Source organism: Falco punctatus (genome assembly GCF_963210335.1).
Source record: "Falco punctatus genome assembly, chromosome: 17".
In the NCBI taxonomy this organism is placed as follows: domain Eukaryota; kingdom Metazoa; phylum Chordata; class Aves; order Falconiformes; family Falconidae; genus Falco; species Falco punctatus.
In genome coordinates, this window is record NC_137597.1 from 4,021,286 (window position 1) to 4,287,608 (window position 266,323).

The 266,323-nt window shown below is 51.5% G+C and overlaps 14 protein-coding genes and 3 long non-coding RNA genes across 44 annotated transcripts; 8 read left to right on the forward strand and 9 right to left on the reverse strand.

The window, feature by feature from the left end:
* Positions 1-21,759: 21,759 nt before the first annotated feature.
* LOC308054358 (green-sensitive opsin) lies at positions 21,760-32,684 on the reverse strand. Its single transcript, XM_080366991.1, has 5 exons — positions 32,015-32,684; positions 30,009-30,177; positions 28,314-28,479; positions 27,958-28,197; positions 21,760-27,757 (listed from the first exon to the last, which is right to left on the reverse strand). Exons 1-5 carry the CDS (start codon positions 32,373-32,375, stop codon positions 27,626-27,628), a joined length of 1,068 nt encoding a protein of 355 aa, XP_080223117.1. The 5' UTR covers positions 32,376-32,684; the 3' UTR covers positions 21,760-27,625.
* Positions 32,685-32,840: 156 nt separating this feature from the next.
* On the forward strand, positions 32,841-56,945 carry MLN (motilin). The gene is made up of 4 exons (XM_080367897.1): positions 32,841-35,190; positions 41,449-48,333; positions 49,663-49,851; positions 51,263-56,945. Exons 2-4 carry the CDS (start codon positions 48,067-48,069, stop codon positions 51,440-51,442), a joined length of 636 nt encoding a protein of 211 aa, XP_080224023.1. The 5' UTR covers positions 32,841-35,190; positions 41,449-48,066; the 3' UTR covers positions 51,443-56,945.
* A 94-nt stretch (positions 56,946-57,039) lies between these two features.
* Positions 57,040-70,118, forward strand: LEMD2 (LEM domain nuclear envelope protein 2). Its single transcript, XM_080366988.1, has 9 exons — positions 57,040-58,654; positions 59,981-60,021; positions 60,729-60,804; positions 62,078-62,154; positions 62,805-62,884; positions 65,264-65,409; positions 66,449-66,550; positions 66,642-66,744; positions 67,922-70,118. Exons 1-9 carry the CDS (start codon positions 57,112-57,114, stop codon positions 68,070-68,072), a joined length of 2,319 nt encoding a protein of 772 aa, XP_080223114.1. The 5' UTR covers positions 57,040-57,111; the 3' UTR covers positions 68,073-70,118.
* Positions 70,119-70,268: 150 nt separating this feature from the next.
* On the forward strand, positions 70,269-92,140 carry IP6K3 (inositol hexakisphosphate kinase 3). 2 transcript variants are annotated; one of them, XM_080366989.1, is made up of 8 exons: positions 70,269-71,340; positions 71,975-72,177; positions 72,398-77,072; positions 81,740-82,064; positions 87,087-87,309; positions 88,343-88,515; positions 89,156-89,331; positions 90,559-92,140. In XM_080366989.1, the coding sequence occupies exons 4-8, from the start codon at positions 81,866-81,868 to the stop codon at positions 91,027-91,029; spliced, it is 1,242 nt and encodes a 413-aa protein (XP_080223115.1). In that variant the 5' UTR covers positions 70,269-71,340; positions 71,975-72,177; positions 72,398-77,072; positions 81,740-81,865; the 3' UTR covers positions 91,030-92,140. The 2 variants fall into 2 exon arrangements, with proteins under 2 accessions (XP_080223115.1, XP_080223116.1); XM_080366990.1 differs by lacking the exons at positions 70,269-71,340; positions 71,975-72,177; positions 72,398-77,072 and adding an exon at positions 77,095-80,185.
* LOC308054360 lies at positions 91,974-93,645 on the reverse strand. Its single transcript, XR_013924080.1, has 2 exons — positions 93,417-93,645; positions 91,974-93,219 (listed from the first exon to the last, which is right to left on the reverse strand). It is a non-coding gene; the product is annotated as an uncharacterized lncRNA (long non-coding RNA).
* Positions 93,646-93,782: 137 nt separating this feature from the next.
* Positions 93,783-97,935, forward strand: UQCC2 (ubiquinol-cytochrome c reductase complex assembly factor 2). Its single transcript, XM_080366992.1, has 4 exons — positions 93,783-93,966; positions 96,540-96,614; positions 96,966-97,035; positions 97,757-97,935. The coding sequence occupies exons 1-4, from the start codon at positions 93,829-93,831 to the stop codon at positions 97,849-97,851; spliced, it is 378 nt and encodes a 125-aa protein (XP_080223118.1). The 5' UTR covers positions 93,783-93,828; the 3' UTR covers positions 97,852-97,935.
* Positions 97,936-99,031: 1,096 nt separating this feature from the next.
* On the reverse strand, positions 99,032-141,872 carry ITPR3 (inositol 1,4,5-trisphosphate receptor type 3). 2 transcript variants are annotated; one of them, XM_080366986.1, is made up of 58 exons: positions 141,557-141,872; positions 133,395-133,465; positions 129,412-129,533; positions 126,144-126,230; positions 125,805-125,963; positions 125,574-125,672; positions 125,366-125,449; positions 124,293-124,439; positions 123,819-123,914; positions 122,651-122,701; positions 121,926-122,068; positions 121,658-121,757; positions 121,185-121,345; positions 120,356-120,497; positions 119,953-120,114; positions 119,628-119,800; positions 119,380-119,499; positions 119,035-119,217; positions 118,699-118,950; positions 118,266-118,410; positions 117,968-118,115; positions 117,461-117,657; positions 117,186-117,315; positions 116,844-116,901; positions 116,471-116,636; positions 116,151-116,315; positions 115,897-115,965; positions 115,296-115,421; positions 114,999-115,121; positions 114,611-114,811; positions 113,992-114,243; positions 113,768-113,893; positions 113,349-113,474; positions 113,112-113,232; positions 112,181-112,365; positions 111,896-112,044; positions 111,607-111,715; positions 111,345-111,435; positions 110,937-111,106; positions 110,089-110,263; positions 109,822-110,006; positions 109,261-109,461; positions 108,737-108,847; positions 108,335-108,430; positions 107,967-108,068; positions 107,603-107,689; positions 106,886-106,996; positions 106,218-106,410; positions 105,072-105,197; positions 104,426-104,598; positions 104,124-104,288; positions 103,437-103,629; positions 102,856-102,951; positions 102,286-102,410; positions 101,851-102,016; positions 100,928-101,088; positions 100,235-100,396; positions 99,032-99,933 (listed from the first exon to the last, which is right to left on the reverse strand). In XM_080366986.1, exons 1-58 carry the CDS (start codon positions 141,643-141,645, stop codon positions 99,865-99,867), a joined length of 7,995 nt encoding a protein of 2,664 aa, XP_080223112.1. In that variant the 5' UTR covers positions 141,646-141,872; the 3' UTR covers positions 99,032-99,864. The 2 variants fall into 2 exon arrangements, with proteins under 2 accessions (XP_080223112.1, XP_080223113.1); XM_080366987.1 differs by lacking the exon at positions 122,651-122,701.
* A 15,277-nt stretch (positions 141,873-157,149) lies between these two features.
* LOC308054464 lies at positions 157,150-177,887 on the reverse strand. Of its 4 annotated transcripts, XR_013924109.1 has the most exons (5): positions 176,036-177,887; positions 175,660-175,876; positions 171,306-174,756; positions 165,412-168,456; positions 157,150-159,148 (listed from the first exon to the last, which is right to left on the reverse strand). It is a non-coding gene; the product is annotated as an uncharacterized lncRNA (long non-coding RNA). The 4 variants fall into 4 exon arrangements; XR_013924110.1 differs by lacking the exons at positions 175,660-175,876; positions 176,036-177,887 and having other exon boundaries at positions 157,150-158,591; positions 159,060-159,148; positions 171,306-175,420; XR_013924111.1 differs by lacking the exons at positions 175,660-175,876; positions 176,036-177,887 and having other exon boundaries at positions 157,150-157,637; positions 158,324-159,148; positions 171,306-175,420.
* BAK1 (BCL2 antagonist/killer 1) lies at positions 164,403-183,717 on the forward strand. The gene is made up of 6 exons (XM_080367344.1): positions 164,403-164,707; positions 168,714-168,830; positions 175,427-175,562; positions 175,691-175,834; positions 177,894-178,074; positions 178,209-183,717. Exons 2-6 carry the CDS (start codon positions 168,746-168,748, stop codon positions 178,311-178,313), a joined length of 651 nt encoding a protein of 216 aa, XP_080223470.1. The 5' UTR covers positions 164,403-164,707; positions 168,714-168,745; the 3' UTR covers positions 178,314-183,717.
* A 4,371-nt stretch (positions 183,718-188,088) lies between these two features.
* LOC308054465 lies at positions 188,089-196,902 on the reverse strand. Of its 2 annotated transcripts, none has more exons than XR_013924113.1 (3): positions 196,446-196,902; positions 195,852-196,058; positions 188,089-192,350 (listed from the first exon to the last, which is right to left on the reverse strand). It is a non-coding gene; the product is annotated as an uncharacterized lncRNA (long non-coding RNA). The 2 variants fall into 2 exon arrangements; XR_013924114.1 differs by having other exon boundaries at positions 195,852-196,019; positions 196,446-196,900.
* TSPO2 (translocator protein 2) lies at positions 192,411-198,408 on the forward strand. Of its 2 annotated transcripts, none has more exons than XM_080367346.1 (4): positions 192,411-193,550; positions 195,201-195,407; positions 195,839-195,977; positions 196,909-198,408. In XM_080367346.1, the coding sequence occupies exons 2-4, from the start codon at positions 195,235-195,237 to the stop codon at positions 197,089-197,091; spliced, it is 495 nt and encodes a 164-aa protein (XP_080223472.1). In that variant the 5' UTR covers positions 192,411-193,550; positions 195,201-195,234; the 3' UTR covers positions 197,092-198,408. The 2 variants fall into 2 exon arrangements, with proteins under 2 accessions (XP_080223472.1, XP_080223473.1); XM_080367347.1 differs by lacking the exon at positions 192,411-193,550 and adding an exon at positions 194,414-194,561.
* Positions 198,409-198,555: 147 nt separating this feature from the next.
* Positions 198,556-215,203, forward strand: APOBEC2 (apolipoprotein B mRNA editing enzyme catalytic subunit 2). Its single transcript, XM_080367341.1, has 3 exons — positions 198,556-205,585; positions 213,417-213,964; positions 214,559-215,203. The coding sequence occupies exons 1-2, from the start codon at positions 205,458-205,460 to the stop codon at positions 213,955-213,957; spliced, it is 669 nt and encodes a 222-aa protein (XP_080223467.1). The 5' UTR covers positions 198,556-205,457; the 3' UTR covers positions 213,958-213,964; positions 214,559-215,203.
* Positions 215,204-216,233: 1,030 nt separating this feature from the next.
* Positions 216,234-221,122, reverse strand: OARD1 (O-acyl-ADP-ribose deacylase 1). 5 transcript variants are annotated; one of them, XM_080367339.1, is made up of 6 exons: positions 219,968-220,019; positions 219,389-219,456; positions 218,731-218,875; positions 218,523-218,581; positions 218,024-218,136; positions 216,234-217,720 (listed from the first exon to the last, which is right to left on the reverse strand). In XM_080367339.1, the coding sequence occupies exons 1-6, from the start codon at positions 219,999-220,001 to the stop codon at positions 217,618-217,620; spliced, it is 522 nt and encodes a 173-aa protein (XP_080223465.1). In that variant the 5' UTR covers positions 220,002-220,019; the 3' UTR covers positions 216,234-217,617. The 5 variants fall into 5 exon arrangements, 3 of the variants coding, with proteins under 3 accessions (XP_080223465.1, XP_080223464.1, XP_080223466.1); XM_080367338.1 differs by lacking the exon at positions 219,968-220,019 and adding an exon at positions 219,776-219,917; XM_080367340.1 differs by lacking the exon at positions 219,968-220,019 and having other exon boundaries at positions 219,283-219,423.
* Positions 220,120-236,514, forward strand: NFYA (nuclear transcription factor Y subunit alpha). 15 transcript variants are annotated; one of them, XM_080367319.1, is made up of 10 exons: positions 220,120-220,333; positions 223,381-223,502; positions 225,186-225,272; positions 227,599-227,745; positions 229,029-229,160; positions 229,825-229,930; positions 230,473-230,639; positions 231,425-231,598; positions 231,981-232,082; positions 232,886-236,514. In XM_080367319.1, exons 2-10 carry the CDS (start codon positions 223,428-223,430, stop codon positions 232,937-232,939), a joined length of 1,044 nt encoding a protein of 347 aa, XP_080223445.1. In that variant the 5' UTR covers positions 220,120-220,333; positions 223,381-223,427; the 3' UTR covers positions 232,940-236,514. The 15 variants fall into 15 exon arrangements, with proteins under 15 accessions (XP_080223445.1, XP_080223456.1, XP_080223457.1 ...); XM_080367330.1 differs by having other exon boundaries at positions 230,479-230,639; XM_080367331.1 differs by having other exon boundaries at positions 230,491-230,639.
* On the reverse strand, positions 236,132-247,521 carry LOC308054460 (uncharacterized protein). 2 transcript variants are annotated; one of them, XM_080367343.1, is made up of 5 exons: positions 247,184-247,521; positions 243,802-243,901; positions 242,959-243,062; positions 242,666-242,721; positions 236,132-242,065 (listed from the first exon to the last, which is right to left on the reverse strand). In XM_080367343.1, exons 1-5 carry the CDS (start codon positions 247,224-247,226, stop codon positions 241,808-241,810), a joined length of 561 nt encoding a protein of 186 aa, XP_080223469.1. In that variant the 5' UTR covers positions 247,227-247,521; the 3' UTR covers positions 236,132-241,807. The 2 variants fall into 2 exon arrangements, with proteins under 2 accessions (XP_080223469.1, XP_080223468.1); XM_080367342.1 differs by lacking the exon at positions 247,184-247,521 and adding an exon at positions 245,076-247,177.
* A 647-nt stretch (positions 247,522-248,168) lies between these two features.
* On the reverse strand, positions 248,169-257,062 carry LOC308054456 (triggering receptor expressed on myeloid cells 2-like). 2 transcript variants are annotated; one of them, XR_013924106.1, is made up of 5 exons: positions 253,453-257,062; positions 250,515-250,859; positions 250,101-250,155; positions 249,143-249,696; positions 248,169-248,319 (listed from the first exon to the last, which is right to left on the reverse strand). XR_013924106.1 is itself a non-coding variant. In XM_080367335.1 (4 exons), the coding sequence occupies exons 1-4, from the start codon at positions 253,664-253,666 to the stop codon at positions 249,480-249,482; spliced, it is 831 nt and encodes a 276-aa protein (XP_080223461.1). In that variant the 5' UTR covers positions 253,667-257,062; the 3' UTR covers positions 248,169-249,479. The 2 variants fall into 2 exon arrangements, 1 of the variants encoding a protein (XP_080223461.1); XM_080367335.1 differs by having other exon boundaries at positions 248,169-249,696.
* Positions 257,063-257,202: 140 nt separating this feature from the next.
* Positions 257,203-263,909, reverse strand: LOC308054449 (polymeric immunoglobulin receptor-like). The gene is made up of 8 exons (XM_080367314.1): positions 263,666-263,909; positions 262,296-262,634; positions 261,691-262,005; positions 260,690-261,019; positions 259,547-259,622; positions 258,624-258,739; positions 258,159-258,208; positions 257,203-257,692 (listed from the first exon to the last, which is right to left on the reverse strand). Exons 1-8 carry the CDS (start codon positions 263,772-263,774, stop codon positions 257,510-257,512), a joined length of 1,518 nt encoding a protein of 505 aa, XP_080223440.1. The 5' UTR covers positions 263,775-263,909; the 3' UTR covers positions 257,203-257,509.
* Positions 263,910-266,323: the final 2,414 nt, after the last annotated feature.

Consider the following 266,323-nt stretch of genomic DNA (forward strand, 5'->3'; position numbering starts at 1 on the left):
TTTTTTGTCTCCCATCTCTCTCTTCCCCCACCCCCTTCCCAGCACCATTTATCTTCCTCCTCCTACAGCATCTCCCCTTGTTGTTTTTTCCCAATATCTCTTGGAAATGGTGGCAAGCTGAAAACTGAAACGCTGTTTGAGTTCCTCATGACTGACAGGTTCTTTAAGACTTTGGTGCTTCTCAGAGGGTGATGAACTGGCTCAGAGATTCCTGGATTCACCCAGGGGATTTGCAATGGTTGTGGCACTGAGTGGCAAAGCATCTGTTGCTGGTTGTGTGCCCTTTGGTGAAGGTGGTGATGTCCGGTGGGATGTGGGATGTGTTTTCACAGTAGCTGCCTTCTTGCCCACATGCTTTGTGGCTGATGTCTCCTAAATATGTCCCAGCGTGGGCTGAGGTTGCAGCAGAGGCTGTAACTTCCCAGTGTGGGACTGGGAGCCCCTGGTCATGGCTGGAGCCTGGAGGATGTTCCCTTATCCCTGGTGCTGCTTCCCGAATTGCTCTTATAATTTTTAAGGGGTTGGAGACCATGTGGGGTTCATGGTCATCACGTTTGCATATGGCAACTGGAGTGCACAAACTACACCCACTTAATTTGTCTCAGTTTTTGCTTGAGCTTATTCCAGAACCACCTTCAGGGCATTTTATGGGTCAGATTCTCAGTGACGTGAATTGGGAGCATCCATGAGCCCTCCCAGAGAGGTACCTGGTACTCGAGGGTGGTCTGGCACTTGCCACAGGACTTGTCTAAATGGCTCTAGGGAGGGCTGCAAGGACAGGGAAAGTAGAGAGAGACATTCAAAGTCCATCCTGGAGTCCTTCCACCTGTCAGCAGCATCCCCCTCCTCTCTTCTCCACCTTCACCAGAAGACCCCTGCTCCCCCAGCCTGGCCTGGCTGCAGCTCTCTGCTGCCCACAGAGGCAAAGCTCACTGCTGGGGAGCTTGCGGTGCATTTCAGTTCCGTGTCTGAATTTTATGTAGTGTTCAGAAACAAGACTCAATCTGCAAGCCCACTCCCTGGCCAGCAAACACCAGATTTGTGGCTTGCTCGTGGTCCCCAGGGACACAGCACGAGCATCCAAGCAGCACATGCAGCACTATGATGAATGAGGGATAATTTAAAATGGCAGCTGAAGTCCAAATTCTGTTTGTAATAAATACATAAACTAGTTAAAAATAAATTGATTAGCCAAAGATATGCTCTTAACACTCTTTAAACTCTAACATCTGTTTGTAATAAATAATTCAACTGGTAGATGTTAATGGGGAGGCCGGGCTTGGTGGGAGGGAAGGCTGCTTGAGGCTCCGCAGAGACACGGGGCTGCCAAGAACCACGCGCCGGAGGAGCGGCTGTGGCTGCAGACACGTCCGTGTGCTGTCCTGGGGGCTCCCCGCGTGCCTGGCAGCCACACGCGTGTCCAGCCGTGTCCCGATTGACACAGCCACGGTTGCACAGGTGGAGAAGCTCTGCACGCAGGGTGGCACGCGTGTGCTTCGCGTGTTCCTGCCTGCGCCATGTGCTCCCACCCATGGGAGCAGGCTGATCCCTGGGCGCAGCCACACGCAGCGCTGTGTCCCTGTGGATTGACGTGGAGATACGGCCGCACGCAGACGTGACGTTATGGAGCTTGTTGCATGTGGTGTGTGCACGCTGTGGGCGCAGTGGGTGTGGAAGTTGCACACGTGTGTGTTTTCTGGCATATCCCTGCCCTGCTGCGGGATCCCAGGGAAGAAGCAGGTACCTGCACCCCCCTCCCAGCCTTGCCTCCGGCAGCCCTGGCTGCAGGCAGCAGAACTGGCTGTCACAGGCTGATAATTGTTGGGTTTCTCCTTTTTTAATCAGTGCTAACAGCTGCTGTGCCCAATGCACGAGGGGCTGCTCCTGGCACCGGTGGTGAGCTGTCAGCTCAGGACCGTCTCCCCGATCAGCTGGAGGAGCCAGCTGGAGCTGGACCAAGGCTGAGAGTGAGTAACACACTGGGGGGAGTGGAGGGCACTGGCAGCTCCAGACAGGGGATGGGGATGAGGGATGGACCCACTGGTACCCAACCAGGCTGCTTGTGGTCCTCCAGCTGAGCCAGTGCTGATGGTATTGCTCTGCCTCCGGGAAATGCAAATCCTTCGGTGTGGATACATCAGAAGACACTGTCCAGCTCCAGGCTTAGCCGGTTCTGCACTGCTTTTGCAGGCAGAGGCAGAGCTGGATGGGGCCAGAGGCAGGCGAACGCCAGAGCATCAGCCCAGGCGAGGCAGCATGTGCAGGAGGAAGGTGACGGTGCCCTGGCACAGCCTGTCCTGCTGTGCTCTCCAGGATTGTGTTTCAATTCCCCCTCTGCAGACGGGGAGCAGGCGGGTGCCGATGCACAGGGGTGGGCTGCAGGTTGCTGGGGCAAAGCTGGCTGTGTCAGGGTTAAGGGGCTGAATTGCTGCAGTGATGAATTGCTCAGTCTGAGGGTTTTGCTGCTGTCCCACAGCTGTGCTGCGGTCGCAGAGCCACATCCCGGACAGCATCTCCTGGATCCCTCCCATGGGGTCACATCCAGTCTTGGTCTAAGTCACTGTTGCTCCCCACAGTCCTTGCTCCCATGGGCTCCAGCTGCTGTTGGCTTTCTGCTGAATTAGCAAGAACCAAGTTCATTGCTCTAAAAACTTGGTTGAAAACACATTGCCCTCTCTAGGCTGGATGTGTTGCTCCACGCAGAGAGGACATCCAAGGGCTGAGTCATCTGCCATGGGCTGTGCGATGGGACTTTCCCAAAGTATCTCTTGGTGATGCGATGGGGCTTGCACATGTTCCTCGTTGTACGCATGGACCTACTTGTGCAAACCTGGCCATCACCGCACTGTGAGGCCACCCAAAACCAGTAGCAGCAGCAGCTGGGGCAGTTTATTGTTACTGTGAAATAGTGGCCGATGACTGCGGTGTTAATCAGGCTCTTTATGGCTCTCCGTGCAGCTACTCACACAAAATATTTTGCCTCCCATATTTTCTGCTGCTTTTTCATCTGCTCTGCTTCAGCTGTAGGGCCAGCCAGCAGCCTCCCTTGGGAGCAGCCTATCCCCATCACTTTGGGTGGCTTGTCCTCTGGCTGGCATCCTCCCCTGAGAACAACAGGATCCTGGAGTGAGCGTGCACCACCCCCAGACGTGCCACCATGGGAATTTGATGGGGTAAGAGGGAGAGAAGAGGACAGAAGAAATGATTGAAGGGTCTTAATCCAGCCTGTGAAGCTCTGGGGAGGATCCACACCTGGGAGATGGTCAGAGGGACAGTGTGGGCAGGAGGGAGATGGACTGTCAGTGTGGTTGTCACCTTCTGTCACCCAGGTGTGAGGCGGGGCTCTAACTGTTCGCAGCCTGCAGCCTCCAAGCATCAGTCCCTGCTGCTCCATCCTCTGGTCCCTGCTGCTCCATCCTCTGTCAAAACAGCACCCTGAGCTCCCCAGGCGGTGCGGAGGTGCTCCTCCCATTACTCACCCCATCCCATCCGTGTCTGCCCTGGAATTAAACTCATTTGTCACTGCTGCCCTCCTCCCACCCGCCCGTCTCCCTGTGTGCTCATCTCGCAGGACCAGCTGCACCCATGGCCTGTGTGTCCCGATGTCCTCAGGCACCGCAGGCCTCATCCTGTCTCCATCTGCTTACAGATGTCCTGGGGCATGCACGGAGCCATTTCTTCTGGCCCCCACCTCCACAGACCCATCACAAGTTGGGACCCCCCAGTGCTGCGTTCAGAGGCAGCCCCTGAGCCCAGCCCACACCGGTGCTGGTCCACCAGGGCTGGATGAGGCTGGGCTGACCCATTCTCCACCAAAACCCTCTGGAAAATGCCAAGGAGCCTCTTACGCCCTCCCTTTCCCAGGGCTGACATGGCAATTTGGCTTAAGTTGTTCTCCAGCCCCTCCCTGTCCCTTCCCTGCCCCAGGCACCTCAGCCCCCGGCGAAGACGCGGCAGGGAGCATCGCTCCCAGAGTAACAGGTTCATTCCCAACCTCCTCCATCCTGCCATGCTGCGTTTCCTCGACACGCTCGCTCAAACCTGCTTTGCCGGCATTGCTCTCCAGCTTGCAGCACAGCCCCTGGGAACATTCCCCCAGCAGCCAGCAAGAGCTGCTCGTTAATTAGCCTCCCGTTACTCCCGAGCATCCCCTGCAATAACACACAGCTCCTGCTTTTTAACTACCTACAAGTAATCACTCAGTCTCCAATAAAAAGGGAAGGAACAAGCCCCTGGTTGTGTTGTTAGCAATAATTTTCCTGGCTGTTAACCTGCTCCCGTACTCTAATTTTTCTCATGGAAGCCCCAGATGTGGTGGGGAAGGACGGGAGCCAAGCGCAGCTCCCGTCCTGCTGCTGACTTGCTGCCAGCCGCCCAGAGCCACACGTTCAGCAGTTCTTATTCCTCCCTGCCCATCCCACGTGCTGGTTTTAGGGGCACAGAGGGTGCGTGCACGTGAGTCTGTGCAAGAGAGACTTCCCGCGGTCCGGCGCTTAGCTCAGCCTGCAAATTTTTACGGAAAAAGCTGGGAAAATGCGAACGGCTGTGATTGGGATTTCTGCATTAGTCCTGGAAATCCCGTACCAGTCTCGGAAAGGCAGTCACTGCCCCTAAACAACTTAAAGTGTGAGGAAAATACAGTCCTGTCTGAGACGTCAGCCTTGCCGGGTTATTCCCAAGGAGCCAGCTGTTTTCTTCTCTTGTTGCCTGTAAATCCCTGTCACGCTTAAAGCCTCTCTCCTGATAGGGAGCCTAGCGCCTGAGCCCTGAATAAACCTGCTGCAACTCTCCAGCTTAGCATGCCAAATGTAATGTTCTTAACCAGCCTCATCGCGGCAAATCTCCATATTTCTCAGGGATAAACACTCACCTCTCCTCCCTCTGTTTTCTGCTTTATGGCTGATTTTCCACCGGGAGTGTGGTATCGGGCTGTAATTGCTTGGAGGGATGCTGAGGCCACTAAGAAGTCTCTTGGTTTCTCCGTACCCCCGCTCTTGCAGGAGGGTTGCCCGCCCAGGGTGGTTTGCAAACAGCTCTTTCTTGAACGGGAGAGGGTTTTGCAAAAAAATGGAGCCGGGGGAAATACCCCTGAGAAGCTTTCAGCTGGGTGGTCCTGTCCGGTGGTGGGGATGGGAGGATGCTGGTGAGGGATGGCTGCTGAGATTGCTACAGACACAGTGATGCTGAGCCGGGCAGTGGCATCTCTGTGGGCTCCCAGGCATCACCAGAGTGGTACAGCCATCGGTGGCGGGGGGAAGGGCTGTCCTGGGTGGGCTGCATCTCCTCTGAGGGCCACACTGAGGGTTTGGCATCGCTGGAGCTGGGTCAGGCAGGGCTGCTCAGTTTTACATAAATTCACCTGCACTGGGCTGCTCCCTCTTGAGTTTCAGATGCAAACGGAGCTGAAATCCCCACCCTGGCCCACACCGCTGCCTCTCCTGAGCTGTTACTGGTGCAGAAAACCAAACTGGACTCAAACCCCATGTCAACAGAGAGAAGGCTGCATGGAAGCAGGGCCAAGCTAAGCAAGCTCCGAGCCCTCCCAGTCTTGAAAACATGTTGAATTGTGCTGTCAAACAAGGTGTGTTGGGGAAGGGTATGCTCAAGGCTGGTTCAGCAACCCAGGGAGGTCCTGAGAGAGTGGCCAGGCTGGCGCAGCACTACCAGGAGCTGGTGGTGGTCTCCCTCCTGCTGCATGGGGGCTTGTGCTGCTGTGGGCTGGAGCTGTGGCCATAGGCTGTGCCTGCCTGGGGCTCTGTAGCAGCCAGAGGTGCCATCCACTCGCTCCTCGCTGGGCCGGTGATGCTCACAGCTCTCCAGCCCCATCTCGGTGCAGCACGTAGGTGAACAAGGGAGAAAAGAGATGGTAGAAGGGAAAGGATGGGGGAGCTGATGAGAGGAGGAGAGAGACAGGCAGGGATTGTTCCTAAAGCATTCGGGGGGTGGGGGGGAATGAGGATGTAGATCACCAGAATTGGCAAGGGACAGGCCATAAAGCAAAAATAAAAAGGTATTATAATTTATGATGCACAGTAAAAATATCCTGGGAACTGGGTTATGAAGAAGAATTCATTCTCGCACCAACTCTGCGTATCTTTAAAGATGATAAATGTCGTTATGATTCTTCCTTATATCTGAGAGCTGGAAAATTCACTCCACCTGCGGGGAAGGAGCGGGTCCTGGGCTGGGGACAGCACTTGCGGGTCGCTGGGCCAGGGGTGCCGCAGCAAAGCCGGCATCTGCCCCCCGCGGTGCACCCTCAGCCGTGTGTGTGTGCATGTTACAGGGCTGCAGCCAGGCTTCTGCCAGCACTTTTGGGGTGCTGTTTGTCCTTCCCATCCCCAGCTGCAGATCCTCCTGCCTATCTTCAGTGGCTGCTGTTGTCCTTTGCATGGATGGTGTCCCAGTGTCTCCAGCTGCCATGGCAGAGCTGACTAGAGGAACCTCTGGATTGCCATCCCATGCAGGGTGCGTGTTTGGGGTGAGTGGGAGGAATTCCCTTTATCACAGAGATCCATGGGGCCCTTGAACCCAAACCCTGATCCAGGGCAAGGGAGGAGGGTGAGGACCACTGCCAGGAGGATGGAGCCCCTCAGCCACGTGCTGGGGCTGACCTCTTGTGCTGGCCCCAACTGCAGCAGGAGGAGTTGGTCTTTACCTGGCTGAACGCCGAGAAGCAATATATAAACGTGGATTAGTTGTTCACAAGGTGGATTTAAAGAGTTAGGGGAGGAGAATGAAGCCAAAACTTTCTTTAAACCAGCGCAGGCAGCCTTGGCATCTCCTCCCTCCCCTCTGCACAAAGCCAACCCGCTGGGTTGCTTCTTTGATAAGAGCCCTTGATGCCTCTGTGCCTCCAGGCACTGAATAAAAGGCTTTAATTACCCACTACCAGGCACAGGCAACGCTGCTGACAGCAGGGAGGTGCCTTCTGCCCACACCTTGGGAAGGAAAAGCTTCCTACAAAAGGAGCCATTCCCATTTTGTGTGCACAAGTGTCCACTCCACCACCGGCTGCCCTGGAGCTGGTGGGCAGAGCCCCTGCTCAGCCCCCCGCACCTCCCCGACTCCTTTTGCAGGGAGGTGGTTTCCCTCTGCTCACTGTCTCCCATCTTTTGAGCACCCTCTTGTCCTTCCTAAAGGATGTGGCTGCAGCCCGGTGGCTGGCGTGAGCTCTTTGCATGGCTGGGGCACGGGCTCTGCAGGCTTCCCAGCTGCAGGCGGCTCTTCGTGGTGGGGTTTCAAGGTACCATCATACCAAGCTGTCCCGAGCCCACCAGTACCGATGTCCTCCGGATAGTGATGGACACTGGACCTCTCCCACCGGTGCTGTCTGCCCCGGCACAATGCTGCTGCGTGGCACTTGTGGGCTGGCCCTGCAGCGAAGCCTCCTGCTGACGGGTGGGCATCGTCACGGATGCGTTTTCAGCGGGATGTGGGATGAGATGGAGCCTGGACCCTTTGGATGTGGGATGAGATGGAGCCTGGACCCTTTGACTACATCACCCAAAACTCCCTCGCTGTCCCAGCATAGGGAATGGCAGGTCACTTGTGCCTGGCAATGCAAACACTCAGGAGACTCCTGTCTTACACCAAAATTAGGAAGGAGATAACGAATCGCACCTTTATCGCTCCAGCTGAGTGCTGCAAAGGTCAGGAGCTGTCAGCTGCCAACCAGCCGATCCACCCGCTTGGGCTGGCTGCGAGGCAGGGTTTCATCAGCACCTTTTTCCAGAAATTGCCATTTTCTGGAAAATCAAATTCAAATTCAAAAAAGAAATTTCCATCCTTTCCCAGGCCCATCAGCAGCGCAGCCAGCTCCTCCGCTGCCGGCAGGCTGGGAGCTCATCCCCGGTGCTCCGAGACCCCCGCTGCACGATGGGGGTCCCTGTCCCTGCAGGGCAGAGCAGGGCTGGGGGCAAAGGCAAATCACTTCCAGCAGCAAATCCTCGTGGGGACTGACAAACCCTGCTGCTTCCAAGCACCTGGGTCTCTCCTGGATCCCCTCCTCTGCTCCTGCAAAACCTATTAAGCATAGAAGAGCCTCAAGTATTCCCCAAATGAGTCATTAACCAGGTCCTGGTAACAGGTGTTCCTTTAAAAAGGCCTCCGAAGCCTTTAGAAACAAGGGGAGCGGGAGTGCTTGGCTTTAATCATACACCACCAGCAGATTCATTTTCACAGTGGGATGGCAAGCTGCCTCATCCGATAAAAACACGAAATACCGCAGGGAGGTGTGTGCTCCGGTCCCAGCTGCAGCGGGACCGCGTGCCCAGCCAGCGCTCTGCCTTCCCCACTTGTAGTTTCTTAATCTAGTTTTGGAATGTTTTATGACTCCCGGCTCTCATCTGCTTTTTGTTCAGCGTGGCGCTCCTTCTTCCCCTCCTCCCTTCTCGCTCCAGTTAAATTACGTGCTGCAACCCATTGCTTTTGCCCAGAGCTGCTCCACCTTCTGCTCTGCCATCTCCTCCAGCTCGGCATGTGATGCTGGTCAGCGTGGTGTGCCCGGGGCTGGTGCGCACAAAAAGGGGCTGTGTCACACCCTCCCGGCCATGGTCCCTGATGGGGATGCTCTTCTCATGGGCATTGAAAACCACGAGGGTCCTGGTGCGGTGCCTGCACCTCCTCCATCCTGTGCCCTGCACCAACAGGTGCCTTCACCCACCTTCACCCACCTTTGGGCTCCCCCCGCCAGCCCGAGCACCGGGGTGAGTTCAGCCCCACTGAGGGAGTAGCGTGGCCCGTCTAAAAGCAGAATTGGTGTCTTCTAAGTTGTATCGCAGAATCTGCTCCTTTCTCTGCAGTTCTGCTCTTAAAAAGTCTTTATTTCCAAGCAAGTGATGCGTGTGACAGCAGGAATGCCCCCTGCCACCAACCCCTCCTGCTGCCCGGCTCTGCCTTCCCTGCCCCAAGGTTTTCTCATGCCTTTGTCCATCTGCTGCACTGAGGATGCCGTTGGGGACAGCCAGTGCTGCTGCTGTGGCTGCAAACTCAGCTGTTGATTGAACACTCGCCATCTGTCCCCAAGGACTGCAGCCCACCGAGCACGAGGGACTGACGTGGTGTGCCAGCTCCAGCCGCTCGTCGAAGTATCTGTGCTTTGGGGGAAGATTTAGGAGCTGGAAGGAAGAGGGGAGGGGGTGGCTCAGGCAGGAAGGGTGGATTTGGGGCAGTTTGTGCCCCTGCAAGGAGCTAGTGGAACCGAGACATCTTTTGAGCCCTGTGTTTGGGGCTGTGCTGGCCTGTCCGGGCTGTCCCGGTGATATTGGCTGTATTCGCCACCTCCCACTAGACAGGAGACCACCCCCAAGAGTTCGTGGCTGGGCTCTGCTCCCCTCCAGCTGTGCAGAGAGGCTGGATGATGGCCCCGAGCCGCCCTCCCATCCCCATCCCCATCCCCTGCAGCCACCCATGCAGAGGCAGCATCGTTGGCTCCAGCTGCAACACGCAGGATGCTGCCACGCGGCCGCTGCTGGTGGGACCCCAGAGGGGCCCCTGCAAGCCCCTTCTCTGCTCCCAAGGTGGTATCCCCTTGGGGTGCACCCCGTGGGGGCTGATTGAAGAGCCACGAGGCTGCCTTTATGTAGAAGTTAGGAAGCTGCCCAAACCCAGCCATCCCTGCAGCTTGTCATGACTCCGGGGGTCCCTTCCCAGGGGACCGGAGCCTCTAAAATTGATGTGGAAGGTGTGGAGCGGCCGAGGGAGGTGACAGGGAGAGGGTGTTGCGATGCGTGGGCTCATTTTGGAAAAAAACTCCATGCAGCAGCAAAGGGGCTGCAACCACTTTTCTGCAGAGAAAAACGGTGAATTTAGGGGAGTTTTCTGCGTTTTTATTAACTTGAATTTTTACTGAAGAAATGAGAGGCGGAAAGACGCGAAGGATGTTTGGCAGCTGAGTGCACACCCCTTCCTACCTCCCGATGGCTTCTCAGCCACAGGGATTTGAGCATTTGATTTCATTTTGCTGCCACCAATAAAACACACGTCAAAGGGGAATTGTGGGGCGGAGGGAGGGAGGGAAGAGAAGCATCATGAGCTGGGAACCAGTGCCGAAGTGGAGGGTGGGGACCAGTCCCATCCGTAACCGTTAAAGAGGGAGTGAGTAATAAACAGGGGTGGTGGATATTTGGCAAGATAAATGGCACACAGAAAATATGCTTCTTGCAAACTTTGTGGGGATAAAAATGATTTAAAGAGACACTGTCAAGATAAAAATCATATCTATTCAAGAACAACTCCTTACAAGTGTTATTAATAGTACCCGAGGTTGTTACGCTGGGAAGGGCTTTAAAATACTGCATTTTGCTTTTCGCTGTTGGTGCTGCCTGGTTTAATTTCAGCACAACGATGCCTGGGCAGGTGGGTGGCAAGTGCTGGAGCGAAGGTGAGGTGGCAGGGCCATGCAAGCCCTGAATCCTGCTCCTCAGCATCCTGGGGGACATGGTTTTGGGGTATAGATGCCTTTCTCCACTCTGTGCTCCAACCACGAGCTTCTCCTGCATCCCCGGCTGCCCTTGCATGGTGATGCTGAGGGCTGGGTAGAGGCAGCGGGTACTTTGCTGTGTTGATCTCAGCACTGATGCTGCCAGATTATTGCACAGAGCGTGTCCCTGCTGCACCCCGTAACCGGAGCCAGGCTGGGGTGAGACATCAGTGAAAGCCTCCAAGTGCTGGTGCCTTCCATGCATCCCTTGGGAAGCAGTGCTTTGACTGCTGGATGAAAGGCATCTCCAGCATCACAGACCTCCTCCCTGGGTGTTTAATTACAGGCTGTGATCCACTTGTCTCCTCATCTCTTTGCTAACATCAAGGCGCTGCTCACCAGGGTCTCCGGGCCCCGTGCATCAGTGCTTGCAGGGTCTGGGCTGCCATCGCTGCCGTTTTCCCTGCAGGGGCAGAGATGGGGAGTGGGGCAGGGATGGGGAGCGGGGCAGGGGGAAGCAGAGCTGCCCCCAGCACCATTTGGAGATGTCGTGCTCGGCTCCGGGGTCAGCACAGCAGCAGGCAGGCACCCACCGCAGGATGCTCTGGAGGGACACAGGCTGCCCTGCCACTGTGCTCTGAAGAAGGGGAGGGGGCAGCTCCCTGCTGCCCCTCCAAACAGGCAGGGTTTAATGGAAACGTATCAATGAGGAAACCTGGATAATCCTGTTTCTTCTGCCTCCCCCCAGCCAGGTGTCCGGGTTGGCCAGCTCCACGACCCTGTCTGCAGACTTGGCCACAGAGCCCCGTCTCGGGGCTGGGAGGGAGCACGGGGGTCAGAGGGATGCGATGAGGTTGAGCTTTGCCCAACACTCCCCCAAAGACCCCCGACTTCCCCATCTGCCTCCCTCTCCTCTGCTTAACCCTCCGCAGAGCCTCCCCTCCCACCCAGCCTGAATCTCGCCGTCTCTGCCACCCCTTACTCCTTGCTGTGCACACAGGGGACAGATTATACCTTTCCTCTGCCGCAGCGCTTTTGCATCTTTGAAAATTGCCAGCGTGTTTCCCCTCTTATCTTCTTTGAACTGCTCAGCCCCTGTGCTCTCCATCCCTGCCCGCAGGTCTCGTTTTGCAGCACCACCCCCCACCCCCCCCACCCCCCCCCCCCCATCATTTCTGTTGCTCTCTCTGGGATCGTTCCCAGCGCTTGACATCTTTCAGCCGAGTAAAGATTCATTTTCACTGCCTGGCCTGCTGGTATGCGGGAAAAGGGGGATCACTGCTGTATTTTAAGCTGACTGCTTTGGAAGCTGTGAGCCAAGAACTGAGAATTTAATGGCACGTTAAATATACGGCTGATTTTTAGGTCCAGTTCTGATTTTCAAGCAAATATGGGCTTGGGAATTAAGGATGGAGATGAGTTTCACTACAAGGTAAATAAAAATTAACTGGTGGTCATATAAATGTACCCGCATATTAAAAGTGGGTACATGACTTTTGAAATATACTCAATTAGAGAAATGAGAGTTTGGGGTTATTTTTAATAGAAGCTTCATAAACATGGCAAAATTTCGAGGACCTACAAACAATAAAAATGCCCCCAGCTCCAATATCTAACCCTGGATGTTTATGACTGTTTAGTGCTCCTCACATAAAATAAAAGCACCACCACAAATTAAGCCAGTTACTTTTGCTGCCTCCTGTCCCTGATCTCTGCAGGCAGCTGTAAACCCTGCCCAGGAGCGAGGAGGTGGTGAGGGGACACCAGGATGTCCCTGGGGACAATACCGGGCTCACTGCAGGATGGAGAGTTGGCCCAAGCTGGGAAATGGAGTGATTGCAGGAATTAATTAGGCAGGGCTGTCCCTTGGATGCAAGTCCCTGGGTGTGGATGCAATTATGCATCAGCCTTGATGATGCTCTCGCAGGGTCTGTTTATCCTTGAGGGCATTTGGAGGGAGCAGCGGCGCTGGGCTGGGGCATTGGTGTTGCTGTAGCACAAATGTGAAATAATCAAACTTGGCTACACCCGCTTTTTACTAGCTAGATTTGCACTTTGTGTATGCAGCAATTCTGGAAACTTGCTTCTGGTTTGGGTACCAAATTGGGAGCTGAGGGTGATGAAACCCCTGCTCTCCGGCAAGGAGGGCTTGGAGCTTGCGGAGGCTCTTTCCACAGCTCACTTGTGCAGGAAAAATCCCTAAAGGCATCGGGGAGAAAGAGAAAATGAGAGTAATAAAAGCTTCAGGGAACAGTCGCCTCTGTTACCAAACTTCTTGCAAACACGAAACAACAAAGAAGTGAAACGCGGAGATAATTAAGGACATAATTGTACACACACAACTGCTTAATTAAGTTTTTCCTCTTTAAACCTGACAGAATCTGCTTACAAGGTGCGAGCGCGAGGGGAGGCTGCCCATATGCTGGGCCATCTGCACTGCAGGCGGGGGAGGCGAGCCAGCCCCATTGCCACAGCCCGGGGAGGAGGAGGAGGAGGAGAAGGCTGCCCGCTGGGGAAAAGAGCATCACGGCCCCGAATGTGGCCACATGCTGCTGTCGGCCCCACGCGTGTGCCTGCCTGGGGAGGGGGCCGGGACTGGCAGGTTGCCATCTCTTTTTTGCTGCTGAAAAGCAGGGAGCCATCCCAGCTTTGAGGTCCTCTCCCTGTTCCACCCCGCAGCATCCTCCTTGGTGGGATGCGGGGGATGAGGACAGACAGACAGTGAAGATTAATAAGTGAAAGAAAAAGGGAGGGGGACACCTGACCCAAGCTCCTTGTTTCTGAGATTCAAATTAAAGTCAAAACGCTGTTAGGAACACGATTCAGAGTTTATGAACATGTTATTTATATTGATTTATCCCCGCAGCCCTCAAGACTTCTTGAAAATAATTAGGGTTGACATTGCCAATGCTAGAGCTAAATGTTGGTATCACATAATGAAAACTGCACGCCTTGGCTCTGCCTGGCGAGCACAGCGTGTTAAAGCAAATACCAACATCTGCAGATCGCACCCTGCGCGCCTCCTAAACCAGACACTGCAGCTGCTGGTGGCACCCAGCCGGACACGTGGCCACGGGACAGGGCACCTGGAGACCCCCCCCCTGTGGCTCCTGCTGCCCCCAGCCCCACTTGGCCTCAGGAGCCACTTGTCTGAGGGGCTGTGGTAGCCCCATTGCCTCCATCCCAGCACCGGGATAGCCCTCCCCTCATTTCATCCCGCATCCCTGCTGGGATGTGCAGCCCAGCCCTTCCACCGACGCTGCGCTGCCTGGGCAAGCATCTCCACCAAGCATCACCCCTTTTTCTTTGGCATATAGTAGGTTTTTTTTGTTTTTTTTTTTTTTCCTTAGCACGGCTTATAGGAAGATAGGGCATGTGTGCCCGGACTAGGAAGGTGTGTTATGGACCAGCCTGGGGCTGGATACACGGCTCCGGATTTAGCGCACGTGGGCTCCCTGTTAGGGCAACATTTGCTTGAGCTGCTGTGGAAGTGGCTCCCTGGGGACAGCCCATCTCCTCCAGCGATGGAGAGGGCCTGAGCTGCATCAGCTCTTTCCCCTAACGCAGAGGACACCCTCCGTTGAGCTGCTTCATTACTTTTATTAAAACCCCATCAATTTTCCAGCTCAGGGATATCAGTTTCTCTCACCATCACTCTCAGCAACAGGTACCGTGCCACACCTCAGCCCCTATGGTGGGGACGCCGGCACGTGCTTTGTCCCCATGTTTGGGGCATTACATCTGACTGTCCACCCCATCCCGGGCTGATGCCAGATGTGAGAAGTGAGCTTTGGGATCGCCGGGATGCCCACGCATGCAGGCAGCCCCACGGAGAGCAGGACATGGGAATGGAGGTTCCAGCCCGAGCTTCACAAGGCAAAGCTGGCGGGATTGAGGGAGCAATTCAATTAGGCACTCGACCAAGCAAGGAGAAACGAGACGGGCTGTGACCGCACCAGTGTCGTGCTGGGAGAGGTGGAACAGGAGTGACGGGAAAGGGCAAGGCCTGGATCATGGGAATATGCGTCTTTAGCGGCGATAAGCGGTAGCAGAGATGACAAGCCTGACAGCCCCCCCTGCCTCCAAAATCCAAGGAAAAAGTGTTGTGAAGCTGCCAGAAAGGGGCACGAGGAGGGCAGGGAGCAGGGAAAGCCCAGCTGGGGGGGAAGCAGGGGGAGGGAGGGGGCTGAGCCCCAGCTGGGGCGATTTGGGAATCAGCAGCAGGCAAGGCACACCTGGGGCTTTGTCCTTGATAAGGGGCTGGTTGCGCTATGGGGGGCTTTGTGGGGAGAGGAGCCGGTAAAGTCATGTGGAGACCTTGGGGCTGGTGGGCTGCCCCTTTCCTTTGGGGGGAGGTGGGGGGCTGGTGGGCTGCCCCTTTCCTTTGTGGGGGTGGGGGGCAGCTGGTGGGCTGCCCCTTTCCTTTGTGGGGGTGGGTGGAGGGGGCTGGTGGGCTGCCCCTTTCCTTTGTGGGGGTGGGGGGCAGCTGGTGCGATGCCCCTTTCCTTTGGGGGGGGGGGCAGCTGGTGCGATGCCCCTTTCCTGTGGGGGTGGGGCTGGTGGGCTGCCCCTTTCCTTTGGGGGGGTGTGTGTGTGTGTGGGGCTGGTGGGCTGCCCCTTTCCTTTGGGGGGGGGTGTGTGTGGGGCTGGTGGGCTGCCCCTTTCCTTTGGGGGGGTGTGTGTGTGGGGCTGGTGGGCTGCCCCTTTCCTTTGGGGGGGTGTGTGTGTGGGGCTGGTGGGCTGCCCCTTTCCTTTAGGGTGTGGGGCTGGTGGGCTGCCCCTTTCCTTTAGGGTGTGGGGCTGGTGGGCTGCCCCTTTCCTTTAGGGTGTGGGGCTGGTGGGCTGCCCCTTTCCTTTAGGGTGTGGGGCTGGTGGGCTGCCCCTTTCCTTTGGGGGTGTGGGGCTGGTGGGCTGCCCCTTTCCTTTGGGGGTGTGGGGCTGGTGGGCTGCCCCTTTCCTTTGGGGGTGTGGGGCTGGTGGGCTGCCCCTTTCCTTTGGGGGTGTGGGGCTGGTGGGCTGCCCCTTTCCTTTGGGGGTGTGGGGCTGGTGGGCTGCCCCTTTCCTTTGGGGGTGTGGGGCTGGTGGGCTGCCCCTTTCCTTTGGGGGTGTGGGGCTGGTGGGCTGCCCCTTTCCTTTGGGGGTGTGGGGCTGGTGGGCTGCCCCTTTCCTTTGGGGGTGTGGGGCTGGTGGGCTGCCCCTTTCCTTTGGGGGTGTGGGGCTGGTGGGCTGCCCCTTTCCTTTGGGGGTGTGGGGCTGGTGGGCTGCCCCTTTCCTTTGGGGGTGTGGGGCTGGTGGGCTGCCCCTTTCCTTTGGGGGTGTGGGGCTGGTGGGCTGCCCCTTTCCTTTGGGGGTGTGGGGCTGGTGGGCTGCCCCTTTCCTTTGGGGGTGTGGGGCTGGTGGGCTGCCCCTTTCCTTTGGGGGTGTGGGGCTGGTGGGCTGCCCCTTTCCTTTGGGGGTGTGGGGCTGGTGGGCTGCCCCTTTCCTTTGGGGGTGTGGGGCTGGTGGGCTGCCCCTTTCCTTTGGGGGTGTGGGGCTGGTGGGCTGCCCCTTTCCTTTGGGGGTGTGGGGCTGGTGGGCTGCCCCTTTCCTTTGGGGGTGTGGGGCTGGTGGGCTGCCCCTTTCCTTTGGGGGTGTGGGGCTGGTGGGCTGCCCCTTTCCTTTGGGGGTGTGGGGCTGGTGGGCTGCCCCTTTCCTTTGGGGGTGTGGGGCTGGTGGGCTGCCCCTTTCCTTTGGGGGGGTGGGGCTGGTGGGATGCTCCTTTCCTTTGGTGGGGGGGGTGGGATGCTCCTTTCCTTTGGGGGGGTGGGGGGTGGGGGCTGCTGGGATGCTTCTTGGGGCTTCGCTAGAGCCCACGTAGGACCCCTGCGGGAGACACCGGTGCTGGGCTTTGGCACCTGCCCCTTCTGCTGAGCCAAGGCTCTGCCCGCAGCCGGGGCTCGGCGTTTTGGTGCAGGCTGAGCTTGGCTCCAGAAGCCGGCTGTAACGCCGTGCTCGGTGCCGTCCCTGCAAGCGGGGCTGTCGGCAGAGCCATTGCTCATCCCGCCCAGGTTAGCTGCGTCCCACACGCGCCTGCTCTTATCTGGCTGTTTATTGCTGTAAATTATTGAAGTCAAAAAGGCTGACTCAGCAACGGAGGCTGGAGGAAATTTTTACACATCTATCAAAGCACCAAATCCCACTCCTGTCTGCGTTTATTGCGGGTTGTTTCACCTTGTGGTGGGCTCACCTCTGGGCCGAGACCGGTGCTGGCAGCTGCATCGGTGACTTGTACCTCTTTGGGGCTGCCCCAGGTGGGGTAAAACTTGATGCACGGGGCCAGCCCTGCAGCAGGCAGCGGCTCGTGCTGTGCCTTGTTGGATGTGGGGTGGGATGGGGGGACCATGAGCATGGATGAGCTGGGAAGCTGGAGTGGGGAGCTCGGTGGGGTGTTTCAGCTGGGTGGGGAGAAGGGGTAAAATTTTGTGCTATTTCCACAAGAAGAGGGGAAAGCTTTAGTCTGCGAGGGGGGGTTCTATGCCAGAGACCCCTCGGATGGCTCCATTTTGGGGTGCTAGTGCCCCAAGACTGCTGAGAGCTCAGGCCTCGGTGTGCCCAGCACTTGGGAGAAATAAGTTATCTTGAGCCAGCTGCAAAAAAAAAAAAAAAAATTCCCTTGTTGTCCTGGGAAAAGTTGGCTTGTCCCAGCACCGCGGTGTCTGCCCTGTGCTGGTCCAATCCTGGCACTCACCCATGTGTTCCCATTGTGGATGTGACCTCCTCCAGGGATGTGATGGCTGAGTCTCCTGGGGGTCGGGGGTGGGGTGGGGGGGGGTTGTCCCAGGGCATGGAAAGTTTTGTTTGTGTGTCTGTTCCTCTTTAATTTATTGAAGTGGCATGAGGACCTGCTAATGAAGTGTTGAAGATGGATCGTGGCCGGGTTGTGTTACACAGGGCTCATAGGATAGTTGATTACCCTGGGAAACTCGAATGCCATGAATACTTCATAAAGCAAAAGCCAACAGTAAATTATTCATTATCCATTTATCAGGGTCAGCTATGATAAACCCTCTGGGACAGGAGCTGAGCATGGGCTCCCCTTCCCAGCCCTCAGCAGGCACGAGCCTGCTCATCTCCCCCACCAGTGTGGGGTCCGTGGGGACAGGGACCCCACGGGGCTTCTCCGGGGAGGGATTCTGGGGGAAGCTCTTCCCTAAAGCATTGCTCCATTTGTTCAGTCATGCTAAGCCATGAAAAATTCAGCAAAGGGCTGGGAAGGGGGTTTGGAGACATGGGGAGGGGGGGGGGGTGTGTGTGTGTCAATCGTCTCCCTGCAAGAGGGAGAGTGGGATGGGTCATCTGCAGCAAAGGGGACAGGCACTGTCCCCTCTGAACTTGAGTGCAAGGTGGCAGCGTGGCAGCTTGTGGGGGTACCCAGGGATGCCCGGCTCCAGGGATGAGGGGGAGGGAGGAGAGGCAGGCAAGGAGCCAAGCACCAGGCACAGAGGCATTTTAAACACACCTGGCTGGCTAATTGGCTTGACACATCCTAACCAGGGAGAAATTAAGATCCATCCTGAACTCTGCATGTGCTTAAGGAGAGGAACCTGGGGAAAATGAGCTGTGGCAGAAAACTCGGATCGTGGACCGGAGGGTCTGCAAACACCCGCTGGGTGCGGTGGCCTGCAGGGCTGGATGGTGTCTGAGCGGGGACCGAGCTGTCGCATCCCGGTTGCCGCAAGAAACAGGCTTTGCTGCCATCTACCTCTCCCGGGCTCCCCGGCACTGCTGTGGGGATGCTGTGTGTGCCGTGGGCTGCTGGTGGGGCTTGAGGCTGCCCTGCTGCTCTTGGGGGTCCCAAACATCCTGACCTGAGGCTGAAAAGGTGCGGGGCGGTTTGCAGGGGGCAGCGCTTTAGTTTCTCCTCTCCATCCCTCTGCTTCAGTCGTGGGGGCTCTGGCGCCGTGGTCTTCCTCCAGCATCAGCCCCGAGGTTACTCGCTCCGCTCCAGCGCAGGGTGTCAGTGCCTCCCTGATCTCTGTGCCTCGGGGGGATTTCACGGGGGAGAAAGAGCAAGGGAGGGGGAAGACATCCCCTTGCCATCCTATTTCATCGAGTGCCTGCTGCCAGAGCGCTGTGTCTGTCCAGCACGGCCTCGTTGAGCACCGGGCTGTGCCAGGTGTCTTTCGGGGCTGCTCTGCTCTGAGCATCAGCAGCAGCTGGAGTGAGATGTGGCTTTGCCGGAGCCTGGCTGGACCGGGCAGCCTGCCCTGCCTGCAGGCCCTGGGCACTCACCTCCCCCCTGCTTCCCTCCCTGCTCCCCATTTCATCAGTCTTTTTTTGGCACAGGCAGGGCAGCCTCTGCTGCACATCTGTGCTGCACATCTGGGTGCTGTATCCCCCTAAAAGCCCTGGCTAAGCCTGCGCCATGCTGTGCCTGATGCTGCTGGATGGAGATGCAGCAGCGATGGGATGTCCTGAGCCTTCCCGTCCTCTAGCATCACCTCTGCTGCTGCCTCTTAGCACTTCCTCAGCTCCAGTGGTACCCAGTTCAGTTTGTGCTGTTTCTAGTTCCGTGTTATCCCCTGAAATCTGTGCTCCTGCTGATGTTCTCTAGACCTGAAAGAATATTTAACCACCTGGTAAATTATTTATCCCTCTAAGGTTTCGTGCACTTGGGGCAGCTAGCAGGCCTCTCTGAGAATTAACTAGAGCCATAAATCAAAGAGACATTTGAGAAATTTCCCATTGCTTGCACTGATGGCGGCCTGGCCCCTGAAATGCCACTTGCAGGTTGGGAGCTGGGCGCTGCCACTTGCTGCTATTACTTGTTTAGGAGCTTGTTAAATTTAGAAGTTAAATAGACTCCAGGAAACGGATAAGACATACCAAGTGCCGGCGACGGGGGAAATTGGGTGGCTGCCACCCCCTAATACTCCTTTTTAAGGTGGGTTTTTTCAAGCTTTGCAAAGCACTGCCATCAATCCACTTGTGAGGGTGAAGGCAGCCGAGGGTGGCTGGTGGGCTGCTGCAGGGTGCTGTGCTGTAAGGGATGGGGATGCTGCCCCCTTGGCAGGGCTGGATGCGGCCGTGCTGTTGGTGGGTGGGAGAGGGGGTGGTGGGGCTTCAGCAGCTCCCCTTGCATAAAGCGCAGGGATGCGCCTGATGCAGGGGGGCATAACATGACCCCCAAGGGGCTGTCAGTAATGCTGGACATGTAAAAAAACAAAAAAAAACCAAAAAAACCTGATGGTTTTCAGTTGTTGTCTAACAGACCGGCTAGGGTAGGGATGGGGCAAGGGCTCTGTCATCCCACTGGGATGCTCCAGCCGTTCAGGAAGGCTGCCTGTGCTTCCAAGGGGTCTAGTGGCCGACGTGCGGTGGCATTTGCCTTGTTTGACATGTAAGCCTCGTTCTGGGGGTCCCTGGCAGCTGCAGAAAAGGGTTAGGAATAAAAGGAGGTACAGGGAGGAGACACCCAGCAAGGGGTCAGGCCGCCAGCCTCCTGGCTTGTCTTCACTTCTGCACTGGAGCTGAGCTGAGGGTGGGAATTCAGGTGGTCTCAGCAGGGTGGTGCGTTTGGTTTTGCACAGGACGTTTTCGGATGCTTGCTGCAGCAGCAGGCCAGCCAGGCTGGAGCAAGGCAGAAGCCCTGCTCGGGCATCCCTGCAAAAGCTGTTCAGAAAGGCAAGGCAGGGGACAAATCCTGGCCCTCGGGTGATGCTTTGCAGCATCATATGGGGTGAAATGTGTTTAGGAGATGACCCTGGGCAGGGCATCTCGGTGAACAAGCTGTTGCGTGGTGCTGCCATATCCTGGGCAGGGGGCTCTGGGCGGCGGAGATGCAGCGGTGCCTGCAGAGCTGTGCCGATGCCAAGTGACACCCGTGGGGGCCTCCACTGCAAGGATGCTCCCACCTTGCTGGAAGTCACCGATTGCCCTGTGCCCTGAGGTCTGCAGCTCGCTTCGCATAGCTTCTGTATTTGTATGGCTTTTTTGCATGCTTTATGTCGTCTGAATGCTACCGATTGCACTGCAGATGAGTCGGGGGCATCTCTCCTCTCCTGCTCCATGCCCCCAGCAGAAGGGAGATATGTGGAGCTGGGAGCTCGGGGCACCCTGGGTTTGCAGGAGGAGGCCGCTCAGCTGCGGTGCTGCCAAGAAACCATCCCCTGCCAGCCCAGCTGTGCCAGCGTGGGCTCTCCAGAGGCCTGGAGCTGGATGGAGCTGTTCTAACATGGGTGTGGGGTCTACACTTGTATCCCCTACCCCAACGATGCCTTTTCCTTTGGGTCTCTTGCTTTCTCCCCATGCCAGAAGCCTTCTGCGGGGGTGACAGACAGGTGTTTCACCTCTCCTGAAACATCATGGCTTTCTCTGCCATCAGCATTTTTCCAGCAGAAGCCACCTGCATCACTTTGGCTCCCAAGCAGAAAGAAGCTGCCTCAGGAGACCGCTTTCCCCGCTGACCACAGCGTGAATCACTTATGTGATGGCTTTCCCTCCACCATCAAACCCTTCTGCTCCCCCTGCGCCATCCTGGCAAGGTTTTAAGCATCATTTGTCCTTATTGCCTTCTTGCATTAAACCTCAGGCTCACCTCAAGGTGCTGGGACAAGCCCAGCTGCCCCTGTAGCACTGGGGTCCCCAGGGACTGTGGGAATCCCCCCAGTCTCCACCCCTCCTCCTTGGGACCAGGGAAGGGTATCCAAAGAGAGGACATGATCTGCTGCCATGCAGACAAACCCCAGCCCCACCTTCCCTAATAAATTAATTTGCCTGGCTCCCCGTGTGACGATGCAAAGCTGCAGCCAGACCCCAGAGAGAGGTTCCTCCCCTCCCGCGCTGCCTCCAGCCCTTTGCCACCATCCTGCTTCTGTCCTGCTCTTTATTCCCCATCCAAGTGAGAATTCCCGTTTATCACATCTGCCTGGCGGGCAGCAAGGCACCAAGCAAGAAGGAACCTGCAGTAGCCAGCAGGAAAGAGCTGGGAGAAAGCGCCAGGTAATAGAGGTATTTATTAAAGGAAGGAGAAATTTTATATGCTATTCCTGCTTTTTCAGCTCTCAGTTATCGCCAAGGGGAGAGGAGGAGTGGGCAGCTTGCGCAGGAAATAGCCAGAAGTCTCTTTTCTGCCCATTTGTCAGTCTGATGAACAAGAAAAATATAGGCGATCTCGATGAAGGAGAAATCGAGTCTGGAGGAGGCTGGCGCATGTCCCCCCGTGGCCGTTCACAGCCACCAGCAGCCCCAGCTTCATGGAGAAGCTGCCCTGACCCCCCTGGGGCTGGGGGCTTGTGCCACTGAGGGGACCCCAGGCTCCCACGGGAGCTGTGAATGGGAGGGCAGGGGTGGGGAGGGGAGGGATGGGGGGAGGGGGAGAAGATGGGAGGAGGAAAGGGAGGCTGGAGGAGAGCCCTGACAGCGGGATGGGGATGGTCTCAATGTCTGGAGCCATCGCTGCAGTCTGTGCCTCTCCCCTCAGCAAGGGCCCCCCTGCCTGTTAATTTATTTAAAGTGCTTGGCATCTACCGGAGAAGAGCACTAGGGAGTAAAAAAACCCACCAAGTATTAAGTGCTAATAATTCCCTACTTTTATTTGCAGTTATCCACCTACATGAAAGAGGCTGGGTTTTGCTGACACTTTCTTGCTGGGAATTGAATGCTGCCTGAATCATCCATCCAGGGCCATTTGTTCATAAAAGTAAGGAATTGCTGTTTGAATCTTTTTATTGCTGCTAATGTGACACAGGCAGCGGTGATGGATTCAAGGAGTCTTTGCACAGGCTGGGGGTGTCCGTGCCGGGAAGTGGCACAAATGTGGGTGCTCGTGCACCCTCCTGGGGGTTGCAAACACTGCCTGGGTCTCCCTGGGTTTAGCCTCATGGAGGGGTGGCTGTTGGGGCTGTGCAATGTACCCCTGGCACTGGCAGGGGAAATCTTGGTCTCTCCTAAGCTGTAACCCCCCCAGCTTTTCCACTGAGGGACAGTTTCCTCCCATGGCACCAGGGTCTGTGTGCTCCAGAGAGGGGTTGGGGTGGGATTTGGACCCCCTAGCGCTGTGAGTGTGATGGCAGAGAGGGAAGGAGGGAATTTTTAATCTTGTTGTTTCCAGAGCTGCTGGAGCAGCCGGACAAGGAGGTGTTTTTCCTTTGGCAGAGACAAATGGTCGGAGCCATACCCTTCGGCATCCTGGCTGCTGCTGCTGCGCTCAGACATGATAAATACATCCCAGGAGAAACCCCAGAAAGCAATGTCCCAGCCTGAAGGGGATCAGCCCTGGGGCAGGATGAGTGCTGTACGGCACAGCACCAGGCCAGGGCTCCATCTCAAACCTTGCAGCCTTGCACCCCGCGCCCGTCTCAGTGTCTCGGTGCAGAATCTCAGTCTGTGCCCCGCAGCTTCAGGGGTCGCGCACAGCCGCTGCAGGGCAAGGACCAGGGCACGGCCCCTTGCTGACATCTCCCTCCTCATCCCTGCGGATGTCTCCAAATTAGGGATGTCATTAACTGCAAGCTGCTTTTCCCCTGACTGCTGCTTGCACAAACGATAACTGATTTAAAATGAATTGAGCCAATTACTGCAGTTTTCCTAAAACAGATGATGGCAATACTCGGGTAAGGAGGAGCGATCCCAGCTGCAGTGGGGATAAGAATTAGACACTGAAATGCCCTTTGGGCCCGCAGTTCCAGCTGTCTGGGCTTCCTGGCTGGCTGGCTGCTTTCCTCAATTGCATGTGAATTTTAGGTGGTAGCAGCTAGGGGCTGCTGAGCAACCTCAGGCCAGTGGTGCTGGAGAAGGTGCCAGTACCTGCTCTGTGTACAATTATCTGCTATGAATGAGTGATGCTGGAATGATCTTTGCTGATGGCAAGCAAGAAGTGGCTGAAAATACCAATGTATTTATGGGAAAGTGGAAAGAAAACTCCTGAATGTGTTTTTGTTGGGTTGTGTTGTGGGGTTTTTTTTTTTGTTTGTTTGTTTGTTTCCCAAAGGTAAGACCTTGGGACTGGGTTTGGGCATCTCCCAGTTCCTTAGAGCTAGTGCAGGTGGGGGAGGGTGTAGGTTGCCCAAGGGCTCTGGAAGAAGGGTAGCTTTATTATTGAACTTATTTAACTTTATTACTTAATCATTCAATTAAATAACCTGGGTTATTTCATAGATATGCCAAGCTGGCCCGCTGTGCCCAGATCCAATCCATAAACGAAGTTCATAAAATTTTAAAAAACAAGTAATTGTCACTGGATGCCTTGTCCTTGTAATATGAGGAGCTTTAGTGAAAAGGAAAGATAATGAAGGTGGATTAAAGCTTAACTGTGTGAAAATGAGCTGAGGGATCTTGAAATTGGGTTCCCATGTGTCTGCCTTTCCAAATTATGGGAAATATTGATTTACTCGCACCAGCAGCGGTGACAGCTCGCCACGATCCTGGCAGAGAGGGTGAGGAGCGACACATGTGGCACTGGCTTTCTGGGATGGGGACAGGTCAAATCCTGCGCAGCCCCTCAGCTTGCCGCAGGGACCTGGGCCATGCAGACACCGCAGGCTGAGCTGAGGAAGAGCCTGGGCATGCCTTCCTCACACCAGGGGTGGCAAGCAGCTGGTGCCCAGGCTCTGCCTCGCTGAGGATGGGGAGACCCAGCTCAAGCTCTTCCCTTGCCCATCGTACTCCCCAGTTTGGCTGCAGCCCCCAGCCCTGGGCTTCCCTCTGCTGGGAGATGCCCCTGGACAGGATAATCCCCTTTGCAGCCCGCACAAAAGCCTTTGGAACTGAGATTAGATGAGCTGTTGCAAAATCAGTTAGTGATAAATGCCTAGGTACACGTGTATAAAACAATCTGAAACACTGGGTCAGGAATCTGGGCTCCTGCTGCTTCCCTCTTAATCTCCTATTAAGTGATATATCTTCTGATTGCTTTTGTCAGCGCTCTAAATTTAATAACTGAACTAACCATCTTCTCCTATTGTTCGCATATAAATAAGTGTTGGATCGATAAAGAACATCTTTAAAAGCCCCTGGATTTGAAAAATGAGGGGAGCATGGCCTGGCAGGCAGTTGCAAGAAAATTATGACTTCATATCTCCAAAAACCAGTGTTTAAAACAAGGGGGGGGGGACATGACAAAGAAGAAAAACCCTTCAAGGAGATGTTTCTGCTAGAGAAAGGTTGGATCAGTGAGGGCTGGGTGAGGTTTTAGCTTTTGGCTGCAGGTTGCCTGGCTGCTGCACTCCTCCCCTACGGTTTTGGAGAAACCAAGTGCTGCAACTTGGATGCTTTAATTTTTTGTAGGGATATTTTCAAGGATTGGTGAGCTGCTGCTGCGGGACCCCCTCTGAGGGGTGGAGAGGGGCTGAAGGCAGAAGCAGGGAGTTTGCTCTCTTGGGGTGGGTTTATCTTATTCCCACCTGCAGCCTCTACTCCAAATAAAGCAGCTTCTCCTTTGCATCGTGGATGACTTGGAGCTGCACCTCCAAGAGCATCAGCAGACACGCTCAGGACACCGTGGGCACGCAGCCTGTCCAGGCAGCATCCACCTGGAGAGGGCTTCTTGCAGCGGGGTAGACACATCAAGGAGGTAAAACTATTCTGCTGGAGACAATTCCCTTTGCAAAACATCCCCGGGGCTGCAGGGGCAAGCCAGGTGCCCGTAACCTCCACTGGCTTTGCAAACAGATGATTTTGCTCATCTGCCACGGTGTCATGGGCAGTGACACATCTGGCGCAGCAGTGAGCACGAGTGGGGTGGCCAGAAGGCATCGCTGCTGGCGCTGCTGCCAGTATCTGCGGCTGCCCAGCGTGCCGCAGCACCGTGGGGCCGGGGTGCTCAGCTCCATCCCTCTCACACCCGTGGGAAATTCAGCTGCAAAGCCCCAAGGTGGTCCTCAGCTTGCCGGAGCTCCCTGTTAGGGGTCACGGGGTGTTATCTCCCTCCAGGGTCTGCTGCATCGTTGTGAATTCTCCCAGCAGCGCTGCACGGCAACAAAAGGCGAGCAGCCCTCAACTATAACTGCAGCATTTAAAAAAAAAAGTAAAAAAAAAAAAAAAAAAAAAGTGTGGGGGATTACACAGCCAGGCACCGCGCTCGGATTGGGACGTGTGGTTATGGAGGGTTGTGTTCCCGTAATTTATTGCACTCCAAAGTCTAGGGGGTGAGATAAGCGATGCCGAGGAGGGCTCCTTGGCACGTGGTGCGTTCAATCACTCGCTATAAAAGCGCCCCGGTGCCTCCGCTCCTCTGCTTCTCCCTCGCTTCAAAGAACAAAAGGAAATGGCCTTGTTGCTTTGTAGGCGAGGAAAAGGAGGCTCCCGAGACCAGACCGGGGAGTGGGCCATGAATTATTCAGTGCAGCTGCTGGTGCAGGAGTGGTGCTGAGACCTGCTCCTGTGGTGACCCCAGCCAGGACCTCAGGGTTTGGATGGATGCGGGCGCAGTCTTGGTGGGTGCAGAGGCAGGAGGGTGCCTGGAGAGCTGGGGCTGGGGGCAGCATCCTGCCCCCCTCCCCAGGATGGTTCGGGGAAAGGTGGTTTCTATTCCTGCGTTTCCATCCCGGGATGAGCCTTGGGTTTCCCACCATTTTTGGTTGCTTTGGACCAAAAAAGGAGGAAAAATGCCTGACAGGGGGCATGGGCTGAGCGGGGAGGGTGGCGGGGCGAGATCCCAGGGAATGCGCTTGGGATCGCTCTCCAGCCAGCTCGGTAACAAATTCACTGACACAGGGAACAATTTTTCCCTGACTCTGCCAATTCCTTAACGATGCTGACTCAAAGGGCCTCGCGGGGAGGGGAACTTGAACTCTGCAAAAAGCTCTCTGCTGAATCTTTATTTAAGGCTACGTGGGGGATACTTAAATATTGAAGGACAAAAAAAATGATGGCTGGGGGTAGGCTGGGCAGCAAGGGCCGTGGTACAAGCGGTGACACCGGCTGCCCTGTGCCCTGTCTGTGTGTCAGTTTGCCTCTAAAACCCTTCGGTGCTCCGGCTAATGGGGCTGTCACCTTGCTGGGGATTGTCACTGCTCTCCCCTCTGTGATCCAGGCTGGTTTAATGCACGTATCCCCCTTCCCATGGCTTTGGGGACAGCTTTGGGCTTGTGCCTCCGACAGCAGCATCGAGTTGGCTCAGCTGGACACCAGCACCTTGTCAGCGCAGCCCAAGACAAAGGACAAGGACTGAGCGTCTGTATTTTTTTTTCTCTGCTGCTTCTGTTTATTTCTTATTTTTTAATGCCTGCTTCTTGACTGTAGAAGTCCTTGTGCTGACACGGTATTATTTATTTATAAAATATGTACAGGAAAGTGCTCGGGTACCAGTCCCACCCTCCAAGGTTGGCCGTACGTGTCCAGCTGGCAGGAGCAGACGTGAAAGACAGTTTCTCTGCCTTGGAGTAGGGAGGAGGAGGAGAAAGGAAAGGGCTGAGAAAAATAGAGACTTCAAAGTATGTGAGCAAATATTTACAGGTTCCAAGACAAAAAAATATATCTACAGTGTTGTCTTGGGGATACAGGGAGTCAGGCTTGAAGCGAAGCCCGCTCACAGCTCCATTTGTTATATTGATTTATAAAGACTACGGGTATCGATTTCCATCGGCTGTGCCGGCACTGGGGTGCGCAGCTCCGGCAAGCCCCAGGCTCGGGTGCTGGTGAGGGGCAGCCGGGACCACTCCAGCCACGGGTTCCTGCTTCTGGGCTTTTTGCAATGGTGCTTTGTCAGGATGCTTAGTTTTTTTCCAAATGAGGACCGAATGCTTCTGCAACACTCCCTTGAGCGCCAGGGAAAGGGGATGCTAGCAGGGAGCGTGTTTCAGGGCAGCGGGGAGGAAAATATTGCAGTTTGGGGTTTTCGACTGGCCACTGATGTTTTAACATGATGTGAACAAAGCACGGGGGGTTTGCTGGTGCTTGGGGTGGGTAGGGACAGTCCCCAAAATCTGACCAGCTCCTGGGAGCTGGGGGATGGACCTGGGCTCCCCTGCAAGGGGCTGCGTCAGTGTGGAAGGGCTCAGTGTGCCGTGTCTGCACCAGTGGGCGCGGGGATGTCCCAGCGACATGCCTGGGGCCCTGTGCGTGGTGGGGAAGCTACTGCAGTATGTGCACAGCTAACTTCTCGTGCTGGGGAGGTGTTGGTGTGCGCAAGGGAGTGACTGTGTGGAATGAGACTGTAGGTGTGTGGGTGTCTGTCTCGGTCCCCGAGCTCAGGAGGATACCCCAGTTCAAACTGTCCATGGTCTATGCAGGTGATACTTGGCTGGAGGAGATGGAGGAGACCTCGGTCTTGCTCTGGGATACGGTGGAGGAGACGTCTTCATCCCCAAAGGGGTTCTTGCCACAGCAGATTGTGGTGATCATGCAATTACGGAACTGAAGAGGGGAGAGAAATGGAGAACAATGGCATCAGGGGCCAGCAGGGATGTGCTGAGACCCCAGCGGCCCTGAGCTTGCTGCCCCCCTCCAGGCTGAGATTCATCCTCTTCTGGGAGACAGCAAGGTGCCTGCAGTGACCCCAGATGTGCTGGGGAGCCAAGGGAGAGGCTCACCCTGCGCAACACGGGGCATCTCACCTGTTTGTTCATGAGGACGTAGATGATGGGGTTGTAGAGAGAGGAGCTCTTGGAGAAGAAGGCAGGCACTGACATGAGCGTGGCGGTGAAGTCTGCTCCCTTGTTGGTGAAGATCCAGAATGCCACCACGGCGTAGGGTGTCCAGGCCAGCATAAACCCCAGCACCATGAGGATCACCATCCGTGTCACCTCCTTCTCGGCCTTCTGTGTCGTGGCTGATTCCTGCTGCTGGGCAGCTGCCTGCAAACGGGGTGGTGGTGAGGGGCACCCCGCAGCTTTCCACCCTTGGACCACCTCCCCTTTCCTGCCCGAGCTGCCCACCCGGTCGGTCCCCATTCATCCCCTCCCAAAGTTACCTCTCGGACTTTGCAAATGAGGCGCCCGTAGGAGAAGAAAATGACGATGACCGGGATGATGAAGTGGATGACAAACATGTAGAGGACGTAGGACTCGTTGTGGTAATCGGGGTTGTGGGTGTAGTAGTCGGGGCCGCAGGAACACTGCATCCCCTCCGGCATGTATCTGCCAGTGAGAAAGGTTAGGATCTTCAGCAGGACCTTCCCGGGGGCAACAGGAGGGGCTCAACCTGGGGACCGAATTTCTTAGGGATGGGGGATGCTTGAAGAGCAGCATGTGTGTTTTGGGTGAGCTTGTCCCTGGGCTCTCCCCTGTGCCCCGTGCACCCAGCCTCGCTGGCTCTGCCGCGCACGGCTCCTTTGGGGCCAGCACGAGCCGTGCCGACGTGTTGCCCTTGGGCACGTAGCATCAGTTTGTTGTGATGCTCTCTCCCTCCCACGGGGAACGGGCTATTTATTTCCTTCCTACGTGGCTGAGCACTTGCCTGCCAGGAGCCACCTGCTCTCCCTCTGCCGATGGAGGGATGCCGAGCGGGGATGAGTTGCCAGCTTGGTGGGTCCAAGTTCTTGAGGGCTTTGTCCCTGCTGCTGCACAGGGTGGAGGGATGCGCAGCCTGGGTTTGGAGGGGCCCTGGCTCAAAGGGATGCAGCGCAGGTCTGCTTCGGAGCCAAGGACCGGCTGCCTGGGCAGGGATCCCAGCTCAAGGCTGGAGAGGGACCATCTGGCTATGCCTCATTGCAGGTGGACACTGAAGGGACTTTGCTGCCCCCAAGCCACCTTCTGCATGTGCTCGAAGGGCTGGTGGGGCCTTGCTATAACCCCACAGGGCAGGGGGGTGTCAGGAGGGGCTGGAGCTGCAGCATTAGTGAGATCACCTCCATCTCCTCAGCTCCTCCCTTATGCTCCGGGTGGCCTTTGGCTGCTGCATCAGCTCCTGGCTGGGGATGTGGGTGCACGCGAGAGCCAGACGTGGGCTTCAGCTGCCTGGAGGACACACTCGATGGAGCCTAGTGAGCAGCGTGTGGCTCAAACACCCAGCGTTGTCTCTGTTTCACCCCCAAATCCCGAAGTCTTCGCTCTCTCATCCCTCAGGCTCTGCCCCTCGCCCCACACAGAGGTAAGTGGCAGTGTGTGGCTGCACGGTGCTCCTCAGGGGTTATGGGGCTGGAGTAGGGACAGGGACTGAGGGGTTGCTGTGCCTGAGCCACGCGTTTGCCGGTGGGAGCTGAAATGTGCTGTGGTGCCAGAAGCAGGACAGACAGGCTCACGGGGAGAGTGGGGCTGTGCTAGGAAAGGTGCTGCAGGGCTCCCAGGAGCGGTGCTGGGGTGGAAGCACATCAGCACGGCGTTTCACCTCCCCTGAGCAGCCTTGCCTGCTGGTCTGGTTGTCCAAATGCTCTTTATGGTCTGCAGAGAGAGATGGGCTCTTTGCAGCATGGGTGAGACAAGTTGTGCCCATCGAAGTGTCTTTCTCAGCAGAACATACAGGGAGCACGAAGGGCAACTGCAGCTGGAGGTGCTGAGCCTCTGGCTGCCTGTGGTTAGGGGACACCAAGACTGACAGCTGAGGTCCCATTCCTGTTCTGACTTGCCCCATTGCCCCTCTCAGGTGGAGCCTGGGGGAATTTCATGTCCTGTCCCACCGGGGTGCTTGCCCAGCAGCTGGGGCTGCCGCTGAGCATCCTTGGACTCACCTGGACCAGCCAAAGAGGGGTGGAGCGGCACAGGAGAAGGCCATTACCCAGGTAAAAGCGATGCCCATCATGGCATGGCTTGCAGAGAAGCGAAAGTTCCCCATGGGCTTGCAGACCACGATGTAGCGCTCGATCGCCAAGACAACCAGGGACCACAGGGCAACTTGGCCTGAGGGAGGGAGAGAAAAAGAGAGCGTATGGTGGTGGTAAGAGCTCCTCTGGGTTTGGTCTTCCCTTCGTGGTCTTGTGGTTGCAGCGAAGAGCAGAGGGAGCTGAGGAGATGGGGATCGGTGAGGGATAACCAGCATCCTACTCAATAACTGAAAATCTCCCAGCTGGAATGTGCAAAAGGTCTGGGAGCTGAGGGGAGTGTCTGTGCCGCAGTGGGATGCTGGTGATGGAGGAGGGGAGCATCACGGGTTTTTGTAAATAATTTAAAAATCAAGGGGGGTGAATTCCACCTCGGCGCAAGGAAGCACAATTTCCGACAAAGATGCCAGATGCGTCCAAACCTGTTGATGCTTTTAAATGTGTATTTCATGAGTCTTCCGCCAGTGCTGGATCCAGGGGGAGGCGTGTGGGGGAGGCAGTGTGGGTGGGCATGCGTGCACATGTATTTATAAGGGATAATTAAACTTCAGGGGATTGGGAGCGTTTAGTCGGTGCTGTAAGCCTGCTAATGCCCCCAGCTGTGATAATCTGCTGATAACTACACCCTGTGCTAGGATTCGCTGGAGACCCGCTGCTCGCACGGTGACTGCTTCCCATCAAACTTCCTTCCCTGCAAACAGGAGCCTCCTTGTTCTTTACTAGATACAAACATTGGAAGGGCAAATAATGCTGCCTGAAAGCCCACCGGCTCACTCAAGCAGAAATGGTGCAGTCTCATATGATCTTCAAGACCCCAAGACCAAGCCCTTCCTTGGTCCTTGGCTTGGATCAGGACGTTTAGTTCTCCTTTTCCTTGGCAGAATTATTTTTTTTTCTTTTTTATTTTCCCCCAGATCAGCGTCATTGCAGGAAATTGCCCCATTTAAGGGGAAAAATAGGGACGTCCTTGTGGTGCTTATGGATCTCTACAACAAGGATTAACAGTTGTCAGATGCATCACGAGGTGTCGTGTGGGCCCGGCTGGCTGCGTGGGCATGGGGTGCAAAATGAATTTTCCCTGTTTCGCATGGGGGCTTTCTGCGGGGTGAAGCGTTAGCGGCTCCCGTGTCCCTGAGAAATGAAATAAGGAAGCTCCCAAGGGCACCCAAATCAGGTGCAACTGGGACAGAGCTGAGAAATTGCTGCAAAGCGCGGGCCTGGTTACCCCAGCTCTGTGCAACCCTGAATCCTCCTTCCCCTCCGTGCTGCTGCTCTTCTCTTCTCCTTAGGAGCTGCTGCGTCTTCCCTTTGCCCCTAGGGAAGCTTCTCCTTATCTTGAACTCATCCTCTCCACGCCTGTACCTCTTCTATGGGGTCCCTCTCCTGAGTGGTCTCTCTCCCGAGGGATATCTCTTCCCCCTCTAAACCCCTCTCAATGCTTCACCTTTTCCCAAAAAGGGAAGCCTTTTGGCAAAGATGTTTGACCTTAATTCAGGGACACGATGTGGTCATCCCCGGCAGGTCTCTGATAGCCCCGCAACCTTGGCGTGAGACCCCCTGGATGCACGCTGACCAGTGCAGCCGGATGACCCCAGTTCTGATCCTGCGAACAAGGATCTCTCCCTGGGGGTTCAGTTCCTTGCAGCAGCCCAGCTAGCCATGAGATGGATGCTTCTTGGTATCAAGACCCAACTTGCATAAATTTCTGGGTTTATCCCTGTCTTTAAGCGGCAGGGAAGCAGCACCTTGCATGGCGAGCTCTGCCCCATGCAACGAGCCGAGAGGCGGCAGCAGTGTGCGAGATGGGTGAGATGCTCTGCGCATCGCAGTTGTCCTGCTGGCATGATGAAGGGAAGGAACTGGGCTCCCAGAGCCTTGAAGAAGCACGGACCAAGCTCCCACCCTGCAGCCCTTACCTCCCAGCGTGGCGAAGAAGCCCTCCACGGCACAGCCAATGGGGCCGAAGATGAAGTAGCCGTTCCAGGCAGTGTAGAAGGTGACGGTGAAGCCAAAACAAGCCATGAAGAGGTCAGCCACCGCCAAGTTGACCAAGATGTAGTTGAGTGGCTGCCGGAGCTTCTTGTGTTTGAAGGTGACCAGGAGGGTGAGGAGGTTGATGGGCAAACCCGTGGAGATGAGGAAGAAGATGTAGCAACACACGATGCGGTATTTCCAGGGCTCGGCTAGGTAGTACTGGGGGTACTCAAAGGGGCTTCGCACCACCCCTGTCTTGTTGGACATAGGCACATAAAAATTGATACCTTCCGTCCCGTTCATCCTGCCGAGGTTACGGCAGTTGCTTTGCTTTTAAAAGTTTGTTAAAAATCAAATGCTTTGGTTTTGTAATGAGTTTTGCTTTAACCCCAAATTAAAAAAAAAAAATAATAAAAAAAAAAATAAAGGAAAGCCCCCGCCCCCCAATGTGGAAAAATTCCCACCCCCCAATCCAAAAAATAAATTAAGAATGGTAAATCCCGAGGGGACAGGAGGTGGTGCGCTACCCCTGCTCCGTGTCGAGGGCTGGCGGTGCCCGCGTGCCAGGGAGGTTTTATACCCTTCGGCCTCGTCGAGGGAGCGCGGGGGGAGGCTGGATTAGGGGCTCGGCTAACTTTGTATGACAAGGGCAACGGGATTGAGAAGGGTTGATGGTTTAAGCACCCTCTAAGCAGCCAGTTGGCCCCAAAACCTGCATTAAAGCGTATTAATTGCCATTAAGTGTTTAATATTGTTTAAAGAGTTGGGAGGAGGAAGGGATGGGGTGGGGAGCCCTTTGGAAGAGGGGCAAAGGTAGGAGGAGCAGCGGTGACTTGGGAAGCCACTGCTTTGGGCGATTGATGGGGAAACGGGTCAGTGCTTGTGTCCACCGTGGGTCATAGCCTTTGGGGTGTCCCTGGGTGGCTGAAGGACTCCATGGAAGTATTTGGGAACTGGGGAGTGCCCAGCTCTGCCCCACTGACCTTGGGGAGGTCACTGGGGGAAGACTGGATGGAGCTCTGCAGGTCTGAGCCGTTGGCTCAGCTCTGGCTGTTTGGCTGCTCTGTGCTGTGGGTGCCTGATCCAGCGTGGGTGCTGCCTGGTAGGGGTACAGGTCCTGGTCAGAGCAAAACTGGGCTCTGCTGATATGGCCAAGGGTCACTTCTGCGCACAGAGCAGGGCAAAAGCAAGAGGGGAAACTGCTTCCCATCCTGAAGGCTGCAGTCTTGGTCCACGTGGCATTTTGGGGGCAGATCTCTTGGCTGTATGACGCCCTGAATTGTGCACCCTGGTTGTGCTACAGTGCAAAGGGCTGAATTTCCTCCTCTCTGGGCTGAAGGATTTACATTATTCACCTGATCCTCCAGGGATCAACGGGAGGATAGGAGAGGGTAGGGACCAGGGATGAACGCGGCATGATCAGCCCTGCAGGTCCCTGTCTCCCAGGGAGCTCCTCGTGAGGGTTTCCCACCAGAGCCTCCTCCCCATCCCAGCAAGTTTGACACCCATCTGGGTTGCAACTTGGTGAGGATTGGTGGGGTTTAGGGAAAGTCCTTAGCCACAGCTCTAAAAACCAGACTGGCCAAGTGTCACTACTTGCTGGAGAAGCAGTGCCTGGATGCCCAGGAGGAGGGAAGGTAAAGTCTTAACAACGCTGACACCCTGAATTCCCTCCAGAGACAGGGCAGAGGGACCAGCACCAGCCTGGGAGCCACACTGGGAGAGCAAGCAGGATGGAAAGAAGCTTCTCCCAGTCCCCAGCACTCAGTATGGGGTGTGGGATTCCCATCCCAGCACACACGAGACTGTGAAACCCTTCTCAGCGAGGTCGGTGCCAGCTTGGAGCACCAATGCTCCATCTCATCCAAGCTCTTTCCCCACTTCTTCCTTCTGGGTCATGGGTGCTCCTTCTCCAGAAGACCTGCCTAAGGCGCCTTAGTGGAGCTCTTCCATTAATCTCTGACATCTGGTGGCGTTAATGGCCCTGATCTGTTAATGCGGTAAGCCGTTAGCCTCCTTCTCACCGCTGCCCTCCACCAAGACAAGGCGGATGGAAAAAGTCAACGCTGTTTTGCTGGATGAGATGAGGTCTTCTGCAAGACTGGAGCGTCCCAGAGCTACAGGACCAGAGCGGAAGGCTAAGGGGTGTGGATGGGATGAATGATGTCCTAATCGCCAACCCGTTGATCCATCTGCAGAGATCCAAGAGGAGCAGAACTAGGACACGGTGAGAATAAGTGGGTCACATCAGCCTCAGGTGCCCTGGGATGAGGACTCCCCACGGGATCTCTGTGCCTCTCAGAAGTATCTCGCTGCATGTCCTGTGAAACCGCTGGTTGTGAAATCCCCAGTCTAGGTCCTCCTTGAAGGGAAGAGCTTCTTGTGGAGAAGCCCCATGATAACACTTTCCCTGGAGGTACTTCATGCCTCTCCTGGCCATAGTCAGGCTTCTGGATGTACAAAAGTTGAGCACATTTTTGCTGAATTAGTTGAATGTTAAAGGAGAACCCAGAAAAGCTAACGCACATAAGCAGACGTGCACCTCAATTCCAGTGTGTCCCTCCCAACTTTCATGGTGGAAAGCAACTCTTTTCAGCTAAAAGATTTCACTATGATGGTCCACCTCCAAAAGGCTTGGACCTGGCTGTCAGTGCCAGCAGCGCCTGAAAGCTTTGGTGTTTCTCCAGGGTTTTGTATGTGAACATTGTTATCTCATGGGAAAGTTAATTTTCATCTCCCAGAAAGTAATGTTCAACCTCCCACCTCTGTGAGACTTTCTGCCACATCTTTGTGGTGTCCTGTCTTCTCCTAAAGGGTAAAGAGCTCTACAAATGAGGCACAGCTATGAAGAGGAGAGGTGAAACGACCGTCTGTTTTGGCTGGTGGGGGAAAGGCTCAGCAGTATTTTTGGCACAGAGATTTTTTTCCTTTATCAAAGGACCTTCTCCACTCATTTTTCCAGCTAAGGTGTGGCGTGGATTTGGCTCCGTGTGCGGTACCCAGGAATTTTTCATACAGAGGACTGCCAACGACTGGACCATGAGGACTTTCACCTGACCTTCAACTAGCTCAGGACCGGGACCCTTCCCCTTTTTTTTTGGAGCTGAATATGGAGCAGGTAAGCCCAAGTCACCTCTGCCACGCTACCAGGGGGCTGCCCCTTCCCGGCATTCCTCCCCCGGGAGCTGAAGCCGGTGTTTTGGGCGATACCCGGAGGCCGGTGGATTTAGAGCTCTCCGCAGGTCAGTGATAGCCGGAGCAATGCCGGAGGCCTCGAATAAACTCAGTGCAGGAAAATGACACCAGAGAGGATAGCTGGTTCCTCCAGGACGTGTCCTGAATGCAACCTCGGTTCCCTCTGCGTCTCTGTCACAGAAATGGAAAGTGATGGCTTTAATTTGGCGTCTCTTAGCAGGGGAACTTTATGGGCTGTCTCCCAAAGAGCTCTCAGTTGTTTTCTATGCTGGCTCCACGACAAAGGCGGCAATAGAAAAATTCAGGCCCCGTTTAATGTGAGAGGAGAGGCTTGCTTTCTTTGTGCCTGTCCTTACGAAAAGGAAGGGTTTTCTTCCCCTTTGCAGGTTTTTTTTTTTTTTCTTTTTGCTTTGCTAAGCTCTTTGAGATGAGCCTGTCTCTTATTCATTGTTTGTCCGCACGTTGCGTGACGGAGCCCTGAGCTGCTCTGGGCTTTCCTGTCCTGTGTAAAGCAAGAAATGATAATGATAATCAAATAACGAACTTGTACCGAGCTGATACGGTTGGTTCGCTGGGTTCGAGCGACAGGCAGAGCAATGCAGGCGGCTGTGCCGGGGGAGGTGGGCTTCCCACAGCGGTGGCAGCTGGGAGCCCCTTGCCGTGCCTCTCCCCAGCCCTGCGCCTTTGCTGCTCGGGCAAAGACACAGGAGCCACTTGCCCAAGGGCACCCAGGGAATGCCTGGCAGAGCAAGGTGCAGAGGAATGCAAAAGCAAAAGAAATCAGCCACGAAGCGAACATCTGTGCTTAGATTCTGGTGATGGACTAATGCACAGGGCCTTGAACCGTGGCCACGAGCACCAGCGCTGAACTGTGGCCACGAGCTCCAGCGCTGAACGCAGAACGGTGCTGAGATCGCTTTTGCGCTTCTGGTGAGTTTTGTCACGTGCTGCCCTGAATCTCCATCCTGGAGGGTCTCGTTCCTCCCCAGTGTGCAGGAGAAGAGGGGGGGGGAAGGTGCAAATAGTGTGGTGCCTCCCAGTACCCCCCCTGCCCTGGGAAGACCCTTGTTTCCCCATATCAGATAGCACCCACGAGTGGCTGCTGCGCTGAGCCGCTTACAGCGGGCTTGTGAGCTCCTCGCCAGGAAAGGGGTTAAAGAAAGATAAAGCTGGAGCGTTATAGAGACCATATGGAGGGGAAAAAAAAAAAAAACCTTTATCCTGTAATTGGATTCATTCCCCGGTGGAGGTGAGGCTGAGTGGAGCTGACAGGTCATGATGGGCAAGGCGCTGCCAGCCGCCCCGTCCAAAGCAGGATGTGTGTGCACAAACTTGTAGATCAATCCATTAGAGTGGATCAAATAGATTTAAATGTGTGGCAGGGAGAAGGAGGACACAGCTGTATTTACAATTTGGTTCGGTGGGCCGTTCATTCCCCAGCAGGGATTAACTGGGCCATGGCTGGTGGTTTTGAGAAGGCAGCCGTGCCCTCTGCCGACAGCCACGGCGCCGGGGCTGGCTGCCTGCTGCTCCTCCGGGCTTGCACGCTTGCGTGCAGCCAGGACAAGGATCTGCTGCTGCACGGGGAGGTTCTTTCTACCATGCCCTTGATTTCTGTCCCAAAAATAAGGGCGCATGGAAGCCTGTCTCCTGCCTTGCTCACAGCACCCACAAGGTTTGGGCAGGAGGAACCCCAGCTCCTGTTTCCTGTGGAGGTTTCCTACCACAGCTCCTTCTCCAGACTCTCCCCACCAGTATGGCCTCACGGGGGGTGGGTACACCAGCACTAGAAGGCAGCTGTGAAGTGGGGAGAGCTTCACCACTGCCAACCTCATCTCATGTGCATGGTATTTGCAAGCAAGCAGGTCCCTGTCACCTCCCAGGCTTTTCCTCCTGCTGCTGATCCAGGTAACATCTCTACAAGCATCGTAGGATTTCCTTGGAGAGAGAGAAAGTCTTTGGGACCTGTCATTTTCCTGCCAAGGAGCTGAGCAATCCTGGCTCAGCTGTGAACCTGCACCACTCCGTGTGGTGCTGTCAACACTTTAAACTAAGTGACAAACCAGGGCTGTAGCAGAGTAGGCAGGTTTGCAAGACGGTCTCACCGGCCACGCAGCACCACGGGATGAGCAGCCAGCACAGCCCAGCAAATCTGGGCAGCACAAGCACATTTCTCTATATGTTAGCAGCTGTGCAAGGGAGCAAGCCATCTTCTGACGAGGGTGATGGCCAACGCAACGGAGAAGATGCTGTCTGCTCCTGTGAGACCTTCCTGTCTGGCAAACCGCAGTCAACCCCTTGCTGGATTTTGCTCTGGTTTATGGGCTATTTGAACCAGGTAGGTGTTAGGCAGGAGTTAACAGGGAGAGCTGGGAGTCAGGGACCTGTGTCCCGCTCTTCTCTCCAAGCTCTGCTTTGTTCAAGTAGTGGCAGGTGTTTAACTGTAGAGTCAGAGAGGCAAAAAAAAAAAAAAAAAAAAAAAAGGCTTTCATTCAGTTCCAGAGGGATGCAAGAGCATAGCACTGCCAACTTCGTTCTGCAGTGTCCGGCAGCACCCGCCGCGGCCCAGCTTTGAGGACGGCTGAGCAGTCAGAGAAGGGGGTTTAGGCAAATCGAAATAATCCAGCTCTTTTATTTTTAATTTGTAAATCTCATTTGAAGTTGAACCCTGTTATTCCTGAGGGCCTTATTGTGGATGTTGGTAGCCCTCTGCTTTATACATGCTGTTTCGTTTTGTCGTAACTGGGTCAATTTTTTTAAATTTTTTTTTCATTTGTAGTGCAGAGCCCTTGCTTTTCTCTGTGGGAGCCTGCAGACTGCTGTGACATGGCCAGCTGGGTTATAATCTTTTCAGAAACAGCACAGAGGAAATTTGGGGGTTGCTTGCTTGTTCTCTGCTTTCCAGCAGGGCTGTTCCCTGGTGCTGGGCTGGCTGCTTCTCCCAGTGTCCCTACAAGACCATGAACAGTCAACCTGATGTTCCAGCTTTCAGAAAAGCCATGTCCTGGTGGTACCTTGGGTATCCTGGGAAGGATCCTTCACATCACTGCCCTGGCCATGCTCTCAGCCAGCTGAAGAGCCCCATCCCCTGCCTTTTGTCCCATTTTGAGATCCCTGTTCCTCTTGGTGATGGCTGGGTGTCCTGCACTGCAGTTAATTTTTGTCCTTTTCTTGTTGTCCCTGCCTTAAAGCCTTCTAGGGATTTGCTGCAGACCAAACGTGTCCTTTCTCTCCCTTTGCCCTTCATCCTGTAATTGGATTCATTTCTTCCATCCAGCCCACCCCGGGCTTCTCCCCATCCCTTTATATAACGATGCTGGCTCTGGGTTGTGCTGCTCAGGGTTTGACCTGCAGCCACTGAAACCAGCGGAGGGTTCGCATCGCTCCCTATTGCATGTTGAATCCCCCACACTGGTACCACGACCCTTTTCTTCTGCAGTTCCTGCTCCCTTCCCACTTGCTGTTCCTTTTCCCTTTCCACACGCGGCGTGTGCTCCCTCCAGCCTCTGCATTGCTCACACAGAGGTTGCATCTTTGCACGAACCCTTGAATCCTGCCCAGGAGCTCCGACACCCCACGTGGTATTAGAAGAGAGGTAAATGCAACGGCCCTGCACAAATGAGCAAAGCAATGGCAGGAAAAATGTTTGATTTCTGTGCTCCTTTCACTAATATTTATTCTCCTAAATTACCAGTCTTTACTGTGTAGCTCTCTAAAGCCTTTGTGGCTGGGAGGCTTTGCTATTCATCACCTAAACAAAATATCCATGGATTAATAAGGCATTTTACCAGATTTGAATCCCGTGCTGGAACCAGACTCGGTTGGACAGACCCAAATGTCTCTGCAGATCTTTCTGCTGTTGTCAGAGTTTTCCATTTGGTTTTCCCAGCCCCACGTCCCAGCTGGGATGGATGTGCCGCTGTTTCGCTGATCACCAGGTTTCTTCCATGAGGAACGCTCGGCAGTGAGCACACTGACTTGCCATGTGCACTGTCTCTTTTTCGCCCCGAAGGCATCTGACCCCGTTTCCTTGTTGCCTTGCAGAATGAATTGGTGCCTTGAAAGCCTGAAAGGAGATAAAGCAGCAGCAAACTCTTCTCCCCTGTTGCAGATAAACTGCTATTAACTGCTGAGGGTTTCTGGAATGAGAAGGGCGACTCTCCATTGAAAGCCCTGATAAATCCTGGGCGTCCAACATAATCCAGTCCACTGTATCAGGAAATCTCTTGGGAGCTGGCAACATTGAGCACAGCAATGCCTTTTCATGCTACAGTTCTCCCAGGGACAGATGATTTCCATGGGCAACAACTGCAATTGCTGGTGGTTGGATCTGGACTGCTCTTACCTCCCCTTCTCAGCAAAACAGCCGCTGCCTTCTGCAGCGAGACGGGGTTTACCCGCAAACTTCAGCTGCGGCGGTGACCACAGGACTGAATTTTGCGTCCCATGTGTGAGCAAGAATGTCATACATCATCCTCTTGCTGACTTGACAGTGCAAGCGGCCCTGCAAAGCAGCAATTTAATGCACTTCTTAGCGCCTTAGCGTTTCGTCTTGCTATGCTTAACCTGATATATTGTTGTTTGATATGGGAACAGCAGGGGGGGTAAAAGGAGGTAATAAGAAAATAAAAGGTCAGTGGGTGCCTGATGTGTGTAAAGGCTAAATTGCTCTTTCATCAAATCTAATAAATATTCCCTGTGAGTGGGGTAGGGAGCTCCTTTTCTGAAACGCTAAGTGATTTTCCTGCCTGAGAGCCTCAGGACTCAGCTTATCAGATGCAGGCAGGGTCTCCCATGGTCACCACCCGCCAAGCCCTGCGGCTGCAGGGTCCCAGGAGCCAGGGCAGCAGGGGCAAGGGGGACAGCAGCCAGCCGCAGCTCCTTGCTGTGCATGAAACTCTGTTTTCCTACCATTCCTAAAAATATTCCTGAACCTTCAAGTGCAAACCCGGTGCTTTGGATTTGAAAACCAAAATGGAAACAGATGAGATGCATCCCATCTTGTTTTCTCACCTCCTCTCCTTTCTCTCTTCACTTGTTCCAGATTGGGGAGAGAGTGGCAAAGGAGTGACCAAAAATGAAGAAAAACAAAGCAAGAAAACATTTTTTTCTTGTTTATTTTTTCCCTTGTTTGAAAGACCAGAAAGTTTTTATAAGCTCAGAAATCTATTTTATTAAAAAAAAAAAGGGGAGGGGGGCCTTTTTTTAATTCTTTTTTTCTTCTTTCCTTTTTTTTTTTTATTCCAATGGAAGGCAATTGTTACAGGGTAAGACACTTTGGCCAGTGCTTGTCTCTTCCATCACTGGTAGAGAAGTTAAATCCATCCAGGCTATGTCCAGAAATACACATTATCTTCTTTCTTTTGTCCTTCCATCAAGAAACTGGGGCAGCAGACAGAATTTCCAAGTGGTCCCCAGTTTTGAGGTGTCCACTTCGGGTCACCTCAAGCCTGGTTTCCAGGGAGGCTTTGGTATTACAGGGTCTGGCACTCATTTGTCAGGTTTTAAATGCCTGGGGGATGCTCTTGCAGGTGTGTTGCAATGTTGCAGTGAGGATGCTGAGGATGTAAATCGGTGCAATCCTGCTGGAGGTGGGTCTGCTGCAAAGATGCTGCTCCATCTGGGGTCTCTTGGAGATGCTGGTGCTGAAGAGTTACCGAGCATTGCGTTTGCAGGTGAAACAGAGATTGCTGCCTCTGAAAGCTGAGCAGTGGGATGCTCCATACCCTCTGCTGCACATCCAAACCTTCCCCTTCCCCATGTCTGACCTGCACCATAACCAGAGCTCACTGCCATCAGCAAGAGCCTGCAGGCTCTGGGTTGGCTGTAGGAACCAGGCAGAGTGGGAGGAGAGAGAATCAAGGCGAGAAAACTTCCCCATTAATCTAAGAAAGCATGATTTGCTGCTAGAACCAGGAGGGTGAACTGTTTTGGGGAGTCAGCAGGAGTTAAATCCTTGCTATCGATACTCACGCAGCCGTGAATTACACTGCCGAGCAGTGGGGAGAAATTAAAGTGGGCACCAGGCGAAGCGTGGGGATGGGAGGGGGAAGTCTGCTCCCTTAAAATATTTATGCTGCAAATTAACATGTGTTTTAAGCCTGTGATTCTTCAAATATTTATCTAGCGTTAATATTTTGAAAACTGCATTAAAATTTGCCACCGGTGCTTTATTCATTAGGAACGTTCAGCAGCCACAGACGGCAGCGCCTGCTAAATCTGTAACGCGTCCATGCAGAGCCAGCAGCTGGAGGATGGTGCCTGGGCTGTGAGAAAGCTTTCTGCTCCTACTTGCAAAGCAGGGAGCCTGAGATGAACTCCTTCCCCACGTCGACTTCAGCCGTGTGACTGCAGACGTTCGGTTCAGCAGAGCACGCGCCAGGTTTTTGGCCCATCCGACTCCATTTGATGCGAGTGGGGTGAGGCAGATATTCCTGTGAGGATCGGGAAGGGGAGCTGGGGTTGGGGGACAGGTTTTTTTGTGGGTTTGGTTTTTTTTTTTTTTTTTCTCCAAGCCTGATGGCTGATGTGGGGCTGGTGGGGCTGTGAGAGCAAACTGGGCACGTACAAAGCCGCGTCCTCTCTCCTCACATGTGCCAGCCCCCTCCAAGGAGGCTGTTGGATATGGGTGAAAAGAAGGGGATTTGGACCACAGTGGCTGTCAGGGCTAGTGCTCCGGCTCTGATACTCACCCTGAAACTGGGAGCTTTGCTGGGGGGCACCCCAATGCCTGACCAAGAGCCAGGTGGAGCAGCAGAGCAGGATTTCAATCCTTCACGCTCTCCCCCTACGTGTTCTCCACCCGCTGCGTTAGCCTTGGGCTGAAATTCAGCTTCAGACTCATGTTGGCTTCTATCTCCTGTTTTTTATGCAACCCACTTGCCAAAATACCCCGAGCACAGAGCGACTTGGAGGGAAAAGTACAGGACATGGAGACAAATGCTCAGTGTCGCTGGCACAGGGAGCTCATTTTCCCTTGATTCCTTGACATTGCAATTGATACATGGCTTAATGGACTTTACTTCTACTGCCAGTTTCCTGTTGAAATTACTCCCAATTATGGCAAATGTTTAACGTTAGGTACAAGCAGAACTGCGAGCAACTCCATTTTGCACATCATGTTTTTGTTAAGCTTCTAACCTCTGCTGCAATTTTGCTTAATAAAAAGAGGAGAGTTTCAGGCACCTGCATCTTGTGAATTGTTGCAGGGACCGCAGCAGGACGGAGGTTTTGCACTATAATGCTAGGCAGTGAGATTTCCAGCTGTGATTTTTATTTTCATTTATGGGGACAGGCCAAAAGCTGCTTGTATGGACTGGGAAAACCTAGAGCAAGAAGGTGCCTGTTGCTCCCACCCACTCTGGTGCTTCCACTGGAGAAGTCTTGGAGTCAGGTCCCTTATTTTCAGCTCTCTGTTTCCTTTTCTTTTTTGAGTACTCTTGCATAATTAAGAGATGAACCTGGCAGACAGCATGCAGCTAATACAGATATGATTAATTTTCCTCTCCTCTTTTTATTTTAAAGGTTGTCCTTTCCAGTGCCGAAAGCTTCATCACAGATGGATGGGAAACCTGCCAGCCAGCCACATTTTTGAGGTAAAAGGGGACAAGACATGGGAAAGTTTAGTGCTTTGAAAAAGTGACCTTTCTTGGTAATTAATTTGTCACTTCCCAACACCATCTGCTGACTCGTCAGCTGCATCCATCATAACCATGCAAAAAAAACCTGGAAAAGTCAATTAAAATGAGAACCGGTGTCAAATGGGCTTTGCAGAAATTCTTTAGCGAAGGGGTGGGGGTGGGAAATCACCTGTCATGTAATGTCCCTTCCACCAGCACACACACACGTGGTCCCAGGGAGAAAAACTGTGTTGACCTGTCTGGAAGTTTTATAGCCAGGACCACTTCACTGCCTGGTGATAAGCTGCAGTAGATGCGCAGGGATTTGGGAAGCATCCTAGTGACTGCCACGTTTTTTAAGGAGGGCTCTGGTCCAAACTGAACATTATTGCCTGCAGTGACAGCAGCAAGTCCCTTGTGAGGGCCAACGCGCAGCGCAGTGTGTACACGTTGTATTGACTAGCTGTGATGGAGCTGGGTGAGAAAAGTCATTTCACAGGCTTGGGAAATAGTGCTTCCCCCCTCGTTTTTCAGCAAATAGTGCTAGTGCTTAACTCGCAACCAGCCGGGCAGGAATGCCGCTGCACACCCTTGCTATAATACCCCGTAAAGCCATTTGATGCAGGAGGATTTCATCGCTTCCCCGACTCATTTTTTGCTCTTGCATCTCGCCTGGTTGCGCTTGGGTTTCCTCGCGTGTCGCCGCTCGTCTGTGAGAAGCACCAGGACGTTTCTGGCCTGATCCCAAACCCTCCAGCACCGGTGCCTGTTTGATGCTCTTGGGAGAGCCAAAGACGAGATCTTACACAAGTCACTCGCTCTCTCTGCACCTCGTTTGTCTGGAGAGAGATGTCACTGCGCAGGTCCGTGTCCCTGAGGCGGATTGGTGCGTCCAGGGCTGAGAGATGCTCAGTTATGATGGTAAAATGAGCTGGTAAAAGGGGCCATGTGAAGACTCAAAATGGCCAGATAAATCCCCTGGACTGCTTTGATAACTCCCCACTTGTCTACTCAGTTTATAAAGCTCTTTGGTGATAGATTTAGTATCTATATTTTTATTTATTATAGCTCTAGCTCTAATTTATATATTAGCTCTAGATCCTTCCAGGAGATTTATTGCTATAAATCTATGGGTTTTGTAATGAAGGTGTGTCAAACGTCATTCTGCATTTTGCTTATTTTGTGGCAACATTGTTATTATCATGATTTGTCCACATTGCAGTAGAAATATAATTAAGACACCGTAATTAAGATATCCATCGTAATTGACAAGTCGTGGCAGTCCAGTGAAGCTCTCGCTGACTGGAAAAGGGGAAATGTAACCCCCATTTTTGAAAAAAGGGAAAAAAGGAAGACCCAGGGAACTACAGGCTGGTCAGTCTCACCTCTGTGCCCAGCAGGACCATGGAGCAGATCCTCCTGGAAACTGTGCTAAGGCACACGGAAAATAAGGAGGTGACTGGTGACAGCCAGCGTGGCTTCACGAAGGGCAAATCGTGCCTGACAAACCTGGTGGCCTCCTACAATGGGGTTACAGCGCTGGTGGACGAGGGAAGAGCAACTGGTGTCATCCACCCAGACTTGTGCAAAGCATTGGACGCTGTCCCACTTGACATCCTTGTCTCTAAGCTGCAGAGAGATGAGTTTGATGGATGGACCACTCGGTGGGTGAGGAATTGGCTGGATGGTCGTGCTCAGAAGAGCTGTGCCATGGCCAAGCAGAGACCAGTGGCGAGTGGTGTTCCTCAGGGTCCGTACTGGGACCGGCGCTGTTCAACACCTTTGCCAGCGACACGGGCAGTGGGATCGAGCGCACCCTCGGCCAGTTCACTGTGACACCGAGCTAAATGGTGTGGTCAACACGCTGGAGGGAAGGGATGCCACCAGAGGGACCCTGACAGGCTGGGGAGGTGGGCTCGTGCGACCCTCGTGGAGTGCACCAAGGCCAAGGGCAAGGTCCTGCACGTGCGTGGGGGCGATGCGAAGCACAAAGACAGGCTGGGCAGAGAATGGAGAACGGATCGGGAGCAGCCCCGAGGAGAAGGGCTTGGGGGTGTTGGTGGACCAGAAGCTCAACGTGACCCGGCAACGTGCACTTGCAGCCCAGAAACCAACCGAATCCTGGGCTGCGTCGCCAGCAGCGTGGCCAGCAGGTTGAGGGAGGGGATTGTCCCCCTCTGCTCCCACCGGCAGTGCTGCATCCTGCTCTGCGGCCCCAGCACAAGAAGGACATGGACCTGTTGGAATGACTCCAGAGGAGGCCACACAGGTGGTCAGAGGGCTGGAGCACCTCTCCGTGGAGACTGGCTGGCAGAGGTGGGGCTGTTCAGCCTGGAGAAGGCTCCAGGGAGACCTTATAGCACCTTCCAGCACCTAAAGGGGACGACGAGAAAGCTGGGGAGGGACTTCTTACAAGGGCATGTAGTGACAGGACAAGGGGGGGTGGCTTTACCCTGAAAAGAGGGCAGATGTTGGTTAGATATTAGGACGAAACCCTTCACTGTGAGAGTGGTGAGGCGCTGGCACAGGGTTCCCAGAGCAGCTGTGGGTGCCCCATCCCTGGCACGGTTCAAGACCAGGTTGGACGGGGCTTGGAACCACCTGGGCTGGTGGCAGGTGTCCCTGCCCATGGCAGGGGGTGGGAATTAGATGGTCTTTAAGGCCCCTTCCAACCCGAACCATTCTAGCATTCCATTATAAGACACAGGCATTATTTTTCTGCTGGTGCACTCACATCATAAAAGCTTTATCCTGCAGGGCTCATGATCTAAAAAGACAAGCTGGGAGAGATGAATTTCTCTATCTTATTGATGAGGAAACCGAGGCATCTGCCTTAGGGAACCTGCCCAGCCGTGGGAGCCACCGAGAACAGCTGCCATCTTGGGGAGGGAGGAAAGGGGGTCTTCCTGGAAATGAGAAACTCTTAAAAATCCAATGCAGATAACCATGTTCCCTGTCTGGCAAACCTGTTTCCATGCAGGCCAGGAGTTTTTCACCAGCTCTGCTGGAGCGTGGGCAGCTGCACGGGTAAGTCGTTGGACACCACTGCCTGTGTGCTTATACACAGGGTGGGAAAGCCAGCAGGAGCGTCCAGGCGTGAACAGGAGCAAGAAGAGGTCTGACCTGCAGCACCCCATGGCTGTGCTCACCAGGTAGGTGCTTGGTCTCCACTCCCACTTGTGAGCTCAGTGGAGTGGGCATAGCATGGGTGCTCAGGCAGGCACCGGTGTTACCAGCACACGTTGGTTTCAGTAGAGAGCTCTAACAAGGAGGAGGGAACAAAATCGATGCTTAAACAAGGGAAAAAGTGCTTTCTGCTTGTTCCCCATCATAGGAGCATCGATTCCACCAGCTCCTGCCTCCCTGCTTGTCATGAGTACCCACCAGACACCAAAGCATGCTACAGAGGCACGGGGAGACCTGGGTGCCCTCTGCGCTTGAGGAGCTGCTTTGAACAGACAGAAAATGAGTCACAGACAGTTCCTATTGACAGTAATTACTTGATTTTTTTGGAAGACAGTCTGTAGATAAGCATACTGTCTTGTCACTATGCTCACGACAGTACTACGTGGATGTTCACCCCTCCTGCCCCCAAACTGGCTTTTCACCTCATTTTACGCAGGTGCGAGCAGGACTGGGCAGCGCTGCACCCAGCCTCATGCGACCGCAGTACTTTGTTGTGCTGATGTTGAACTTGGGATCCTCCTGCTTTGTACTTTCTCTTTGTAGCCAGGAAGCAAATTCACTAACAACAAAGCTCATATCTGCCTGGAGAGGCATTGAGCTAGAGATCTCAGGTCTGAAAGACATGTCCTGCTTACAAAATAAGGAAGGGACATTCAGAAATGACGTTTTTTGACTGGAGTAATGTGTGGGAGTGTTCCTCTGGGGGGAGAGGGAGCAAATCAATTCACAAAGGGACCAACAATAACAGATGAAGGAGGTGACTGGGTTTATTTCTTTGTATATGGCAGTATTTTACTGTAGTGATAAAATAAATGAAAAGGCACAAAAGACTGATGCTACTGAGATAACACCATGTTGTCAGCACACACGTGTATCAATATGTTGTATTACAAGGGGAGAGCCTGAGAAAGCCTCTTTTGATCGCTGCAGCAAATGGTGCCTCTAGCTGGGTCACCCAGGGTGATGCCCCAGTGCAGTGATGGCTTTGATGACCCAGTGTAGGTGGGCAGGGGTGGGGATGGCACCTAAGCAGTGCCAAGGTGGGGGGGAGAGACGGGCTACAGCCGCCTTCACTCACCGCCAGCCCTCTCCTGGCCTGGCATGCAGCGGGGAGATGTGACTGGCAAGTGCTACAGAAAGGGAATATTTATTAACTTCCACTGGTCTTCAGTTCAATACTTGCTGATATTTATGGGAAATCTAATCTAGGGGTCAAATCTGACCTAACAATGTCTTTTCAATAACATCCAAATCAAGAGGTTTCTGAAACTAATTAAAGATCAGGCTCCAATCAGGTGGAGTAGTTAAGCTGTGGGACCAGACTTCATTAAATTCGTCCAGAGAGAATATTTTAATATTTAAAGAGAACATTTAATGTTTACGTAAGTCCTCTTCTGACGTGAAGTTGCTGTTAAATCACTACCAAAGGTAGTTCTTAAAGCCCTTTATACTAGGTTTTTGTAGAGCCGGACCGGCAAATGCCCTTCCCAGCTCTCTTGGACCCAGTGAGGCTTACTGAAGGCTTCAGTCCATCAAGGAAGGTTTTCACGGGTGAGGAATATGAAAACAAAATTTAACAAAACAGCTGTCTTAAGGTTTTTCTCTCTTGCAGCATCACTCTGTCTCCCTTGCTATCAGTGGGATTGATGGGAGCATTTTGCTCTGGATGTGCACGGGTCTTAAACCAGTACAGCTGGAGGGCTAAAGCTTGCAGAACAGAGGGAGTCTTTAACAGTGCTGAAGGGCTGGGCTTGAAGTCTCTGGAGATATTGCTCGAGAACAAATCTGTTTACAGAAAAGCATTTGAGAGGAAAATTGTCAGTCAAGCCACTTCTATTCTCAGCTCATGAGCAACTGGAAGAGTAAATATACCTCTAGTTAGCTGATGAATAAATTGGATTGCAGCTGATCAAAAGCCAAAGGGATATCTTGTCAAACGGCCCTCTCCGCTATCACCCTGGTATCTTCTTTCCTGTGTTGTTCAGGCTCTCACAATGATTTCAAAGGCGGCGCCGGCCAGTTTGCTCTTGGTGTATGCGGTGTCCATGCTGGCTGAACAAACTGAAGGCTTTGTGCCCTTTTTCACCCAGAGCAACTTCCAGAAGATGCAGGAGGTAACCCATAAGAAATGTCCTGCAGGGGCTGGAGCCCTGAATAAACCGGGGAAAGTGTTTCTTCCTCCCTCATCCCCCAAGCTCTGGCAGGGCACACCGTGCCGCTGTTGTTCCCATCAGCTGCCCCTTCTGTTCAAAGAGGAGATACGATGATAGCAGCAGTCCCTCGCTCTTCCCAAAGCTAAGGGCTATGGGAGAGGGCAGAGACAACTTTTAAGATGTGAGACTAGAAAAGGAGAGAACTAAAGAACTAAAGAACGTAAGAACTAAAAGACCTGTGAAGGGCTATCATCTTCGACTTGTGGGTCTCGTTTTTCTTTCCTCCATGCTAGTGGCTGTAATTTTTATAAAGAAGCTGCAGCCTCCCATCACCATACTGATGGGTCTTTTTGTTGTAACAAATAATTAACCATCCTCCAGATGGTTGTCACCACTGGGATGTGCAAAGAGGAGAATGTTTTTTTTTCTTTTGATGTGAAACTAATACTGTTGAAAGGTGTCAGGCAGGCAGCCTCAGAGACTGCATCTTCTTAAACGCAGCCAAAGTGAGCTTCCCCCGCATGACACAACCCATTCATACTGGGGAGAAATCTTGTTTCCAACACCTATCTACTTGCTGGATAGCAATTGCCTTTTGTGGGGAGTACAGTCATCCTTCAGCCTCCTTGATGATGATGATGAGACCCACGCACGGTCCCCAGATCAATTGTTCATACACCACAACTCTTGTAGCTGCGTGTCTGCTAGTGATTGAGGGTCTTCTGAATGTATGTGGGTGAAATCAGCCTTCCAAAGGCTGCCTCTCCTCCTCTGAGCACACATTCAAACCAAAGAAAGTGCACAGCAAGCAGTCAGTTTGACACTGAGCACAGCCTTTGCTGCATTTTATGTGTCCTGACACGTTTGTCATATCCCAAAGCAACTTTGGCTTTTCTCTTTGGGCTGGGAAGAAAGGGAGGGTCCAGAAGCCAAGTTTAGCCCCACAGATGGGAAAGGGCTGACATCACAGACCTGCAAGAAAGGCTGGTTACTGCATAATGTCTGCGCAGAGCTCTCCATTTGCAGTGAGGCTGTGCAGGCTTTTCTTGAACTTCATTGCTGCTGCTACAGAACAGAGCCAGGACGAGGCTCTGGAATAGCTCTGTAAGGTCAGTTTACTTGGCTACCGTGTCCTGCTGACGGTGTTGTCTTGCACAGTTCAAAGGAGTTGTCTACCAGTGTCATGTTTGCTACAGGTCTTTACGTGCGATCCTGTAACCTGACCTCACACCCAACTTTGCGGCGTCAGAATTACAGTCCCCGAAGCCCTGACCACCACAGTTGATGGGTCCCTTGCTGGTGAGCTGTGGCCCTGAGGAAGGATGCTGCATTGGCTGCTGGCAGCGGTCAGACCCCCAGTCCCTCTGGCTTTGTGTCCAGCTCCACAGGCTCCTTCCTGGCTGCTGGGCATCACACTGTTGATATGGTGCACAGCAGGTTTGGTACCCGTGCAGTGCTGTGTCCCAGCATCACTGCCCCATCTGCTCTCAGCTGGGAGATTTCAGGAGAGCAAGAGGAACAAAGAAGCGCGGAAAAAAAATATCTCTAGCCTTACTGCAGCAGCTGGAAGAGAAAGGCTCCTCTGAGCAGTCTGGTGCAGATGTCAACAAGGTCAGGACCATCCAGGTACGGTGAACCATGCGACTCTGAGGAGCCCATGAGGACACACAGGGGGACAAGTAGCCCAGGAGTTAGCCCACAGGGCCTGGCTACTGCAGAGTGTTTGGTGGTGCTGTGTGAGAAGACAGTGGGTGTTACCAGGAGCTCACAGTCAAATATAAAGGAGTATCGCCCATCTCCTGGCAGCCCTGCCAGGCAGCTGAGCAAGGTTGCATCAGAGAAAGGTTTTACCTCCATCCTATAAATTATCTTGGACATTCAGCAGCTTGGTCACCCCCCAGACCCACCTGGCTTCTCCCTTAGGAGGATGGAAACAACATGAGGTCTGTCTTTGCCGTTCATTGAACACCAGCCAACTGCGAGGCAGGAATTTGCAGCTCTGCTTCAGCTCTGGGTTTAACTTGTCACTTTGTCACCCAGCTCCAGATTAGCTGTCTGGTGTCACCCCCGATCTCACAGTCCTCTGCACTGGCAAGACCTTATTTATAAACTTGGGTCCATACAGCTGCACCCCCTTGAAGTCTGTATACAGAGCAGAAAATCGCCAATTTTAGGGATTAAAGTGCCAGTCTAAGCCCTCAAAGGCATGTTTACCTGGTTACCCAAGTCTGAAAATTGTGCTTTTCCACTTGAACACAGGGAACTCTTTGCCCGGTCCGTGCAGCCACTCCTGCGGTGAGCTCGGCCATTCTCTCTGCCAGCAAAAGGAGCAGTAGGTCCACCCCAAACTGCGGGAGAGACTGAGCGGGACAGGCAGGAGGACTGGCTAGACTGGAATTTGGCCAAGACACAGGTTAGTGTGCAACTACTCCTGCAAATGTGGTGCACCAACAATCAATAATAGGATTTAAACAGCAAGGATTCACAGTTCAAAGCATTAAATAAATGGCACATCCCAGCGTCTAACACCCCTCCCCGCTGCAACCACAAGCCCTCCTGTGCCTCCAGCCATGGCTGGAACAACTCTATTTACTTTGGGTACATCTGAGCTACAGCTGGCTCAAAATCAGTCAGTCTGGAGGCGGGATGATGCCTCGTCCTCAGTCTTTACTAAGGCAGGGTGCTTCACCAGCATCAGTAAAGCTGATGGCTTGAAGGGTCAAGGTGTGAGATACTGGAGGATTATAAGGTTCAGAAATTATTTTCTTCTTCATAGTCTCTGTTGCCAGGAGGTACCTTTATCTGTGTTTCTGAGTCAGCCCATAGATGATCCAATGCATGAAAACTTTGGCACCCTGAACAGCACAAAATTGCATTGACTTCAAAATGTTTCCTTTCCCCGTATAAGGATCATCCTCATTCCTTCAGATCAGCCCCAGATCCTCTACTGACCTGAGCAAAGTGGGGTCAAAGCACCCCAGCCTGCCTCCCTCCGCTCTCCTCAGCTTTCCCTTGACTTTTCTGGCTTCCTCCACAGCTAGCTGATCCTGTCAGAGCTGGGATGTGGCTCACCCCAAGGCAGCTGGAAAAATACCAAGATGTCCTGGAGAAACTGCTAGCAGAGACGTTACAGGACACCCCAGACGGTACTGTCAGGAGATTGATTTCTGCCTTGGGAATTCTGCCTTTCCCTCCTCTCACCAGCTTATCATCATGAAGATATTTATATTTCTCAGAAGGGCTTTTGTGTCGTGTTTGCTCACTTTACAGAGTCCTCAGATACCCCACCCGCTCTCATGTACACACTCTTCTGGGAAGGTTATTCACTCTCTTAGGGTGCTGTCTGTGCCCTAGAGCTGATATTGACTGTTAGCAGCATTGCAACACTTCCCAGCAGCTCTCCTTGGCACTGCTCGCCACTTCCCTACTCCTCCCGAAAAGTCCTCAGTCTTCAGGGTGCAATTTCCAACAGAGCTGATAACGCAAGCTACACCTGCGAGGCAGCTCAGCACCTGCAGTCGGATCTGAACATCTTGCTCCCTGCACAGGGGCTTAACACTAACACTTAATTACAGCTAGAATTAGCTGCAATTCAAGGTGTTGAGTGCTAATAAATCCAGCTCTAGGCTTGGCTTTTAGCGTATAGGAATGAAACAGAAAATACCCAGGGGCAGTCAGTTATGCAGCTCTTCCTGCCTGCAGACTTGAGGAGTGGTGGAATGGGTCTCACGAGTGTTGGCTCTGGACCTTTGCGTTACCTGCACTTAAGTGTCCCAAACCAGAGGGTCCTCGCTGTCCCTGTGGGAGTTTGCCTTCTAGCTTTTTAGCTGGGGAGCTGAGGAGAAGGAAATGGTAGATAAAGCCTAGGAAAGACTGAATGACAAATTTAAGGACACTTGTTCTTGCCTTTCTTTTCTTTTTAGCTGACTGATATCTGCAGAATCAGAAGGGAAAGCACTGTAGCTTGCTGAAGCTAAAAGACTCCACTTATGTAAACGAAATCTGTAAAAGAGATTAACAACAAAATCTGAGGTGAGATAATAAAATGCGCAGTATAATTAAATGGAGGATTTGTGTCGCCTGTTCTGCATGCCTCTCAGCCAGATGGCAAGCAGCGAGTGTGGGAAAGAAGAGAGGGAGGGTTTCCAGTTCTAGAGAACATCACCGTCCTTCTAAGCAGTGCAAAGCATGTTGTAAAGCCAGAGTAATTAATCTTTGTGGGCTAACGAGTTTCAGCTCTCCCTTTTGGCAATGCGGGGAAACTGAGGCAAATATTTACTGGATCTCCTAGCCAAACCGGTGACACAAGTGTACACTGAGGAATGTTGGGTGGGTGACCTGGGTGTCCCTAACCAGGCTCCCTGCTCTGGACGTGGGAGGACACTCTCTCCCACACTGCTAGGAGAAAGCAGGAGCCCTGATTTGCAGTTCCTACCTGCGCCCTTAACGCCTTCTTACTCACCCAGGCAATATAAATCCAAATAATTTTGTGGGGAGCATCTCTCCCGTCACTATGATGCGAACAGGCACAGCGTGTGCGAAACAACACAGAGCTCTGGCCTTATTTCTGTCTCTCAAACAAACCTAGAGGTGAAATCGTAATTCCACGGGAACATACTGCTCTCCATTTACATACCTTTGGTTTATTTTAGAGCTGCTCCTTTATATTGGCAGGAAATCCAACATATGTAAAGTAAGGACAGATGAGAGCAATGGTATGTATGTGAATATATCCAATTTCAGTCCAATTTTATCCTCCCAACCTAACACAATTTCTGTTCTCACTGTGCCTCATTTAAATAGCTGTGTTTGTGCTAGAACAACTCTCCCGGTACGTTCTCTGCTGCAAGCCATCCCTTGGGAGAAAAGAAATCTCTCAGTGTATACATGGAACAGATTCCAGCTTTAACATTTGATTCAAAGGCACACTTCTAGTCCGTGGACCGATCAGCTCAGTGTAACTCAAAGTTTGCAGGGATTATTGCTGAGGCAGGTTGAGCTATGAAATTACTATAAATGAGTCTGAGCGGGAGGAAGATAGAAAATAATACATTCCATTAGGCTGAAAGTGAAAGTGACTGCATGTATTGCTGGGCTATAGGAGCTCAGCTAGTGCAGATCCGTCTGCAGTGGAGTGATAGCCATGGAAGATCTAGCATGGAAATCACCAGCAGAGCTGCATCACATTGACACCAGCGCCCAGCAAGATCAGAGGCAAAAGCCTTTGCTTCAAAGGGGGCGTGTTGACTTGTTATTTCTGAAAGACCCAGACCTTTATCCCAGGTTTAATTTTGCCCAGCTGTAGGAAAACAAGGAAAATTTCCCCTTGAGGAACAAACTGCTCCTAAAAACCCTACATAAGCTCAGCGGCAGGTCAGAGTTGTCTCCCTAGCATGCCGTTTTGTTCAGCTCTTTCACTCAAGTCGTTTTCCAGGCTGATCGGTCCCCTGTGCCATCGAGGAAGAAGAAAGTTTCCCAGTGGCAGCGAGAAAAAGTAAATGTGAGCCTCTTGGATTTGCTTCCTGGACCCTTTCCCACCAGAGTGATGGTGAGGCTGATGCTGCAGATATTTCCATGAGGAGATCCACCAATGTGACTTCGCAGGGATATCTCCCCCTCCTCTTAACGCTTGGACCCAGACGAGCTGCAGCAGCAAAAGCCTGCTTTTACCCTGGCCACTGGTTCTGCCAATGGCTCTTCCCAGTTGACCCAGCGATAAATGAGCTCAGGGATGTATGGCTGGTTGTGACAGTGACCATACGACCCCCCCCCCCGTGCTGTCCTGTAGCAACAACTGTTGCCGTCCAAATACACAACGAAGTACAAGGGGCCCTTCAGCTTTTGGAATTAAATTCCTTCCCCACACAGGGGCCTGAGTGGTGGGAAAGAAGCAGACGCTGTTCTGCTGGAAGGAGAAGATGGATGGAGCCCAGGCATGACTCCCACTGTCAGGGCTATAGCTCTTGTTAAGAAGGAAAGTGGTCTCCCCGTTGCAGGACAGATCTGTATCTCCAGTGCTTTGGAAGGCTGCTCTGGCAGCCAGCGGCACCGAGCTCCATGCCTGCAAGCAGGTAGGAAGATCTTCCTGCTCCAGAAACCAGACAAGAGTGTTGTGGCAGGATGAGCAGGCGCGCAGTTGGGGGAAAGAAGCAGGGAAAGGAGAACAGGGAGAGAAAAGAATGAAATCGGCACTGACTTTTTAACCTAATAAGAAGCTCAGCAGGCTGAGGACGTGACATACGATCAGGAGGATGAGAAGCAGTGTTCTTGGGTCACACCTGTGCCGTGGCTGTGAGTGACAGGGTGTTAAATTGGCACAGTCGGCTCCTAAGTAAGATTTGACACTTCCCCAGTGACATATGCAGGACTGTCGTCCAAATGCCATGGGATAAGACGAGGGGGTGGGATGGCGGGTTTTTTCCAGCAGCCCGTCAATCAGGGGTGGAAGGGTTCATCTGCTGCCCATGTTTTTCGGGGTGCAGCACGCTCCCCCCTTCAGGCACCTTATGAAGATGGTGCAGATCTATTTCTTCCCCTCTGCTTACACCAGTCTTGTCTTCATACTTCCAGAGGAGAAGCAGACGGCATGGCACGCCTGCTCTTCTCGTTTGATATCTGAGTCACTGCCAGTAGGTCTAAGGCAGCTTCTGAACTAGCAGGGAAGGTGGAGGCTGTCCCCTCCTCACTGTCCCATCTTCCCACATCCAGCTCAGGATATTTACAGCCAAGATATTTAAGAGCTACGCCATGGGCTTGGAAACTGGCTTTTCACAGTTGAGCATCTCTGAGCATCACAGCCCATCTGCAGCATCAGCAGGCCTGTGCTCGCCCCAGCAGCCTTTGCCGCTGCCCAGAGGTGTGAGGATGACAAAGGGGCTGCAAAAGGCAGAAAATCCATCACCAGCCTCACCAGCAACACTGTGGAGAGGATGACGGGAACAAATAGGGGACTGTCCATGGGGATATAGGCTCTGTCATGTCTGAGAGACAGAGGGCTGTCTTCTGTTGGCTTCTCCAAGGTGTCCAGATACCTTCCCAGGGAAGGCAGGGATGCTCCCAAGGGTTCTCTTTCTAGGGAGAAAGGGACAGGGGCCGTGGATTTCCCTCCACAAAGAAGAGGCATCTGTTCCTGCTGAACATCGGCACCACCAGCCTCCCTTCTGCAAAGGAATTGCAGCTTTTCCCCAGCCTTCCAGTTCTCCACCACCACTCACTCCTATGTTCTCCCCTCTGAAGCTCATGCACTGAGGCTGCTGGGCCAAACTCTGTCCTGGTGTAACTTCCCTGACCCCCAGAAATACAAGAAGTTGAAAAGGGTGAGCTGGGTTGTTTGTTTGGGTTTTTTGGTTGTGTTTTTTTTTTGCTGTTGTTCCTTTTCTCCAAAGCAAGAGGAGTTCACTTCATTCATGGGCTTGTATGAGCTCAGGCTTAGATGCCAGCATACATCTGCATGTCTAGGCAGAGCTTCTCCAAACCGAAAGCTGTGAGCTTATAGCAACTGTGTACTAAGAGCAAATTCTAATTCTGTATTCACATTAGACATGGCTTTAAATTATTAGCTGTCAGTCGTGCTTTCCAGTTAGTGAGCAGGGGAGGCTTGGCTTAGCACATTCGCACTTCCCATCGGAACTGAGTATGCTCTTTTAACGGGCTCCCTGGCCTCTACTAAGTATATATTTGTTGTTGCTAACCAGATTAACAAATCTCAGCATCTTGTTGCCGCTTTCTGGCGAAGCGAGGCGAGCTTTGTCTGGTGGCCTAAACAAGAAGGGCACAGCAGCAAAGTAAGCGTGAAAGGAGGGGTATCCCTAAAGAAGTTTTTATGCCATGAAGGCACAGTTTAGCATTTCCAGCCTCATGGTAGCAAGCGGTGGGGTGGATCCACGCTGAGCTTTCCCGGAGACCCCTCTGGCTCCCACTTTCTGCAGGTCCCGCTCCTGAGGGACCATGAAGTTTCCACCACTCCGGTATCATGTGTCAATCATAAAAACGGCGATGCACAGACAGTCTGCACGCATTCATCACTACTTTTTCATTATCTTTAATTAAATTCTGATATTACGCCACAGTATTTCAGCTGCTTTCATTACTTTCTTTATAGGCGGCAGCAGGAAAAAGCAATTACTGTACATCACTGCCTTGCCAAAATAAATTTTCAAGTCAATGCCTGCTTTTGCCTTTTTAGGCTGCAAAGTATGCAGGGAACCTCCTTCCCCGGCAAACATCCTGAGGACCCTTATCCTGATCCTGCCGAAAGCGGTGGCAAAGCTCCAGCCTGCTTGATTGGTGCCAGTTAAACAACTGTAACTTGGCAGCAGTGACAGAGCTGAGGAAAACGTGTGTGTGTTGGGGGGTGGGGGTGGGAAAGACACTTCTTTCTCCTCATAAATGCCCCTAAAGGTGTGTCAGCGCATCGGTGTAGCTTGGTTAGGGTGAGGTGAGAGGTGCTCAACCCTCCTGCTTGCTCCTGAATGGGGTCCCACAGAGCGATGGGGCAGTGACACTGGCTGGCCCCAGATGCTGCGGGTGCTTTTGCCCTTCGCTTTCTCCATTTCTCTCCCATTCCTCTTTCCTGAGATGAGCAACAGCTCTCGCCCGACACCATTGCCCCTCTGCGAGGGCCGCGGACCTCCCCAACATGGCGGAAGCAGCCAGCCTGCCTTCACAAGATGGCGGGAACGGGGTCCGGGAAGCCGCGCTTTACCCTCGACCTTCTCAATATGGCGCTTACTTCTCGGCTCCCGTATCAACATGGCGCCTTAGCGCCGCGTTTGCCCTTCCCAAGATGGCGGCCCGCGCCCGTGCGGCGGGCCCCTCCCAAGATGGCGGCCGCGCTTCCCTACTCGCGGAGCGCTTCCGGCGGGGCCTGGTGTCAGCGCCGCGGCCATGGCGGAGCTGACAGACGCGGAGCTCCGGAAGGAGCTGATCGCGCTCGGTTACCGGCCGGGGCCCATCACCGCCACCACCCGCAAGGTCTACATTAAGAAGCTGGGCTGCCTGCGAGCCGAGGTGGCGGCGGCCAAGCGCAGGGGCCGCGGCGCGCCGCCCAGCCCGGCCCGCACCCCCGCCAGGCCGCAGCAGGCCTCGCCTTCGCGGCAGCGCGCCGGCTTCGACCTCAGCGCCGTCGGGGCCGCCCGCGACAGTGAGGAGGAGGAGGAGGAGGATGAGGAGGAGGATGAGGAGGAAGAGGATGAGGAAGGAGGGGGACAACAGCCCGCGTCCCGCTGGGGGACGTCTGGGGAGGGTGGCGGGCTGGCCTGGGGGGACTCCCGCGGGTCCCCCCCGGGCCGCGGCGGAGGCCTGGGCACCGGCGCCGAGGGCGGCCTGTCCCGGGACAGCTTTGGGGGGCTCAGCACCTCAGCGCAGTGGGGGACGTCTGTGGAGAGAGGTGGAGGGGCCGGGCTGGGGGCGTCCCTGGATGGGCTTGGGGGGCTGAGCACCCCTTCGCAGTGGGGCGCATCTGCAGGGCGCAGCAGGGGGCTCAGCGCTGGGTTGGGGGCGTCCCCGGATGGGTTCGGGGGGCTGAGCTCCACGTCCCAGTGGAACACGTTTAGCGAGAGGAGCTCAGAGCTCAGCGCCGGGCTGGAGCCATCCCGGGATGGGTTTCGGGGCGCAGGCTCCTCGTTGCAGTGGGACACGTCAGCAGAGAGAAGTGGGGGGCTGGGCACTGGGTTGAGGCCATCCCTGGACAGGTTTCGGGGGTCGAGCACCACGTCCCAGTGGAGCCCGTCCGCAGAGAGAAGTGGGGGGTTTGGCGTCAGGGCTGCGTCGGGGACATCCCTGGATGGGGTCGGGGGGCTGAGCTCCGCGTCCTCCTGGGGTACCTCCGCAGGCAGGAGTGCGGGGCTCGGCCCCAAACCCCTTCCCAGCGATGAGAGCGGGCCTCTGAAATCCAGGAGCTACTGGGGCACGTCGGGAGGAGGAACTGGGGGGCAGAGCTCCCGGGCCCAGTGGGAGACAGCAGGGGAGAGGAAGGGGCTCCCCTCTAACAGCTTGTGGCGGCGGGAAAGCGAGGTGACACCCAGCACCCACTGGGGCGCCTCGGGGGGACATGGGGGCTTGAGTCACCACTTTGGGAGAGGGAAAGAGGATTTGGCTTCCAGTGCTCGGAAGGAGGCGGACAGGGAGCTGAACCCCAGCGGGTGGGGGGGGGGCCTGACCCGGCGGTTCCCGTGGAGGGCTGCAGGCGATGCGGGGCTGACCTCGGGGAGCTGGTGGGACAGGTCGGGAGCAGGACAGGGAGTGACCTCCCGCCCTCGCTTGTTGCGGTCGACCCCCAAGCAGCAGACGGAGGGAAAGGCCAAAGGCCTCGAGTACTACCTCTCCCAGTTCCTTTGCCTCGCCAGCTTTGTGCTGCTGCTGATTTTCCTGGGCATCCTCATGGTGAAGATGATGGGGTCAGGCTGGCTTGACAAGAGAGAGGAGAACTGTACGTGCACTGATTTCGTCCTGCTTTTAAGCTTTATTCTTTACCTTTCTTTTCCTCTTTGCCTTTATTACTGCCATCGCATTTATCATCCTCATTGCCATAACGTCTCCGTTTCTGGCCCCATTTCCATCTCCCCTTGCCCATGGGAAACCTTGTTAGTCATGGAAAGTTAAGCCAAGTGTGTGCTTTTTTTTTCAACTGAATTTGGCCTTCGCTTCTTCAAAATCATGGGTTTTATGGAGAGTGACATTCCTGCTAGGCCAAGGATGTATTTTATGATTGTCCATTGTGTAACATAACGTCTGTGTAATTGCCCGTTGTGTGTTTTTACTGTTAGCCCCGGCACAGCACAGCCCTCCGTGGCCTTTATCCTGGCCACGTGCGAAGTGCGGCGGTTGAATTGGTACTTCAAGCGTGGCAGAGCTTTGATGAGAAATAAAAAGGGGCTTCCCCATCAGCTGGTTTTCAAAGCAGAGTTCCCCAGCTAGAACAGGTGGAAATATTGTCATCTCATGGCTTCGAACTGAAAGAAGAGGAGGTTTGGGATGTGGTTGGGAAGGTGAAAAGCCCTTAAACTCGGTACACGGTGCCCGTAGGTGTCTGTGCGCTGTGCATGGGCTGGGGAAGCTGTTTCCTCCTTTCTCAAAGTCGGGATAAAACTGTCCAATGTCACTGAATTTCTGATGCACCCTTTACAACTTTGTTAGACATTTTTGAAACCCGTGGCATTTTGAAGCAAGAAATCTTGCAGCACAGCTGCAAATTCTTTGAATTGTCGGGGAGTTAAGATCGCTAGAAAGTACTGCATGGTGGACCGGTGGCCGGTGTGGATCCAGTTGTCGGGGCGGGAGGGAGCTGTTAACCAGAGGCCATCATCTGCAGGGCTAACAGCTCCGAATAAAATAAATCCTCTGCTTTTTCCTTGAGGAGGCTTGATTTAAATCCCTGTTATCGCCATGATATTTCAGGTGACCGTGGCGTGCAGCAAGTGGCATTGCTAGATTGTAAAAGATCAGTGTGAAGCAGGGGATAGTTAAAGAGCGTGAAACATCTACTTAAACAGGAGCTGTTAAAACGTTCAGTTTTTACTTTCCAGCTGAACAGAATTCAGCACTTGTGCCCATTTTATTTGTTTTGCTTTCAGTGCTGCCTACCAAAGCAGCGCTTTGAATGCGTTATTTGCATAGCAAGGTACCGCGTAGAGTGAGATTAGGAATAGCAGAATCAGCCTTTAAAGCAGAGCCTTCTTTTAAAAAGCTAATTACTTTCTTGATCAAAGCTCTTGTTTTGCAGCCGGCTAACTCACCCTCCCCTTCTCTCTCATAGTTAATCTCTTGCCTGTGGATTGTGACAAAAGAACGGATGATGTAAGCATATATTTATTTATCTTCAAGTATTGTGGATGGGGGATTCTCTCAGAAGAGTAATTATTCTAGGTAACTTGCAACAATATCAGTATCACTGTAAAATAATTAGTTCTATCGTCTTACAGAAAAAATGTGGCTTGATGAGTTGGAATTAATGGGCCAGATTAAATTAGGACTGTATACGAGACTCCGAAAGATAAAAATTTAAATTCCCAATTATGTGAATCAGTTTCTTTAATAGTTGTAACAGAAGTGATATTGGTTTGCAGTAAAGCTGTGTTCGGCTTTAACAATACAAGATTTAATCCAACTAATTCCCTAAACTCCAAGATAAAACGTCTGTACAGCCCGGTTTCTTTTATCATCCTGTAGTATTAGGAGAGAGACAATTTCGTTTTGGATTAGAGTTACGGTTAAGTCTCCTGTGATGTTCTGGAGGCAAAGAATCCCCTCCGTGGTCAGTCAGAGGGGTTGTCTGGAGGTGCAGTCTGGGCTGTGGGCACCAGTGGCGCTTTTGGGGGGTGCCCTAGCTTGGTTTTGACTCAGAAACTGTAGCTGTTTGCGGTGGGTAAGTTTAATTTGAACTAGTGGTACGTGACTGAGCCAAACCCCACTGCTGGTATTTGGGTTTGGTATTTTTAGCTAGTCTGACTGCTGTCCTGTTGCTGCTGGTCTATTCATGTGTGTTACCTGTTTCTGACTTTCAGTTCTGTCAAGCTAAACAGAAGGACGTAATAATGAATGTGCTGCACGAGCTGTATAACTACTTGTCCATACAAGCTGGTAAGTTCCAATTGTTGTGATAAAACACTTACTAGCGTTCAGCGAACTGCCTCTCCCAGCTGTCTGGATGTTTTTAACCTCAGTTGGAAGAGAGTAGTTTATGGAACAGTCAGTTCCACTTGAAGAGCTCAGAGAAAGTCAGGTAATAGAAAAATAGAAAAAGATGTGTTTATTTTTATTCTGAATAGTGCTTAGCTAATGCACTCGTATCACTGTGCTCTTGCGGAGTGGTCCTTATTTACACTTGATATATTGGGAGTTTGAGGTAGAAAAATTCAGTTTTATGGTTCTTTTCTACCAGCATCTTGAGATTGTCTTCAAGACACTCAGAGCCAGTAAGTGTAAGCTGATGTGTTCTTACAAATAAAGTCAAAGTGACTTAAGAAATTGCCAGCTCTCTGCTGAAATGGGGCGGCTGATTATGTAGTGCTCTCAGTTTTTTCTCGGTACAGAGTAAGCCAAGCTGTCTTAGCCGAGGAGCTAGCAGAGCGCATTAGTTCAGCCAGGCTCTATTATGTATGAGAAATCTGGTCCATAACTAGTATTTTGTGGTGGAGGAGGCAGCTAGAAATTTCAGTGTATGAGCAGAAACTTGCTCAGCAAGATGTATAGCAGTGTTAATCAGTAAAAGTGCTTAAGTTCTGTTTTCTAGATTTCAGACCTCAACAAGACTGAAGCCTTTAGATACTTAAGCTTCACAGAATGTCTAAATCTTTTCAAATCAGGCTTTGGCAGCTGCAGAATTTCCACCAGGTTTCCACAGTCTCTCAGCACATTTGTTTAGTCAACTTTGTGAAGCAAGATTTAGAAGATTTAGTTCCTCGCCAGCATTTCTCTGCCTGGGTAAAGAGTAGAGCTGCGATTTAGGCTCCCTAGAAGCATTTTGAATGCTGATCATTAACTCCAAAACCACAGTCTTTGATACCTGACGGAAGGAGCCCCTCTGCAGGGTGTCAGGCCGGAAAGGTGGTTATGTACTCTGCCGGGGGGGGGAAACAGTGTTTCTCGCCCCACCCCACCCCCGTTCTGTGTTGAGTAGCTCACACACTGAAGCATGAGGTTTGATTGCCCTTACCCAACCTATATGCAGTGCCTGAGCATTTTATTAATAGTCATAATCTTATCTGCCTACGGTATAAATCTTACCTTGTAATCATTTTGCCCAGAGCTATAGGCGATTTTAAAGGATAGCATTTCCAGACAGTTCAGTGTATTTCTGAACTGATCAAGGGCTTTTTTTCAAAACATTATTTCTTTCTGACTTTTTTACCAGGTAATTTTGAATGCGGAAACCCTGAGAATCTAAAAAGCAAATGCGTTTGGGTTAGTGAAGCGAGGGATCACGTGGTGGTGAGTAGGCTGTGAACAGCTATTGTTATAACATAGTGCTTAGTCTCTTATAAGGCAATAAATAATAGATACTAAGGCAATTCACCATCTGTTTTACTTCCCCATCCTGTTTTGATTCGTTCCCATATCTCTGGCTTCCCCTTTGGCCAGTCCTGTTCTCAGCAGTTCTTTTGAAAATAATCTTCTCCTACATCTCTGATTCAGCCCCTGTAAATCTAACTTAATGGTTTGTTGTTTCACTGGAGTCATCAGTCTTCTGAAACCAGAAATTTCCCTGGATTGAGGGCTGGGCAGAAGAAGGATTTTTCTATATCCCAAAGTGTCAGAAGACAGACTGCTTTGATCTAGCATTCCATTTCTTTCATGGTAAACTGTCAGTAAGATTATATTGTATTTAGTGGTTAGTCTTAACAGTCTGGGATAGTGTTATTTCACCAAGTGCTTCATGCATCATCTACTGTAGTCAGAAGACTTTAGTCCAGACAGACCTTCAGATTTAGTTCTCCTTCCTCCATTTTGCAGAATTATGATAAGAATTAACCTAGGGACAGACCATACGGAATGAATTCTCTCACTCCTGTTACAAAATAATGTTATTTGGTATTTTAAATGAATGGAGAACTAATCTTCTTATGGATTCTTCTGAACAGAATGTAACTAGTAGTTCCCCACAGAAGTTTGACGCTGCCCTGCACTGGATACTAAACAGTAACAAGGATTTAGGAATATGGTAAGTGGAAGCCCGCTGTGTCAAAGATATGTTTCTTGGTGTTGGCCGATAGGTAATTTGACATCCTCTGTGGTGTGCCCTAAAAGCTCCCGTACGCTGTTAGATTTCAGAAGATAATCTGGGATTGGCTTTGTCAGTGCTTGCTGGGCAAGCTTCCAAACGAAAAGTACAGCTCTGCAGCAAAAACTGGCAACCGAGCTCATTCCTTGGGAGTCTCTTTCCCAGCCTTTGCGCTGGGGGACATCGCGTTCATGAACGTGCTGTCTTGCCGATGAGGTGTAAATCTGAGGTCAGGGCTACTTACAGCTATCAACAGTCGTGTTGTTCCTCCTGCAAGGTTTAGAAGTGGTGGTCAGTGTCCTGCCTCCAGTCCTGCAACTACAGCACGCGTATTAAACTTGCCCATGTAGTCACTTTCCCCAAGATAACTTTTCTTCGGTACCATTATTGGAGACAGAGTGTCACTATCATGTCAAACTGCCTCCTTTGACCGAAGGATTTATTGGACAGCAAAGCACTGCCTTCAATAGGTAACACCACCCAGGCTTTGGGATCCTTTGCGGCAAGTCCTGGTGAGGAGGAGAGGAAAATGGATTGTTGAGTGTTATCTTTTCTTTAGTGTCATTGTCTTTCTGGCAGAACACACAGTACATGGTGAAATGAATGGCTTGACTGACTATGCAGGGTGTTGATCGGTCATCCGTGGGGCTTTTTTTCTCTTGGGTTTCTTGGCTAGTGGTCTCTTCAGTATGTGAGAAATGGCAAAAAGAGTAGTTTTTTCAGGTAAAAAATACAACATTCAAGCCATAACCTAATGAAAGACTGTTATCCAGAGTCCGCAGACATCATTATCTTCCTCCAGGAAGCATAGGCTGCCTCTACTCTGTGTTAACTCGTCCGCATTTTTTGTTTGCGTTTTAACATTGCTAAATGTATCTCTGATTAAATGAATTGTAACAGTAGTAACGTTGGAGTTGGTGGGCATAGCTTGTATGAATTCCCACTGCTCGATTTTTCTCTAAAAAAAAAAAAAAAAAAAAAAAATAATTCTGCTGCTGCTGCTGTGATCTAAGGATGAGACAACGTCTACTGCTTTGATTATTGGTGTGTGGCAAATTCCCAGGACAGGACATAGTTTCCTTAGTGGCAGGTTTGGATTTGTAGGTGGGCTGCAATCCAGAGTTTTCAAGTTCATGTTTTTATACGGGAGCACTGCTCGTGTCAGGAGCTGTGTGATACAATATACTCCCATTTTTTTATTTTCATAATTAGCAACTCTGCCGGCTGTTCACCGAATGGATCCACTTTCACCAAGTCCGCCTAGCGTGCAGAATGAGTGTTCAGCATTCTTAAAAACCTGCGGGTGGCATTTTTAGGAAACACTACATGAGATTATTTTTCTAGGTGCTAGTCTGAGAGGCAGAACTGAAAATGAGCTCTGCACCGGGCAATTCTGCTGCATGTTTTAAGTATTTTCATGGAATTTGGGTTGTAAATAAGACAAGGGGGTGGGAAACAACTGCGTGTCTCCAGCTTCAATTAGAAGCCAGTAACCCAACCCAAGCTGTCAGCAGCTTGTGAGCTGTGCCCTAGTGTATTGAGAAAATGTCTTTGTCTAATAGGTTATTCATTGTAAACATAGAATTAAGTAGTAGCTGAAAAAAAAAAAATAAAATCCCCTGTAGTCCAATTCCTCTGAGTCTGATGGCTCTCACTGAATTACTTGATGCCTGTTGGCTGAGAGTATCTAATAAGGAGACCACATCAGTGTACATCTGTGTATAAAGAAGTGAGTTAAAAGCATGTCGGATAGCACAGCAGGTGTGTAGAAGTGATTTTGCAGGAGGCTGTGTTATCGATTTTGCCGTGGATGCTTTCCGAGGGTGTGTCTGTTCTCACTGCAGATACAGTTGATGCGTTGTCACTTTTCTAGCTAAACTGTTATCCTCATCTGTACGGAGGAAAACAGCGCAACCTCCACGGACATTCGCAGTCTCCCTCAACTGCTCTCTCTGCAATTGCTGATGAGTGACTCAGTAAACATTTCCATTTCTCTGTGCTGGGAGGTGGGAATCCAATTTAAAGTTTAATCTTCTGCACGCTGAGAGGTGCTGTCAGAGAGGCTGCAGAGGGAGACTTTGGTTTACCAGTGGGAGTTCCAGCCCTGCTGCCTTTTCTAAAGCCATATCCATTCCTCGCTAAGCAGCCAGTCCCGAAATGTTCTGGAAAGAGGAGCTGCAAGGACGTTGGTGTATTTTCGATGTGGTGCACAGAACGAGTTACTGCATCTGCAGTCTGTTTGTTCTCTCTGTCTTGATTAAAGACTGCAGTTGGAGTGTCTGCTCTCTTCAGTGAAGACTTTCTGCCTCTTCCCATCAGGTTAAAAGGCAGAGACCTTTCGGAACCAGTTACCAAAGTGGAGGAAGTGTTCTGTCTCGAGTCGGCCCATCCTCAGATGGGGCTTGGCTGCCGTTTCCGTCGGGCAATGGTCACTGCCATCACGAACCTTTTCCTGTTTTTCTGGAGTAAGTCACTGATACTAGTGATCAGCTTCTCCCCTTGCTAGCCAGAGATGATCTCGTGTGTGCGCACACATTCTCCCAGCCATATGAAATTACTAGCAGTGGTGAAATAAATCTGCTGATGAGTTAATTTCTAATTAACCTTTGTTCTGGCAGCAGAGGGAGACCTGTAGACCTGCTCTTGTGCTGAGAGTGCTTAACACTTTATATCAGCAAGCTGATTAGCTCTCTGGGTATTCCTCAAGTACCCATTACTATGGTCTGCAAAGTAAGTATGTTAACCTACCTAAAAGATTTGGGTTTTCCTTCTTTTCTTGCACGAAGCTGCAGAGTCTTGTAGCCTCTTTAATAATGACTTGTAGCATTCCAGTGTTAGAGGCTTTATTGGAATAGTCTGTCATGCCCTAGCTGAGGCAGAGGTCTTACTGAGTGAGGTGATAACGGGAGATGAGTGTTGACTAGGAGAGTTTATAATCTAGCCAGACAAGGTGGGGGTGAAAGGGGATAGTTATGTTTATTGTAGAGACTGAGATAGTAGAGTTAGCTTATGTCGTAAGGGGGGGCATTTGTCAGTGCTAAACCTTCAATATAGATCTCCTGAATTTTTGTCTGGTGCTGGAGCCCCAGGCTTTATTTCCTTATCAAGCAGCTATCTTCGGAGCAGTGAAGCTTGAGTCTTCCTAAGTGATTATTGTGGGGGAGGCCTCTAGCAAAGAGATAGCTCTGGGACTTAGAGAATTGAAGCCCTGTGGTTGCGCTGAGGTTTCTGATTGGGGTGGGGGGCGGAACTCTGTGATAAGGCCTTCCAACCACCATTCCCCACGTGCATGTGTGCTTTTCTGCTGCAGGTGTTGTCAGCACCGAGGCTTTTGCAGAGCACAGTTGCACTGGTGAACAAAATGAATTGGTTGGATTCAGTTCCAAACGGGCCTGGGGAGAGAAAGCTGCCTCTGGGGAGAGGCAGTGTCGGAAATAAAACTGCTAGCATCCAGCAAGTACATGTCTGTCAGTTATTGGATTCCATTTGTTTTTGTTCCTCTAGGTCTGGTAACTCTTTGGGCGATCCTGATCTTCCTTAGGTATCGCTGGCGGAAGATGGAGGAAGAGGAACAAGCTATGTATGAAATGGTGAAGAAGATCATAGGTAAAATCCAAGAGCTCTGTAAATGCAAGTAGCCCTGTTCTCCCCTCGGCGATGCTGAGGTCTCACACTGGTTTGTCCTCCTGCTCTCCAGCTGTTGTTCAGGATCACTATAAGGAATGGGAACGGAATTTGGAGCGTTACCCCTACGTCGGCATTTTCCACGTTCGGGACAGCCTCATCCCTCCTCAGAGCAGGTGAGCTGAATGTTATTCATTCAGGAGGGCTGTCTGCGGGATGTTATTCAGCTCAGCTAAAAAAATGCAGTATACAGGGCAGCGGACCACGAGCAGACAATTGATGGGAAGCTGGACTGCAAGGAGAGTCTGCCTGGCCTTTCAGTTTATAAAGGATTTTGACATAACTCAGGCTGTGTCTTAACCCGCTGCAGATTAATGTGACAGTCCCCGGGCTGATATTTTGTGCAGTCACACAGGTGTATTGTCATTGTTCTATCAAACAGTAATTGGATTTTGCTTTGCTTGGGCATGGAGCATCTCATTTTCTCACCTTCTTCTAACATGTGTAGGATGCTATCCTCTTTCTCAGTCATCATACCTTATTCTCCTGACAGGTCCCGTGCTTCCCGTGAGCTAACCAGGGTACTGGGAGGCTCTTCTGAAGTGGTTGTTTATGTTGCTGCCTGGACAGTTACCAGTTTGAGTTGGGCAGCTTGGAAAGGAGATGTAAGCTGGCTGGATTTGGCGCTTTTTCAGAAAGAAATGGTGGTCGAGATCGTTGCTCCATGGTGATGGGGCCAGAGAGCTGCAGCCTGGTGCTCTGTGGTTTATGTGCTGCTTGCTCACCTCTGCAGGAATGTTTCTTGTGTTTTGGTTAAATGGAGCTACTTTGTTCTCCTGATGGCACAGAACGCTACATGTGCTGCAGTCTCTTCAGCATCCTCACCCTTTATCAGCCACAAAATTCCTTTTCCTACTAGCGGTAGTTTCAGCTGTTGTGAACCGATCTCTGTGTGTGTGGTGCCCACAAATACTAGAGGCTGATTCAAAACTGGAGTGAACTTCAGTTTGTCCTCCCTCATCTGAGATCTCTCTGCCTGCAGGAAGGGTGAGGGGCAACTGGCTGATCGAGTCCCTTTGCGATACAAATTGAGCTTGAAATTCCAGGGTAGTCATCAGTTACTGGTACTGACAGTGGGTCTCATCCGCTCCCCCAGGTGGGACCTGTGTTTTCATGTCCTGGCCTGAAATCGCCTCTAAACCAGAATTCTGGCTTAATCTCCTTTACTGTCTGCGCAGGGAACAGGAGGCAGCTGGCGGCAGCTTGATCAGCAGCCACAATTGCTCTGAGCAGGAAAGCACAATGAAGATATGATTCTAATTTATTTTCTTTTTCTTGCTGTTTCTCTTGCAGAAAAAAAATGAAGCGGGTCTGGGAGAGAGCTGTGGACTTCCTGGCTTCAAATGAGTCACGGATTCAGACAGAATCGCACAGAGTAGCAGGAGAAGATATGCTTGTGTGGAGATGGACTCAGCCTTCTTACCTCTCTGATTCAGAGCACTGAAGAGGAGCAGAAGTTGAGCAACTGTCGCTGTGGACCTCTGCAAGGGGACAGCCCCTTCTCTGGTGGTGGGAAAGAGCAGGTCATGGTCCTAATCTCCTGGGGTTGGGGATTGCACGTATCTGTTTGCTCTTCTTTCTGAAAATCTTCACACACAGAAATTCAGGGCAATAACATTGGCTTGGAAGGAAAATGGACTTGAGCTGGTGGGAAGCCAGAATGGCACCAAAGTTAGCCTTACAGTAGATAATCTGGCTTCCATAGGCGAGGAAACCTAGAACAACTCTTTTAAAAAAGAAAAAATAAACGCATACCTAATATTGAGGGACTTAAGATCTCTGTAAAGTTTAGGTGTTCAAAATTTGACCTCAGTTCTGCAAAGGCTGACTGGTGGCAACATCCAACAGGGAATGTGTTTAAAGATTAACATTTCCCATGGAAACATTAGGGTGGCAGTTAAGATGCATTTTATTAGAATTTGTTTTTATCGTACAAAGACAATGATGAAAGCACTTGCTTCTTCCTGGCGAGGAAATGTTTGTGTTGGCTTCACCCTTTAAAAATGGGGGAGAGGGGGGAAAAGTGGGGTGAAGGTTGTCCTAGAGGGAGGGCAGTCTGATGTGCCTTGGCAGGATGGAAGAGTGGTTGTGACCCTGTTACGTGCTTTTTTTTTTGCTTTTTTTTTTTTTTTTTTTTACTTCTTTCTTTTTTTTTTTTTTTAAGTCTGTGTGCTTTATGATTTCTGGGGGGTGGGGGGGTGGGGAAATAAAGGATGTAGGAAGCTTCCAAAAGCGCTTTCTTGTGGCTCTAGCCAAAGGGACTGCTTTCTATTAAAGAGCAGCTTTGGAAAGGCTGTTTAGGGCTGAATGTATGTGTTTATCCTGGGCAGCTGCAATGTGTGTGCCGTGTGTCAGAGCAGAGATGTACCATGTGTGGAGTGTCGATACAGGGATTGCCAAGTCAATGTTCCTGCAGCCTCACAATAGGCGCGAGGAGCAGCGATCAATCCTCTGTTTGTGCCGCAAGCATCATATTTCGTATCTATAACTGTTTGGTTACTTAAGTTTCCTTTTATGTCCAGCAAACCAGTGTTTGTTTCAAAGAAAATGGCATCAGTGTGTGGCAGTTTAGGCTAGGCAGAGATACTGCTAATCTGCTCTTCCCGATGTTGTAAAACAGCTGTCCAGCTCACCGCTAAGGCAGCAGGGACCAAATTAATTTCTGGCATAAGCTCGTAAAACCTGCAGAGAGAAGTCAGCGTTGATTTGAACCCATGCAACGAGTGGATGTTGTTCTCCTTAGCATCACAGGTACAGCGTGAATGCTTGCATTCACCTGACGCTGGATGCACGGAAAGCTTCCTCTCGAGGCTCTGGGTTGGCTTAGGACGGCTGCCGGAGCCCTGCTCCCCGCTCGGCAGGCTGGCGATGTACAAGGTGGGTTCCCTGGGCCGGTCCCTGCTCGCCTCCCGGTGTGAAGTCTGCACTTCTCTGCCCCGCTGCTGGCTATGGGGGGGGGTTCCCACCCGTGTGCCCCGCAGGCTGCTGCGGAAGGGCCGCCAGACTCCTTCCGTACCTCCTGCTGGGGGTCTTCAACCAGAACGAGCGGAGAGCGCAGATTTCTCCAGGAACAAAACACGGGGAGGGCAGTTGACTCTTACCCCATGTTTTCTTTTCGGTTGCAGAGGTAGGGTGTTTGAACACAAGAGGACACTCAACAGCTGTCTTCAAGACCAGCTTTTTCCACTGTTAATAAAATAGGGAATAAAGTGAAGGCAGCCTTGATTCTTCTGAAATTTTGTAACAAGGTCATCACTGCTGCCATAGCAATTTTTGCAAACACCGGTGCCTACACTCTTAAGCCTTTCTAAAATATTTGTGGGGTTTGGGTTAGCTTTTTTTACCCGTCCAAATCCAGAAGTGAAGAGTCAGGCATTGCAGTCATCTTTTTGTATTAAACTCGTTTTTGTAGAACAATTTTCACTGGCTTGGTGCTGTTTATATGTTCGGCTCTGTAAACCACTATATCAAATAAATTTATTACAAATGATTTGTTACCTTTATTTTTATTGAGGAGTCACAAATTGTTCCAAGTGCTTTCGCTTAGGGAGATCAAATAGATCCTTCCCACGGGAGCTCGCAGTTTCTAAGAATAAGATTGAAGATGGCACGGGGATTGCGTGGCAGCCTAATGAGACGACGTGGATCCTTGTGATGCTCAGTGATCTCAGCGCAATAGCCAGCGGTCTCGAGTGTTTGCTTGCAACTTGAATCTTGTGTTTTGGGAATAGCTGGCGTCCAGCAGAGGTACGTACGAAAAGCAGTTAGCTTGTTTAGCTGCGTTTTTGTCGAGATTGACAGCTTGGAGGGTTGTGAAACTAAATATTAGTTCAGCGGGTTGATCGGTATTTCTGTGGCCCGTACTAAAGGAGTTATTTAAAGGAGGGAATGGGATGGTGCAATAAGGCTGTGGTAACGGAGCCGGAGTGCCTCAAGCCTCGTGTTGTTGCGCTTGTTCTCTGGAAGGCAGTTCTGCACACGTCGGGTGTCTGAAGTCAACAGCTGCTGCAGAGAATCTTGACGCTGGGCCGAGCCGCTGATCCTGCGTGCCATGGCATCCTGGGGCCGTGGTTAGCTCACCTGGTTTTTGGGACGTGATGCGAAGTGCCAGGTGATGGCACAGGTTGACTGAGAAGCAATGAGGGAAGTGCTGGATACGATGCTGGAGCGGGATGGATGTCCCTTGCTCCCAGGCTGCTGTCACTGGACACACCGCTCCCCTCCTTGTGTCCCAAGGCTTCAAGCCACGTATTGTAAAGCACGGTGAAAGGGTGGGTATTTATGTCAAGGAGAAGGGCAGAAAGTCAAGACTTGGACTATTTTACCAGGTCCTCAAGGTTTCCAAGGTGGCCTGGAGAGCACAAGACACGTAAGCACATCTTGATGACAAGTCTGAGTTGTCCTCAGGGTCCAACTCCTTGAGTGTTTTCAGTTCCTCTCACCTGAGTGTCAGTGACTCACAACATGAACCACGAGTTTCAACTCCTCAAAGTCTACTCGTGAAATGGCGTGGAGTAGTCCGTGAATCATCGTTGTGTAACTTCTGTGGACACGGTTGACTCACTCGCGTTCAGTCTTTTCATTAAAATCTCGTAACGTAGGTCTGGATGACAAAGGGGGAGATTTCCACCGGCGCGGAAGGAGGTCGGCTCCGTGGCTGCTGTGGCTCCAGTGGGAGCTGGCCCCCTCCCTGGCGCGGAGCTGTTGCTGAGGTATGGGAACAAAAGGGAATGCCAGGCTAAATCTCTCCTCTCAACCTGCATCCCTGTTCAGAAGCTTTCACCCAGCTTGGGTTGCTAAGTTACAGCTGAAATATATTCAAGGTTGGGAAATAGTCTTCGGTTTGGTGTAATTACATGTGCCAGAGGATGTTTGCTTTCAACCAAGCTGCCATGATGTTTTCTGTGATAAGTCTTCTCACCGCGTCCCTTCTTTCATTTGCTATCTTGACAGCAGTCGGGCCACGCGCGCCGCCGAGCTCCTGCTTGCTCTGTACGCGCTGTATTGATAATTTCTGTGGTTCCAGCAGTTTTCCCAGAACCCCGGGTCTATTCAGAGAAGAGGGAATAGCTGGGTTCTTCATCCCCCTGCCCTGCTCTCCTTACAACTTGCATTTGCTCAACCAGAGTCGCTAACACCCCCCTCCCACTTTCTTGCAAAGTATTAAGTTTCTATAAATAAATTCTCCAGCGGTGAGCTGATAAAGCCATCGCATCCCCTTACTGTCAGAAATGAAAATATGTACCAACAAGGAATCTAAAATAAAATTTGCCCTTTATCTTTTCATTTCCTGCTTCCATTTAAAGCTTTTCACATTAAATGTTTTGTCTCCTGCTGACATGACAGCTGATGCTGTGCCTTATTTATGGGGCGCGGAGTCAGGGCGCTGTGCCAGTTCTCCTGGAAAGATCAACGGGAACCGGAGAAGCAAAAGCATGGCCAGTGAGTCCTGCCCTGCGGCGTGGCCCCTGTCTGAAGCAATCACTCCCTAACGCCTGCCCCAGAATTTCCACCGTGACTTCATTCAACCTTTAAAGAACGGTCTCCAGGTAGGCGTTGCAAAATATTTTTGTGCCTATTAACCAACGGACCTGGTGCACGGGGCTGTTCCTCCCCAGGTGCAGGACCCTACACTTGACTTTGTTGGCTTTCGTTGGGTTCCTCTCCGCCAGCTCTCCAGCCTGTCCAGGTCTCTGGGGTATCAGCTGCTCCTCCCCGTCCTGTATCATCGGCAAATGCGCTCAGGGTACGCTCTGTCCCTTCCTCCAGGTCACTGGACCCAGCTCTGACCCTGGGGAGCTCCGCGAGCCACAGCCTCCAGCCAGACCCTGTACTGCCCACCCCCACCGCAGCCCTCGGAGCGTTCCCGTCGTGCGAGCTGTCCCATCGCGTCTCTGTAACTGCAACGAGATCACGGCCCTGTGACCGCACACAGGTCTCTGATTCCTCCCGGTCGCTCCCGGCGCCGCGTGTGTTGGCGTACGGGTGTTGCGGAGGGGCGGGCGAGCAGGCAGGTTCCCCAGGAGGGGTGCGAGAGGACCCTCCGTAGCCACGCACACCCTTGTGGTGGCTGGTCTTCTGCTTCTCATCATGGGATGCAGCTGAGGAACACGTATCGCTGCTTTGCTTGGCTTGGCTTGTTCCCCAGGTGGATGCGATGGTGTGAGCATCGCTGCTTTGGGCCCCTCCCCGTGGGTGCTTCTGTTTAAAGCTCACCTCGCCGAGCTGGCCAGCCGGCTGCCAAAGATCCCCTTGCCTCTTCTAGGGAGATGGATCCCATCCCTCCCTAACAGGCTATAGTCAAAGAATGTCCCATTGTCACAGGAGCCAAACCCCTCACAACGGCACCAGCCGTGAAGCCAGAAGTTGATGTGCATTATACATCTATTTCTGGCTGCGCCCTTTCCTTTTACTGGTAAGATGGAAGAAAAAAATAACTTGGGCACTGACATTTTTTGCTTGTACCTCCAGGGCTTTATAGTATTCCTTGATTCTGCCCAGGTCCTGGCTCGGGGTGCCATTTGTACCCATGTGAAAGAGTAGCAGAGGGTAGCGGTCCGTGCTGGGCACCAGGGAGGCAGCAGCCCCCTCACCTGGCTCCCTTCAGGCCATCAGGTGGGTCCTCAATACCCCCTTAAGAGTCACCCACTACAAGCCCCCCCGGCTTTTCTTTTTGCAGTATCTGTGGTGCGCTGCTGGCACGGTTTCTCCCTGCAGACCTTACTCGTGGGTGCCCACAGCTGCTTCAGATCTGTTCCTGGTTGTGATGCAGGAGAGCGAAGCCGAGTCCTGCCTTTGTGGGTCACTCGGGTCCAGGGTGCCCCGTTCTCTGTGGTGTTCTGAAATACGGTTTTCCCGTCTCAGAAGCATGGTTCTGAAACCACCTTCCCATGGCAGAGCAGCAGCTTGCTGGGGATGTGCTCCCGGGTGGCAGGAGGACACTGGAGCCTCTGCTGATCTCCCCTCTGATGGAGGAGACCGCCTGGCCTGTGTCACTTCACGGTGACCTGCTGTAGGACCAGACTCCGTGTTTACATCCCGACTCCAAAATAGGTCTCGGGATCCAAACAGCAACAGCAGAGCACCCTGGGGTGGGGAGGAGCTGCTGGCCAGGGGCTGCGCTTGCAGCTGAGCCACTTCCATGGAAAACAGCTCAGAAATGGGTCTGGAGGGGGGGTCCCCATGCTCCTTGAGGGAGACCAGCTCCTGCCTTGCTCCCAGCTGGGGTCCCGAAGGTGCCACCAGCAGCAAGGACAGCTCAACAAGGGGTTATGTGTGTTTGCCAGCCCGCAGATGAGGCTCCAGCACCCAGCACGAAGGGGCTGGCGCGTGGCGAGGGACCCAGCCTGGCTGTATGGCTGAGGAGGGGGGGGGGCTGTCCTGGTGTCACCGTGCCATGGCTGCAGGTCCTGGCACCGCTGCCTGTCTGAGGAGAAAGAAAATAAAACAGCAGCAAAGACTTTAGGATGGTGCAAAGACTTTAGGATGGTGCAAAGCCTTTGGAGGTGGAAAGGGGAAAACCCTGCACAGCCGGGCCTGGGCAGGGGGGGGAAGGGTGGGCACTGCACAGCGGGGGGGTCGGCGCTGGCTCCCTGCGTGTGTCCTCAGCAGTTTTTGTTGTTTTTCCTTAACTCCCAAGGCTGCCCTCCGTCGCGCCGTTGCATTCCGGCACTCCTGCAGATATAAATTTAGTCCTTTAATATGAGAAGGGCCCCGCACAGGTCGTGTCAGGATGAGGCCTGGTGGTGCTGAGATCGCGCAGGCGCTGGGGACCAGGCGGCCCTGGCTCACCCGAGGCTTTGCCCTCCGCTTTTATTAATGACGGCGTGCCCACCCTGCCCGGGTCTGTGCCGGGCTGGGAAAGGTTTGGAGTCAGGACTGAGGCTGCAGCCTGAGGCTAGCCGAGGGTAATAATATCTTTCTGCTCGTAATTAGTTCCTAATTAGCATAGTTTTAATATGAGACAGGGTTGCTCTCCCCTTAGAGTGCTCTGCTTTCTACAAGAGGCTGAGTAATTGCCTCTGCGGCTCTGCGGCCGCAATCAGCCCGGCTGCCTGCGTGGGGACCCCGCAGCCGCTGGCGGGCTCAGCTCCGGCATCCTCCGTGCGCTTGTTTTAATGGAGCGATAACTGCAAAGGACATGTCTCCTGGCCCGGCAATACGCCCGCCATCAAAATGAGATTGCTTCAATTAACACGTGCATTAAAAATACATCCGATAGCCAGCAGGATGGGTTTCTGCAAAGGAGAAAGGTGTGCGCTGGTGATGCGCTGCAGCAGCCGGACACCCGTGCTGGGGACACGGGGCAAATCTGGGTGCTCGGTCCTGCCTCGCTGAGCCCAAGGGACCCCCCCATCACGGGCCCGGCCCCCTCCCACCAGCCCAGTAATGATTAGATATAAAGCCTGATGTGTTTGGGGATTGCATACTGGCTTGGCTTCTCTTTTCAGGGGCTTTTGGAGTGATGTGCTATAGCACGTGAAGGACAGAATAAGGGATGTCGGGATGCGCTGCTCGCCCGTGCCACCCTCGAGGCGGGCATGGCGAGGGGGAGCTGGCGTGGAGACCTGCTCTGCCCCATCGGTCCTGGAAAAGGAGGAGGAAACACCAAGACCAGCCTGACTTGGGGGACAGGAGAAGGTAGAAGCAGCTGCTGGGAACCAGCATGTTCCTGCTGCTGGGATGGTCCGTGATGCTGAGCCATGCCTTGTATGTTTTACTCCCAGCCTGCCCTCTCCCCTGGCCTCTAGCGGCTCCAGGGCCATCACGGCGCAGGTGATGCAGAGCTGAGTCGTGGCCGGGAGACGTTCCACCCCGTTGCTGGAAGGTGGCAAGGTACCTCTGGGGAATTTACACCCTGAATTTTTGATGCTTCTGTTGCATTTTGCAAAGACTGGCTGATGGGTTCAGAAGTTGTTGGCGGGGGATGTGCGGTGGCTGGCCCGGCAGAGTGCCTGTGTCAGCTTTTTTTTCCTTCAGAAACCTAGCTTATTTAAAAAAAAAAAAAAAAAAAAAACCAACAACAAAAAAACAACAGAAAGGCACTTTCCTGAGCTAAAATACCAGCATAAAGCAGAGTGAAGTCAGAGCTCAGGAATCAGGGTCTTTGTTTGATTCTTGCCTTTAATGTCAGCCTCTGCCCCCAACCATCAGTTCGATCCCTCTGGTCTTCGCGAGCCTGCTTTCTCCTCTCCAGTTAGCCAGAATTACTACATCCATCAATCGTTATCTCCACAGTGAGATTTTCTTCCCAACCTCCCGCTGGTTTGCTGCAGAGCCCTCCCAGCACCTTCCCCACGGCAGCCTGCGGGGCCCCAGCCACGGGCACTGCTTTGGTAACGTCCCCAAGTTACTGCTGGGGACTGGCCCGGGTGCCCCAGGACGGGGGGCTGAGGGTGGGCACCCTCCTTGTCCTGGGGCATGCCAGGGCTGTGTGGTCTCCTAAATAACCCACGGGTCCTGTATTCCTGGGATGCACGGGGCTGGCACGGCATGTCCAGAGGATGCCGGCCCTCGGCAGGACGCCGGTGTTTGGAAGGGGGTCCGGAGGGGGTCGGGGGGTACATGTGCTGTCCTTGACTCACTGGAGGAGACAATCTGGCCCTGGCAGGAAGCTCCCCGGGACTTTTCCATTCCCCCTGCCTCTTCCAAGTGCCGAGGTGTCGTTTTTCCCTGCACGAGGCTGTTGGCAGGGTCAGGGCTGGATGGCTGCGGGCTCCGCTCCCTGATCCGCTCACCGGCTGCCCAGCGGGGGGGCAAACCCCAGCCTTGCCCCCCTTGCCGTAAACAGCTTTTCTTTGCCAAAAAGGCTGGGGATCCAGTCTGTCCCACAGCATCCCAGCCCCTCTCCCCACCTCTCTCCAGCGATCCCAGCCCCTTCGCCTGTCCCCTGCGTCGCCCTGGCGTGTTTTCCCCACACAGGGAGCAAACGGCCAGTAGGTTTGTTTGCTGGGAGCTCTGGGAAAGTGGTGTCCGTCCCGCTCCCACCGCCCTTTCCCTGCCGGCTCCCAGCCTGTTCCCGCAGGGAGGGGATAAACACCAGGGGGGTCCAACCTGGGGAGGGGGCTTTCGCAAGTGGAAAACAGACCGGAAAAAAGCAACGGTTGTTTTCCTGGAGAGGAGGTTGCCCAAGCGAGCCGGCGTGTGGCCACGTGTTCTGGGAAGCCTCGTGCGTGGCTGGCCCCTTCTCCCCCCATCCTTAACCCTCTCGCGCAGGCGGCTTTGTTTGCCTTTAACACCCAGGGGTGTTTTTCCCCTCTGGAGAGCTCAGCAGTCAGCTGGACATACCAAGCGCTTGCCAGCGCTGGCAGCAGTCAGGTGATGGCCCAAATGTCCACGGGCTCCCCCCGCTCCCTCATTTCTCACCCTTGAGCCGCAGAGAAGCGCAGCCCAGGCAGCACCCCGAGCCCCCGCGGAGAACCCACCGGCCGCACGCACCCAGCAGGTGAGTCCAGGGTGGATTCTGCGTCGGCACCGGCCACCCTCCAGGGCAGGGTGGATACAGGCAGGATGAACGAGCACTGGATTTTGGCACAGCTCGGAGCACAGCGTGGCTTGTGGGGAGGGATGGGAGCGAGGGGGACAGCCAGCACCCAGGGTGGGGGCTGGTGTGAACCTCTGGAGCAACCTGGGGTCCGCAAAAAATGAGCCTGGTGGGTTTTTGGTTCTTCATCGTGCTTGTGGCATCGCCAGAAAGCGCAGGGCAGCTCAGCAGAGGGGCAGATGGTGTCTGGTGGAGTGAAAGGCAGAAACTGGGCAGAGAGGTGACAGGATCAGGCTCTTTCCCATGGGATGTGGTGTCCCCCTGTCCCACGGCACTACTGGCAGCCCCAAGCTCGCTACCATGGTCCATAGGCACGTTCCTGAGTCCCACCAGGAAGCCCAGCACTCGCCAGCCCCGCACCATCTCCCGATGGCCATGCCAGCCCTGAGGGTGGGCAGGGGGCTGTCAGCACCCCGCCAGCCCAGGAAAACACAACTCCCACCCCTCCCCATCGATCCCGCTGCTTCCCATAAACCAGCCAAATAAATCCTTCAGTGCAGCAAACTGTATCTTTGCATCTTCTTCATGAGGGACGTGGGGACCAGTCATCAACTTTACGAACGTCATTTTATTTCAGGAAAGGAAACGAAAGATAAAAGAGCTGAGGGTTTCTGCACGTAAGGATTTATGGCAGGATGGTTAGAGCTGGGTTTCTTGCTGAGAGCCGAGCTTCACGCTCCCGGCATGGTGCTGCCCTGCAACTGTTTTTCTGACTTTGGCTGTGGTCATGGGAAGAGCAGAAAAGGCAGATTTGAAGGTACACTGGGGGTTGCAGCCGCTTGCCTGCCCGTGCAAACAGCCCCAGTCTCCTTCGAGCCCCGCCAGGATGGAACCAGTAGGATTTTCCTTACGGCCAAGGTGTTGCAGAGGCCAAAGACTGAAGGGAAATGGGGCAACTGGGCTTTGCAAAGCGCACCCGCGCCTTGCTGTGGGGCTGGGCTGGTGCTCGCTGCAGGAGCTGGCTTTTATTCCAGGTCAGCTCCAGTACCAAGAGCTACAGACGTACAGATGTCTTCAAATTAACACCTGTGGTTTTTTCTTGCTTTTTAATTAAGAAAAAAAAAAACCAACAAACAAAGCCCCCCAGCTCCCTGCAATGCTTGAAACCCAGCTTTGCCTCAGGGTGCTTTGGGATGCTCTGGAGACCCAGGACCCCCAGAGGGGAAGGTGCTGACCGTGATATGTAAAGCTAAGAACATGGTCGCACGCTGACAGGGCACCTGGTTTTAAAGTGATTTTGCTTTTTAATATTCCAAAGTGTTTCTGCCAAGAGGACCCCACCTTGGGAGTGGGAACCCAAGAGGGATGGGCGTTCTCTGGGGGGCCGGGCTGCCTGCGGTTTGTTCCCCAGTGTGTCAGACTCAGAGCCACAACTTGGTTCTGCTTGGGATGAGGTGGAGTAAGCACTAATTAGAGATCAGAGAATTTAATCTGCTTGATTTGTTTCGGTGATGTTTAGAGTTAGGAATAAACAACTTGCTTTGACTCTTTCGACATTTGGCCCTAGATGAGAGCAGGGCAAAGGATAACGGTACCCGGCCATCGGAGAAATAATAGAATGCTTTAAATAATAGAATGATAGAATGGTTGGGGTTGGGAGGGATTTACAGACCATCTAATTCCCACCCCCTGCCACGGGCAGGGACACCTGCCACCAGCCCAGGTGGCTCCAAGCCCCGTCCAACCTGGCCTTGAACCCTTCCAGGGATGGGGCATCCACAGCTGCTCTGGGCACCCTGTGCCTCGCCGCACTCACAGTAGATTTCTTCCTGATATCACATCTAAATCTCCTCTCTTTCAGTATCTTGTTTTTTTTCTTTTTTTTTTTTTCTCTTTTTTTTTTTTTTTTTCTGGAGAGGGGAGTTCTCTATACAGAGAAGTATTCTCCTTCCCCAATATTTTCTGACTCATCTTCTGCAGTGCCTGGGTTGCTTTTTTTATTATTTTTTTTTAAGCTAGGAGAAAAATATACACGGTTCTTGGTTTTGTTTTTGACAATACAGATTTATCTGTAATTTCATGTATTTTTAGTGATGTAAATATCTTTTGGCATTCATGATAACCTGAGCAGATAGAAGTGATTTATTTCAGGAGAGTCTTGTTTCAGAGGAGCTCAGAGCAGCTCAATAAGTGTTTGCGGCAACATTTATCTGCTCCAAATAGACAAGCTGCTTCAGAACAAAAAACTAAATGAAAAGAACCCCTTTCTCTCACCGCAAATCTTGCTCTGAGTTTTGCTTAAGAGAAAACAACAAGAGCCTTATCAAATTGTGGGTTTTCTTCCCCCCAACTCTCTTTGCAATGCCAAGGTTGCCAGAATTGTAAAAGTGTGTTATGTCAGCCAAGTTTCAGCCTTGGACTGTCTCTGAAGCAATAAATACTGGATTGAAGTTGTGTTGTGCTCTCTGCTCCAAAGAGGTGTTATGACAAATTCCCTTGCTTTTTGCTTTTCCTCCTTTTTTTCTATTTTTTTTTTTTAAGGAAGGCAGGAGGGAAAAAGAAACAATCCACAGCAAACCTGTAGCTTTCAAGGGAGAAATCCTCTTTAAAAAGTTGTCGCAACTTAACAAAATGCTAAATGCTTTTATTAACTTCTAGAAAGGCTCTGAAGAGCTGCTTTCTTCCCCGACTGAAAAGCACTCATGAAAGTGGCCTGGCTTTGTTCCCTGTGCTGGTACAGGCTGGTAATTGCAGAGTAGAAATTCCTCTCCAGCTGTGGTTTGATGATGAAAAAATAGAAAAAGGGGGGGGTGGGTGGGAAATAAACCCACCTTGGGGGAAGGTAAAGGAGCTGCTGCTCCGTGTGTTTTGAGGGCAGGTGGGTTTCTTCTCCCCCTTCTCCGCCTTCAACCCACTTCATCCCACTCCTCCAGGCAAAAAAACAAAACGGGCACCTGCGCCGAGCGCTTGTGTGCTCGGTGGTTTAATTGCAGCAGGAGGAGCACGAAGGGGAAATTTCCGCAGCAGAGCTTTGACTCTTTGTTGCTGGATGAGGAACAGGCTGCGTTTCAGTGGTGAGAGCTCCCAGAATGGGCTGGAAGCGCTGGTTCGGGGTGGGGGGCTGAGCCTGCCCTTCTCCAGAGACAACCACGATGGGCACCTGGGGGTTTATCGCTGGCGTGAGCAGGGAGGTACCACCGTCCCCTCGGCGGGGTCTCCTGGTGGAGGAGAGGGTGCTGGTGCTGCCCTGGTCCCAGTAAAGCTTGGCGGGGGCGGAGGTGGTGCCGCTCACCCAGCAGCACATCCTCAAGGCTCTGCTGGAGAGAGACGGATCTGTCAAAGGTGGCGTTACCTGCTGCGCTGGGGTTTTGCTGGCAAAAATAGGATGCGAAGCTCCTGATGCTATGCTGAAGCTGGGGGAACAAGGAGAAAGTCGGCTGTGCTAACAGGGGCAGGCAAACCCAGGCTCAGCACACCCCCTTCCGAGGGCTGCAGGAACGTGGACCCCTCCTCAAAAGGATGATTCCCCCCCACACGCACATCCCATCCCTTTTAGTTTGGGGTCTGGAGTGTCCTCCTCTGGTTTTACTGCCTCGATGGTATGAAGCCAGGCTGCTTCTCCGGTGTAAATATTAGCTCAGCCGCCTTTCTGTCTTCCCCAGTGGCTGTGGGATTCCTCTGCCTGGTGCCCACCAGAGCAAGAGGTACCCAGGGGCTTCTTGCAAAGAGCAAAGTGGGCGTTGGTGGGTGCTTGCAAGAGAAAGCAGGGTGCTGCTGCCAGGGCGGTACGGCACAGGTGTGGTCCACGTCCGTGCTTTTCCCGCTTGACTGTTTTAGAGCCAGGACTTGTCAAAATCAAGGAGGAATTTCTCTCGGGGGCTACAACCAGGAAGGGATCTGGTGCTGGATTCTCCTTGGGGCTGCAGCAGAGGGCAGGGCTGGGGAGCGGGGGGGAGTCGGGGGGTGCCAACCGTCTGGCTGCTGGTTTGACGCATCCTCACGCCACGTGTCAGCGCGGTGGAGGAAACGCTCCTGCTGGTGCCCCGGTGTTAAATGGCTGGGAATGTCCCCAATCCAGGTTCCTTTAGAAGGTGCAGAAAACATTGCTAACCCCATCAGCAGTGTTAAGAGGCCAGGGACGGCGCAGGGATGGGAAATTGCAGAGGCTTTATTAATAAAGCTTCTTTGCAAGGAACATCTTAGCTTGGGAAAGACTAAGACCATCATTAACATCTCCTCGTAAGGCAAACTGGGGCTGCTCCACAGCAAGGGGTGTCGTTAATACAGTGTATTAATAATCCGGCACTACCAGCCCCAGGAATGCCCTGATCCAGCTGCTTTAACGAGGCCACCGCATTAACTTGATAGCTCTTCTCGGTCACTGCCTTCTGCTTCTTTTGCCACCAACAGGTCTAAATTGGGTCTTTTCTGGACTCTGCATTTCAGGTGGCGGGTCCCTGCCAGTCCCTGGGAAGCTGAAGATCTCACCCCAGCCAGCTGTGCCCTGGGTGCCCGGCCCCGGCTGTGGCACGGGCTGCCACCAGGCAGACCCCAGGGTGCCGGCGCAGATGGTGGCTTTGCGGTGGCTTGTCCCCCCTTCTCACGCCCCCCAATACTCTGTTTTTCAGACAGCGCCGGTGAGAACCCAGAGTGGGCATTAACTGGCCTGGCACAGTATGTCCCAAACTCTGCTCCTGATCCCCCTTTGCCGCTACTGAAGGAAGCCAGCCCCCCTCCGCCTTTCGCCCAGCACCATGGTGGGGCAGAGCCCCCTGGACCCCAGCAAGAGCCGGACCGCCGTCCTCCTGGAGCCCTTCGTCCATCAGGTGGGCGGCCACATGAGCATGATGAAGTACGACGAGCACACGGTCTGCAAGCCCCTGGTCTTGCAGGAGCTGAGCTTCTACGAGTCGCTGCCCTTGGCCATGAGGCAGTTCACGCCCCAGTACAAAGGTAAGGGGAGATGGTGGGGAAGGAGCCAAGGGCTGTTGTCACCAGCATCTGGCCTGAGGCTGGGATAAAGGGCTAGTGGCAGTGCGGGAGGTACCGGCTGGCTCGGTCGGGCTGGGTCTGAGCTGTGGACCCCCATCACTTGTGCAGGTTTCGCTGAGCAAGGATGCTTTCCCGGCTGAGAGCGGGCACAGCGGCCGGTCTGTGAGACTGGGACAGTTTCCTGGGTCTCTGTGGCTGGAAGGGGACTCTGTGATATCTAATAAAGGTTGAGCACTGGATGATGGCACCGGGAGATCTTTCCTTCTGCTCATCCCCTTGGTGCCGTGGTTGGCTTTGGTAACACAGGGGACTCGTTTTAAACAGGGCTGAAATTGGTCTGTTCCTGAGGCACAAGAGGGAGGCTGAGAGCATGAACACAATCCCGGGGAGCTGAGAGCCTGGGCAGTGCCGAGGCAGGACAGGGAAGGTAAACACAGAAAAAACACAGAACAAGGGGCAGGAATAGGATGGGGTTTCCAACAGTGTTTGCTTTGAGGATTTTGCAGGTCATGGCCCCAAATAAGCTGGCCTGATGGCATGCAAATGGCAGCGCTGAATAGGTGCAGGAAAGCAGGAGCTAGGAGGGTCTTGCTCACCACAGGATTCCCAAGAGGGAACTGGGAATCACCCAAGAGGAGGTGAAGGTTTGTGTCAGAAGCAAAGTTGTTGGTGAGGACAAGGAAAGGGTCAGGGTTGACACTAGCATGAGATGGGGGAGAGATCCTTGGGACTGCCATGAAATACCAGGCCTGAAAAAAACAGCCGAGGGATGCAGCAGCCGAGGGATGCAGCAGCCGAGGGATGCAGCAGCCCAGGGATGCAGCAGCCGAGGGATGCAGCAGCCCAGGGATGCAGCAGCCCAGGGATGCAGCAGCCCAGGGATGCAGCAGCCGAGGGATGCAGCAGCTGAGGGATGCAGCAGCCGAGGGATGCAGCAGCCGAGGGATGCAGCAGCCCAGGGATGCAGCAGCCCAGGGATGCAGCAGCCCAGGGATGCAGCAGCCCAGGGATGCACTGGGCATCACTTGTGCTGGGTGCTCCACCTCAGTCAAGCCCTGCTCCCCACAATGCTCCTGGGAGCGCTGGTCTCTGGAAAACCAGAGGTACAGACCACTTAAATTAAAAATCAAAGCCAGGCAGCTGTCCTGCCACAAGCAAGAATTTCCCGGGATAGGGAAAAGCCTCCCACCTGCCCCTCAGCTTGGTGCCCCTCTTCAAACACCTCCCCCACCCCTAACTCTCCTTGCCTTGAGCCACTTTCCCAGCTGAATTTCTCAGCTTAGCTACTGGAAAACAGCACTCGGTGCCTGGGGAAGGGGGTCCTAATATTTTTTTGAGACATCCTCCCTCCCTCCCTTTCTTATTTCCTCACTATTTCTGCTTTTACTGCCAGACTTGTGCTGCTCATAAAGCACCTGACCCTGGATTTTTGCGCCAGGAGAGAAGCTCAGCTATCACGTAAAAACTTAAAATATCTTTTGGTCCTTCAGTGTTACAGAAAAGAGCTCAAAGTGTCAGCCGCGCTTTCGATGCGCTTCCAATCTAATCTCTCCCTTTCCCAGCAAGTCAGAGGCCTTTGCAGATTTATGGGACGATATTAAAAAGATGCTTAAGAAAGAAAACAAGGTTTCCTCTAAGCAATTTTCTTTAGCAGGGGCCAGGGTTCAGAGCTGGAGAGCTGGCCCCTGCTCCGTCTCTTTAATAAAGATGTTAAGCGGTCCCAGCTCATCAGTTCAGGGGTGGCCCGGTTATTAATACCTTTTTGTCTTCTTTTCCTCTTCTATTGCAAGTCCCAGTGAGTTTTGCGATGAGGGGTAATTAAATAGCAATTCTTCTCCAATTTGGCATTGGGCACGTACTTCTTTTTTTTTTTTTTTCCCCTGCTTGTAACCGTCCCAACCCTGAATGCCAGGCAAATTAAAGAGGTGGAACGTTTTCCCACGAGGGTGATGAGTAGGATGAGCATCAGGGGGAATAATTCTGAGGTCTTCATCACCCATTCACACGTGTCCATGTTCCTCATCTCTATTCTTAGGCTGCGGGGGCAGGGACGGCCCAGGGACCATTATGTAATGATGACATTATGTGCAATGTTGATCAAATGTCATCATTCACATCTAACGCCGAGTTGGCTGCATGAAAAATGCCTACCGCTCGCTTAACCATTTCAGGCAGGTTGGTGACCTTGGGACCAGCTTTCCCCACTACCAGCCCCTTGCAAACTTCTGCCTGCCCCTAGCTCAGCTTGCAAGGGGATGCTGGACTTGTTTTCAAGCCCAGTTCTGCTCAGATTCTTATTGCACGCAGCAGTAAATAAATGCACTTGTAAATTTAAAAATAAATCCGTGAGGGTAGAGCTACATAGCAAAATGCTCCTGAGGCTCACTGGGATGCCACTAGCATGGTGACAGCACCCGTAAATACCTGCTGGCTGCCCCACTGGTGCGGGACAGGAGGGGGATTGTGGGTTTGGTGACACCAAAATGCCAGCAAAGTCAAGTACACCTTTGCTCCCAGATAGGTGTTTTCTTGTTGCTGTAGATAGAAGGGTGGTAGCCGTGTGTAACAGGTTTGTTTTGCACACACAAGTCACTTGCAGGACACATTCAAAACCCGTAGGGAAGCACACCAGGAATCAAAAGTATTTTTCAGGCTTGACGTGTAGGTTTCTGAAGAGTTTTCCACTGGCAGGAGTGAGAGGATCACATTCCCTTGCAATTTAACTGCTCATTCTCGCCATTGCAAATCTCCCCGTTAATTTTCATATTAATGGAAGATACTTAAGAACCCTATAGTTTCATGCTATATATAACGCTTTTAGGGCCAGATTGTCAGCACTATGTAAATCAGCACAGCTCCATTGACTTGCAGATATGTAATTGGGACAGTTTTTAAGGTTACAGGCTGCTATAGCACCGTAACTGAGGCGTAGCGCTAGATTTGGAATCGAGGACTCCATTCGCCTCGCAGTGACTTTTTAAAAATAAAAAGGCTTTGATTTAGGTAGAAGATATGCTAGCTTTTTTTTGCTTTTTTTTTTTTTTCTCCTGCCTGCCTCCCCTGAAAATTCAAAGCAGGCATCTGAGCTGATAGGGATTTCGCTTGCTCTCGGTTATCCATAATAGGGGTTTGCTACAAAAGGGGTTCAGCGAAGGTAACGGTGGAGCCTGAGGAAGACAGAGCTCCCTGTGCTCACCATCACCACAAGCACAGGACTGAGATAGCTAAAAATATTCCTTACCCCCTTTTTAAGGCTTCCAGCTCCCTTGGCAGAGCTGCCTGTGTATATTTCTCCCCCAGTTCAGTGCAAAAGGAGCTGGTTTAGCCATGGCACGCTGTTCCCATTAATGCTGGGTTTACAGCAAAAGGGAACAGAAATGGTTGTGGTACCTGAGCAGAGGGGTGGGAGTGAAGCGTGTCCCAGTACAGCTGGAGCTGTAGGGTGATGGGGTGCACGACCCGGGGAGGGATGGGCACCCTGAGCCTAACAGAGGTGGCTGGTGGCTGCAGACACGCAGGGCTCCTGCAATTCAGGTGGTGAAAGCCTCCCCCCGTCAGCAAAAACTCAGCAGGCAGGGCTCTGCGCACACACAGAGGGCAAATCCTTCTGTCTGTGTTTATTTACTACCATCTCGCTTTAGATAGAGAGAAGGGAGCGTGCATATTTATTTGCTTTGGCAAATTCTTTGCTCGGGAGAACAGAGCTCCCTTGTTCTTTAAACTGCTGCAAAGCATCTCCCCGCAGTTCCCCACAGAGCAGGTGAGGATACCCTGGGGACAGCTGGATAAAACCCAGCTCCTCATGTTGCTGATGGGGGGCTCTTTCCAGTGATGAGTTTTGCTGGTCCAACAGCCTCGACCATCCTCTTTTGGATCTGCCATACTGCAGCGCGACTTGAAAGCAGCAGGGTACGACTCATGTGTCTGGCATCCCCTCAGAGCCCCAAAGGGCCCTGCTCTAAAAATGCCTCCGCTGCCTTGAAAGGCTCAGGCAGCCCTGCCAGAGGGCTGCAGGAGCAGGATTGCGGTTATCAGCCTTTTTCAGAAAGGTCAGAGCTGTCTGGTACGTGAGCCATGGCCATTCCTGCTCTGTCATTTGAGAGGCGGAGGCAGCCGTCCCCATGCAGGGATGCGCTGAGACTGGGCTAAATCCGTGATGGGCTGAATGGCATTTGAGCCCCGCGATTCCTGTTAAGAGTCAGGGAAAATTGCGATGTTAAAATACACAGTGGTGTTTTAAGCACTTAGGGTGGAAAGTAATAATCCCCGGTCATGGGCACGGTCACGGTCACGGTCCCGCCTCGTGCACGGAGACCAGACATGTGAGGGTCCTGTTCCCACCATCGGCTGTTTGGGTGCTTGGTGCTTGGGGAAGGACATGACCAAGACAATGTAAGGGCGTCACGTATGCAGGCAGCGCTGCCAGCCCCTGCAGATGCCTCTGCCCTTGCTCCCGGGGGCCCTCCAGCTAAAGGAGACACTTGGCATCCTGGCTGTCTTTGGAAAAGTCCTTGTCCCCAATGCTCCCTTTGCTTCCTGCCGATGAAAAGCATTTCCGACTTTGCCCTGTCTTAAAAAGCGAGACCTAAATCCTTTGTCATAAAGAAACCAGAATCTCCCGGTCCAAAGCAGGGGCCTTTGCTGGGTCACTTGTGGTGTAGCCAAGCCTGGAGGGATGGAGGATGAAGGAACATGACGTTCAGAGGAGGCAGGTTTCAAGCCGAGCCTTGGAGAGGAGGAAAGATTAGAAAAGTCTGTGGCTGTTTCCCAGGGTCTCAAACGAATGGTGTTTATTTGGCCTCAAACCAGAGTGGGGTCAGCGTGAGAGGCCACCAAGACACGAGGAGGCAGGTGTCCTGCTAAGCGCCAGCCCGCTCAGGAAGGCTGGACCACCACGGGCTGGTGCAGATGGTGGCCAAGCCTGTGCGTAACCCATGGGTTAACATCATCCCCATTTGTTTTTTTTCCCCCCTTTTTGCCCAGGCGTCATTTCTGTGCACCTCAAAAAGGACAGCCTCGGCAACCTGACCCTGATCGCCAGCCCCAGCCTGCAGACGGAGAGCTGCAGCCGCCTGGATAACGCCATCGGCGACTCCTCGGTGACGATATGGCACAAATGCAAGTGGGCTGCCAGCACCAGCACCGGCACCGAGCACACGCTGGTCAACTGGAATCATGCGCAGGTCACCAAGACCTTCAAAGACAGGTGAGGGTCTGCCATGGGTGGGCTGCTCCCTGCAAACCTCCTCCTGGTCCTTGTCTGTCGCTTTGGGTAGGGTCTAACCGGGATGGGTTTGGTGGGACAGCTCCTGGCTTAAGGCAAAGCCAGCAAAAGCAATGCCCGGCCAAGGTGAGGAAAAGCAAAGCCCAGCCTGGTGGCTTCGTGGTTCACCTCCTCCCCAGCTCGCGGATGGGGCGGAGCAGGTTTGGCAGTCGCTGAGATGCTGTTGCTCAAACACATGCCCCAAACTCTGCTCTAAACCTGCACCCTCAGAGCACAGCGTGCTCCAAAGGGAGGAGAGGCCCCAGGAGAACGGCCACCAAGCGCACAGCACCTAACACCCTTCTGCTGGGAACTGCTCATTCCAGGATGGTTCAATCCTGCCCTCGTGCCAGGGGGGAGCTGGCTCTGAGAGGCACGGCGGTGCTTGCAAGCACACCGTGACCTCAGACCCGGCAGAGGCTTTCTGCGAGACGCTTCCATCTCGGCCTGGTTCAGAAAAGACCCAGGTCAGCTGCGGCTGAAGGGTGCAATATCGCTGCCGTGAAACCGCTGCCTTCGGTGCGATGGGAGTTACGGTTTTTCGACGAGCGAAACCAAGGAATGACCCTCCAAGGAGAACAAATCTCATCGCTCCCTCCCTCCCCTCCTGGAAGGCTGCTGCTCTAAATTGGGAATCATTCCTGTGGTTGGACGATTTGCCCGCGTTGTGCCCGTTAGGCAGATAAATAGAGATTCCTGGTCGTTGGTGCTATGAATGGCACTTTTCATAGGAGCCAAGCACACTTTGAAATTGTAATGAAAGAAAATATTGGCACCCAGCAATGGCTGGCTTTCTGAAAATTACTTTTACAGAGTAACAAAGGATCTCTGCAGGTTGGACATGATCAATATGTTTTCTTTGGGAGTCCCTGAACATTTACCTTATCAAGTTTGAGGCTCTACAAAAGAGGAGGGGAGGGAATATTCTCTTCTGGAGTTTATAAACCAAACGTGTTCTTTTGTGTGCTTTGTCTAGCTGCCCAGGGAAGGTGCTATTGAGGACAGACCTTCAGTACCGCACAGATTCACTTTTGGAAGATGCAAATGGAAACCAGCCAGAGAGAAAAAGCTACAACCCCTGGGGACTGCACTGTCACAGGCAGCACCTGAACCGCATGTCCTCCAAGCATAATGAGAACAAACTTCATCGTATCCTTTCTCTTCTCTCCCCTCCAGCATAGCCTTGGCTACAAATAACAGCCCGTAATCAATGTATGTTTTACTGCAGGAGTATGCGTCCCTCTTCTGCCCAGGCTCTGGGAAAAGACAGAATATAGTTGCTCTGTTATCTTCTCCCACTGTTCATAAAAAAAAAAAAAAATAAAAAAAGGGAAAAAACCCACTTCCCATCAAGGCTATTCAGCATAAATCAAGGATCCCCTTGGCATACATTTGAAAACACAACTATATAGGAATTAGCAGCTGCCTTGCCTTTTATTTTCCTATTACACTTCATTACCCACCAGTCAGGTGAGTAATAGGGTTTAACAACTTCCCCCACACCCACCGGAGTGAGTACAGCACTGAGGCAAGGTGCTGGATTGACAGCCCAGGGCTATCATGTCACTGCAGAATGGAGCTGTTGGTGCTTTAATTGGTAGGACTGTACCACAGTAAATTAACTGAAATTGGCAGCAAGGGGCCTATAGCAATGACACGTTGGTAAAATTGGCTCAGAAAGTCTCATTACAGTTGTGAGCTATTATGGAGAGCGTCAGCAGTTGCTCTGATTTAAGACCTCTTTCAATTAGAATTTAAAAGTATTGGGTTTCCCTTAACTCATGTTCAGAGTTTCTATTACTCGAAAATGTGGTATCAAAATACAACTATCCCTGCATCCTGGACTTAAAGATGGGAACCCGGCAGCACGGCGATGATGCCTCGGAGGAGAAAAAAGCCCGGCACATCAAGAAGTGTGAACAAAGCACCTCTGCCTCGCTGGGCGTTCGCATCTGTGGGATGCAGGTAAGGCGAAGCCTCGGTCCTTTTGGTGTTTGCCCAACACGCGGCTTGAAACCAAGCTGGAAACCTAAAGGGACTCTTTGCTGGTGTAAAATGAAGCAGTTTTATTCTCTTCTCCCAGCAAATAGAACTGGCCGCTCAGCTGTGTGTCCTGTCCTCAAAGAGGAGAGGATGCTTAGGGAAGAGTGCGGAATATGGCACATCCAGGCTGACCCTTTCCCCACGCTGACTTCTGGAGATCTGGCTGCTTTCACAAGCGGTGGCAGCATAAGCACCACCCCACCCACTGCCGCCAGTATGAGCAGCTGGGAACCAGTTTACCCCAGCTGAGAATCTGCCCGTACAGGAACGCAGCTCTTGGCTGCTGCACAAAAAAGAAAAACAAAAAAAGCATCCCGGTGCCCCAGTCGTGCCTTTGCAGAGCTGTCTCATCCTGTCACCGCAAGAGTGAGGGTTTTATTTTGCGCTAAATATTATGGTTCCTCTTGCTCAGAATCACTGCCCTTCCTCCTAGAAACCGAAACCACGCATTTCTTTCACTCACACTTCTCGAGCAGGTTTCGAAACGTTGTTCTGCTGTGCCTGCAGGATAATTATGAGAAGGATGATTGTAAAGCACAAATACAGCAGCGTAAACACTCAGGTTCAAAACCGGTGTCCCTTTCTGCTCTCTGACATCCTTCTCTTGAGCAGATTATTCTTTAAATTACAACTGGCATGTGAGCCGATTCGAAATTCACTCCCTCATTGCTTACTCAGTGCTACCAGAGCCTCACATAAAAAAAATTCTGTCTACATCTTGTCTCTCTGTGTTTAAGCAAGCGAGATTATCGCTACCCATGCATTACATATTATGAGAAGGTACAAAGCTGGAGTATTCCTGTACTACCGCAAACTCCTACCATAGCCAGAGGGAAAATGCTGTAAATAAATCACTAGTGACACGGCTATGACTTACAGCTATTTGGTTTCACAAAGGGGTAATTTATGGCAGTACAACAAGAATCTGCGCTAGTGGTTTAAATCGAATAGTTTAAATCTCCAGCAAAGACGGGAGATGGGATTCAGTGAGAAGCCTGCAGTACATTGCCAGCACTGCTGGATTTTGCGAGACTGCAGAGGATCTATGTCCCGTCCCTCACCTTGGGTCAGAATTGTTTTGATCAGGGCAAAATCTCGAGCTTTGGGAAAACTGAACAACTGAACCTGGATCGTTGCTCTTTCCTCCAGGTTTACCAAGCGGACACTGGCCATTTTCTCTGCAAAGATAAGTATTATGGCAGGAAACTCTCACCAGAGGGATTCAGGCAAACCTTGCACCAGTTCCTGTGCAACGGCAACTACCTCCGAACGGATCTGCTGGAGCCCATCATCCTGCGGCTAAAAGCTCTGCTTTCCGTCATCAGGAAGCAAAGCTCTTACAGGTTCTACTCCAGCTCACTTCTCATCATTTACGATGGACAGGAGCAGAAGGAGAACATGGCACCCTTGGATAACCACCTTCACTTCCCAAAAACAAACTGCAGCTTGTCACACAGCACTAATCACGCCGGAGTTGACGTCCGGATGATAGACTTTGCCCACACCACTTTTAAAGGTTCCAAATGCAATCACACGACTTACGACGGGCCAGACCACGGCTATATTTTTGGCCTGGAGAATCTCATCAAAATCCTTCAGAATATCTCAGAAGGCAAATGACAAATTCTGTGAAATAGCCTGGATTTACTAGTGACCGATAGCTCTGAAAAGCACCGCATTGGGTCAGTTGTACGGGACCCTCACAGCTGCTGGATGGCACGTGCACGGTTTGGAATGAGAGCATGGACAGCTTGCTAGGAGAGCGCAAACACCGCTACATGCCATTACTGAACTCAAGCGTAAAAAGCAAAGAGCTGAAAGAATCTGTTCTGTCTGCAATCAATCAGATTTATTTTCCTTTTTTGTTTTACTGCTGTCCTTGATTTATTTGTGAGCCAAAAGAAAGCCTTACTGGAAAGAGTCTTAATGATAAAATAGGACCCGCTCACCTCTCCACTCACGGAGCCAAGCGGGCTAAGGAGATACTCTGCATTTGACTGAGACTATTAAAATGAGCTGGCAGGTCTGAACAGATTGCAGCATTACTTTCAACTCATGCTCAACGCTACGGGCTGAACACAGAGACACAAGCAGGAGAGGAAAAATGCACACCCTGACATTCACGCTCCACATGCCCAGCGCTTCAAGACCGTCAGGTGTTCTCTGTAGAGTGCAGGTGTTGAAACACGGGCGTATGAGATGCTGCGGAGGTTCTGCGCTGCTTAAGGTGTAAAAGCAGAGAGACCTCAGACCAACCACTGGACCTCACAAAGGTTTAATATCCCTGTGGGATTATAACAGGGCACGTTTCAGAAACTTTCTAAGCAAGGGGCTCCGTAGGGGCTAGAAATAGGGGAATGCGATGATTCTGTCAGATGTCAGTCACAAAAACCAGCCACATCAAGGTACTTTTGCTTAAAAAAAAAAAAAAAAAGAAGAAGAAAAAAAAGGGGGGGGGGAAGTGTGAGATTGAGTCAGGGACTAGACACTAAAGGTCACCTAGCAATTCTTTGATACAAATATTGTGTGTGTGTTTGAAGGAGACAGTAACAAGAGACTCGAAATAATGTTTACAGCTTTTGTGGACAGATTTTATTATTATGAAACAAACACAATTCCTTCCTGCATGGTGTGGGAAATCTGAAAGAGAAGTCCTTACACAAGGAATCGAGCTACAGAACCCCACTACTGGGGAGTGGGGATGTAAATAAAATTGTCTAAGTAACTCTCACCTGTTGTTCATCTCTTTTTCAGTTCCACAGCATCCTTAAGTTACATTATCTTTTGTTTAGGGCTGTTTGTTTTGAAGGGAGCCGTTATTTCCACAGGTTTAAACACCAGATCTCAAGGGAGACTCCTTCACTGGTATTTTACTGCAGACAGCTGGTGAATTGCTACAATTTATAGCTGGAAAATTTAAGTCATCTGGCCCAGCTGGTTATTTTACTTGGCCTAAAGTCCATCTGGGAAGACCTCATTATTTACTGGATATTGCTCAGTGTTATGTATTTCTTGCTCACAAACTCAGATGACTATAAAACCAAGCCACACTCTCCTTCGGTAGTGAAAGGACTGAGTCACCAATTACCTTGGCTCACGCGTGTGCACCGTGGTCCTGCGATCAGCGCCTATTGCTGCTGGTAACGGTTTTGCCGATGGGGTTCATACAGACCTACCTCAGCATCTGCATCGATGTTCAGCCTCTTGTTGGATGCGTGCACCGGGACATCAGGTCTGAAAGCGGGGATGGATGAAGAAGGGTCTAAGCATGACACCAGCAGCCAGACCACCCTGTCAGCAGAGCAAAACACCCACCGTGGCTCATGCCTCACCCACCATCGCTCCTGGAAGGAAAACAGCAACCTGTTGTTGGACTAGTGCTAGAAGGCACCCAGCTCCCTCCCTTCACACCCCTTGTACACCAGCACATAACTATCAAGTATTTAACCATTTGCCTGCCAAGAAGAGGAGCTCTGAACCAGCATACAAGCTTACATACTCCATATGGAGAAGGGGAAAAATAGGCCAGGCTTCCTAGGAGTCCAAAAGGCCAGAAACAAAGTGTTTAGGTAGTTATTATGTGCCGCGCTGCCGGCTGCCTGGCCTGGAACCTGCAGCGCCGTGGGAGGGAGACCCCTTAGCACAGACAGAACCTAATAAACAACAACCTAATAAACAACCACCTAATAAATCACAACCTAATAAATGAATGGGCAAGACCAGGTCACTCATCAGCTGCCTTTTAACAGCACAGGGGGGCCGTGGGCCCACCGGGGCCGGGCGGTGGGGGCTGGGCCGGGGGCCCCCCACCTGGGCCGGGCTGTGTGAGGTGCCACCAGGGCCGGGCTGTTGTGGGGGGTCCCCACCGGGGCCGGGCAGTGGGACACCCACCTGGGCCGGGCTGTGTGAGGCGCCACCGGCACCGGGCAGTGGGACACCCACTGGGGCCGGGCCCTGGGGGCCGGGCTGGGGCCCCCCCACCTGGGCCGGGCTGTGTCAGGTGCCACCAGGGCCGGGCTGTGGGGGGTCCCCACCGGGGCCGGGCCGTGAGGCGCCACCGGCACCGGGCAGTGGGCCACCCACCTGGGCCGGGCAGCGGGGGCCGGGCTGGGGGCCCCCCACCCGGGCGGGGCTGTGGGGGGCCCTGGGCCGCGCCGCTCCTTAGGCCTCGACCCCCTTGTGGCAGCCTGGGCCTGCGGACCTCGCCTGGCAGATCCCCCAGCCCTCACTGAAAGCCCACCCGGAGCTGGGGGCCAGGTGGACGATGCCGCCTCTCGCTCCCTTCCCCCCCTTCAGCCTCCCCTTTCGGGGGGCAGCGCCGGCCCCAGCCCCCGGCCCCGGCCCTGCCCGCCCCGCCGCGCCTGCGCGCGCCGCGGCCCCTCGCGCCTGCCGTAGGTCACGTGAGGGCCGCCGGCAGCCATGGCGGCCAGCCGGTACCGGCGGTTCCTCAAGCTCTGCGAGGAATGGCCGGTGGAGGAGACGAAGCGGCAGCGGGACCTGGGAGCCTTCCTGCGGCAGCGGGTGGCGCAGGCCTTCCGCGAGGGGGAGAGCACGCAGGTGAGGGCGGGGGCGGCGCCCCGCGGCGGGCGGCTGGGGGCTGGGGGTTGGGGGCTGGGGTCTGGGGGCTGGGGGGCTGGTGGTCTGGGGGCTGGGGGGTTGGGGGCTGGGGGGCTGGTGGTCTGGGGGCTGGGGGCTGGGCCGCGCTGGCGCCTCTTGGCTCCTGGCCTCCGTCGGGGGATGGTGTAACGGCGCTTCTGAGGCGGCTGCGGAGGGTTTGGGGCACAAATCTCAGTTTGGTGCCGGCACCGGCTGCTTCCCTCGCCTCGGAGCTCGCTCGGTGGGAGCTGAGGAGGAGGTTGTGACCCTGGGTCTCCTCGGGGCCCGCACAGCCGCCTTGGGTCTCCTCAGGGCCCCACATAACTGCCCCCGGGTCTCCTCTGGCCCTGCAGAGCAGCCCTGGGCCTCCCCAGGCCTCTGCATAACTGCCCCCGGGTCTCCCCGGGACTCCTCAGGCTCTGTAGAGCTGCTCCTGGGTCTCTTTGATCTCCTCGGGCCCTGCAGAGCTGCCCCCAGGTCTCCTTGTGTCTCCCCAGGCCCTGTAGAGCTGCTTCTGCATCTCCCCAGGTCTCCCCAAGCCCTGTAGAGCTGCTCCTGCATCTCTCCAGGTCTCCTCGGGCCCTGCAGAGCTGCCCCCAGGCTTCCTTGTGTCTCTCCAGGTCTCCTCGGGCCCTGCAGAGCTGCCCCCAGGACAGGCCCGAGTCAGCCCCATCAGCCACGTCCCTTGTTCCTCGCGTAGGACAAGCTGTGGTTTATACCCACTTCTTGCACCGTGTACATTACGTGCTCGGGACATCCCTGTTCCCCTGGTTATAGAAGTGAGATACAAAGCATTGTGAATTTGTCAGCGCCGTGCTGGAATTGAATTAATTAGTGTGTTTTCCTTGCCATGATGATAGGATAGGATGATTGCGTGATGCAGTGCGGAGTACATCATGAAATGCAACGTCGCCTGACATGGTTAGGTTGCAGCAGTTTTAAAATTGGATTCTGGCTACAGTTGTGATTGTGTTTGAGTTTGGGCTTCGGTGCTGAAATACATTAGAGAAACTAATGCTTGACTTAGACTGCAGACCTTTACAGCCTTGGAGGTGTTGCTGTGGAATGTAAATGGGCCCTTTTTTAGCATAAAAACATTGTTCCAGGTATGTGTTTTCTACTTGAAGGGGCCATTATAGCACCTAATTCTGTATTGGTCACAAGAATAGTCTGCAGCAGACATTTCGGAAAATGCTTATTGCTTTTTCATATGCTTGGGACAGCTGAATATGCCGCACCAATTGGCTACAATATCCCAAAGCTGCCACTCATCTTGAAAATCTAAATTGATGCCTGCAGCGCTGATGTCAATTTGTATGTATAAAGGCTTAATACAGCAAAGGGAAATGTACTGGCAGACAGCAGGAGGAATGTCTGAGAAATGAATTAGAACCATAAAGGATACTTTATCAGTCTAATGTCTGTTTTATTCACATGGAATAAGATTTGCTGATTTTACAGGGTGGGGGAATACTGTTTCTGCTACCCATTTAATAGCTATTTCTGCTATCATTACTAAAACATTAGGAGGGTCGTTTGAAATGTGACTGCAAGATACATTAAGCTGCAGATCACCTGCAGTGTGATGGTGCTGACTCCTGACAGTCTGTCTGTCCCTATATCCTCTCTCCTGCAGCAGCCATTACCTACCGAATAACGAAAGCCTGGCCTTAATTTTCCTCGTTTGCACAGAGGAGGCATTACCAGCCTTGTGCTGAACCTGTGCCGGTGTCCCAAGGACAAATGAGCCATGTCATTTTATCCTGACATGTTTCTGTTGATACTATTCTTATTCGTGTAGCCGTTTAAATCATTTATGTTTGATGTCATGGAGCAGCAATGCAGAGCTCTGGTCGAGTTGGCCCCTGTTGTGAAATAAAATAGAAAAACGAGATGATGTGCCGTCGACGCTGCTAAATAGATGGCTCTGCAAGGCAGGTGCACCTGTCTGAGGCACCTATCAGAGGTTTAGGTATTAGCAAGATCTTTCCAACTTACTAGACCAAAATAGAAATACATTTACCCTTCACAAGCTGTTCAAGTGTCTTTCATGCTGCTTTCCCCTAATCAGTTATAAATATTTTCAGCCTGCACCGGGATTTTCTAACTTCCATTCTACTATGTTATCCTATTTGATGCTTTAGAATAAAATAGGCAGTGAAAGTGGCCGTTGAGCAAGAAGTCTGGCAGATTTCACAGCTCTAGCCAATAAATGTGGGAAGAAAACTGTCTAGCAGTATTCTCATTAACTGCGTATTCACAGTTGGTCTGCCAAATCTTTTTGAGCGGAGTTTAAGGTCCATTCTGGAAATCATGTGCCTCGTTATTCTCGTAGGCCAAGCTGGTGAGAAGTGGAGGGGAAAGAAAATGATCAGCATTCTGGAGCGGCATAGCAGGGGTCACCAGCGTCCTGCATTGCACTGACAAGTCACCTGAGGTGCTCCTCGGCTGTCTTTCTCACAGGCTTTAAGAGAGGTGTTTTTTGCTGTGGAGGTTTAAAATAAGAGTGTTGTGATACTTTTATCCCTTTCCAGATTGCTGACCCTGAGGCCTGTGACCAAATGTACGAGAGCTTAGTCAGAATCCATACCAACTACTACAAAAACAAGGTGAGCTTTGGCATTAGCCGTCATCCCTCTTTTAGGGACTGAGTCACCACCCACTGCAGTTGGCTGCCTTGTCCCAGCAGTGTTTCTGGGAATGTCTGACAGTCAGACAAATGAGCGGTCAGGGGGATGCAGCACTACCTGGTGCCTTTGGTCACTCCAGGAAAGCTGCAAACACCTTGGCCCCTGTGGCATGTATGAACAATGCAGATTCTTGGTATGGATGGATAGAACTCTTAGAGCTTGAGTGACAATGAGCTCGGACTCTACCGTATGGTGACATTTTAACCTTTTCAAGTGCACTGCAAGTAACGTCTTTCTCTCCTTCTCTCATCTACTTGCTTGCTTGTGCAGTATCCACGCCTGAAAGACACGAGCTTCACTGGAGTGACAGTAGAAGATTGCAAGATGATACTAGCAACAGGTACCAATACTGTGCTTGATTTGAGAATAAGTCAGTGCAGGAGATAAAGTACATTCTAAGCTTCGTGGTGTTCACTGCACCGCTTCTACTAAATACCCATGACTAAAGGACAGAATAGGACTGCCATGCAAGTATATTAGGATGTTTAATGAGGTCTAAGTTTAGGAATAATTGAGGAGATCTTCAGTAATCTTACCAGGGTGAAAAGTCGATTGTATTTTGCACTGGCCAGGATCAGCAAAGGGTTTGTAAGGGCTTTTTGAGATCACATAGCAGGAGCTATGTGAAAGAGATGCACATTTGCCACATCGTTCCAAAATGTACCTCAGCTTCTGTTTTACCATGTTCAAATTGCCTTCAGTATTTCTTCTTTTTTATTGGACTATGAGAGAAAACAGGATACCACGATGCAGAAATACTGTCAGCCAAATGATTTATTAAGTGCAGTATGGGAAACTAGTGCAGTTTTGTTCTGCTCCAGTTCCTAACTTTGATTGCAGTGTGTGGAATATTAGTTGCTAGTGATAAGGGACTCCCCACACAATTGATTGGAAGGGAAAACGAACTTGCCTCAGGTCCTGAAATAGAAATTCATTAAGATGAAAAGTCAAAAAAGGAAAATATATGTAAGGCAAAGCTGTTATAAAAGGGCTTTCATTCCTTTGCTTTTCTGTTTCTTTTCCTCTTTCCCCATCTCTCTCTTTTTTTTCTCCTTTTACAGACATTCTGAAACAGATGGAAGACATGAAAAAAGGTACATGGAGAAGACTGCGAGAAAAGTTTTATGCCAAGAAACCTGAAGAGGACTCAAAGTGATAGGCTAACTCCCAGATTCTCCACTGTATATATTCCTAAAGCACTGTGTGTTGCCATGATGAATAAAACCATTTATTCCTCTTAGCAACAGCATTTTTGTTCAGACCTACACCTTACACCCTTCATATTTTGTGCCCCCTCTTTCTTTTTTTTTTTTTTTTTTCCTCCCCTGAAAATCTAGGACATAGTTTAATGCATCTGTGCTGAAAATGTATTGGAGCAATGTAGTGTAGAGGAAAGAACTTTGTGATGTTAGACCTCATCCTGTGTATGACAAGAACTGGAACAAGCAGGAGATGCACAGAGCAAGTAGGTGCAACCTTGTTAGCTTTGAATTTGCTTGTGAAGATAGCAGTAGTGATGATGTGAAAGCTCAGCTGTGCTTGTGTTCCTGTGTGTTAGAGCTGGTACCAGGGAAATTGAGGGATAACTTTAATCATCGCCTTTTGAGAAGACACAGGAGAGGACTGAGGGTGACTACCACGGTGGCAGTGGAGCAGTGTAAGAGTTTAACTGAGATTTCAATGAGATGCTGCAGTGGTGTGTTGCTGGTTGAGCTAGCTATGTGCAGATTTCCCTCAGCATGAAGAGGAGGCTCCGTATGGGTTACTGCATATCTGAGGGATAAAGATAGGTTTTAATGCCGTGTTAGTATATATAGTGCCATAAAAAAAATTCCAAGTGTGATTAGGCCGTTGCTGTGGCCTATTTTTATTCCTTTTTAAAGCCTTAATGCTTGCATCAGCGTCTGTTCTTGGGAGGCAGAGGCACAGGGCTGTAGCCGGGGTGGCTACAGCACCGCTTGGCTTGGGAAGGCTGAGTGTCTAGAGCACAGCGATGCCAGGACTCAGCTTGGCTCCAGGCAGCACCAACAGCTGCTCCTTTTTATGTATTTGTAGTGTTTTCCTGGCAAGTAGTGAAAGAATTTGAAACTTTGCTGCAGGCTCTAATCCAGAACTTCAGAAAAGGAGGCTGGTGTTCAAGGTAGCTCTTCATGGTAGCATTCTTCATCTTCTGACTGGAGCATCATGCTACGTTAACATTTAACATCTGGAGCAGAGATCATTGGTTGTGGAGCACCTTGGGTAATAGAGCCCTGGTTTGGCTTTATGTCCTTGGATTTTTCTGTATTTCTATTTATGACCGCCCCATTACATAGCAGAGTGCGCAGGAGGGGAGCTTTCTTTACCATGTTTAAGTTTTTATTATAACATGATTTTGTATTTAATTTAGTTAAGGCAATTTACACTTCAGTTCTTAAGTAACAACAATAACAAAAAAAAAAAAAAAAAAAAAGTAGAACGTTACACCAGAGATGAAACTAAAACACAGGACACCCCTTTCACAGTGAACTCCTGTAAACCTGCAGTCTCCTACTGCTACTGCCCAGATACTCTTGGTCCACAGAAGGCAAAAAACTAGTTCATACTAGTACAAGCTTGGATACTCATCCTCATCTGGTGAGTTAAATTAACAAATCCATCTCCTTGAGTTCAGCTTGTCTTTACTGCACCACAGTGATGAACAGAATTCTTTAAATGGAGAGGGATCAGTGTGGAGCAGGTACAGCAAATACGATGGCTGGTTTGCAAAGACCCACGTGTACTAGTGCCACTCTTGGAATAAGTTAAATATTGCAGCCCTACAGCTAGTTACACTACACCCAAGGTGGAGGCCATCAGAATGTAGCGCATGGAGATGAAGATACAACCCTCCACATTTGCAAAATAAAGAGTTATTGCAATGAGGAATGAAAGTCCTGTATAATTTATCTTCCTACAAGGGCATTAGAGTAACATCTGGAGCCAGGTTATCGTGAGGAATCCTGGCCAATCCCTGGTTCCTGAATTGCTTACAAGCGCTCTAAGGAAAATGTTGACTGTGAAGCCCTTCTGCATGGTCCGGCTCTCTCTGACAGCGATGTCCATGCGTGGAACCCAGGAATTAGCAGCCTTGTTAGCTGATACGTATGTGCAGTCCCTCGGTGGGTGAAGCCAGTGCTGCTTCTGTGTCTTAGTGGTTCATGGTATTCTGGACGTCCACAAACCCCATCCTTTGTCTGCGCTTCCGTTGCTCTGTCATCTAGAGTTCAAACAAGGACACGTGAGGCAGGAAACCAGGCCACCTTTCCTTTACTAGCATGCTCCTCAAGCGTGGGACTGACTCAGCTGCTCTAAGCACCTGCCAGAAAGCTCTGCAAAAGCCCATGTCCCATGTGTCCATGACCCCCCCAAAAAGAGCTGCAGGAGCCCTTTGCTTTGTATCTGAAGTTGTACTGAGCCTGGTCTGGTTCTGCCTCCCGTTCCTTGCGATCAGTGTCTATTTTGGTAAGGACAGCGGGTTTCTACAGCCAGGTGTTCCTATTTTTAAAAGTGTCTAGTACCTGTTCCTTCAGCTCATTCAGCTGGGAGGTGAGATGGGACACCAGCTTCATCGTTGTGTTGAGTTTGTCTTGAAGATTTCGGATCTCATTCTGTTCCCCTTCCCCTTCATTGCTGACCAGTGACATGGCTCGCATCCGGGGGAACCAGTCAAGGTTCTTGTTCTGGAAAGGTGACCGTGGAGAACGGGAGTTGGAGAGGGGATGAGGAGGAGGGAAGGGGAAGAGACCTGGTAGGACCTGACAGTAAGCCTGGCCGTGCTTAGGGATTAAAGACATTCTCAAAGGCTCGTCTTGTCTGTATCTTTGCAAATTTTCCACGAATGGCCCACTTCTGGTTTTTTTCTTACAGCATTCTGGGCTCAAGTTCAGAAGTTTTTCCTTTCTTAATTTCCTTTCCCTCCCTCCTTGCCTTGAAATCACCTTGAAGTCCCATTCTCTACTGCTTCGATTCTGCCCTTGGTTTAATCCCTAAACACACAGTACAAAACATCAAATAGACAATGTCTTGTTGGCTGAGATTGCAAAGTGGAAATAACCAGCTAAGGAAGAACTAAGGCACAAGCAGCGTTACTAAGTATCTTCCAAAAGCTGCTTCTCAAAACTATTTTTCTTTGGCAAGCCCCTTGTTCTCAGATATTTCCCTGGGGCAGGCAGGTTGCAACAGCAACAGAGCTGCCCTGAGAGGACACGTACCTTTATCATCTGCGCCACGTAACTCTCTGGCCCTGTGTAATCTGTCTTGTTCTTCACTCGCACCAGCACTATGAAGTACAAGTAGTTCCACATGTTGTGCTCGTATTTAATATGCTCCTCAAAGGACACTGTCTTGTTGTCAAACTTGTCCCTTTCCAGGCCTGGGAAAGGCAGGCAAGAACGGAGAGGAAGGTGGAGGGAGGAGATGGGGAGGGGAGGAGAAGGTAAGAAGTGAGCGAGCAAACAAATGTGAAGGGAAGTACAGATAATTGCATCTTCTCCCAGGTGTGACTTTCAAGAAGTGCTTTTAATAATTAGTTGGCATTTAGCACATAACAAGCATCCAGAACAGGAGGAAAATAACCCAGTTGTGTATTCAGGAGGCTTCTATTTAAAGTACTGCTAGCTATGCTTCCTGCCTATGTATCTAAAATGCACCCAGTGGATCTTTTTAGAAAAAAAGCAGCCAGATTTATTGGGTTTTTTTAAGAAAAAAGCAACCAGATTTTTTGGGTTTTTCCTTTTTTCCTTTTTTTTTTTTTTTTGGATGCCTTCCGATGACTGAAAGCATTCCAGAACATTTTCTGTATTTTATTTCTTTAGTAATCTGGTGCTTTTTTTCCACTGGCTAAGCGATGGTCTCGGGAGCGATAGATGCACAGCCACAAGACCTCTGCAGTGTGGTGGTTTAGTTTAACACCTCATTAACAGAAGGCAAGGAACAATACGGATAATTTCCCCTCTCAGTTTGTGTCCTTGTTTAAGCCTCCTCACGCTGCAGTGACCCATGGCTGAACAGATTTAAGTTTTGCTGCGAAACAAATGAAAAGCAGAAACCAGCTGAAACTTTTTCCCCTCCCTCAGCCTTAGAAGAGAGGAAGAGCTGCGGGGCGATTCCTGTCCAGTGAGGCCCCAGCACTCACCACATATGAAGCAGGTGGTCTTCAGGATCTCTTCCTTCTTTTGCTTCTCGCTCCTCAGATCAGCGAAAGTGTCGATAATGACCCCAAAGATGAGGTTCAGGACGATAATAATGACAATGAAGAAGAAGAGCAGGTCGTAGACAACCCGAGCAGGAAACAAGGACTCCTGTAATGGGTGGAAAGGGATAAATGTCTGTCCCATGCACACCTCTCCTCTAGCAACTCCAGCCGCGCTGCCTTGTTACAGGGGCTGAGGGCACCAGGTGAGGAGGAATAAAGGCTGCGGCAGGAGAAGAGAGGGGGAAAGCACCGGAGGACAGTGTGGGGCATAGAGCTGGAAGCGTCACAGGTTCCAGGGAGGGGGGGCAGCTGCAGAGCGGTAAATGCAGCAGGACCGGGTAGAAGAAAGGCATCCCACGCGCTGCCCAAACTCACATCCTTCGATGGCTTCCGCAGAATGTCACCCACGCCGCCTCCGTTCCTCAGCCCATGGTTCAGGACAGTGACGATGCACATGAGCAGCGTGTCACAGGCACGTTCCCACTGGTCAGCATCTGTTTCTAGAGTACCACAGGGGGAAATAAAAGCAAAAACTCAGAGCACAGACAGGGCTGAAGTACTAGACGATCACAAAGAGTCCAGAGCTGTGGGGACAAGTCTTGCTGCAGTGATGCAGTGGCAAATCCTCCTGGGAGCAGGTGCTCCTTGTGGATCTCCCAACCAGCAACCTCCCAGCAGCTCCTCCAGCTTGCTTCTTGCTGTGGAGGTGTTTGGCTGAGCGCTCCCGAAGCTCCCACTTTCTTTATGACTAAATTGAATCTACTTCACTATTTTTTATGCCAGGGTCAGTGCAAAATTTGCAGGCCTCTTGCCTAATATGTGCCAGAAAGTGGGTTGGTTGTTTCCATCTTCGAAAAGCTAGGCTTTTTCTGAGCTTGCTGACAAGCCAGGCAGCCAACCTACTCTGCCACTGACAGAGTCAACCTTTCTAATGAGCTCGCTTACCTTCCAAGGCAGTAGGCACAGCAGAGCAGCTAATTTTGTCACTGCTGCATGACTCCATGAAGGTCTCCATGTTCCTTTGCATCCCCAAGGGATCATCTGCAAGTAAAAGAGACCGCAGCCTTGTCAGAGCATCACCTTGCCTCAGTAAAGCCCTTCGCTGCTGTCACGGGTGGTTTTTCCAACTGCCTCTTCTTGTAGCTTTCAAGCTCCTCAAAACCAAGTTGCTTCATATTCTCCTGGCCTCTTCTAGGCTTTGAATTTTCAGCTCGAGCTTCATTAAGACCTCCACAGTGCTAAAACTTTGTTTTGTAGCTGCCTACCCCCTTCTCTGCCATCACTCCTAGCACTAGAGCCCTGCTCTCTGCAGCTTGAGCCCCTAAGCTGGCACAGGCGGCTGTCTCCTCCGCCAGCCCCAAAAGCAGCACTACCAGGAGCTTGCACAAGGGTGTAAAACCCACGATGCATGCACATGCACAGACACGCGTGTGCTTTTGCAGCGGGGAGGGAGCGGGTCTCATGCAATGGTCCAGCTGCAGAAGGGACCCGAGCACCGCAGCTACCGAGGGCAAGGGCTGAACCACCTTTGGCTTTGCTGTCCGGCAGCCTGTCCACCTCCAGGATGAAGTCATCCTTCAGGAACAAGAAGCCCACGATGGAGAAGAGGTAGACGAGGATGAGAGCCAGGAGGGCTGTCAGCAGGATGGAGCGCCCGTTCCGCGTCACGCTTTTGATGACGTTAAACAAGGTCTCCTCACGGTAGATCAAGTCAAACAGCTGAAAGGGACCCAGGAGCAAAGAAATGCCGCAGGGTGCTTTTCTTGATAATGCCTGGCCTACATATATCGCTTTTTATCCTGAGATCTTGGATCATTCAGCAGACCTTGACTAACTTTCACATCAAGCATTTTAAGTTTCCCAGCTTACTGTAGGGAGGCAGAGAAGAATGAAGTGACTTATGCACAGCAGGAAAGCCAAGAATAGGACACATGCCCCCTGCCTCTGCCCTCACCAGCTCACGTTGTCTCCCAGCTGACCCAGATAAAGTATACAGTAGAGATTAGAAAAAGAGAGATAGCAAAAGACCAGGAAAGAGACAGTAATAGGTACTGTCGGAAGGCAGAGAGATCAGCCTACGCAAAGATTAGAACACAGTGAATTGTTCTCACTGCTGTTATCAGTCAGCCCCTGGAAGGTATCACAGGAACCTTCTAGCTTCTAACAGGGCACACAGGCTGCCTCTGTGCCCCAAACATCTGCATGTATTGTACCAGGATGCTGTAGAAGAGTTCGTGCACAAAGAGTCCCAGGACGCTCGTCAGGATGTAGCCAACGTGGTAAAGAAATTCCACATCCATGATCATGGCCTTGTAGCCTCGGATGAAAGTCCCACGATTGCCCACGAAGCTCACCACAAACACAATCTTGTTGGTCAGCTGGGGAACGAGCACAATTTGGGGGGGGGGGGGGGGGAGAACAACCAGAAACAGGGTTTGCTGCACTTCATGAATGCACAGCAGCCTCCTGAGCCAGGGGCTGCTAACGCTGCTTTTCCAGCGCACAGAGAACTTACATTGAGGGCTCCCAGTATGTTCAGGGTGAGTCCGATCCCCAGGTAATAAATGGATCGCAAAATCAGTGCCACGAGGAGCGGTCTGACGCCGTAGCGCTTGGTGAACAAGGCCATGATGGAGAAGCAGATCAGCATCCAGAAAAGCAGCGAGATCAGCGGGGAATCCAGCACTCCTGGGAAGAGAAGACCCACAGCAATTAAACGGCATGAGATGAAGTGCGGGCTGCCAGTCAGACACTGTGCTGCTGTCCAGAAAAACTCACGCGCTGATTATCAGTGGGAAGAAAAAGAGAAATTATGTTTGGCTGCAAAGACTGGCATGGACCAAGATCGTTCTTACTAATGCATTTTCCTAACGTCTTTTATCTGAGAGCTCAAAACCACTCTAACTGACAGAGGCTTTGCAGGTACGTATTCTGTCGCTGCTTCCCCCCATTTTACAAACAGGGAAAGTGCAGCCCAGGGGGAAAAGACTTTTCCCTAAGGAGGAAGCAGTGGGAGGGCTGGCACCAGCAGAAAGCACCGGGGGGGCTTCAGGAGTCAAAAGGAGACTGAGGGTGGGGGGCGTGCGGGTAAGGGGACCAGTCTGCCTGTGCAGGAAGCTTTTTCTTCCACCTTGAGGAGCTGCAGGTGCTGGGGCGCTTACCCATGGAAGTGGCTTCAACGTAAGGGTAGAAGAAAGCAATGATTATGTTGATGAAGACAGCCAGGTTGAAGGAAATGCTTCCCCAGAGTGTCATTCTGCGGGAGAACCAGTACATCAGCGGCATGCCTGGAGGGAGAGGAGGCAGACACACAAACCTCAGGCAACCTTGCGCTGGCCGGGGAAGGCTTTGTCCTCCCAGACATCCACAGGGATCGGCTCAGTACAGCTAGCAGGCCCGGAGGGACCCTTGCCTCCCACTTAAGGAAGCGATGTTAATCATAATAATAATAAAAAAAAAAAAAAAAAAAAAAAAAAAAGAACGTTAATAAAAGCTCCCTCCTCATCTGCTGAAATAGGACTGTGCAAGCTCAAAACGCTGCTGCTCACAATTCTTGGCTTCTCAGCCCTTTGACCTGCTCTGGCACCTCGGAATCAGATCAGCTTCATCCTCATCCTCCTCCTCCCCATCACCCACCTCCTACAGCCTCGATGCTTGTATTCTTCAAAACAACAGTGTCTTTGTGTTTCCAGCGCTGGTGCTCGGTCCCAGAGGAGACCCAGCCAGCAATTTCCCACCCATACTGGAAACTTGTTTCCTGCCGAATTCCTCAGATAGTTTTGCCTGGATCTGTAAGTGTTTTCAGAGTTGCTGCACTCCTCATTAGCTGCATCGCAGTATTTATAGCGCGACTATTGAGCTCCTGTTATTTTACGCCAGGATTTCCGCCCTGATGCAGCCCTGAGAGCACCTAAGCAGGTCTGCAGGGTGCAGAGAAACGAGTTTTATTTATCATCTCTAGATTCTGGCCTAGGAGAAGGCAACTGCAAACAAATGAAGAGAGGGCTTTCTAGGGGAAAACACCTGCAGGCGTAATCCCAGGGCACGTGCTCTAAGATGCGTTTCAGACTACTGAGGAGCTGCACCAACAGGCATGGAGGAAAATCACCCCTGGGATCTTGATTAACCTCCGCTCCCTGCAAGCTGCTGGGTGTGTTGGGCTCTACAGAGAGCAAGAGCCACAAGGAGCCCAGAAACGTGACCTCCCGGCTGCTGCCAGGGTTTGCAGCCCTTTCCAAGCTGCCCCCCAGTTTCACAACAGGGGCTACGTGAGGAGCCGGCGCTGGGAAGGTCTGGTTTGCTCTTACTGCGCAGCTTCTTCTGCCATTCCATCTCGTTGTGGAGGAAGGATGACTGGTCGAAGAAATCACTGACTTTGCTGCCCTGCTCGTCCTGCTCTGTGGTGGTGAAGAGCCGATACTTGGTCTCCTTGGTGAGGAACTCGCAGATGCCAGGCACCGGGAAGATTATCTGCTCCATGCTTCGGTCCAGGCGCACAATCTGCAGGAAGCAGGGCGCAGGGGAGGGTGCCGTCAGATCCTGCTCCTGCCACGCTTCGGTTTCCTCTCTCCTAGACCCAGATATGCCTTCCCCTCCTCCCTCCCACTCCACCCAGATCCAAATATCACCAGCCACTCATCTAGAACGCTAGAAGTCGGCCCGGCAAAGGCAGCCCGGGCTGTGCCAGAGGGAAGCTGGGTATCCACCAGGAGATCCATGCTGACGAGCAAGGATGGGGCTGCTGAACTGGCTGCATCCCCACTGCTGCTGGCAGCAAAAGCAAGGGTCCAGGAGGCAGCTTGTTCCCTCAGCTCCTCACAAGCTTTGCTAACGCCTCCAGCAAAAGACCCATTTGCTTTTTGCCAGCACAAGGGTGGGAATAGGGCAAAATAACCGGGCACGAGGCAGCTGGGGAGCATGTGGGGTTCACTGACCACGTGCATGCGCATGCAACCCAACAGCTAACGGGTCTTGCCTCAATTTGGGATGTGTGTTTCTCGTAATACGCCAGCGGATCCTCCTCTTCTTCCTGCACTGGGGCTGTCGACTTCAGCATCTGTGTCAGCTGCTTGTTATTGAGGCTGAGCTGGGATGTGGGGAGAGGGAGAGAGGATGAGAGTGGCCTCAGCGGGGGAAGTCAGCTCTAGCTCTGCACTGACAACAGCGTTCCTCAAAATCTACCAAAGCTGATGAGGTTTTCAGGGAAAAGCAAATGAATTAAACCTTCCTAAAGGGTTAGGAGCCCTCCCCGAGGTGACAGACATTCAATTCCCTGCAATAATTACATCCAAATGCTGCTAATCCACAAATTACAAATCAATGCCCATAAAACCCCAGGGAAATCATATTACTGCTGAATCTCATTTGGGATCTAAGGTACATGGGCAAGAAATGACAGCAAAGGGCTCAGCCCTTCCTTTTCTGCAGGGGAAGGGAGAAAGGCACAAGCAGCACCCGACCAGGGCCACCAGCCTGTGCCTGCGGCGAGCTGGATGTCACCCTATAGTTTTGGCTACAAGGGCACTGTTAAGTCTTTCCTTCTTTAGTCCCCCTGGGGAATACCAAAATCCATCAAATCTTCAACAACAAGACCCAGGGTGGCTCAGCAAGGGTGGGAGATTCTTTCCAGCCTCCAGTCAGGATCAGGGCAGCTTGGAGGGGCTCTGCCTCCGTTCCCGCAGCCTCTCCGTACCATGGATGAGATGCCCTCCTCTTCTTCCTCCTGGATTCGCTTCACCGGCTTCAGGAGCTGCTGCAGAGACTTGTTGTGTCGGGACAGCTGGAAGAGGGACAGTGATAACCAGGTGAGCACAGGCTGGTGAGCAGCCACCAGTGAACACGGGAGCAGGGCATGGGGAGCGGGATGGCTGGCAAGGCTGGGGGGTGGCTTTTCAGGAGCCAAAAGCACATTTCCCAGCCGTGCCTCCCCAAGGAGGCCAGCCTGGCTGGAGGAAATGTAAATAAATATAGAGAAAAATATGTAAATCAGTGAGTGGGAGCCCAGGGCAGCACAGGGAGCCCACCCTGGCGGGGACCCTGCTGTCACAGCTCAGTACCTGCAGCGCCAGTATATAAATGTTGTGGCCAACTTCCCGGGGGGAAACCTCAGCATTTTCACACTCCTCCTCCTGCAGATAGGCCTTCTTAATCACATCGACCTGGAAGGCAGCGGGACAGTAAGATTCTCCCCATCTCCTCACCTTGTTTTCCTTCTCTGGCCACAAATGGCTCTGGGAAAACTATTAGGTAAGGATGCCTGTGCAGAAGGTGACCAGCAGCGTGGCAGATGAGATGGTTTTATTGGATTGCGAACCAGAAACTGCATCAGGACCCACAGGCAGAAGAGGTCCAGCAACGGGCCAGGGGGGAGGCTGGGGGGGGCTCAATGGGGCAAGGATGGGGGTCTTTCACTGTCAGCCTTTACCAGTTCCTGCGGGCGGAGGCTGATGAGGATCCGCTCGGCGTTTTCGCTGTCGTGCCTGCTCTCCATGAGGGCCAAGAGGAGCTTGGAGGCATTATCCTGGTGAGGAGAAGCCCTTGCTGAGGCGAGCTGTGCCCTGCTGCTGGCCAGGGCTTCGGGATGGGCAGAGACCCCCTGTGCCCCCGTCAGCTGTAACTCCCCCGTGCTAGAGGCATCCGAGCCTCACACGGCCGTGATGCACCAGCCCAGACCCACCAAGCCCACGTGCTCACACACTCGAGGACCTGACACGTGCACAGTCCACGCTACAGCGGCCACCTCACCCCCAGCACAGCCCGTGGCCAGGCCAGCAAGCCCACGCAGTGAGTAACACGCACACACATCCCAGCCGGAGGCTCTGCCTACCTTCAGCTGCAGGACCAGGTCCATCCGGTACTTGCAGAGGGGGCTGATGTCGTTAAGGATGAGGGCTGTGATGATGTCGATCCCATTGGACTCATGGGTCACGATGCAGCTCTGGGGGAGCAATGCAACGTGTTATCCCAGGGATGCTGCCAGTCCCCCCCCTGCTTCACCCCGTAACACAGCCCAGGTCTGAAACAGAGTCCTGCCCACAGCACTGACCCTGCCCGATCACCCCAGGATCCCCAGATCCCCCTCTCCCTGGAAAGGGCACCGTTTGCACCACTGCTGTTTAACCCCCATTTGCATCACCGTATCATCTAGCCAAGCAGTAGCTCATAACCCACCCAGCATCCCCGTGCACCCCGGCATCCTCTGCTGCCCACGTCCTGCTCCTGTTCACAGCCTAAACTCAAAAGCTGGCCCTGTCCATGCTGCCTTCCAACGCATCCCCCCAGATCCTCCCTGGGGCATCCCAGATCACAGGTGGAACAGCCCAGGCGTGCCAGGAACGACCACAGGGATACCTGGTTCTCGTGGCAGGGCCCTTGGCAGTACTCGGTCAGGGTCTCCAGGGTCTGGGTGATGAGGGCCACATTGTACTCGTTGATGTAGAGCCCCAGGAGCCCCAGCCCCCCCGTGGTGCTGCCGCACATGATGTCGAGGAACTGCAGCGTCTCGCACACCAGGTTGTAGTTGGTTTTGTTGTTCTGGCACCGGAGGAAGTTCTGTGGAGCAAAGCCTGCCGTCACGGGGCTGAGCGGCACCGCTCCGGTCCAGGGGGCAGTCCCGATCCCTCCTGACACCCACTCCAGCCCCAGTTCCATGGGGAACTGGGCTGGGGCACCCCAGTAACATACAGACCTCCGAGAGCAGCACTCGGTCCCACGGACACAGTGGTGCCATGGGCAGCTCCTTCCACAATACCAAGTTATCCATAAGGGATGGTGCATTTGCAGATGGGGAAACTGAGGCACGGAGTGGCTGGTGCAATTGGTTTTTTGGACAAAACTGGGGCAAAAAATCCTACGCCCCAGTTCCATGTCCTCTGTCCTGGCCCCCAGACCCTCGCAGCCCCCATAACCAACCTGTAGGTCCCGGTTGTGGTTCTCACAGAGCAGTTGCAGGAAGCGCAGGATAGGCTCCATGATCAAGACCGTCACTCCCATTTCGTTGTTCTGGCCCTGCTCCCCAGTGTCATGGCCCTTCCGAAACCCTACGGCCATTGGGTACCGGGAGGGGGTGCCAGGCATCAGGAAGGTGTCTCCTCGTCCTAGAGGGCAACCCAACCTCATTAGCATCGGGCTATCCAACGAGACAGACATTGGCTCTACCAAGGGGACACGGCCCCGTACCTTTGGTGCCAGGGTCAGGCTCGTCTTTGTCCTCACGGGGCTTGTTCCCAATGTCACTCATGTTCACAGACACTGTAGACTTGGTCTCCTGCTGTGCCTTCTTCATTCGGTCATGCAAAACTTTGAAGAACTTCTCAGACTTCTTGTCGCTCGTCATAAGGTTGTAAAAGGATTTCTGGGAGGAGGGAGGATAGTCATTCAGGTGTCCCCCACGGGGTCCAAACTGTCCCTGCCTGCCCCTCTGAGCCTCCAGCACTCAAGACCTTGGCCAAGATAACCTGGGGAGCAGGTTTCCTTCCATACAACAGCCCTGGACATCACAGCGCTCTTGGATGTACAGGGGTGGACCGTCCCCTGCCACTGTGCTCTCCTTTTCCCTAAGCAGGGACAGAGCAGCAGCAATCACAGCACCCCCAGCCTGGAACCCCACTGGGGTTTTTTTGCACGCACAATTTTTCAACCTCCCTGTGATAAAGGCTTCAAGATGACCCAGGAGCTGCAGCCCTGGGCCGTTTTAGCAATACCCGGCAGAGGGCATCAGCATTATTCCAGAAACAACCTGCAACAACCTGCCCCTTCCCCAGCATCCAGCCCTCCAGCTCCATCCAGCCACCCAACTGGAAAACTCAAAGCCAGACAGATTTCTGCAGTTCCTCCTCTGGATGGCCAGCAAACATATGCAACCAAACAGTATTTTGGCAAAACCTGCTGCCCCGGGGCCACCCCAGGGCTGAGGACTGCCCTGCACCAACATCTTCCAAGTGCCTGCACCGTTACACTGCACCCATCGACCCACGGCTGCCCGATCCCCCTGGGACCGGTGCCACCGCGCAGCTGGGGCTCAGCACCTGGATCTCGGTGTTGCCTCCATCCAGCAGCCGGATGGCAAGCAGGATGCTCTCTTGGAAGATCTTCTCATTCTTGGTGCTCATGATCAGGTCAGCCACCAACTTGGTGGCCCCTTCTCGGTCCAGGCGGCACTGGACAGCAGCGATAGCGGACCAGTCCTGGTCTTGGCCTGGAGGACAGGACACAGGCAGATGGGATGCTGTGGTAGCACAGAGTGAGCACAGCTACATCACTGCCAGGGGCACCTCGGTCCCATCCCTTCGCCTCCCCAAATCCTTTACTCCCACGGAGGTAGGAGCGCGGCAACCAGCTACAGACCTGATCCCATCACAGCTCAGGAGATGGGAATTTGAGGGATGTGTGGGCAGCGCCGAGAGATGGGAAAGGTGCAGGAGAGGGGCACTCACCTCCCCCAGCAGCATCCACCATTTCCCCTTTGGAGCTGGACTTCTTGTTCTGCAGGTAATTGTTCAGGAGCATTTTCCGCAGCAGGTTGCCCTGCCAAGACAAATAAATACCATGAGTCTCCCATTGCCCGGGCCAGCGCTAGAGCAGAACGAGACTGAGTACCCATGGGCTGCGGCGGGGAGGGCACAGCCAGCCTGGGAAACGGGGGCTATACAGCCAAGGAGCGGGGCTGAGGACACGCCACGGGACCATGGTGCTCACCCTCTCGCCATACTTGTTCCTCTTCACCAGCATCTGCTGCAGCGTCCTCAGCACCTTGATGCACAGCTTCTCCTCCGTCTCCATGAGGTCCTTGGTGTGCTGCACCAGCCTGGTACAGCAAAGCCACCGTCACACAGCCGCGAGTGACAAGGGGGTCCCCGAGGGAAGCATCCCCACCATCCCTCCAGGCTGCAGGCACACACCAGGATGGACAACCCACAAAGGATGAAGGTCACCAGCCCTTCGCAGCCCTCCCAGCAATCCCAGGGCAATTGCAAAGCATCCTCACTTGGACAGGAACCCTCCGCTCTCGCATCGCTGAAACGCCTCCGTCCCCTCCATGAAAAGCAGCTCTGGCCGGTGGAGGACATCCACCAGGACAGACAGCTCAGCCTCCACCAGTGGTTTCAAGCGATCCTCCAGGGCACTGATGATGTCCTACAAGTCACAGCACACACTTTTAGGGCCAATGCCTGCCTAGGAGACACGAGCGTGGGAGAGGGACCCCTGCAACGCCAGCACCTTCTTGCTATCATGCACCGACCCATGCCACCCCCACCTCCCTGCCCCACACCTGCAGCTTCTCTATGATGTTCTTGTAGTCCCACTGGTTGGGGGTGGTGGAGACGCGGGGGAAGGTCCGCGTCGCCGTCTTGTAGCTGGAGGTGTTCCTCTGCACAGTGCTGGTGGAGCTGCTGTTGAGCAGGGAGCTGACGTGGGCATCCAGGTCCATGGGCAGCGCGATGGAGCGGCTCTTGGCTGCAGGAGACGGGGCCCAAGTTGGAGACAGCCATGACCCAGCCCAGCCCACTGGCTGGGTCCCACCACACCACCTCAGGCCACCCCTCCACCAGCTCTTCATTTGCAGCAGAGAAGGTCTGGGTTAAATAGAAGAGCAAACTCCTGCAGGCTGGTGAGGGGTGGAGTACTTCCATCCATCCCTCCCCGCTGCAGCACATCGCCCGCAGCCCCACCAGCCCAGCTTCGGATGGAAAGAGGCACCAGCGCCAGTTTTGGGTTGGGAAAGCCCAGCATGGAGATGTTGTAAGCACCCTGCCTCAAATTACAAAGGGAAATCCCCACCCAGCGTCTAACCACCGAGCAATCCTTTCCACACGGTGACTCAGTGCAAACAACCCTTCTCCTGAGCCAGGCAGCCACAAGCAGGCTGAGGGCAAAGTCCTGGTGAAGGGAAAACCACCACAAATGCTGGCTTTGTTTCCAAGCCCTTCACCAGCAGGGATGCACCAGGGATCTCTCAACCAAGTCCAGGCTTCGCTTGTCCCCACGCCCGCCCTGCTCATCCCTGGCTATGTAGCTCAAAAAAAGCACATCCCAGAGCCAGAGCTCCCCGTTCCTGGCCAGCAGCCTCTTGCTGGGGTGCCCTGCCAAGACCCGCAGTAGGGACGGCGGCTCCTGCTCGCTGCCGGAGCAGAAGCAGCCAAGGGTGGCTGCATCCTCCCGGATCGTGGGGAACAGAGCATCGCTGCGGCGCAGCTCCTTACCGACCATGGCCAGCGTGCGGATGCAGGCTTCCACCGAGCTCTTGTGCTGCTGCTGCAGCCAGGGACACTCCAGCAGCCTCATGGTGGACTGGAGAAGCTGCACCACAATGGTTTGGTGGGTCTGGAGGAGAAAGCAGGCAGGTATGTATCAACGCAAGGTGTATCCAGACCTTCCAGGGTCTTGATGAGGAGCTTTCCTCCCCCCAGCCATGGCCTGTCCATGCAGTGCCTTATTACCTGCAGCGAGGTGCTGTTCTCCGAGAAGGGGGAGCTGAAGAATGCGTTGATGGTGTCCAGCACCACCGTCAGCACATACTTCTCCAGCGTAGGGTCTGGCAGGCGCTTCTCTCGCTTCTTGCACATCTGCGAGGAGGAGGGAGGACGATGATGGCACCAGGGCAAGGGGAGCATGCACCCTGGCCAGATGCTGCTGGCACCTAGCTAAGCTGAAGGACGTGGCTAGTGACCCAGCTCCTGGGTCTACACCAGAGAGTCCTGACTGCTCCCCAGCCCCTCGTGGGGCAGCTACACAAGTCCCCGTGGTGCCCATGCCCCGCTCCCCAGCCTTTGAGGGACCTTCGGTGACACCAACCTGTCCCCAGCCGATGCAGCAGCCATCACTGCCGTGTCCCTCCCACTCAACCCTCCCCACGCACCCGGGCCATGTCCAGGGTGAAGTTCTCAAAGAGAGTCCAGATGTGGTTGCTGGTGTAGATCTCCTTCATCTCTACCTCTGTGTCCACATAGCAGTGGTTGACGAAGTTCACATAGGCCATCTTCACCTGCCGGGGAGGAAGGGGTGGAGCGGGTTCACAGGCACCATCAGGAGAAGGCAATCAGCGTAAAGCCACCAGCACCCTCCTCACTGGGCACCCCGTACCTCCGTGATGCAATCCTCATGTGTCACCACCCGCACCACATCCTCCAAGGGCAGCAGGGACGTGCACTTGATCTCCGTGTAGACGTTCTTGCCCTCGGCGCAGGCAGCCAACAGGTCCACCAGTGAGATGTGGTACATCAGAGGGCTGTTCTCCTCCACCCCATCCCTGGCCGCTGTCATCATCTCCAGAAGGGTGGCCAGTGAAGCCTTGTCATTGTAGAAAACCACCACATCGTCCCCAGCATTGGTGAGCTGCAGGGAAGGGTCAGTGGTCACTGCTCCAGAGAAGGAGGGTCAGAAACCTCACAAGGCAGAAAACGGTGTCCTCTGCAGTGGGGCGATGAGAGGCAGCAGCCGGCGAAGGGTGAAAGGGCCGTGCATTTACAGGGAAAACCAGGCATTTGCAGTGCAATCAAAAATCAGTTTGTGGGACTTCAAAATGGTTATCGGCTCTTGGACCTTGCATTAAGCTCCTGGAGATGTTTCCTACTCCAGGGAGAAGCCAACACGGCTGGGAAGGCTCTTCCTCAAGGCAGAAGCCACCGGTGCCCCTCCCAGGAGCCGTGCCCTGCTACACCCCCCGCTCAAGCCCCACAGGCTGGGGGGAAGAGATGCTCACCTCAGTCATGATCATGTCCTGGCACTTCTTGACGTACTTGCCCTCAGCCTTGATGATGGTGTGCAGGAAATCGAGGTACTGCACGTGGCGGCCGTGGGTGGCCACGCAGTGGATGAAGTGCTGCGGCACTGTCTCATTGATCTCCGAGCAGAGCTGGTAGTTGTTGAGGAAGATGTGCTGCATCGTCTCAGCCTCCAGGAGCTGTGGGACCAGGAGAGCAGAGTCAGGCCGGTGGGATGCGAGGAACAGCCTCTCCTCCTGCCCTGACCCTTCCTCTCCTGGGGTCTCCGCCTGGGTTTTGTATTTCTTGCTCTTGACCCCAGGAGCGGTACTTGAAGTCGCTCCTGCTGCTGCCACCTGCAACCACGCTTCAGCCCCTTCTCCTTACCCCCGGGGTTAGGAACAGGTTGAGGTGTTTGTGCAGCAGAGCCTGGTTTTCCTGATTGCCAGCACAGAACTTCTGCAGGAACTGGTGGGTGAATTTCAGGATCTCCATCATCTTGGCATCACCCTGAGGAAGGGCAGAGAAAAGAAATACCCAGAGTTGGCGAGGGACGGAGAGCAGCAACAGGCTGCTGCCCCTCCTGCCCTGCCCAGCCGCAGGACCCAGCCGTGCAGGGGTCCCCCCGCATCCCTCACCCCTTGCCCTGGGTACTTCAGGACCAGCCAGCTTCTGCCCACCCACCTTCTCATAAGGGATCTGCAGCAGATCCAGCATCACTTTGTGGGCATCCATGTTCTTCAGAAGGCGCTGCTGCTTCTTGCGCACTTGCTCTCCGACCCCGCACATCTTATTCAGTCGCTCCAGGATCTAGGGAGAGAAGGACCATGGTGGGAAACTGAGCCTGGGAGCCCATCAGCGTGGCCACCAGCACCACAGGCTTGCTTGCAATCCAGATGTGCCCTCCATAAACCCAGATGTGCTCCCTGCATTGCTCCCAAATCTTGGCACCCCCCCTTCAGAAACCCTCCTTGCAGTGCCACACAGGGAGCCCTCGTAGCCATCATCCCCCCCTGTCCTCCAGTCCCCCCAGTACAAGGCTCACTCGCCAGCCCTGGGGATGTAACAGGGTTCCTCCTTCTCCTGAGCTGGCAGGAACAAGACCTCGCTCGGACTCGTTTTTACTGAACCAGGAGAACTTGGAAATCATCCCCCCCCCCCCCCCCCCCCCCATGATTTCTCCCTTTCCCTTCTTGCTGGTGCCCCCACGCCAGCCCAGGCCAGGCAGACATCGCTGGCCGTGCCTCCAGGAACAGCCCCGGGGACACGACTGGGTCTCACTTACCCCCTTGACTATCTGGTAGTTCTCACTGCTCTTCTCTCCAGGAGCAATGACCTCCTCGTCGGCAGTGTGCTGCAAGGGGACAGGAACAGCACCAGGATCCCACTGCACCTCTCCAAAGCCTGGGGCATAACTACACCCTGCAGGACCCCCCCGACCCTCCTCTTCCAGCCCACCGAGAGGACCGAAGCAAGCTGCACCTTCGCCTCCCACTCCTCTCCCACCCCGGTTTCCAGGGTCTTGCTCAGGGCTCTCACCTCTTTCTTCTCCTTCTTGTTCCCCTCCACCGTGCTGTCCCCTTTGCTGCTGCCCTTCTTGTCCACCCAGAGCTCCGATTTCTCCACCATCGTGCGGAGCTTGTCCAGCTCTGACTTGATCACCTTGTAGTTCTCGACATCCTGGGCTGAGATCAGGAGCTGCACCTGCAATGACATTCCCAGTTTGAGGCACAAACCCCATTCCCCTCCTCTCCCAGACCCCCTTCCCAAGGAAAGGGGCCAGGACCCATCCCACGTCCTGCACCCAGAGCCAAGGGTGGCTGCAGAGGTGCCCCAGAGCAGCGTGCCAGCAGGGTTACCTGTTTGAAGGTGTGCAAGACCTCCTGCCTCTGGCTGAAGTGCTTGAAGAGGAGCTGCAGGGAGCCGGAGATGAGCGGCGGGTAGTCGTGCATCGTCAGGTGGATCAGCACCCGCAGAAACATCCTCCCTCCCTCGTCGTCCACCTCCAACATGCTGCTCGTCTTCCTGAAGCCGGGACAAAAGCGCTTGGAACACCAAGCAGCCAGGCGGGAGCTTGCATGCACTCAGTCCCGCCTGGGGGCTGATGCGGACAGCTGCAGTAGCCTTTAGAGCCTCATCTTCCTCATCACCTGCAGCCTTCAGCCTCGGCAGTATGGACAGGAGAGGAAGAGCCCTACGGCCAGGCTAACTATGGAGGGGGCAGGGACTCACCCCACACCGAACATGGCTTCCGCGTGCTCACCGATCCGGTCCAGGTTCATGGCTGCGGCTGAAGGGAGAGGAAAGGGAGATGAACGGGACGGCCCAAGTCATCCCTGTACCTTGGCAGGAACCTGCAGGAACCAGCCCAGCTCCCTGGCCCCAGCTCCCAGCATCCACGATGGACACAGGACACCTCATCCCATCTGCCCAAACTCCATGCCCCGCCACGCTCCCCGCAGCGCCAGCGGTGGGTGCAGAGCTGTTGGAGCTGTCACCCCCACCGCCGGTGTCCCCCCAGCCTGCGGGGTTTGCCGAGTTGAAGGTGTACCAGGAGCAAAGTGGGAGAGTTACTTGTGGAGTCAAAGGCTGGAGCTGTCCCATCGGCCGCGCTGTCCTGCATGGGGTAGACTTCCACAAACTCCTTCTTGAAGACAGAAAGCAGGTAGGAGATCCTGTAGTCCAGCCGCACGTTCAGGATGAACTGGCAGCAGCAAAGAAGAAAGCAAGGAAAAGTGAGTGCCCTCTTCATGCCAGCTGTCTCTCTGCACCAGAAAACCATGTCTTCTCCACACCACCCCATCCCACCCACAGCTCCACAAAGCTTCTCCCTCCCCAGCAGCTCCAACCTGCAAGATCTCCAGGATCTTCAGCTTGGTCTCCATCACCACAATGTTCTCACTCTCAACGCTCCTCCCTCTGTCCACTTGCTCTGGGGCAGACCCGGCACTGAGGCTTGGGGGGCTGAAGATGGACTGTTTCCTGCTCAGCACCATGGTGGACATCATCTGCCCAACGCCCTGGATTGATCTCCGCACGTTCTTCCCTGCAGAGGCAGCCATGGTGGGCAGGGTTAACACAGATGGAAAGGGAGGTGGCAGAGGACCAGCAGAAGGACCCATTTAAGACTGGAAAATGCTGGAGATACTAATCAGAGAACGAGCAGGAGGGACCGGCTATTTCTCTGGCATGGCCAAGGGTTCAACACCTCCCGCCTCCCAGTGCAGACCCAGCCAAAGCTTCCATGTCAGCAAACCAGTGGCTCATTTTCTTGCAGCCAAAACTGGAAAGCATTGGTCAGGCCATGGAGAACACCTTCCTGCAGGACCATGCCTGATTACGGAGCGGGGACTCACCCGTCACCTCGTCGTTATAGACCGCCTGCATCATCAGCTGGGGGTTCTGGACGCAGTCAATGATGCCGAGCAGCGTCCGCGTCAGGCGCAGCAGCTCACTGAAGCTGTAGAAGCCGAAGTAGATGAGGTTGTGGGCAAGGCTGACGACCTGGGGAAGGACAAGGCAACTCCAGACCTCGCCATGCTCAGGGCTGAGTGGGAGAAACAAACACAGGGGAGAGGGGTGCCAGCACGGCCACCCTCATCTCAGGGACAGTTGCACCCTGCGACGTGCCGGTGACACCGGCAGGACTCGCACCTCGAAGGTGAGCTTGTTCTTCTCCTCGTTGGCGAAGGGTACTGCCTCGCTCACCACGTTGTTGAGGTAGTCCTCCACGAACTCCATGGTGCTGGCAAACTTGTTCTTCTTGTCATCACGTGAAACGTTGAGGTTGGAGTCGTAGCTGCAAAGGGAAGGTGGTGGGAGTGAGGTGGATGGCAGCGAGTCTGCTCACACCCAGCCTGGAAGGAGCCTTGGCCAGGAAGCTGCTGAGCCATCGTGGGCAGAAGTGATGCTCATGACTCTGATGCAGCCTACCTCCTTCTGAAGCCCCAAACCCACAAAAGTCACTCCAAAAATGCCCTCCTCCCAGTCCCTGCTAAAGTCAGGCCAATCCCTAGACTGGATGGCATCTGCCATCCCACCTCCTGCCTTGTCCCTCAAAGCCACTGCACGCCCCAACATGTCTCACTCTTTGATCGTGATGGCTGTGGGGATCTCAGTCCAGAGCCGTGCAAACTTCACAGGCATCACCAGCTCCTGGGGGTCCCTGTCCACGTGCACGTGCAACATGAGGTGGCAGAAGGATGCCCGGAGATCGAAGGGCAGCATCTCATCTGCCATGCAGAGGAAGATCAGGTCCACACCCAGCTGCTGGGAGATCTCCTTGATGGCCAAGTACTGGCGATCCAGACACATGCGGGCAAAGAGCTTCAGCTGGTACCTGCCCAAGGACGAGGGGGAGAGGGAGTGAGGCCACGCAACCGTTACACCCTCACCTGGGGAGAAGATGCCGCAGGGTCGTCACCTGTAGTAGCTGAGGACATTCTCATCATGGGCATTGCCAGCCCGGGCCTCCTGTGCCAGCTGCCGGATGCTTTTCTCATGGTGGTCATTGTTCTTGTCCGTCCAGGTGAGCCAGACCTCCTCCTCCGAGTACTCGATGCTCAGGTACTCATGGGTCTGGGACATCTCCTTCACCGGCCTCAGCCTAGGACAGAACAGGGGTAAAACCGGAGAAGCTCCCACAGACAGAGAGTGGCTGCACCTCCAGGGCTGGTGGGGGTTTTACCAAGACATTGTGGGAGCTGGTGGAAGGCAGGGCCAGGCACCAAGCCCCCGACGTGGAAAAGCTCCCCCCTTGGCTACTCACTCCGTTTTGATGAGGATGTCGCTGTTCTTTGGGTCCAGCACACACTTGCAGATCAGTTCCTGGGTGACGGGGATGGCAATGTGGTTGGAGACGCACAGATCAGAGAGGTAGTCCAAAAACCTACAGAGCAGAGACAACTCGCTGTGCAAGGGGGGTCCCCGGGGGGGTCTCTCCACCTCTGGTCCAGGCGCATCCCACCCATCACGCAGCACAAAGCTCTTTGGGATGGGGCCTTTGCGGACACGCACCGTGGCTCGCGGTTCTTGCGCACCAGGCTGACGAAGGTCTCCACCTCCGTCTTCGTGATGTGCTTCTCCAGCAGCTTGCGGTTGTTGTGCAGCAGGGCCGTGATGGTGTCCTCAGCGAGGATGTCATAGCCGATCTGGGACTGCATCATGCCAAACTGCTTGGCAATGTGCTCCTGGAGCAGGCAGAGAGGCGGTGGGTGAGCACACGGGGCTGGGTGTTGGAGACCGGCGATGCCCCCCTGCCCCACCACCGAAAGCTCAGCAACTCCTCCGGGTTCTGCAACACGTGGTGGGATGGGGGCTCCCCCCGTCATCCACCATGCACCTGGTTCTTGCGATAGTCCTCCTGGGAGTGCCGGAGCACGCGGTAGCACAGCCGAAACATGTACTGGTAGGGAGCGTTCTTCTGGTCCGACAGCTCTTCCAGCCGCACCAGGGGTCCTTCCCCACCCTTGTCCTTGAAGGGGGCTTTCAGGATCCCAAAGATCTGCCCAAAAGCAGAGATGGTAAGTGCTGTGTTCCCCTCCACACCATCACCCCCACACATGGCCAGACACCAGCAGTATTGGCCAGGAGGGCTTGGCGCACCACTGGGCCATGAGCTGGAGACCAGCTACACCTCCTCCATGGGGTTTTCCAGATCCCTCTCCTCCAGCGTGGCCCTGGGCAGAACAGGACATCTCCACAAGCCCTCGCCCTTGCTCAGATGCAGTCTCAGGGCCACTCACCTGCTTCAGGATGTTCTGCTCCCGCATCAGCTTCTGCCGCTCCCGGTTGGGCTTGGTCACCACGATGTCCAGCACATTCTGGCCATTGTTGGGGACGTCGCTGACAAAGAACACCAAGTCCTCCAGCAGCTGGATCACAAACCTGCAAAGGGGCATGGTGCAAGTGGGCAGGGGGAGGCTGCTCACCCAGACTTGGGTCCCTGCAATAATGCCGGTGCATTTTGGAGGACCAAAGAGCCCACGTTCAGGGCTCAGAAGACCACCAGGGAAGCTGCTGGCTGATCCTCCTCTCCCTCCTAGAGGGAAACGGCTGCCCTGAAGCAAGAGGTTTGCAGCCCCTATGGTTCCCAAGAAAACTGTATGTGCCTGGGCAAATGCCAGGGGCCTTTGCTCATGATTCATGCCAGGGATTTTGCTCTGAACGCCTCTGCCCCCTTAGTCACCTTTGCGGGACCCGTGCAGGGCGGGCTGGCAGGACGGAAGCAGCTCACTCCGTCCCACGGGGGATCTGTGTTTGCTCAGGAAGCACCACGAACCCACCCACCTAAAAATAATACCGTGACTAACCCGGCTGCCCCTATCAAGGGGCCATCTCTCAGCCCCTCGGATATTTTTCTAGCGGCAAAGGAGGGGCTGGAGCGGGGCTGCGGCGTTATCTAGTTTCCTTGCCAGACTCCTGGGAGAAGCAGGCGTGGATTTGGGTTGTGGGCAGGAAAGCAAGACAGCACTGGCACCAAGACCCAGGCAGGGCCCCCATCCTGCAGCGATGCTGGAGAGCCCTTGGAGGAGCCCAGCATGGCCCCATCTCCCAGGGGAAATGACTTTTTACCTCCGGTCATTCTGGCTGAGAAAACCTTCGTTCATCTTCTCCACCACGTTGGCCAGCATTGAGCTGGCGTCATTAGCAAAGTCCAGGTCCCGGATCTCGGACACGGGCACGGAGACGATGGCGAAAGCTTCTTTGTCTTCTTTGGTGGGGCAAGTGCCCAGCTGGGAAACAATGGGAAAGCAGCATCACACAGACAGGGCAACGTCAAGCATGACACACCATCTGCCACCAGCCCGGGTGAAGTCAGTGACTCAGTTCATCCCCATCAGAAGGGATGGGATGGGCTCTGGGCTACTGGGATGGGCTCTGGGCTACCAGGATGGGCTCTGGGCTGGTGTATAGCCACCCCCTTGCATCATCAAGGTATTTCAGTCCCTGCATAAAGGCTGGGTGATGGGTGGGAAGGAGCATGCTAAGAGGTACTGGGGCACAGGGGATAAATCCATGCATGGGAGGAGGGAGCGGGGCCGTACCATGAGGCGAATGGGCCTCTCCTCATCGATGTCAATGGGCACGTTGGTGCTCTGGATCCAGGTGTTGGTGCAGAGGTGGCGTAGCCTCACGTAGGAGTTCCTGCAAAACGTGTCCTGGTGAGCCACCCCCACACAGACACGCCAGCCCCCACCAGTCCCCCCAGCACCCAGCAAAGCCCCTGTAAGAACAGACTTGCCAAAATTCCACACCACGCAATCGAGCCCACCTTCATTTCACCCCCCCTGTGGCAGCACGTGCTCTACATACCGCGGGACAAAGGAATCCGTCTTCTGCAGCGTGGTAGGGTCCAGCTCGAAGAGCGAGGCGATGTCGTTGCCGTGGGGCACAGCCACCAGCCGGTATTTGATCTTCTCCCCCGTGTTCCTGCGGCTGGCGCGGCTGCTGCCCCCCTGCAGTGGGGAAAGCGGCTCTGAGCCCGGCGCGGGGCTGAGCCCAGCCTCCCTGCGCGCACGGCGTCGGAGACACGCAGCGGCTACGCTCAGAGCAGAAGCTTTTGCTCAGATGCCGGGCTGAGCCTCGCAGCGCGGCGATGCACGAGGGGCTGCAAGAGCACAAGCACGGCGCGATGCACCTGAGCTACGAGGCCACCCCTTCTCCAAACCTCACCGACAGCAACGAGGCAAAAAAAAAAACCTGGAAGTCCAAATCTCTTTTCTACCAGCACTTCCCCGTGGCCTGGGGATCCAACATGCACTGGGACCCTTCCAACAGATTGCGGCAGGGTCCTCTCACAAGCGGGATGTAGGGATACTACTCTACAGTGCGGGATGCGGGGATGCTCTGCTGGGCGGCGGGACAGCCTCCGGCCGCAGCCTCGGCACCAAGCAGGACCCGGCGGCACGGTGCGAGCACTGTCCCCGCAGCGGGCTCTGTTTTGGGGCATTTCCCTGCTTTCAGGCAGATTTTAAGAGACGGCATGATTTCAGGCAGCGGCAGCAGCATTTCTGCTAGCGAGGCTGCACACAGCTCACCGTGGGCGCTGCTTTGGGCTCAGCCACGTCTCCTTTATAACTTGGGTTTTCCTGAAAAGTTAAAGAGGGAGATGAAAGACAGCTATCAGTCCTCCCCCTCGTTCCCTCCAAAACCCTGAGCAGGGGGTGTTATCTCTATTCCTGCCTTCCTCGATCACATCACAGAGAGAGGAAACCTGCCCAGATGGGGCTGGAGGACGTGACCCCCCCAGTGCACAGCGCTCTGTCCCCGAGGAGTGGGACAGGGTGAGCCCTGGCGAGCAGACACGGGGCTCTGCGTTGCAGCAAGATGAGCTCTTGCTGTAAATCCCTCGAGGCTGAGGTCTCAGTGAGCACCACAAGCCGGGCAGCAGCAACCCAGGATGGGGATCAACCTGTGATCTTCTTTTCTCTGCAGATGATGTCACCTGAGTGTCTTTTGGTTTAAAGCAGTCATTTCAGAGCTCCAGTATTTGCTGGTTTCCATCCTACAGTGGTGGAAAGGGCCTTGGGGGCTGCCTTTGGTTGTCTTCTCCAGCTAGGGAAGCGCACCGAGATACCCCCCGGCACATGCCTGCTCCCCTGGCAGCAGGCTGTAGCCCTTGGTCATGGCAGCTCAATAGCACCAAATAAATCACATTAAGTGCAGCAACTTCTTTGTGCCTCTATCAGGAGGCCTTGAGCTGGTCTTAAATGGGAGCAAAAAAATCTGGCAGACCGTGTTTCCAGGCCCAGATTTTGCCCACACCCTCCCCAGGCAAGGACAGCAGGATAAATTATCTCCTGCTTCCCTCGCACCAGGAGGTTGCACTGGTACAGCCCCTTGGCCCAGAGGAAACCCCCGGCCACCCCCTCCTGTCCCCCCAGGCCAGAAGAGGAGGGTGCCAGGAACAGCAATTTGGTGAGTGAACCCCTGCACCGTGGGGAGGGGGATTGCGGTGGGGAAAACATAGCCTGGCAAACAAGTAAATGAGGATGATGCTCCCAGCCCCAGTGCCAATGCCTCCTGCCAGCAAGGAGGAGCTGCGGAGGCTGGGGGCAGGAAAACTCTGAAATCAAACTGGAGTGGGGCCAGAGGCCACCCTGAGCATCGCTGCTCTGCCTAAGGGGGGGCGCTGCCTTTGCAAGGGATGGCACCAGCCTCCCGAGGGCAGGGCAGGTTTCTGCATCCCTCTGCTCACCCCCTTACCTCCGCTGCCAGGTAGTTGCCTGTGGCAAGGTGCTTGAAGCGGTACAAGCCGTTCCAGTGCCCGGCTCCCCCTCGGCACGGGTCGTGGTGGACCACCTGGGAGAAGCAGAGGTGACAGTGCATGGGGCTGTGTGGAGCTGGGATGCCGGTCCTGTCTCCCAGCCTCCGCTGACCCCAGGCAAACACGCTGGTGATAAGAGCCCTGTCCTATCTCCAAGGCGGCCACGAGCAAATATACTCGGGGTGTGGAGCTCCGACAGACACCAGCACCCATCCATCAGCAGCCACGGTTCCCAGCACCCTCACAAGACCTGGAGCTCTGTGCCAGCTTTCACCAGGGCAGTCAGGCTACCAGAGATGGCAATGTATAGAGATAACCATTCCTTCCAGCAAACCCTCCCGGCTGAAAGTGCAGTGGCCCTCAGAGGTACCCCGAAAGCCTGCAGACACACGTTCCATGCCCTCCCCGCTCACCTCCACCTCCCACAGGGCGTTGGAGCTGGTGGCCGAGGTGGCCGACTGCCTCAAGGTGGTGCGGAGGAAGACGTGCAGCTTGCCTTTGTACTCGTCACAGGTGAGAAACTTCTCCTGCTCGGCGTGGAAGAGCCTCACCACATCCCCCTGGATGAGGACATGGTGGTGAGACCCAAGGACATGGTTTTCCTACAAGCCAATGCATCTTCTCCTACGACCCACAGGATGGGATTGCCCCCACACACGGTCCAGAGCAGGGCACAGCTCCCAGCCATGGCATGGCAGGACACCATCAGCAATTCCAGTCCTACCTCCCCGAGCTGTGCTAAAACCTGCTTTTGGCAGCACAAATGCTTCTCTGAACCCAGGGGAAGGCACCTTGCACGGGCACGGGGCACCCCGCACTCTGCAATGCCATCGCTCCCTTTACTCGCTTCCCTCTGCTTCCACTCCCCGGGATGTAAAATGGGTGCAAACCCACCACTTTACACCCCTGGAGCGGGCAGAGGCTCTGCTCACCAACGTGTTTAAGGCATTAACGCCCCAGGGAGGAGGATGCACTGCATGCGGGAAGCTGGGGATAAGTGCAGCGCCTGGGGACGAGGGTCTGTAAGATCATAACAATCAATATCCATCCAGCTGCTTCCTGGAGGACCTCAGCGCCAAACAATAGCTCTGCAGGGAAAGTTCCTTTCCCAGGCAACAGCCAGCCCTGCTGCACGGCTAAACAGCCGAAAATTGTCCTCGCAGCTAGAAGCCGCTGCTGGTACTATGTGTGCCTCGTATTGTCCTCGAGAGCCAATTTAATACAATAAGGCAGAGGGTAATTGCATGCCCCCCTGGGTACCTGCTGCCAGGATACTAAAATATCCAACTCTAGCTCGCTGTTATGTTCTCCACTTGATGAATTCTTCCAGAAATTAAGGTCCTCAAGGCAGGATTCTCTTTCCTCTGCCCTTGTCACAGAGCCAAACGGCTGTTCACATGTCCTGTCCCTGCAGGGGACCCAGTGGCGGGTCCCTGGAGCCTGTCATGTCCCAGGTGGCCGGCGGCAGCCGAACCTCCTTCCTTACCCCTTTCAGCACTTCCTCCATGTGGTCGCAGAACTGCATGAAAAGGTTGATTTTCCAGCTGGTGTTACAATTGACTGAGTTCACCTAAGGAGCAAGAGAGCACGGTCAAGATCCCTGGGACAAGAAAAAAAGGAAGAAAAAAAAACCAAAACCAACCAGGCGAGCCCTAAAAGCCAGACCATGCCGAGGCAGCCCAGCCTCGCCGTACCTCCTTGCAGCCAGCGTTGTCAGCAAGCTCGTAGTTGCTGGCGTGCAGCGGCTGCCCGGCGTTGACAGGGTTCAGGATGACTTTGTCTCCCACGACTACCTGGGGAGCAAAGTGGGAAAGGGAGGAGCGAGGATGAGACCGGGCAGCCGGCGGGGAGCTGAGCCCTGGCAGGCAGCACGCACGCTGCTTTCTGCACATCTTCATTTAGGGGCTTTTCAGCCCCGCGCTCACGTTATCTCCGTTGCTCCTCAGCTTCCAGAAGGGCTGGATGAAGAGCCACGATCCCTCGTTGCCGGTAGCATCCAGTGTCACCCTCATGGCGTTTTTCTCCAGCAGGGCTGGCAGCCGCTTGTTCACCGTCAGGTACTTGTTGCTCTTCATGTGGAGAAGCTGGAAAAAGCAAATGCTGGGGTGAGCTGCAGCAGTACAGCCCCCCAGGCTGGGCGTACCCAGGAGGTCTCCCACAAGCCGCTTCCCAGCAGCTGCCTGGCTCATATGTGCTGGATCTGTGCATCCCCCCCCCCAAAATTCATCTGCCGAGCGCGGAGGAGGGGTAAGACGCGCCTGTACCTGTATGACGCTGCCGTATTTCACCACGTCCCCATGCACTTTCTTGTTCTCTGTCTCGTTCTGCTTCTGCTCCATCTGGGCCGCATGCTGAATGCCGAAAGGAGGAGAGCTGAGTGTAGTAGCACCCTCCTCACTCTGCGGGAGCGTGTCCCAGAGAGGCCACCCGCACCCTCAGCTACGGGGAGGGTGGGACAGGGCTGGGATCCAGCATCAGCATCCCTCTGTCCCCCAGACGACGCAGGCCAGAGCTACACTGTGGTCCTTAGCATCCGAAAGCTCAGCCCAGGACCACGGTGTGGCCCTGAGCAGCTGTATGAACTCCATGCAAGCTTTAAACCGAGGATTTAAAAATTATGACAGGGACAAAATGGCACTGGAATTCCCCCCAAACCCCAGCAGGTCTCACAGGGCAGCACCAAAAAGGGACTCTGTGCACAAACCAGGGACTGGGGCAATGCACCCATCTCAGCCCCGCTGCAGCAGGGGCGTGGGGTCTGGGGTCTCCTGGCAGCACCAAGACCAAAGAGCAAAAGGCGCTGTGCCGGTGGTGTTGTGCCCAGAGACGGCTGCAGGTCCAGACCCGCTGCAGTGGATGCAGCAGGATGGGTCCCCAGCGGCCAAGATGCCCCAACAGTGAATTGCTCAGTGCTGCTTGCAGTCCCTCTCTCCAAAACCCCAGAGATTTTCCATGGCACTCTGACACTCAGCAGAGTGATGTTGATGTACACGGAGCAAGACAAGAACTTGCTCCTGCAGCAGATCCGTCTGGGAACGGCGAAGGCACGCCAACCACCCTGGCGCCAGCCTGGGCACAGCCCGGGCAGTGCCAGCCCAGCTCCCCCGCAGCTGGGATGGGGAACGGCAGCAAGGGATGGAGCTGGGAGAGCATCCACCCCTTCCCATCCTGCTTTCCCTTCCTTTCGCTTGACAGCAGAGGAACTGGGAACCAGCTGAAATCGCAGCTCCGCACGGCGAGGATGGGGCAGTCAATCCGTGAGTCCCCGAGCAGGCGATGCTGGGGCTTTGAACACTCCTGGCCCACGTTGTTTGTGCACCCTTTGCTCTTTTGAACGTTGCCACCACTTCAGTTAACCCTCCGTCCCCACGCAGCTCTGGGGGCCACCCGGGGATGTGAGCCCTGTGGCGGTGGCTGCTGCTATCAGGAAAACAAACCTGTTGCCAAGAAATTCTGCACCGATTGCAGAGCTGGGAATTTAACAACAGCCCCATGGAGCAATACAGCGCCGGTGAGAGATCCGGCACCGCGGAATGTCCTAAATCTGCGTCCAGATCTGAGCTCCTCCCTTGCTGAAAGCCAGTGGGGCTGGGAGGGGGAACTGGCTGCCCCAAGCATGCAAGTCCATGGGGGCTGATGTTCCCTTGGATGGGACAAAGTCTGTCCCCAAGCCACGGCAGGATGGGGTGTCAGGGTCACACGTGGGGGTGGGCAGCCCGGGAGGGTGCAGGGAGGGTGGGGAGAGATCAGCAGAACGGGGAGGGAATGTTGGCACAGCATCTGACTGCACCTGCAGTTAGTCAGCCAAGAAAACAAGAAAAAAGTGCCTTAAACCCACTTAAAAACAACAGTGCAAGAGCACAAGCTCGGAAAGGTAACCGTGGGCATCGTGGATGGCTGAGCAGGGTTTCTCCGCTCAAGACCCGGGCTACATCTGCTTCAGGAAATTATCTCCATGGGCTGGAAGATGTTTTCAGCCTGCGGAAGACGCTGATAAATTCCAGCCTGGAGCCCAGTGCCCTGCCAGGACACCCAGGGGCTTTGCAGCAGCAGGGACAGTGCTTTGCCGAGCACCCCCTCCCTGGCCGGGCTCCCCCAGCTCTCCGTCCGGACCCGGAGGAGCATTTGCCAAAAGGGCAACACCGGGAGCAGGCGGAAAGGAGCAAGGAAATGACAGAATCTCTTTAAGACAAATCCTAACCAAGGTGCAATCAATCAGGCTCAGAAATGAGCCTCACTGTCCAGTCACGGCCAGTACAGCTGTCGACCTTACAAGTTACAGTTTAACCGGAGCAGGGAAATAGTGTTTCCCCACACCAGCAGCCACACAGGGCTGGTTGCAGCAGGAGGCACTGACCCTCGACCGGCATCTCTGAACCAAGCTGGGACACCCCGTCCGGACACTGCATCAGACCTCGGTCCCCAAAGGCAAACCCGGACTGGTGGGGCTGGGCTTGAAGCCTCATGAGATGATTTAATGAATCTCTCCTGAGCTTCGGTTTTATGAATCATCCTCGGGCCTCGCCAGCTGAGGCGATTATGCAATGTTTGACATGGGCCTTTTCCAAACCTCGTGGAAGTCAACAGAGCCTTTCTCTTCCACAGACCTTTGGAGCAAGACCTGGCCATGGCAGCTTCCTCCTCTGTGCCAGGCACCCCTGGGTGCTGCGGGGGGTGTGGGGGCTGTGCTCACACAGCACCTCTGCCACGGGCTCCTCGGCACCAGGAGCATCAGAAGGGCTGAGACGGCAAAAGCTGGGCACGGCAGCAAGGGTGGCAAGGCAGGTGGGCATCACCTCTCATCCCAAAAGCAGCGTCGCTGCTCTCCCTTCCTCTCCCCACCAGCTCAGTCCCCTGGATCCTTTTCTGCAGGTCCTCCCTGGGACATCTCCCTTGCACCAGGAGCAACGAAATCATCTGTGGCTTCTTGGTCACCGCTGTATTCGCCCTGTGCTGTCACAGTGTGGACCGAGTACGGCCACGCCGCGCTGCCCAGGGCTCCCCGCTGCGCCAAGGGCACACGTGCTGGCATGGCACAAAAGCAAAGGAGCCGTCAGGAGCCAGCGGCAGGATCCAAGGGTGAATTGCCTCCCACATCCGAGGCTGGATAAGAGCGCTGCATAAGAAGGATAACCCAGGGTGGAGCCTGCATCCCTGGGGGCCAGTCCCTCTGGGGACCACCCTGCAGACCCCAGCGCAAAACACCTGATAGAGCTCCTGTCTCAACCCCCTTATTAAGACACTGTGATTAATTAAGAGCTGACAGCTCTAGGAGCCGTTCCTCTAGAAACGGTGGCTGTGGCTAGTGGTCCATGGGGAGGGGAGGGCGGTGGGACAGGAGACAACAGAGCTGAGCGAAGGGGGACACCCCAAGGACACCAAAACCCAGGGCAGGTCCTGGCCTCCACGCAGGCTGTTTTCTGGGAAGCAAAACACGCCAGGATTTGCACAGCGAGAGGTTTGGATGTCATCATCCAACTACCCCATGGGGACTGTGCACTCTGGGGGGGATGGCCCCTCACGTCGGCTCACCTGGAGTTTCTGCAGCAGCACCACATCCGCGATCTTCTCCTTGTCCTGCTTGGTTTGCTTGGCTTTCCAGTACTGCTTCTGGGCCGAGTAGCGGTTCATGGGACATACTTTGAAGAGGCAATCTGGGAGGAGAGGACGGCAAGAATGAGGCTGCAGCAGCCATACAGTCACCGGCCACCAGTGTGTCCCCAGTGGGACCAGTGTCACTGAGGGGGGGGAGAGAGGACTCCTCCGGGGTCCTGCTCCTGTGCCAGCAGCATCGCTGCGAGGTGGTCCTGCTACCCCCAACAACCCTGTCCGCCGCTGGGGGTCCAAGGGAGACGTGGTTGGGACTGGTCACCTTCTATTAGCTGGTGGATTAGTTTCAAATCAGGGAAAATAATGAGTCCAGCAGTGACTCCGCTTCTTGGACTCGTGGTTAGAACTATTTCCATCAGAAACAGCCGTGCAATTTGGGAAGGAAAACCTCAGGGGAAGAAAAAAGCACTGATGCAGCCCAGCTGTACCAGAGGAGGAGAAGATCCTGCTGGGAGAAAGGGAAGCCAGCAGGACACAGGCTCTGTGAGACCAGGACACGTCTCCACATCTCCCTCGCTGCGCTACCCACGGGACACCCGTTGGGATCCACCGGTTTTGCCACCACGCTGCTGTTCTCCCGCGGCCGCTCGCAGGGAGCCTCTGCTATGGGTTATGGAAGCTACGAGCTCCTGAAATCTGTACGGCAACAAGCACATTCCAAGCCCTACAAGAAACGCTTTGGGGACCTGAAGGGCACAGGTTTGCAGCCCAGCTCCTCCAAACACCTGCACTGCGCCCCTGCTCTGCAGATTGCCCCCGTTTGCCTGTTTTTCCCCAGGCTGCTGTGGCTGGAATGAGGGGCAGAAAGCGCAGGCGCCAGGTCCACGCTTTGGGAATAGAAGCAGGAGAAGCAGATGCCTGGAGACAAGGAGACACATCTAAACCCTCGTTCAGGGCTGGAAGCCGTACAGGGCGAGGGAAGGAAGGGCTCTGCAGCCTGGATCGCCCTAATTACACCTGAAACAGAAGCCCAGAAACTTCAGACACAAAAAAGAAAAGAAAAAATTAAAAAAAAAAATCACTTCCATCTCTGGCCCCGGTCCCAAGTAGCTGGCAAGCACGTATTTATTTACCTGGGAGTGACGAACAAACAAGTGCAGAGCACAGTTCTCACCGGCTCGGGCTGCTGGGAAAGGGCCAAGTTTCACATTTCGTTTTACAGGTCTATTTGCTAATGGCACATCCCGTGCCAAGGAGGCCGTGACGCCGGGCTTTGCACCGGGGTCTGAGTGTAGCTGCTGCAATGCTTGGCTGCCTTCTCCCACTGCCTCCGAGCAGGGCTTCAGGAACGCTTGGGCCACCTGCAGCACCTTACATCGTTTGCATTAAATTGCTAATTAGGCTGCAAGAGGACCTGGTTGAAAGTAGAAACTAAGGGGGAGTGAAAAAACCCAACATAGCTATTAAGAGAGAGGTGTAAATCAAACCCCTGGCTCCAAGCACGCCCTGCCCAGAGGGGATGCCTGACATCCCCATCTTGGTATTAAGTCTTCTTTTGCAAAGAGGGAAACTGAGGCACAGCATCGTCTGCACACAGAAAGTCTCCAGCAAAGCTCATGCTGGAAGCCGGAGATTTTGGCGCCGGCCCGAGCACCGACAATTTTTTTGCAAGATGGATGGATGGTGGGTGGAAAAGAGGGAAGTTGAGGAAAACTCCCATGTCAGCACTGCCTGGTGGGAGCAGCCCAGCAGAGCGATGCTCGGCCAACCTGCCACCACCCCACACAGCCACGGAGACAAAACCTCCCGCAAACCCACAGCGGGGGCCATGGGGCACTTGGGGCAGTGGCACGACCGGGGGTCTCACCACCCACTGGCTTTGCAGCACGGTGCTGGCTCAGCACAGGATCGAAGCGGTTTATTTGCTTTTTTCCTGACGTGCCTGAACGCAGGGCTGGGAAGAGCCTTGGCCGGGGGAAAGAAACCGCAAAAAAAAGCAAATAACTGAGAGGTGCCAGGTGTCTCGGAGGGCTGAGCCCCGCTGTAAGGCAGGCGGCTGTGTCCCTCACCGCGGGGACCGGCTCCCGGGGGAGGTTGGCATTTCCAAAAAACCATTTGGACCGGGAGAAGGGTCCTGTTTCCCACCGGGAAGCCGAGCCAGACCCCGGCGTGACCCACATGCGTCTCACTGCAGCGCAGGATAGGGCAGGGTCCGGCCGCAGGATACGGGGACGGCAGCAGCACATGAAAATCCTCTTAAGCCTCTTGCCGCTGCTGCAAGGAAACAGCAGCAGCCCGTTGTTTTTACCTCCCTTGCGGTGATAGCTATCGAGAAGGCAGAGTGCTACTTTTCCGGCCATTAAAACAAGCAGCTGGATATCCTGATAGGGGTTTGTATGGAGCAGGGCTGAGTCGAGCCCAAAGCTTTGCCTGGAAAAGAGATCCAACATCCACCCATGTCCAGGCAGGGAGATGTTGTGTTTGCTGGGACAAGGCTTGCACCGGCTGTCCTGTTTCCAGCTCTTTCCATCCAGCCCCAGGTGAAATTCCACCAATATCCAGGAACAGGTAGGCTCCCCGGGTTGTGCGGGTCTCTGGGGAGCTGTCGGGTGGCTTGTTAATTAGCCCCACATGCAAATTAGTGGCAACAGCTCTCATAAAGAGGCAGCTGGCTGCTCAGGTGGGACCCTCGTGGGGAAGGGTGCCGGCACGGCACCCTGCTGCGGGATGTTAAAGAAACCCTGAGAAAAAGGAGAAGGCACAAAGCAGTGTGGGAAACCAATATTTTAAAAGATTCCTTTTTAAAAGGGGGCCTGAAATGACATTTGCTGGGATGAAAGGAACAGCTGCCCTAACCCAAACCCAACACCGTGCTCACCGGTTTGGGGAAATTTCACAGCTCTCTGTACACTCCCAGCTCCATGCCCCGGAGCACTCAAACCCAACTGGGATGCTCCCTGGGATGCTGCATTTGCAGCGTGACAAGCACACGGTGCAGCCAGGCACAAAAATAGCATTTCCCAGGTAGGTGCAGCGTAGGGCAGAGATGTGATCCCCCAGGGCAAGAGATGTGATCCCCCAGGGCAAGAGACGTGATCCCCCAGGGCTCCCCGGGGAGCCTGAAGGTTGAGGCAACCCGGCCAGCCAGCCCCAGGGCTTGAAATCAGGGAAGCAGGAGGCACAAGCTACTTTTCCCAGCAACTGGTCCTAACTTCTCCAGACCGTTTCCACAGGCCAGGAGCCGCCCCAGCTTCCACTGACTCATCCTCTTTTCCGCCTGGACCTGCCCGCTCTGCCTGGGGCTGCCCCTCGCCCAAATGGGAAACAACAAGCGCAGCCCCAAGCACCGGAGGAGACGCCACAGCATGAAACTTGACGGGCCAAGGACAGATGGGGATTCACCATCACTCCCTAAACCCTGCCTGCCTCTTAAATGGGCGGCTTAATCCCCTGGCTCTCTCTGAGGTGCAGCCAAGCACAGCAGATGTAATTAGTGCTAAGTGCTAACAGGCTTGCCTTGAAATGGTTTGCTTGCTGCAGCCGCCCCTCTGTCTGTCCCTTGTTGTCCCTGGCTCCTGGTGGTAGACACCCAGGATATCAGCATCCCTAGGGATGCATTTTAGGATGGTCGGACCCACCTCTGCAGAAGATGGTTTCCAGCCACCCCTGCTCCCTAGGGCTGGGCTAAGGGGCCCCAAGGACCATCCCACCATGGAGGTGGTTCTAATAAATAGCCCCAGAGGCCAACAGAGGAGTGTAGGTGGTCTGGCCAAGCCACAGAAATAAGGCTATGGAGGCTGTTCCAGAACCCTCCAAGCTCCTCTGCAAAGGACAAGCAGCACATCCCAGCCCCAGGCTAGCTGGGACCCCTCTCCCCATCCCTGGCATGGATGCTCAGGGCCAGCATCATCACTGAGGATGCTCACAGCAGCGATGGAGCTGCCCCAGCCCAGTCCCAGCCTCACCTCGAAATTTCTTGGGTGGGTTGTCCAGGTCGCCAGCGGCTGGCTCCACCACGCACCGATCATCCACCAGCCTGCGTGGGGACAAAAACCAGAAGCAGGGAGTCAGAAATGATGAGACGACAGCGGGGCCCAAGTGAGCCGTGCGACTTCACCACAAACCACAGCACCGTGCCACTGTCACCTGGCCCAAAGCGACAACATCATCCTGTTTCCCACCCATTTGCACTCTATAAATATTTAGCACGACAATGCTCAGCTCCCGGAGCAAGCAGCCGCTCTTGGGTGCTTGCTCCGAACACGCCACTCCTTGTTCACCACCGTCCATTTCTTTCACGTGCATTTTCCATCCCTGTCCCTTGGGGCAAACAGATACAAATCGGCAGCGAAGAACCACGATGCTCCATGTCAGCCACGCTCCAGGCTCTTTGCTCAGTGACCCGTGTGGGAGGCTCTGACGCCTGCTCCCTGCTGGAGCAAATCCTGCCTTGCCCAGCTCCCGGCTGAGCCGAATCCACTCCCCTGCACAGCACACTGGCTGCAGTCTTATTTCATTGTTAATCTGGCAAAAATGTGATGAGTTCAACTTTCATTCAATGGTTCTCCTTCTCCGGCTGGCAGCTCACCCCGCAGGGGCACGGAGGGTGTAGCTGCTGCAGATGGAGGTGGCAGGGGCCCCCCCAAAACCAGTTATTAATTATTATCTGATCAGGGGTGCTGGCTCTGCCCATCAGATGCAAAGGGCTGTGCCTCTCCTCCCTGACCACCTCTTTGTTTTCCCAGCATTGAGCAAAACCCCGCGGGCTTGGCCTCGGGTGCCGAGGACCCATTTCGGGATGGCAGGGATGTTGCTTTTCAAAGTTACCAAGAACAGCAAAGCACAACGCGGGCATGGGGTTCTGCTTGGCACCCAAAGCACAGGGCGACGAGCATCGCCCGAGGAGCTTATGGCGCCGGGGCCACCAGGAGCCCGTCTGCACCACCCGGGAGGCTTTCAAGGGAACTTGGTGCTCCAGCAAGACAGGCTGTACCCGCTCGCCCGCTTTCTCCCGTCCCCTGGGAAGCGATGCAGCCAGAGAAACTACGCTCCTGCCACGGGCAAGGAAGTGAGAAGCGTGTCCCCACCTGCGGAGGCTGAATTCAGGCAGCCGGGTGGATGCAGGAATGCACCCAGGACCCGGCAGGGAGCACCCATGGCGGGGGCAGCTCTGTCCCTGGGACAGGAGGGAAGATGCTGCCTAGAGAAATGAGGTGCATGCATGTAGCACGGCAGCACAGGGCACAGCGGAGCCCATGCTGCTCCTTCTGCTCCCCAAGGGGCTCTCAACACCCCCCACAAACCTGCTGGAGACGAACACGCTGCGCTGCAGAGGGTTGGCAAAAGACCGATCCCTTGTTCACAGATCCAGTCTCCCCAGCACAGCCGCTCTCCGGAGGAGGGGAAAATTCCTTTCAATAGCTCCACAGAGAGGAATTTGGCCTCTGTGCTGACCGACTGGGACCCCGGGGGACCCCAGTGCTGCTGCGTCCTTGGCAGCGGAGGCACGGGCTGGCAGGGTGCTCCGAACACCCAGCACTGCCACTGCCCCCGCCACCAGCTCCCTCTTATCTTTAAAGCTCCCTGGGGCTGGGGGAGATTAACCTTAGACTTCAAATAAAGAGAGAAAAGCAATTTCTGTAACGCTTTTGGTGGCAGCAGAAGCTTAGAAACCATTAGCAAAGACCTAGAAGATTGCACAAAAAACCCCAAACCCACAAGGTTTCAGTAAACACACAGTGAGCTGTTTGCCAGACAGGATTGCCTTGGCTTTGCAAACACTCATGGTCAGCAGCATGGGGGGTTTTAGGGTCCCAACCAAGGGCTGCCCAAACACAATGCCTTTTCCATGCACCATAACAGCAGGGAAGTAGTCGGGCACGTTCCCAAACTCCTGCGGGGCGCGGAGCCTTGGGAGGACAGGGAAAGAGGGGGAAAACCAGAGCAGAGACAGCTGGGGGCAGGGAATGTACCACACATCTCACCCTGCAGGGCATATGCAAAGCCTCAGCCCAGCTCCGGTGCCACTTGTAGGTGGTTTTGGTTTCTATTTCTAGTATTTTCATGGGACACAGGGAGGAACAAACACTTCTGATGTGCCTGGGAACGAAGACCACCAAAGGCTGAGCCTTGACCAGCCCACGGGTCCAGCTCACGGAGCCAGGCATGTGCCCAGCTCCCACCAGTGCCTACAAAAGCAGAGCGCCCAACTCACCTGCGCACATGAAAAAATAAAAAATCCTCCATTGTCATGGCAAGGGGTCTCCGAGGAAGCGCCTGACCCGCGTGGCCCATTTCCAGTGCCAAAGCAAACAGCACAGAGGCCTCCCACCCACACCAGCTCTGCCTGCAGCATTCGCCTGCTGCTTCCCAGTGCCCGGCGTTACCCCTCCACCAGGCAGGATTAGAGATAGTGACCTGCCAGGCTGGAAGTCTTAATTATAGTTAATGATCTCATGGCAGTTTCAGCATCTTTAATACTAGGATTATACACTCCGCAGGAACGCCAAGTGTTACTTTTATTAAACTGATACTCTGGACTAACATTCTTCGGTTAAAAATCGTGGAAGAGAAAAAGGATTCTGACAGAGTGGACATGAGTCACCTGGGTGACTGCGGGGGCCAGGACAGCTTCTGCTAATAACCAGCATTACTGCAGCGGGATGGGGCAAATGGAAGCTCCCTCTGCTATTAGAGCAGCAGGGATGCAGGGGCACTCGCTGCCGAGAGGATGCCGGGCATGCGGAGGGCTGCTTTCATGTCTCAGGTGTTAATGAGAAAACAGGCTGCTGGCGTTGGAGCACCTGGAGGAAGATCAGGAGGGAAGCAACAGGCGGGGTGCAGCGATGAAAATTTCACGCTTTGCCTTATCCCATTACCCGCAGGGAGCACGAGGGGCTGGACCCTGGGCATCAATGAGCCTGCTGCCCACAGCCCGGCAAAACGCGGGCAAAGCATCTGGTTAGCTTTAAGCCATGCAAGTCATGGCTGTGCTTCCAGCAGAGCTTTCTGCGTGCTTTAAAATATTGAGCACAAAGTGATTCCCTGGCCCGGGGCCAGAGCGCTTGGCCTCGTGCGAGGCAGAGCCTTCGCCGGAGGTCAGGGGAAAAGCAGCTCATCCAGCGCTGCGATCCACGGCGGTCAGACACCCCGAGCTTCCCCAGGGATGGCAACCAGCTGGGGCTGACAGGGATGCACCGCTCCTGCGACGCAAACCTGGGCTGAGGAAGAGGAGGGAGCCTTCCTCGGCTGCCGCACAGCCGATGCCGAGGGGAGCTCCAGCACGCCATGGTCCAGGGGTGCGGGGGGTTGCAGTGCTGTGGGAGAAGGGGAGCCCCAAGGCAGGCAGGAGCCTCCCCACAAAGCCCAACCAACCTCTGGAGGTGAGGAAGAGGATGATGATGAGGAGAGCTCGCTGTTGGGGATGGGGCCAGATCAGCTCCTCTGCCTCAGGCTACAGGATGGGCACTGAGCCGACAGGGAGGAATAAAAATAAAGTGAGGGAACGCAGGGCAGCCACAAAAATACAGCTTTTCCCCCACCGTCCCAGTGCCGGGAGGAAGAAGCCGTTCTTGGCCCCGTGTGCTTCTCCTCCCTGCAGAGACAAGTTCATCCTGACCCGGCAACGCTGGAGTTACCCTTTAACCAGCTGCGTTTCCCTGAACTGCTCCACCCCGCAAATCCACCTGCAATCACAATTACAGATATCAAAGGTGTTATTTCACCTTAAACAGCCAACTGCCATTCCGGCAGGTTTGCCACCGGCCCTTCCCAGCTGCAAGCCCACAGTGCCGGTCCCCGAGCTCCCAGCAGGTCCTGGGACCCCCCTGGGATGGCAGAGATGGGGCACACACCTCCCTGGCAAGCACAGGCACCTGCACTGCATTTCTGCTCCTCTCTGGCTCCAGCCATTTGGTGCTGGCTTCTCAGGGACATGAGATGTGATGGGAAGGCACGACAGCAACGTCTCCCAGGGCTCCCAGCATCATCCCATCCGTCACGCTGGCGCAGGAGCCACGTCAAGGTCTCTGAGCTCCTTTCCCTGCTTGGCCATTGGTTTGCTTTGCCTGGATGATCCCCACAGCGCACCCCACACCAGCGGTTCTCCCCCCCCACCCCAGCCCCAAAAGCTCCCTCTCCCCAAGCACAGATCTCCCTGGGGTTGTCCCTAAGCACCAAAGCAGCTGCACATACGACCTCCCCGCGGGGGGTGCCGTGCCCCGGCAAAGCTGCTGCTCAGCATCGACCCCACATCCCTGCCCCACGTGGCTGCTTTTGCTCCAAACTCTTTCAAGCTGCCATCTCCTCGGACACCTTTAATTTGCAGTAGCAAAGCCACAGCAGTCAAGTCGGGCGGCCCTGCAGAGCCCTTTCCCACCTCCCAGCCAGGAGCAGCCTCAAATCAAGCCAAGAGGGAAGACCAACCCACCCTTGGGTCCCTGCATCTCACAAACTCCTTCTGGGCACCTTCCCATGTCCCCAGAACCACTTCTGGCACCCCTGATACACCCGTCCTGTCCCCCACCTCTCCTCCAATAGACCATGTCACCCCCAGGGCGCAGAGCAGCGCAGCCAAGGGATGCGACCAGCAGCGTGGCTGCCCTCAGCCCAGTTCCACCAGCACCTCAGGGTGCTGCTGCTTCCCAGCAGCCAGCTCTCGCCCTGCCTTCCCATGGGACTGCTTAAATAACCTCCTCCTTTTGGGCTGTCTTTAGCATTTTAGCTAGTTTGGGTATTTTGGCTCAGCGTTCCCCCACCTAGGCCAGCACTGGAGCGCACAGGAGCGCTCCCCACCCTTCGGCGGGATGTTTTTCCTCCTTCCAAGCAAACGCCCGCTGCGGACAGCGTGTGCAGGAGGAAGGGTTTGTGCTTGGGGGCCTTCGACAGTGTGATTTGGGGGGGACTGGGAGCAGAGGAGGCTCAGCCAGGGACGGCAGGGCTCCCCCCACCTCTGCCACCAACCCCCTCCGCCATCCCCAGCAAGCTCCCTGTACAAAAAGGACGAAAGCACCTCAAAAAGTAAAATAAAATAAATTAATTTGAGACTTAGTGTTAATAAGGGGCCTGCTTCTGCTTCCTCGCTGCTTTTCAAGGCATTCCACTGACCGGAGGCCACCTGGCTGGTGCTGTGCAGGTAGCCAGTCCAGCCCCCAGGTACCCCCATGCAGCCGGGGCTCCAGGGAAAGCTGCTGCTGTTGTGGTGGAGCTGGTAAGAGCCCGGCAAGCTCCTGCAAACGATGGTACCCGGCCCCTCCGAAGGCGAGGGTGGCCAGAGAAGCCGGTGTCCTCTGGATGAAACCCTTCCCAGCCCAGAGCAGGGCAGGGCTCCATGCTGCCACTGGAGTGGCTGGGCTCCCAGCCCCACTGCCTCCGGGCCAGGCACCACCAGTGACAAAGCACTGGGGTTAATGAGTTTAACACGCCGCACGAGCTGCGGTGGAGACAGGCAAGAGGAAGCATCCCCCGCGTGTAGCCCACCTCCCTCCCCATGCCCTTGTCAGACCTTTTTCCCCTGCCTCAGCCTCTCCAGGCATTTTGCAAACGCGGCTGCGGAGGAGCTTGGTGCAAGAGGCTCCAAACTCCGCTGCGCCTCCCACCAGCAGCGCATCCCGAGCGCCCACGGGCAGAGCCCCGTGCCCCACAGCACTGCCTGTAAGCATCACCACATCGGTATCTAGTTGACATTCACCCCCACATCAGCCAGGACGCCCCATGGACCCCACAGCATCGGCACGTTGGGGTACATCCCTTAACGTGACACTTATGACCAGCACCTGGTGACATTACCTATCATCCCATACAAACAGAGGATCCCACCACAGACCCCCAGTGATCCTACAGCCAAACCCAGTCCCTCTGCAAGGAAGGATGGCAGGAGCACCCCTGGCAGGGTGCTCAGCCAGGCACACAGCACCTTGCCCGGGGCTGGCAGAGCTATTTGCCTTGCAAATTAACTAAATAAGGTCCCAAGCTGTGGCAGGAGGGTTTAGGGACGACAAGCACTCTCAGTGAGTCACCCAGTCCCTTATCGCAGGAGTGATTTAAGGTGTGGTTGGGTCTCCCAGGTCGCAGGGCACAAGGGAAAACAATTTCAGAGGGTGGGAAACAATCTGGAGAAAGCAGCACCCGGGGAAAGTGGGGCTGGGGCCTCAAGAAGAGGCAAGCCCTGCTTTTTCAGATGCTTATAAATGTAGAGAAGCACCCGGCAAAAAGGGGGACCCGAGGGCCAGAGCTGCAAAGGGACTGGAGCCCCAAAGAGTCTACACAGCTCTTAATTCAGCTCCCAGGGAGCCACTGGGACATGTTCCATGGGCTGATAACCAGCATCGGGTCCCAGCGGAGCCTCCCCCAGACCTGATTTCACCGACAGGCTGGAGGGGTGCTCAGCGCTGAGCTGCCAAGGCTGCAGCCCCTGCCTCGGGATGGCTCTGGCACTGGGGGAGCGGCCCAGCTACGGGGAGACGATTCCAAAAAGGACCATTGGGATGTCTTCCCACCCATCCAGGGAGGGCTGGGCACAGACAGGCTGCATCCTGCACGTGCAGGACCTTTTGCCCAGCATCGTATAACTGCATGCATGCATGCACTGGGATTTTGGGCCTGGGTCTGCACCCGGTTGCAGCCAGCAGCCCCTTTCTGGGAGCATTCCGCAGCCAGTTGGAGGAAGGCTTCCATGGGTATTACGCCAGAGGCTGCGTGTGCCCAGCGGTGGATGCACGAACACGTGTAGGCAAAGGTATGTACGTCTCTGGTTATACATAGGCATGTGGGAGCAAGTGCATTCATCGCAGATTACAGAGCCGGGCAGCTCCTGCCCCAGGAATCCCATCCAAGCCAGCATTCCTGGCTGAGCTCAGCCTCTCCTACATGCAGCATGGGGCAGGCACGCTGGCACAGCCCCACGTCCACCCGCCTGGGGCTGTGGCCAAGGTTTGGGTCCCTGCTTCGGCGGAAGGAAAAAACCCACCCGTGCCCCAGGACATCCAGCAGCCCTGCTGGAGCCCTCACCACCGTGGGGACACAGCCTCTGCCCGCGCCGCAGGGCAAACGCTCCCAGTGGGAGCAAGCAGCCAGAGGATGGAGAAAGGCATCGTCTTGGCCTGGCTTTGCCTGGGTACCATTGGCTTGCACGGAAACAGAAGGGATCCAGGACAGGTCCCCGAGCTCTCCGCTCATCCCCCTGGGTCGGGGCTGTGAGATGCCCTCGCCCGTGCTGACATGTCCAGGAGGCTGCAAGGAGCTGGCTCAGCCTGGACCCAGCAGTGCCCTGGTCCCCCCAGCCCTAAGGAGCGTTTGGTGGCCATGGGCACCCGCATGCTGGTGGCCCTGCAGCCATTCCTGTTGACCACCAAATGTGTGGGATCCCAAGGGGGGACAGTGAGAGCCATCACTGCCTGTCCCAGGGCCAGCAGCCTCCAGCCACACCAGACAGAGCTGGAAGCCTGTCATGACCCCGTGCCCCAGGAGGGACCCCAGCTGCCCCTGCCATCAATGCTCAGCCACCCCCAACCCCTTCTTAACACCCCCCCAACCCCTCATGCTGCGTAAGCCCATTTCATCTCCCCCAGCCCCTAACAGGGGGAAAACGTGTCCCTGCCCACGACAGGGGGGTTGGAACTAAATTGTCTTTAAGGTCCCTTCCAGCCCAAACCATTCTATGATTCTATGAAACAGTTTCAGGCTGCTGGAGCGGGTGGGCTGCAGGGTCCCTCCAGAGCCACATCCTGCCCCTGGCAGCAACTGGAGTCAGAGAAGAACCTGGGGGCAGACAGCCTCCCCTGCCCAGTGCCTGTGCCCCTCCTGCTGCAGCACCCAGAGCTTCCCCGCCACTTTTCCCCACCAGGCTCAGGCTCAGAACCACCATCCCATCCCATCCTGGTGGCGGGGCTCACTGGTGGGCACCCAGAGCTTTCCACCCCCTTTTCCCCAGCGGGCTCAGGCTCAGCACCACGTCCCCATCCCATCCTGTCCCATCCCATGCCGGTGGCCGGGCTCGCTGGTGGGTACCCAGAGCTTTCCAGCCCCTTTTCCCCAGCGGGCTCAGTCTCAGCACCACCTCCCCATCCCATCCTGTCCCATCCCGGTGGCCGGGCTGGCTGGCGGACAGCCAGGGGAGCGTCCCACTCACCCCAAAGTGCTGATGAAGCCGTTGACGGAGCCCTCGGCGTACAGGGAGACGATGTCCCCGATGTGCAGGAAACTTGACATCTCATTCATGGTCGCCCCGGCCCCGGCGCAGCGCCGCTGCTTCCCCAAATCACCTTCCCGTCCCGAAATCCACCATGGGGCGAGGGGAGCCTGGCGGGGGGACGGATCCCTGCTGGGGGGGCTGATCCCGATCCCAGCCCGGCTCCTTGCGGGCAGCAACGGGCAGCGGGACGGCAGCGGGAGCCCCGCGCACAACTTTTACATGTGCCGTGCAGGAGGGGAGCCAGGGGAGCGGGGCGGGGGGGGGGAGGAGGAGGAGGAGGAGGAAGGCGGGGGGTGGGGGGGGGGGGGAGATGAAGCTCCAGGAGAGGTTTGCAGGAGATGTGGCCGGCCGGCCGTGCCTCCGGCTCTGCCCAGCTTTCTACCTGCAGCCAATGCAGAGCGATCAGGAAGTCCTGCTCGCAAAAGCATGCAAATATTTTTGCTCTGGGAGGAGAAGCGGAGCCGCCTGGGACCGGGGGGGAGGGGGGGGGGGGGGGAATGCCCAAAATGAGGCCCCACCCTCCCCTCCCCGCCTCCCGCCTTGGGGGAGCGGGGGCGGACGCCCCGTTGCCCCACGCGTGGGGATGCTGGTCCCACGGGCAGCCCCAGGACAGACACACATACACACACACCCCAGCCCGCCCCGTCGGGGGTCTCTACAACCTGTCCTCAACGGGGGCTCTGGGGGTGCGGGGGTCCGGGGGGTGTTCGCCCCCCACCGAGGCACCAGCAGCCGATGCGGTGGGGATGTATCTACCCCCCTCCTGCGCCCTCCCACGCGTGGCACAGGGACACTGAGGCCCCCAGCTGCCAGCACCAGCCCCTGCCCCACGCAGCCCCTCCCCTGCCCCCCCAGATCCTGCCCTCGCCACTCACTTCGTCCCCCTCCTCACTTTGCAGCAGGGCCAGACCCCCGGCAGGTCCCCGTCCCCACTGTCACCCCGAGGGTTGCCCGGGGCTGCCCCCCCAGATCTGCTCTTGCCATTCGCTTTGTCCCCCTCCTCACTTTGCAGCAGGGCCAGACCCCCAGCAGGTCCCCGTCCCCACGGCCACCCCAAGGGCTGCCCCTCGGCTAGCGCATCCCCCAGCCCATGCAGGCCAGCATCCTGCAGCGCCGGCAGCAGGGAAAGCCCCAGGTGGGGACAAGGCAGCTCCCACTGGATTTTTCTGCCCCAGGCGAGCACTTGCGGCTTCCCGAAACCCAGCTGCCTCCTGCCAGCTTGCCGCTTCCAAGCTCCCAATGCCTGCTCCACATCTCGCTACCTCCGTCACCCTCGTGCCTTTGCCCCATCGTCCCAACCCCCCTGCTCAGCAGCATCCCCAAGCCAGGGTGACCCCCCAGCCACCGTCCCCCGCCCTGTCCAACCTGATGGTGCTGCAGGATTCACTCAGCACCCAGCACTGCTGCACCCATCCCACCCATCACGCTGGGAGCCGGGAACAGGAAGGAGCCCCCCCACCCCTCCGAAGCCCACCCAGTCACTGCAGCCCATAAGGGGCCCTTCCACAGTCAGCCCATCTCCAGGCTCTCAATATAACACTGGTGGAAAAGGACCACGTCCTCAGAGCATCTTCTGGACAGCACAAGTGCCCTAGTTCCTCACTTTAATTAAAACTTGCCTGCTGCAAAAACAATATCGGAAGGGGAGGAAAAAAAAAAAAAAAAAGCATGATGCTTTTCTCATTTATTTCCCTCCTGTCCTCTTTTCTCACAAACAAACACACAGGTTTCAGGAATATAAACCTTGCCCTAAATAGTGAAAATTTTTTTTTTCCACTAGGAAACGGACAGGTCCCCTGGCAGAACAAAGGGAAAAAAATTAGTGCAATTCCTCCGGGGGGAGATGCGAATTCAGGTCCATCAGGATTAGCTGCGTTTTCAGCACAGGACAAATTTAGAAGCCTTTATCTCAGGGCAACAGAGGGGGAAAAGAGAAGATCATTAGAAAAAAAAAAAAAAAAACACCCTTGCAGCTGTTAAAAGCAAATGAAGGTTTCACAACAGGAGCTCAAAGAAAGCCCCCAAGGAGTTAAAGACCAAAACTTTGTGTACAGATCAGCCACTTCAATCAAAGGCACAAGTGGTACCTCAGCTGAGGGGCACTGCGGCATGCCCGTGCCCACACCAGTCCCACCAGCATTGCTGGGCACAGCCAGGCCAAACATCACCTCTCCCAGCCCGGCCCCAACTGGGCTCCCCATGCAGCCATCCTCCCTCGACCCCAGGGATGGCTTGTGTTTGCAGAGCACCAGGTGACAAAAAAAATCACCTGGAAGCACAAAAAAACCTCCATAACATTAAACAAACGGGTGTCTGGCACGGTTTCTCCCACCCAGGAGAACAGGGTGCAAGCAAGACGAGGTCTCCCGAGGTCTCCTTGCCACCCCATGGTGGGAAGCAGCCCCCTCCCCACGCCAGGGTGGTGGACACCGTGCCCAGCCTGTGCTCGGGGCTGGATGTCCCAGCTCAGCTCAGTTAAGGATGAGGAACCCAAAATGTTTCAGGGGTGCACCCCTGCCTACCGTCACTCTGGGGATGGTGACACCACATCTCCCAATCCTTCCTGGACGAAGCTGGGATAAACAAACCCCTCCCCATCCTCCAGCCCTGGGAGGGCAACATGCAGCTCCAGCTCCCCAGCCAAGTGACTGGGACTCGACAGCTCTGTCCCTGTGGTGGGGACAAATAGGGACCCCCCAGCATGTGCCACCCAAAACCTGCCAACACACAGGCAGCAGCACAGACTGGTGGCTTCCAGAAGGGAAAAAAACCCAAAAAAAGTGCATTTCTCCTGTGACTAAGTTGCTCGCAGCTGCCCTCCACGTAGCTATGCCCACGTTGAGCCATCACGGTGCCCACCCTGCGTGTCCCCACTCCACACAGGGTGTCTGGGCAGCTCCCAACATGCAGGGACAGTTTTTGCATGGGCTCAGACCCCAAAATACTGTGGAGAGCTGCAAACAGCCTGCAGCCCCCAGGTGAGCGAGCAGCCCTGGCCGTGGGGATGCTCATGGGCACACGCAGCAGGGTGGCCACCTCTCCGTGCCCACGCTTGCTCCCCCCGGCCCTGGGGAGACAGACAAGTTAAAAATAAGGGCATTTCCTTTCTTACCCCCTACTTTAAGCCACATGATAAATAAAAACTGGGAGTTTCTGCCTCCTGGAGAGGAAGCGGCTGCAGAGGCAGCCGGTGAGTCAGTCCAGCAGCAGTCCTCCCCATCCCTAAGGCATAGCCTCCATCTCTGGCAGAGTCTGAGCCACATTCCTTTCACATGCTGAAATTGCTCCTTTGCAGGCAACTGCTCAAACTGCAGGGCTACCTCCCTCCCCCAAGCCCCCCAGCACTGTCCACAGGATGCTCCTTTGGCCAAAGTTCCCCTCTACCTGCATGCCTTGCCCACAATGGCCCTTGGCAGTGACCACTCCCAAACGTGGGATGGGGTTGCCTTCCCAACAAGCCACAACCCTCCACCAGATCAGCCAGGGCTGTAGCCCCCCAGGGCTGGACAGGAGCCCAACTGGAGCTTAAGTTTGTCCACGTGCTTTGGGAGCAAATATGTCTCTGATGGAGAGAGAGGATGGCGAGGAGGGATGCTGGCTGAGGAGGCAGATGGGTTAGTGGTACCCAAGCAGCATCCCAATGCCCTGCCTGGTCCCCCTCTGACTTTTGCACGGGTCTCCTTGGACATCCCAAATTGAGGCCGGGAACTCAAGGGTGAAGCCACTTGGAAGAAGGAAGCAAAAAATAACTGTAGCCTCCTTTGTTCGAAGAGGAGGAAGGGAGACACTCGGTCCCTTGTGCACGAGCAGAGTGGGGAGCAGGAAGGTTCTGCTGACAGATGCACATAAGAGGGGGATTCTTTGGCCAGGAGGCGAGCTTGCCCCCTCGGCTTGCTGGCTCTGGGTGTGCCCTGACCCCGCTGCTGCCTGCAGATGTGACACAAAGGCTGTCTGGGCTCTGTATGGCGCCTTTCACGCTGCTACGCTGTCCTCCCACCCCAGCCACCCCAGAGAGAGCAGCAGCATCAGGCCAGGACTGACTGTAGGCTACAGCTATCAAAAAATAAGGGGTTGTTTCAACCTTGTGTCTCCTTCTGGGTGAGGATTTCAGAGCCCAGAGTAACTACCACTAAAAAAAAAAAAAAAATTTAAAAAAAAAATTGCCCCTTTGGTGCAGAAGATGCTACGAGCATTTGCAGTGGTGAGGGTTAGACCCCAAATCTGCTCTGCTTGAGCTGCAAACCCAAATCTGCCCCTCAGCAGTTGTTTGAAAGGTGACCCAAGGTCTGCCCAGCACAGGGCTGAAACCCCCTTGGGTGACTTCATTAACTGGTGGAGACGAGGGCCAGTTCCCTCCTGCACATCCCATCTGTGCCTCTGCTCGCGCCTGGCCGTCCCCGGCTGTGGCTGTGCCAACGGCCTCACGGGAGCAGCCACGCGCCCCCAAAATAGCTCTCAGACTGGATGACTTTGGCCCACATCCTCAAAGGTATGGAGGCTCCAGGTTACCTCGGAGAACCTGAGCCTCCGTCCCTGCAGGGGTGGCGGGAGATGGCCTGGGAAGGAGAGGATGCTGAGGCACTCGCGGTCCTGCTGACTGACCCTCCCCGTGCGCAGGAGGATGCCTGCACGCTGCCCTCACCCCGGCAAGGCAGGGAGGAGGATGCAGCAGGAAAATAGGGCAGAACGGAGCAATTCCTCCAGTCCCACACTTGCTCCTTATCCACCCTCCCATTCACACATCCAAGCCCACGGGTGGCTGCATCCCACCCTGAGGATGGGCAGGGTGAGCAGTGGGAGCTGAGAAGAGGGGAAGGACCCCCCCCCCACTCCCACCCCCCCTCCCAGAGATGGGTTAAGCGACGCTCGCATCGAAGACACTTTGTACTTGGATTTAAAAATACAGCCAATGCCCCGGTGGCTCAGCTCTGTGCAAGTTGCAGGTATATTTCCACACTTGAGCCAATAACCTTCCCCGAGGGAAATTTAGGCTTTTTATGATTAAGAGGGGAAAAAATAATAGTGGGGAATTAAATATAGTACAGAATGGGAGTACAATTAGCAGTTGCCGTTAGCGACACCAGGCCAAGTTTGGGACAAACACCGTGGTTTTCTGGAGAACAGCAGGGCTGGGAACAGCCACTGGCACGGCCGGGTGACATGGGAATCGGCCGGGTGACACAGGGCAGGGAGGGATGCTCGGCCCTTGGCAGATGGCCCTCAGGACCCATCCAGCACGACCCAGACCTGCACGAGCAGCTTGCCAGGACCGGCCGCACCTCATGGGCATGATTTTCTTCTACCTTTAGTTTATCAAAAGCAAATGGAAGTGTTTGCACAGGCTTGTGGCTTCCCTAATAAGCAAACACAGGTTAATTGTGGGGTGGAGCAGGGGCTGGAGCCGTCAGCTGTACCCTCACCATGGGCCAGAATGGCAGCCAGCAGCAGGGACAGAATGGGCGAGGAAGAGCCCCGTTCTCCATCTCCCATCCCTTCTGGTGCATTGCCCAAGAGATTTTTGCATTGCCCAAGAGATTTTGCATTGCCCAACCCTCCCTGGCTCAGCTGGCCATCCGCTGCCCCGTACCTTGCTCATTGCCTGTGTGCAGCCGCCATGCAAACTCCTCCACAAGTTGCACAACTGTTTTGCTCCAAATCAGCTGATTTATTGCCCACTGCAGTCATGCCCATGTGAGAGCATCACTAACGGCTTTGCTGGCTCATCTCCAAGGGCACACACTAATTTACATCCTGGGCAGAGTCTCCTGTTACTTCCCCAAGCCCTCCTCGCTCCTGCACATCAGGGCAGGGACTCAAACTCAGCTGCCTCACACGGTCCCCATCGATGGGCAGATTTTCCAGAGCGGCCAGCAGCTCCAGAGCGAGCCTGAGCGCTGCTGGAATCGGATCACACCAGCGTGTGTCTCGGTCCCTGAAGAAATCCAGAGGGATCCGCTGCAAACCACGCTCCAGCGTGGAGGAGCCAGCAGCACAGCCTCTTCTTTCAATAGCTCTTTTGGAGATGGATTACCACGCCAAGCAGCATTTCCTCTGCCTCCAAGTGGGCCACGCAGGCCCTCTTGCCTGGCTTGCTGTCAACACGCAGCGATGAATGAACAACATCTTATCGGAGAGCGGATGGGAAATGCTCTCCAGCTACAGCCCGGGACGGGCACGGTGCCCACCTCCGCGCGCTGCCGGGATGCAGGATGGGCTCCAGCTCCATCCTGCCGCCTGCAAGCTGGGGATGGGGATGCTGGGCTGGTTTTAAACAGGGGGCACCCAGCCCAGCTCCTCTTGGAGTGGGGCTGGTCTGAAGGGTGTAGGGACGCGTGGGAATGTCATGGACAGGAGAAGGGGCAGAGTGCAGAGGATCCCACTACAAACTTGTCCTGCCCTGGCCTCCATTTCTCCCTGTAAAGTTTCATATAAAATGGCTGATGTGAGGTTCTTCCCTCCTCCCCAGCTTTTTGAGACAAGTTAGTGCCAATCAGCGTAATTACAGTCTTGGCTGAGATAACCACACGCTTTCCTGCTGAATGACAGGCTGGGTTACCACGTGGCTCAGGGCCAGGACCAGCTGCCTCCCTGTCTGGGCCAGGCCACCACCTTCACCACACCGGTGACATCCCCAAGGGATGGGGGGGGGGACGACACTGTTCCCCTCCGGTGAGGGTGTGCTGAGAACGGGAGCAGCGGGCAGCATTGCCTGCAGGAGCTTCGCTGCCGCAGCCCGCACTTGCAGTCAGTTTTATGGGCTCCCTTCATGCGACAATGAAAGGAAACACGCTGCGAGCACGGCCGGGCTGCTGCACGGGCGTCACGGCCCCGAGATCAAAGGAGATGCTCAGGGCGAGCCGGGTGATGCTGCAGCACTTGCAGCTGCGCATCCCGCAGCGGGGATCCCACGTCGTGCTGTACCCCCGTCCCAGCACCGCGAGCGAGGTGTGCCCACCTGGCACAGCCTGCTGCCGCCTCAAACTGGGGACCAGCTTCAGTGCAGGGTGCTGGGGGAGCTGCTGCGCATGCAGCACAGCAAGGGCTGGACCTGCACGTGGGGGGTCCCCGTGCGGCTGGTGAGGTCCTTGCTGGGGTCAGAGGGGCTCCGCTCCCAGCGCCCCCATCGCAGGGGAGATGCAGGGGCACAGGTGCTCGATACAGTGAGGTCCCGCACAAGACCCTGTACCCTTCAGGATGGGGCCATGGGGAGGCAAGTGCAGGGAGCAGGGCTCTGCTTGTGCCCTGGCCGGGAGGCTGCCACACAGCCCCAGCTGAACCCAGCCCAGGGCAGCAACGTAGCGATGGGACAAGGCGGGGTGGCTTTACACTGAAAAGAGGGTCGACTTAGATTAGAGATTAGGAAGAAATTCTTTACTGGAGGGTGGCGAGACACTGGTGCAGGTTGCCCACAGCAGCTGTGGGTGCCCCATCCCTGGAAAGGTTCAAGGCCAGGTTGGACGGGGCTTGGAGCAACCTGGGCTGGTTGAAGGTGTCCCTGCCCATGGCGGGGTCGGGGGGGGTGGGGGAACTGGATGATCTTTAAGGTCCCTTCCAACCCAAACCGCTCTAAAACCTGCAGCAGGAGCACGGGACAGGACGGAGTCCCAGGGCTGGGCATACGGGGCACCCCCAGGGGCAGCCCACACACCAGTTACCACCCCAGGCTGCAAAACACATTTGTGCCTTCATCTCCCCGGAGCTCTGGGCCCCCTCTGCTCTCGGGCAAGGCTGGCACAGGGGGAGCAGCTTTCCAGCTCACAACCCTTTTGCGTGCACCCCAGTGCTGCAAACCCCCAATGCACCAGCTGCCTACCAAAGACACCCCCGGCCCCCAGTGTGAGTACTCACAGTGCAGGCTCCATCATGGTCAGGCACCACAGACCCCACCAGCCCCACAGCTGCATCGGCCCAGGCTGCCAGGAGGAATCCCCCCTCCCTCCCTTCTAAAGGCTCCCACCCACTGCTGCAATTAAAGGCCCAGGGGGGCTCACCTGGCTGCAGGCACTTAGGTGTTGTGGACTAAAGAACTGAGCTCTCAGCTTCTTCCTGCTCAAAATTTGCTTGGCAAAGAGAGAAAAGGAAGATGGCACGTGTGGTAACAGTGCCCCATCGGACATGTTTCCACCCTGACAGTGATGATGTCCCAGGTGAGGGGCGTTCTCGCTCCCAAGCCCACCTCACCGTGCAAGAGGCTGGATGTGAACCCCAGCAGCGACCAGCTTTGCGGTGGTCAAACCCCCCCAAGGGGTCCAAAAGCTGCTGGGGAGGAAAGAGCCCAAACAGCACCGGGAGGACTGATAATAACCAGCCTGAGATCTGATTCCGAGGGACTGGCCACATCCAGTTCTGAGAATAAAACATGCTGGGTGTGCTGGAGGGAGCACCGGGCTTGGCAAGGGCGGAATGTTGGCTGCTCTGCCTGCTGCTAGGCTGGCACGGCCACGTGCATCGGTCCAGCCCCAGCTCCTGCAGCAGGATACGGGCAGAAGTGGTGCTGGAGGACCCGGACATCCTCGCGTCCGGAGCTCAGCACGCACCTCCTTGGGATGAGTCATGCTGCTGTGCCAGGGCGGCTCATTCGGCAGCTTCCACCAGCAGAGGAATGCATTGAACAAAGACCCAAACTCCCTGTTTGTTGGAGAGGGAAGAATTAGTCATGCATGTGCTCCGTGGTGCTGAGTCACCCAGCAGCCACGGAGCCCGTGGGATAAGGGACTGGAGAGGGTGGGAGCGACTGTTTACTGACTTTACATGTAAATCAATCAGGAGGTTGTGACGATGCCATAAACTGAGACAGTCACAAGCTGAGAGGGAAGAGGAATAGTCAGGCAGAGTTTATCGCTGTTAAAGAAAAGAAAAAAAAAAAAAAAAAAAAAGGAAACATAGAGGTATTTTATTTGCAGGACTGGAACTAGCTTTAAAAATTATAGGTAACATTATATCGCATTTTATATATCACCAACAGACCCAACAGCTCTTTTATATGCTGCGGCAGACGCGGCTCCTTCCTGCCTGATTCAGAGCGGCAGCTGGCCTGTCATTTCTGAAGGCATCAGCACCTCGGCCGGGGCTGTGGAAAGGCAGCTGATGGCTTGAAAACCCATCCAGGCTGTCCCAGGAGCAACGTGGGTCCCAGGAGCTACCCCCAGCCCGCAGAGGATGCAGTTGCCCCGTTGGCCTTTTAAACTCAGGCACGAAGCGTGTTCGTGCTGGTGAAGCAGAGTTTTCTTTATCATGGGTGCCAGCTTAACAGCTAACATTTAATTTTAACACCAAAAGCTCAAGTCTCCAATGACTAACGTTTCCTTTGATCAAAATCATGGCTCTGGTGAGCAAAACGTCCTGACGCTGCTGGGAGGAAGGTGTGAGCAGCACGTAGCTGCTCCGCAGTGGCTGGCCCCAGCCCCGCACAGGATTTCTCCGGTGAGCTCGGGCCATCGGTTGCTGTTCCTCATCCCAGATAGAAGCATCTCCAGGGCTCTGCCAGCCCCATGCTGGGGTTCCCCTGGATCCCTGCTGCTTCGCCCCATTGCACAAGCCCCAAGCATCCCTCTAGGAGGGCTATGGGTGGGTGCAAATAGAAAACAGGTTTAGCTGCAGCCTGCATCTGCAAAGGGATCCAAATAATTCCTGAATGTAAAGCAGGAATTATATCTGCTCGTAAAAGCAGCCCTTGCGCCCGTTGTGGACAAGGCAGGCGAATCGCTCAGCCCATGCCATGAGAATTTCCTACCCACGGCCGTCTCGGCTGCTTGCCTCCAGAGTTTGAATCATTTCTCTCATTCGACGCCGAAGTCGGAGGATTTCCTTGAAAATAGAGTCTTTGTGCGGCAAATATTTCTCCTGTCTGGGCTGGGGCTGCAAGGGCTCTTTGTTGATGCAATGACAATCCCTTTCTCAGCCAGTGCGGTACCATCGGCAGGGAGAGGGGGCTTCTGCAGCCCGTCTGCATCGCCGGGGAAGGGTCCATGCCTGTGCAGAGGAAGCACTGTGTGTACGTTAGAGAACAAGTTTGGTTTTTACAAAATTACCAGGCTACATCCTTAGCGGTTTCAAATTTGGGGCACAGATCGTCGAGCTGTTCTGTGCTTTTAGAACACCTGAAATAATGGGGTCTTAAGCTGGAGGCGATCTCCTAGAACCTCCCCGCCACCATCATAATACAAATGGGTCATAATAAAAAATAAATTAGTGTGAGTCCACAGAAGCCAGCAGAGCTCTACCCCTTTCACAGGCTGAGGATCCGGATGAATATTTAATTTAAAATATTCTATTATGTTGGCTCATATCGTCGTAATATCTGAGCGTCTCACATTTGTAATGCAACTTTACAACAGCTTTGTGAGACCTGGAAGTCTCAGACTGGACATTATTTCAGGCACCGGCCATCTATTTTACTCCGCATTCGTGCAGCATCTTGCACAAAGGAGCCCATCACCGGGGCTTCGTGGCGCTACTGAAGACGCAGAATAAGCAGAGCAAGGCCATGGGTCTCTGCGCAAGGCTGCAGCGAAGCGCAGGACGATGCAGGGAATTGGATTGAGCCTCCCAGCACCAGAGCAGTCCCACCAGCCCATCCATCTCCAGTTAGAGCTGCACTCCAGCGCTGGATCATCATCTTCTATCGGTGCATGGGAAGATGACAAGGTTTGCAGAGGCTTTTCTAGCTCACGCAGTTTGTGAGCAGCCTCGCTTGCTCTAGCACCACATCAGTGTTTGTAAACAACCTTAAAATACATCGAGCAGGATGTGGGAGCATCACGTGAACGTGCAGCTTCTTGTCAAGGCGATGTGCCCTCAAAAGGGTAGAGCAGAATAAGTCACCGAGCAAATTTCCATCAGCCTGCCCTGAACATCGCCAAGGACAGCTCGGTGTAGGCGTCTCCGCTTCCCACCTACGCAGCGGGAACAGCACAGGTACAAGGACTGTGCTGACCAGGGATGCTCGGATGCTGTGGAAATGACTTGCTGCCTCTGCCAGACCTAATTTAGCAGATGACACCAGCTGCTTCCCAAAGAGGTGCACATAACCCTGAAACGAGCTGCTATGAAATGACTCAGCCAAGGCAAACCCTTCCTCCTAACACCTTGGGCTGGTGTTTGACATATGACCTGGCAGTGGGAGAATGCTAATAATACCTACATTTTATATAGCACTTCTCTTCGGGAAATCTCAGACGGTTTTACACAGAAGTCAAGTCTATTTGGAGCTCAAGGCTTCCAGGGATGTGTCAAGGACAGAGTTTTGGTACCCAGGTGGGAAGGGACTGCCAGGACAGATGGGCTAAACCACTCTAGCTCGAAAGTAATGATGGCTGTGGTTAATTTGCTATTGTTAGGCTCCAGAGTAAACACCCCAGAGATAATCAGGGAGTTCATCCCTTTCACAGCCACGGTTTCCAGTTAGCCAGCACAGTTTAGATGCTACAGCCCTGTTTTGTGATTAGCCCCGGAGAGAGGCAGGAGCACGAGGTGCCAGGCTGGGAGCCCTCGTAGGAGGACCGAGCTCTGGCACTGCAGCCATCGCAGGTGCCCAACCCTCGGGCAAGTCCAGGGAAGGAACCACCGAGGCCTCACGCGCTGGGGACGGCTCAGAAATAGCCCTGAGCCGCGCAGAGCAACGCCTGGGGAGAGCTGGTGCGTACACTGCTGGCTTTGTCTGGGGCAGCTCGGCTGGGTGTGTGCTTCCTGGCATACAATTCCCAGATTAGCAGGAGCCCGGCTGCCAGCAGCTCCTCCTGCCTGGCCGTGAATGAGCCGCTCGGGGCTGGGAACCGCTGCCGAGGTCAGTGGTTCAAGTGGCTCAGGGCAGAGGCAGGGGATTGGGATGAGGTGAGGATGCAGGGACGGGACACCTCCCATGCACCCAAGGGAAAACGAAGGGGCAGGGGGGGACTTCTCCAACCCCAGGGACAGACACACACACCCCCCCCGACCCCTCCCTGATACCTCTACAAGAGGTTGGCTGTAGCCCCAGGGGATGGAGATCATCACCAGCCAAACCAATCTCACTGCTCCTTTTGCAGTGGGTAGGGAACAGAGGCAGAACCTGTCTCTTCTTACCCTGAAATTAATAAATAAAAACCCTAAAAGCCACAGGGAATAACTAATGTGGGGAACATGAAAAAGCTAGAGGGTGGAAGGGTTGGGAAAGGAGAAAAAGTAATGCAACACAGAACTGATTAATAAGGGAAAGTGAATAATCAGAGGGAGAAGTGAGAACAATTTACTTACACTAAACGCTTGATCTAAATATATATATATAATAAATCCAACCCAAACCCAGGCCATGCCAGCCAGGGGGGTGAGAGTCACAGATCCTTCCCCAGGAACAGGACAGGAGAAAGCAAAAAGGGAAATGTGGTATGTTCATTAAAGAGAAGCATAGGGGAACGAAGAGGAAAAAGCTGGAGCTGAGGAGATCTTTGGGACAAGCCTAAGCCTGGCCGGTACCAGGGTGGGGAGCAAAGAAGCAGCATGGATCTGTTCCAGAAGGGCTGCCGATGTGGGGTGGTCCATCCAGAGCTGCATCCCACCTCTCCCAGGAGCAGGACCTAGGAAGGGAAGGATGCACCTCAGGACCAAAGCAGCCAACACACTGGCACTGCCTCCCACCAGCCCTGCCGGTGCTGCCCCGTGCTCTTCCCTCCCATTACCTGCAGCCGCTGGGCAGCACGGAACCCTGGGCACCTCCAGCATCCCTGGCTATGAGAGCTGGACCCACGCTGCCGCGTCACAACCGTTAGCGTGAAGCAAGGTTGACGTGACACCCCACTGATGCCCAGCTGCTTGCACCCCTCTGGCCTCCAGCTCCATTTACTGCCTCAGAGAAGCTGGACACCAGCAATTCCCAGTGACTGCGGCTCCGGGAGCCATGCCAGGCGTGCCCTTGCCTTTATCTGCCTGCGAAGACTGTGCTTATGAATCGGCATCTGTTTGCAGACACCCCCTCAGAGGCTGAAAGGAGCTACTGTGCGGGCTCTGGGATCAGACCCGCGCTCCGGAGCTCATGGCAGATGGGTTCAAACAGAGAAGCATCCCCATTAAACTCTGAGTGCTTTCCTAAATGCTCAAAGTCTGCGCCTGCCCCCACACTGCAGGATGAGGTGGCTGCGGAGAAAGCTGAGCATGGAGGGAAAAAAAAAAAATAATTAACCAAGCAAACAACCCAGTGTAACTCCTGGCCCGCGCGGCGTGAGACAAAGAAACCGCCTCCACGCTCCATTTTCCAACGCTGTTTGGAAGTTTCCCATCCCCCTTTTGCAGCTCCTGAAGACAAGACAACACATCTGGTCTTTGCACGAGGGAGAAGATGGGATGCTGTGAAGCGACCCCCATGCACACGTGCCCGGCAGACAGCAAGGGCGAGCAGCCCCCCCCAGAACCCCCCTCCCCACCTCCCAGACGTGCTTTTCCTGTGCATGAAGCGAAGGAAGTCACTTTTTCCTCTCTCCCGGGCTGTCCCTGCCTTCAGGAGGGGCGTGCTGGTGCTCGGCTGCCCTGGGTTCACACCAGCGAGGAGCGATAACCGGCGCGTGGATCTGCCTTCTCAGAGCCAGGCTTGGAAATTCCCCACGGGGAGACGGAGGGTTTCCGGAGCCAGTTGCCTGGTACTGCCCAGAGCCCTTGTCAGCCCTGATTTCAGAGGCATTTAGAAATTTGGCACTGTTCCATAAGGTGCTTTGGAGGGGAGGAGGTGGTACGCAACCCCTTGTGTGAAAGGGGAAACTGAGGCAGGGAGCGCACAGCCAGCCTTCTCAAAGGGGAGACTTAAACCTAGGCTCGTTTAATAAACAGCCTCTGCTGAAACGTGCTGGGGTGGTTGTTTTTGTTTTGTTTTGTTTTGTTTTCCTACAGAAGCCACCAGCTTTTCTAAAATGGATTTATGGACCTGTCACTCCGCAATTGGCCCAAGTGCCTTGCCCGTGGTCCCACAATGGCTTGGTGGAGGAGGCAGAAATACAGCTGTGGCCACGGCGCACATGGTGGCACACATCCCACGCCGTCCTCTTCCAGACTGACCTCAGCCTTTTCCAGGAGCTCCTGCTCCACGTGCTCCCAGCTGTGCCCAGCTTCTCCCAAAGCTGCCAATGGTTTCTCCTGCCATCTTCCGAAAACCTTGGTCAGAGAAAGAAATATGTCAGAGACAGACACCTCGAGTACTCCGGCAAATTGGATAACGCTCTCAATGTGTCCTCTCAGCCGGGAGCCGACCCCAGGCGCTTGGCCACATCAGCACAGACCTGTGGGACCTTGGGAGCAGGTTGTCCCAAGCTTCTTGCCTGCAGAGAGCTCTGCTGCCATGCTTGAGCACCCTCTGCGCTGGCACACCAAGGATCTGAGAGTCTCCCCAGGGTGCTCGCAGGTGCCGGGTGCTGCAGGGCTCACACCAGGACATGACGGATCAGCGCTCGACCACCGTCTGCATCCCAGAGATGCATCCCAGAGAGGGGGGCTCTGTTATTTGCAGTATTTCAAACCCAGTGGGCAAAGCTGGAGGGAATGGTCTGGACAGAACGATTCTGTGCTGGGGACAAAGGTGGAAAGGAGGAAGGGTCCCTCCCTTCTTGCTGGGAGCCCCGACACTCAGCACACACACCCACCCCACCCCAGATTTATCAGCCTTCTGATCGATACACACAGTCACAGAACACCCCCTCTCTTCCCATATTTATACAACAGATTATCAGAAAGTATATTTATAAATCGCTTGGTCCTAAACAGATTATAGCTTGACAGCTCTTCCAATGCCTGAAAAACACAAGCTGGCTTATGCTGGTTTCTCTGGACACAGAGAACAGACAGTTTGATTAACATCCAACACGCTCCAATAGCTATTATAGGAATAAGGCCTGGATCTGTTGGGGTTTTTTTTAATCAATTTGATAAATCTGGGGTGTGTGAGAAGCACTTTGCCTGAAGCCCACATTCTCCTTCCATCCAGAGCCCAGAGACAGCACAGTCATGATAAACTTGGTGTGGAGACACCCGTGATCTGGGCACGGTGGCTGGGCTCTGCGGGGGGCTGGGGCATCGCAGCTCCGACCTTGGCCCCCAGGCACTTGGCACTGCCACCATCTGCATCCTCCCAGCAATCCCAGAGGGAACTGGGAAGGAATTGTGGCTAAAACCTGACAAACAACAGGTTTGCTGTTCCTTTCCGCAGCGTTCTCCGTACCGCAGCATCCCTGGAGAGCCACCACCCCGTGCTGAGCTGGGTGCTGCGGTGCCGGGCGAGCTGGACCAGCTCTCCCTCCTGCCTGGGAGCAGCAGGCAGCCCTGCACCACAGCACGAAGGGCAGCAGAGAATAACTTTCCCTTAGTCACATCCTCCAGACAGTTCAGCGAGGCTGCGGCGAGCCCGACTGAGCCGTGGGTGGCATGCACACGCTGCCGGCACCGCGTCCGGGGCTCACGGCTGGACCGCACAAACCTGGAATCCTGGCTTTGCCAAGGGTTTGCAAGAGGTGAGCCTGCCACCCGTGATGCATGGGGTGACCAGAACCTGTAGGTTGATGGTGACCAGAACCTGTAGGTTGATGGAAAACCTCCAAAACCTCCTTGGCCTGTGCAGAGATGGTCCCTTGATGCCCCCCATCCTCCTGTCCCCAGTGTCCCCTGCTCCCCGCAGCCTGGACCCGGGCACGGGGCAAGGAGCCAGCGTGGCCCCGCAGCCACCCACGGGTGTCTGTGTCACCCAGCTGGGTTAGCCCGGCTTGGTTCAGCTCGGTTGGAAGTCGGAGAGTGCCATCTGGTGCTGCGAGGAGATTTCTCTTCCCCAAGCAGGTTCTCGCAGCTCAGCTGAGGGTCTGGGGGGACCCAGCGCAGGGGCTCTGCTCCCAGCCTTGGCAGGAGGGTGCGGGGGGGCTCACCTCCCGGCCAGGACCACAGCGGGGGGGGGGGGGGGGGGGGTTGCAGGCAGGAGGGGGACAAACGGAGTCGCAGGTGTATCAGCTGCTGCATTCAGAATCAGCTCCTCTTTGCCTTCCAGCTCCACCGAGCTTCCCAGGGCATGAGGCTGCAGCAGGGGAAACAAAAAAAAATGAGAGAGAAAAAAATAAAAGATGATGTCAGCATTGACAAAATATCTCTGTAAAACAGCTTGATTCTGATGTAATGCTAATTCCGGCAGCTGATCTTGAAAAAAACTCTACCTCTCCTCCCCTCACCACCCTGGCCATGCCAATTTATCATCCGGAGAGCTCAGAGCGCCTCATGCACTCGAGCAGATGTCTCCTGGCGCAGGAGGGAAACTGAGGCAAGCAGGGGGGAAAGCTGGCCTGGGGTCACATAGGGAGCCAGCAACAAAACCCTGCAGACATCTGCTCCTCAGCTTCCCCCACCCTAACTGTTCCTTAGCTCCCGTCTCCCCCATTTCACCAGGCAGCGGCAGGATCTGTAGCACAATTGTGCCATATACAAAGGAAATCTATCAAACCCCCCCAACTTTTTAACAGCTTCAGGCAGCTCCCCAAGCCTACTGGTAAAACGCTGCCCTGGCATCCCTCTTTGCTGCCTGGAACAAAACGTTGACCGTTTCTCAAAGAGCTGATTTAACGTGCTGCACCATCCGGCAGTGAGGGGGGCTAATTTGCCTTGCACCTCTGTGCTGCACCATCCCCTCCCCACACCCACGCTCCGGCTGAGCAGCTTTATTAAACCACTAATCCATCTGCCACCCCAGCTACTTCCTGCAGCTCTTACCAAGTCCTGCGCCTTTTTCAGCCCTGACCGAGCGGTTGGAGTCTCGGCTCCGCTGTGCATTTGGTTTTCTGCTGCAAATCTGCCCTGTTTGTATTGTCTGGATTGGTGGCACCCATCCTGCTCCACCCGTGGCCTCCTGGCTTGCTCAAGCTGTCCTGTGGATACTTGGGGAAATGACCAGCACCCCTGAGCTCATCTCTGATGAAGACCTAGGCTGCAGGGGCATCTCTTGTCCCATTGTGGATCGATGTGGTTTATGACAACAGGTCTGTCAGGGATGGCAAGATAAATTTGCAGATCCAGCTTGTTTCATGGCTGGTGGGTAACAAGATACCCAGTTAAACACCCATGGTCACAGTGGGGGTCTTTAAGACCAGGAAGGGAACCCCAAAAGCTTGGCTCTTGCCACTTATCCCTATTTCAGTCCCATCCATCCCACTTCAGCAAACATCCCAATACCATGCACCATGTCAGTGACCAGCAGCATCATCCTGAGACCATTCCCTGCTCAGCTGGACCAGGGAGGTACAGAAGAACTTCAGAGACACCCCTGAAAGCCCACAGCCTCTGACACGGCCGTGCCTTGGCAGTGCCAGGGGTCAGTTTTTAGCATCCCCCATGTTGCTCTATCCCTATCCTTTTTCTGCAGCCTGAGGGCATTAAGATCTGCGTGCACGTAGATCCTTCTCAGGAGTGATCACCGCCTTAGCCCCATGTCCCATGTCCTTTCACCAACCTCAGGTGAGGTCCGTTGATGTCTGTTCATGTGGAAGAGCCTGGTCCTCTGGAACAGCTCTGTTTTCGGGGATCCTGCATCCTCGCCTCCTGTTTAAAACAAGCCCGAAGAAAACAGTGACACCCCAAAGCTGTCACCTCCCTGCACATGCTCCTGGGCACAGCAATTGAACATGCAGTAGAGTGTCTGAAAGAGGACACCATGCCAGGTCCAGATCCTCTAGTAGAGCAAAGCAGAAGGATTTACCACCAGGCACACTGGGCTTTGAATTCAGCGAGCAACTGGCTGAAGTGCCGCAGCCCCTCGAATCCCCTGGGAAATTCCAGTGCTCTCTGCCCTGGCCCTTGGGTGCTCCCTGCAGTGCTCTGACCGCCCCCTCAATCCCCCTGCTCGATCTTCTCCAACGAGCGGCTTGGATGCCAACATTTAGCCAGCAAACAGCATGCAGCACATATCCAAAAAGCTCATATCCAAAGCTCCTGTCACCCAAAGCTCCTCTCCAAAAAGCAACATACACACCGGGAGAAGGGCTACCAGTCATTCCTCAGGACTTCTCCCGCCAACCACCAGGCAGCCCACAATTCCTTGAGGATGAGTAGGGGGATTTCCTTTCCCTCTGAGCCATCCTCTCACCTTGCAGGAGCTGCTCTTTCTTCCCTTCAACATCAAAGTCCAAAGAAAAAATCGGCTCGGGGCTTGCACCACAGATAACATCACCACCATCAGCACACAAACCTTGAGGGACCCTGTCCCTGGAGGCAAAGCACAGTTAGATGCCTTCAACCGAAGGCCAGCAGGACCAGCGTTGCAATTTCTGACCCTCTAGCAGCAACACTAGCACAGCTGGATCTGGTTGCATCCTTTGTCAGCAGCCTGGAGAAGCCAAAGGCTGCAAAGGGCTGTAACTCAGGTGTCTGAAGGGTGCCACAGCCTGCAGGAGCTGCCTGGGGACCTTTGGGGAGGTAAGGGCAGCACAGGCAGCGGTGGCAGCAGAGCCTGCCTGCTGTGCGTGCAGCATGTCCCGAAGCCGTACTGGTTCTGGGAGCCAGTTGCAGCCTTACTGGAAACACTGGGCTCATTTCGGTCTTTTAAGGAAGTTGTGGGAAAATTGGGTTTTATAAAATCCGAACGAGCAGCTGTTTATAAAGTCCAAATGAGCAGCCTTCTGCTAAACACCGGCTGCTCAGGATCTGACAAGGCTGACACAGCCAGGGGAGCTGCTCCCTGTCCCTCCAGGGCATCCGTGTGTTGAGGACTTGCTCCCTCAACAGGGACACTGAAGCAAGTGGGGCTTTTGGCCCCATGTCACCCACCCACCCAACGCTTACGTCTCCAGAGCTTTGTCACCAAAAGCTTCTGGAGTGGCTGTCCCCTCCTTGCTGGCCACCCCACTGCCTGCACGCTGCCAGGCTGGGCTGCCGGCAGGAGCATCACCCGCATCCCCAGCCACCAGCTCCCTGCTGCTGGTGCTCAACATCAGGCAGCTCCTGCTCCTGCTGCTCCCCAGGCAGGCGGTGAGGCTGAGCTTCTCCAGCTCCTCTGTGCTCTCTCCTCAGCACCCTCCCAGTGCTCCCAGTGCTCCCAGCTTGAGTGCTGCTGGCCTGCCAGTTCCCCTCAGCTGCTGCAGCCCCCAACAGCACCCAGCGCTTGCCCCTGCGCCCTGGGCTCCCATGTGCCCTGCATGCTCCATGGGATCTCAAAGAGACCTCGGAGGAGCTGGAGCAGGGTAGGATGGCCGGGAGCCTGGGCGGCCGCTGGAGCATCCTTCGGTGCCCAGTGCTGGTGGCTCAGCAGCTCAGACCTGGGTTTGGATTAAATGGTCCCAAACGGCCCCGAACCCAGAGCTGCCACACCAAGACAGTGACAGGGGTCTGAAACAAGGCTGGGCACGGGGCAAGATGCCACTCGAGGGGGGGGCAAAGGATACACAGCCCAGGGCTGGGAGGCGGATAGAGACCAAGCACAGCCCAGAGCTGGGGGAGAAGGGGGGTCCCAAAAGATGAAGTCCCCCTTCTACCCCCAGTAACTGGTTCTTGCAGCATTCGCACCTCTGCTACAGCCTGGCCTAGCCCTGAGATGTCACACCAGCGAGGGAGGGTGGGAGGAAGGGAGAAGGCTCATGGAAACACACAGGAACTCCTGCAGCAGTGCAGTACCATGGCCAAAGAGAGAAAGATGAAAAATTAACTACTTCTGCAGGCAGCGGCGGAGCAAACGGCTTTTTAAAGTGTCTGCACTCACCATTGCAATGCGATACGTTTATGGCAATAAGAGCAGGAACTGAAAGAGCAGCAAACTCAAGGACCTGTTTCTCCCTCGGCCACCCTGGCACCAGGTATTTTCCTGGGACCACAGCCTCAGGCAGGGTATGATTTTCCCTACAATATTCCTGTGCTCAACAGAGCCATGCTGGAGCCGCAGTGACGCTGGCACAAAGCTGCCCTGGCTGCTGTAGCGTGTCCCTCGCGGAGGCACGCTGCTTGGGGTTCAGCTTTGCTTCTGCACTACGAGTTTCTGCCGGTGCCTGCTCATCCTTGGCTCAGCTAGCCGCAAGAAGGGTGGGTTTGGTCTTTTTTCCCCCTCAGAAAAACTCATCTAAAACTGCCATGTCATCATGACTGGTTGAAACCGAGATTCTCCCATCCTCCAGCTGCACCCTCCTGCTTCCTTTCCTCTGTCATCGCTGGGCTTGGGCAGCCGGTGCAGGGCACAGCTCCTGCAAAGCACAGACCGCAGCCCTCCTCGCTGCAAAAAGTGTGTTTCCACATCAGCCCCTTGCTCTTCCTGGCACAAGAGGGCTGGGGATGCACGGCTGAGCGCAGCCCCCTTTCCCAGCACCAGCACAGATTTAGACTACGCCAACCAAGTGGTGAAACCACAGCCTAAAATCCCACATGAATCCCGAAGCCAGGGGCTCCTTCTCTGCAGCTGCCGTGCATCTCCTATTTGCACCAGCAAATATATCTCTTTGTTTACACCAGCCAAAGGAGCTGCCGGTGGAAGCAGGGAACATCTCACATCAGCAGCAGCGATCGCAAAGCCAGCGCGGCAGAGCCAGCTGGGAATTTCTTCCCTATTGCCTCAACATCTTAAAGCCACTGCAACAACAAAGCAGGCTGTCCCTGCACCTGCAGAGCCACACGCAGGGTTTAGACCGCTCACCAAATGATCTCCTAAATTCTTGCTTGCCACCATCATTTCTTGATGTCCATAGTGGCCATTCCCACAGCACAGCTGGTGCTTTCAGACTCATTTCCCTTTATCCCAGACATCGTCCTGCTCTTTGACACTCTCCAGTAGCCACTTTGCAGGCACGTCGCGGTACGAGCCCCTGCTGCCCACCCACAACTCGGTCCCCACAAGCTCCTTGCTGCACTTCCCATGGACACAGAGGAGTTGTCCAACCCTCCCGCACAGCTTATTTTCCATACCTTTTGCTGCTCAACGTGATTAGAAGCAGCTATGAATATCATACACCTGATGCTCGCCCAGTACCCGTTTCCCAAGCATACAGTTGTGCCACAGAGGTGTTATGCAATGTATCTGAGGTAGAAGTGGTTTGCAAAAAGGAAGAAGAATTTTTAGATTAGATTTGTTTGTGCAAAAGTTCTTACCAACGCTGTTGCCTAGTGAGGTAATACTAAGGGATGCTAAATCTGAAGTGGTGGTGGGACTCAGGAACAGCCCAGATTGATGTGATGTGGCAGAGAGAAGCACAGGATTCACCAGGCACCAGGCAGCACATCCCACTGCACTAGAATTCAGCTTCAGACCTGGCCGCACATCACACTGGCTGTGTACAAGACCAGCCACCACCAGCACAGACCAGCAGGGATGCTGGGATAACCCAGAGGGCCCCAGCCAGCCACCGCTGCTACATCCACCACCAAAACCCACCCCAAGGCTCAGTGCAGAAGTAAGGTTGGTGGTGGGACCTTGAGCCCCCCCAGAACCAGGAGTTTCTCTGCATGCTGGGAGGAAGGCAGACCCCTTGCTACCAGGCTGATGGGGTGCTCCCTGTTAGGTGATTCCTCATCCTCCTCTGCTCCGTGATTCGTCCTGAAAGCCATCTGTGGCCCGGACACAGCTCTCTTGGCCCCTGGCCCCCACAGTTACTGCAGGCATCCCTCGCTTCACCCTCCACAACCTGCTTCTCGCTGGTGTCAATGTAGCTACCGCCCTCGGAAAGGTCCGCCGAGCTCCGAGGGGCTACGGCATCTCTGGGGCCAGGGCATCTCTGGGGCCAGGGGCTCATTTTCCGCAGGGAAAGCTCAGCCAAGTAAATCAAGAATTCAAAAATCTCTGGTTTTTTTCAGCTCTGGGTCAGGGAGCATCCCACAGGGCATGCCGTCCCAGGGCATGGAAAATGCTCCTACCATTGGACAGCCAGGTCGTTTGATAATTAGCAGTCAGGCATTTATACGAGCCCCAAACCTTTGCTTACCTGGCCTGTTTCAGCACCAACACGAAGCCCCTGGCAGGTCCCCCAGGAGCAAGGAGAGGAAAAGCATCTGGGGCAGCTTCCTGAGGCAAAGAGCCACCTCCAGGGAAAAAGCCGTCTTGTTCCCTAGGGTTATCCACATGCACCCTTTCCCCCAGCCACTGTGATCCGTCCCAGTCTCAGTGGATTTCTAATTTCCTAAGCCACTCGGTGTGAACCCCCTCTGCCACCAGCAGCTTTTGCTGGTGGATCTGGTGAATCAATGCAGAAGTTTCCTACTGGAAACCAGGAGTGCTTTAGCGATGTGCGACCAAGGGCAACCTGGTGGTGCTGAGGAGCCGCAGCCCTAAAAAAGGGGCAAAACATCACTGGAACCCGGGGAGAAGCCAAAGACTGGGGAATCATGCAAGGAGGGTGCTGGGGTGGGGTGTGGTGGGATGCGCTGGGGTGGGATGCGGTGGGATGGGGTGGGAGGGGATGCTGTGGGGTGGGGTGGGGTGGGAGGGGATGGGATGCGCTGGGTGGGATGGGATGGGATGCGGTGCGATTGGATGGGGTGGGATGGAACACAGTGGGATGCTGTGGGATGTGGTGGGGCGGGGTGCGGTGGGATGGGGTGGGGTGGGATGGGATGCGGTGGGGTGGGGTGGGAGGGGAGAGGAGAGGATGTGGTGGGGTGCGATGCGATGCAGTGGGATGGGATGGGATGCGGTGGAATGGGACGCGATTGGATGGAGTGGGATGGGACACAGTGGGATGCTGCGGGATGCCGTGGGGTGGGATGCGCTGGGGCGGGATGCGCCATCCCCACAGCACTAGGTAGCAGCCCCCCCGCGCTGCCCCGCGCCCCGCAGCCAGGCGATGCCCCAGCTTCACCCCGGCCCCCCCAGCCCCCCGCTGCGCCCGGCCCCGCCGCCGCTTTCCCACGCTGGGGCCGGGCAAGGCGCCTCTAGAGGGAGCTGAGCCCTGCCCGGCTGCGCGCCTGCATCTATGGTCTGGGGTTGGGTTTCTTTTTTTTTTTTTTTTTTTTTTTTTTTTTTTTTTTCTCTTCTTCTTTTCCCTCCTCCGCGGCTCTGCTCGCTTCCTTCCCCCGCGCCGCTCTCCGGGTAGGAGGCAGGAAGGGAGGCGGCGGGGATGGAGCAGCCCCCCGCCGGGATGCGTTAGCTCCCCGGGACCCCCCGGCCCGCCTGGTCCCCGCCGGGACGCGGTGAGTACCGGGGGACCCCCCACCCCCAGCCTCCCCCGGGATGGGGTATCTTTATTAACTGGGCCCGGCCGGGCGGTGCCGGGAATCGGGGGATGCACCGGGAGCCCCGGGGGGCAGGGGCTGGGGGGGGGGGGGGGGAGGGGGGGGGGGCAGCAAAGCTGGAGCGGGGGGAGGGGGCAGAGCCGAAGGGCCTCATCCTGCACGGCCCCGGGAGCGAGGGTAAAGTACGCGGTGGTACCTGGCAGAGCAGCACGGCGGTGCGGGCGGTAGCAGGGCCGGGGTGGGGGTCCCGCCGCCCCTCAACAAGCGGGTCGGTGCCCCCCGGAGGAATTGTCGCCTCTTTTAGTTATATTTTCTCCAGCTGCCGGGTTTTCCCCCTTGCGAGGCCGCGGCGGTGACAGTCGCACCCAGCATCCCGGTGCCAGCGCCCGGGGTCGGGGGCAGAGGGAGGCCGGGGTTGTCCCAGCCGTGGGTGGGAAGAGCTGTGGCCACGCTGAGGGTGACATCTGGCTCGCCCCGCTCTGGGCCGTGACCTCTGGCGACTGGCATGGCACGGCACATGTGGCTTTGCACCCAGCAGCGGGGACCACGGGGATGGGGGCACGCAGCAGGGGGGACACACCCCGGCCGCGACGTCTGCATCTGCTGGGGCTCGTGGGCCAGCAGGACACTGGTGCCATACTGGGTAAACTGGGCGAACTCACCTGTTTGCTCTTCGAAGCCAGGCTGGGAGGAGCGGGCCTGATTCTGCACTGCCCGTGCAGGGCTGGCAGCAGGGCACGGGTGTCCTGCGGGATCTCCCCCCTGGAGAGGGTTAGCTGACCTGCACGCTGCAGGATGGAATCGCTCCCGTGCCCGGGCTCGGGGCCAGACCTACAAAATGCTCGTCCCAGAGGATGCTCCACACATTTCCTGGAACAGGATCTTCATAACATGTCGGGAGGTGACTTCAGAGCCCCAGAGCTGGGCTTATTCCTGGGGATTATGGCTGCTCCTGCAGATCTGCCTCCCTCTCTGGGTCCATCCCACCAGCTTTCCCGCACCCAGGCACTTTCCTTCTGAGAAAAGTTGGGAGAAGTAGTGAGTGTGTCACGAGAGCACACGGGAAATGTGTCAGAGAGCTGTTCTTGAAGAACAGGAGATGAGGGTGAAATGAGAAACAGTTGAGGCAAAGGTCTTTTTTTATTAGGGAAGCCTGAGGGGTTCCAGGAAGGCTGATTCTCTGCATGGCATGTGCTCATTAATAAAGATAAGAATCCTGTGCCACCTCGGAGGTGTTGCTAAATCCACATCCTAGGTGCTGTCTGCAGCTTTTAACCCTTTGTGGCCTCCTACAAGAGCAAAAAGGGTGAAGCTGAATCCTTCAGCAGCTGCTGAGTGTTAACCACCCACCCCCCCAGTAACCTGCAGCTTCCCCCAAACCCTGGCTGGAGCCCTGTCTCGGATCCTGGAGAGCCTTCGTTTTCTGCAGCCTTGGGCTGGTCTGAAGTGTACGGGCGTGATACGCATCCTCACACCCTTCCCACCCACCCTCACACCCTTCCCGCTTATCTTCCAGCGTGGATTCTCCTAACGGAGAACACGGGGCAAAGCAAAGGGGCACTGGGCTGGGAAGCGGGAGGAATGTGGGCAGCAGCACCCTTGGTATGGGATAGGATGGTCCCAGGCACCTGGACCCCCAGCAGGACGGGCAGTGAGCTGTCTTGGGTGTTCACTTAGTTTGCAGGAGTGGGAGTTTGGGGTGCTCCCCGGGGAGCGGGTCAGGAGCCAGCATAGCTGCCAGTCCCAGCTGCGCATGTGTGCAAAAGGGGCTGCGGTGGCCCATGTTGCAGGAGAAGAAAGCGCTGCAAGAAACTATATTGAGAAGGAAACTGAAAATGAAAGTGCCTCTTACATGGGCGGCCGCAGTCGCAGTCGCAGCCTTCCTCAGGGTTTGCCAGACGGCAAGCGTGAAAAATCACGAGTCAGCTGCTTCTCTCCAGCCTCCTGCGCTCGCAGGCCACCCTTCGTGCTGGGCAGTCAGGTCTGCATCAGAAATTCCCTGCTAATCGCAGCGGAGGTCTGGGACAGAGGCAGTGGGGTGGTGTCAAACGCAGCCAGTTGCACCTACAGACCCAGCTGTAAAGGCTCCAGGGGCAGCTGGACTCTTTGGCCGAATGCATCCTTACCCTCCCCAGCATCCAGGGCAGCCTCGGGTCAGTGGAAATTCGTAGTGCTTTGGTTAGCACGAACGCCAGAGAGCTGCTCTGGGTCCGGGCTGGCTTCCCCTTGAAGGGTGCTGAGGCCCTTCCCTGCGAGGTGGGCTGCAGCTGGAGCCTCGCTGAGCACCCCAGGAGGCGCTGGGGATGGCAGCGGAGGCAGGACGGGAGGGTTTCCTCTGTGGAGGAGGGGACGGGGGCACGTGCATCCGCTCCAAGGACTCCCTGAGCTCTCTCCACCACTTCCCAGAGCAGCGAAGAGCAAGGAGAGGAGCAGCTCTGGAGCCTGGGTCTCTGATCTGGGCAAGTGGGAGCCAGCTCTCCTCCCGGCTTTACTCTCCATCCCAACTGCTGATCCTCATCGTGTTTCCAGCTTTTCCTTGGATGGGGATGTTTAAGGTTGGGGAGGAAAAGGGAAATCCTGTCCTCGGGGGCACAGAGGAAAAAACAGCATCTCCATCTGCGTGTCACCGCGGCCGGGGCTCCCTGACTGCAGCTCTGCAAACACGCGGTGGCTTTCGAAGCGGGGCTGATAAGCTTTGCATTTCCAGACCCCCGTCCCCACCTCGACTGCAAACTGTACTTCACACTTACTTCACAGCACCCTCAATTTAAGTTTTAATTCTGCATAATCTTCAGCGTGAGGTTATATGCTCGGACCGTGTGTTGCCCTTCTCATCCTGACACAGGTGGTTATTTATCCATAACCAGTGCTTTTTTTATTGTTATTATTTTTGCCCAGGTTACAAGTTGCATTTCTGGGTGTCGGTGTGTCTTTAGTAATTTAGACCTGGTGCAAATCACAACCCCCACCAGTTGAGCCCTGTAGAAGCCCCGAGAACATGTACTGGCATGCCAGGCGGGCTGGGAGCTGCCGTGCTCTCTCGCTAACCCTGGTGGTAACTGCGTCGACTCGCTTCCTTCTCTGCAAAAACTGGGGGTGAGGTCAGTGCAACGAGCAGAGAGATAAAGGAGCTGCGACAGCCCTAAGCCACAGGTCTGGCTTTGGGCCACCTGTGAAGTTCAGGGGCGACAGGAGCCGCGCATTTGGTTCTCATTTCGTTTTCTTGTTCTGGGAGCGGCTCAGAGTAAGAATTGTGCGGAACAGGGGGAATTCTAGCCTCTGGATTTTGGAGAAGAGGGAACTCGTCTCTTGTAGGAGTTTTGGAAATCAAGTTGGAGGTGCTTGCCAAGAGGAATCGGCGCCATCGCTCCGGCTCTGCGCGGGAGCCGCGGTGGGTTTGCTCTTGCCGTGCCAGCAGGTCAGGGGAGCAGCATTCGGGGCAGCAGCAGAGCCCCACGACTCAGCTCCCAGGCACGTTCTCTGGGTGCTGCCAGGAAGTCACAGAGCCCTCTTGCGCTGTGATTTTTGGCTTTCAGCCCGGCGCAGAGCTGCTGCGAGCGCTGGTGTCTGGGCTAAGAGCCGGTGCAGCCCCGGGCGCTTTGCTGAGTGGGTTGGTCAGCGAGTTGCTCGCAGGTTCCCGGCGAGGATGCGCAGGTCCTGAGGTCAAGTGCGGAGCTGAGTGACTACCTTTTGTGGCATGTGACCACCTGCAACGTTAGATGAGTCAGGAGAGGAGAAATCCAGCCAAGGGGCTTGGTGTGGACTGGAATTGGGGAGCAGTGCTGCAAAGGGAGCAGCCAGGTCACCTGCAGAGATAAAAGCAGGCAGCATTGCTCCTCCAAGCACTTGGCTCAGCCAAAGGGGCTTCCTAAGGCTGGTGGGGGGGAGCAAGGGGGGAGCAAGGCTCCCGTGACCCTGCTGGCTGCTCATAACCTCGCTCACATATTGTCTCTGGTCGTTCCAGGTAAAGCTGATACTCCCCAGCATCTCTCTGCAATGGCTTCAGGGAACGACGGTGACCCACTGGGGGCCCACGGGCGTCAGGAAAGCCACAGGCGCAGGTCACAAGAGCTCAACTCAGGTAAAAAGGTTGCTGTGATATTCAGGGGAGGAAGCATTTTCAACTCTTTTTCTTTCTTTTTTTTTTCTTTTTTTTTTTTTTTTCCCTCCCTGCTCTGTTCCTTGGGAAAGGTGGTTTCTTCATACCTCCAGGGCCCTTGGCAAGACTGGGGTAACAAACCAACTCCATAAAGCTGTGCTGAACCGAACTGGGAGAGCAGCGCGTGCGCAATGCTTTGGGGAGATGCGCGGCGTTGGGTTAGCGCGGTGGGCAGCAAGGAGGGGCTTGAAAGGCACGGAGAAAATAAGTGTGCAGGGAGCTGCCGGAGTGGGGTACGCTCGCAGCTCCGTGCAGGCATGCTGAGGTGGGCAGTGGGGTGCCAGAGGGCACGGGGGTTGGGACACGGGGCTGGCTGCGAGATGTCTGGCTGGTGCCTGGTGTCATTTACTTTCCCTTCCCTGAGCAAAAGATGCTCGATGCTTAAAACACAGAGAAAAACGCGCCTGGCTGAGCAGCGCCGGGTGTCGGGCAGTTGCTTTCAGCCTTGCTGCATCAGCTGCTGGATGAGCCGGGGTCTCCGGTGTGCCTTGGCAGAGCAGCAATGCAAAGTTACGGCTTACCAACGTGCAGGAGCAGTTCAGCCCGTTTCTCGTGCGTGCCAAGCCCAGCAGACTGTTACTAATGGGCAAAACTGGGAAAGGGGCTGAAAGGAAGCTGGGAAAATCCTCAGCTCCCGTTTCATCCCCAAATGATAAAATGCCGCTGCACAGGGAGCTGTTGAACACAGGTGACTTCTTAACCTGTTCTGCAGGTGGATTTGTAAATAAGGCTGAGTCACTGCAGTTCTGTCAATAATGCAGATTAGAAGCTATACCTACCTGTTTATGTATTTGAGCTCAGATCCAGCTCAGAGCTGTTTTATTGGCCTGATAATGTTATTTATACTCTCGTATTGCCTGGACTCCTCTCCATCTCGGAGTACCGTTTGTGCTAGATCCTGCGTGAATACACTAGAAGAAAAAAAGCACCCTGTCCTTCCCTTACCAAAGTCTACAAGGTATGAAAATAAATAAGAGCAGTTGTTTACGTATGCTGATTTCCTGTTGAGGCCATTGAGATGCTGATGTGAAAACCAGTGAAAGGATCAGGCCCCAAGCTCAAACCACACTGTTGTACAGTCACGCTTCCTGTACACTTGCAAACACTTACTGGCAGTACTGGTATCCCTCTGCTTCCCAAAACTCGGGGGGAGGTGGTGGGGTGGTGTCCATCTGGAATTTGGAGGTGGGATCTCTGCATGCCTCTTGGGCAAAAGCCTCATGGACTCCAGTGGAGGCAGAAACGTGCAGCTTCCATCATTATGGGGCGGAAGGCTTTTGTCAACAGGTATTAAGCCTGGCTTTCATTTAGGGCTTGCTTGCTCTCTTTGTTTATCTTTGGATGCAGTAGGGAGTGAAGAGATTTACCTGCTGCACAAGGATCTGCTTGAACATCCTTCTGAGCTCTGGTTCCACCAGCCGTTGCTTAGGGCATGGGCAAGATGCTGAGCCCTGGTTCCACCAGCCGTTGCTTAGGGCATGGGCAAGATGCTGAGCCCTGGTTCCACCAGCCGTTGCTTAGGGCATGGGCAAGATGCTGAGCTCTGGTTCCACCAGCCGTTGCTTAGGGCATGGGCAAGATGCTGAGCTCTGGTTCCACCAGCTGTTGCTTAGGGCATGGGCAAGATGCTGAGCTCTGGTTCCACCAGCTGTTGCTTAGGGCATGGGCAAGATGCTGAGCTCTGGTTCTGTCTAGGCTGGGTGCCCAAGTTGCACTTCTTGTGTTTTCAGGGCATTGTAGACAAAGGCAGGAGCTTCATGCTCCTGGCAGTATGTGGTGAAGAGGAGGAGCAAGTGAGCTCATTGATAGTCATGCAAAGGGGAGCAAACATTGCAGAAGGAGGCTGTAGGAGGCCCAGCACCAACGGTGCTGAGATGAGCTCAGGAAGCAGGGCTCATACTGCAGAAAAGTGACCTTGGTTCTCATCTGTAACGAGGGGGTGGCTGTCGTGCCTGTTCGGACGTGCAGCCAGGGTATGCACACCGCTACAGGAATGGTTTGGATCATTCCGTGGAGGCTTAGATCTGTGGCACCAGCCATGGACATGTCCTCACACTTGCAGGTAACCACCCAAAGGCAGCTCAGCCCCCTCCACCGCAGAGGGGCTAGCCCACGTGGTGAAAATACCACTTGTGTGGGCGTAAGCGCCTGCGTGGACCACGTCAGCCAGAACCCCAAAGCACTGTGTTGAGCAAGGTGATGTATCACTGCATCCACTTGTCACTGCTGTGGAAATAGAGGGAGATTTGATGCCAGTCTCTGCAGGGATGTCCGAGGTGCCAGGGTTGCGCATGGGAAGCCCAGCCACCCCGACACCCAGTTTGCAGTGTCCGACTGGCAACCGTGCTCTTCCTCGGGTTACCCGGGCTTTCTCACCTGTCTGTGTTTAATACTCACGTAACATGCCTAGAGAGGTGTAAGATTTGCTCCTTGGTTGTTTGTCTCAGCCCTGGACCTGATGTTGCATGTGAAGCAAGTCATGAACTGATAAACAGTTGCTTAAGGATGTTAGTCATGCATCTGTGAGCATCTCCATGCCTTCATTGCCCAGGCCAACTGCAAAATGAACAGGAAAAATGTGAGCTGCCTGTTTAAGCCCGGGTACTCATACATTCTGTAGAGCATCCAAACCCATTTAAAGATATTTTCGTCTTGTTTGGTGCCCGTGCAGTTCCTATCTCCAGCACAGACACAGAGTACTGGACTTCCCCTGGAACTGCATCCATCTCCCATCAACATGTGGTTTCCATTCTTAAAAGAAAAGAAAAAAAAAAAAAAAAAAAAAAAAAGTCATCCTTCTGATGGCTGCACTGGGAAATAACTCTGCTGTGGAACTGCCTCGTGACTCCTTTGTTCTGCCCTGCAAAGGATGCCCCCCCAAATCTTTTATGAAAAACATGATGGGGTAGGGGGAGATACACTGCCAAAGCTGAGATGCCCACCAGTCTCGGGCATCCCACTGGGCACTGGGCCCAGCCTCCCTTCCCAGTTCAGTCGCTTTGCAGACATGGGACAGGGCTCAGCTTGGGCAGCAAAGTACCAGAGCAAAACCTTGCTGCAGCCCCCAGCCCCAAGCCTGTAACTCTGGGTGTGTTGGTGGGACACCACGGAAGAGAAGAATTAAACCAGGTTTCTTGAGTCCAGTCCAGAATCTGGATCAGAGAATCTCCCTTATTGACAGATAAATTTCTCTTAAAACCATTAGCTCTGCCAGGAGGCTGTTGGAGAATGTTGCTGCTCTTTGGGGATACGGCAGGATAAGGGGCAGGGCTTTGTGCTGTGCCGATGGTTCTGGGGACGGCAGTTTTCCATTTCCCTGTCTAGAAGCCCTGCTTTTGGGTGCAGGATTGTGCCGGTGTGATGCAGTGCCAGGTGGAGCAGCCTTTGATCCTGGGTGGCATTGCTCTTGGCCAGCAGTACGTTCCACAAGTGGCTGCCTTGCCCGGTGGAAGCTAACCCAAATCCATTAACGCAGATGCTACTCACCCCACACTTGAATTGCAACTACCATGAGGTGGAACTGAGCTTCCCCTGGAGGCAGAAATCTCCAGAGATGCGTTCTTGGTTCCTCAGGGCTGTCTTCTCCCTTCAGAGCCTGTTGCTCTTTCCAGGCTGGGTATCTCCCTCTGTGCAACCAGATGCACCTCTGGGTGTAGATACTGCCCATCTCCTGCCCTCGAAAGGGGATGCTGCCAGGTTGCATCTGTCATTCCTGCCGTCTTTAGCAGGGCTGTTTAGTCGTAACGAGGTCTGACGGATAACTTTGGTGGGACCTGCCAGTTTTTCTTGTAGTGCAGCTGCTCTCCAGGAGACGGGAACTGTGAGAAGTAAAGGATCTTGCCCAGAAAGGCAGATGTTGCATGTCTGAGGCTGGCTGGGCTCTGGTCAGTGCTGTCTGCAGTGCGCATCCAGGCGAGAGGCTGTTGGGGTAGGTCTGGTCTGGATGCTGAGAGTGAGCTGGGGACCAAGGACGATGGGGTCACAGCTCCGTGAAGCCAAAGCAGAGGGGGTCCTCCCTTGCAGCGTGTGGGGGGGGTTCACAGCAGCTCCTGAGCTGCCTGACGCGGCCCCGAGGATCCCACAGGGAGCCCAAAGACCCCAGAGGAGCTCCAAACCCCTCTCCCCCCTCTCTGCTGCTGGTACTGGGGGTCCACCAGCCAAATCTTGATCTGGACAGTCTTCCTTTGGGTGGGAGAGACCCAGTGGGTGCTGCAAGGGGGAGAAAAAGACGTGTGTTCTCCTGTCCATGTGTTACTAAAAATAGCACCTGGGGTAATTAAAGCCAGGGATTTTTTTTTTTGGTACACTTATTTCCTCTTTTCTTCTCACAGCAGCGTGTTTACCCTGCCTCTCACTGAAACTGTGAGTCAGTCGGTTTCGTTTTCAGGCTCTCGCTGGAGCGGTCACTGGCTCCTCCGTAAGGTGGGATTTATTTACCACCAAATAAACCTGTTCCTGCAAAAGAAAAAACGATCCCCTGAAAACACAGCGCAACCGGGGCTTGTCATTTCCCTTCACCTTTATTTACCCACCCTAAACTCGGTGTAACCTGAGTCTCTGCAGGACAGGTCCTCTCCCTTCCCCGCGCCCCATCCAGGGCTGGGTCCATCTCCCCAGAGTCACACATGGGGCACGTAGGTGTGACCAGCCGGAAAAACTCCGTGACGAGCTGTGTGGCATGTTTTGGAGACTTGGATACAGGGATTACAGGGCATTGTTGCCAGGAAAGCTGCGTCCATCAGGCCAGGTCCTCGTATCCCAACCCTGGGACACTGCTGGGGCAGGAGCATCTCTGTATTGGAAATGCAGTTTCCAGCAGCCGGAGAACTGCACGGCCAGTCTGGCGGGTGGATATACTGGGAGGGCAGGATGGGGTTTTAGCTGGGTTGGCTGCAGTGAGCTGCGCTGCTGCTAGACAGCGTTGCCGGTGCGGATGTGCTGCTGCGTGTCACCAGCCTTGCAGGAGGATCACCTAAAGGTTCCTTCAAGTAGCTCATTTATCTGGGCTTTGCACCTCGGTGTAGCGTCTGTGAACCTCCACCCTGAATGGTGATGCTGTGGCAAGGGAGTGGGGCTCTGCTCCGTCCGTTCCATTTCTATCCCCTCTAAATTTTGCATCTTAGGAAAGAAACTGGGAAGAGCTGTGTCACTGGGACCTTAAGGCCAGCATCCCCCAACCCTGCGGGGTGACTTGGCTGGGCTGTTTGGGAACCTGTGCTTCAGACCAGATTGCTTCTCAAGTCACCCGAAACCGAGCTCTAATCAAAGACAACCCGTGACAGAGCGGGGACTTTCCCCGGGAGCAGTGTAGCGTGTGTGATAAGGTATCGGTCACCATGGTACCTGCGGGACCCAGGCGCCTTGCTGGGGGCTCCCTGCTCTGGAAGGGGCAGGTCCCGGCCACCTCCAGACCCTCGCTCTTCCCCGAGCAGCGTGGGCACGGGGGACACGCGTGCGGGTCTGGAGCTTGAGCCGTTCGCAGACAGGCGCGTGCTTGTTGGCGCTGGTTGTTTCATTCATCGCGCGGAGCCGGGTGGGTTTCGGCGCGCTGGCGGGGCTGGGTGATGTGGCTGCACGGGTGCATTCCCCCCGCTGAACCCCGAATACCTGGCGTGCCGAGCCCTGCTTGTTTACAAGAGCAGGGGAGGGACGCTGTGGCACCCAAAACCAGCCTCAGCTCGCCCCTGCAGCACGACCCCCCCTGCCCACCGCAGCCTCACGCTCGCTGTGCGACGGGCTTATTGCTTCCACGGGTTAGCAGAGCAGGGGGCTGAGGCGTCTGCTGTGGCACGGTGGCAACGGGTGTGCTGGAGCAGGAGCAGGCATTCGGTTCATGCTGATCGCCTGGCTGTGAAAATATATTTTTTTCATTTTTATTTTCTGCTTTCAAGCTCCCTGGGCTACAGTTTCTGGGTTATTCCTCTCCTTTCTGTTCCTGCCAGCAGCCCACGCAGAGGTTGCAAACCCCACCCTGGCGTCGCCGCTGCTGGGTGTATGTAAGACCAGCGATGCGTGATGGAATCGGCAAGGAATTATACTAAAAATGACCCATTTAACTTGTGCTCACCGCGTCATCGCTGATGCCACCTGAGGGCACGATCGTTGGTGGCGCTGGAAAACAAGGTGGCTTGCAGAGGGTTGGTGGGCAGCACTGGACGGAGCTTTGCCTCCAGTTTGGGTTTGGATCTGAGATGCCTGAACTTGCTCGTGCTGAGCGATGCCCTTATCGAGAGGTAACGAAGAGCTGCCAAGTGCAAGCACTCGAGCATCTGGTTTGTGTTGTGACAGTCCTGTAGCTGTCTCTTGCCAAAAGTGGATTCAAAAGGTGGGTCCGTGCCCTTAATAACAAAGGCTGGCTTCAAAATTAGTTTTCTGAGAACTAATTGACGTTGGATTCTTTTCGGTTTAGTGCAAACAGCACAAATTTAGGCTGAAAATGAGGGAATGGCCTCTTTCCAGCTTGGGAAAGCGGGGAGATGAACTTCTCCCTTGACTTTTCTTCCTCTTGTCACCCTCAGAAGACCGAGTGGCGGAGGAGACGGAGGAGGTGTTTCGGAGCTATGCCTTCTACCGCTACCAACAGGAGAGGGAGGAGAGAGGGGAGGAGGTGCCCATGGACCCAGAGATTGTGGAGATCCAGCAGGAGCTGGGCAGGTAACACTGTTACCACCCGCATGCACATCCCTCAACCCCATCCCGAGCCAGGCTGCAGTACAGACACCCCTCAGTCCTGCTTACTGGTCTTGCTGACCTGTCCATAACATCGTCTTCCCCCTGGGCAGCACCGGGAGCCTGGTGGGGAGGCGCCTGGCCATCATCGGTGATGACATCAACGAGCGGTACGACGCGGAGTTTCGCTACATGCTGAAATCCTTGCAGCCCACCAAGGAGAACGCCTACGAGTACTTCACCAGAATAGCCTCCAGGTAAGGCCACCGGCTCCCTCGGCGTGGGCTGGGCACCTTCTCCTGCAGAAACCCAGGGAAGGGAAGATCCGACGGGATGCAATGCAGTCGGTTCAACCCTTGCCCCCACCCCGGAGCAGCTGCCTCCCCGGCTGTGCCCCAGCACATAGACCCCATCCCTTCAAAAGTTTCATCACCCACCACCCCCGGGGCTGAGCTCACCATCACCGTGATGGGTCCTGTGTTTTCTGCCTGTCTGCTCTTCCTCCTGCACGCTGTTCGGGTGGTCTTCACCTGACAGTCATCTCACAGTCCTTGCACACGCTGGCCGGGCTCAGAAGGTTTGGGGGGCATGCCTGGGAAGTGTGGCCCGTGCATCAGTAGCCAAAAAACCACCCCAGCTCCCCGTCAGGGCTATAAGCAGCCCTGCACCAAGGCAGATGTGCTGCTGGTCCCACTGGGGCTTGCTGGCTAGCCGGCAAGTCCCGATGGCTGGGGCTTTCAGAGGCACAAAGCAAAGCTGCAGGCTGTGGGGATGGGCAGGTACCCGCTGCCCTTGGCGCGTGGTCCACGCGGAACGGGATCAGGCTAAGGATGGGGGATGCTCCACAGGCTTGCAGAGCCTGCGGGTGATGCACACCCAGCTCGCCCACCCAAAGCACAGCGACAGGGTGAAGACCGAAGGGCGAGCACCTGGATAGCTACTGCCCTGCTTGCCTGAGGCACAGGCGGGGACTGAGGTGGCCGTCCAGGGGTTCAGTCCTCCCTCCGCTCTGTCTGTAGGGAACCCAAGGCACTATGCACGTAAGACGGTTTGCCCAGGGGCATGCAGAAGACCTCTGGCACAACCAGAGGAGGAGCCAGGGGTCTCTGGGCTCCCAGGCTCCCACCGCTCCTCCGAGCGCGCCTGGCTCCGCTGCGGCCCCATCCCTGCGCACCCTCCGCTCGGGGTTCGCTGTCTAACCGCCTCTCTTCTGTCCTTTTCCTGCTCCCCTGTCCTTGGGAAGCCACACTGCGCTGTTTTCACCGCTTTGCCAGCCTGAGGCGGTAAACGCACCGCAAACAGGTAAATTAACCTCTGTCCCTCTCTTTGTGCTGCCTGTTTCTCTCTTGTTCCCTCTAACGTCCCTCTGCGACCTGCTCGGTGGCAGCTCCACACCAAGGCTCCGCCGAGAAGACCATTCCCTTCGGCTGTGCAGACAGAGACCAGCAGGACAGGGCACCAGGTCAAAACACAGGGCCTGAGCCTACTCTTTTTTTATTTTCTTTTCCTTCTTGCTCGCTTTGCTGGGAACCAGGAAAAATATCTTCAAAAGCCGGTATAGATCAATCGGTGCCAAAGCTGCCCACAGCGATACAGTTTGTGCATCTGAAATGTAAATCGGGAGCAGTAGGCGTCGAGTAGGTGCATTTCAGAGCCCCCCCAGCCCTTGGGAACATCAGTCTAAGGAAAAGCCAAGATTTGGGGCTCAGAGGGGTTTGTCTATGCGGGAAAATTCTGTTCTAACATGTTTCGTCCTTAGATATCCTTAAACTTCCTGACCTGCGGGTATGACCACAGAAGCAAGGGATGGTTTGGGAGAGGTGGGTGGTTGTTCCTGCTGCTGGCTGCTTGTGTAGCACCAGTTCCAGCGCACCTCGTTCGGTGCCCTTGCCCATGCAAACACAGGACCTGCGGGCAGCTGACGATCCCTGTGATTTGGATGGAGACCTGTGGGAAAGGCAGGAATGCTGGCAGGTCAGCAACAGGCATCGCAAAGCCTCCCCTCCAGCAGTTCAGAGGCTGTAGGCAGGATTTGGAAGCTCCTTTTCCCTAGGACATCCCTGGCTGAGGCAAACGGTGGTTGCGACTGAGGCCACGTTTGTTCTGCTCTGAAAGCCCGTCCTGGTGATGGGGAGCCACGTGTCATCTAGGCACAAAAATCACTGCGCTGTCTGTGCCGCTGGGATGCGCCTGGATGACTAGTGCAGCATCCCCAGCCCTGCTCAGGAACCCGCAGCCTGGGCAACACAGGGATGCGGGGAATGGGGAGGTCTGAGGCAGGGCGGTCGTTCAATGAGTCAATCGGCTTCGTTGCAGCTTGTTCGAGAGCGGCATTAACTGGGGCCGGGTGATCGCGCTGCTGGGTTTCGGCTACCGCATGGCCATCCATGTCTACCAGCAAGGCATAACGGGTTTCCTCCGCCGGATCGCCCGCTACGTGGTGGAGTTCATGCTCCGGAACCGCATCGCCCAGTGGATCGCCCAGCAGGGAGGATGGGTGAGTCGGGGGTTCCGGGGCTGAGGGGGGGCTGTGGCACTGCGGAGGTCGGTGGGGTTACCCGGGTGCAGGCAGAGCAGCGACCTGGCCCAGGCAGACCTAACACGCTGTGGTTATTCTCCGTTTCCCATTAGGTGGCTGCACTCGAGCTGGACAATGTTTACATGAAGTACATGCTGGTGGTGGTGGCCCTGGTCATGGTGGGGCATTTAGTGGTACGACGCTTCTTCAGGCCCTAACTAAGGTGGGGGCAGAGGCTGGGGGGGGTCCGGCCAAGCTCGCTCTCACATCTCTGCTCTGCATTGACGTCTCCTGAGAGAAGGGGGATTCAAGGAACCTCAGAGAGAGAGCGGCTTGGACCTGCGACCCTCCCACCGCAAAGCCCAGGGTCTCTGCCAGCTACACTGACACCACCGGGAGCTATGGAGAGAAGCGGGGGGGGGAGGGGGAAGGTTCAACTTTGTTGTCTGTTTTATGCCTTGCTGGCTGCCGAGGACAGAGCATCGCTGTGACTCCTGGCATGCAGGAGCAAGGCAGAACGGGCTCCTCTGGAGTCAAGACTCTGGGGGAACAAAGACATTGCGGTAACATACGCCTGTGTGCGCGTGTGCAAGCACGTGGGGCTTGTCCATTCCTCGGGGCTGGCGCACAGCTCCCACGTGCCGACAGCTCCAGCCCAGCCCATGCCTGCATTTGGAGAGGGATTGCAGCCTTGGTTGCTGCAATCGTTGTCTGTACGTCACTGGAGGGGCAAGCCAGCATTAATTAGCCCGTGTGGGGCTTGCTTTCACCTTCCCTCTCTTCCTGAGCCCAAGTACGTGAGCCCTCTCTTTCCTTTTAACAAGCATCCCTTCCCCTTTTTAAAGAAACACGCCAACTACCTGTCCTCTGACAATCGATGGGCCCCCTGGCAGCGCTGGTTTGCCCTGCCACAGCCCAAGCCTGGAGATCTGCAGCTCTCCCATGGCTGATGCAGGTGCTGGGCTGCAGCCTCCCAGCCCTCCCCCCCCCCGCCCCCGAAGAGACCTAGGAAGCACCAGCAGGTTGCCAAACACTAAAAAGTTTTGGGGTGACTAACGGTGGGTGTAGGCAGCCTGCCTGCCCTCCCTCCGGTTCTGCTGGGGGCTTCCATTCAGTAGACCTGGATGCTGGCAAGCGCGCAGCCCAGTTGTGACCGGTTGGTCTCCCTTGCTCTCAGGGGGAGGCACTGGAGTCGCATCCCATCCCTGCATCAGCTCTTTGTCCTCTGAGCTCAGCTGGGCAGGATGGTGCAGGCATGGCTGAGCTCAGGGGTGCAGTGTTTGACCGCTGCCGGGACAGCAGGACCCAGCCTCTTCTGGGCACAGTGTCTTTGGGACGTGACTTGACCTTGTTCCGTTCACAATTAACGCTTGAGCATGATTTTGGGGGGGAGGGAGGGAAGCAGGCTCCACTCTCCCATCTTTCTGGCTTTTGCAAAATAGGGAGAGCATCTCGGCGTGGACCGCACAGTTTAGCTCCGTTCTTCTTAACTCCAGGTGACTCTGTAAGGCTTGAAACTGTGACTGGCCCTGTCTGAGCCAAACTTGCCCTATTCCAGCATCACCCGGCTCCTAGAGTAGGTCAGCCAGCTGGGGGAGGGGACCAGAGGGACCTCGGGGATAAGAAATGAGCGGTGGTTCCATGTCTGGGCTCCTCTCCTAATGCAGACAGCCCTCCTGGGCTGGAGACCAGCACCATGGGAGTCGCAGCTCCGTAGCCCTGAGCCCCCCGGAGCCTTCCCACCATGGCTGGAGCAGGGAACTTGCTGGCATCGCTATCGCAGGACGGGCTGAGCGACCTGCTCCTCTATGGCACGGGGGTGGCCAAAGCGGGGCAGAGCCACCCTGCCCGGTGTCACCCCGAGAGCCCGGGGGGGCTGTCAGAGAGATCTCCAGGGCAGCCCCTCCGCCCCCTGTAACAGAGGCATTCCTGACAGACAGCTGTCTAACCCGTTTTTAAAACCCTCCAGTATTGCCTCCCCGTATCGCTCGTTCCTACCTTGATCTTTACCTTCAGATAGATTTTTTTTTCTTCTCCTCAGTGCCCGTCCCTTGCTGCAGTTTAGGGTTGTTCCTGCACGTCCTGTGCGAGGCACAGGGACAGGACACCTTGCATCCTTGCATCCTTGCATCCTTGCATCCTTTCTCCTTGCAGCTGCAGAGGCTTAGCAGGACCAGCCATAATTTAGTAACACTTAACGTCCCTCCTGTTCCTGCTGCTTTTAACGTAAGAATAGCAAACTTTTCAGCCTGTTCCCATATCGGGGTCTCTCTGTGCTTAGCATTTTGACCCTGCCTGTTTCTGCAGCATCCCTTTCCCTGGTGGAGTGCCCTGGCCTGTGCTTAATAGAAAGGCATTAAAATATTTGCTGTAATATTCCTCTTCTATATAGCTCTGGTTTGGTTGCTTTATTTGTTGTAGCTGTTCTGAGCAGCACAAACCTCCCGTGGATTGTCTGTGCTCAGGTTTTGCGGCTGTGCTGACTCTCTCGGAGCAGCTGAACGCCTGCCTAGCTCATTTGTCCCCTTGCAAATGTATTTCTTGGCATTTATCCACACACAACTTCATTGACCATCACCTGTTTACCCATCTTGAGCAGATCTTGAGATTCCCTCAAGATCTCAAGACTCTTCTCTGGTGTGAGCACCAGTTTAGCCACGTTAGCATCATCTGCAGTGGCCCATCCCCACTCCTTACCTTCTTTTCTGGGTGAAAACACCACCAGATGGAGCCTTTTTGCCACGATGAAAATGAACTGTTAATTGTTCTTCTCCTTTTCTTTTAATCAGCCACATTATTGGCACGTCACCGTCCTCTAAGCTGGTTCTCTGGTTTGGCTGTGTCTCCAGCAGGACTTTTTCAGAGGACCTTGGAAAGAAAACAATAGATCAGCTTTTATCCACTACTTTACCGACAGACTCCAAGAACTCTAACAGATTGGAGAGAACTTTTGCTTGTACAAAAAGCCATGCTGTTTGTAATTTATTCTCATCTTCCAGATAAAGCGTTTCACCTTGCAATCCAAATCCAGCCGTAAGGCCAGCAGACTTTAAAGAAAGAACATTTTTCAGCTTTAGGGTAGATGCTCAAGCCTTAGCAAAGTCTGTGATACCAGGACAGAGAAGAGAACTTTTAAAAATAGGTGCTGTAGCAAAGGAAAGTTTCCATTTTATCCGTTTTCTCAGGGGATTTGCAGGGAGGATCATCTCAGGATATCAGTATATTGTCTCCCCCTGCTCTCACCTCTCCCAGCCTTCCTGATGATGGTGACCAAGTGGAAAAAGGCTTGAACTGGGACTGTGAATGGGTGACTGGTCTGTAGTACTGTGTCCTGTCACTGGATGGCAACAGCACTGCGGGCACAGCCACCGGGGTGCTGGCTCCGAGGGCAGAGAGGGGCTGAGCTCCCACCCAAGGGGACACAAATCCCCTTCCCCATCCCCCTCTTTGGCCGGGTGACCTCGCTATCCATCCATCAGCTGTGGTCCGCGCACCCGGAGCGATGGGTGCGCAGCGTGCCTGACCCATAGCAAAGGCAGGCATCACTGGTTTGTACTGGAGTGCTGTCGGGGAGTGCTTTAGAGCAGCAAGAAGAGGCAGACCCAAGAGGAGAAGGCTTGGCCCTCCCCAGAAGCTGGTGCTCTCGGCAGGGTCGGTGGGCCCTCGGGGGAGCCGCAGCTGGTATCTACCTCGAAGCCCCACTTGGCAGAGCTTGGGCAGGGGGCGGCCAGGGTACCACGGGCTACCCTGGCCGTGTGCATAAGGCTGTTGCTCTGGGACTGGCAGTGCCAGAAGCCATTTCTACAAAAAAAAAAAAAAAAAAAAAAAAAGAAAAAGAAAAAAAAGTACATTTTTGCTATAGAAGCAAGAGCTCTGAATAAAACTACAATCTTAGAATCAGCCCAGGCTTCCCTTATGGGGCTGAATCAGCCACTTGACTCTGCAGGGATAAAGCCCTGCGTGACTACAATATTTTTAACCAGTGTAAACGTCATTTAACCCCCATCCCAGTCACATATTGTGCCTCGTATGAAAGCAAGCCCTTGTGATGCACTGGATAGCAGGCTCTCCCTGCTGCCACCTTCCTCACTACCGTGATGCTACTCGGGCACCATGTGCCGGGGGCTTTAGCTTCTTCCCCTGGCGAGCAAGGGAAACAGGTGGGAAGCCCTCAACTGGAAAATGAAGGTGGAAGATGAGGAGAAGTTTCCGCTATGGCTGTTCCCAAGGAGAGGATTGTTCACGGAATCATTTGGGTTAGAAGGGAAGTCTCACCCCCACTCAAAGCAAGGCTACCTAAATCACTGCAGGGTTTGGTGGGTGGCTGCTGGGCAAGCTGGTTATTTTCCCAGTATCAGAGACCCAAGCTGGGGCTGCAACTGGGAAAGGACTGGCTCTCCGATGCCTACAGCTTAGCGCACCCACGGGTACCAGTGCCTGCCTGGTCCGCTCCTAGAGTGGAAAGGAAGAGGGACCAAAGAAAAAATTCTGCCATTTCCCTTCTCCACCCAGCCCCGCGATGGCTTCAGCATCACGGTGCCCAGAGAAGGCTGAGGTACACCCCAGAAGCAGCAAAGTGGGGTGCAGGCTGTCCAGTCCGCAGGGCTGGAGGAACCGTGCATGGATGCACGGCAGGGCAGGCGGTCACAGCCTCTGGGGGGGCACCGTGGTGCCTCCCCCGGCGTGGCAAGGGGTGCGGGAAGGGACAGGTACATTCGGTGAGGATCTCGTGGTGCAAGAGGCTGCCCCAGGAGAGGTGTTAAGGGAACACAGCGCAGGGAATTGTCCAGACAGAAAACTTGGTTCAAGCAGAAGCATCTGTGTTCGGGAGGGTCGGCAGGAGAAATTAATCCGAGAGGTTATAACGGGTGCGTTGAAAAGGGGTGAGAGCCTGAAGGAAAATCTCCCTTTACTGAGCCTGTTCCTTCTGGATGGAGGAACCTGCCCGAGTTATTGCGCTGCCAGAACCACCTCTCCCTGGGACCCAGCCCCGAGCCATCCCAGCTGAACGTCGGGTGCTGAAGGGTGGCAGGGGCCAGCGCTGCCCCAGAGAAACTGGTCCCTTCACAGTCTGGACTGGTAGCAGCCTGCTCTGCGCGATGGGTTTTACACATATACTTGAAACCACACTAGCAATTCTGGTTCTTCCTTGCCTTTTTCACAGTATCGAAAAGTATATATTTCACACAGCTCCTTCCCCAGCTCCTCTCTCCACCCCTCCAGGAAGCCCCAGGTCTCTCCCAGCACTGCAGGAAGGGGACGGGGTATATGATGAAGCAATAAAGATGCTTTGCACTGACTCTGGAGGAGGGGGAGATGACTGGTAAAGACCTTTTCTTTCCAGGGGGTGGGGAGGAGAGGAAGACCACAGGCTGTCCCCGCAGCAGCAGGGAGATGGGGAACAAGCTCTGCCTGCAGACCAGCCTTTCCCCAGGGCAGGTCATTTGAAACGGCAGGCAGAGGGGCTGTGTGAAACACTGCGGGTTGCTTTTACCTGAAAAAAAAAAACAAAAAAAACCAAACCCAAACAACGTTTCTTTCACAAATATTCTGTTTTTAAATGATATAATATATATATATATTATATGTGAAAATAAAAATGGTACATGCAGTGCAAACTTTTCCTGGCTGTGCTGAGGGTTTTCTTCCAGAAGCCGTGCTCCGTGGGATGCTCTGGGTGGCTCTTGGGTGCATTATAGATCCCCCTGCACAAATTTGTACAAGGTATTTAATCTCAGTTGCCCCATTAGTTTAAGGATACCAGCCCTTCTTACGCTTTTTGTAGTTGGAGACCTAGACAGGGAGAGAAACCTGCCGCTGGAGCTTGCTTTGCCATCCCTGAGAAACAGATGTAGAGATAATGTAGAGAACCCAGTAGATGCTGCAGGGGTGAGAGGTGCAGGTTACACTGTAGTAACCTGCTCTCTGAGCAGCTGCTCGACCCACCTAGGAGTTAAGGATCTACTCTCCGATGTGTCCACACCTGCCCAGCAGGAAACAATAAGGATAGGAAATGGCAAAGGGAAAAATCCTTTACGGAGGAGTACGGCAGGGTTGTCGCCTGCCATAAAACACGGCGCCAAGGGAAAGGGACACATGTGTTCTTACCAGAAAAGCCCAACAGGTAGAAGATGGGGAGGTGCTGCCGCTGCCCTGGGTGGGGATGGAGCCGTGCCTCCTGCTAACAGCTCCAGCTGAGCGCATGGAGAACTCACGCTGCTAACTGGGACCGGGGCTGGCACGAAGCTGGGAAGCTGGTGCTTCTGCACCAGTCACTGCCCTGGGCTGCCTTCCGCAACCACCAGCCCAGGTCCAAGGCCACTTCCAGCTGCTCTCTTCCCACATCCCAGGATCGGGCACAAGCTCATACCAAGCTGCCCTCCCTCCCTTCCTTGCACTGCTCTCCTTCACTCTGCTCCAAACCTTGCTGCTTGCCTGACTTCTCAGCCCTTTGCAGGACCAGTCTGGGTGCCGGTATCCACCAACCATTCCTACCAGCACTGCCGAGCTCCATCAGGGAGCTGTAATTAGGGGAACAGGAGGCTTTAACACCACTGGGTAGTGTCTGGCAGCTGGAACCATGTGTCTTCTTAATGAGCAGGCTCCTCACTAATAAGCACAGACACACACACCCTGTGCTAACAGCCCCCCCCCCGCCCCCCCCCGTTGTCCCCACCTGCAGCCACTTCTGCTGATGCCTTCCCACCTCCTGTCACTACAGCACTGGCTTTTGGGGCTGGGATGAACCCCCCAGTGGAGCCCCAGCCTCTTGGTCACTGGTTGTGGTGGGAGCAACGAGCCCAGGGCAGCCCCGGTGACCAGTCAGGGGAGATGCTGTCTCCATCAGTCCTTGCTGATGAACACGGAGCATCCTTCCAGTTTCCCTGTCCCCCCTCAATAAGGATCTGTTCTGGTGGGGAGAAGGAGCAGAGTGGGCGGTGGCAGGACGGATGGGACCCGTAGGACGCTGCAGTGTACCAGGGGTGGCTCTGCCTTGTCAGCATGCAGAGCAGCGCAGCTGTCAGCGTTCAGCCAGCTTAGCGATGAATCCAAGTGACTCCACAGCTCCCGGCCGCTGCTCTGTCCCATCCCACGTCATTGCAAATGAGTCTGTCTATCCAAGGGAGCAATGACAGCTTCGTGCCATTGCCCTTCATGCTCCCTCGGTGCCTGGGTTTGCAATTTCTACCTCTGAATGCCAATCAGTTAAAACAAGCGAGGAGATTCAGAGAGCAGGATGCCTGCTGGGGTGGTCTGGGACCAGCAGGTGCCCGAGGGCCTGAACTCAGGCCATGCCCGTTTTCTGCAGAATTAATCCTGGGGAATGTGTATGGGAGTGTTGGGAGAAGGAGAGGAGCTGAAGGCTCTGGTTATAAATTGCTGTAGAAGCAGCAGGGGCTCAGGCTTTCCACGCAATCAGCCAGCAGCAGATTAAGCATCGGAATCTGAATAAATATTTACCGGCTCGTTCCTGGTCTCTATAAATAGCTGTACGCCACAGTTGCCAGTTGGTACTTTGGGACCATCGCAGTGAGATTGGAGCAAGATGAGAGTATTCCCAGTCACGCAATCTCACACGTACCCGGCTGACCCGATGCTCTGCACACAAAAACACTGCCAAAGCTCCGGCCCTTGCTGTCCCTGCCTCTCCGTGCAAATAAAGGTTAAACTTTAACAGAAGATAAATGGCCCTAATTAAAGAGCCAGCTGCTCCTGTAATCCACTTTGTGTCCTGCCCCAAAACCAGATCAAGCTCCTAATTAAATTACCAAAAAAAAAATAATATTAAGGCCACAATATTATTGAAGAATTTGCCTTTGGCCATTCAAATAGAATTGACCCTAAACCAGAATCCAAGATCTGGGAGCGATCTAGATCTAGATCTGGTACTTGAGACAAGTGACCTTATGTCTCAAACTGGGTCAAACTCTGACCCACCCTGAGTCCTGCAGAAATAAAAGTTTTTCTAGTGAACTTCCAGGATACGAAATGAGAGTGGGCAGGAGCTGGGAAATCACGCTTGTTTTTATTATCTTCGTATTTGAAACAAAAATCCTTGACTCCCAGGCAGGTTTCCTTCATTTGGCATGTGTTTGAGGATTCTCAGCCCCTGGCTACGATTCAGCACGCTGTCATTGCCGTGTCAGGGACACGCTCCCTCTCGGGGGCTTGGTCACCTCCATTCATCTCACGCATCATTTCTGCCACTGCTATCTGGGATTCCACATGGGACCTGGCTGCATCGCCACAAACCAAGTGAAGGAAACAGGCTTTGATCTCCCAGCTGAAAGGGGAACGCGTGCAGCCGTGAAACCCCTTGATTGACGTGAACCGACACTGGCACCTCCAACAGCGCGAGCGCCTTTGTGGCTCGCAGCAAACAGGTCGCTAAGCCAGCGGGTTTTTCCATCCTGAGAATTGGCAGCCAGAGATGCAGCCTTCTCCAGTTTATTCCTTATTCCCAGATCTCCCTGACATTCCCTGAACAATCTCCATGCATCATGGTGGTCTGGGCAAATTCAGCCCTGGAGGTCCATCTATCAGTGAGCAAGCGGAGCAAGATGAGCTTGTTCCAGCAGACACAGAATCACGGAATCGTTTAGGTTGGAAAAGACCTTTGAGATCAAGTCCAACCGTTATCCGTGGATGAAGCTGGGCTCTGCTCTGCTTTCCTGGCAGTCATACAGCTTTCTGGATCAAAGCTGGAGGCTGGCCACATAGCAAGAGCTCTGACACAGCAATTTCATGTCTGCGCTCAATATACCGTTTAGATGTATCCTTATCATCAGATGGCTGTGGGGAATACTGCAGTAATCCAATGCCCTTGGATAGATCTGTGTTGTAAAGGAGCAACCTCTTCCATTGCAGTTAGAAGACTTGATTCAGCACAAAGCAAGCAAGAAATACAGTTTTCCACTTACACCAGTCCTTGAAGGAGACCAAACCATAACCCTGTCTTTATACAAGTAGCATTTCTAATTCCAAACTCCCTCTCTCCAAAAACGCCCTCACATTTGCTAGAACCATGCCTCTGCCCATCAACCTGTTCACCAGAATAGCCAGGGGAAGCTCCCTGGCATTTACCATGTGCTGGGTGTGCTCGTCCGGGGGGATTTACACCTGGGATTTTAGGTGGGGTTGTTCTACACTGACTCTGCAGAACCTGCACCAAAGGTCAGAAAGCTGAAACTGGATGAGGTCTGCATGGCTCGGGTGACACCCTCTGTGAACTCCACAGCAGCACTCAATTGGCACGGGATGTTTCACAATCCTTTTTTCCTTGCAATCTTCTTGCAAGTATCTGCAGCTGAACGCTGACAACGTGTGTAATGGCCACGGCTCAGCTGAGCTTCCTCAAAAACAAAGCAATCCTACCATGAAGGCACCAAGGCTTTGCTGAGGCAGCAGGACACTTTCCTAAGAAGAAATGCATCATGTAGCAGCGGGGACATGTGAGTGAGGGAAAGGCTGACCCACAAAGACAGCAAAAATCTGGCACCCGACAACTTGTTCAGACTTTGAGCCTTGTCTTTAAAGCAATTCATAGATGCTCAGGTTTATTTGCCAGCAGTGCTGCACCCCCGTCTTTGTTATTCCCCGATGCAGACGATGTCAGGGGAAAATGCAACCGAGCATCATTCCCAGCAGAAGCGCTGTGCTTCATCCCCTACAGCTGGCAACTCTTCTGATGCTAAACGGTGATGTTGATGCTCCTGCAGAAGGCTTTTCTGTGGCAGGTTTGTGGGGACCATCGCTGCCAAGGGCGAAGCCACCACAATCAAGAACCGTCTCAGATGCTGAGGAACTGACCTTCCGAGCCCCCAGAGAAGGCCATCAGGAATGGGTACTGCATTTCTCCTGTGATTCCCTACCTGGAAGATGCTCAGATGTGAAGCATCTGCTGTCCTTCACAACCGGCTGCAGCCTTCAGGAGAAGGTGCTGCAAGAGGCAAGAGTCACCTTGCTCACATGCCTCTACATCTGGGGAAAAAAATAAAATAAAAAAAAAAGATGGGCTTTTTATGACTCGCTAACAAAACAACAAAAAAGGAGGTCCTACATAAGAATAACACCAAGGTGAGAGCTACTAACTCAAGAAAATGATGTGCACTTCAAAACAAATAAATGAAAAAACCCCAACATTTGTCATATCTTCCAAATGTTGTCGTTTCTCTTCCTTTAACAAAAACCTTGGTTTTCTGCAGAATCTCTATCTTTATTTTCCCTCTTCTAGGAATTCCTGCTGGTCCCTGTGTTCATTCACCTTTTCACTTTCTATTTCTGCTAAGACTGAAGAAACACACAAGAAAAACATAGGTTTTCTCCTAACAAAACCTTCTCAAAGCACTTGTTTTGATGCATTTTGGCAGATTCAAAATGATCAGCAAAAACATTTAGAACAAAAAGAAGTCACGGATGTCCTCCCTCCTAGTAAAAAGGGCAAGTCCCTTGAAAGAACAACAAAATACTCTGATAGAAGTTTCTTGGCTGATCTCATCTTAGGCTGAACGGTCTAAGAAATGCAGCTTTAGAGGGAACGGTGCAGGTCTTGTGGAGGCTTTGAATTAACAAATTAGTGCGGAAAACTCCTTCCACTGAAAATCCAAGACAGCTGGTCCCTTTCTTCATAATCACCAGCAATAACCTCGCAGGCTGAACGGGTGCTTTCCCTAATACCTGGAACAAAGGTTGTTTCTAGTTTTTGTGCTTCCTGAACTCTGGGCAAGCCAAGGGCTTGACAGATTCCCCAAACCTGGAAAAGCCCGTGGGAAAGACCCTGACCTCCTCCCGCTGCTGGCTCAGCAGTGCTTATAAATCCCTCGGGAGGCATCTGCAGGAAAGGGCTGTGCCATCCCACTCCAGGAATAAGAGGCATCCAGTCTCCTAAAGTTCACCATCCACTGCCCGTGACCAGTGCTTGCCTTCTTTTCCCAGTTCACTGCCTGAACCACCTGGGTGGGGAAACATCCCTGAGTTTTTCTTACAGTCACAGAAAGCACAGTTAAGGGTCCAGAGGTCATCTGCTGCTTTTTTAAGACCTCAGGGTGGTAAGCGCTGCCCCTCAGTTTCTGGTTTTCCTCTGAAAGTCCCAGCAGGAAAACCCTCTCCTCAATTTTTTCATAACTGGTGAACGTCGTGCCCTCACTACAAAGCCTTGCCTGGCTGGAAAACTGCACCAGGGTAATTTAGGGCACATCAGCACATGAAATTGAACTTGATTTAAGTGAGAGCATCATTTGAAACTGCAATAGCTTTTCTCAGTTAACTCTGCATGGTGAAAAGACCTTGAAAAGCATTTTAAACTTCTATATTAAGGCATTAGAAAATCCTTTGTGAACACTATTTTTCTGGCTCACTTTAAACCTGATCCCCCCGCCTGACATTAATACAAGGGTTGTGATCATGCAACCACAGAACTAAGCAGCCGAGTTGTGATAACACTTCGCCCACTGCAATACAGCACCCTGCCAGTGGCTTTGTGTCATTTCTGCAGCTTGGTTTGTTGGTTGTTTTTTTTTTTTTTTTTTTTTTGGCTGAGGCAAGGGCTAAGTCCTGAGACAAAAATCCAGCCCTTGGCATCCCCAGGTAGCATCCTGGCCGTGCCAGCAGCCCAGCATCCTACGTGCACCATGCAGTACCAGTGGACGACACAGCACGGCATGGTCAGGGGTACCAGAGTTTCATGCTCTCGCCGCTTAGTCTGCTGCAGGTCACAATTAGTGCTAACAAGGACTCTGGTAAAGCTGGTACGACTGGTCACGGCAGTTGAAGGCAAAATATTTTATGTCACGTTAGTGCTGGGCTGGGTCTGTGCATGTGGTTAATTAAAAAGGCTCAGCTAGAGAGTGGTAATTTGTTAAGCTGCATAACCTAATTGCTTGCAATCATCTGCCTGTCCCCACACTAAGCTACTCCTAACATGAAAGAAGGCGTTGAACCGTGTCCGTTAAAATTTATTCTTTTGGCTACTGAGGTGCAACTTCTGCGTGCAGATAAGAGCGAAGCATTCCCCCGGCGGTTATCGCCTGCAGGCAGTTCCGCACGCCAGCCCTCACCGGCCCTGCTGCTGACAAACAACCAGCCCCACGGCAAGGTCCAGCATCCAACATTTCCCTCAAAACTCAGCCGGAGCTTCCAGCTTGACCACTGGGATGCAGAGACCCCAGCCCCGGGGGAGCCAGGCGAGCCCCGCGGCTGGGGTGCACCCGGTCCTCCCCGCGGGCAGAGGGAAATCAAAGGCTGAGCCCTAAAAAATTAAGGAGTTTTTTTTCTGCTCTTCACCTCCCAACCGAATTTATTCCTGCAATTAGCTGTCATCAGCCAGCACCGAGACAGCATCTTGCGCCTTACAGCGGAGCCAGTGCCCCAGCGCATCCAGACGCAGCGGTGTCCTGCGGGCGGCACCCGGTAACACACTGAAAACTGGACTTTACTCCCCCAAAAGATCTGTTTTAAAATCCCCTCTAGCGGACAGATTGTGGAAATTCAAGCGGTTGAATTTCAAGTTGAATTCAAGTTCAACTCAGCCATCCACATCCAAGTTCTGAGGGACTGGGAGCCACTGGCCAGCCCAGGGCCACTTCAGCCCAGGCAGAAAAAAACCCAATTGACCAGCTGGAAATTCCTACAGCATTTCATATTACCCAGAATTTTTATTTCAACATAACTGAAAACTTTTAAAATACAAGCTTTTATTCATTAGAAATAAAACTAGGGGATTTTTAATCTTTGAAAAATGGCTTTTCAGAGAGAGAAATGCAATGTTTTATTCTGCAGTGTCGAGGCTGGCAGGTTGGAGTTGCTCAGGAGAAGGTGACGGCCACGGAGGCTCCTCCTCGGCCACGGCCGTGTCCTTTGTGGCACTCGGTGGGCATGCTCACGCTCTCCTCAGTGCCACAGGACGAGTTTATTGCCGATGTAAATCAGAGAAGCTCCGCTGGCTTCCGAGGAGCACTGCAGATTTATGCCAGGAGCTGACCCGGCATCTCTATTTTCAAAACTAGGGCAGATTGAAATATGCTGTTTTTCAATAATATATTCAGGTTAACAGGGCTTTTATATTTGGGCAATTAATCTTGCATAGACTGAGAACCTCTTGGGACAACGTGCAAAGGTTGCTAAGAAGAAGAAAACAAACAGTTGTGTAACTCAGTTCCCCCATGTCTTTTTTTTTTTTTTTCATGAAAACACATTGCAGCGATATGGCAGCGATCCGAAAACCCAGCAGTAATATTACTTGAATAATCCGAAGCATACCAAGACACAGGATCGAAAACATTTTACCAAGAGGTAGTATTACCTCATCTTGTAAAATGATTCAAACCAGAAATATTGAGACATAAATCTGAGGTAACAGAGGAAAACCAATATTGTGATAGAGAAACTCTTTCCGGATTCTTGCAGGACTCTCCTCCCCCCCAGCCCATGGCGTGTGCTCACACGCAGGATGGGGCACGCACACACGCCTGGCTCCATCACCGTGTCCACGCACGTCCTTGTAGTAGATCTGAAACCACCCTGGCTCCCAGTACTGATCCCTGGCTAGTGCCACAAGACTTCCCAGACCTGGTCCTTGCCTTTCTGCCCCCCTCCCGCTGCCCAGCAGCCCTCCTGCCATCTGCCAGCATCTTCAACTCAATGACCACCTACTGAACCCCATAGCAGGGGCTCTTCTGGCCTTCAGACGAGCCAGGGGAACCATATCTTCTTGCCCAGGGCACAGACACCTGCCCAGGCAATGGCATCCACCTGCTGTCATCCACTTTGGGCAAATTTATGTATTATCCCGTTTTTCCACACATCTCCATATCCTCTTATATCCACACACCTCCATATCCTTTCACATCCTTCATAACCTTCATACCTTTACCCCTTTCTTTGCAATAAAGCTCGTCTAGGACCGATACCCGACTTTTAGGCCTGTAATCACCTCTGCTATTTTTTTCTTCTTTGCATCTGCTATTCCCCAGTCACGCAGCAGCATCCCAGCTTCACAGATTCACCGAGATCCGCGTGATTTGTCCCTTAGTTTTTAATTCTTCCAGCATTATTACACCCTAGACCAGCCTGGGAATACAACTGCTACATGTCAAGCAAACCGGTAATTGTGGGTTTGTGCTCAAGCCTGGGGAGAGAAATACTTACCAGCTAAAAAATGTGGAATTGTTTGCTTCCTGACCAAGTTGCCTAAGCCTGGGGAAGGTTTTGCTACCCAGCGATCTGCACCACGACCGCTTCAGCCGAGAAGTGGCCAACTGCAACGGAAACCATCCAGTCACATATAGTAGCCGCATCGTTGCACGACAGAAGTTTCCGATCGCAAATAGCAACGGACTCTGAAGGAATACGCGGATGGCTACAGCTTGATTAATGAGTGCTGCATCTGTTATTTCAAAGTGGCAATTACACTGTATAAACACACCACTGCAATAGCAGTGCATTGATTTATGCTAGCTGAAAATCTGTCCCTTTACATCGTTTTTTACTTTCTTTCCTCCTCCCACAAAAAATAATTTCCTTCTGAGCCCAATAAAACAGAAGATCTCATTGATTCTGTGTTATAACAGTTATATTGCATTCTGCTAGGAGCCAGAAATTCTGCTTCTGGCCATGAAATTCAGGTAATGACCCATAAATGAAGTAAATTAGTGTTTCATTTCCCATCCCTTGCAGACAGCTTACTGATGGAAATTGATTTCTAGCTTTTTTCTTTTTCATTGAACATGCTTGTGCAACGTCTTTATTTTAGATTCAAGTGGTTTCCAGTGAATTTTAGCCAAAAGGCTAGTGCGCGGGCGACCACCGAAAGCATCTGGTTAATCACTGTTGTGTTAAACAGCGCACGGGGGACTGGCACGGCAGGGATACCCTCGGACATCCAGCAGGCTCCTCCTGCCCTGCTCACAGCCACCGACACGCTCTGGGATAGATCGTCGCATGGGGTAGAGCAGCAGAGCTTGCATCCATGGAACACGCACGGAAATCCTGCTGTATGGACCTGATCCCTTATGCAACGGGGATGGGATGTCCATGTGAGAAATGACCCTGTTCATTTGTCCGCAACACGCTTTAGTTTTTACTTTTGCCTGCCCAAAGCACTCGCAGGCGGGTGAAAGGGTGCTCCTCTGCCACCCTCCACGAGATGCTGGTCCTCAACCCCAGCCAAGAGCCTCAGATGTCCCATCTCGACGGTGCCTGGACCAGAAGCGGGTCCTGCCCTCCGCCCCTTGCTCAACCACCGCCAAAGCCCCTGAAATCCTCGCCCAGCGTGGGCTCTCTTGTGTAATCTCATCCAGCCACCGGCACGCACACACACCCTTTTTTTTTCCTGCTATTTAGGTAAAACTGAGCCAACAATTTCTTCATTGTAAAGCAGCACCCGCACTGCAGGCAGAAGCTGGCCTTGGATGTCCAACCCTTTTCCTTTGCGAGGGAGAGGAAGGCAGTAAGAAACGGTAAGGTTCTTTACAGCTCCTACCCCGTTAAGTTCTTAACAGCTGCAAGAAGAAATAAGGTTTTATAACAGTGTTGTGTTATTTTCAACCCTCAGTTGCTTCCGCAGTCAATCAGGTTAATCTGGCAACTACAAAGGGGTTGGGAGGAGGGAAAAATCTACTTTTCCCATATTACTTTTCCAAAGTACTATAGAGGAACCTGAACTCAGCTGGTGCTGTTTTATTGAGACTTTAAAAGCAAGGGCTAACAGCTTTAATTTTTTGCTCAGTGTTCGGTTGATTTTCTGGTTCTGTAGACACTTTAATAGCACTATAAATCGTCTGGTAAAGGAATTGTTAGTTAGAGACAGTGTCTGCCGTATTTGTTCCTCAGTGACATGTAAATTGGCTTGTACTGCTGCCATGCGTTTCTAAAGATGAATGCTTCATAGCACGATGATAATAATAACAATTAGCATAGGATATAGCAAAGCGTTAATTGTGAATTAAAATCCCGAACAGAGATGCCTGTGCAGATCAGTCCCTTCCTCGTGCTCCCTGTCTCTGAACAGCGCTCGGAGTGCCAGGGCCATTCCCGAGGCGAGGAAATATTCTGTGCCTGCTCTTCTCTTCCTGCACTGCTAAAAGCCAGTCCTTGCCGAGTGCATTCGCCCAGGTGCACTGTGCACTTCTGCTGACAGCACAAAACTGCCGTGCCCCTGGTGAATCCTCTGCCTTATCCCTGGTGAATGCTAATTTGGGTTTAATTCCTTAATGGATCAACAGGGAAGGCAAACATAGAGACCAAAGGAAGGAGGACAAACGACAGGCAGGTTCCGAGCCCTACAGAGAATAACGGCAGGGGAAGAGAGGGGACAGAGAATGAAATGCTAGCTGTTACCCTGAACACAGCTGTCTTGTGCGGAAGCATAACGTAATTATTAAAGTGAAAGTTCCTTCCTTTTACGCAAGAGGAAGACCATGAGGAAATTAAGACGCTACTGTTGTGCCTCAGCTTACCTGTTTGCAGAGGTGAGAATCCACCTCCGCCTGCTGGGGCTGCAGGGAGGATTCAACAAGGTTCATTAAAATCTGCTGTAAGGATGCTGTCTTGTTGTAGACTCATTTAAAATATAAAGGCATGGTGAAAAATTAGACAAAGTCAGAATGGACGGGGTTTTCCCGGGATGATCTGTCTGGGTTTTCATATTGAGAATAGCATGCAGAGGGGAGAGAACAGCTCTGCTGAGATGCACAGCCTCCGTGAACGTACGTTACAGTTTGTGTGCTGTCTGGCTTAGGCATTTGGGGGAGGAATGATAAAAGTAACTGCAGTCTTGTCTTCTACGAATACAACCACCTTAGCTGAACCCTGCCACACAAATACTGAAATACAAACTGAAATGAAAAGCCATGAAATACCAGGGAGGAGCTACTTTGCTGAGCGGATCAGGAAAAATGTACCTGTGATAGAAATAATTACCTTTATTTCAGAGATCAGGAGATGGGCAGAGGGCAGCCAGCAGCAGAGCTGAATGCAACACTAAATACTTGCATTTCGCTTTAGAGACTGAAGTGGAATATGGACAACCAGAGAAAAAGCTTGAAAGATCAAAGTAGGAAAAAATGTCTTTTTAAAATGATAATCAATTATTATTTTTTAACTCGCAGCAGGCAAAAGGCTACTTCAAGCCACCAAGGAAGGATGTGGGCTTATACTGCTGGTTTTACTGTCCTGCCTCACATTGGAGGTTTCCTTGGCTGGTTCATTAATCGAAAAGAAATACCTGTTTGGTATGAGAAGCTGAAAAAGCCTTCATGGTGTCCACCCCGCAAAATATTCCCTGTTGCTTGGACTGTCCTGTACACCGGCATGGGGTAAGTTTTGCATATTACTCCCTCTCTCACCTTGCCATTTCTGACACTCAGAAGAGCAGTCGTTGCAAACTCTTTCATTTGCTTTTGGGATATCCCTCGTACCCGAACCTGCAGGGCACACCAGGTACGCTTATTCCTACCCGATGCAGTACAGCCTGAGCCATGCTCTGGGCCGAGTGCCTCAGATTCCCACTGCAGGCGATGCTTTTGGCCAGGGACACAGCCTGTGCTCAGCTTTGTAACCACGTACCAAAACCAGCCATGTCCTGGGGAGGTCGTACAAGCCACCCAGGTACGCGACAGAGATGCAACCGTCGTGCAAATGCAACTGTCCTGCAAATCCCTGTTGCAAAACAATCTCACATGAAAAGACTTTGTCTGTATTAGGGATTTACTCACTGCAAAACACTAATGTCTTTCCCTCTTCACAGCTATGCCTCCTACCTGATATGGAATGACCTGGGTGGCTGCAGCAGCAAAGCCCTCGTCCCGCTTGGCCTCTACGGGGCTCAGCTGGTCTTGAACTGGGCTTGGCCTCCCCTCTTCTTCAGCGCACGTAACCTGAAGATGGTAACGTATCTGGCCATCCATTCATCTTGTTTGCTGGTGTCCCTGCCACAGGGGTTCTGGGGTTGCTTGGAGATTTTCTAACTAGCATTGTGCAATTGCAAAGAGAGATGCAAGAAGAGCTTTTGCTCAGGTACACGCTGCACCTGGTCTAGACAATGGTATCAGTCCCTTCCACCCCTCACCCTGCTCTTGCCACGCAGATAGCCAGCCCCGCCAGCACAGGGTGGGAGATCAGCGAGTCAATAGCCCAGCTGCTGCAGCTCCTAGTTAAGGATTTGGGGTTAGAGATAAGTCCCTCTGGGAGTCACACCCGGCGCCAGCAAGCCGCAAAGCTAGCATCCCTGGTGGGGGGTGCGGTGAGGGGCTTATCGAGCAAATACAATGCCCTGTGCATGGCAGAGCCCGCAAGGAGGATATGCAGGAAGGTGAGGCACAGCTGAATTGGTGCTATATTCAAAAAGCACTTACCTCAGGTGCCAAGGCCCACAGGTGATGGAAGCACAGAGCGGGATATATGCTTCCATCCAAATTTTGTCACCCTGTGGATGAAAGGTACATTTACAAAGTTTGTGAAGTGATAATAGTCACCAATATTAAGACAAGCACGTTTGTGATCTGCCTGCATAGGCATCAGCAGCAGAAGGGGGCACTGATCGTCATAAACAGTGTATTAATGTGCAAAACTCGATAATGAACAAAAAAACATTAACGTTAGTCTTGGCTGCTGGCATGATACATTCAGATCTCGCTGATTAGAGTTCGGAGCCACGGTCGTGGGGTTTAGGACCACTCAAGGTAACTTGTCAGTGCTAAACCTGCCCTGTTCCTATCCCATCTCACCACCTTTAGTAGGATGGTTTCTAGCTGTGTGGGGGGAGACTGCTGCACGTTCCCAGGAGTGAGCTCCTGAGTCATCTTCTCTCTGCTCCAGGCACTGATCGACATCCTGTGCTTGGACGTCCTGGCGATAGGCACGACGTGCTCCTGGTACCGCATTAACAAGATAGCAGCACTGCTGATGGTGCCTTACCTGGGCTGGCTGGCCATGGCGACCTGCCTCACAATCCGCATCTGGAAGGACAACCCTGAGCAAAAAGCAGGAAAGAGTGAATAAGAGCGGGACAGAAACAAAGGCATTTTGTGAAGCTAACCTATGCTGATGTGAACCAAGATCTGATGATTTGGGGGATTCGGTTTTGGGACAGGCATCAGAACATGCCTCCTGTTCCCACCTTCATCGCGGCTGTGTAAAGGAAAGGTTTGCATCACACACCCACGTGCTCCTTTAAAGTAACCGTCCATCCTTAACCTGGGAACCATTTTCTCCAGCACTGCTGAGGTTTGGGGGCTACAGCTGTACGGTGACCTTGATGCTATCAGGTCAAATTCCATTAGCCAAATTAGGATCTCATGACAGCAGCATAATTCAGAGTAGCAATCCTGGACACCCCTTGAAACTGTTACCATTCCCCCAGAGAGTAGAACTTGTTCACACATGTGGTAAGTCCCATCACCTCTTCTGGGACCAAACAAAAATGCCCTTCACTCATGCATACCAATTTTTAAGAACTTACTTGATTTTTTGCTATTTGTGCTGTAGCTTCATTTTCATGTATCACCTGGTTTGTGCTTTATACCATTAACTTTTTATCTGTCAGCTACTGAGCAAGCAGTAATCTGTCTTGTTCTGCTAGTGAAAGGAGACCGGGCACTTTGACTTCTATTTGTGGAGTATCACACTTCTTGAGTTTCATGCTCCGAGATAAAGCAGCAATGATTAGAATGCAAATGCTTTTCCCAAGAAGAAATTTCTCTTTTCCACTTCTGTGTGCTATTCCTCAGCAGAAAAGAGAAACTAACACAGTGCCTTTGAAGAAAACACTTAAAATGTTTTCTTAAGTACAGAAACACAAGAGCCTTTGTAAAATTCAAGAGCTTGCTCACACTGCTTTGAAGGTTGTAATTACATGACTGGCAAAAACCCCCATGCCAGGTCTGTCAGGTGCAGTATGGGTAACTCATCCCAGACTCTTTTCATTCCTGAATATTATTAAGCAGATATTAAGTATTATTAAGTAGTTCCAGAGAAACGGGACCAAGCAATGACAGAATCAGACACAAGAGGTGCATGGATAGCCCCCCTCCATCCTTTTTTCTGGCCACTGCCTTAGATAGATCTGAATCGTAGATGCTGCTCTCCACAAAGAATACTTACTATTATTTTTAATCGATAGAAGCAATATATGTGAAGAAAAGTGGTAAATGGATCTTCTTTCTGGCAGCTGACTGTCGATTAAGGTGCGTGGGTACACTTGCAAAGGTTGGGGGTAGGAGGGCTTAGCTGGGGTTGTAACATAAATTGCATTTGCTTTTAATAAAACCAAGCCACTTTTGTTTGGAGAATAAATAAATCCAAGTTATTCTTGTTTTACTGGTTTGGCACTTGGTTTCCCAAAAGCTCAAGGGACCTGCTCTGGAGTCCATGGCTTGTGCTCTGGCTCCAGAGGGCAGGGGATTTACAGTCAGACTCGTGCCTGGCTGCACGTTAGGAGTAAATGGGCTGCGTGGGTTTTGAGCCTAAAGATCCCAGAGGTTCCTTCAGAGCAGAGACACGCTCGTTTGGGGATGCATCCCCATGACAGGCTCCTCCCTTACACCTCACCCACAGCTTCAAGGTAAGGAAGCTAATTCTTGGGTTTGGGGTCCCTCCTGAGACACATCCAGCCCGGTTTTTAGAGATGCTGAATATTCTCAGGTCCAACTCACGTCAATGGCAGAGCCGGGTGCTCAGCGTGACTGAAAGCTGGGACCAGGAGAAACCAATACCAGTAGCTGAGAGCAGGTGAAATTTGTAGTGCCATTTGAAAATGTGGTCATATATCTTGTGCTGTCATTTTGATCCCATTCATTATTTTTCCCTTCTAGCTACAGGACACCTTTATGCAGGACTGCTGCTGCAAGCATATTGCTATAATCTCCCGAGTAAAAGCTGCATAAGAACAGGCCATTGAATAGATGTGGCTGTAAGCAGGAGCAGGACTATAAAGCATGAGCACTGCAAGCAGCACTAGAAAAATCATAAGCTACTTTAACAAAAATAAAAAAATTAAAAAAAAATTCCTATATATTTCAGGGCTTTATGTAACTGTATGTTACCACGGAGCTTATTTACAGTGGTGCCTCATCTGTGTCTTCTAGAAAGCCACATGCTAAAGGACAGGAAGACATAAATTATTTCTTCCTAAAAAGAAGCTAATATCTGGGCTGCAGATTCAATTCAGTGGACTTAAGAATGATTTAGGGCACCTGAACATCATTACACCTGTCCTTTCCAAGTCAGCACAGCAAAGCCACCAGGAACAGAGATGAGCAGAGCCACCTAGTGCAGCCAGGAGGGATGGAACAAGCCTTTACAGTGAGCTCTGCCTTTTGGAAAGGGGAAAAGTATTACTTCAATCACATTTAAGTTGGCAAGTGACTCTAGATCTGGTTCAAACCTGCAACGTTTTAATAACATGTCTAAATTAAAGATATGGATGCACATTTGCTCCCCTTTCGTAAATTAGTCGGCTTTCCCCTCCTTCCATTTTTTTTTTTTTTGTTCAGTTAAAGGAAAATCTGGTATTAAGAGTAATAGATTTTTTGATCTTTTCACGTTTGCCCTCCCCATTTTCCCAACCGATGTGACTAGCTGACATGTTTTTGTCTACATTTCAGTTCCTCTTCCTTCCAGTCCACCTACAAGTGCACCAATAGCTTATCTTTGCTACTTGCATTTTCTTGCAGGCAGCAAAACCAGCAGATGTTCCTACATATGATATACATAATAGCTTGAAATCAATTGACGAAGTTAAATTCTGCAAAGCACCCTCTTGTATTAATATTTAAAGCATCATTTAGTGTATTTGCTATTTAAACAGATACACTAAACCCCCTTGCGTAACAGTAACTTTAATGACGTTTCAAAGTCAGTCATCTAGAAAATGTATTAGTTATACTGTGCAGTGCAGACCAAAATCAGGCTCTGCCTTTGTGGAGCTGGAGGGGTCCTGGTTTCCCACCAGTGATGGCTAACGGGGCTTGTGCTCCCGGTCACACGATGGCTGGAAGAAGCACGTGGCCATGCAGCCCTTGCCTGGATCCATCCCCGAGTTGCAAAGGGAAGAGGAAAAAAAAAACAAAGCAAAGAGATGCTAGAAATCCAAAGCTAAATTAGCTTGTGGAATGGATACCACGTCCCACCCAGCGTCATGAACATTCATAACCCACGACAGGACATGTCGCGGTCTACGTGATTCAAGCAGTGACTCAGACAAAGGCTGTGCATTCATGACAGCTTTCATGGGGTCGTGGCATTTAGAGAAGGGCCACCTCTCAGATCACCATGTCTGACTATGATCCCTCTCTTCAAACTTCAGCCAGTCTTTCCAGAAAGACCTATTTGAAATTAAACTGATCGTTACACTTGATCTTAGCCCAAAGGGCACATCCACGGCTGCTGCATACGCAATATTTGTGCATAAACAAAATCTCGCTGCCTTTCAGTCCGGTCTTTTCCTAAGCCTTGTGTCATTCAATAATTTACCAGCTGTTCCAGAAAACGCTTTGGCTTCAGCAGTAAGGAACTTTAATTGATTTGCTGATGTCTGGAGCTATGTTAAAATACAGTCTAATGCTAGAGAGGATTTGCTGCTGTGTGCATGTAAACTTCAGAGAGCTGAGTATGGGCCAGCAGCTACCCCCACTGCCCTGTCGTTAGCACGGGGTGGTGCAGAATATAAATTCCTGTGACTTTGAGCACCTGCAGCACGGCTGGGGCTGACCTTCCCCTTGAACTGCTCCTAGTAAAGCTGCAGCAGAAGCCCAGCAGGAAAGAGGTTGTGCTGCTTGGAGCTGTCATTAACTTCCAGTTGGGCTTTGAATTAATTGGACACTGCCAACAAAACAGACTCTTTCCCAGCTCTACAGCAGCATGGTGATGGGTGTGTGAGGCTTGGGGATCAGGAGCCAGGGAGGCCCAGGCTGTAGCAGTGAAGATAAGGCAGACAAGGAGGTGAGAGCATCGCTTATCTCTGCTGGTACCACGGCTGGCTTCGGGTCTGGTGGAATGCCTTCCATGGGGAGCCACCACCCTGCCCAGAGGGACGCGAGCACTGGCCAGGTCGAGCCCATGGGACGCCGCAGTGTCTGCACCAGTGTTTCCTGCCCCTTCTTTTAAATCTTGGCAGCGTGGTCCTGCAGCAGGAGGAGAGGGACAGGTGAGAACCCACAGGGGCCAAGGAAAGGAAAGCTGCCTCTGCACATCACTGTCAGAGTGTTTATTTATTTATCACGTAACGGTAGTTACAACTGGAAAAAGCAGGAGGGGGACTGCTGCCAGACAATGTATCTAGGGAGATGTTTTGTTAGTGCCACCAGCTGTCCCTTTGGAATAGAGAGCACGTCTGAGCCATGACTCACACAGCCAGTGTCTTATTTCACTCTTGCATCTATCCAAAAAATGTTCTTTTAGCCCGAGAATGCAGTAAAAGCCTCCTTTTCCTGGCAAGCACTGTCGCAGCCAGGTCTCTTCTACTGCCCGTGTGATGAGGAGAGGAAACCAACCATTTTAACTTCAGGAAAGTAACTCCTGTGACAATTAGAGGAACAGCAGACAACACGCCTGGGAGACAGGTGAAGGCAATACGGTACTCTCTCTGTGAGATACCGATTTAGGATGGGGTGAAAAAGTCATCATATTGTTCAGAGATGCCTCTAAAGTCAGCAGAGAAACTATTCCGGACTCGGATGGATGCAGGATCACATCTTAACATCGAATACTTCAGCAAAGCTAGAAAGCTGCTCCCAGAACAGGTTGTCAGCCCAGCCTTGCCTTGCTAGCAGCCGCCTTCGCTGGCGGTGTTCCCACGCAGACAGCTCTTCAAATCTTACTGCGACTCGGTGTCCCTGAGGTCTGCTCTTCCCCATCACTTCACCGAGGTCTGCTCAGGTGTTCTGCCCTCCATACCCTGACACAGTGAGGCCAGATCTTTTAAAACAGAGACAGACAGACCGCCAGATGTTGCAGGACACATCTGCCACAGGATGGAGAACAGGCTCAGGGCAGGACACCACAGCTTGGGCTTGCACCACTGAGATGGCGTTGGCTCAATGGCCGATCCTGTGGCTGCAGTGCAGGGCTGTGGTCACCTCGGAGGTTTCCCCACACACGAGGTGCAGCTGCTGAAGAATTTTACCTACGAGGGAAAAGTCTGCACCTACCGGCTGCGTCCAGCCTGCTGGGTGTGGGGAGAGGCCATGAGGTGCTGCTGGAAGGTTTGGCTCTTGCCATGGGGGAGCGAACAAGAAGAGACAACGGGCTGAGTCACATTCTCCCTGCGCGAGACCCGACGTGCGTGGGGACCTCTTGTGCCTCATCAGCGGCTGAACAGCGACTCCAGCGTGCAGGGCACTCCGAGCAGCATGAAATTCAGAGTCAACTAAATAAGCCATTCAATCAGTGGGGTGAGGGGAACCTCGATAAAAACGCTGGTTGGCAAGTGCAATGACTTCAGTTAACCTAAGTGCCACCGGAAGGTCCTCACAAGAGGCTAACCGCATCCATGGCACCTCTCAGCACCCGTGTCCCAGCTCCTTCTCTGAACTAGCTGACGGAAAAAAAATTTCCGTCACTGACTTCAGTCATCAGGCCCATGCACCAAGCTCTTGTACACACGTGCGCACCTCGGGGGAAACTCGGGTCACTAAAAACCAACCAAACAAAACTGATCAAAGCTTTCATTCCTATGGCTTTAACGCAAAATGTCAGATTGACAGCGACTCGGTGGTGTCCTTTTATATTTTTGGCACAGGCAGATGCTGCGACAGGGTGGATCATGACTATTTAGTGCACTGCCCTAGATGGAGCGGCGAAGCAGCTGGGGAAGGGCTGGATTGAGGTAGAGTCTCAGTGCCACATTCCCGAGATTAGATTAGAGCTCAGCCCTGAACCCTGCAGAGGGGCCACACCAGCGAAAGCTAAAGGCTGCAAGAAGGATGGGACCCTAGCCATCAAGAGCTTCCAAAAATAAAGAAAAGTGGGTCAGAGGGACTGAAATGCTTCTTTTAAGTATAAGGGTAAGAAGGAAACAAGCTGTCACTCATTAAGAGAGGATTCCCATCCCCAAAAATACTGGCTGAAATGTCAAAGGTGAGAGTAATTGGACAGGGGACTCGGAATTTGAGCACAGTTGCCATGCAAGAGGAAAAACACTACACCTGCCCTCCAGGAAAGTATTTTGAGCTTAAAGATAAATAAAATTCTGCATCATGAAAATGAAAGATACGTGTTCCATGGATAGGATGTCTTGGAACTTGTCAAATCCTTGATTCCACTGTTGTCACAATACTCTCCATGCCAGCAGTGTCAGTCATCAAATAAACAACTTCTCATCGCTAGCAAACAGTGTGGGAGTAAAGTGTGGGGTGGGATGCTCTGTCCCCAGAACAAGTGCATTTCAGTGATGTTACTAATGAAAAGCTACAAAAGATACTGTAGCACAGAAAGGCAGGCTACTGTTAACAAGGGGGCTTGAGAGTAGCCAGAATTATCTATGATAACATATTATTTATTGCCTATGATAATAAATTATCTGCCCCATGGCAAAAATTTATTTCACTTTGTGATAATGCAGACCCCTCTAGAGTCTCTAAAGAGCTGACTACAACAACACCACAAAGACTGAGTTTGGCCTGAAAGCAGGTATTCACACCTATTTGATTTCTATGGAATGTGGTTTATCCTCCCCAAACTAGGAGCAGGCTTTCCACTAAGTACAGACTGAGCACTCAATCAAATCTAGCTTAGTATTTCATATTTATCCAAATCTTGATGATGCGGGGTTGTGAACTAAGTGCAGAACCCAAGATACTGGAGATTTGATTTCCAATATGCGTTGGCTAAAACATGAGTTCTGCACAGCTACACATTTTCCATTTACTTTCGCCCTCATCGCATAGCAGGATTAGTCTCCGAGAAAAATCTTACTCAGGTTTTCATTAGGCTTGGCTCACATGGGATTTATACAGACTTTACATCATTTAAATTCAGTGAGCAACTGGAAGAATTTCACGTAATCCTGAAAGAAAAAAGGAAAAGAGAACTCCCCCAGCCCAAACATATAAAACTCTAAAAAGAGCTCATGTGAAAGCGACATTACCCTCGAGTATCCTTCTGAGATACCAGAGCCTCTTTCAGAAATCTGGTTGATACAGTGCCGAGCAAACCAAACATCCCAAACTTGTGTCAATAAAATCTTTATAGTCCTTCTCACTTCTCTTTGTATGAAAGACTCCACACCCACACTAGTCCAGGCAAACCCCAATAAGTACCTTAGCAGAATGCCTCCAGTAGCCTGTCCTCAGCACGCTGCTGACACCAGTCCCAGTTATAACCAGCATAACCACACACTTCACTTCTCATCACACCTCCACCACGGGCTCTCATCTGCCTGATTATTTGGCTCCAGCACAATCACTCATTCAACATCTGCATCCTCTGCAGTGGCAAAGATGAAAGAAACTAAGAAATACGGCAAGAATCACTAAGCCCAGCAGTTTTCAACTGGTTACCCTTACCTAGCCATGTTACCGCTCCTGGTATGCTGGGCATCTTTCAAACATTCAGGCAACAGTGAAAAAAAGAAGAAAAAAAAAAAACCAGAACAACAGGTAGATGCTCAGTACGTGCACTCGGAATTGCCCTGCACCAGAAACAGTGTCCCACTGTGAATTATACAGCTGACTTTAAAATATGTGGGAGCAGGTTCTGGCTTGCCTTTACACCAGTACACTCTGACAGCAACTTCAACAAGCAAGATTTCACCCTGTTCAGCTCCCGTTTTGTGTCCCTGCACGGATGAGCAGGGTGGAAGGAAAGGCAGGTCTCCTGCTCCTCCGAGCACTCCTGCTGGGATGCAACATGAGGCCAAATCCACCAACAACGGGGATTTCTCAGCAAACCAAATGGGGATTATCCCTTTCCCCCCTTGCCCGAGCCAAAACAATGGTCCTTCAAGGTCAGCAATGTAATAAACTGGCAAAAGAAGATAAATGGAGAAGCTGCCAGCTCTGCATCTTGCCAGCTGTCACACTAATGGATAAATAGGTACTATGCTTCCAAGATTTTCCATCTATCTCTTAATCCGCCCACAGTGAAGTTGTCAGTTTTAAATTAAAAGGGGAGCAAGAGGGACTGTTAAAAAGACCTAGAGAAAGCAAGGGAAGGAGGCGACATCTGAGAGCCCTGGGTCACCCTACCCCATCCAGCCTCTATCATTGCTGCTTTGTTCCGTATTTAGCTCCTGACAACTGTGCCTAGTGCAGGAACTCCCAGCTCTGTTTTTCCCTCCTCCCTCTGCTGTCTCCTCTCCCTGAGAGCTCTCAGAAATTGCTCTTTCTTTTTCCCAGTGGCCATAACTTAATACTCCCATACTCAAGAAGATGGCAGAAAAGCAGGAGGAGCCCAGCAACACCCAGAATGGAGAGCCTGACAATGCAGAAGAAGGCGAGGAAAAAAAGAAGAAGAAGTTGAAGCGGGAAGACCTGCCGCCATTTGAAATTGTGACAGGGTAAGAGGTTGGGATATAAATACGAGGGTGCAAGAGAGTGAAGTGGGGATGTTCAAAGGTCTCTGTCTCAGCTCTTATGTTGGGTAATCAAAGACGGCATCTTCAGCCAGTGCACTTCTGAATATTTTTAAATGGTGTAAGTACGGATTTTGTTATTGTGGAGTTTTGTTAGAAGTTTCAATGAGCTTTACGGAGGATGGATTCACACCAGCCAGGCAGAAAAATCTTTGGTTTATACAAGCAGGTCTGTTTCTTTAGTGTTGACTGATTCCCTTACAGCGGGAGCAGTCCCACTGACTGCAAAGGGATCACTTGCCTGATGATATCGGGATGGTAGGTACTGGCCCTTGATGAGCGCTGAATATTGATTTCTTGGGATGATCAATGGCTCTTGTCTGAAAGTTTCTCTGTCTGTGGATTAGGAAAAAATACTGCTATGGCTGATTTGCTTTATGGACCTAAGGGAGCTCAAGAGAGCTAAAATTCCACATTTTCAAGCACTCCACACCCGCAGCTGGAGCCTGACTTTCAAAAAAGCCTAACTCACAGAAAGGCACCAAAACAACAGGCAGTTTTCAAGACAGCAAAGCAGCAAGCAGCTCCTTTCTTCCAGCGAGCCTGGCCTTTGCAAAAGGCAGATGTAACAGAGATCTACTAGGAAGGTGAACTGTCAGGCATAACTGACAGCTGCAACTAGAAAAAAACCTCTGTAATCTCCTATCTCTACACATTTCAAAATGTTTGTTGTAGTAGTAGTAGTAGCAGCAAGATGCCCTGTGTCATGCTTCCCTCTGGTCTCCCTTAGCAGCCACCGAGGCAGTGTTCCCAGTGTGTAAACCAAAACTACGGTTTCTTCCAGCTGCTCAAATGTAAAGCTCAGGCCACACACCCTAAAATCCCACTTGGAATCCATCTGCCTGTGACACGGTCACTGGGAAGAAAGATTCTGGAAATACAATTTGGCTGGCATTTCTGAAAACAGTGCATGAGGCAGGACAGCGCCTACGTCTGATCTCACACAATTGGGTTACATTCCTGCGCAGGAGTGAAAAAAAACATTTTCTCCTTAAAAAGTGTCTGCTCTGAAAAAAATAACTTCTTGAGGAGGGGGCTGTTCTCAGCCTTTGGTCTCTGTCATACACAATCATGGAAATAATACAAGTCTGCTAAAGCAGTGACTTTTAAGAAATCAAGAAATTAATTGATTTCTTCATTAAGAAATCAAGACATTAAAAAATTAAGAAATCTTTTTAAGAAAAGCACATCCCTCTGCTAGGAAGGGAGCTAAGACACCAAAAATTGTTTATATAAGCCACTGGACCAATGACACATACGGTGACAATTTCTAGACAATTAAGATGTACTAAAATGAATCTCCATGAAGAAGTTAGTTTTTTCAGCCTTGCAGCATTCAACTTTGCAATTAGAAATGCTAAGGAATTGGGCAGTACCTCCAAACTTCCTTGCTAAGCCAAACACAACCTCGATAGGAATTGGTATGCTAATCATGGATGAAAAATAATTTCTTAGTGTCCATCCTGCAATGAAATTATTTGCTGAAATTACATGGGCATTGCAGAATTTGACAGGACTTTCCGCTCCGGAAAGGCAACAACAAGAACACGAGGGAAGACGTGCTTACAGAAAGGAGTAAAACCAGGAAAAGTTAACCTGCTGAGATTTAGGAGTGAGCTGCACGGCTGGAACTGCACCAGGGCAGAGGGACTGAAGTAAGAGCAGCAAGTGATGCAAGGAAGCCTCGGGTAACGCTTTTGCAGGGACAAGTTAATGTCTGTGATATGGCATCTCCATATGTTAAGTTGGTACCAGCTGGTTTTCACGTTCTATACCCCGATTCCAAGCAAGACAAGAGTTCTAAGGTTTTGAAATGAAAGTACTCAGACACCTGATGAGGGATGACAGAGCTGCTGGTATGCGAGTATACCACCCTCATCACAATATTATTTGGAAAATGCTTATAAATATCTGGTGAATTCCTGTAGGAACTGGGACCAAGTCTCCTCTGATTATTAGTTTATTACTAATACGCTGGCTAAGGTGAGAATGAGGAAGTAAAGCAGAAATCCTAAAGAACCCTGAAAGAGGTACAGAAAAATCCAGCAATTTTTACTTTCATTAAGTACGCTGTGAGTTTAGACTGTGCCTTGACCTACTATGATCACTGTTAGAATTTTTCTAATTATTTACAAATTTTCAGCCAATAAAGTCAGTTATGTGAATGATGAGAAAACACATAACTGCAACTGTGGAAGCACTTAAATCCAATTACATTGCATTTCAGTTTTAGCCCTTGGATTAGGGGCATCTTATGACACAGCCAAGTTTTCAAGCTGTTCCTTATAGCTCTGGGGAGTCTGGCTTACAAGAAAAACACTGGGAATGTAATTACTCTGTTTAAGAATATTAACCCCTTTTTTTGTCAACATTTGGCTCACAATCCTGGATAAATATAAGCCCCATCTGTGTACATTTCATGACATTTAAGCAGACACATTTATTTACACTTTCCCCAGAGTGTAAATGAGGCTCCTTCTGGCAGTGACAAATCCTTGGTTCCTGTTACAGTTGATCGTTACAGGCTTTCTATAATCAATGAGCCCAGCATGCGTTTATCTGTGAATAGCTGTCAAAGAGCAAGTCAAAGGACAGTGTTTTATCACTTTAAACCACCTAAGACCATAGTAAATTAGTCACTGAACAAATATTGAAATCTAAAGATTATGTCCTACTTGTTTACAGCATCTTTTAGATAATCCTGCAGTTTTATTCTCTCATTAGAAGTTCTCACTCTCTTCTCCTACCTGACATGCAATACTGCCAGTGTCACACTGGGCAGCTGCTCTGTTCCTCCAGCCTACCCTATTTCAGCAAAATCTTCTGCTCAGTCCAGTACCATTCTTACAGATTGAGGTTTCTGTCTCAAAGTTTCTATCTTTTTCATCTCCATGTGACCTAACGGATGACAAAACACTTCGCTCCCCAGGGTAAGCCCTTCGATAAATTAGGTTTGAGGCATTTAGAAAATCCCTACATATCACCCTTTAATGATGACCTTCAGAGGAGGAGGATGAGGATTTCAACTTTCACCTTCCCCATACACTGTGAGCTATGCGACCACCTGCATCCTATTGCGGGAACAGGTGATTATTAAGAATATTATGACAGTTCAGTGCCTGTAAACAATTTTTAAACTTTCTATATACATAAAACTTATCTGCAAGTCTTACAATGACTGTAATGCCTTCACTGGAGAGGGAAATAGCAAGCCAACTTCACTAACTGCAACGAAAAAACAACAACAGAAAAGTAATTAGCCTAGTCACTGAAATATCTGATATTTGCATATTTTAATAGATTGCAAAGTCACAGGCAAGATGACACAATTTTTATGTTTAGAATTTACAGCAGTAAAGCTTCCACTACAAGAAAATACAAGAACAGAACTCACATCTCCTAGGCACATTTTGTTTGCATTATCTCTCCTTAATGTTGGAACAAAAATAAAGGGTAAAATAGAGATAATATTAACATTTGTACACCACCTGTCATTCAAACATGGGAAAATAGGCTTGCCAAGAATTAGTCATTTACTCAGAAACAGTCTATTCAAAGCTAAACTTGAGTTTCCAAAGAAGTTGGCTTAATGACACAGCTGTTTCAGGGATGTATTTTGATGCTCAATTGTTTGCAAAGAGTTTTAATCTACCCAAATAAACCATACAATTTTGATACTTCACTTGGCAATAAGTTATGAGGGTCATCTGCCAATCACGCTGTAATTCAAAAGGTGAAATTATGCAGCATACGGCAATTAAATATATATGCACCCTTAAGGTACACGTGGTTTTTTCTTGCCCACTCTCTCCCCGCTGAATCACTTGCTACGGGGCTTTCCAGTTACTTGCAGGACCAGAGAGACCTTCCCCAGGTCCCCACTGCTGGGAAGTCACATAGCAAGGACTCAGCTAAGCCCTGTCAGGCCAGAAGTTTACAATTCACACTTGTGCCGAAGCGTCCTCCCTGCTCTGGTTTACATGGGATTAAGCAGATTCTTGCTAACTAGCACACACAGCCCGTTGCTTGCCTGTGTATCCACGATCAGCCAATTTTCCAAGCTCTCAGCCAGCTACTTACAGACTTGGGAAATGCCCTGAGCTTTGTTTACATTCTTTACCTGAAACTTATTAAGCTGATGGATATGCCATGTTGCTAGGAGGATAGATTTAGGTGAACATCCCAGATAATCTTAGACGCTGAGATGATAAGCAATAAAACCCATCTAGAAGGCCTGTCTAAATAACCTCTGAGTCAAAGCATCCTGGAACAGATTGCTGCTGTTTAAACAGTTCATCAAAACATAACAGACTCAATCCCACTACTGATGTAACCACTCTGCGGTCAGGAGAGTTAAATCAGGAATGAACTTCCATGTGACTCTGATGTGCCACATTTAAATATATGATGTTATTTTAAAACAACTTATTGTAGCCTTACAAACTTAGCTCTGAAACGAGGCAACGGGCGGCTTATGTCAGACCCAACGTAGCTGGACTTCAGAGAAATTGTTAATTAAAGAATCATTAAATCATTAGCAAAGAACCATTCATTATCTAGCATATAAAGCAGGAAAATCGCTGTTCTCAGAAGCATGTGAAATTTTTTGTCTCCAAGAACAAGAGAAAGGAGTTCAGGGAATAAGCGGCACCGTGCTAAATTAGAATCCGATAATGCTCTTTAATAAAATCAGTGAAAGCCTTACAATTAATCTCAAATAAAATAAGACTCACTCTAACAAAACTTTAAGTCATCTACTGTAAAGGAACAGCAGTCAAAATGCTAAGAAAAGGAAGCAGAAATAGTCTTTCCGGGTAGTTTTGAAATTGTGCAAGCCAGTGCAAGTTTCCCTTATCTAGGCTTGTGCTAACTCTCAATGCAAACTAGGGAACCACAGAGCAAATCATACCCAAACACCATGAATAATTTGCTCATTAATCAAAATAAAAGTCTGCATCCACACTACTGCTTCTCATCCCTCATTAATACACTGCAAGCTAAAACATTAATAGCATGGAAGGCTCCCAAACGAGCTTTTCTGTTGTTTAAATCCCTTCTTGTGCAGATCCCATCTACGTAGAATGGAACAATACAAGGCTTTAATTATATCGTTTAAGAAGCAGCTCAACACCTGCTTCTAGTAAAATTTCTACAGCTGAACTAGCACTCTCAACTTCCACTGTCACAGATCAATGATATGTGAAAAGAATTACAGTGGTCCTTGACTGACAGCAACAGTAGATATTCCCAGGGCAGATGCAATTCTGTGAACAAAATTGTTTTGACTCATACATCTTGTTGCATTTAGAAGACTAATGAACTTCCTCTCGCAGTACAAAGTACAACTGTGCCAACCCAACCACATCAACTCTCACACCACTTGGCTGGTACAGTACACTGATATTCCAAGTGAAGTCGTTCATCTGTAAAATCACGCGCTGGGAAATCCAAAACAGAAGTGGGAACTGTAACTCCGGTCCTTTTACTGCCAATCTGTGTAGCAGGCCCAAATGCACCCCAGATACTACAGCAGTATCATAAAAAATTAAATAGAGAGGGTGTTCTTTTGTTTTCGCTTTCTCAAAAGCCAGAAGTGCCACAGGACTTTGGCAGCAAGAAAATTCCTGGCTGCATGAAGTATGGAATACACGTACCAGAGAGGAATTTCTGAAACTTTGTAAGTAGAATTAAACATTTAAATGTTTAAATACAATTTTCCGTAAAATAACACAGCTAAAGCAGCCTGATGATCACTGTAATTTACTCTGAGTTACGTATCTAGACAGCACACCATTTCCAATTTGTTTCTAAGCAAAAAACCATTTGCTTACAGAACATAACGTATTTGCAGCCAGGTATTTCATGCAGAACTCTTAAATGCCTATTTCCTGGTCTTTCTGCTCACATTCCCATTCCAATCCCTCCAATTTGTACAGAATATCATGCTGTTTGGGGCTTTTCTTGCAGACTTAGCAAAGCCTTACCCTTTGCACTTCCACTAATTTTAAAAAACATCAGATCCAGCTCTTCATCAACAGTCCCTGCCCCTGACCTGCAAGCATCCCACACTTCCAGTGTCCCATACTAGCGTTTCCCACTAGTGATCTGACAGCACGTTCATTCGTAGTTCCCACATTACTACACAAGCATAATATACTGATCTTGATTCTTTTCACTCTTTCCCATACTATTCACTTCCACCATCTCCGGAGACATCTTGTGAGATGTTGCATCACAAATTGTTCTTTCCTTTCAGCAGAACGATGCTTTGCCACTTACTTCTGCAGCCTCTTTGCTCTCCCCAATTAAAATTTCCAAGAGTCTGAGAATCTCTCCTGACCTTTGCTCAGTGTACCCCCTGGAGAGGCCTGACATTACAATCCGACTATAGATGAGACAGGGATGAATAAGACACTTACTGTTTTACAAAGATTCATTACTGCCTCACTGGGAATATCAAGGTTATAGGTCCACCTAAAGCTCAGATGAGAGGAGTACAACATGCCAGAAGATTACGAGTGTGTAATAAATGAAATACTGTCCTACTGCTGTTCATTATTTCACTTTGACTGCTTTGTGCAGTCTTCACTCCTGTCCTTTGTAGCACTTCATGGGTCACAAGGCATGATGTCAGCAGTATCTTTTTCATCGTTCCACCTAACATCCTTCAAGTACTAGTCCTTGTACTGATGTACTCCACAGTTAGATGCTACAGGGGGCAATCAGGAAAGCCTGGTACTCCTAAGAAAGGAGCAGGTACTATGAGACAACACAGCTTTCCTTTTTCACCTCTTCACTCAACAATGCGTAAAAGCTATACATGGTATTTTAAGGGACTGCTATTAATTTCCCTAAATAACAGCAGACTACCTTGTCTGGGTGAAAAGAGGACTGCAAACACATTACTCACTGTGATGATTCACTTTGGATTATGCTTCTATAGAAACCCAGAATGGAAGAAGTGCAATACAATTTTTTAAAAAAAATATCTGAAGTTTATCAGTAGTATCTATGAGACAGCTATCAAACTTCAGTAGGAAATACACTTTTTCATAGCAAAGTTAGATTTGATCTCAGATATTTTATTAAACTAAAATCACAACATAATCCTACTGAATATTTGTATTCAACTGATACTGGAAGAGTAAAAAACTAGAACACGTGAAAACTGCAACTAGACAGTCACGCTTGCCTCTACTCAGAGGAAATCCAGACTGCAAAAGCACTGGGGGTAAAACATTAGTTAGCGATGCTAGACATCTTCCTAACAATTTAGGGCAACAGGTCCTGCAGATTAATATTGCACCACCACCCTGAGAGAACTATGTTAATGGCCTAGAAAACAGAACAGTTCAGGCTATAGGTGCATTAAGACTGGGAAAATGCCAGTTGCTGTCTCTCCTTAACAACAGCAAGTATCACAGTCTCAACAAATACGTTTCAGAAGCAAGCTCCTCTTCAAATACCTCAATGCCAATACCTGAAATTCCCAGTACAAGTTTGTTAAAATGAAGTGAAAAAGACTAGGTAGTAAGAACGGGCCCGTAAGCCTCACTACACAGCAAAACTAGCTGAGTAACTTAGAATTTTTAATGTATTCTTATCCTTCTGTTAAAAGGCATCTCCTTTTAATACATGGAGAAATGCAGCCTTCGTAGATGCAGCAATGTCCAAGATCACACGCAGGAACTAAACACGTGCTATAACCCTTTATTGTCAGCCTCTGAGATGCTTCTCTCCTCTCCACTTTCTATAGGGAGCGCCTCCCAGCCATGTTTTTCAAATTCCAGTTCAGGAATGTGGAATACAGCTCAGGCAGGAACAAAACCTTCCTGTGTTATGTTGTCGAGACCCAAGGCAAAGAGTCAGTGACTTCTCGGGGTTACCTGGAAGATGAGCACGCGGCCGCCCATGCAGAAATGGCTTTCTTTAACACAATTTTACCAAAGTTTGAATCAAGCCTCCGCTACAACATCACTTGGTACGTCTCCTCCAGTCCCTGTGTGACCTGTGCTGATCGGATAACCGAGACCCTAAAGAAGAACAAGAACCTGCATCTGACAATCATGGTAGGGCGCCTCTTCATGTGGGAAGAGCCAGAAATGCAGGCTGCCCTGAAAAAAATGAAGTCAGTTGGCTGCAAGCTGAGGATTATGAAGCCTCAAGACTTTGAGTATGTCTGGCAGAACTTTGTGGAACAGGAGGAAGGAGAGGAAGCAAAGGCTTTCGTGCCATGGGAGGACATTCAAGAGAACTTCCAGTATTACGAGGAAAAGCTGGCCGAGATTTTACACTGAAGCTCACGTGAGTGAGGATTTCCACTTGGTCACGTACCTCCTTGTACTAGTATTACAGACTCCTCTTTTTTTTCTTCAGGTTCTTAAAGATGTAACCCAGAGCCAACTTCAGTTATTGTTACACTCCTATGTACCTGGCTGGGTTTGCCTGTACCGAAATACAGAAAATAACCCCTGGCAGTAACTTTCCCTTTACGGGTAATAACGCTAAAGTGGGCTCCTCCACAGCAAACACATTAAGGGATTTAGAGTTGGGGTTTTTTTCTCCTCTAAGTAAACATCTCCAGGAAAAAATAATAAAATGGTAGCAGGGTCACTAGGTGCAACAAGAATACCTCACTGCTCCCCACATGCATGGTTATTTGTAACACACACACGGAAACAGTGAGAGGAAGGTGGAGAAAAGGGGATTCCCCCACCCCACAAAGTCTAGCCCTCTAGAAAAAAAAAAACCAACCAACCAACCAACCACTAAAGGAAATCAGTTATCATTGCAGAATTTCCTTTTTGATTTTTTAAGGAGTACAAAAGTCACCTATTTAAGCCATAGAACATGAAAGCATTTACAGGTTCTAACACATCTCTCTTTTACCTCCCCCAGGACCAATTCAGAAAAGATTATGAAGAGAGATGCAACAGACTTGGACATCTAGGACACTCCCACTTTCCAAGGTTTGATTCCAGCAGGATGGAGTACCAACTTCTGGAAGACCAGGCCCTGATGGACTACAAATACACGTACAAAACAGATCTTTGGTGATTGGGATTTTTTTTGGTTTGTTTTATTCCTCCCCCTACGCTGGCCCCCGCCCCAAACAAACCCATGCTGCCTCTGCCGATAGGAAAAAAAGAAAGCAACGTACGGTGTGGTTAAAGTCTTGAACAAAATGGATTGCAGTGGACCTACAGGAAAAGACTGTAGGCCTCAAGTACTGGGATGCCTCTATCAGACAATACCTTAGAACAAAGCTGGCAATTAGATAAATGCATTTAGAAAGTACATTCTTCATAAATATTAAGAAAGGGATTTAAGATGAGAAAAAAAAAAAAAATCTTCTTCCTCTTGTCGTCCTCAATAATCAGAGCTGTGAATTAAACTAGGGGTAACTGGTCTATGCCGAATTGCGACGGAGCCCCAAGTACTTGATTTCAAACACATCAAATACCTTCTTCCCTTGTTCAATGATGTTTGTGATAATAAAATTGGGAAAGGCAAAGTTAAATAAAATTGGAAGTCACTGCAAAAGCTCAAGCACTGTTTACTCCTTCCCCTCTACTTGCAAGAGGTCCTAAATTTAAACTGACAAGTGAGACATTCCGGGACAGCCATATATGAAATATTTCCTAGGCAAAGCGCAGCATAACGAGAAGAGAGAATTACTACATGCCAAAAAAATTTCAAGAGTACATACAAGTGTGGGAGACACGAAAATATGGGCGTATCACTTTCCACCTAAAACTAGGCACAGACCAAGTAAGGGGTCATGGGGGACACACACCGGCTAAGAAACTGAGTCAGATAGGGTTTGTTCTTCCAACTGGTTCTTCCTTGGTTTCTCCTGGACCTGACAGAGAAACCCCAGAGGCCATGAAGAAGGTCAGAGGGCTGGAGCACCTCTCCTATAAGGACGGGCTGAGAGTTGGGGTTGTTCAGCCTGGAGAAGGCTCCAGGAAACCTTTACCAGCCTTCCAGTGCCTAAATGTGGCTTGTAAGAAAGATGGGGATACACTTTTTAATAGGGCCTGAAGTGTTAAGACAAGGGGTAACTGTTTTAAACTGAAAGAGGGTAGATTTAGGTTAGATACTGTATCGTGAGGGTGGTGAGGCACTGGGAACAGGTCACCCATAGAAGCTGTGGGTGCCCCATCCCTGGAAGCATTCAAGGTCAAGCTGGATGGGGCTTGGAGAAACATGGTCTAGTGAAAGATGTCCCTGCCCATGGCAGGGGGTGGGGACTACGTATCTTTAAGGTCCCTTTCAACCCGATCTGTGGTGATCCTATGAATCTCCTGCACTGTCACAAGCCGGAAGGGTGCTAGACGCAGACATGTAAAACTGCTGACTGCACCCATCTCTTACCTCAGTCAACTGCACTAAACTCTTGGCATAAATTTTCAAGGCTGAAAAAACGTGCAGCAGTGAGAACACCTTTGTGAAGCCACTGTGGGTTTCATCTCTTTGTCACTACATTAAAAAAAAAAAAAAAAGTGTAAGGACTAAATCACTGAGCAGTCTCGATGCCCACTCCTGATCAGCTCAATAATCCATGTTCCTGTGTATCTTACCGAGTTTATTTTTTTTCCAGTTGCGTATTTAGCTACAGTAATTATCCACCAAAACCAAGTTTACAAAAGATGATCAACAAACAGGGAAAGTAATAATATGAAGCTCTTAAAGACACAAACAGGATTCGCAGAGCTGCATCGGCAAAGAAACCACACAATACAGACTAACCACAATGCTAAGAACAGAAAACACTCTACCATTCAATTAATAGTGAAAACCAATTAGGAACCCTATGGTATACTACAAATTTCTCAACTGTTATGTCCCATCTTTTAGGTTTATTCAGTATATCTGGCATTCTTCTGGCCATCCAGTATGCGAAGTCCAAAAGATCTGTTACTTTGGGAGGGTGGGAAAAACCAAACATAAAGGAAATGCAGAGTACACTGTACTTCTTTGGTACCAGAACCAAACTTCCCAAAATCAAGTATTTACCAACGATCTGATAAACCATATTACTGATTTGCTTCTGCTGTTGGTGACATCAAACAGCAACCTATGTATAACAGCTGAACTACAAATGCAGTTAAAAAAGAAATAGGAAAAAATCAACCTTAAACTCCATGCTAAGACTTTTCACAGTGTGGATTCAAACATGCGGATTCTCAGAAAACTGAGTTCTGAAAACCACAGCAATTACACAGTAGAAAATGCACCCAAAAGGTGGTTTTTTGGAGTGTTTGCCTTCAAAATGTGGCTTCCCCTCTAGAACACAGCCGCAACACAGACAGACATCGGTATGTTTTCCAAAAGGACTGTGCTCTGATCCGACAGCAGATTACTGAAGAGCAATTTATTTAATGTTGACAGCCTAATTCTTAAGTGAGTACAATCTCCTAACAGAAAATTGTATTTATGGCCAGAAGGTAGAAATTAAGTTTTTAATCCTGTAACAATTATCCTGTGAACTGTATGCCAGATATAAACATTCCAAAACTTAAAAAAAAAAGTGACAGGGCTCCACAGCTCATCATTATCAACCATAACTACAAACCAACAAATACCTAAGCAACAGACAGCTCCAATTTCACTCTGCACAGGAACTGTCAGCTCTAAGTAGAAGCTCCAGCACAGGCAGGTGCTCCGTGGAGGACCAGTGACATCTGGTGGCTTGTGGGGGTAGACTGGGAACTGCTGTAGGGTTAGCACACCACCAACTGCCTGCCCTCTTTGCAGCCTCCCTGAGCACCACCTCCCAAATTAGCTGCTCTGGAGCTTTTTTGTTGTTGATAAAAGCCACTGCCAGTGACGATACGAGAGTGAGCTATGCTCAGACAAAGAATGTGCTCAGCATGCAGTTTCCCCCCTAATCATTTTAACAGGTTTCCACTCCTGAAAGAAAGGGAAATGGAGCTCTCTTTAAACTCTTTCGCTCACAGCGTGTAAACTGTGATCTTTATATCTGTGTCTTCAAACACTTCCCCAAGTATTGCTGAAACTTTATCCCATTCCAGGCGGTCAAGTCCACATCCAATCCTGGAAAATAAGACATCAAAACAACTGTAATGGCCTCTTTTGGAGCATGCTATGAACAACCAGCCCTTGAAGCAGCTACAATTTTATGTAGCACTAACTCAGCTCACCATAAACCAACGTAATGCAGTTAAAATAAGGAAACAACCAAGCCTGTGTTTTGCTATCATTTAAACGCATTGGGAAATGTAAATTTCATTTGCACAATTGAACAGAAGAGTTGAACAGAAGTGGATGTTTGGAACTCTTATTTCACAGCAGGGGATCATCTCTCAGTATTTACATTGCAGTAACTAGTTTTCTTACCTAGGCATGGAAATGTCAGTAACTCCATTGTTCAGACAGTGAGCTTTCATGGCTTCTAAACTCTTTCGCATAGTCTCATATGTTGGTTTGTGAGAAACTTTCTTCTTCGTGATCTAAGTATACATGTTACATGTAAAAGGTCAGCTGTGCCTCCAGCATGATCACTGCAAACCACATTCTTTTTTAAAAAACATATTCCACTCTGCTCTGAAACTCCACACCCAGGCTTGCCACCATGAAGACAAGACGCCTTGGGGAAAGAAGTATGTTTCACAGCTTAAAATAGTGTAATTTAGCACATAGTTCTTCCCATTTAAAGTTTAAACATATATACCCAAGACAGCTTGGCTTCTCCTCAACTAGCAATATTGGAGTAATACATCTCACATCCCTTATTTAGAAGGACATACCCTGAAAAACCAGGGCTATTAAACCCCCCTTCATCCTATCTAATATAGTTTAGCTACAAGGAAGTGCCTGAGTGATGTCCCACTCTTACCAGGTAGTAAATGTATCGGTCGTCTCTTCGGAGAACTGCCACCTCCCCAGTCTTCTTTTCTGAAGTGAAGAAATTAAGGTATTTTTAGAACAGCTACACTCCACTGCATAATGCCCCCTGCACCCCAAGTAGCTTGGAATACCCTTACTGCTGGAAATCAAGGTTTTCCCTTCAGCTCCTGCATGTCCACCCCACGTGTATCACTCACGTTGATCCAACAGCTCTTGTACGCCTCCAAACTTTTTCTTAAAAAGAACAGCTATGCCTGCACCCATGCGACAGTCCTCACTGATGCAATGAGCCAATGCGTCCGTCTGGGGGCATGAGAAAAGGTCCCCCTTAACACACTTGATCTGGAAAGCAACACAAACAGAAGGGTAAGTAAAACCGAGCTAAGCGTGCAGACTCAAAGAACAGGGAATCTGACAAGCCCGTACGCTGAAGTGTAAAGCATTAAGATTCAGCTCACAACTGCACGAGTTGGCATGAATTACCAACCCAATATACAGCTAACAATCTTTCCTACAAGATCAGTTATGAGTATCCCACGGCAGCTCAGTAGTTACTTTTACAAAATCAATGCTTAAAAAGGAAAATGTTGTCATAGAGTACAACTGGATTAGTGCACACCTTCAGCATACTAGAGCGTGTCAGTGCTGCATGTCCTCATTTAGTTAAGCAGGTAAGCTCTGTGCTGTTGTGCAGCATCTCCATCACTGACATAAGCACAAAAGCACAAGAACTTAGCGGTATCACCTACTTTCCTCCAAAAAGCTACATGGTATACGGCCAACTGTCAGGTAATTAGGCCTCTTTACAGAGACATGCATCACAGCGGTAACCCACATAACGCATTTTCTACGCACTCTCTCCTCGTGATCCTTGGACAAGTGGGTGGCCATGGTAACGTGGGCTATGGTGAAGGCTCCTGCAGCTGGAAAGATGAGAGAAAAACAGAGTTATTAGGAACCCCAAACTAGGCAAGAAGCTGGCGTGGCACATGGTGCACAGCTAAACCTGCTTTTTCTGTGGGACCGCTGGGATGACCAAGACATCCCTCGAAAACAGCACAGGAGGGGGCCCATACGCCTGAACAGCATGGTGCAAGCTTTCCCACTGCAGCCCCACAGCTCCAGCCCGCCAGGCACAAGGAGGCCCCAGAGCAGGGTCACCACACAACCGGCACCCACAGGCCCTCCATCCTTCTCCAAATCACCCCTGCCCCTTCAGGAAACCCCCTCAGCCGGCCACACCCGCGGGCGCGGTGCGAAGAACTATCCGCTGGGCCTGGCCTTGCGCCACGAAGAACCTCCCCAGCGTTCCCCACATCAGCCAACCCACGCCCCGCTCCGGTCTGCCACCGCGGCCCCCTCGTCACGGCAAAATGGCCGCCCTGGCTCGCCTCTCTAGGCAGGCGGGAGGAACGGCCTCTCTATGATACTCGCCCAGAACATTCCGCAGGCCAGCCCCCCGGCGCATGCGTAGGACGAGGGGGGCGGAGCCTGAATTAGGAAGAGAAAGGGGCGGGGTCACATCCTGCACATGCGCGTTGCTGGCGGCGCCGGCCCCAAGCGCAGGCGCAGTAACCGCAGGTAGGCGGGGCCTGACGCTGAGGGCCGCGGCGAGGGAGGCGGAGCCATCCGGGGCGGGCGCCGCCGTGCGCCTGCGCCGCCCGTGCCCGCCCCCTCCCTCGCCTTTGTTCGGGGTTGGGCGCCATTTTGCGCGGCGGCTGAGTGGAGGCGCTGATTGGGTTTCGGGGACCGGTAGCGGAGCCAATCAGCGCGGGACCCGAACCGGGGGAGCGAGGCACGGTGAGTGCGAGCAGCCAATATGGAGCCCCCGAGCGCCGGCCCCAGCGCCGGGATTGGCGGGGCCGAGTGACCAGTCAGGAGGCCGCTCGCAGGGCCGGGGCCGGCCGGCCGGGCACTGGGGGAGGCGAGGGGACGGGGCCCGGCCGCTCCGGGGGCGGGGGGCTGGCCGGGGGGAGAGGGCTCGGGGGCTCCGCACCGCGGGAGGAGAGGGCCCGGGGCGGGTGGGGTGTACCGGGAGGTGCTGGCGCGGGGCCGAGGGCGGCTGCGATGGAGGAGAAGGCGCGGGCGCGGCCTGGGCCGCGGAGGGGAGGCGCGCGGCGGGCCCGGCCTCCGCGGCGGGGACAGGCCTCCCGTGCGGGGCCGCTGGGACGGGAGCCGGCAGGGCCCCGCCCTCCACCGGCCGGGCGGGGGGAGCGGAGCGGGTGAGGCTCCCCGCCGGCCCAGCTGACAGATGGGCCGCGGGCAGCCCGGGCTGCTCCTCCTCCTCCTCCTTCCCCCCCCCCCCGCCTTGCCAGCGGGAGGTGGGGCAGGCCGCTGCCCCCCCTTCCCCTCACCCGGGGGTGCGGGGGGCGCTCCCGCCTCCTCTCAGCGCACCTGGGCGCCGAATGTCGCCGGCCACGTGCTGCTCCGCCAGGACAAAGTGCCCTTTGCGGGGCGGGGGGCTGCCAGGCCCTCCCCTCCGTCCCGGCAGGGCTCCACCTGCTCAGCCCGCCGAGAAAATGACCAGCTTTGAGGCTGGCTTGCAGCAACAAAATAAAAGCGTCCCTGGGTGAACTCCCTGACATGCATGTGTTTTAAGGAGGTTGGAAAACAAAATCTGGGAACCAGATGTTTTACTCTGCTCAGCAGTGGGAGATAAGAGCGTGGCCTGCCCGTGCTGCTCTTTAGTTAAATCCTGTCTTTGGCTTCGTCTGCGTGTCTGTCCTCTGCTGGTGTCCTTAGAGGACAGCGATCGCACGGGTAGGTGGACAGGGTCTGCCCTAGAAACTTCTGCCCATTTACTAACGTTGCTTCAGGATGCAACACATTTAATAATGACGCTTTTGAGCTAGCTCAAGTCCTAGCACGGTTTGTCACGCTACGTTGTTCTCAGCACAGCTCATCTGCTGAGGGAACGGTTTTCGATATAGCTTCTATAGCCTCATATATATGTGTGTGTGTACGTATATGAATATATGCTGACAGAACTAGAACATGAAGTCATTTTCAGCGCAGACGGGCCTAGTGAGGCGGAGCTGGCTGGTGAGATCAGCTATGGGAGGAGCATGCCATCGAAGCAGATCACCAGCCTTTAAAATTTAACTTTGGTACAGTAACGCCAGTGCGCTGTGTTTTAATGAAGGGAATGAAATAATCCCTTGGAGGGCCACGATCAGGCCGGTGTAAATTTTTCTAACTTTGGCTAGCCACAGCTGGTGCAGATTGTTAAGATTACAATGCTGTTAATAGTTTAAATAAACAAGACAGGGGCCTGATGTGGGGGTCTGTGAAGAAGCATTCCCTAGTAGAGGTACGCCTGTGCTTGATTATTGGTTGTGGCGTTAAGGAAGCTGGAGAACTTCTGGCAGCTGGTTTACTGGCATCCTGTGCTTGCTATTGAAATAACTTCCCTGAAGAGTGAAATGCGGGAGCTGTTTTCTGACAGGTCCCCAGGCATTTGGGGCAGAAACCATACGGTGCAAAATCGAAATGGGAACCTTGGTAGGCAGCATCATCTTCAGAAAGAATGTTTATCTTCTTTTAGTCTGTCAGGCTGTGAAAAACTGTTCCTAAGTGAGCCAAGGATAGAGTTAAAAATGCAGTAAGGTGTAGTGCCTTTTGAGATTATCTTTGTGATCTCCAGGGTTAGCATCACTACGTAGGTCCTTATTCTGAACAAAAGATCTGATAGGGACAGACAAAATTCTTACATTATTGCGGCTGAGTATTATGTCCCCTGTAATGAACATGCTTCTGGTCTGTTGTGATACATAGTGGTTAATTGGGTGGTTTTGCAGGTAAGTGACATTTAGCATTAACAAGCAAGAAAGTAACAAAATGTGAAATGATTGTATGTCTTTTTAGGCCACATTGAGGAGTAAGTTGAAAAACTGAAGTGTTCTTAGGATAAATGCCAGACACTGAAGTACAAATAATGTTTTAAAGAGCAGGAAGTGTGAGAGGTGTCATTACAGTAGTAACTACAGCAACTGTTACAGTTAAACTTTTGACGAAATGTTTTGTGCGTTTCTTTGAAAACTGAAGGATCCTGTTTTTCTGTTGCTTCAGACTTCTTTTATTAAAGTTACAGGCTGCTTTTGCACTAACGTAGTAGGTATTTGTTCAATTATAGCGTAAATTAAATACTTCATTCAAAGTAATAGTAAGAGTTCTTCCCTTGTTGATCAACTGAGGAGAAATGTGAGGGAGAAAGGAGGTAATGGAACCGAGTACTTTATTTCAACAGTGTGTTCTTCGTATGTGTAGGCAAGGGTCCAAGGAATGAGAGGCAGTTAAAGGGTGGAGGCAGCAAGAAGTCTGCTGGCTATTTTCAAAATATATGAAAGTAAGAGGAGAAAGAGCTATGAGGAGGGGGTGCTGTGTAGTTGGGGAAGGAGAGAGAGTTTCATTTAGCCTTGTTGAATTCTTGAAATATAGTTTGGTTTTACACCTAAACTTTGTATTTTGTCAAGGTTTTTTAGCAATAACACCCCTCTCCTCCACCAATACGTGGTGTAGGCAACTGTCTGTAGCCCAGACTATGCAAACTCCAGGCGTAAAATAGCAAGAGAGACAGGCTCACGGCTACTGTTTGATTCACTGAAGATAATGACAGAATTGAGGTTGAGATACTTTTTGTTTCTCAGTCACGTTAGGTGTTCTTGAAATTACAATTCTAGTTTTGTTACTCAACATTATGAAAGAGGTATGTCCTTGATTAAACTGGCTCTTACTCTGTGACTCTGTCCTCAATGTCAGCAGATGGTTTGCTTTTCAGCTACTGTAAGATAATACAAATTTCAAACCTTCGGACTATAATCATGTGCCTTTTTAACTTGCCTTGCCAGATACACAGACCGAGGTGTGCCTTTTACCGTGTTGGAACTGAAGCACTATGGAGCAGTACACAGCGAATAGTAACAGTTCCACAGAGCAGATCGTTGTGCAGGCTGGACAGATTCAGCAGCAGGTATGGGAAGTGATAACGGGTGAGCTTGCATTGCCAGTGCCAAGTTACAAATCTTTCTGTACTTGTTTCATGGAACCAGCAAGATGCTTCATGATACTGTCTGGGTATGTGTTTACCTGACTTTTGTCACCAGATCAGTGATCTGACTTTACTTGGAAGTCAGAGTAAATACGTTTTTTTAAAAAAAACACTTTTTATAATATGAATAAAAATGCAGATCTACAAGTTACCGAATTTCAGTGTAGTAGGGAGTTTGCAAACTGGTAGTGAGATGAGTAAGGTAAAAAATGCTCTCTGAAAATGGAGGAAACAGACTATTAATAGAAATAGTCAGTTGTCCACAAGAAACAACGTAGATTCCTTCCCCAAATTGAAATAGGTTTTGTTCAAGCCCATAGAGGCTTTCTCCGGCTTTCTCAGAAGAAATATTTACTGAGATAATTTGTTTTAGAAATACAGGGACATCAAAACAAACACACAGTACAGGATTTGCAACAAAACGTGTAGCCTTGAATGAATTGATCCATTCCAGAAAGTTTCTACTTCATGTTATAATATGCAGATGCATAGGGCTGCATTTTTTTAAGGGCTTACAGATTTTTCTGTTGTTAAGCTTTACACATTCAGATACAGTAATGCATTTTCAGATGAGCTGTGCTGCTGCTGAGTTTTTGTTGCATCTTATGTTTGTTCTAGTTCAAGGCAAGAGGAGTTTCTTAGTTTTGTCATGCAAATGAACGAGCCACTGGATTATATTTTCAGTGAGAGATACTTTGGTTTGTCATCAGCCTGTTTGAGTGTTTGATAGTGGGGACCAGCTTCTTCCATTGAACTTAGCTAAAGTTGACTTTTTCAGTCAGAACAAGATTGTTCTTGAGGTTTAAAAATTCCATATTAAGAATTATCAAAAATAGCTGCTTCTAGCAGATAACCAAAGATAACGTTTGGTTTTATTGACACTTTGTAGGTAAAAGGGAGGTAAAAACATACTGGCTTCCTTTTTAATACACACTCTTAAAGCCTTGATGTATTTGACATGACATGTTTTTGTAAAATATTTTTTTAAACAGGCTTGTTGTAGTACAGCTTTTAGTAGAGAGATGTCCTTCATCTCCCAAATGCTAACACAGATTATTTTTGGACTCTTACTAAAGAGGCTAAAGATAGAAAAGGCTTCTAGATTTAACTGCTCTTGCAACCTCTCAAGATTGTCCTTCAAGGTCAGTGGTGGGAAGACATTGATGCAGGGGTGACATAGATGAAGCTTAGACTGTAGTCATCTGTGCTGCTGTTCTGTGCAGAAAGGAATTTATAGCCTTTATTGTAATTAGTAAGTCTGACAAAAATCTGGAACCTCTTCACAGTAAGAAACCTGGGCAGTGAAAGGAAATGTTAAGCAGAAAGATAGCAGCCCAAAACCACTGAAGATGAGATTTTAAATTCTAGGAAATAATCTTTCATGTGCTTTGTAAGCGATTTTTGTTCAGGATATTGCAGCCTGTCAGTATCACATGCAGTTTTGTTGGTATTCCATTATCAGGTTTGATAAACGTATTCACATGCCTTACGTTCCAAGAGCAGTGTGTATGAAATTTCAATTCACCCTCTTCCAGCAAAGTGTCGTCGTCTCTTGTCAGAGCTGTGCATTTCCATGTTTCAAGCTATTCCTGTTCCTATTCCCAGCAGCAGGGTGGTGTCACTGCTGTCCAGCTGCAGACTGAGGCCCAGGTGGCATCCGCCTCAGGCCAGCAAGTCCAGACCCTCCAGGTAGTGGTGATCTCTCTAATTGTGTTTGTGAGCACTGCATGACTCTCACCATCGCCACATATCTAATGCTGTGTTTTTTCCAGGGTTTGAAATAGGAACAGGAAAATTTGTTAGCAGTAGTAGCTGTGCTTTACGCTAGCGGTCGGGTTTCCAGTGAAGTGCTGGGGATTATAGCTTTTCATTGGAACTCAGCTGCATGGCAGACACCCTGATGCATTCATGAATTCATGCTGCTGTAATTCTGAAAGTGAATAGAGGTTGGAATGGGATTTAAAAGGAAAAAAACACCAAGACGAGGAAGTGACAGTCAAGCGATACAATCCAGAGATTTCTTCTAGTTTCAAGGAGATTAGACTTCTTATATCCTGCGAGTAGTTCTGTGTCTTCACTACATGAAAGACAGAAAGGTGGTGGATGACCCATGAGCTTGAAGAGTGAAACTTTTTCATCTGTGATTAAAAGGGGCGCCAGAGGGCAATATTGGCCTCTTATTTACATGTGAACAACACAGGGAAACCCAGGAGAAGTATGTATTCTAACAGTAAATGCATCACAAACTGGAAAGAAATGCAAGCTTACTTCAACTGCTGATTTGTTTCAATGTGAAGTATTTTCTGTCTTGCAAACTTAATTTCATTAGCTCACATAGGAGGCTTTTAAAGGAGTCAATAAATCCTGGATAGCTGCAGCAGTTTAGTTGTGCATTTTTCACTCAGTATTTTAGTTTTCTTTGTTTTTTAAGTCTTCGGAGGAGGAGAGTTCCAAAAGGCTGGGATGGTCTTGCCCAGGTGTCAAGTTGAACACAGCATTTTTTATGTTCAGAGTTAAAATATGAAAAGCTGGCTGACTTGAATTGCTTGGGTCACTGTGGCCTCCTGGTCATCATTATATGCGTGTGTGTCCCCCATCCCCCGCCCCCCCCCCCCCCCCCCCCCCTTTTTTTTTTGGCTTGTTCTAGTGCATTAACAAGAATCCTGGAATGTATCATTTTTCTTTCTGCTAATTGGGTATTGTACTGCTGACTGTGCTTCTCTGTGGCTGACATGAGCATGCTTACCCCTCTCTCTCTCTCCCTGTGGTAATACAAAACAAGTACTACTCATTTTTGTTAGGGTTTTGTACTTGATAGTTACAAGGCTGAGGAACAGCACAGTGTTGCAAGGATGTTGGGTGACCTGTAGAGTCATAACATTCTATGCAGGGCGTTGATCACTGAGGTGCAGCTGTGGTTGTTTCTGTGGATGTGTTAGCATATAATTCACTAACTTATAATTTGAACTATGCAAAGTGAAGGTTTTTGTAGGTAGTTCAGTACGTGCTGAAAATCTGTACTGATATTTAGCCTGGTATTCTACAGTTCTTGAAGAGTCAGCGTTTGCTAGCGCGTAGTCTTGAAATGTAGAAGTAAAAAACCCCAAGAAGTCGGTGATTTTTTTTATCACGTGTTGCTCTTGTTTCTAACTAACTTAGAGCGTGGTAAAGTGATGACCTAGTTCATCAGACTCATTTCACATTTAAGCCATGGAGGTATTATGGTATTTTGAAAAATATATTTTGGGGAGTTTGGGGGCTTAGTGGGTAAGAGTGTTTAAACAGAGAGGTTTCCCCCTTGATTTTCTTTTCATTGGCCTTTTTCCTAGTGACAGAGACATACCTGATTCAAGAGCACCGAGACTCTTACGCCAAATTTATAAGTCTGCTGTAAGCCTTGTTGGGCCACGAGGGAGCTGCTGCTCATTCTATTTCGCTCTTCCTTACTGAACTACATTTTGTGTTGTTACATTCATAGTGCCACTTAACCGTGAAAAGGTTCTCTAAGAACGTCACATGCTACATACCAGTTAGGAAATGGAAATGTTCAAAGCATTTAATTGGAGAGAGTTGAAGCTACCTCAGAATCTCTTAGTCAGAATTAGCTTATTTAGAGCTTTCTCATTAGGAACATCAGTTAAAAATTAGGTATAATTGTGTGGATAATGAAGTTTCTCTTATTACACTTTGCTCTTGGGCTGTGCATAAAGGTAGTTACTATGTCTGGAAAATTTAGCCATGCTTTTCATGCTCTGCTGCAATTATCCGTGAAAATTTTGGTTGGACTGCAACAGAAAAAGATCCTTTACTAAGTGCAGTAGCTAATAATGGAAAGTTTTAGAAACTAAAGGTATTTGATGTTGATTATGAACCCAGGTTAGTGACTGTTGCTCAGTTTCTCTGGTCACTGCGTTAAAATAGGTAAGCCCTTAGCCTCATGTGGTAGCCACTTCACTTTCTGGCTTCATGTCACCAGACTTTTTCATTGTTCTTTTTGTTTTTTTCTCCCATTTCCTAGGTGCAGGGTCAACCACTAATGGTACAAGTAAGCGGAGGTCAACTGATCACATCAACTGGCCAGCCGATCATGGTGCAGGCTGTGCCTGGGGGTCAGGGCCAGACAATCATGCAAGTCCCGGTTTCTGGAACACAGGGATTGCAGCAGGTGAGATAACCCTCATTTTATTTAAGATAAATTGCAGAGAATGAACTGTGATGTTTTCGCCTTGTCAGATAGTGCATTTGCCTCAGTGTTCTTAAAATAAACTGGCCAGAGATGGTCATTCTCCAGCAATGGATCTGGCAGTGAGCTGCGTGAAATTCGCAGTGAAATTTGTTTGTGTATCTGATTTTTGTATTTTATGGGATGGGGCAAACCTTTTAAATTAAGTCCATTAAAATACAGCTGGAGTTGGTTTGGGGTTTTGTGTTTGTTTATTTTTTATTTTAACTGGCCCTTGCAGTATAGTTGGTTATCTGGTGCCTACTCAATTTATGGCTCAGAAAGAGGATTTTATTTATTTAAGAAAGCTTCTTGAAAATAACTCTTGTGCTTGAGTTCATCTAATATGTGATGGGTGAAGGTGAATTTAAACATGTCCATTGCACAGAAGGTAATACTGTAGAAGGTATAGAAGATGGATTCTGTTAGAAGCAATTATTTTGAAATATTTGTCTAAAAGACAGTTTTAAAATTTAAACAGGTGCTCAAAGTGTGTTCCTCAAAAGCACAGGGAAAAACTGTAACAGTGGCATAATGGAAGTGTTGTAGTGATTTGAGAATGGGATTTAGGGGTCAGATTGAGCACAGTCCAGGAAGGCATGTGATGTTTCAGTGTTTTGAGAGGTTTATTTAGTGGTTTTTTTTTAAAATTTATTTCATAGAAAACCAGTATATTTTGTGTTAGGTCCTTTAAAGTCTGGTTGTTGGAGGAAAATCCGTAACTGGGTTTTTAAGCCCAAGCTTCAAACCATATTCCAGTTCCTCTTTTTTTAATCTAACAAATGTTCCATATTGGTGGAAAGACTTCTCTGCGAAGCTGAAGACAACTTTTGTATATCCAGGAGTACCTCTGTATGCTGGATAATTAACACTCTACAGATATCTTAAATCTTAGTCCTCTTTTATTTTTCTTTCACCTGAGTATTACTATTTTAGTTTGATGTGAGAAATTTATTTCTTCTGACCATTTTATTGTGTAAGCAGTGGAGAACTGTTAGGGCATAATGACACCAGCATGTTATGTTTATTCTGTATGGTTGTGACTGCTGTGTCACAGGGAGGAAAAGATTAAAATCTTCATTTTAAAATGGAAAAAGAGAAGAATCAGTGCTTTCTTTTTCTTTGCAACAGTAAATCATCCTCAGAGATGATTTGGTAATGCTGAGGCCAAGGAGGGAGAAATAAGAGGCATAGTTAATGTTCCTTTCTGACTCTTTCTTCCACAGATTCAGTTGGTCCAGCCAGGTCAGATTCAGATTCAAGGTGGGCAGGCTGTGCAGGTACAGGGGCAGCAGGGCCAGACCCAGCAGATCATTATACAGCAGCCACAGACTGCAGTTACTGCTGGCCAGACACAGGTAACTGCACCAGCATGAAAGGGTTTTCTTGAGAGGAACAGGAAGAGAAACAAATGACTTAAGATGCGGTTAAGTAAAAAAGGGGGAGAAAAAAAAAAAAAAGAGGAATTATTAATATTGAGGAGAACTTGAGAATAAATTTCACGGTTTTGTAGTGTTTTTGTACGTAACTCTGGGGCAGAATAAATAGATTGCATGTTTTTTATCCATTGTGTTTCTGTATTTTATTGGTTCATGGTTGTTTTTGTCTATTTGTTGAAAGTTGAAAACATGAAGTATTGCTAATTTCATACTTGCGCCATTTTGTGATGTAGTCTAGTCATACCTGGGTTTTCTGCTGATGTTTTTGTTTAGGACCAAAATCAAATTTCTAAGCAGAATAGTTGTTCCTTTAACATGTTCATAGTGAGACAGGAAAGCTAGAACTTGTTTCTTTCAGTATTAAATACTACACTGTTAGAAAAAGTATGTTCTATGTGCTTTAGGTATCTTGTCGACAGTTGGTTTGTGCTCCATCCTATTTCTTGATGCTGGTAATAAAGCAAAAGAAATAGATGCCTGAAACACTTTAAGCGCCATGTGTTAATTCAGGAATTGTAAACTTCGAAAAATAAGCAATTTGTAAAGTTACTGTGTTCTTTTTTTTTTTTTTTTTTTTTTTTAGACCCAACAACAAATAGCAGTTCAAGGACAACAAGTGGCACAAGCAGCTGAAGGCCAGACCATAGTCTATCAGCCAGTTAATGCTGATGGAACCATTCTCCAACAAGGTATGAGCTTTGGCGTGAAGAGTCAAAACTTCTCAATATCTTTGATAGTATTGTATCTTGTAATTATTGTCAAACATTGAGTTGCAATGCTAGTACTGCTGTGAGTGCTGTGATACAAGTTGTTGGCATAGTGAATGGAAGAAGAGATGTTTATGTTATTATACAGGAATTTGGTCTGCAGTTCATGCCCCAGAAAACTAAAAAATGGCTCTTTTCTTTGGCAAGGGGTGTTAGAATAGAAACGCTTAAGTTTGCTTTTACACCTGAGAGTATGTGATCTCTTATCTGACACTAGGTTTACTGTGCAGATACAAATGCAAAAAATAGGAAGTATGAGGACCAGGTGGTGGAGTTAATAACTTGCAATGCTTTTCTGAATCTTTTTGCCTGTTATGGAAGGATGAATGAATAAAAAACAGAAGTGGGACTAATGGTGTTCCCTTCTTTTTGTGTGCGTGTTTTTGGTTTGTTTTTGTTTGGTTTTTTTTTGGTTTTGTTTTTTTGTGTGTGTGTGTGTTCTTTTGTGTTTTATTTTCTTAAAGTTACAGTCCCTGTTACAGGCATGATCACCATTCCAGCAGCCAGTTTGGCTGGAGCACAAATTGTCCAAACAGGAGCCAACACGAATACAACCAGTAGTGGACAAGGGACTGTCACAGTGACGCTGCCAGTTGCTGGAAACGTTGTCAATTCAGGTGGAATGGTTATGGTATGTGTTTAATTGATATTTCTAAAGATTGAGGTTTAAGATGTCTGTACGCAGACTGTTCTGAGATTCATGTCACCTTAATATGGTAGCTACTGGGAAGACTGACCATTAGTTTAAACGCAGTAAGTTTTCAGTTTTAATGGCCTGTGTCCTATTGTGATCTATATATTCTGTACTTGCTACCACAGCAGACTGAGTTCAAAAATCTAGAAACTGAAATTCAAAATAAGCTGTTAACTGATAAGCAGAGGTTTAAAAAGATTGAATTAACTGTTGCTTTTCTTGAGGATCCCTTAGTATTTGTTTCTGTGATTCATAAGAGGCCTTTTTCTGCCGATTCTGATTTCTTTGTAGTGAGGCCTTTTAACTTGTATTTCATTGTTCGTCCCCACTAGATGTCAGCAGCTCTACAAGTAATATTTGCTTAAGAAATGCTCTGAAATTATCATATAAATTAAATAAGTGATAACAAAAAAGAAAGGGAAGCAATGGGCATGTCCTGTATGCTTAATTTTACAAGAAGCAGTAACATGGTTGTAGAACCGTATGTTGTATTGAAATTTTACCATTATCGGGGAAAAAACCCAAGCACGACTGATAAGTAATTGATTTGTTTAAATTTGTTCTGCAGTTTGAGAACTTTATTACTCCTTTTAATTTAAGTGGGTGCATTATCTAAAAAAACCCAAACAATTTCCATTTTAACTTTTTTTTTTTCTTAATTACTTTTTTCCATTCACTTTGTGTTTTGAGCTACAAGTACTAAAAACGTATTCTCTGTACAGATGGTACCTGGAGCTGGATCAGTACCGGCTATCCAGAGAATACCTTTGCCTGGAGCAGAGATGCTGGAAGAAGAGCCCCTCTATGTAAACGCCAAGCAGTATCACCGGATCCTTAAGAGGAGGCAGGCACGTGCTAAGCTTGAAGCAGAGGGAAAAATTCCCAAAGAGAGAAGGGTGAGAAAATAACTCTGATTAATACTGGGTTGCTTTATGAGAAAGGCACAGAAAAACCACTTGTGCTGGAAAATGAGGACTAGAATCCTAGTGTTCTTCAGGTTTTTTTAATTTATTTTTGTTGTCATCATTGTTGTTCATAAGCCCCATCAGAATTATTTTTTTTAAGCCCCTTAGTGGCAGTCCTGCTTCCTTTGTGTGCTCTTAATTGTTGAACAGCTGTGTAGCTGTGTTGCAAATGAGCATTTACTGTAAACAATTTATCTTCAGGGAAGGACAGGGACTGGGTAGGCTTTTCTAGTGGTCAGGAATTTGCCTTACTGAAAATACTGAACTAGAAATAGTAAGCTGGTCTCTCATTACTTCCTTCGTATTGTTGCAGAAATATTTGCATGAATCTCGGCATCGCCATGCCATGGCCAGGAAGCGGGGAGAAGGTGGACGTTTCTTCTCACCAAAGGAAAAAGACAGTCCTCATATGCAGGTAAGTAGAATTTTGTCTGTTCTTTGGACAGCTGCCACTTCCAGTTCTTCAGAGGTGTCTTTGTACCGGTTTATTTGTTCCTTTTTGAGCTAGGCTGCTGACCTTTGTCATTTTCTTCCTTTGAATTTGTTTCAGGCATTGTAAAGAAAACTTCTGTCTCTCTTCTTGTAGAAAGCAAGTGTCTATTTGCCTTGAGTAATTATAGTGATATTGATAGAAGTGTATTCACATTGTTTTACAAAGAATGCTTGTATTTATTTGTCCTAAGAAATACAGTCTTTGCAGCCTTTCTGGTTGCATACCAGAAGTATTTTTTTAGGACATGAATTAAAAGTAGATACACCTTATCTTAGATCTGATGGAAAATTAAAAAATGTGGCTATCTGATTCTTAGCTGCATATTGATTTACATAAAAAGTGCAAGACAGGTTTTCAAAGGAAGGGACACAATAGAGTAGAATTAGCAAATTCTGCTGTTGATTAGTGCTTTAAAGCATTCCTGTGGCTTTAGCAAGAGACTGTTTCTTACTCAGAAGTAGAATCCTTCCCAAATAGTAGACCAGTGCTTGGTCTCCCTAGAGACCAGTTGTATTACCAGAAACAACTCATTACTAGGAACTAGTAAGATCTATATATCCCATTCTCTTTCACTGGCCTGTAAAACCCCGGAAAAATATGACATGTTTAGACATCAAAGGAGGTGGCAGGAGTATCTCCTCTTGATAGTCTTGTGTGTCTGTGATTCTCTCTGCTGTTACAGGAAAATGTTGAATTACAACATGGTACGTATTTTGTCTCTGTAGGATCCAACTCAGACCAACGAAGAAGCAATGACACAGATGATCAGAGTTTCCTAACCACTGCTTGAAGAAAATCAAAATAACTGGAAAAAATTCCCGTCCCTTCTGCAAGTCTGTCTTACCTTTCCAGTGTATCAAGTGAGTCTTTCAGTGGGACAATCGCCATATCACAGCCTATCCTTTTCTACAGAACAAGCACCACATTTTCAGTGTGTGGTCAAGATTTTAACTGAAGTTGAGTCAACAAATAGAGACTTAACGACTTTCTCGGTACACTCTTCTGATACAGCACAGGGATTTCAGAGTCTGACTGCTCATGCCTTTTTTTTTTTTCTTCTTTTAAACACCTCTTGCATTAAGATTGGCCATGGCTGAGAGTGTGCCACTGACTCAGTGATCAGCAATAACTCTGGCAGGCTGAAGCAGGGCCAGCAAAGACGTCTTGGAGTTATGGCCCTTCTCTACAGAGACATAATCCAGTTTATAGCGACCGGCGCTGATGTGGCTACACGACAGTGCTTTGTTTTCCCAGCAGAGACTTGTTATTTACATCCATTCCTTACACCTTTGGATTTTATTATCAACTGAACTGTTCCCTGTTGTTGCATCTGCACTTCTGGCAGACCTGGCAGAAACTGAAGGGAGATTCTTTTAAGTTCCACCTTGTAAAATATGTAAACAGCAAGCTCTTCTCTGGGAAAAGTTCAGCCATCCAGTGACAATGATAGAAATATTTCAAGATTATTACAGGACTTGATATATTGTGTATCTGTTCCAAGAATTAAGGTGGGAGAGGGTGATGTGTGGGGATAAGGATTTAATTAGTAAAAGCAATCTCTGAGTGTTTTTTGGTCTGTTTATTGCCAGTGGTTGTTGCTTTGGAAGAGGAGTTGTTGCTAGTATAAAAAGGATTAAGACGTAAGTGAATCTCTTCCAAAGGAGATTTTTTCTTTTTACTCTTCCTTCTAACCTGCCAATCCAGTGCATGGTTCCTCCAAAAGACACACAAAATCTGCAATCTCATAGTGATAGCACTTGACCACCTCTGTGACGGTTTTTCTTGATGTCTGGTCTAGATCAGTTCTACAATTCTCTCATTCTGCACAGTGAGGGATTGTTTCATGACAGCAGAAGCATAGGGCAACTCAACTCTGCTCATCCTGATGTAACTGAAGGACTGTTAAACAAATGAAGGCAGATACTGATGAACCTTTGAGGCTTTTTATAGATTATCCTCTTTAAATAAAAAAAAAAGTGGTACTTAATGAAGGAGGAGTACTTACATTTTTAAAAAAGGATTTTTTTCATGACCTACAGCTAGCTTCTGGCTGAGTATCTCAACAAAACATATCTTTATCTATAATTCCGTAGCTCATTACAGAGTTTAAGCTTGATCCGTTTGTACTAATTTGAAATTTGGCGATGGAAGGTGTAGTTCATAAGCATTTTAACAGATGATACTTGCATCTCTCCATGCCTGTCTCCTGCCATCTTGAATGAGTTTTACAGATGCTCTGTGTATCACCTGTGTGCTGTAGTCCTCTCTCTTCCATTTTTTGTGTTCTGTAGTTAAAACATAGAACTGCATCGTGGCAGTTAAGCATGAGATTGGAAATAACTGCCAGGCATTGTCATTGAGGGAGGTGATTATGGACCTGAATAGGTGAAGTTGCAGAGGGTGAGATATTCTTGAGGAAAGCAGCCGAGGACAGGCGAGACTGGTTTAAATTCAGTGAACTCTGTTTTCAAGTGACACAAAAAAAGTAAATGCAACTTGCAAAATACAACCCATATTATCTCCCCTCTATGTTTTTCCTGTTCACTGGAAGCTTATGACTAAATACAAAATGGAGAACAGATTAGCAAGTTGTAGAAGACTGGGAGGATACAAAAGGGCAGAGCCTTGAGTATACTATTTACTTTGCATAAAAGAAAAATACTAGACCTAAGAGTATGAGAAGATGGGAAGGAATGCCAAGAAGAGGGGGCAGAAATGTGGAGAAACATTAAATTCTACGTTTCCAGCAGGCAATCTTGGAGGAAGAGTATGCTTGTCCAGATACTAAGGATGACAATGTTTAGGTCAGCCACCTGTGGAGGAACATAGCCTGTTAAAGAACAGTGAAGAAATGCAGATTTGGTATTTGTAGTTAGGCAGCTGGATTTTCTAAATTTAGTTCGGTTCGTTTTTCTGAATTTTAGTTCCTTGTTCTTACCTTTACCACAGCTGATGTAGTGAACTGAAGCTGAGACAGAAACTGACACACCGGCGATGGGAGGAGGTGGCCTAGTTCTTGCCATGCAAATAAATCTTTCTTTCAGTTTTGTTTCAAATTATATCAGTAATCTAGCGCTCTGCTCGTATATCTTACATTAGGATTTTTAGTCTAGTGATTTAAAAGGCATTTGTTTACCTCCGTTGCATTGATGGCATCTTTGGTGCCTTTGGTCGCTTCTGCCTTAAAATACTTGGCCAGTTAGAGCACGGTGCTTAACTTCTTCAGTTGGCGACTACGAAATTCTCATCTAGCATTTCTTGTGAGGTCACCCATTTCAGGAAATAGGTAGCTCTCTTTTAGTGAAGGGATAACAAAGAATTTGCAGCATTATTGTAAATATTTTTTTAGAGCATCTGTACGTTTTGTCAGTGGAGTATTCATGGGCTGGAGGAATATTTCTGTGCTGGAGTAAGACAGCCTCTCCATACCATTTCTGGTCTTCAACTGCCAGCTAATCTCTGTCCTGGAGAACCCCCTCTTGAGAGCTGGAACTTGGGGAAGCAAGATTATTGCTATGACATAGTTTTTTGGTTTGGTTGTTTGTTTTTATTTTTAATGAGTAATCCTTTTCTTAAAGAACCTGTAAACTTCTTCAAAGCAGCTAGAACTTTTCTCCCAATAAGCCCTTCATATATAGGTTCTCTGATCTGTTGTTGTAGAATGTGTATTAAGACCTATGGATTTGTGTTATATAGGAAGTTTTATCGTTAATACTTTAGTGATGTGAAAGCCTGAGTGCTACTGTCATATTTTTCATTTGCTTTGGGTTATGTGTATCACTTCTAAAAGTAGTGTTTGCTTGGTGAGATTGGAGTTACCGGTCAACAACATGTTACCAAAAAAGTCTGCTTTCTTTTCCTGGGTAAATTTGTTAAATTGGAGATGTCATCATGTTCAAACCTCTCTAGTAATTAAATGAGAATTCTTTGTGGATTGGCCACACTTGAGCAAAAACTCCACTTCAGGAGTGCATGAAAGAGTGTATGAGGATAAAAGAAGCAGCTCGGGGAGAAATGTGGTCAATTGATCCAGAGAGCACTGGAGTGGTGAACCGATCAAAAACCAGTTTTATATGAGCGTAAAGAATGGGATGTGGAAAATGGTCCTCAAGTGATGCTAAATGGCTTTAAGGCCTTGCATGTTAAAAAGGGGGGAGTGGGGGGAGAAAATCTTTTATTTGTGAATGGGTGTGGGAGGGTACTGAGATTAACGTTAAGGCAAAGTTTGTATATAGTTAAAAGTTTATAATTTTTTTTATATGATGCATTTTTTCAAGTGTATTTTGGTCTTTAATAGATGCAATTGTAAGTACTGTGTACACTATCCAGCTAATAAAAAATTATAAACCGAGAAGCAGCTTTGGCTTGGGCCCTGAGGAGGGGCTGCAGGAAGGATGGAAGAAGGACTTTCCTCTCAGCCCTGAGTCCAGGGGAGCTGCTGTGACCCGCTTGAAGTTGGGAGATGGCCTCACTGAGCTGGGGAGGGAAGGAGAGTTGCTCCAAGCTGGCCAGCATTGCTTCTGTGTGTTCTTCAAATGTGGGGAAAATGTGCAGCAAGTCTGGGCTGGGAGGAAAGAGGATGCACTACAGTTACTGCTTGAAAGAAAAACTTACCATTCTAATAATGAAGAGAAACATGCCTGGTAGTTGCACTGTCTCCCATCCATGCCTAGCCAGCTTCTGGATATCTGTTGGCATAATGCTCGCCATCCTTCGGTGACATTTCAGTCTCTGCGTGCTTGCTGCAGGATTTGTTGAATTGAATAATTAGCCCTGGTGGGCCATGCAAAAGAATCCAGTGCTGATGCAGAAGCTGCTCTGGAGCACAGGGAGTGCCCTATGGATGCAGCGATGGAATCTGTCCAGAGTTGCGTAAGTTTGAGAGATCCAACTTCATGTCACTCAAATTCTCTTCTTTGTAAGACATTCATGCCTTTATATTTTTGGTTACCTTCCAGGATGGTGAATCTTTCTTGTCCCCAGATTCCCAAGTATCATGTTATCTTTTTTTGGCCAAATATGACTGAATGGACACCCTTAGAAAGAGCTTATTCCTTGTGTTTTGGCACAAAAGGGAGTATTCCTCTTAAGAGGATTGGGCAGGCTTTGAAAGGTTTAAGGGAGAGCCAGTTTCCATGTCTGCCTGCTAATCCCTCGCAGGCATGCTGTTTCTTCCACGTGTGCTGCTCGGGATCTCTCAGCAGTATTGTAACTTAAACATTCACTACAATAATGTAAATACTTTTATCAAGGCTGAGGTTCTACACTGTTCAGCAATCTTTTGTATGGTATCAAGTAGTTGTATGTTCAGTATTGTTGAAACAGTTCCTGTGTATGTTTACAGTTTGCAAAGCTCTTTGGGTTAAAAGCAGCCATATCAAAAAGCAAGATACTAAGTTCTGCCTATATTTTTTTTTTTTTTTTCCTGTGTTCCTGGGGTAGGTACTCTTAGCAGGGGCACACTGAACTGCACACATTTGTAGCTATATGCTATGTTCTTGAAAGAACACTGCAGGTCAGGGGGTCTCGTTTTGCCCTCGCTGATGCAAAAGCATCTCTCCGCTAGCAGTGCTTGAAAACAGATATGGATGTCACTAGCTCCCAACAAACAGAACAAAAAAGGCAAGTTTTACTCCAAACGCTATTGCGTTCTTTCTCCTGCAATAGATCCCTTAATAGTGTTTTCTAAGTGAGCCAACTGCGAGTGACATCTTTACACTGGCTGTAAAATCGCTTGGAAATACTGGGTGAGTTTGTATTTAGCTACACTGAGGTGGTCTCAGAGCTCTAATGGGAAATCGGTGCGTACTTCTAATGCCATTTATAATGGGCCGTCGCCGTACTGCCAACGTTAAGTGTCAAAATCAGGATAGGATGGTGTCCCCACAGGTGACATAGAAGTTTCTCCAGCAGGCAGTTCAGAGCATCCAGTCACATCCTGCTGTTTGGAAATACCTTCTGAGGATGCCCTTTCCCCTCCGCCACACGTACAGGATCTAGCCTCCTAACTCGGGCTCCGCTGTGTGCTGCGAAGCCGCCGCAGGCTGGCAGTCAGCGTGGGTCCTGAAGAAAGCTGGCCTGGTTTTCTGTCACTGCGTTGCTGGCAGCTCTGCAATCATGGTGAAATGCAGATATGCTGGAAGTGTGATTCTTGGCAAATAGAGCAGAATAAATCCTTGAGGACCTCGCAGCTGAAGATTCATGAACGCAGAAGAGCATGAAGGGCAGTGGTCCAAGGGAGTAAGCAGGCATTGTGGGCCCAGACGGAATGCCCTTGGGCCCATAGTAAGTTATCTGATTACAGAGCTACTCAGATACTGCTTTTTACAGCTTTTTGCTTTATTCTTTGCTTGAAATTCTTTTCAGTTCCCTAACAAGAACAGGAGCAGACTGATTTAAAGTAATCCTTCACTTCGGAGAGAAGTTGATCTGCTAATCTTGTGCTAGTCACAGTTGCCAGGATCTTGTCCCATACTGCTTGGTTTTCCTATGTGGTAATCAGTATTTTGCAATTGCTAGGCAGGAAGTTGAGAACAATTGAACAAATGTTCTAAAGTGAATAGAATTAATAAAATTATGTACTACTAATGTGAAGTGAATAGGGTTGGAAAGCTGAGTTTTCTTTTTCTTTAGGTTCTTCATGAAACACTTTGCTAATTCTTTGTACTTGGAGGGGTTAGATACAATCGTTTGTTCCAAAAACATTCTCATGTTTCAGTGACTTCCAGAGGAAGAGGAAAGGTACGAATGAGTCAACTTCATTTTGTCTAGCAGAAGATGCCTTGGTCTCTGTAGTTGCAGTATATCCAAAATTCAGTTGACTTTCCCATTTCGCTTTTTGTGGGTGTTTCAAGACATGGAGCAGAACCGGATGGTTTCCACAGTGGCTAATAAAACATTGTCCTTTTCATCTCTGCCTTTTGCTCAAATCTCCCTGGCTGCTTAGGCATATGGCAAATTTTACCCAGTTTGCAAAACTGCTACTGGAAGGCACTTAGGTGGCATAGTACTATGATGACTTTAGCAGAATCTTCAGAGTATAATTTATTATATGATTTTTTCTGTTCTTACAGTGCACTTAGGGCAAGAGTGTTTCGCAGTGAACAGCAGGTAACAGATGAAGGTGCCCAGCCATTAGTTGTGTGGATATTCATTTACTCCTTACTAAAGATGGAAACGGTCCTTTTAGCGTTTACTGCTTTTGAAGTGAGACAAAGAAGAAACAACTATTTCAGCATAGGCTGCAAAGAATATTTAGATACGGAGTGAGTTTTTAACTAGGCATCCTGTAGAAGGACAGAGGAGATGTCTGGAGGCACTGGAATGGAATGTATTGACTAATAGCCTCAGTCTTAGAAAATGCTCCTGTCCTCTTACATTGTGTCAGCTGTGCCCTGCCAATCTGATATGCCCAGTTCCTAAAATGCCACAACTTTGTTTCCTGCTGCCATTAAATGAAAGATAAGCTGGGAGGATGTGTGAGACGTTAGCCAGACACAGGTCTACAGCACTATTCAACAGCCAATATAGAACTAGGTCACTAACTAGCTGTCTGTCAGGCTTATCTGAAGACATGGCCAGGTTTGTCACGTCCCAGATGTCCAGAGGCTGCTCGTGCAAGTTAGACCACTCCTGAATGTGGTTCCACAGCTGAGCATAACAGAAATAGATTGGATGGGCTGCTGGTGCTTTCCAAAGTTAACTATCAAGCGTGCCAATCTAAACTGTGTTTTATGATAATTCTTCTTCCGTTGTAGCCAGCTCGGGTTACTAGCAAATCTCCATCGTTTGCATAGAGGACAACACCTGTAAGATGTTACAAATTTAGAAAGATTTGAGAATGTTTATTGTGTCTTTTATTTTAAATCGGGCAGTTACATTTTTACGACAGAGGACTGATGCCATCCATAGAAACATCCCTGGAAACCCTCTCAAATTCATCATACGATAGCAGATTATCTTTAGCTTTGTAGGCAGACAGAAGTATATACCAGTGTCTCTATCAAGCTAGTTATTTAACTTCTATTACTTTAGGATCTGAGGCCCCCAGACCTTTCACCGTGTATGCCATTCCACCCAGATGAGGAATTTATGCATGCAAATAGATGCTTTCCAAGAGTCAAACAGGCTAAATAAAGGCGTTGCGTTTGTATATTGAGGCTTATGTTAACCTTTCTGGTTGTGTATGGTCTCCACACCAATGCCTTTGACATCTCAAAAATGACCCAAAGCTCAAGGGTGTCAGTCACTAATTCTTTCCAGACGTGGTCAATGCAGTAATAATAAGGAGAGAAAAAAAAAAAAAAAAAGAAAAAAAGAAAAAAAAAAGAGAGAGAAAAAGGAAATAACAGTATGCAAGAACAGAAGTGGGAAGCTGGGACAGGAAGTGAATAATACAATCATGCAAACCTGTTTGGGAAGACAGAAATTGATTTCTTTAGCTATTATTATGGGGGGTTTCTAGCTTTGTTTTTAAATAATTTGCTATAGAGGGACAAAATAATCTCAGATATAATGGCAAAAAGTCTGCTATTATGTAGCCGGATCAGAGCAGACAACAGAATTTCCTTCTTCTCTCCCATCTGTGTCTGTTCCCCGTGCTTCGGAATTGTAAAAGCACTCACAGGCAGAGGGAGTTTATAAGGTTGATGGGTGTATTCTCCGCCTTTTCGCATTCCTTTCCTCCCATGCCACCCAGCTCCTAGGTTGGGGAGTCTTCTTGCAATCTTAATACCAAAAAGCTAAACCCGTTTTTATATCAGATTAGGCATCCTTGGGCTCTAACTCACGGAATTAAGACAAAAATCTCAGTCAGATGAACTCTGGGATTTATCCATGATCCATAATGGGATGTTTGTGCATATCACCATGATAACAGGATTCAGTTGTTTGATCAAAATGTGTGTAATTTCAAATAAAGTCATGTTAGATTTGTACTGTACTGTGTGGCATTAAGAAAAAACAAGCACCGAAGGCAGTGAAAGACAAAGTTATTTTTTTGTATAAATAAATAACTTTGGGTGTAAATTCTATACCCATGTGTTCAAGCTGAAGACGGTTTATACTATAAGGTAGACCAATATTTTTCAACAAGACCCTTGTTTACTAAAACATGCCAAGTGCATTACTTGTCTCTCTGAAGTCCATGAAGGAACTCATATGTTTAAAGCAGATTCTTTACCACGTTGCTGATTTGGATCTTATCAGAGTGGGCAATAATTAACATTTTATATACGAGTATTTAAGCGAGCTGTTGAAGAAAGTCTGAAAGGAAGCATCATGTTCCCATATCTCACAGCCCTTTGTTGACTTGCACTGTATCAGTTGCTACCAGAGAGAACTAGTTTCCTGCATTTGGGTTTATAGTTGCCTGTCGTTTAAAAATAGAGCAATTTGGAAAAAGCAAATGTACCATAGCTTTCTACTAGATTTGCTTACCAATAGCTAAATTGTGCTGCTGTACTATTGGAAAAGTGCAGTTATTTTTTTCAGGGAAGGTTTGTGCATCCGTGCGCCTCATCCTTTCAGTTGCTTCCTGCCTCACACCCCCTGTGCATCCAACTTCAGTAATTGGTTACAAATGAATTGTTTCTAAGTGCAGTTCAGCAAAATTCTATGAATAAGCCCGAGGCTTCATACTGCGTTGTTTAGGTGGGCCTGTTTTTTTCAGTTCCAGAATGTGGAGTTGTGGCTCTGAAGATAACAGTAGCATATTCCACAGGCCCTGGGGAGACTGAATTGCCTGGTGGTTCTTGAACGTGGAAGAAGACTTGTGGTGAAGGCTGCATGTTGACATATATAACATCTTCAGGCTTTGGCTGAGGTTGGTGCCTTATGACAGCGTATATTGTAGCATCATTCAGTTCCCCTTCTAGCATTCTGCTTGCTTTGCTTCTTCTGTGGCTCTGAGGAACAATGAAGAATGAGAAGTTAAAAAGAAATTCAGCATTTTTTGCTTCTGAGTATTAGTCTTAGTTCATTTATAACCACAAATATTTTCTCCTATTATAAAACTGGGAAAAAGGGGAGGGGTACATGGGAAAAGGGCATGTGTGCTCAGAGATGTTCAGAAAACTTCACTTGCTCAAAAGTCTACTTCCTAGGATTTAAGGGACTGGGTAGAAAGGTGCAGCAACTGTTACACACTAAATATTTAGGGCAATTCCAACTACCAAAGATTTCCTTTGATCAGGAACTTTGGCGGTGGTACTGAAGATTCAAGGCCAGTTAATTATCAAAATTATATATTTGTTATTATATTTATTTTTCTGAGTACTATAAACAAAAATACGCAGAAGGGCTATGACTTGAACAAGTTAGGGTCTGCTTTGCAACAAGATGTCAGACAATCAACAAATACAGACAGCTAGCTTCGGTGTGCTGGCTGGAGTGGATGCTACTGTGTGCTTCATAATCCCTCTGAGAGGTGAGCACAGAGTGAGAGTCTCTGCATGACAGAGATCAAAAAAAGCAGCAGGAATGTTGGATTTCTGATGATGTCTTACCTGCAGTGCTGCTCGTCTGAAAGAAGGATGTCCGCCAAAGTCCATCCCTTTTCCTGCTGTGGACAGAATCTCCTTTGAGTGTAAAACTACACCTTTACCTTTTCATTTTAAAGATGACTACCCCCACTACCCCATCCCTGCGATTTAACTTGCATCTTGCATTTCACTCTCAGCTCAGCTGCATTGCCTCCCTGGACGATGATTACTACGAACAGACCTTCCTTAGATTCAGTGTGGTGGGACAGCAAGCTGTAGGGGCAGGAAAACTAGACAAGAGGATTAGGGAGCTTTACCTGCCCTTTTCCTTCTGATGTAAATGGTGACAAGGAGTATAACAGTAGCAATCAGAGCAGTTGTAGGCAGGAAGGAGCTCAGCACTATGAGACCATAGAGAGTCCTGCAGGGAAAAGCATGATATCTCCATTACTATTTGCAGCACCAGAAGTCGGCTAGGTTAATTTGGGAGGGGATTTTATGTGTTTGAACATGGCTTATGGTTCTGGGATAAAAATTTAGCACGTGAATATTACCCTTGCTGTCTCTAAACAAGCACGGTTCCATGAGGTCAGTACTCATCTACAGCCACAGAGGATCCATCCCAGCCGTATATTTCTTTGGCACTTGGCAAGCCTGGGGAATACTCAGGAGCTTGAATTCTCCTCCTGCAGTCATTTGCAGCGCTACCAGAGTTCAAAGGCATCCCTCATCAGGATGCAGTAGCCCTTCTCGTGATCTGTCTTTGATCAGGCCTGGTAATAACTCTCGTCTGACACGCTATGTTGTTTAGCTGGGATTGGTCTTACACCGGTCTGCTTGTACAACAGGCAGAGTCGTTGTAGCATTGCGTGGCCCATATGGTTGTCCCTTTTTTAACCAGGTAGAAAGTCAAGAACACGGTCAAACTGAGCATCTTCAGTAGAAGCCTCACTTAGTGCTCCTGAAACTAATAGGGACCTTCTACAGCTACCCTTTCATGGGAGGTGGGGAGGTTGGACCAAACCCTGTAGGGGAGAAGGGGCAGCCTCTTTGTGTGTGTATGGGGATGTGTGCACATGCTTCAGTTGTCACGCCACACCTCAAATCCTGCAGCGCATCCAGAATGCTGTGCTTAGAGTCTGGGAGTCTTTGGTTTTTACCTCTGATCCTTATTGCTGTCATCTGTGGGGTTGGCAACGTCCCCCTTCTCAGTGGGAAGTGAAATGGTGTGTAAATCTGCATCCCATTTCCAATTTTCCCCTTGGAAAATAAAAAAAACCAAGAGCAGGTGATTTTCCCACATCAGTCCATCCCTGGTGACTTCTTATCATGCTGAAAAATCCTGCTTTGCCAGTTTGTAGAATGGTCCAGTTACTGCTTGCTTGTTAGCTATGAAATTGTGAAGTTGCACAAGAAAATTAATCCTGTGCTGTTTACGAGTAAAAGAAAGTTAGTTAATGCAGCTGAATCACAGGAATAGGATCAACCAGTTCCTCAGATAAGGGCTAGGAGGTTTTTTGGGGTTGTTGGATAGTACCTGGTATCAGTGTATCTCAACGAAAACATTGAATGTAGGCCCAGGCAAAGAGTTCTAGTAAGTAGCTAGTAGGGCAAGAACAGACATACTGTGATTCCAGTTTTGTTCCCTTTGGGTTGTGGTCCTCTGGTGCTGTTTTCATTCTTGCAAACTATTTGATACTCGATTGCATGATGCCTTGGAAAATCTACTTACTCAATGATCATATCATGTGCAGAGGGGCAAATGAGATTTGGTTTCTGCTTTCCTTACAAGTTTGGGTCCTGTAACAGATCCAAGGGAAAGAACAGCTCCTGCAGGAGACGAGTGTTGTAGAAGGTATAGGTCAGCCATAAAAATTCATACCATTTTAGAGATTGATATGAAAACTGAATTGCTTATTTGGGCACTTGAATGCTGTTGGAAAGGAAGCATCTTAGAAGAAAGATGTCATGTACTTCCCATAAACATCTTTCAGTCATGTCATAAAAATGAAAGAATAGCTTTCACTATCTTCTGGTTTTCTGCCTCCTGTGCTGGCAAAAAGCAGAAAAGGAAGTAAAGTGTTAAAACAAATGCAGAAGTTTACTAATGAGCTGTGGCAAAAAGAGGAACTCAGGTAGAAATTCAGGCAATGATTCAGATTGCTTGAGGTCTGTTTCATCTGCTGATGTAAATATAAAAATTTGTTAGTCAATGAAACCAAGCCAGACTTCCCCCACCAACTGGCTGCAATTTATTTATGCCATTAGTATGTATCAAAAATCTGTTTAATAAAAAGAAATTCGGGAATTATCTGTGTCTCAGGAAATTTCCAGGCTTAGAAGAGAGCTCTTTAACATTGACCTGTAATCTTTCTTGTCAAGCAGTAAGAAATTGCTGACTTTTAGAAGATCATTAATTCTTTGATTAACTCACCCAAAACTTCCAGCATGATCCTATTCAGTAGTTTGTTTCTCCCCTGGATATGGCTCTCAAGATTATATTCTCCTGAGTCATTAAGTTGGAGCTTTTTCAGCCACACACTAATCATTTTCCACGAGAAGTCATTCATCATTTCAGTCCTTCCTACTTTAATGATACTTTGATCAGAGTTACCTCTGATAATAGGTTGACATCTAATTCAGGACACCATTTTGCACCAAATAAAATATTGGAAGTTTCCTGATGTTGGCTATCACAGAATAGGAGCAATGGAGGGACAAGTTGTTCCCTTTTTTGCAAATAGCCTGACAAACTCTGAAGAAAACGGAGTGGTGACTCATTAGGGGGAGAAGACAGGAAAAACCAGTCCCCATGGTGGGGTACATCTCACCCAACGAAGGAGCAAAGCTAACATCAGCACAAAGAGAACTTGCAGAAGACAAGGAAATAAGCAGCCCCAGTCTGATGAGAGTGGTCACTAGAGATGAAGCTGGGGTGCCAAACGGGAAATTTGGATTCCTGCTGCCCTTCCCAAACGTGGGCTGTCTCAGGTTCCAGGGTTGTTAGTGCTGTCAAATTCCCCAGGTGCTGGGACATGAAGCTGCCTCAGCATATTTCTTATGCCTCGTACATACATTCAGGTTTAAGATGATGTTGCTCTGTCTCACCGGTCTTCTACATGAATTATCAAAGCTTTGCTCTGTGAAAGGTTTCTGTGACTGTAAAACACTTTTAACAAAATGGAAAATTTTGTGCAAAAGCAAGTTTTGTTTTTTGGATTTCATCAGCTGACTTTGAATATTTCTGTCCCAAAACCATTTTTTTTTATTAATACAATCATACAAAATTGTGTTAATTTTTTATGGTAATCCATACAATTTATTTTTTTTCCTTTGAAACTTTTTTATTTCATATGGCAAAAATAACTTCCTGGCCACTTCTAGCTCTAGATACATATTGTGGTTCTATGTTGAACTATATAACAAGAGTTTTACTCTGTCTTTGATAACCTCTAGTGGGATCTCTATCTCTAGCTACCATCTTTTGCTGTGAAACAAAAATGGAAATGACACGTCATTCTTGATTTGTTTTGGCTGTCTCCCACCTGGTGCACTGTTGATCTCATAGCTCGCCCTCAAATGAAACCATCACCTGTATCCTTTGCAGCACAATATTCTTCAGATCACCCCACACCCCACGCGGATACGTGCCAGAGTTCTACCTTCGGTGTGCTGTCATGATCACAGAAAACCTACTATGTCCAAAGTCTATCAGGTCAACTGAGTGATGCAGTGCATGGTTAAGGTTGATCCTTTCTTTTAAAGGGGAACTCAAGGCTAAGACTGGACAAGACTTTTCTGACAGCTCCTTGCACCAAAATGTCTTCTCACATAAATTCTTGTGCATGTCATAGGAGCAGTTAGCTCTGGAGGAGTCTCCCTCTGTATGCAGGAGCACTTGCATGTCCTCTTGTGCCATGCATTATTCTTCCAAAGAAAGAAGAAAATGATGCTACAACTAGTCACAGCTTAGTATTATACCGCTGGGACTCTGAGAAGAGTAATTTAACCCTGCAGGTTTGCCTAAATAAACATCTATGCTTAGCCTTTGTGCCACTACCCTTTTTTCATTTTTATTCCTATTGTTCTTCTCTGTGGACTCAGTATTTATTTGCAGTAGGAAAGCAAACAGTAGCTAGCCTGTCTTACGGCAATGCCTGATCCATAATGTATCAGGAGAGAGCAAGAAACAGATTTTCTTCTCCATATGCTGGGTGGTTTCAGACTGGGAACTTCACAATAGCAGGAGAGAAAGGTCTCGCTCAGAAGGGCAATGATTGCCAAATGTCCCACCAGGAAGTTCAGTTTCTGGACCAAATACAGAACTACTATAAACCAAAATGAGAAGCCATCAGCTGATATAAATAAAATAAGGGAATTTCAGGCTGAACATTTCCTCCCCTCATTGACTTCAGGGAATGTCATTCTGTGCCAGGCTTTAGATGGCCCAAATAAAAAGTGCTCAAGCAAGTCGGCGTGCAATGCGTGTAACAGTGCAGGGCGCACCCTTTTCCTAGGAGAAAAGAAGAGTCTAAGCCATACCTGGAAGTGCCAGCAAGAGCAGCAGGGCTGGAAGGCTCCCCATCCTGTAGTAAGAAGGTTTTTTAGGGCCTAGAGGAAAAAAACGTATCCCAGAGCTTCTTTATCACTGAGAATTCTCTGTTGCAGAGGAAGCTAACTTGCTCTGTCACTTGCAGTTGTCTGCTGCCTAGAATGATGATGCCAGCCTGGAATTGCTGAGAACATCTTTTAACCACAATCTTAATGTTAATTCATGGGTGGGAAAGACTGCACAATGTTTACTGTCTGCTTTTTTGTTTTAAATATATTGTTGTCTAGATAGCCGTATTTAGCAATCAGATTGTGTGGCTGGGAAAGAAGTAGGTTGGGAAAGAAGTAGGTGGTTTCTAGTAGTAGTAGTAGAAGTAGTAGGTTTCTAGCACAAGGTCTCTAGTGCTACCTTGATGTATTACAGAGCAGCTTTCAGTTGGATGTATTCATCCTGACTGCTGCTTTGCGCTTACGTGCAAGTTTTATATCTCTGGTTCCCCTAAGCCCTGGTGGAGACCCGTCACCATGCCATCGCAGAGGCAGTGGGTGGCCCTGCCTGAGGTCTCTCAACAAGTTGAAACTGGAACTAGGACCCAGATCTCCGGGTTAAAGCTGTGATTCCCTTGTTTTTTAGCACATCTAGCTGGGCACCACGGTACGGTCCAGGAATACTGAAGCTAGCTTTGTGTTAATACAGCTGCACTGGTGCGTGACTGCGTACGGGCTAATTTACCCTCTGGAAACAGAGAAAATGAGTTTAGATAGAGCACAACCACGGCTAGCCTGATCTGGTGTCAGGATGCGAGCTGCTGTTTCTGCACGGTACTAAGCGGAGCTGGCGGGATGTGCCAACCTGCCCAGCTGGCTCAGAGCATTTCTCTACATTATAAACACACCAGCATGTTCCAGGTGTTACCTCTTCCTTGAGTGATGTGATCTGGAGTACTGCAGCTCTTTATCATGAATCCACACCAAGTCAGATAACCAGTTTGATTTTATTTAGCTTTGCAGGCAGTGCTGGGGAAAGAAGTGTCAATGCCCTTGGATTTGGGGTCTTCCTGGGAGAGCTAAATGCAGCTTTTTACTTCGGGGAGTGCTGAGCAATGATCACATGTTGGTAACATCCCCTGGAGAGAGTGGAAAAAAATACAGGGAGAAATACAGAGAAAACATTCATTCTTTGTCGCAAAGTCATTTGAGATATGAGGAAGCAGGCTCACAGCTGCATGTAGACTTCACATCCCTTTCTGTTATGTTCTGCAATTCCTTATGCCTTTCCACAGTGACTGTTCACCGAAGATCCGCCCTGTCCAAGGCAGTTTTTAGGAGCTAGTCTTCGTTACATCGGAAAGAGAGAATCTCTCACCTGGCACTGCTCTGAGATGACATGAAGTTGATGTGTCTCAGTTCAGAGCCTGGTGGAACGATACGGGGATGAGTATCTGGAATAACTCTGCCTGCTGATCTGATGCAGCTACTGGCAGTGACCGGAGACGATAGCAGAGCACTGCATTGCCAAAAACATGTCAGAAACTTCAGACTTTTGAGAGCAGAATCTCAGTTAAAAAGCTGATTTCTAGACAAATAATATTAGCTTTCAATACAAACCGTCTAGTTCTGATCTCATGCTTTTGAGGGAAGCATTTGAGTGTTTTGTAGCGATGTGTAGGACACCTTGGAAAAAGCTATTAGTTCTTTAACACTGATCTTCAATGAATCAGAAGTTTCTTGGAGATTTGGGACAGAACCCTGTCTTTTTTACATTATGGGGATGTGTTTTTAAGTCGCTCAACACGTGGTTGTTGAAATGTGTTACCTGAACTTCTGTTTATGTCCACCATTTTATCGGTAGGTTTTTTTATAACAAGGCATTTGCCAGTAGCTGTATAGAGCAGCAAAGTTTTTTGTGGCCTAGCAATGAGCTAGGGGGAAACTGAGCAGAGCTCTCACCTGTGCCGTGCCTAGGGAAGCATCTCTGCACAGAGATAAGTTTGTGCTGGATCTCTTGACAGAAAGACTTCATATTCCTCCTTCCCCTCTGGCCATCGATCCCATCCTCTTCCATTAGGTTCAGGTGTTACTGGCAGCATCTTTTCAGTTCAGTTGTGTTGGAAAAAGTTGGTCAGTGCCAATGAGAAGAAGCTGTAGATGGTAACATTCCTTCTCTGGAGTGACAGGTTAATCGATACCTATGTTTAATAGGTGATCCTTTTCTTATGGCAGCTGGCAAAGATTTGCCCGCAAATGCTTGATGTTCATTTCTCTGTGGATTCCCTTTGGTTTGGCTCTAAGCAGTGCTCTCCCAGGAGGGGCTGATTCCATCATGTGCAAAGTGACCGGTGAAAGGGAGGACCTGCTGCTCATTCAAGCGTGGGTTCTTCTGCTCGGTTTCTCCGTTCTTCCTACTGTTGCCGATGATAAAGATCAGCACGGCCACCGTGAACTTAGTAACCAGGAATCCCACAATGATATAGAGGACAGTGAAATCAGCTTCAGGAGGGACGCTGTGGGGAACCATAAATATAACAGTGAGGGGGACCGTTCAACCCTTAATAAAACTCTTGTAGCACACTGTGTTGGAGACGGTAACATCTGCAACAGGCGGTCCCTGGTGGTGCACAACAGAGCCTGGGAGGTTAGAACAACTCTAATAAGTTATCTCACATACAGATAAATTACGACCTGCAGGAGTTGTTTTGCTTGGCACTGAAGCACCGCGTTTTCTGGATTAGGAGAAAGCTGCTCTTTAGAAACCACACGGCAGTTCTAGGAATTGTCATAAATGAGGAGGAGGTAGAGAATATGCCTGTGGTGGTATTCCTCTCCACTTCTAATGGGCTTGCTGATGCTAATCCGCCTTTGTCCTAGGAAGACTAAAGATCACAGTATGAGGAGTTTTATGGCTTACCCGGAGATGCTCTGCACAGCACGAGGCTCCTCTGGCATTTGGGTCTCCGGGACAGCTGTTGATAGAAACAGAACAGTTTAGTCTGCAGATGTTTCTGGGTGATATTCACTGGTATCGCCAGCGCCAGTGCCCCAGCTATAGGCATAGATAACCAAAATGAGATTGGGCAGTGGGTTGTATGCTAGAAAATTAATCTGGGTAGCAATAAAGGGATGACATGTGTTAGATGTCCTGTTAACAGTGAGGTCATGTTGCTGTAAATCAGGAACTAAAAAGAGGCAATGAAACCCAGTACCTCCTCAGAGTAAGACAAAAGTCATTTTTTACTGAAGTGAGGCCTTGGCATCTGCAGACACATGTGAAATTTAAGTAGGAACTCAGAAACTCATGAAAACACACCGCCCCAAGACATACCTGTCAACACTTCCACTTGGACCTTCCTTAAGCTGTTTGTTTCCCCCAGGTACTCAGTTTTGCACTGGTACAACCCAGCATCCTGCTTCTTGAGTCGCTTCATGGTCACCGTCAGGACCCCTTCACGGACATTGTCACTGATGGAGGTGTTGCCATTCCTGTTCTTTAGGAATGGCAGCCAGAAGCGTCGGGCACTCACCACATGTTGGCACTCGGTCTCATCGATCATCTTGCACCAGCTCTTTTCTCTCCACCGTTGCTGCCAGGGGTTATAGGTGCAGTTGACAGAAATGGTGCCCCCCTCCATTCCGTACACCACAGTGACGTTCTCTACAGCACATGATGCTAGGAGAGGAGGAGAAAGCAGTGAGCCAAGTCTCTTTTATATCTGTCCGTTCCCACTGTGTTTACGCTAAATGTCATTTTCATCTTTTACAATTCTAGTGATGGCTGCTGTCAATTGTAGGGCTGTCACCTGCCCACTTCCCCCAGGAAAGACACGGTGTGCTCAGATTCAGAGTCTGGATTCAGACTTTCTTGAAATACATCTGTAGTGATCCCTCTGACTGGTGTGTTACTCGGCTTTTGCCAGGTAGCTGTTCTTGTGGGGGTCACTGAGGAAAGGAAGAGGTGTCAGCTTCATTAATATTTGCAGATTTTCTGACGCTCAGGAAATTTTGGTCCTTGCCTTCCCATCTGGCCCCGTGGTGGCTGCTCTGGATTGCAGTCTGGAAATCGACCTCATCACACTTTCTGTAATCATTGGGCTCCTGCCCAGTAAGGGGAAGCAGTTTGTCAGCATAATTAGGGAATTAAATAGAAACTTGCATTTTCCTCTGGTCCTGAGGGGCACGAAGCTGGGCATTCAGGTAGATTGAGTTGGCATCAGGCAAGCTGTCTTGGTTTTTAAAAGCTTTTTTTACAAGGCAGCTCATAAAAACGTAGCTTGACCCAATAATAACAAATTTGTTTCTGTGTAACCCTCCTCAGGCCAGCCTTGCTGTAACATCCCTGCTTTGCAACGTCCAGCCTGCTGACTTGCATACAGCTGCAGCAAGGCAGCTTGCCTCAGGGTTTGGCCGTGAGCTCAACACTTCCACATACATCCATAGACGCAGATTTGGCTCTGGAATACCCTCTGCTGTGGAAAAGATCACTTGCAGTAAATGCCCATAAACTTTATTCCCGTTTTAAGGATCTTTACACAGCCAGAGAGAAGCAACACAGCCCTGGAAAGTGCTAGAATCACAGTGACATCTACAAACCAGTGTCCAGCTAGCTGTTTAGGAGGTTATTTCTTAATCCTATGCCTGATTTCAAAGCCCAGGGTTTCAGCTTTTTTTTTTTTTTTTTTACCCTATCTTTTAATAGCCTACTAATTTTAATCATGTTGACAACTGGTCTTTGGCTGCTTGGCCTTTTTCTTGCCTTAGTTCCTTATTTCTAATTTCCATTCCTCTGTATGACAGGCAAATGCAGAGGGGACAGTGAACTAATAATACTTCCAGAGAGAAGTGCAGTGTGGTATTTGTGGAAATCTCTATTTCTAGTGAAAAAAATCTGAGGCTGGTGCCTTCAGTGAAACCGTAAGTAATTACAAAACAAATAAATTTAAAAATAGGCTGTTGTGAGGACTTCGTGCTGGCTGAGCCTCTAAATAACACTTTTAAAAACAATTCCTACCATTCTAAGTGAATTGCAAACTAAAAAATCTGAAGATCTTTCAGCTTGACTAGAAGAGGACATAAAAATGGATCTATGCTCTCCAAGTACCCACCAACCCACCACCTACAAGTCCTTATCCTGACATGTTGCTCCAGTCAAGCTTACCTCGCTGAATGTCCAGTCCAGTCCTGCCTATGCAATCCCTCTGAACATTTTAACTCCCTCTCCTATTTCTCTTGTGGACCACCCCTTGCCTTCCGTTCTGCATGTTGAGTTCCTGGAATGGGCCCAGGGGTTTGTTTTTTCGTTTTGTTTTAAATAGTAGCAGCATTGTGAAAAATCTCTTGATCAGAATCAGGGCATTTAAAGATTTGCTGATGCCCCTGTGGAAAATCTTGTGTCATTATCTTTTCAACTAATTCTGCTGACAGATCACACTATTTGTGTTCCTCCTCCCTTGTTGTGTGCTACTGAAAACAGTTATAGCAGACTTTTTTCCAGGCTCATTCAGATCTTTGAGACAGGTTTCTGTGCGCCCAAAGCCTGAATCTCTTGCCTTTCTGTGCACTGCTGCAATTATCTGGGATCTGCAAAGTGTGTCTGGAGAGAGAAGGCTGCCAGCTGGGAGTACCAGCTGGGTCCTGTGCCTTGTTTCTCATTTCAGATGAACTTTGCTTTCCAAGCTGAAAATAGTTAATTGCCCGAGATTTCAGAGGTGTCCCCTTCATTGAGTTCTATTTTTCTCCTCTTGAACCCTAGCTGCTGTGATTTACATTCAAAGACCTACAAATGCAAACAAATAGGATTTTGAAATTTCACGTTTCACTCTGAAAAGGCACGCAAGACTTCTGTCACCACTGTTTCCTGAGCTTGGATCACCACCGGCCCTTTGTTTAATTAAGGGGAAAAGAGCAAACTCTGAGGAAGGAGTCTGACATCCCTGCAATATAATTCGGGAGGAAGAATAGAGTGTCAAACAGACTGCAGTGCTCCAGGTTCCTTCTGCTTGCACTGCATGGACTTTACAGTGTACAGACAGGCAGTAAAGAGTATCCATAGTAAGTGTTTGTATTATATTGGTCTTCCAAAGAATAGCATGCTACATCAAAGATACCTTTACATCCAGAAAAAGCTACTGGGTTTCAAGACCCGTGCAGTCTTTTCCTGTGGCATTGTCGCTGGTCTCCTAACAGGTGCAGATAGAGAGCAAGCTCAGCACCAATCCTTTACCCTATCGGTTGACTGAAACCCAAGGTCACGTACGCTTTCTTACCTGACAAGAAGACCATGAAGATGAGGTGCATGAGCTTCTCCATGTCAGTTGAGCAGAGAAAGGGACAAGAGAGGAGTCTGGAGAAAAGTAAAAAGAGCTCTTGCCCAAGAGCAGCTTGCTTTCCCCCCCCTCCTTGCTCTGCCGGAAGGAATGAGCACAGGAACTTGGCATCTTTTTCGTCCTGCATATTGAGCAATTCGCCAGGGACAGGCATTTCTCTCGTGGGCTGTAAAATTCAGGCATCAGCATTGCCCACTCACAGCAACAATTTAGTCTAGACAGCCTGAAAGAGAGCATCATGTGATGGCCTGAAGCCGTGGTACTGGAGTCCCTCTCAGCTCAGCTATGGTGCCTGTCCACCAGAGCAGGCTTCGCAGGGGGTGAATTTTTGGAAAGCCAAAAGGGAAAGGGAGGCTCTCATTAAGACTCTGCAGGTAGCTCAGTCAGCATCACGAGGGTGAAAGGAGGGTAAGGGCATAACCCTGTGGGCTATTTTCAGGGGAAAGAAGATTTAGAAGAGCCTCTGCATGAAGCGTTCCCGTCCGTGAAGTCAGGAAGACAAGAGCACTGTGTTGAGTGAAGCGGTGAGGTGCTTTAAATGAGAAAAAAAAAGACATCTTTATTTGGTACCTAGCAGAAAGGACATAAAATCAAGGGATGGGGGCACTGATTTAGAGCCGATCAGTGCCGTACTGATGCAGTAGTTCCTCATCAGTTCAGTAGCAGTTTAGGACTGCAGCATTAGCAAACTGGCAGGCTGTGGATGGGTTGCTGTTTTTTCTTTTTTGAATTTATTTACCCAGAGACTTCCGTGCAAGTACAAATAGACCCCGGCTTCTTAACTTGTGTGCTTATCTGCTTCTTAACAGGTGGATAAACCTGCAGGTCTACCCATTCATAAATGTGCCTTCTTTTTCTTTCCTGTAATTAGTGTTTAAGAAAATGGTACCTTACAGCATCCAAAAATTCTGTGTGAGGCTTACTGATTGCAGGTTTTGTTCATTCTTGCTCCAGTGAGCACAAATTTGGATTCTCTTTGATCAGAAGCAACTGCCTCCCTGAAAATGTCTCTCTTCCACTCAATTGTGTTATACTATTACTCTTCCACTGTTTGACCCAGTGTAACTTACTGAATGAATAGTAAATAGTTAGGGGAATCTTGAGCTGAATGAACCATTTTTGTTTTCTCTCTGTCATTTCAAGCGAAACATGTCAACTCTGAAAAATTCAAAGAACACATCAGCTTCCCTGCTGCAGCCATAGGAAGAGAAACCTACTGGATGTGACCGGCTTGTGAATAAGGAGTGGTTCAGGCCTTTTTAATTTGCCACTTGTTTGCAGAGCTTGGCGCAGCTAAATAAAGTGCCAGGGTCTCTGGTCTTTTGGAGAGATTGAGCTGAGCCCCAGCAAACTCATTTCATATTGGTGACCACATGACTGCTAAATGAAGGCGGCAGGCATGTCATTTGGAGTATTTCCAGCAGAGAGATGGAAGTAATGGTATCACTTTCCAAGGCTCTGGTAAGCTCTCCCATGGAACTGCACACGCGTTTCTGGTCTATGGCTTCAGAAGCAGCCACAGAAGCTGGCGTCCTACGATGAAGGGTGTCGAGCACAAGTCGTATGAGGAGCAGCTGAGGGAACTGGGGTGGTTTAGCTTGGAGAAAAGGAGGCTCAGGGGAGACCTTATCGCTCTCTACAGCTCCCTGAAAGGAGGTTGTAGCGAGGTGGGTGTCGGTCTCTTCTCCCCAGTAACAAGCGATAGGGTGAGAGGAACAGCCTCAGGTTGTGCCAGGGGAGGTTTAGGTTGGATATTAGGAAAAATTTCTTCACCGAAAGGGTTGTCAGCCATTGGAACAGGCTGCTCAGGGAAGCGGTGGAGTCACCATCCCTGGGGGTATTTAAAAGGCATGTAGATGTGGCACTTGGGGACATGGTTTAGCGGTAGGCTTGGTAGTGCTGGGTTAACAGTTAGACTTGATGATTGTAAAGGTCTTTTCCAACCTAAAAGATTCTATGATTCTATGTTGTAGCCAAAAAAAAAAAAAAAAAAAAAAAAAAAAGGGTGCTGGAAGTAGGCATGCTGGTTTGTATTGGTCTCCCAAAGAGCTTACAAAGAACCACCTGCACGTGCAAATAGGCTGGGAAGAGCTGCTAAAAGTACAACACAGTGCTGCAAAGGAACAGAGCTACGTCTGAGACTGGCCGGATAGTGATTCCTGCAGAGATGCAAAGATGCCTCATAACAATGAAGGTGACCAAGTGCACTGGGAAAACATGTTTGGTAGTTTATGGTGTGATTATTCAGGATAGCAGGGTTTGATGAGGTCCCAGCCAGTCTAGTGTTTCTGGGGCAGCTCTTGGAAATTGCCAACCTGCATCAGAGCTGCACTAGAGATCTATAAATGTATTTATATGTTTGACATGAGTAAGCATGTCTGACTTACTCGGACATTTACATCTGTAAATAATCCACTCTTAACTACAATAGCGTCCCTTCTGTCATATCATCTGATGCTGAGACCAACTCTCTAACTTTATACTTCTTCCTCTGTTACGTGTGTCATACTTCCTGCAACTTCTTCACGCAGCCTACCAGTTTCTTGCTCTGTGCCACTGTCTGTACAGACTTTCCTCACGTCTGTCTCAGGGCTCATCCTTGCAGCTAGCATAGCAAGGCACATTTTGTCCAAAAATGTCCCAGTGCTCTGTCCACTCCTCTAATGCAACACCACATGTTGTACCCTTCTTTCCTTTCTCCAGAAATACCCATTTTGGGTTCTTCCTACTTGTCTTGGTTCCACACTTGCCTTGGTTTAAGCAGCTGGTTTGTGTGTTCTTGGGGAACAGAGGGAGTAAGACAACAGGCCAGCCAGAAGTTGTTGAACAAAGTAAGAGTCTTTGATTCGGAGGTCGTGAAAGAACGGGGCAGTCTGCACAAGCTACACATGGGAAGCCATGCCCGTAGCTGCTGCCTCATACTGGTTTTTAATGTACAGGCCTCAAAGACTGCATAAATATGCTGAAGATGTGGATGACCCTGAGAGCAAATTCAGCCCTCAAGCTTGGAAATAATTGTCTAGAGGATACAGTGTTGGAGACTGTCACCAGCGTAATCCACAGCAGCTGCACTGAACGCATCCCACTTCTTAAAAGGATACTTACACACGCACTCAGCAGTGTCATCACTCTCATTCCCTCTTACCCCCAAACACCAGCATGCACGCTCTGTTTCTTGATCTAAAGCTAAACATTTCGCTTTAGTTTGAAAGCCTCTTACCATCTGACTCCTTGCCTAAGCAGTCTGATAAATTTAGGTTATAAGGGAATTTGCTTTAAGTCTCAAAATGTGTACATATTACCTATATGCACCGTTGTTGTTTTGTAGCTACAAGACCTTCTGGTGCTCAGATTCATCCGGCACAATCTCAGTTTACAAAGTTTGCAATCCAGCGTATCATCATGTTGCAACGGACCCTCAAGCTATTTACCTTCACGTAGGTGCTGGTTCTGCTTATTCTTACAATCCGGTGCTCATTTCCCCCAACCGTTACCTGGCAAATGAACCTGGTCACAGCAAGGTTAGAGTTTTATCCCTCCAGCACTGGAATGAGTTTGCTTGGCCATAGTAGCTGTACCCTTAGGAGTGGAATAAAGTTTCTACCAGTGAACATAGTTGAAATACCAAACCCATCCATGTTCAGACAAATGCTGCTCTTTTCCAAATGGTCAGTCCTCCACACCTGCCTCTCCAAATGTCTTCATTTTAATGGAATCGAAGAAAGCAAATGTGCAAGGCATCCTGAGAATTACGCAACACCTCTGTCTGACCTGAGAGAATCTGCACACTTGTGGCAAAATTCTCTACTGGCTTCTAACAGGAGGGTGGTCTTAAAATGCATAGGCAACATAGACAAAGCAGCAAAAACTTAGATCTTTCCCCAGTGTCCATCCACACAGCTTCTATTCCCTATTCCCACTTTGCCTTCCAGTCCTTTTCTCCCATTTCTGGATTGTTTGGGGATTTTGTGCTTCATCCTTTGTCATTCATTGGTAACTACTTGAACGCAATGGTAGCATATTCCACATTTTCATCTTTGGGTTTCCTGTGAGCCTGACTTGGTTCAACATTACAGTAGAGAGGATCCCCAGGGTTGAGTCGGGATCTAAAGTTCATAGCAACATATTTTAGGTCTTTGCTGTCATCCTTGGGACTTTCCATTCTTTCCGTGCTGTCAAGCTATGAAAAGAAAGGGAAAACACTTGTTAGCATGATTCAGTGCCAGGCCACAGCTGTTATCAAAAGAACAAGACTTTCCCAGGAGGAAAGGAGAAGCCATGTAAAAACTGACCTTCGGTCGTGACAGAGGTGAAAGAACAGGAAAGTTTTTCCTTCATCACCTCTTCTTGATACAGGTTACAAGCTCATCATCTAACCTTGCTTTCTAGTCTTTGAGTAAATTCTAAGAGATCACCCCAATTTGCTCCACTGTGGTTTTTTCCTACTGGAGTTTCCTTACATTAATTACCCTTCTCTCTCTCCAGCTAGGAACTCCAGCTTCTCTCCGGTGACATTAAATACCGTTTCCCCTCCTGCTCACAACCAAAAATGAGCACCAAGGTCCACATCAGGTGGATCAGCCAGCTCCTCACAGACTATTGGTAAGGAATTCGTTACTGTACGGGAAGTAAAACGTTTTCCTTACCTGCGCTGTGTCCTCTTGTTTGTCATAGGTGTCCTCTGCTTGTCTGTTACCTTTGGAATGAGCCAAAATCAGAGGTTTTAGAAGTAGAGAAGTCCATGAAATGCCTGGGCATTACCTATGGTTCAGGAGTTTTGGGGAAGGCTGTGGTATTGCCCAGTGCTAGAAGCAATGTGTGTGCCAGTGGGACCCATCTACTCTGAATGTGGTGAACACGTTGCTCTCATTTTACTTCTCTAACATGTTAGCAGGTGTCCTGTGCAGAGTCTGGAGGAACGTGGGTTTGACTTATTGTGAGAGGAGATTACAGCAAGGAGCCTGACGTGAGGCTTCCCAGGCTGCACCTGCCTTGTCTTCTCCAGGGCACTGTAAACTGGGAATAAACTCACCTGGAGTGGAAAAGTGATGGCCAGAGAAGGCCCTATTTAGTATAGAGTGGAACATGAAGCGTCACCAGTCTCCACATACCTCTTTTCTTCAGCTGCTTGCGCCGCCTGATGCGCAGTATTATCAAGCTGATGACTGCCAGGATGAACAGGATGCTCAGGATCCCAGAGAGTACAATGAAGGTGTTTTCATTTGTGCTGAAGCCAGGAAAGCGAAGGAGTTACTAGTGTTATATGGTAGCACTGCATGATGCTGGCACAGCCCATTACCAAACAAACAGTGACCAAAAAAAGGGAACGGGAATAGCTTTTATGCGCTTGGAAGGAGGGTCTGATTCTCCTGCAGCAATGCTGTCTTGATTTTTCTACCTGGCTGTGCCTTCTGAGCTTTTCCTAAATCACTCTTCAGGCTTTAAAAACAAGCCACTGTTCAAAGTTCAGAGCACGATTCCAGGCTCGCTGGAGCAGGTACTGCCTTTTCCTCCCGTGTTTTGCTGCACCTAGCACACTGGGGCTGATGTATGATTGCACTTTTAAAGTGCTGCTGTAGTGTTGATGACAGCAGATGTCCAAAGGGGAAGAAAAGCCTTTACATTTAACAGCATGGCAAATAGAAGGATAAAATAGCAGCCAAGGCCTATTTCATTGTTAAATATTCATGGACAGGGGTGAGCAAAATTGAGACAGAAAGGCTTAGGGGCAGTATCTGGGAGTTTCTATTACTGCAAAGAGCACAGCCCAAAGAGATAAGGATAAAAAAAATAGATAGGCATCTACATTCCAGAAAGCTGTGGCTTGATTTTACCAGTCTGCTTCTGCTTGTAATTACACCCTGGGCAGGAGCTGGAAGAGGAAAGGCCATCTTTGGCAAGGACACCTGTCATATCTAATTCCTCTGTAAGCAGGAGTCTTCAGAATGCCCAGCCAGGGAGACAGGTGTTTTGTGGACGAGACATTGAAAACTCTTGTCTGTGTTCAAGATCAGAGACTTTCCTTAGGGCTTACCTTGGTGCTGGGGTGTTGACAGAAGGGGTTGTTTCATTTCTGCCTGCAGTACCTGACAAAGTTGTTCCAGCCAATACTGCAATCACAAACATGAAGACAAGAATAATCACTACTGGGCTGCTTTGCATTTACCAGCGAAACTTCCCGGCCATTGCTACCATGGATATAAATCCACACCCGCTGTGACACCTGGCACAGGCAAGCTGCCCAGGCTGTAACCTGTGCCATCAAGACTTGCTGCCACCAGGCAAAGCAACGTAAGGATCAAAACCTGGCAGGGAGGGGCAAGGAGCTCAGCAGGACCCCCTCTCTGTGTGTTCCCATCCCAAAGCATGGCAGAAGAAAGTGCTCGAAGTGCAAGCAGGTGTGTGCTATGGCAAAGATCTTCAGGTAGCAATGAAATACTTAATGACTCTGTGCTTAAGCAGACCGAAGCTTGCGAGAACTAAGCGTACAGCATTGCCTGTGAAAGACTTGGCTGTAAAAATTGCTTCCAGGGCTGTTTCAGTACCCAGAGGAGGTTATGCGTGCAGAAACCTGCTCGCTTAGAGACTGCATTCAGTCCCATGCGTTAGGAGTTCCTCCTAGGGAATTATGCCGTCCCCTGTCATCTTCTGGAATGCCATATCCATTCAGTGCTGCTCTGCCACACCCCTGAAAGACAAGCTACAGCGTGGTGTTGGTCTGCCACAATCAGTGCCTAAATGTTATCACATATTGCTGAAACGCTATGCTGAAATAAAACCTAGAAGTCACAAATCTTTAAAATATGGGTATAAAGGTGAAGGCGACCACACGTGAAGATCTTAATGTCTTTAAAAGCCAAGGGATGAGTTGCTGTAAAGGGGAAGAACTCGTATTATGAGAATTAGTGACAGAAACACCTCCACAAAAATGACTGAAGCTGCTCTCAGGTAAAAGAGAAGCCACGCGGCGCACACACGTGGTTCGGTTCTGATCCCTGCTGCTATTCCACAGCACGGTTAGTGCGAGAAGGTAGAGTGATGTAGGGTTTGGGCAGGCAAACACAGATGTAACGTGGGAGGTGGTGTAAGCTGGGCAGTGCAGAGACTAGAGGGATAGAGTAGGAAAGTGAGTCTGCAACCTACAACTAACCATATTTTTCTACAGGTCAGTACTCACCCTCAGAAATACTGAGCGTAACCTCTGCCATTCGGAAAAGACCGTTGGGTTCATAAAGTGCACACCAGTACATGCCGGAGTCCTGCGCCTGCAGCTTCTCCATGGTAATGGTGACAATCCCCTGCTGGCTGTCGTCCTGCATCGTGACTCTGCCTTTGTGGAGTAATCGGCGGTACCCTGTGGGCTTAACGTAGCTGTTCACCAGTACGATACAAGCTGTCCTCGCTCCCTCTTTGCACCAGGCTTTGCTTACAGCCCCGTAGGCTGGGGCGCTGTACAGGCACTGGACAGAGATATTGCCTGACTCCGTGGCTGTGTATTGTTGGGTCCCTGGAAAACACCCAGCATATTTGGTGAGATCCCAGCGCAGGCACGATGGCACCCTTTCCCCATCACTGGAATACTTGCTGCGGGCTGAACGCTCCCTGGATGTCCTTCTACTTCCAGATATGAGGAGCAGAAGGGGACTAGACCCAGATGGCGAGTCGCAAAATTGGGTAGGTCCTGTCCACTTCCTTTGGTTCCCCCAGGGGCCGCATGCTCCCAGGTGTTCAACCCGCAGGGTCTGGGAGGCAAGGACAGGGCAGGGCTGGCAGCTGCGGTGTCAGAGCAAAAGCAACGCGTGGCAGCGGGGAGGTCGGCAGCAGCGCCCAGCGTGGGCGAGCCAAACACTGAGCTGGGGAAGCTGCTCCTGGAGCCGCCGGATCAGCCCTGTGGGAAGCAGTTGCGACGAGCGGCCCCATTTGTGGGAGCTCATGGGAACCTCCCCTGAGTCTCTGCTGTGAGCAGAGCACGCAGGGCCCGGCCTGAGCTTTGGCTCCACAGACCTCTTGGGCAGCCACCAGCGTGTCCACCAGACAGACAGGGAGAGATGGGTATCAGCTGTGCGGGGGCAGCACAGGCCTTCTCCATGGTGTGGCACAGGATGGGAAGGACAACAAGCAGGGAAGGTGGGGGTGAAATCTGCCGAAATCCACACTTGGCTGCCAGCAGGTACTCACTCTTGGACACAAGGAGCATGACCTCCATTATCCGGGTGAGATGAGTGCCTCTGGCAAACGCACACCAGTACACACCAGTGTCCTGGGCCTGCAGCTTCTTCATGGTGATGGTGACAGACCTTTTGCGGGTGTCATCCTGGATCAATATTCTGTCTTGCGGAGCTCTGCTGTTATGCTCTGTTGAATCTGTCCTCACCAGGTCTTTACAGCCAGTCTGACCTTCCTTACGACACCAAACTTTTGTCCCCAAGCTGTACCCAAAGGTCCCGTAGGAGCACTGCAGAGAGAGACTGTCCAGTTCCCACCTGTGCAACTCTGCAAAACAGCAAATGTGGTCACTGACCCACAAGCAGTGGCCACACGGGCATCCACCTCAGGGCCGGGGTGAGGTTAGGGCAGGACAAGAGTCTGCCAGGTCTGTGGGGCTCCTGCACACTGTGCCTGCGTGAGCGTGGAAGGCAGCGAGCGAAGCTGGGAAGGGTGGGAGAACCGTGGGGATCGGGGGGAGCTGCCCAGCTGTGCGGGAGAGGGGGGACAAAGCAGGGGAAGGAATGATGGTGCTTTCTGACAATACGTGGGTTTGTGTGGGGGAAAAAGGTACTCACCCTTGAAAACACTCAGTAAGATCGTCTTTAGTGGAAAGTAATTGTGACTGCGGGAACGATAAGCACAGGAGTATATGCCCGAGTCCTCTGCCTGGAGGTTAGTCATGGTGATGGACACAGTCTTGTGCGTGGGGTTGTCCTCTATTCTAACCCTCCCCTTTGTGACCTCCTTTTGGTACGGGTAATTCGTCTCCACTAAGGGCTCACATATGTCATCTGTCATATGGCACCAGACTTTCTTCTGCTGGTAGCTAGCCCCTGCTGTGTAAGGACACCGGACATACAGAGTGCTTCCCTCCCATCGCCTCTCCTCAGAATCGGGTGTTTGGGCTTGGAGACCTGCAAATATCAGATGTAGTGTGAGGGGGGGGGGGGGGGGGGGGGGGCTGACGCAGGGCTGCCCACAGTGTCCCGACGGACGCAGGGAAGCTCTGCCTCTGACCTTCCCCCATGGGCACTCGTGGCTGGGGGAACTCCAAAACCCAAGAACCATTCTCCCTGTTAAATTCTCCTGCCTGAAAACGGGAAGGTTGATTTCTGGTGTGCAGCGTTGAGATCTGAGCTAGGACCGTGATTTAAAATCCAGTATCTTTGCTTTAAACCTCACAAACATGCAGGTACTAGAGGTGTTGGACCTTCAAGCCTAAATGGAGCCGTGCGTGATGCGGTCTTTGGAGCTGTCCCAGCAACCCAGCCCCATTGTTACTGCTCCTCACTGCAGGCAAAATGGGGACCAACCCCTCCCCACACAGTGCCCCTCGGGCCGGGTACCACCTGTACCGGATGGCGGGATGGGGCAGAGGGCAGGACCCGGGGCAGCGTGTGTGCTGGGGATGAAATGCTCGACCCACGGCTGGGATTGAACTTGCCTTCAGCAGCCTGCAGCTCCTCCATGCTGTATCCTCGGAGGATGCCCAGCAACTCACGGGTGTGAGGCTGTGCTAAGTGCAGGGCTGCCTTGATTCCCCAACATACCACATGCTGAAAGCTTTGTGCTTTCTGCTGGGATGGCAGGGGAGGCAGGCAGGTGCCCTCAGGCAACTCTGTCCTGAGCCAGGACTTTGATCAGAGGAGCCAAGTGGCACCAGGCAGCACGATGGGAAATGCTGACTGGGGGAGGCACCGAGGCTGCTTTAGAGGCTGCAGCTCTGTGCTCCCGGGGTGGTACGTCCTGGGAGCACGGAGGAGCCAGACGTGCAGTAGTGGGAATTCAGGCTGCCCCTTCCCACCCCTGCAGCGAGTTGCCCAGCTCAAGAGTCCTGCTGGTGTGGGATTCCCCCCTGCTATGGAGCTCTGCAAGCGGCAGGAGGTGGGGAAGGGTGTCCCGCTCCCCCTGAGTGTGTGGGAGGCATACCCAGCCGTTCTCTTACCTGGGAAGCAGAGCAGCAGCAGCAGGAGGACTCTCAGCTCCATGGCTGTCCTCAAGCCCAGGGAAGGGGCATTGCTGGAGGCTGCTCTATGTGTCCTGTGCAAAAGCATCTTCCTTGTGTACAGTTCTGCATCACAGTGGCACTGCCAGAGGAAGTGCCTAACGTCTTGCTTCAAGAGGAAATCCTTCACTACATTTTGTTACGAGACTGATATTAAGATAATTTCAGAGTGCATTTGGGGAAGTGGCTGAGAGCAGGGCCCACCCCACCCTGATGGCAAAGGCCCTTTGCTGCTCTCGCCTGGCCACGTTATGCTCTGCCCTCAGATGGGTGGCACCGGGGCACTCGCTTGGCAGTCCTGAGCCACGGGAGATGGAACAGGTCATTTGCCCTGGTCCAGCCCTTCTCTTTGGGCTCCCAAGGCATCCTCTGCCCGGGCCCTTGCTGAAAAGTCACCTCAAAGTCACAATAAGCCCAGGGCTGTGTCTGCATGGACTGTCCCGTGGGCTGTGCCATTTGGGATCCCCCATCTCCACCACCACCCCAGCCAGTCCCCTTGCACCCTGTGCTCTGCCGTGCACAGAGTGACAACCCCCGGAGTGCCCAGCTGGAGAAATCAAGCCAGAACCATTTGGCTTTTGCACATTACACAGTAATGTCTCCACATGACTGAAGAGATTCTAAGTACAGGGGAAACAATGCAAATATTGGAAATAATCCATTCAAAGCAGCTCCTGACACGACTGAATCTTGGCTTACTGTGAAAATGGACAGCTAAACACAGCTTCCTGGCTCTGCGTGTCCTTTGGGTTCCCCCATAGGATTCAGGAATGGGAGATGGTAGGGTGAGGGAACTAGGAGTCAGGAGCAGCCTAGTAGGTAACAGGAACTGCAGAGTATAGAGAGCAGAGAACAGGTGGAGCAGGTGAGGCAGCAAGCCTGGGAAGTTAATTGTTCTGCAAGGAAAATGAGGAAGGAGTTTCTCCAATTAAAAAAAAATAATAAAATCCAGTCACTTATGAAAACAGACAACTTAATTTCCTTTATTTGGAAGAAGCGAGAGGCATGATAAAGAACACACCAGTACTCCCCAGCGTCTTGAACTGTGAGCTTCTCCACGGTGATGCTGAGAACACCGCTCTGGGCGCAGTGTATCTTCCTCTGAGTGTTACAGTCTCATACTGATCGCTCATCTTTTCTGTACTGACCAAGACAGCACACTCTTTTCCAACTGTCTTTTTGCACCAGGCTTTCCACACAGCCTTGTAATCTTGCATGTTATATGGGCACTCAGCAGAGACTGCATCTCCCTAGCTACATATCCTTGGGTTTCTGGAAAAGGTCACACTGGTTAGTATGGCCCAGGCAAAACGTTCAATTACATCCGTTTTCCACCATTAGAATAAGCACAATATCGTAGTCCAATTCACAAGCATTTTAGCTACAGGAAGGTCGAATTGAACTGGGATGCTAAATAATGTCCAAAATATTCTTTCCTAAAGCAAGTTTAGAATAATATAATCATATCCCCAAACAAAGCAAAGCTTATTGTAACAGAAACATCAGGAAACTTTGCTCTGAATTCATCAGCTGAGTTGGAAATCAGAGAAAAATAGCCAAGACAGAGAAAGATCTGAGGCGCCTTATGTACAAGAAATTACTAAACCAACTTTTTTCCTGGAAAGGAGGTGACAGGGGTGATATTAAAAACATCTATAAAATCAGGAATAGCAGGGGGAGGGAGAACGGGAGCAACAATTCACTTTCTACTCTAAGAAGGAAGTCACTAGTTAGGAGAAAAGGAAATTCTCCATGCATGCATCAAGTGTGGAGTTCACTGCCACAGGATGTTCAAATACCAAAAGTTTTTATGTGTCAGCAGAATGAGTAGATGAACTCAAGAGAAAAAAGAATTTAGCCATTGCTATTATAACAAAAACAATTCTCCAGAAATTCACTGGAGGCTGGGAGAGTATTCAGGAGAGCTGTTTCTATGTGCTCCTCTTGGTTTTATACTCCTTCCTAATTATGTCCTTCAGCCAGCGTTGGAGACCTTTGGTCTGACCTACTGTGGCTATTCCTCAGTAACCTGAGAACAAGACACTGAAAAGGTAAGCAGAGAAAGGGAGGAAGAAATCTACAAAATACCCGACATGTTCCTTCGAAAGAAATACTCATTCTTGGAAAGAGACAGCTTAATCTCAATTATTTGGGAAAAAATGAGAAGATTTACAGTGTGCACACCAGTACACTCCTAAGTCTTCAGCTTGCAGCTTCTGCGTCGTGACAGTAATTGTTCCCTTCTGGATGTCATCACATGGAGTGCTTCTCTCAGAATAAACCTTGTTTTGATACACTGATAGAGGTGGTAATCGGTGCTGACCAAGATACCACATTTATCTTTATATTTCCTTCAGCACCAGGCTTTCCTTGTAGCATTGTAGTTCTGGATATTATAGGGACATAAACCAGGAATACTTTTCAGCTCCATAGGGGAGTGGTATTAGACCACTGCAGGACATAAGAACAGCAGTATAAATCCCAGCTAAGAGCCACAATGACACATCTTCCATGAATGACGTATCTACTATGGGATAGTCTTCACAGGTGAAATCCAGACCCTGGCTTCAGCTGGGACATCAGTCCTGTGTGCCTCAC

Coding starts and splice junctions, on each gene's coding strand:
- LOC308054358 (XM_080366991.1), bottom strand. CDS start 32,375: ATGAACGGGACGGAAGGTATCAATTTTTATGTGCCTATGTCCAACAAG. Junction 28,198..28,313: donor TCATTTGCAAAGTCCGAGAG/GTAACTTTGGGA, acceptor CCCCGTTTGCAG/GCAGCTGCCCAGCAGCAGGA. Junction 27,758..27,957: donor ACGTCCTCATGAACAAACAG/GTGAGATGCCCC, acceptor TCCCCTCTTCAG/TTCCGTAATTGCATGATCAC.
- MLN (XM_080367897.1), top strand. CDS start 48,067: ATGATTTCAAAGGCGGCGCCGGCCAGTTTGCTCTTGGTGTATGCGGTG. Junction 48,334..49,662: donor TTCTGTTCAAAGAGGAGATA/CGATGATAGCAG, acceptor GGTGCACAGCAG/GTTTGGTACCCGTGCAGTGC. Junction 49,852..51,262: donor ACAAGGTCAGGACCATCCAG/GTACGGTGAACC, acceptor CTTCCTCCACAG/CTAGCTGATCCTGTCAGAGC.
- LEMD2 (XM_080366988.1), top strand. CDS start 57,112: ATGGCGGAGCTGACAGACGCGGAGCTCCGGAAGGAGCTGATCGCGCTC. Junction 58,655..59,980: donor TGACAAGAGAGAGGAGAACT/GTACGTGCACTG, acceptor TCTCTCTCATAG/TTAATCTCTTGCCTGTGGAT. Junction 60,022..60,728: donor GTGACAAAAGAACGGATGAT/GTAAGCATATAT, acceptor TCTGACTTTCAG/TTCTGTCAAGCTAAACAGAA.
- IP6K3 (XM_080366989.1), top strand. CDS start 81,866: ATGGTGGGGCAGAGCCCCCTGGACCCCAGCAAGAGCCGGACCGCCGTC. Junction 87,310..88,342: donor ACCAAGACCTTCAAAGACAG/GTGAGGGTCTGC, acceptor TGCTTTGTCTAG/CTGCCCAGGGAAGGTGCTAT. Junction 89,332..90,558: donor TTCGCATCTGTGGGATGCAG/GTAAGGCGAAGC, acceptor TCTTTCCTCCAG/GTTTACCAAGCGGACACTGG.
- UQCC2 (XM_080366992.1), top strand. CDS start 93,829: ATGGCGGCCAGCCGGTACCGGCGGTTCCTCAAGCTCTGCGAGGAATGG. Junction 93,967..96,539: donor GCGAGGGGGAGAGCACGCAG/GTGAGGGCGGGG, acceptor ATCCCTTTCCAG/ATTGCTGACCCTGAGGCCTG. Junction 97,036..97,756: donor CAAGATGATACTAGCAACAG/GTACCAATACTG, acceptor CTCCTTTTACAG/ACATTCTGAAACAGATGGAA.
- ITPR3 (XM_080366986.1), bottom strand. CDS start 141,645: ATGAATGAGATGTCAAGTTTCCTGCACATCGGGGACATCGTCTCCCTG. Junction 113,475..113,767: donor TCACCCTGGACATGGCCCGG/GTGCGTGGGGAG, acceptor TCCTCCTCGCAG/ATGTGCAAGAAGCGAGAGAA. Junction 102,017..102,285: donor TGCGGAAGCCATCGAAGGAT/GTGAGTTTGGGC, acceptor CACCCATTACAG/GAGTCCTTGTTTCCTGCTCG.
- BAK1 (XM_080367344.1), top strand. CDS start 168,746: ATGGCTTCAGGGAACGACGGTGACCCACTGGGGGCCCACGGGCGTCAG. Junction 168,831..175,426: donor GTCACAAGAGCTCAACTCAG/GTAAAAAGGTTG, acceptor TGTCACCCTCAG/AAGACCGAGTGGCGGAGGAG. Junction 175,563..175,690: donor ATCCAGCAGGAGCTGGGCAG/GTAACACTGTTA, acceptor CCCCCTGGGCAG/CACCGGGAGCCTGGTGGGGA.
- TSPO2 (XM_080367346.1), top strand. CDS start 195,235: ATGTGGGCTTATACTGCTGGTTTTACTGTCCTGCCTCACATTGGAGGT. Junction 195,408..195,838: donor GTCCTGTACACCGGCATGGG/GTAAGTTTTGCA, acceptor CCCTCTTCACAG/CTATGCCTCCTACCTGATAT. Junction 195,978..196,908: donor GCGCACGTAACCTGAAGATG/GTAACGTATCTG, acceptor TCTCTGCTCCAG/GCACTGATCGACATCCTGTG.
- APOBEC2 (XM_080367341.1), top strand. CDS start 205,458: ATGGCAGAAAAGCAGGAGGAGCCCAGCAACACCCAGAATGGAGAGCCT. Junction 205,586..213,416: donor CCATTTGAAATTGTGACAGG/GTAAGAGGTTGG, acceptor CACTTTCTATAG/GGAGCGCCTCCCAGCCATGT.
- OARD1 (XM_080367338.1), bottom strand. CDS start 219,851: ATGTGGGGAACGCTGGGGAGGTTCTTCGTGGCGCAAGGCCAGGCCCAG. Junction 219,457..219,775: donor TCTTCGCACCGCGCCCGCGG/GTGTGGCCGGCT, acceptor TCATCTTTCCAG/CTGCAGGAGCCTTCACCATA. Junction 217,721..218,023: donor ACTGACATTTCCATGCCTAG/GTAAGAAAACTA, acceptor CTTATTTTCCAG/GATTGGATGTGGACTTGACC.
- NFYA (XM_080367319.1), top strand. CDS start 223,428: ATGGAGCAGTACACAGCGAATAGTAACAGTTCCACAGAGCAGATCGTT. Junction 225,273..227,598: donor AAGTCCAGACCCTCCAGGTA/GTGGTGATCTCT, acceptor CCCATTTCCTAG/GTGCAGGGTCAACCACTAAT. Junction 229,931..230,472: donor TGGAACCATTCTCCAACAAG/GTATGAGCTTTG, acceptor ATTTTCTTAAAG/TTACAGTCCCTGTTACAGGC.
- LOC308054460 (XM_080367342.1), bottom strand. CDS start 245,214: ATGATGAATGACTTCTCGTGGAAAATGATTAGTGTGTGGCTGAAAAAG. Junction 242,722..242,958: donor CATCAGAAGGAAAAGGGCAG/GTAAAGCTCCCT, acceptor TTCTGTCCACAG/CAGGAAAAGGGATGGACTTT. Junction 242,066..242,665: donor TCAGACGAGCAGCACTGCAG/GTAAGACATCAT, acceptor ATTGTTCCTCAG/AGCCACAGAAGAAGCAAAGC.
- LOC308054456 (XM_080367335.1), bottom strand. CDS start 253,666: ATGCCTGTCCCTGGCGAATTGCTCAATATGCAGGACGAAAAAGATGCC. Junction 250,860..253,452: donor CTTCATGGTCTTCTTGTCAG/GTAAGAAAGCGT, acceptor CTCCTCTCCTAG/CATCATGTGCTGTAGAGAAC. Junction 250,156..250,514: donor CCAAGTGGAAGTGTTGACAG/GTATGTCTTGGG, acceptor TTCTATCAACAG/CTGTCCCGGAGACCCAAATG.
- LOC308054449 (XM_080367314.1), bottom strand. CDS start 263,774: ATGCTTTTGCACAGGACACATAGAGCAGCCTCCAGCAATGCCCCTTCC. Junction 259,623..260,689: donor TACGCTCAGTATTTCTGAGG/GTGAGTACTGAC, acceptor TTGTGATTGCAG/TATTGGCTGGAACAACTTTG. Junction 258,740..259,546: donor GTCAACACCCCAGCACCAAG/GTAAGCCCTAAG, acceptor TCCTGGCTTCAG/CACAAATGAAAACACCTTCA.